General features: G+C 39.5%; 2 protein-coding genes across 8 annotated transcripts; one reads left to right on the top strand and one right to left on the bottom strand.

The window, feature by feature from the left end:
* Nucleotides 1-7,684: 7,684 nt before the first annotated feature.
* Nucleotides 7,685-10,231, bottom strand: MAP10 (microtubule associated protein 10). The gene has a single exon (XM_037393129.1). It carries the CDS (start codon nucleotides 10,226-10,228, stop codon nucleotides 7,805-7,807), a length of 2,424 nt encoding a protein of 807 aa, XP_037249026.1. The 5' UTR covers nucleotides 10,229-10,231; the 3' UTR covers nucleotides 7,685-7,804.
* Nucleotides 10,232-82,577: 72,346 nt separating this feature from the next.
* SIPA1L2 (signal induced proliferation associated 1 like 2) lies at nucleotides 82,578-234,665 on the top strand. 7 transcript variants are annotated; one of them, XM_037392334.1, is made up of 24 exons: nucleotides 82,578-82,858; nucleotides 113,603-113,675; nucleotides 146,466-148,172; nucleotides 154,629-154,762; nucleotides 156,111-156,299; nucleotides 162,064-162,238; nucleotides 168,450-168,553; nucleotides 171,312-171,389; nucleotides 175,102-175,259; nucleotides 176,780-177,356; nucleotides 182,811-183,085; nucleotides 196,340-196,597; nucleotides 200,138-200,227; nucleotides 201,746-201,849; nucleotides 202,255-202,358; nucleotides 205,186-205,574; nucleotides 209,226-209,450; nucleotides 212,084-212,237; nucleotides 215,112-215,331; nucleotides 222,995-223,126; nucleotides 229,729-229,782; nucleotides 230,726-230,849; nucleotides 232,480-232,561; nucleotides 233,430-234,665. In XM_037392334.1, the coding sequence occupies exons 3-24, from the start codon at nucleotides 146,708-146,710 to the stop codon at nucleotides 233,574-233,576; spliced, it is 5,238 nt and encodes a 1,745-aa protein (XP_037248231.1). In that variant the 5' UTR covers nucleotides 82,578-82,858; nucleotides 113,603-113,675; nucleotides 146,466-146,707; the 3' UTR covers nucleotides 233,577-234,665. The 7 variants fall into 7 exon arrangements, with proteins under 7 accessions (XP_037248231.1, XP_037248233.1, XP_037248234.1 ...); XM_037392336.1 differs by having other exon boundaries at nucleotides 82,579-82,858; nucleotides 200,138-200,221; XM_037392337.1 differs by lacking the exon at nucleotides 229,729-229,782 and having other exon boundaries at nucleotides 82,579-82,858.
* The last annotated feature ends 8,473 nt before the right edge of the window (nucleotides 234,666-243,138 follow it).

Genomic DNA, 243,138 nt, shown 5'->3' on the forward strand with positions numbered 1-243,138 from the left:
CCTGCAGGTCAACACGCAAGGCCTGTGGGGCTGTTCTAGAAAGACATACTTTCATTGACCTGGAGCGCAGGGAGCAAACTCCTGTTGTTAGTATTGCATCAGTACAGCTTTACTCTGCGTTTTGTTGTACATCTGATCCATAACTTTTGTATTTACTCCAGTTGTGGAACTGTTGGCAGGCCTGTGTGAGATGGCTCCAGTAAAAGCAGGACTGCTGGGATCTACACTATTGCTAAACTCAAACCAAAACAAAATGCTTATCTTCACAGTTCTTCCTATTGAGATCAGAATTAGAATTAATAAATGCAGTGAAGGAAGCTCAAACTATTTGGGATGTTAAGTGGAATGGGAAAGTGCTTAGAAATATTCCTCAAATGGTTTCTGTAAACATTCCTTGAATAGCTTTCCTGTGCCTAGGTTTGCTGTGTGGTTAAGTAGACAGGGGCACTTTCTAGGAAATTAGGTTTTGTCTTCCCTTTAGTTTGTTAGAAATCTCATAGAAGCTGGGGAAACAAAATTTCAGTTCCATTTTAAGACTTCAAAAGAAGCAAATAAAGTTCCAGAGGAACATCTGGAACTTAGTCCCCAGCTCAACACCAAACTTCTCTAAGTTTGCCCATGACTCATTGTTTCGGACATATAAATGTGATGCCAGCAGCAGACAAGGGATGTTTCTTTGGCTTCCTCCTGTACTGCTATAAGGTTTCAGAAAAACAGAAAGCAAATTTTGGATAGGACTCTATTGTAATTAGTGCTTTCCTTGATGCAGCCCTTTACTGTATCAACCCAAACTAAATTCACACAGCATATGTGTAATTTGACAGAATTTTATCAACAGCTAAAAATTTGGGAAAAGGATGCAATTAAAAAGTGGTGGTGTAACCCATGGAAGCAGTGGGTTTGCAAATCTGCTGCTTTCATTGAAAATGAACTAAATTTCCTGTTGATTAAAGGTTTTGATAATGGTGAATCTGCACCAGTATTTTGTTATTAAAAATAGATACACAGGTAATGTACTGAAGCACCTTGCTTTCAGGTTCTTGCCTTTCAGTTGAAGGACCCTGAACAACTGTTTAGATGCTTGTTTTGAGGAAACGCGATGCATCTATTCCACTTTACAAATAAAACTGTTCAGAGAGCTGTAAAGTAGCATTGCAGGAGCAGTAGGAGATGAGACCTGCAACAATCAAAAGACTGTTAATTGTGTTTCAGAAGAGTACAGCAATGGCTATGAAGCATGGCTATGAATCAGAAACCAGATTTTCTTACTTTCAGTAATTCTATTGCTGAGTCTTGCTAGAGTTATGGATAAGAAAATCAAACCCACATCCCATGGTATCAGAGCTTCCCTTGTATTGTGTTCTAGATTAGCAAGGTTTGACCAAGGTTTGACCATGTCCTGAAGAGTTTCCTTCACTCCATGTGCCACTAAATTTCCATCAGCATTATCATTAGTATAGTTGCATCCCAGTGTTGACACCAGCAGTCAGGAGTTAGCAGATGAAATGTTAAGGACTGCAATATAGAGAAGATCAGACCATGACCTGGTAGTTTCTGTCTCAAATTCTATGTCTGGCATGTTCCTGTGGACAAGAGCTCTAAGGAAGACAGCTACCCACAGGTAGAAAGAGCAGGACTGAGATGAACAAAGAAAACACAGATTTACAGCAATTTCCAGATTATTTTTTTTTGAGCATGGAACAAAGAGCTACATAGAAATGGGCAAAGAGTAGGAAACCGAGCTGCATGGAAGCAGGAAGAGGATAAACCATGCAGAGCCCAGCAGACAATGGGCAGAGCCTCAGTTTGATACCAAAGATAGGAACAAGCCAGTGAAGGTGTCCGAGAAGCATTTGGAGATTTTTTTGAATGATAAGTAGGGCAAGCTGAGTTCTAGAGATGGCATGAACTGTATGATGAGGAGAAACTGGAACAGGCAAGGCATCAAGGTGAAAGGCACAACATGGATTTGGGGTGGGGGTAGATGTGCCTGAAATAAGGCTCTGGAGACAGTGGGAGTAATAACAGGTACAACTGCATGGAGGCATTGAAATTTAGGGGGAGAGTCAAAGGTTATGTACTCTTAGTACATAAGCATAAGGGACAGGAAAAATACTGAATCTGCCAACAGTTAAAGACAAGAGAAAAAGCTGGAATTTCCTTGACACCAAGGGAGTTTCTTTCAATCATGATACCATTAAACTTTCCAAATGGCTCTGAAAATATTTGTTGAAGCATGGCTTATCTTCTTTCAAAAACATTTTTGCATTCCAAGAGATAATACTGTTAGAGCCCTCTGCACGGGGTTTCCATTCTGCGACCTTTTTTGAGGTGACTAATTCCCCTGGAATTTCAGGAGATCTGACCATGTGAATACCTTTACTTCCTTTTGAAAACCTACTACCTTCTGTTAATGGATACATAGAGAATCAAATTCTTAGCTGACTTAGCTGAGATAATGCATTGTATGAAAGAAATTTATTATGCTATCACCCAAAATGTTTCCAAAATGTCTATGATTAGAACAAATACATATAATAGACCTCTGAAGTTTATTTACTTAACATTTTAGGGTTTGGTTTTGTTTGTTTGTTTATTAGCTGTACCTGAATCAATCTTTAAATGTTAATTTATTTAGGAGTAATGTGTGCCTCAGATGTTATTTAAACATTTCCTCTACCAAGCCATGCTATTTTAAACAACTGGTAAGTAAATCACAGTTCTCTGCTGAACTGAAGATTAACACTGTTTTCTTCAGCATAAGACATTCGAATTCATCCCCTAGAAACCAATAGAGAACACTGACTACACTTCTGGGAAAATGCAAGCAATTCCGTAAAGTCAGGGGAGGTTTACATTACAACTATCATATAAAATTCAGACAAGTGAAATCATAAAACCAAACCAAACCAAAACCGGTTTAATACAGGCGAACGTCAATGCCAAACAAGAAAAAGCCAGTGAAGCTGCAGCTCAGCTGGGTGATTTCAGTATAATAGAACTACATACATACAAGGAGTTTCACATGAGGGAAGAACCTGAATGTGAAAAAATCTGAACTTAAAATCAAACAGTATACTGACTAAAAAGGAGGATGGAAAATGCAAGCGAGGGCTAGCTGGTAGCGAACATCAGCTATAGCAGATGTGATTGCCAGTAGCTCTAAATGCATGTTAAATTACAGCAGCATCTGTTCTCACAGAGATGGCCTCAGTCTCTTAAAAGAAAGGTTAGTTTGGAAATCAAAATTTGAGAAAAGGATTAAAGGCAGGGTTTGGGAGAGGTAGAGAAACCTGATGTCTGATAACCACAGGCAAAGGTTCACAGTCCTGGCTGGTCACTCTGCAGCTCTGAATGAGAGGTGTTAAATTTCACAGGAGCTGGTGAAGATCCTACGTGTAGAAGTCAACAAAACCTTTAAAGGATGTGAATCTTAGATTCAGTGATTTGACTTCTTCCTAGACAAAGCTGAGCAAGCAGTAAAGTAGATGCTAGTGACAAATGCTAAGAAAAAGAAAGCAAAGTCCCAAAGATGTCCAAATAATGACTAGTATTTAACTTTGAGCAGCACCTACACAAAGAGAAACAAAATAATTACAAAAGCAGGTATCATAAAATCCTGAGACCTAGAAAAAATGAAGGTAGTAAGAATGAGTAACTCAGTCAAAAAATTCAATTGCACAGTTACCAAGGCTGGATGTAATCTCAGAAAACTGAGGAAAAGGACTTCCAAAATGATAAAGGGATTACAAATTGTAAAAAAAGGGGGTAAGGACTATCATCGGAGAAATCACAAACAGAAAAGAAACTGTCATCTAATCAGAGTGCTGAGAGCTGAGGAACAAAAAAATTAAGTGAAGGAAACATGCCTGGCTGGGACTTTAAAAAATGTTCCTAGCCACTGACTGAGTAATAAGACCGATCAGAACTACTTAGCAGCAGGAAAACGTTACAGTAGAAGAGGTAAAGTGACCCAGCCTGTCAGTATTTGGTATCCTGCCCTTCCCACCACACCATCAGTTATATAGTACTGGCTAACTTTATTTAATAAACGGTATGCTGAAATAACAGTTTAAAAGACAGTCATAGCAAACTTGTTTTAGGGTCATAAATTCTGAAACAATGTGTATATCTTAAGGGTTTATTTCTTTGTTTGGGACTTGTGATGAACCATTAAGTTCAATTTTATTTGAGCTGATCTAAGAAACTTTATCTTAAGCAACAGAACTATGGTTCTGAGCACCCATCTACCTGATTTCTGGAATATTGTACAGGTTTAAGGCAAAGATCAGTTGTTAAAGTGACAAATCAAAAGTAAGAAGCTAGATGGCTTTATTTAGTGAGGATCTATAATAAACCTATGTAATTACTTCTCACATTTTAATTTCACTGTAGTAAAGTTTACAGTGTAACTAACAACTGTAAAACTCGAAGTAACTGTAGTTTACTGCTTAATAGTGTGGAGCAAGGATGAGACCAAACCAAAAACTTCACACATTCAGTTAAAATACGATTATATATGATGCTCCAATGGCTATGGGAAATGAGGAAATAGGGAGCTTTTAGTGAATATTTTGGTTTTGTGAAGTTTCAATTGTGCCTAGCTAGCCATTGGCTCTGTCAAGCAAGTAACAAATCCGTAACAGAGTCTGCATATTTATGGAGATTGCTCAACCTTAAGTAACAACTGAAAGGTCTTACAAGCAGATAGCTGGGGGACTGAAAGAAACCATTTTGGTTTTACATCAGTCTCCCAGTATATAAGGGCCCACACTGTAATGAACAGTAATTAATAATCTTTCTAGGAACTCTGACAAAGAACCGTGGATCGAATGTATGTAGAAACATGAGCTGTTCTTGCTCAAAAAGCTGAATTTTCAAAACAGGGGTTTTGTAGTGTAGTGTAGTGGGCCAAGATTTTGTATTCTTCAACTATCTTCCCTTTTCGTAGTCTGTGAAGCAGTCCTTAGGGAACAGTGTTAACTGAGATATTGTTGGGAAAGTAGTTTTCCAATGCATTGGCTTTCTTAGGACTGAATCAGAAAAGTAGTGCAGAGCTACCAGAAAAAGTAGTGACACTTCAGCTACTTCACTTGCACATGCCAGCTCTGCCACTATGGTTCTCCCTCTTGGGATGTTTATGGGGTATCTGAAAAGCAGGCATGTATCTTTCAGTATCTATGCTACTCTTGGGAAGGCTGTACAAGAACTGCAGGGCATACGCTACTATTATTTGCTCCTCCCAGCATATTGCCATGTGCCCTGGACCAACACAATCCATTCAGTTTAGCCCTTACAATTTAAAACGGTGTCTTTATGAAAAACTGGTGTAATACTTCCATTAGAGAAATGTCTTATCAAACCTCTGATGTTAACAGCTTGATCACAGGGGTACAGGATGCAAGTTATAATGACAAAATTGGCTAGCTGGTATAATGTAGTTGCATGTAGATTATTACAGGATTTGTACAAAAGGGAATGTCTTGCTTCCATCCCCTCCCCCCCAGTTTTATACTGATAGTAAATAGCGCTGTTTTGCTCTGTGGTTTGGTTGTGGTGTGTTTTTGCTATATGTTTGGTTGACATATAGAATCTTCTTGATTCTTGCCAATATATTGGTTTATGAGTTTTCAGTGATAAATCAGTGATACAAAGTTCTTTCCCATTTTTCTTGACTTAGAGTTGCTGTTTGAATATTAAGTAAAATTTTGTTTACTCTCACAACAGCATAGATAATATCTGAAAAGATTATTATCCCAGAGGGTTGAAATTACCTGTTAACCTCTCCAAGCAATAACTACCATGAGTCTATATCTGAAAAGACAAAACCAAATAAAATGTGTAAGCATGATGCTGACATTCTCTTCTTGTGTAATGTCTCCTATTGTATTCCTAGTATGCATTTTCTTTCATTTTCATCATTCTCCTGAAAAAAATTATAAATGCTCTTATACAATAAACATTAGAAATGTTATCCCAAATAAAATTAGCTGAAAAGACATTAATTTCATTATTTAAACAGAAGTATTTGCTTCTGGAAATTGAAAAGTGAAGATGGGATAGGGGATAGAAAAAGAACTGGGAATTTGCCCTTGAGTTTCAACTTTTTAAAGTAAAATTTTCTTAAGTAATGAGTTTCAAATCGTGAACTCTTAATGTTAACAACTCATTTAAATAGCCACACAGTAAAAATGGTTGGGCAGCATTGTATTTTAACGAGAGTTTTGCGCTTGAGAACTGCAAGGTCTTACTCCATCAATAAAATCAGAATTACTGCCATGTATAAAGTATCAATGAAGTTCATGGCATGAAAAATAAAAAGAAACAAATATATTTTGGTCTGGAATTGGAACTGATGAAACAAAGGCACCCTAAATAACATTTAAGAATTGCTCTGGCCAGAGATTGCTCTGATATATGGGTAATTTCAGCTGCTTACCTTTAGGTTAAAAATATTAGTAGTGGTGGTCTCAGAAGTCAACACCAGATACTTGATTAATCCTCACAGATGTTAGTATTTTAAACAGGAGGGGTATTGTCATCCCTACAAAATAAACACATAGTAAGATGGAAAAAAAAAAATCCCTCCAAGATGTTAAAGTATAAACACAAGCTCTTGCAGTAAGAATGCAGAGAACTACAGGGAGGAAAAGGGGAGTTACTAAGTCTGTCATTTAACCCTCCGGATAAATGTCCTAAATTATGAGACAGTTAGGAATGTAAAGCAGGCAAAGGAGATGAACTACTTAAAGAGAGTGGAAAGGGGGGGACAAGACAGACCTAAAAACTAAGGCAGGAATTTTAAGCTCTCTTCACGTTCCAAGTCAAAAAATGTCTCTGAAATTTTTGACAGCGATATGAACTCTAAAAAAACTCAGTAAACAAAAGACGTTAAGTTCAGTGGTCGAACCAGGTATCAAAAGTAAACATCAGGTGATAGTTCAACCAACAGAAAAGGGGACATGGCAAATTCTTGTCTTTATCTGGAATCCTTAAATCATGATGTAATATCTTTATTTGTTCCGAGTTTCTGAACAGTGGGTGCTGACCACCTCTTTTCCCCATTGTCAGAGAATGCAATCAGGGAGTTGTGAAGCACTGAAAATTTACTGCATTCTCCTCTACTCTTTGCACACTCTTAGTCTTCAAGGTCAAGTAACTTCCATCAACCTCCAAAGCTCTCCCAGATTATACAGAGTTACTGTCACCAGTAATTCTTAAAATGTTTTATAATAATGTGTGAAAATCTGACTTAAATGAGGAACTTCAACCTAAGAAATGGTTCATCTAGTTCTGGTCACTGCATTTAGTGGTAGAAGAGTAAAACAAATATACTAGTATACAGATCAGCCAATAAGTCTCTGCTCTTACTGGCTATGACTGTATGTTTTAAGTAACTATTTGTAATGAAAATAAAGCATAGAACTATTTGCATGAGGAATTAAAACTCAAGTGTTCAGTTAGGAACGCATTTTGTACTTGGCCATTTCTGTAGTGTGTTATTACTTCTACCCTGGACAAGTCTGTGGGTACTATCTGCATTTGCTGCTTCTGTCTTCATTTCTGCTTTTCACAAGAAGTTATGTTTCTTGTGCTGTTTGGATTACTTTTACATTAAAATACTGATATTGAAGTAACTCATGAGAGATTCAAATAGTAGTTTATTTTAAAAACTTAAGTAAATTCACCAATGTATTAAATGAGCATTATAAAGTCTTAAATTAACATGCATATATTGCAACTAAATGGAACAGGCCTTATGAAGTTCAAATATTGTATCTTAATCCACACAGTGAAAACATAATTACATTGTGTATCCTGGAAGTTTGTTTATTACAAGTTCACTGATGTCTTTGTATTGGTTAGGAATGAGTAGTTTTCCCAGAAAATCATCCTCTTTGTCTGACATACTGTTTTCCAGAACACCAAGTTCAAGATCAGACATGTTAGATGGCAAGTAGGAGCTAACTTGAGTTACTGCCTGGCTTTTTCCTGCAGAGGTCTGCCCCCTTCCTGTATTCAGATCAGTATCAGACCTAACTTTGCTTCTCTGTGTAGATACTTGTTTAATGTGCTGATCCCTCCTGTTCTCTTTCTTACTGATCTCTTGGACTTCTTGCTCTTCATCTAATAATGATGCCTCCATTTGAGCAAGGTTAAGTGAATCAACAGACTCAACACTAGTTCTCTTGCTGGTGTTTAGGTCACGGTTTCTCTTCAAAGACTGAACTGGAGATGAAGCTGAAGGAACTGGCAGAAGATCTGAAGTACTTCCAGCTCTTTGACTTGTCTTTGAAATTCTGGACTTGCTGGATTCTGGCTCTGTATCCGACCAACCTTGCTTTGGACTTTCAAGCCGCAGAGGTTCAGGACTGCTGTCAAGAGCTTCCGAGACTCTGCCTGTACACTCAGCACTGGTGAAATCTTCTGAATAAACTGTGTTCTCAGGACTAGCAACAAAGTCATCCGAGTATATGAATTCAGAGTTGTTTTCAACACTCCTGCTACGGCTTGGTTTATGATCACTTACAATGGATGCATCATCGTGCTCTGTGGTTTTACGATGGATTAAGTGTATTGCTTCCTCATTACTTCCCTTTGCATTAGCATCTGATGCGAAAGCAGCTGGGAGTTGGACTTTCGCATACTTTTCCTTGTGAGCAGATCTGAACGCAGTTTCCCCCAGGAAGGGGGCTGTAGTTACTTTGCACGGATGTTCCTTGCTTGCAACTACATTGCTCTTCAGCAGATTTACAATAGCCTGTTTCTGCAGGTCAGGGGACCCATCTCCTGCCACAGAAACGTGCTCTCTGAGAGCACTGTTTGGTAATGAAGCCTCAACAGTTTTATCAAACTGATTATTCTGCTTTGAACTGTCTCCCTTGCTACAATGCCTGTCAAACACCCCATGCTGTTCTCCAGCATTTCTAAGCAGCTTTCTTTTGGATGAAGGGCTTTTCTTCAGCATTTCCATTTGCTTTTTTCTGTACTGCTCCCTCCTTTCATGAATTATCAGCTTATCAGGGTTGGTCTGCCGCAGCCGTAGCCTCAATGTATTTGTCAGCCCATACAACAATTTCTTTCTGGGAGGTTTGTTTTCCTTAGTTTTGCAGTTCCCTTCAGAGCCTGTCTCTCCTTGGGGTACAGCTTTCTTAAGTCCTCTCCCAGCCCAAAATGATGCTGGTGAGGTGGCCTCCTGCCCACCTTGCTTGAATTGAGGGCTGGCACCTCCACTGCTCCCACCAGGCCCCACAAGTGCCTCTGCAGGCCTGGGGGCAGAGGAGCAGCTGGGGGGCTGGGGGGCCATGCCACCGCTCCCAGGGGCCTGGTGGAGCCAAGCAAGATGGGGGTGGACAGCAGCAGGCATAGCATCACGGGTGAGCACTGACAGCTCTGCCAGCAAGGCACTAAGCAGCGGCAGCTGCCCCAGAGTGTTGTGGAGCTGTCGAGGGCTGACGGGGTGCAGCAAGGAGGGCCCAGCACTGGGACGTGGGGGGTTCTGGCCCATGTCTTTCTCCTGCGGTCTCCAGGCCTCAACGTGCTGCCACTGCCCTGCAGCCGCTGCTGCTGGAGGCAGATGAGACTCAGCAGGCTTGCAGCTGTAATAGAGCACGGGAGGGCAAAAAATGTTGCCCTCCAGCTCTTCAACCTCCTCCTCATCCTCCTCCTCTCCCTCCTCGTCCCCCGGCTCAGGTGAGCTGGCAGGCGGCGTGGCAGCGCGGGGGCTAGCGGGACCCGGCGGGGGCGGCTCCTCCCCGGCCTCCAGGCTGGTGAGGCGGTAGCCCAGGACCAGCTCCCCGACGGCTCGCCCCGCGGCGTCCCGCAGCGGGAAGCGGCCGCGGCGGCCGCAAGAGGCGGGCACCCCGGGCTGCCGCAGCAGCTCGGCAGCGGCGGGGGCCAGGGAGACGTCGCAGCTGCCGAGGAGGCGGGGGGAGCCCGGGGCGAGCTCGGCGGGCAGCGCCAGCAGCAGAGCGCGGAGCGGCCGGCGGCGCAGCGCAGCGCAGAGCGAGGCCCGGCGCCAGCGGAAGAGGCAGCGCTTGCCGCGCCCGAAGGGCAAGGCCCGCCCCGGCCGCAGGGGCGGCGCGGCGGCGGCGGGGCCCAGCAGGAGAGTGGGGAAGTCCAAGAGGCGCAGCGCCACGACCGGGCGCAGCGCGGGGCCCGGCGCCGCCGCTACCCGCACCGCCTCCACCAACAGCTCCAGCGAGAACAGCCCCTCCGCCGCCGCCATGGCAGCCCCCACGCCCGGCTCTCGCGAGAGGTGGTGTGTGAGGGGACTCGGGCGAGGCCGCCGGACCTCTCGCGAGAGCAGCGACCCCGCCGTCCCCCAGCGAGGCGCCTGCGCGCAGTGGGCTTGTAGTCGGTGCGGGGTGGGGGCGCGGGAGGCTGGGCCCGCCGCCCCCGGCAGCGCAGGGTAGCGCGGGCCCAGGGGCTCGGAAGGGCTCTCTCCGTCACCATCCCGCCGGAGGGGAGCGGAGCTGTGCTGTTCTCCCCGCGGGGGACTCGCCGCTGCCGTGGTGCGGCCTGCCCCTGCCGGAGGCTGCGGCCACCGGGCGGGTGAGGGGCAGCGGGCGCCGCCGCTGGGGCCGGGTGCTGCCTGGTGCCTCCTCACAAGCGCCCTGTGGAGCTGCCCGCGGCCTTGGTCGTGCTTTCCCTATTGTGGATCACCAGTAACGGCCAGAGGAGCGGGGCGGGATGGCTCCCTCGGCCAGCAGGAGTGCTTGTCGGGGCAGGGGGGGACGTTAGACCGTTCTCTGCTTCTTTGTGGCCTCTTCCCACCCCAAGGGAAACATTGAGATCTGCGCCAAGGGCTGTGTGCTGGCGTCTCACCACAGTTGAGGGCCCATATATATCTGAGTTTTTAAAAACTGTGGTTCTACATTAATTAGTTCTTTCTAATCAGCTGTAAATGCCACTTCATCTGTAATGTCTCCATCTCTGTACTGCCTGACTGCCTTGGACATGCGTTGATAAATTCCTCCTCTCCCATCTGCATGTAAAGTGGGAGTTGAGGACACACTTGTGAAGAATTCCACTCCTCACCCCCTGCCTGGCGAAGGGAGTGCCCTTCCATCTCTGATTGCCCTTCCCTGACACCGGAGTCTCCTTGCCACAGGCACAGCAAATACTTGCTGAGCTGGGAAGAAAATTGTTTTATTCAATTAGTAAGTTGACTAAACCAATGTATCCTAAGTCAATGGTATTTGGTTAAAGTTACAGTACACCCTTACCATTTACCACCAGGGAAATACCTACAAGAAAGACCAGTCTCCTCTTCCTTTATTTTTATTGCCTCCTTTTTTTCCCCTTTCCTTCCTTCCTCTGCCAAATCACAATCACTTTAGAAAAGCAGAAACCAGTGGGAAATGGTTAAAGAATCCAATCCTTTGCTGTTGGTCAGGTCCCTTGATCATTATTATTTGAAGGACACCTTGCCTTAACTATTATGTCTGAAAGGAGAGTTAAGGAGTTTGACCTCTGAATTGTGACCAGGGCTTAAGAAGTAAATAATTAAGTTCTTCTCAGTTCCTCCACTGCCTCTACTCTAAACACATGATTTAAGAGCTACAAGTCCTCTGCCATCGAGGCTGCGAGTGTTCCAGTGTTGCAACTGTACTGGCACTGTGGCAGCTGAAAAAAAGTGGGCAGTCCGTTTTGCTGCCACATTCATCTGCCATCAGTCATCTGCTTTCCTTCTGTTTCCTTTTCCTCCAGCCCATTTCCCATCTCAGAAAGGCTTGGCAGTTTAGTTGTCGTTCTCCATGAAGGAAGAATGACAAAATACTCCCTGATACACTGAAGGCAACAGATGTATTTAACAGTGGTCAAATAATCACTCTCGAGGTCCCCTGGGAAGACAACGAATAGGTGTTTTGCCAGTTTTACAGATGGGCATAGTGTGACTATGAAGTTTGGTTGAAGATTCCAGACCTCTTAATTATGAAACTTCCAACCCACGTAGGCAAAGATGCATCTTTGTGTGTGGCGGCTGCAACCAACTGCAGTTAGGAAGTAAATTATGGAGGAACCAAAGCCTTGTTTTAAGGTGCTGGGTAACTAAAAGAAAGTTTAAAAAGCACTCCCAACAGTTCCATGTGAAACTGGAATTTTCAGTTTCGTGTCCCTGAAAATAAGCCCTATTCCTATATTGTATTCTGCACAGACAGTATAAATAAAAATTACTGAATATTTGTGAAAACTATAGGTGTTAATAAACTGTGTAAGATCAGCCAGTAAGTTAGTGACAAAACAATTATTTAAATAGAAAAGGGTGTCAATTTTTAAGTTTGTTCTTGTTGGTGTGTTCTATTAAGTGCGTCCTCTGGTCACTAGAGCATATTTGTCTTCAAAATAAACAGAAAACACCATTTTGTTGTTCAGTTGCAAGTTAGAAAAAAAGACCTTTTTCTTTCCAATAATCCTAGTTTCTACTAACTACCATTTTAAGGAGACTTGTGCTAATACTTCTTTAGATTGCATGTCACAAAAGAGTGGTTTAGAAAATAGACATACCTCAGAGAGGCAGGGTTACAAAGCCAAGTGTCATTACCTGCTACTGCCCCAGAAGCAGCAGGTACATATTAGGATCTACATTAGTTACAATCTGTCACCTTTTTAAAATAGCTCTGGTTCTTCTGAGTGCAATCTTTTCGGTCCTCCTTTCTTAGAACTAGACTTCAGTTCTTCTCTGTTTTTTCTAAAAGACTGAAAGACTAAGGAATTTTGCTGGTTCAGTGGAGTCTTTCACTGACCTTATTTGTATGTTTGAAGTACTAACATTTTGTCTCAGAAAATTCCAACCCAGACAATTGGTATCATTAGCAGCAACTCAGCAACTTCGGTTCAAATCTAACTTTGAAGGCTCTGAAATGCCTTCTTTTGCCCTTACTTTCTGTGCAATTTCAGATTTATTGATCCCTCTACACAAAGTAGAGATGTAAACTATAGTTTATGGATAGAGAAGTATGACTTTAAAAAAAGATCTTGAGAAAACATGAAGTTTGTTAGATTTACAATTAAATGTACTTATTCTGGTGGTGTTATAAAGATTGCATATTTTTTTTTACAGATCAGATACTGGAGTAAAGAGCCATTGTTCACCTGGATATAAAATTCCTCTTCTGTGTGCAGAATCTGCAGGGCAATGCTTGGAATTTGTGCAAATATTTAGCCTGGTGGCACTTTGGTTCAGAAAGGGGTCAGACAGTCTGCTGGAATATTCAGCTGGAACATAATAGTGGTTCTTAAGATACTGTGCCTTAAAATGCCACCCAGAGAAGACTTACTTAGTCTTTTCTCAGTTGTCTGTTGAGTCAGCCACTTGTGAAAGGGCAATGAACAGAAGAAGTTCAGGAAAAAGGATGGCAGCCTTTGACAACTCTCAGTTTTCATGAACTCTCTTCTTCAGAAAAAGAGAAATAAAATACATGAGCAAAACGTTTGAGATTTTTTTCCAATATATTTAGGTTTCTCTCTTGAAGAATCTCGAAAATGTTTTGAAAAGGAATAGAGTCAAATGAGAATGCTAAATTATTCAGAAATTACTGTTTGCATATGTTTCTGTATATTGTGCAGAGTTTTTCAGGGAGCTTTGCTGTTTCCTGTGTCCAAATTCTGCTTTGCAATCCTTAATTTCGTGCTGACCCAGATCTAGTGATGTACGGAGCAGTCTAGGAACAGTTGCAATGGTGTTCTTGACATAGGTATTTTTATATCCATCAAAATGAAGGATACTGTGGTTTCTCCCCACTTCTCAGGGTGTACCCTCCTGTCCACAAAGTGCCCCATCAGTTGGGTGGTCAGAACAGCTGGTACAGAACCTATTCAGACATACAGCTCCAAATACCACCCTTGTGTTGCTACCCTGAAGATGCTGGTTAACTTCTCTTGTTTCAGTATGATAGCTCTCACATTTATTTTCATTCTCTACTATCTTTAGCAGACTTTGGGAGTGTTAAAATAAACATTATTTGCCGAGTCCTGTGGCCCTTCTCCATTTGGCAAACACCACTCTGTTTCCTGTCTTTAATGATTTCATTGCTGTCCTTAGTATTTTACTTTCTCAGGGCGGCGAGAGTTAAGGCTTATGGCAGAGTTACTTCTGCAAAGTCAGCAGGAGTGGCACACAGGGTTGTTTTCTCATTACCTTGGGGGGGGGGGAGAAATGGTTGTCCTTTAAGATACGTGTGAATCCGTGGCTTTCACAGCCAGCTTGCAAATACAGCCCATGCCAGCTTGCTTTCTGATTCCAAATTTCCTCAAGGATTAATGGGACTGCAGCAAAACACAGCTGCTCCTTCTGTTCTGAGCAGTCCTCATCATCTTTCTTGGATCTGGGGAAACTCAGTCCAAGCAGACACTTAAAGGAAACATGGGAAAGTCTAGCAAATACTTGAGGGAGAATGATACTGTAAGAACCAACAGGAAGCAGGATGTCACAAATAAAGGAGCTTGGACAACTATATTGAACACAACAAGGAGACATATCCATAAGGGTCACATCTGAGGCGATTTCCTTTATTTAAAAAAAGTTCTTAATAAAGCCAATAGATGTTTTTGCTTAAAACAATAGTGAAGGGTCAGCCTCAGGATTCAGCCCATTGAATATTCTTTACATAATGCCCACCAACATGCAAAGCCAATTTCCTTAAATAACAGGGTGCTATTAGCACACGGAAGATTTATCGTCAGTCTTTCCTTTTATTTGATATAAGCCATCACGAATTCATGTGGTATAAATGGAAACCCCATGGATTCGTGTGCTGTCGTTTAGCATTAATTAATGTATCATTGTTAAATTGTGTTACTCCCCATCCAATAGCTGGGAAGCTCTCAGAAAGTTCTCAAAGAGATCGATTTATTTTCTTTGGCTTCATGGCTACAGCTGATACTTGTCATGCACATATGTACTGAATGACGAAAGGATTCCAGGTGCTTAGCCACCCAAAGAGGACAGATTAATCACACAGCAGCACAGTTGAATGTATGTTTGAGAAGCAAAGAAAAGTTGTACCAAAAGTCTTCTTCAGAGTGTGGGTGTCCTTACAGTTGCTGTTGTACTGTAGAGCGGGGCAGGTCCTCAGCCCCTCTCAGGGTTTAGCATTCTCTCTGTAGGCAGTGATTTTTCAGACTCACTACCTCCTAAAAAGCTACTTCTACAGCATTCCTCTAGCTCAAGCTGGGAACCATTGGGGGCAAATTGCAGTTCAAATATCTGACAGAGCTTCCGACAGTGAAAGCTCTTGTGAGCCTCAGGGTGGTTCTTAAAGTCAATTCAATAGTTAGATGAGATTTCATTAAAATAAAAAATTGGAGATGTCTGCAAATATTTGAGTAGGAAACAGTTAGTGTTGTGTGCATTGTACCATCACACTGATGACACTCATTGTTTAATCTGTCATAATTACGATTGTAAAGTATGTTTTTTCAGAGGTTTACAGTACAGCTGTTTCGTTCACTGCACATTTTCAACCTCTAAGCTGTTTCTCTTTTTTCCCCTTAAAAACAAACTAAAATAAGTTTGACTGCTTTGAGACTTCTCCTTTAGAGAGAGCAAAAGAAAAAGAGCCAAGGATATTGTTATGCAAAGCTGCAGAGCTGGACCAGATCCTCTTCACTGGCTGGAAGGGAGCAGAAATATTCCATCCCACTTAGCAAACAGGAGGTGTGAAGCTGCTTGTAGAGGTCAAAAAAGAGGAACCAATTAGCTCTGTATTTTTCATGTACCTTCTTGTTTTCCAAGGAGACAGAGTGACAATCCCATGGTTCAATAAAGTGGACTGTGAGAGAGATGGCTCCTTAATGCATGTTTGTCCATGGCTTGCCTAGCAGTGAGATTTCTGCTCTAAAGAAGTCCTTTCCATGGCTTACAGCTTTGTTCCAGGGATCTCAGCAGCAATGTCCCTCCTGCACACTTCATTCCTTCAGGCTTCTGTCCTTCCTCTGACTCTGCCAGATGGCAAGTATGGAGTACTTCCCACTGGTGTCCTGCTAATGTCCGTAAATTGCTGACTCTTACTTACCATGGTGGTGGCAGTGATGTGAAACTTAAATGTATGGACAGGGCAGCATCATGGCCTGTTACATGGCTTTTTTGATTAGAAGGAAAGAATAAACTGTGGTTTAGGATTATAAATGTGGGAATCTGGTGATCTAGCTTTAACTCTCTTTTACCACAGGTTTCCTCAGGAAGATCTAGTTTCTCTGTGCCTGAGTTCTTCTCATAAGACATGACCAGCGTTTCATTGAGATGCTCATAAGTAACCCCTGGAAGTGAACAAATCTCTGGGATGCACCCTGCAGGCCCCTGTCCTGGGGAGTGATGGCAAGTGGCTCTCATCAGGGTTGTTTTGCTTGCCTCTGAAATGCAGTACCACAGCCCAGTGGTGAGGCCACCAGCCCTTCACAAGCAGTTTTGGGAGTGGGCACTGCAGCACAAGGGGAGATGCTCTGAGAGGCCGGTGCATCTGCATAGTCCACCGTGTTGCCGTGCAGGGCTCTTAGGTGCTGAAAATGTAGCAGCCTGCCTGAGCTAATTATCTCCCCAGCTCTTGAAAGGGCTAGTCCAGGCACGGCTCTGTGCTGACACAGCTGTCCTGCTGCCAGTTCTTTGGCTGGCGCCGTCCGGGGGATCGCAGGGCTGCGCTCTGTTGCAGAGTGTAGCTATGCCTGTAGGAACTTTTCACAGGTAGTCGCAATGCTGGAAAAGTATTTAATTCACTGCTATGCAAATAGCCCTGTGGGCTACAGCTAGGGAGGAAAAGGAAAACAGGCTTGTTTCTCTTGTGCTACACCATGTAGTCTGCGTGGGCAGAAAGACGGAGCACTGTGTGTTGTAAGCCCCTGACATAAGGCTGGATGAGAGCTGTGCCAGTGCAGAGGCCTGGCTGGCCAACCCCCCCCCCCCCCGCCTTGCCTAACTCCACTGACCTTCTCTGAGCTAATTCAGGGATGTCTTTGGCTCAGTAAGTTCGGCTAAAGCAGCCGTGATTGCCCTAACACGAAGTTTCCTGGTTTTGCTGGTATGTATTTTAAGCATATAGCTATTTCGGTGCAGTTTCATGCATTTCCTATTTGAACAGTTCCTGTCGGAAGCATGTATTGTTTGCGAAGACGTGGCATTAATGACTGTGTGAATTATTTGCTGTATGGGTACGATGGAAGAAATAGATGGGAACTATTCCAAATGGTCTTTAATGAGTTCAGTCATCCAAGATCCTGATTTCCATCTCATAAATAATAAACTGTCCTCAATATGCTAATTCAAATTTGCCTTTAAATTGCTTATTTTAATTTTGCAGAAGAAATAATCAAGAATAAAAATTTCTGAAGAATGCAAGCCTGCCCTGTTGCTGTGGCAGGGCATTCAGAGGTTGCAGTGTCTTGTCCTCTTCCCCACGCTAAGTCCTGAGACAGTGAGCATGTGACTAGGCTGGTAATGGTTTCGTGTCGTGAAGAGTGAAACTTGAAATGAAATGAATGAAAATATATGTGAAATCTTTGCTCCATAAAGGAAGGGTCGTTAATATAACCTTACACAGTGAGGTCTTTGCCATCTCCTTTTGATGGGATCTCCACTCTCAATTTCCGCTGCTGATCGTTTGCGGTTGGGGCCAATGGAGGCCAGAAGCGTTGCTCTGACAATAGACCTAGCCTCTGGCAAGGTGATAGAGTGTGCTTAGCAGTGACCCATCTGCTTCATCAAATGCAGCAGCAACAGTTTTTTAGACAAGTCGCATCTAGTCTTGCAGTAGCAGATGAAGATTTTTCAAAAAAAGTCTTCTCTTATTTGTGGACACTTGTACGAGGCATGAACGTACCGGTAACTGGACTAATGATTTCCCACTCTGCTAACTATAAATAGAAATATTTCTGCTCCAGGCAGGCAAATCATTACACTCTGAGATTTTGTACTGATAGAACTGTTAACCATGAGATTTTTCTGTTCTGAAAATATCCTTTTCATTCTTTTTTTCCCCCCTCCTCTCAGCATTTTATCTTCAGTAAACATGTATGATTTTACATAAACCTGTGGTCTCTGGGCTGTCTGGAAGTTCAGACTAAACTACAGCGCATAGCATAGCATAGCAAAAATACTGCAAGAAAAGAAAAAGAAGCATATTTTGAGCATGTATTAGCTGGTCGCACATCATTCAGGCTTGTCAAGGTTCAATATCAGATAAATAGACAGGAATAGAAGGTTTGGATAGTTCTGCAGGCATGTTTAGTGGAAACACAGTTGCAGAAATTTCATTTCAAGAGACAAACCAGTGAAAAAAACCAAACAGGTTACTCTATTTCCTGCCCTGGAAGAAATGGCAGCTTTTTGAAAACATTAATATCCGCAGTCAGGCATTGCAAATATTAGTTCTCAGTTCCTTCAAGGGATAAAAAGAGATAAAAATAGAAGCCACGCTGAAGCCTCCCAGAGGCTGACATATGCATTCATTCATTTCTTTATAATGACATCTTTCATGAAGGCCTTAATACTGGCAATTCTCAGAGGAGGATTCCTTCCCCCCAATACTTGCTCACTTCTGTTGAAAGTTATCTGTATCATTGCAAGCAGGCAGGGGGTAAAATACTTTCTGAAAACTCAGCTGTGCTTTTGTAGGCTGATCTTCAAGAGGAAAAACGGCTCATTCTCCCGAGTGCACAGAGAATGTGACGCCGCGACCTGGAACGGTGTGGGAGAGCCTGGCTGTGGTGGGACAGCCCACAAGAGAGGGGCTGGCTGTATGGGGTTCTCAGCAAGGGGTGAGCAAAGTACACCTCAGTTCTGTGTGTGAGAAATACAGGCTGCACAAAACAGACGTCAACTTTGCAGCAGCTTTCATTTCACTCTCTACTCCTCTCATTTGTGTGTCTTCCCAGTTTGTTCATCTCCACTCTAAGGCATTATCTAAGCATTCAACCTGCTTAGCAAAGCCAACCTAGTCACATTTGCCCTCTGCTGCAGGGAAGGAGAGAAGGTCTTCCACAGTTGACAGATCTTCAGATTAACTGATTCCTTCTCTGATGAGCCTCTTTTTGTCTGTTGATTGCACAGAGACCAAGCCTTGTTTAGCTGGTTTGCTTAGATGTCTACATTTGAGTGGAGTGATCGTGATCTCTACACTTCAGTCTTTGGTAAGGTTGGTAAGGTTGGCAAGCAGACAGAGCAGTCAGTTGCTTTATTTTTCTTACACTAAATTTTAAGTCTTTTTCACAACCAGAGTGTAAAGCAAAGCCCAGCACACTGATTACATTGACACTGGGAGTTAAAGCTGGAGCTTGAAATGGTATCGTTATTGCAGGTGGAACTCATTTGACCAAATGCAGACTGAACATAGAGATGGATAGAGATGAATCCCCAAAGACTTTCTTTCATTCCTCATGCTATAAATGAACCTAGAGCCGCTAGCTCAGGGGTAGTCATGTACATCTAGAGATATACAGGTAAATTGCATCCGCAGTACCTCCAGAGCTCCCTCCATGGCAGTCATTCCAGAGCAAGGGATCAGCCACTCAGGTGAACTAAAGATATAGGATTGAAGGGCACCACCTGAGTCATCCGTCTAGTCGGTGCCTCTCAAACTGTAGAAGGGCATGCACATTCCGGTGAGCTCTAGCTCGTGTCATCCCGCGATGCTGTACATTTCCAGGCTTCTTTACAACAGTCTCCAAGTCTGTGCTAGAAGACCGAACGCCACAATAATTGTTCCACAGAAGAACAGGGGGAGATCAAGGGCACTTCTAAGTCGTCCCAGCTAACCAGAGATTTGCTGGGTGACCTTTGTGGATGCTTCTGGTCTATGCAGTGTGTTGCAGAGGAAGACAAAAAAACCCCAGCAGTCTCTGATTAGCTGATTTGGAAGAGGACTTCTTCCCCATTCCAAATCTGGTGATTAGCTTAATCCTGAGCATGTGAACAAGTGCAGACGGCTGATGGATGCTGATATCTTGAGGAGCACTGATGAACCTTACATCTCTCAGTGATCATGTTTATACCCTTAACTGACCCGACGCGAAGTAAAATATTCTCTTAAATCCCTGTGAAAAAAGATTAAAGGGGTCAGGAAAAAGTATATTGTTCAAGAAAAATGTCAGCCCTGGGAGTATAACCTTAATTATTAAACTATACTGCTCTAATTTTGCTCTTATAATTTCCAACAAGAAGATCTCCAGTGGGTGTTTATTTTTTTTTATTTTATAAACAAAGGCTTTGCTTTGTAATATACTGCTGTTTGGCACAGTCTCTGATGGTATAAAAGGCAGCCCTTTAAACAATGTGCTGTGATCTTATCTGATCTGCAAGCTGGAGGTTATATCATCAATATAATTTGTGGCAGGATATTTGCATAGATGTGGTGAAGTGTGTTGGAAACTCCTCTGAAATCAGACAAAAGGAGACAATATTAGCTTAAGTAAGTGAGGCTATCAGTGTAACAGCTCCATGAATATATCTTCTTTCCAGAATAGGAAATCACAATTTTCAGTTACTTAAGGCCAGCTAACAGAACACATGCTTGCTGATTGTGATTTTGTCACTAACATATTGGATCACACAGGGAACCAGTAAGGACTTAGAGAGAGTTTCAGCTGTTGTTCACAGGTTCCCATGTGGCTCTAACTCCATCACTGGTATCCAAAGGCTGTTCTTGGCCCCAGAGAAAGGAAGGCTGAAGGTCTTGCCGCCAGAGAAGGGGGGCTGCCATTCTGAAGTCATTACTAGAAAAGAAATGACATTCTGCAAATGACCACTGCCATCACAAACAAAATTAATTGGTCCTTCTGCTGGTATTCTTGAAAGGACGATTCGACAGCCAGGAGACCAAACTAAATTATTGTAACAGACCCTTCTGGCCAGAAGTTCTGTGTCACTGAGAGGTACTCGCTTTGCATCAGGACTGAGATATGTATGAGTATAATTTAGGGACCAAGTGCAGCTCTTGGTGTCAATGAGTCTACTCATACTGTGGATGAAAATGTACTTTAGCTTCTACAGCAGTAATTCCGGCTGCTTTCACATATTCTGTGTTTGCTTGAAGAAAATAAACTGCGCTGTATTGTATGTAATAAAAGGTTTCTCTTCCTGAGCAGTAGTTCCAGTTGTAACCTAGCAAGAATACTAGGGAAGCTGGAAACATCGGCTTTGCCTAGACAACCAAAAACTTTCCTGTATGTTGTACCAGTGGTTGCACCTCCTGGAGCCCTGATGCCATAATGGGATGTGTGAAGGCTAGAGATAGTGTCAACCTCCAGATCTGGAACTGAAGTGTCCCCAGTGTGAGAAGTGTTGGTTATGCTCCATGTCTAGCTGCTTTTTAAGTTGCAAAAGATTTCCATTTCTAGTATAACACCCAGTAAAAAAAAAGAGCATGCTCTGACTTCTCTTGTTAAAATTCCTTTCAGTTTCTTAGGGTTTTTTTCCCCCCTTTATTAGTTAGGAATGGTAAAGGTCGGTGGAGCTTGGAAAGGACCTTTTCAGCAAGGGTGACAACTATAATCGTGCTGCAGATCCTGCCTGCTGGCTGATGGGGTGCCTCTCTGTGCTGGTGTACAGGCCTGTCAGAGCCCTGGGGGAGCTGTAAGCACACGTGGGCACCTGATGTATGGGTTATCTTGCAGGGATAGCATGGCAAACAGCTGAGAGATGAAAGAGTGAAAAGCAACAAAGTTCTGCCAGATGCAAAAAGTAAAGGAGCAGAAGGAAACCCAAAGCTATTCATTTTCACTGACACTTTCTTTGTTACCTCTTTGGACAAGTGTGATATCCAGGTTAACCACATTGTCCTTTTTTTCTTTGGCTGTATTTGTATCTTTGCATTTATTGTTAGGTTTTGTCATGTTATCATCTTCTAAGAGTGGTATTGGCTAAATTGGACATTTTTTTGCTGAAAGCTGTAAGTCTCCAAATAGAATGAGTGAATTGGGTTTCTTCCCTAGAAGTTCAAATGTCCCTCGCTTGCTCCTAGGGTCCTGCATGGGCTGCTATTCTGGTTAAATTCAAGAGCTTGGTTCCGGAGTCTTTGCTCCATGAGGGAGATCAGGCTTCTTCCTTTGAGAGCTTGCTCCTGACCTGAATGACAAAGAAACTGAAACAAGGGCAGGGTGAGGCTACGGAAGGTTTGCTCACTGATGTTGCTCATTAGAGGACTTTGCTGCCTTGCTACTAACCCTTTTGGTTCTGCCAAGTTTCTTGATGAGAGCTGCAGGAGTAACAATAGAAAAGTAGGTCAGGAGTAGATCTTGTAAATCTACTCGAAGCGCCAAGAGCACAGTTTTTGTAGAAGAAGAAGAAAAGAAAGGAAAAAAAGAAATGGGAGGGTTTAGGGTGAAAGAGAAGGACAGGAAGGGCAGAAGTTTAGGCAGGACTTCCGTGTGTGGAACCATGATGGGTAATTATACACCTGATTGCAGATTGCATTCTATGGTGCCTGAAAAATTCTTCAGTTTCTTCAGCAGGGCTTTCATTGGCACTTCTGAATCTTTTATTCTGCAATTGCTGTTAGCAGTAAGGCCAGCCTGCCTGCCTGCAGGGGTTTTGAGTATACAGTGGGTGACCAATGTGCTGGCCTGCTGTATACACATTTCCAGTGTGTAACTGCACCCCTACTGAGACCCGGGGAAAAGCAACAGCAGGAAAACAAGAGCTTTTGCAGGATGGACGGTTTCCTTTGAAATGTGGTAGGCATGTGATTTCTTTAAAGGGAAGAAAATCAATAGAAGGTTTTTTTAGGTTGGAAAAAAACCACCCTCCCCAGTATGTCTTTGGGAATGAACTTTCAAAACACATCTCGGTTTGGGCAATACGCACTGCTTATCCAGCGTGCACACAGCATACACCTCAACGTTTTATTCAGCTGAACTTTTTGCCAAGCTGGCAAAATTTCTTACATATAGCTGGTGTCATGAGTTTTTTCTATTTAGGCCTAAAATCCTAGGAGGTTTCTGTAACACACAGTTTAACCCACGACACAGAACTGTAATCTGATTTTAAGCAAAATCTTGACTGTGGCTCTTCCAGCACATCCGTAATTCCAGCTAGCTTCCAGCAAATATTGTATACATCTACATTATATATGTATTTCTTCTGCTCTTGTGTTGGAAACCTGTTGGCTGTTAGGTTTTTTGCTGAGTGCTTTTAACTTGTTTTTCACTTCTGTTTTCTAGCAGTCGGAATACAAGTTTAAAAAAGCATGTTGATGTGATAGACCATTTTAGCTGAAGTTAAAAAGCACTTTAGCATATGTGTTTACTCAGAAAAGGCGGGACTGAGAGAAGAACAGGATTTATTCTTACCAGTGTCATCCTTTCAAGTAGAAATTCCCCTTTAAAAGTGATTTTTGCATTTGGGACAGCTTCCTGTGGATTGGCACTTCTGTATTTGGTGGTACAAGCAGGATGTTTTCCCATCCTCAATCAAACCGAGCACAGTGCTGCCTGCTGGTTTTCCCCTATCGATAATTAATATATCCTTTGATAGGCAATGAACATTTTATAAAGGCCATTTAAACAAAACAGGGCAATATCTTCCTTGCATCTATCAACAAGAGGCTTTTTCATCTCTCTTTTGCTAATTCTCTCCTTTTCCTCCTGAAAGTTGGAAGCCTCTGCCAAGAAAACACAAACAGGGGACTCTTCGTTATCATCATAGCACAGAGTTTTGAAGAAATGCTCTCAACTTAGACGACTACCTTTCTGCCTGAAATGTTTTACCTCCTGGTGTTATGAGGACAGCTTGAAAATTACAGAGAGTGCAGCAAGATATAATCCTCCTTGTTTTTCCTCCTTCTGACAGTTTTTCTCACTACCGAGCCTCAAGGTTTCCCTACGGCCCATCACTGAGCTCCCTGTCCTTGTACCATGAGGGCACAGGCCAGTTTTAAATGCACAGGTGCAGAACTCCATGTGCAGGAGTCACAGGTGTACAGCAGTAAAGGCATTTTGAAATGAGGGTTGGGGTTTTGTTTTGGTTTTTAGTTTATCTGAAAAATCTTGCTGTTACTCTTTAGACTGTTTTATCTGGAATATAGATCTGATGTGGATGGAGGTAGTTCTCACCCACAGATTCCCTCCTGCAGCTGCATGCTGCAGCGTGACCTGGAGGCCTCTGTAAAGGCACAGCTATACCAGGGAAGGAGCAAGGAAATCATATGCTGAGGCCTTAGTAGCCCACAGGGAGTGGTAGTGATGGATAGGAGCTATTTATATTTTGGGCAGTGACCACAAAAGCTTGCTGCGGAGAGGCCTGGGGCCACTGGCTGTACTTGTTTCTGCATTGGAAGAGTCCCCAGGGAGCAGCACACTGTGAGTGACCTCACACAGCTGGCAGAACCGACCAGCCTTGTGAAAATCTTCCTGCGTATTGTCACTACTACGAGTGATGAAATGTGTATTTACTATCCTGACAAAAATGTTCTCAGGTGGAAGTTTGAAACATTTTTTTAATTATTTTTTTTTTTGCTTGGCCTTCCTCTGGACTTGTAGCCTGGCTGCAAAGGTGCTGTGTGCGTTTCCAGATCGCTGGAGGTGATCTGAGCCACCTGCCAGGTGCCTTCATGTCTGTTTGCATGCCCTTGGTGTGAGCTGTTTGCGTGTTGTTGTTTGTCTCTCAGCATTGCCGTGGGCAGTGCCGGTGCCTGAACTGAGTCACTGCTTGGGAACAACTGTCGCTGGCTGAGGATCTGGCCCATCATGTACTGCGGTGTCCGGGCAGAAAAAAGTCCAATGAATGAAATGGAGGATATAATCTGTATTTGCAATGAAGGATTTAATTATTTTACCTCTTGGCATTTCATGCTTGATTTTTGCATATTTTGAAATCAAATGTAACACTTTCTGAGCTACATCAGACTCTTCCATTTTTTGTTGTTTCATGTCTTTCCTCACACCACTTTCAAGGGCTAGCATTTCCCAAGTGTTTTCTAAGGGAGCTGTATGATCTTTTGAATATAATAAGTATATAATAGTTGATGCAGTTTTACAAAATTTGCTATTTGTAATGTACATTAACTTAATGTTCCTTATGATTTAGAAGATTGTCTTAATAATGAATTATGTGCCTTATTGAATAGATTTCCTTTCTCAGGGAGCTCAGTACTGGGTTTAGTTAAGAAAACTGAGCGTCCCTTATCTTTCTTGCTGTCTTTTTTGTAAGTATTACGATGCTTAATTTCTAGGTCATTTTCAAATGAAATTATTGTGGCAAACCAGTGAGCAGTTAAAATTTAGATAAGAAGAACTGATAAACCAGTTGCTATTTTGGGGATAGGCACAGAAATATTTGGAATGCTGTCAAGCACTTGTTGTGGTCTTTTAACCCCTCTAAGCTGGGAGTTACTTGGGTAGGAGGAGAAAATGAGTCTATTTTTTGCCCCTGTATGTCAGATAATGCATGTGTATGGATTGCTTACTGATATGATTCAACTGTAAGAGCAGAATAACAATGATCTTACTGTGTTTCACAGGAGTATTTCCCAAGATTATCTATATACCTGAATTTTGTCCCCCATCCCATTGCTGTCTTTTAATTAAATTTTAACCTGAATTGATTACATTTAGATTTTCCCATGGGGCTCTAGAAGTGAATTTACTTTTATTCTCCTATCTCTAAAGCTTGTTGTTTAAATCTTTTCTCTCTCTGTCTCTTTTTTTTAAAAAAAAGATTTGCTGATTGCAATTTGATTACATGTTCAGCTTTTTACAATTACGTTACCTAATTGAAGCCTAGAAATAGAAATCCAATAAATGGCTCTAAGTTAACCTCAGAAATATTTGATTTCTTATTATTCTATTCCGTTCATCTCAAGATTCCATGTTATAGTAGATGATACTTTTTAAGCCTCTGCAGAAAATCTAAAATTAAAAAAACAACAAAGCAGAATAGAATTTATTCAGTGGCTCTCCTTAGAGACTGTGAATGTGGACAGATGCTGAGTCTATTGTCATTTTCTAAACAAGACAACTGTTATCTTGGTGGAAACCAGGACTTTTAAAGTCAGATTTTCAAAAAAGCTCCTACAGAGTTTAGAGGTGTGAGTTTCATTCAAAGGCTGATTTACACCAGCCAACAGTTCCTCTTGTATGGGGGGCGGGGGCGGGACAGGCATGTTATCAGAGAGAAAAGCAAATTCAATTTGTATATATGGCACTGAGTGAATTTTTCTTGTGTGCAAATCTGGCTATCTGCAGCGGAAAAGTGATACTTTTCAGCGCTTCAAGCTGTCCCAAATTCTCACTTCGTCATTAAGTTGTGCATAAACACTTGTCTGGCTGGAAAGGCTTTTCTTTGCAGCACGCTTTCTCAACACAGCGGTCCCAGCAGCACTGTCCCCAGCAGAGTGTGTCCCACATGTTTTGCACAGTGGCATTTCCATATTAACTGTGTGCTGTGGGACACCATGGAGCTGGCTGCTCTCTGGCTGTTCGCCTTCCAGTCCCACGCTCCTCTGTCTTCTGATGTATAGTACAGAATCTGTGTACTTCTCTGCAGCTTAACTGAATTACTCTTGTGTCACCCAGGCCCCATAATGCTATAAAGGCTGGTTAACATATATATGAAAGCCATGGCTCACCACTGCACTTTCTGTGACACGTGCTCTTGTCAAAGGCTTTCATCATAAAAAACCATTAAAAAGTCGTGACCGGTACCGAAAAAATCCAGAAACAGGACTAACAAGTAAAGATACCAAGAAGCAGCCTGCCTTGGGTTTTGGATGGGGAGGGGAGTCTCTTGTTTTAGACACTTTTAATTTTCTACATCCTCTCAGCGCCCAGCGCTAGAGCAGTCAGTGCCTCATCGGGGTCACGCTGAAGGCCCCTTGCTGCCGAACACCTGCAATCGCTAGCTCATCGTTTGGCTGGGAAGTCAAAGGCAAGACGCATGTGAGGCTGAAACCACATCACCCCCTTCTCTGAACGCCGCAGAGCTGCAGGAGGGGCACCCAACAGTGCCTTAGGGTATACAGTAAGCTATAGGGTGCATGTTTGTCTTCTGTGTGGTCAACAGTTATGTACAGAGAGTCTCTGTGGAAAGTATCGCGTCCCCCAGGCTCAGAGGTGGTGTACTACCCGTTGTGATAATAGGATGATGATGACAGCACTACTAAAGCACACGGAAGGCCAATTTGCAGTATGTTGCTCCTATTTTTTGCTGGAGCAATTATAATCCGTTTGCCTGTAAATGTGCTATAATATATAATATAATGTTATATCATTAACCTTAACAATGTCAACATGCTCCCCGTATGCAGTTCCATTTTACAGCTTCACCGGGTAAGAGTGCGGGACACGTCGCACGTGAGGAAGAGCGTTCACAGCCCAGGTGTTACTGATGCCTGAGAACAGCAAGTCCCGTGGATGGAGCCTGGCTGTGGAGAGGTGCTTGCTCGGCTGCAAAGGAAAATGGCGGGGGGGAGGGGGGGTAGCGCATTTAATCTCCTGCTGCCTGATTGCTGCGGGGCGAGGAGCACTTTCTGCCAGAGGTGTGAGTCCTGGTAAAAGGTCCCATCCGCGGGGAGCGGGTGTCTGCAGGGCGGTGTGGGCAGAACAGCCGCAGGAGCACGCAGGAGGTGCTTCTGTCCTCTTCTATTCAGCGGCGTTTTTCCCAGTTAGTACCTGTGGAAGTGAGAGAGGAGATGAACCGCGTTTTCAAGGTTTTGTGCTTTTCAGAGTTCTGTGAACATGAAGAGGTTGTTTTGAGGCCATTAACCACTTAGATATATAATAGGAATCAAAAAATGCAGACCGGCGACCTCAGACTGTTCTTTTCTGCACAGAGGTCTGCTTACAGGGCTCGGACTGTATATAGAGAGTCTTTACAATCAGCTAAAATGTAACACAGAACATGGTTTGTAAACATAAGCTTTTTTCCTCTCACAGCTCACAATATAGCAATGAAGTGGGTATTTATTTATTTTTTCCACTGAAGTAGGAAAAAGCTTAATACTGGTTCTCTTACCTCCAGATAAAACAGGTTGGTCATTTCCAGTGGGATTATCATCAAGAAGGTTTCTATGTAAAGATGGCTATTATTTACTGTATGCAAGTGTCTAAGTAGATTTAATAATACCAACTATCTAAAGGTCTAGAGAACACTGGCTGTTTAAACGAAAGTTGTGTGATGCTGAGGGATTTAAGACATTACTGAGCAGATGTCTTTGGCTAATAGTGTAAGAAAAGGGACTGCATTGCTATCTGAAGTGCAGCAAGGCTGCTTTTCTCCCAGTGCCTAGCTCATGCTGCAGAATATAGCATCCTTTCATCAGCCGTACTCCAACCTTGGTCAAACTGCGCGGAGTCTCGTGTTGCATCTCCAGCTTGGGGCTTGTCTGCAAGTACCAGCTGGGAGACGGCTGGGGTAGTTGTGTCTTACACCATTTGCAGTAGGAGTAGCCACTGGATATTTTGGGGCTTACTTTAAGCCTCTGTGGCCTTTCTTTCTTAAAGCACTCGTCTAGAGCTAGGACAAGGGATCTCAGCCTGGCTTTCTGCTTCCTGCATTTTGGAGGGTGGCTGATCTCACAGCAGGTATCTGGACAACGCAGCTCAGGGGAGGATGCCCAGATTCATTCACACAGTGTGCTATGTTGAGCCGTAATGGTTACTGATAACTGATGTAGTAGCCACTAATGTTAATTTGGGACAGAAACATTCAGGTATTGTGTGGGTGGACGGCAGGCAGACCTCTGAGCACGATGCTGCCCAGTCTCCTACTTTCACCTCTGCCTCTAAGAAGTCAATGATTTTTCTTGGAGCATCTGCATAGTATTTCCAATATATGGGAGATACATTTGACTTCCTAAAAAGGGTCACAATAGGTCACCCATTCTATGTGGAATTTGTTGAGAATCGCCAGCCAAAAGCTGACTGTAGTCACAGCTTTTGGAAGATTTACTCTGGCTTTGGACAAATGTCAGAAACCCAAAGAGCAAGGAACCCAGGCTGTGGTGGGGCTTTGTCCTAAGGCCACTCCATGTCTGACACACGCACCCTGGTGCCTTTCTTGCATTTGCTGCATCTGAGCTGTTACTGTCCCAGTCATCTACCCCATTCCTTTGTCGTAGTTTGTGACTGGCAAATAAGTGGTGGTGGAGTAAAGAAAGAGACCTGTAACCATGTCAGATGCTAGCGTTGGTCTTTCGGTGCAAGCTGCCCTTCGCTGCTGGTTTACTGCGTAGGGTGGCAGGCCAGGCGCTCATCTGCCCCTTGCCACCGGCTGGGGAGAGAGAGGGGACGTATGGCAGAGGACAGGGCTGGGGCAGTTTGCCTTGGTTTGGGGAAGACCTTGTTCTCTAGCCCAGACTTTGGCATTAGTCTCAGCACACTTTCTATCTATGAGCACACTTTTCTATCCAAACACACGTGCAGAAATAAATTAAGACGTTTTAATTGGCCTTTCAGCAGGCACTTAGCATTATAGTCAGGCAGTTGACCATGGGCATTTTTGCCAGTGACCCAAGGGAGTGCAGAGTCCTCTTTCTGTCTCTCTCTCACTTAGCCTTCTAATTATCCATCAGATGGCTGCTGCTGCTTTTGTGCCTAGGTGCTGCCAGGCTGCAGGTGATGCAGCTGGATGCAGTGTTACCTGTGAGCAGGAGGACCAATGACCTGGGCGAGGTGGCACATCCCCCTCTGCTTAAACCCTGCCTGATGAGCACTACTCTTAAACCCATGCCGTTTCTCTTATCAGCGGCAAAGGGATTATTGATGAGATCCTCAAGGCTGACTAGAAGACTGAGCTATATAGCTGCCATTGAAATTAATGACAGTTAACACGGCTGAACCCGCCAGCTGGCTTTGGAAAGCCAGCTTCTGCCTGCCTGTGCTTGTTTACTGGAGAGCACTGCTGTAAGAAGTTATAAAGTAGCAGAGGATGCAGTAGTATTCAGTTGCTGCGGAAGCTGAAGAGAATTAGATGCTCTTTTTTATGCCAGATCCCCAGCTGCCGTAAACCGGCTGCTCTCTGCCAAAGTCAACAGAGCTTCACCAATTTGCTCCAGCTCAGGACTTGGATCTTTCAAGCTGTGTCAGAGTAACTGCCATTTCTTTTTGCAGGCAGGTGAAGCCCTAATGAATATGGAACAAAATCTTGCAGTCAGGGTTTTTTAATAAATAAAAGTATATTAACAAAAATCAATGCAGGGCCTTGCTCCTGTCAGCACTTGTTCTGTTAGCCCCCACCCACCCCATTTCTTCTTTGTTCACTGTGATTGCATCTGCATTGCTATGGTAACTAATGAATGATTATTTAATTTACCAATCTCTGGATGCGGCAGTTTAGTGTTTAAAATATTCCAGCACACTCTGTCATACACATATGCACAAACACATAAAGTCTGTCACGCAGGAAATACTTTAGGTGCTAGATATTCTTATTTTAAGCTAAATCTGTTTACCTGTCTCTTCAAATGGGACACGAGAGCTTTATCTACTGTGATGATGGCCACAAGCTAAACAGTATGTGCAGATAAATACAGTTGTATTATTTCATGTTTACTGTCAGTATGTGTCAGCTGTCAGCCAGCACACCTGAAATGAAGGCAGCACCATTTACACCCCAGAGGATTTCTGCCCAACTCCCAGGTCTTAAGAGTTATTGTGTGTTCACAGGAAGTTTTCAGAAGAAAAATGGTGTTTCATGGTTTTAAGAACCAGCTTAAAACTGTTATTTTAGAGGAGTGGAAGGGAAAGAACAGCTGTCACTGGCTTTTCAAAGGGATGGTGGGCCTTCAGCTACCTGAAGTCTTCAAGGAAAGGGTAAGAAATTGCTGGAGCGATGCTAGGGCAGCCACATGCTTTTCCTTGGGGCTGATGTAGTGGGGCTGACTGGAAAAAAGATCAGCATCCACTTTCATCATGTTTTCTCCCAGCTCTCTACCTATTTCTGTGCTTTGATTAGCTGGAGATCTTACAGGAGGATCCCTAGACATCCAGGTACTTCTTTTGCTTGGAGTGCACCCTGTTTTATTCTGTCCTAAAGGATTGTGCAGCTAACTTTTAATCTGCAAAGGGAATACTCTCTGAGTAGAATATACTTCTGCTACAGGTGAAGCAGGTGGTTTTAGTAAAGTTCCTGGTTCTATTTTTTTTTCTTTTCTATGACTGCTTGAGGAAGTGGGGGGCGAAGGAGTGAAGGGACATGAATGACAGTAGACATCCAGACAATGATATGCTCATATTCCTGCAAGTGGCTGCAACCGAATTGACATGTTTCGCTCCTGCAGGTTCTGGGACCTGAGACCTGACCATTCAGAGGCACCTTGCTCAGGTCCTGAGGAGGCTGCCTGGGCGTTGGAGAGAGGGGGGATATTTCAGATACTCTGGGAAGAGCTGTGAGAAGTGTTAAATGCTGCGCAGTCCTCCAGCTTCTGCTCACAGGGAGACCACACCAAATCGGACTGTGCAGATACCTTGTTGCCCATGGGTGCAGGAGGTAGCCTGCTTCTTTTTGCCCATCCTTTGAGCCACCTCAGGATGCTCAAAAGGCAAAAATTCCAGGCTGCAGGCGCTATTTCCACCTCACTTAGCTGGTATGTGCACTAGGTGTACGTGCAGACTGTATTTGTAATGGCACACTCAGAAACAGCTGCTTTGCATAGGTGAAGCTGAAGTCCTCCTGGTACAGCCCACTTTGCCCAAACCCTGGCCCCAAGAGCAGCTTTTGACACGGTGGCTATGCTTCATTGCGGTTTCATATCTGAAACAGCAGGACCCAGGACTCCTAAATCATGTCTTGTTGTTGATATATAAGTGTGCGGTGATCCAGACAGCTAGTTTTATTGCTGGTTACACGAAACAATAACTGGTTGTATGATGGCCCCCGTTAACCCGTGGTAGGTGAAAGCAGGGGCACTGAGTATAATGAACTGTACATTCCAAGGTTGATTTAAGGCTAAAAATGGTACCTAGATCCACCCAAACTGCGAGACCGCGTGGCCCCTCTGCAACAAATGTTTCATTTCATTGCCTGTATCGGAAGCAGGCTACTTTAATAACCCAAAAATTTCATTCCTGAATCCTGATTCTGTCCGAGCATGAAGCAGTTGAGCCCTGGCAAACAGACAGGTAAAGTATAAACCCTGCAGCTTCTCAGCTCCTGCAGCTCTCTCCCTCTCAGTCCATGTTAAACCTGGATCTCTGCTCCCAAACTCCAAGGAGCCTCATTTAATCCGGGCTTGCCTTAGAAGCCCCTACAGTTCAGGATGTGCCCATTATGTGCTGCACTGCTGCTCACCTGGAAGCTATTGAGTGTCCCAGAAGAAAATCACAGCCATCTTACCGGGATGAGTCATCTCTGACAGCTGAGTGAGAAAGATGTACACAACTCTGAGGTTTCAAAAAAACCCCAAGCAAATCCTTTTCTGTTCATATAGGGCTGAAACCAAGTTCCTTCTATTTTTAAGGGGGGGGGGGGGGAATGCAGAAAGAAGGAAACATCCTCACTTAGCATAGCCAACAGTTCATTAATCAACGCATCAGGTGAAAAAGATTCAACTGCCCTCCAACATTCCAGAAAAGTGCTCTGACCACAAAAATATTAGGGATCCCCTTCGCAGTCTTCAGTTCTTTTATGCAAAATGGATCAGTGCCAACCTGTGAAAGTGAGAGGCTGACTTTGGTAGGTAGTTAATAGCTTGGTGATTTATAGTACTTGCCTAGTACACATGGGTCCCAAGTTCAGGTCTGTGAGAGGCCAGAACTTTAGGCTGTTGTCAATTCTAAGTCTCTCTTGGGTTTTGACCATAAATCACAACCCAGAGATGAAAAATCTTTCCTGACAAAAGTTCTGGCAATGCACTATGTTTCCCTGCAAAACACTTGTTTCAGTCACTTGCTACTTTCTGATAAAAAAAAAAACCCCAAACATTTCATTGAAGAACTTCCTGATCTCTATGGGTTTGGCAGCATTGGATCTTTCAGAATGCTTAGAAAAAATAATTTATTGCTGTATTTTGGATTGCGAAGTTTTTTGGTAGGTTTCCAAAGCTCTGGTTTTTTCAGGGTGGTCCATTCTGTATATCTTCCTAGTATCTATCAGAAAGATACTAGGCAACTTGGATATTTTAACTCTTCAGAGGACTTTGGGACATAAGACCCTGGGGCATCATGTTAGTAAAAAGAAAGAGAATTTCCAAAGCATGAAAAATTTACACTTCCATGTGGAGTGAAAATGACAGGCAATAGCTATTTTCTCCCATTTTTAGTAGAGCAGTTTAAGAGAAATATAACAGAGTACTTGATGCCACAGAAGGGTTTGGGGCTGGCTGATGACAAAGGATAATTTTGGTGGCTTTACTGGGATCCACGGGGGCAGATTAAAAATTGCATCCACTGTAGAAGCAGAGAGGTCGTTGTAGTGTCTGTGGTGACCTCTGGCATAGCACAGACCTGAGCTTCCCTGGCTGACCTGGGTGGGAAAGGAGAAGGTGGCATGCTTTGCTTCTTCCTAATGGATAGCCTCTGAAAAGTGTAGCCCTTCTTGCTGCCGAACAAGCTGCCCTGCTTGTTCTCTCACCTGAGGACCCTCCTCTGCCTTCAAAAGAGGTCTGCTCAGAGAGCTCCTGCGTGGGATTTCTCAGGTCTTAAACAAATGAGAAAGGTTGATGAATCATTCACAAATCCTTCCCTTCAACTCTTTGTCAGACTGAGGGGATAACGCTGCCAGTCCCATCCCAAATGCTTTTGCCCAAGGGAAGTCCTATCTCAGCTACTAACAGAAAAATGGCATTTTTCATTTTGCCCAAGAGACTCAACCCGTTCTTGGCTGCAGCCCGTCATCTGGTGTTTGTGTTCCTGATTTCAGCAGACGGACACAGAGCTGACTGAGGGCGATGAGTCAACACCTGAGCCTTACTTTTAGGAACAAGCCTAGCAAGAAGAAGAGAAAAGTGTAAGGAGAATTTAATGTTTGTCTGCTGGTGGGTGCTATACCAATGAGGAAAAAATCAATTTAGATAGAATGGTGAGGATGCTGTCGGCAGACTGAATCAAGGAGCCAGAAAGCGTGGTCTTGGCGGTAATGCTCTAAGTGCTGACCAGAGGGGGATTTCAAAAGGACTGTCTCTCCTTGTGTGCAGTGGATCCAAGGGGAGAGCATTTCCTTCTCTCCACGCTGAGCCCACCTCTGTGCTGAGCGGTAGCACCGTGGTGCAGAGACGGCATGGTGCCTCAGCCCTGCGTATGGGAAACATCCACTTGGCTTGTGTCGGGCAGGCATTGCAGTGCAATGCTCTGGTGCCCTGTACTGGCCGTGCTTTTGCTGGCTCTTGAGCTAGCTGAGGCATCTGCGCTCCACACCTCCATGCACAATGGAGGTTTCCTTAGAATTGAAGGAAAATCCCTGAGGGAATGCAGCTGGCATTGCTCAGGGGGGTTGCCTGCATGTGTGCAAGGGTATATGACTGTTCTGTGTGTAACCAATCAGTTCTGTGCCTTGAGTTCAGGCCTGAAGCGTCATTCCTGTGCCTTTGGTTTCTCCCTGGGTTTGAGAAAGAGAGAGCTCACCAGCTTACATATTTTTATCTTTACTTAAATATCCTTAAAATAAATCTTTTACTTAACTATCTTTACTTAAAACTCCAGTGTTCATGGCTAGAGTCAGCATTTTTGGTTAGTTTTCTCCTTAGGAAGCACTGATAAAACATGAACAAGGGCATAAGGGTCCTTTTACTCTCTGAGTACCAGCTAGCAGAGCTAGGCTTTGTTTGTGAGCTTCTGAAGTAGCCAGGGACACAAGAGAGATGAGTACACTTTAATGTTGTTCCTCTCAAGTGTCACCTTGGGGTGACTTCGTACTTATAAAACTGCTTGGGGTTCTCTCAAGCTAAGATCGCTCCAAGGCAACACTTTTGATCAGGCATGACAGTGAAGTACATCCACCAAGGCATAACACTGTATGTGTCCTGCACAATAAGTAGCAGTCGGATACAGGGACAATCCACAGCACATCACTGTGGGCTATCACACCGCTCTGCTGGCTGTCCCACGGGCATCCCGTGGCAGCCGGGACGTGCTCGTGGCCTCCCCCAGTGCCAGCTGCCAAACTGGGGTGCAAGTTTTAAAGGAGAAAAGAGCAGTGTTCTGAAATGCTGGTTAACGGGGGTTTTTTTCTGTCTGTTGGACTTTCATTTATTTCTTAACAATTCAGCAAGAAACAGCTTTGCTTTGCTTTCCCCGCCCATGGCTGGCTGTCTGTTATTGCCTGGTGTGAACATTTTCAGTACTCTTTCCTTCTTCTTGCCAAGTACAGTGACAGGGAAGGGGGAACAGGCTTGCACTGGTGGCAGTCTCTCCGTGCCTCCGCTTCTTTGCAGAATGGGGGAATGCTGCTGCTTTTTTGGGTTTTTTGTTTTGTTTTGTTGGTTTTTTTGTTGTTGCTACATCGTGTTGGTTTGCCACTCTATGCTGAGAAAAAACAGACTCAACGTAATTTTCCTTTTTGCCACCGGTGGGTTGTCATACTGCTGGGTAAAAGCCTGGGTCTGTTTCCAAGCTGATGGGAAAAAAGAATGTACTGTCAGGCTAGGATGGTGTGTACTGAGCACACATAAGGTCAATATACAGTTTAAACAGCCTACTTAAACACACGTCTGAACATCAGAAAACACTTTACTGTGCGGGTGACTGAGCACGGGTTGCCCAGGGAGGTTGTGGAGTCTCCATCCTTGAAGCTATTAAAGAGCCTGGGCAACCAGGTCTGGGTGGCCCTGCTTGAGCAAGGGGGTTGGACAAGGTGACCTCCAGAGGTCCCTTCCAACCTTAACCCTTCCATGAACCTGTGATTATGGTCTTTAGGCTGTTCTAGCCATAATTCTGTTAGGTCGTAAGGGGGATAATGTTTGCAGGTAAAGTAGTACTATTTTTTAATAGACCAATAATGTTGTTAGAAAAAAAAATGGGCAGTCTTTGGACACATGCTTTCATCACCTTCTGTGTGCCTAAAATCTTGAGTATTTTTGTAAATACAGTAGCTGTTTTAATACAAGATACAGACTTTATCCACAAAAATGTTTTTGCTTAATATAAACACATGCATACAATACAGATCCTGATAGCCCTCCGAATTAAGGAGAAAGATGACTAATCCCTTTATAACTTAGGAATGTGAGCCATGACCAGAACATGCGCACCCAGACCAGAGTGAACTCTCCTGATACCAACAGCTGCTTTTTCCAAAGGAAAGCCCTCAACATTCAGATGTTGAAATGGAAAGTCCTCAGGAAATAGAGAAAAAAAAGAGATGTTCGTTGCCAGGTTGGAGTCAGTTTATCAGGTAGTTGCTTCTAGTTAATACAGTCCATTATGAATGGTCTGAAGGAGTATGGAAATTTTTAGCAGAATGTTGGATTAGGCTTTTTGAATCAGCTAAGTAGATTCTCATGACACAGATGTGAACAGAAAGATACTCCAGTGAACAATATGAGTTACCAGCTTGAAGAACTAGCAAGACCTAAGCAGGTGAGATGATCAGTCATCAGCTCTGCAAAATAGGTAGCACAAAGCAGGGGCTACGCAGATCAGTGCTGCTGTAAATTGCCTGACCTGCAGCCAGTCGTGGGAGTCTTCGCTGCCTCAGCCTTGGCATTCAGTACCATACCGACCTCATGTATTTCTGACACATTTCCACCCATTTCCATTTAAATAGCAGCACCTCTCAAATATGACCAGTTTGCAAGAAACTGATGCTTCCCTACAGGTAAAGCTGTGACTTTGTGCCAAAAAAGATTGACTTGAGGGGAAAGTACCCGGAGATGCAGAAATAAGCCAAGAGAGAAAAAAAAAAAGAAAAAAAAAAAAAAAAAAAAAAAGATGAGGCCATTCCATAGCTTGCAGATTGACTTCTTTAATGACATTTTCATTAACAGTTCTTGCTGCTAAATGTCATGGGTTTCTCCCTTTAGAGCTGCCTGCATTAATAATGAGTGATGCCACCGGGAAGTGATTTCCATAAAACATGCTTCTCTTGTTACAGGCGGGAGCACTGTGCTGGGCCAGAGGGAGGAGGAGAAGGAAAGTGCACTCAGCAAATGAAGGGCAGTTTCCCACGTTGGGCCATGAGCACCCGTGAAAAATCACCCTCCCCTCCCCCCCCCCCCCCCCGGCCTGAAATGTTTCCCAGCTCAGAGTCCATCTGGTGGATGGACTTCCCAGCTCAGCATCCAGGTGAATGTTTGTACGAGGGTCTGGCACAGACTACTGTGGTGGAAAGGCCGGGATCAGCTGATGCAGATCAACACTGCAGAGATGCTATAGACAGGAGTAAACCCAGCTTCCCCTGAATGGCCTTTTCTGTGTGTTTTTTATCACCTCTACAGTGAAAAGCAGCCGGGGCCTCTGATCAAGTCTTCTGCATTTCTCCAGCCTTAAGTGTCAGAGAAATAGGTTCATATGTTGTGGTCTGTCAAGTTCCAGCAGACACCAATGTCAAAACTGACAACTAGAAAACAGAAAATGAAATAGGATTTTTTTTTCCAGCTTTGTTTGTTTGTTTGTTTGTTTGTTTGTTTGTTTTTTGTTTACTTTAATTTCTTCCTAACTATGACTGAGACTTTACATTATGGCTTTTTCTCTAAGTTGGATACAAGGCAGCCTGGACCATTTGTTGCTAAGTCATCCCCTGCGGGTTTTTTTGTTATAGATCAAATGGTTTATGTTGACTCATAAATAAAGGCATGTACAGCTTCTTAGCTTCTTCCCACAATGTTGCAATAAATTAATAGGAAACATACTGCTGAGACTGTGCTCTCAAACTGGATCCCAGTTAAAGTAGATACCAAGTGAGATCTCAGTTAAGTCAAGCTTTCTAAGAGTTAGTGATCTAAGCTGCCCAGTGCATGCTTTCCTAGGGAGAAACGGTGGTTTCCAAAATGGCTCAGCTCTCTTGTCTAAACCAGCTATTTTAAGATGAGGTTTGTTTTCTGAGGGTTCTTATCTGTCTCCGTTGACTATGGAGAAAGATATGGGCGACTTAGCTTAAATCTAAAGAATTTCAAAGGCTATCTTGGTAGTTTGAGGGATTTTTTTGAGATGAGGGAATAGTTCGGAAATAGGAAATGGAAAAAAAAATGGAAAAGCTGGCATGAGTTTAGTTTCCTTATATATTTTCATTTATATTTCATTTAACTGTATAAATAAAATAGATACACTTAGCACATTTTAAAATGAAACATGAAGGAGATTGTCCACAAAGAGTACTTGAAAAGGCAAAAATAATCAGCTTTTGCCTGTGGTGGACACTTAGGCCATTGGAATTCTGTTGTAGGTACAGCTGAAAACTTTGATTTCTGAAAAATAACATCTCAGACCACCAGAAAGTTACTTACAGGAACATAAGGCATAATTTGTACATAATTACATAAAGCCTTTCTACTTCTCGCATCTCCATGGAAATAGATTTGTTCAGCTCATTAAAAATAAACATTTTGCTGGTACTTCCAACAGGAGGACTAGCCTGATAATGCCATTAAGAATCATAGAAGAAATCAAAGACTTTGGAACTTAAGCACTTGTGCTTCATGAACCCTTGTTAATTTGATAGTTGGAAATTAAGGACTGTGGATAAAAACTTACACTGGCACATGGATTCCTCTCATAGAAAGTGCCCATAAAAGTTCAATTTGTGCTTTTTAATTGAAAAATTTGTTTTCAGAGTAGTTAGGAGGACAGCTGTGTGTTCTTAGTCATGATGTCTTCTGTGAAAATACATACAGACCAAAGTGATCTGTTCACATTGGTTTATTTGTTGGGTTTGGGCTTGTACCGTAGTACTGCACCCGAACTATCCTTTCAGCAGAATAAATTGTAAAAGTTGCAGTTTGAATTATTTCGCTTTCCTTTTCTTTACCTAATTTCTGTGTCAGCTATAAACATCAAAATCTAAAAAGTAAAGTATCCCTGATTTTCCTGAGGGATTGTGTAAATCACAGTTTCTGAGAAGCTGACTGAAATGCAACTGTAAGCTTTTGATTCTTTAAATAGCCTTGATGAACTGTTAACAGTTCTGTATCGTATCTGTAACAAAGCGGGAAGATTAGAAGTGAGGTTTGGCTTCAGCAAATCATATTGTTGTCTTTTAAATTAGTTCTGCTGCAGGCATGGTGCCTGTAGTTTGCTTAATCTGTTAAACCTTTTTTGGTAAATTAATATTTTGGACAATGATGAATATAAATAATTTACATCTACAGCTTTCATGTTGTATGTTCGCTGAGCTGGATTTGCAAAGGCATCGAGCCAGGATGTAATTCCTGGCTTTATTAGGTTATGAAATAGAATCTAGCCAGAAGATATAATGTCCTTAAGCTGTAACATCAGCAGCAACAGATAGACCTTAATGCTGCTGGACCTAATGGAATTAGATTTCATGTATGCTTAATGAATGCAAATGCCACTTAATTTTTACAGCTTGAGTTGTAATACGTTGCATGTGACACATCTGCTACTGAAAAAAATATTAAAATGTGTGATTCTTACACCCAGTGTCCAATTTCAGCACTGTAAAATGTATCCTCTTAGGGAAGAGGGACCGGAGAAACATGCCAGCAATATTACTGCATAATTTAAAGCAGCCGCCAAAGAGAAATGTTAAAATATGCACCAGGCAATTACAAGTGTTGTATATGTTTTTATTCTCCTTTGCTGCTGTTCAGCAAGGAGTAGTAAAGAGATTTAGAACAAGTGGCAACCATAGCAACAAGGAATTTTCGGTTCAGTTCGGTGCTGTATAACTTCTGGCAGAGAAACACATTTCTGGATACTCTTTCAAGTGTTGATTCTTCCAAAAGATAGGTGCAGCGCTTTCAGTTCTGCCCGTCAGGCACTGGTCCCGTAGAGATACGTGAGAGCCAATTCCAGTGCAAACCCAAGCAGAAGCGATAGCAATCGGGTTGTGCCAGAGCTGGTCATGGTACTTGTTCAGCGATGGTCCCTTGGGATTGTTAATTATCAGAGATAATAAGTCCCATTCTGCTTTCTGTGAGAGAGAAGGGAAATAGATGTGATAGGGAAGAAGGTTTCTGCCCCTTACCAGTCCCCTGCTCCACCCAGCTGTGGCAGCAAGTAGTCCCAAGGAGAGCTTTGCTCCTCTGACCTGGTGACGCCAACTACGCTGCGCTGGAGGGTGCAGAGGGCCCCCTCAAGCACAGCTTCTCAGGAGGGGTAATTACCAGGAGTGACTGTGTCCTTCGACTTCTGTTTGTGCTTCCTGGCACGTCCATTTTGCTTGCAGGCAGCTGGGTGGGCGCTGACCCTGAAAACAAGGCAGTGGGAACTCAAGGGGAGGGTGGGTGGTACGCAGAACTCAATCATGTATGCAAAGAGCCCAGAAATGTGTTCAGTTGATAAGAGTCTGGGTTTTTTTCGAAGGCAGTCCAGTGTTTAGTCACTGTGCATTTTACAAAATAGAGTGGGTATGCATAATATTCAAGATTACGACAGCCATAGTAGTCACAAAGAGATCTGCCTACCGATCACAAACTGGAGCTGTGCAAAGCCAGAAGGATCTGGGACTCTCACTTAGGAGAAAAAGTTGACCTTCGCAGCTAGACACCAAAATGGAACATTCATTCTTGTGGCAAAGAGTTAATTTGCACAGTTAATTCTGAAATGAAAACAGCAGCAAGATGACAGGACAGCAAATGGTATGCAATCTAAAAGATGAGATCGATGTTATTCCAGAGAACACATTAGAAACAGCTGTCATTAAATGTCATTTTTTTCTAACTGTTAGTAGCAATGCTTCTTAAGGTGGAGCTGTTCTACACACTGACTTAGAGCAGGCTGAGGGCTTTTTATTTTTACTTGGTGGGTCAGACACATCCTCCAGCAGAGGTACTGAGGTGCAGAAGCCTCTTACGTTGATAGTCTTGTTTTTCTTAACCTTTTCTCGTGGTCACCTTAAGGGAGATTTTGCATGCCCCAGGCCTGCAGATCCCAGGCTGAAAGCTGCTGCATGATGAGGTGCACCTTGAAAGTCCCTTAGCCAGGCATTAATTCCTGCCATTAAATAAGCAGCTTCATGCTCCCAGGGGTAGCTGGAGTCTCTAACCAGGGGGCTCCCTCATTTTTACAAGTAATTTTCCAATTGCTCTTTTCCAGACATGCAGAGTTGGGGATAGGTCCCAGCAACGAAACATGTAAAATATGCATCTGACCATTTTATCTAACACACCTTTGAAGGTTACTTATCACGAGATGCTGTGATAGCACATAGATCTCCTCCACCTCATTACACCTTAATTTGGGATCCTGAGACTATAAAATTGTTTCGTAAATTATCTGGAAATAGCTATGGCTGACTCTGCATCCCAGAGGGGAAAACCTATTGCCTTTTGGCAAGACGTATGAAGTTACCTATGATCAAGGCAGCACATTCTTAAGTACTTTATCTCCGTATGTGCAATCGCTGTATCAGATTACATCAGTAGGAAGTAGAAGAAAAGTATTGCCACTTAAGAATGTAGATGTTTAGAAAGGAGTGAATTAAGTGAGGCAGAAAACTAGGATCTGCTACTTTCAAGTTTTTCAGTAACAGCATTTTTTGGACAGCCTGGGTTAAAAAAAAAAGCAGAGGCTGGGTAGTATTATTTGAACAAAGTTCCCAACAACTATTGCATGTGGATAGCCTTTATATTGTGCAGATTGTTTTCCTCCACACACATATTTTTTTTCTTGCATTGGAGCACTTAAAGCATATCCAGCAGAGTTATACATCTGCATAAATATTTGATAACTCTAATTGTGCAGCCTACACCATGTTTTGACCCTTGGGCATGTAGTGCAAGTAAATGTGCAAACCACCCATACATAAAATGTTAAGGTGATCAAGGAATGTGTGAGATGATTGCCTGAAGCATCAATTTAAAGCAACGGCTCTGCTTGTGCTGTTTCAAAACCAGAGGAAAAATATGTTCTTGTTTTGTAATTAAAGAGAATCACTGTTAAATGATTTCACATTATTTGTTAAATTAACATGAAAATCATCAACTTCTCATTGTCACTTCCGTTATAAACACCTGTCCTTCGAGGAATCTTTCACGTCTGAAAGAATCTCATTGTTAGAAATGTAACAACATAAGAAAGAAGTTTTGGGCATAGGATGGTCTAAATGCCATTTTGGTTCTTAGGAAAAGCATTCTTAAGCATGGATTTAATTTATCTGGAAAAGAGGTGAACTATAATTATAGCTCCTAGAAATACATACTGCAGGACTTCTATCTTTTGTTTTCTGCTAAATATAATTTTTCATTTAAAAAAAAACTGGCTATTTTTATTTATATTTTTTAAAAGTTGCCTCTGATTGTATATCAGTAGATTTTGTTCTTCCTGAATCATTGATAAATTGAAATACTGGAATGTTGGGAAAGAAAAATCTTGTTTTTTCACTTACTGTCCACATCCATATTAAATATAGAAAACCTGAGGTCATTCTTTTAGGAGGTCATTCTTTTGGGTGGGCATAAGACCAGGATTTCCATCCCATGGAAAATTCTGATACTTCTCATTTTTCTTCCTCATGACTTGTAATGAAAAGTTGAGATGGTCCGGGGAAGCCCCAAACTTTCAAATCTCACATTTACTCATAGTCCTTGTTTAACTGCAATGAAATGCTTCTTTTAATCCTTTTTTTTTTTTTTTTTTTTTTACCTTTAATGTGTCTAGAAGACTGAGAATCTGAGTCTTGTGGGACTTTTGCTTCCAGCACCTCTGCTTTCAACTTTTATCTCCAGGTTGAGTGTCATGACTGGACTGAACCTGCTGGGCCACATGGCAGTCACGCACTGCCCATCGGGCTGTAACGTCTCAGCCGAGGGGCAGCCTGAGGAGCAGTTCGAGGGGCCGCAGCTTAGTGCTGAACTGACACACAACAAATCCATCTGAGACGTTTCTATTCAGGCTGACATGATTCAAAGGCATTTCCTTTCTGTGTTCTAATGAAAAAGTGAAAAATTACTTTGACCCACAGAAATTTTGACTTTACGAAGAGCTGCGTTTCCAGTTATGAAGACAAAGACATTTTTCCTCAACAGCATAAATTGAAGCTGTTTTTCCTGTTTACAAATATCCCAGCATTGCCTACTGGATAGAGAAAGCGGAGCAAGTCCTCCTGTGTTTCAGTGTAACTGCTCAGCCTTAGCTCTTCCTCTCAGCCTGGCTGATGGTAATGGGAAAGGACTCACGTTAAAAAATAATACTCCTCGCTTTTTGCTTTTCAAAAAGAAAACATAGGCAAAGAGTAGAATGTGCTTCTTTAACGTGTCTCAGATCATCTGGGCCAAGCTCTTGGACCTTCTGCTTGCATATCTTCTCCTTCAGTCTGTCGTAGTCCCTGGGGCCATTACCAACTTGAAGGTGGCAGGCGCTCCCAGTGGGACCCTTCGTGCTGAACGTGGAAGTCTCCAGTTCCATGAGCTGAGCCGGTCACCCTACACGCCTGTTATCATTAAGGGAAGAAACAGGCCCTTTTATGGCTCAGCTCGCTTGCCCTTTCCAGGCACCCATATCGGGACAGGAGCATCGTGCCCTGCAAGTGTCGGTTCACTCCCCTGTCTGTGCAGAGACTCAAGGCAGCTATTACGGGGGTAAAGGTCTGTGTTTTGTTAAATCGGTCAAGGAGCCTGTGAAGATATCTCCTGACTCCAGACTTAAGGAAGTATGACAAGTATTTTAAAATTGGTAATAATCCATCATTATAAATACTTCACTGAAATTGGTTTGTTACTTGTTATATGTTGTTACATTGACATTGTTACACTCTTAATGGCATACCCATAGCATGAGAAATGTTAATAGCTGTGAATAAGTGAGATTCACATCCAGGAACCATCACCTTATGAAAGCAAAACATTTGCCTTCAGCTTCAACAGAGCTTTGCTTTTTATAGCAAAACTAGCTGGATATATGAGGCTACCAGTCAATATACTGGGGCACCCATAAGTAGTTTTGGCAAATGCCTGATTTCTAAATGGCCTGGCCTGTTTTACCCAGAGGCATCCAAGACCCGTCAGAGATCTTGCACATGCATCCATAAATCTGAGAAAGTACATTTATAATGAGTTATCTGTCTGAGGTTGTTATGATTTTTAATTTGCTTCTGAAGGTGAAGCCCTCAGTGGCAGCTCAGAGCTAAATTATATGGACTGAAGGGTTTCCAGGTTTTTGAACACAGAAATGAACTTAGCAGCTAAGGAAATGTTCTTCTGTCCCTAGTGGAAAATTGACTTTAAAATGAAGCAGAGGGAGAGGATGGATATGGAGTCTCCAGGGACAGTTGGCAGAGATTTTTTTAAGCCAGGAAACTGCCTGCCTTTCTTCACTGGAAGAAACAAGATTTGGGAAATAACTTGGCAATTTGCAAGAACCTAGCATCATTTGAGATGCTCTAAAATTTCTACTTAGCCTCCGACCTCCCCCTCCAGTGAGCAATGACTCCTAGAAGTCCTGTGTCAGATGTGGCTTGGATGTCCTAGGAGGTCTCAAATGGTGCTAGATATGTCCAATATACTTTATGTCTTACCCCAACAGAAAAAATCCAAAGCTCGCTGCTCGAGCCCAAGAAACAGCGATATAGCACCTGTGGAATGCTGCTTTTAAGCATTTGACATCCTGCGTAACGCCAGTAATTTTTCCCTCTATTAAAAACCAGTAAATGCAAATAGGATTTCAGTGATATTTTTTTTGTATGTATGAATTCTAAATCAAATATTATGAGTGCACCAAATGTGCACTTTTTGCTTGAAGATGACAAATGTGTGGGGAAACATTAGGTTTTCTGGGGCAGAGAAAGAGGGCAGACAAACCTCTGAAGTAAGCCAAAACCTTTCAAGACTTTTGTTCTGTAAATACCATGTTTGGCTTCCTGTAAAAATTAACTGCGAGGAGCAGAGATGGTAAGTGGGATGCGTCTAAAAGCATTGACCGATGTATTGATGCAGGGAGGGACTTCCAACCCCGCACCGTGCCCCTTGAGGTGCCCTTGGGTGGTGCCTGCAGACCAGGCAGCTCTATTGCTCGCCGGGTGAGGAGGGTGAAGCAGAGGAAGGTGAGAAGCATTCCCAGCTGCCTTCCACCTCAGTCTGAGGTTGGAGTCGTCCAGGGTGCGCTTAATGTCAGCTGCACAGGAAACTTTCATAAGAAATGAGAAATTTGGGTAACCTAAGTATTTTTAACGGATTTAAATTATTACTTCCTTGGTTGCTGGCACGCACACGTGTGGTTTCATCTTAGCAAAGCATTCACGGGAACTGTCACTGTAAAGGGAGGCATTGTAGGACATATATTGGAGCAGGTGTGGTGGTACATTCCTGGAATAAAAATGATCGGTCTGATGGCTGTGAGTGAAGGCCAGCAGACTCGGATGGCAGCACCTGATGTTAGCCCCACTAAAGTAATATTTAGGCCACTTTGGATACCTGACATTAAACCTAGTTGTCTGTAGAGACAGCAACAGTCCAGCCATCCTGCCTTCCTCAGTGCTTGTTACAGGCAGGGAGTGCTGCATCACCAGTTTCATCTCCGGCGTACAGGTATCTTCCCTGTATCAGCAGAAGCAAAGGCTAAAGATGTGCCAGCCCACCCCACCGTGGCACGGAGGGCAGTGCTGGCTGCCCCGGCCAGAGACCTGTGGGGAGCGGGTGGGCAGCAGCGGCCGCTCGCCCTGCCAGAGGTGCCTGGTGCTGCCGGCGGGTGGGCTGCGCCTTGCTGCAGGTGTGCTGAGCCCGCTGCGACAGATCGCGTCAGGAAGCGGCAAAAACGGACACCGTGCTGTCATAGAGTCATCCAGGCTGGATGGGCCCTGGGGAAGTAATTTTCTCCTTGGATATAGGGTCAGGAAAGGGTCTTAGTTTTCCAGCTGGTATGCATATGCATGGCTTTAGCACCCGTGTGATTTGGGGGAGTTGTGGTAGCGTGTGTTTAAAAGGGGGGGGGGGGGGGGCTGGCACTGGGGCTTGGGACCTTCCCTACCTGGAGCTGTCACTGTCTTCATCTGGACCAGCAACATTCCTGCTGTTCCGGTCCCAGGTTTTCCCTCAGGTGCGTTCCAGGTTGATGAATTTATGGTGGCTTAAATGCTGATGAATGACTGACTGCCAACATGAAACAGATGCTTCTTGTGATAGTATGCTAGAATTGGACACTGCTTTTGAGGACAGAACGAATGGATTAAGCTCTTTCGTTGCTCTTGCCCTCTTGGGAGATAAAATATCTGCTTGTCTTCTAGAAGACTGGCCAGGACCTGTAATTGCTTGTGACATGTTGCTCTGATTTTGCTCATGACTGCAATCTCACATCACTTTGCAGAGTTTCAGGTACGTGTTGTTCTATGCTGAAAATGTATTTGATTTGGGAGGACTGCAATAGAGGCTTACCGCTGTTGTGCAGTTTATTAGATGATCATGCTGGCAGGTGGCCATAGCTGCTGGTGCCGAATATTCAGAGCTCTTCCTTTTCTATGAGGATTTCAACTTCTCTGTTGAAAGAAAGGAAATATTGTTTCTTCTGTCATTTACAGCAGTAGTTTATATCACCGTCACTGAAGAGTGTGTAGCAAGAACACAGGATGTGATTCACCAATGAGAAACAAGTATAAAGACGATTTAGAAAACTCTGATTTACATAGACTAATGCAAAGCTCTGATTTCATACTGTCTTACACCTGCATTATTTGCAAAAAAAGAAGTGTATAAAGATGCAAGGCATTTTATTCTGTTAATTTCTTCATACAGTGTTAGAAGCTTATTTTGTTCTACGGACAGTAAGCGACACAGCCATAACGATAACAGCCTTCTTGAAGTCATCACTCTGTCACAGTTGCCCTGAGGGATACATTTCAGATCAGTGACTAGTGAGCTTTATCGTCACATTAACCAAAAAGTCACAGCCCGTTTGAATTTGCACTAATGTAAATCAGACGTGAATCAGCTTTAGTGCCAAGCACGCTGTTAATCCATGTTTCTCACACTGACTGCTCTAATATGCTCACCGATTTTCCTCCTGTAGTAAAATCATTCCACATTTCTGTAGGAAATCCTTTTGTGTATACAGTAACATGCATGTTGTGTTAACTCATTGCATGGATAAAATCAACAGCTAGTCTTTTGTGGTTTGTTTTCCCTGACCCAGGGATGTATTTCTACCAGCATGTTCAAGATGTGTTACCGTAAACATTCCTCAGCAGATACAAGTCAAGTCTCTGCTCCAGTTCACCAGGTGAGGTCTTAATCCTTCATACAGTGTAGTTAAAAAGCAGGGATAATGCTAGGCTTTGGGAGGGTGGCTAGGAACTTTTTGCTAAAGCAGAAATGATGGAGAAAATAGCTGTTCGGTCTCTCGAGGGTTCATAGAACAAGCAATGGTGGAAATACAGAAGTTTTATTTCCCTCTGCTCTGTTTCACTAGTTTTAAACAGCTGACTCAGATGAAGCCATCTTTTGTTAATACTAATGGAGGAAAGATCAGGATCAAGCTAGATTTCCCTTGTAAACTTTACTACTAGTAGACCAACAGAGTCAACAGGACCTTAGTGTGGAAGGTGGTATCAAAATCTAGCCCTGCAGAGATTATAAAGTTAAAAAAAAAAAACAACAAAAAACCAAAACACACCAAAATTCAAGTTCTTGTCACACTGAAATAAGGAATAAAAAACCCCATGAGCTGAAGGGGAAAATAATTCGCAATTAAGAAAGCAATTTCAGTTTAAAAGAGTTTGTTTGTTTTGAATGAGTGGTCTCATTTCTTTCTAATTATGGAGATTGTATTGGTGAGTTTTCCTAAGCATTGTGAGTCCCTACAACGTGTTTCAGCTAGGAAGCTGATTAATATTATATTGCTTATGTCTGAGGTGCGAACTTTCCTCCTTTTCTTTTTATTTTTTTGTTAGTGTTTAGCATTTGCTGACTTTAACACTAACTTACTAAGAGTGAGTTTCAACCTGCAGAACCCAGAACCACCAGTCCCATGCTAATCGGGCATCGCTCCATCTCGCTTGTGTCTCACAGGGCCCCAGAGCTGTGTCCCTGGACTGGGTGCAGCAGCCAGGCTGGGCACGGACCATTCACATCCCATAGGGAACCAGTCAGAGACCCACCCGTGGAGAGGCTGCGCCCTTGTTTCAGCTTGAAATTCACCACATTTCCCTACTTTTGTAAATCTGGCCACAGTGGAGCTTGCTGGTTTTTAGCCTTGGCTTCACTGACTCCTTCCTCTGGGTACCGAGGCGTCTCGTGTTTTGGCTCGGTGATACCAACCCTTCTTCCAGCTGCACAGGTCCTCCCCTGCAACGTTCCCTACAGCTGCTCTTCTTCTCTGGCTATGTGCTTGCTGAGACACCCCTCTCCCACTGCCTGAACTCTGGGCTTCTCACTGCTGTGGCTACAAGTGTCCTGGCCCTCATTCAGCTGCCATCTCCCACTGATTTCTGCCCATGACAAGTGTCTAATGCTCCCATTTTCAGATGACTGAAGTGATACATTTTCTCTACAACAATCTCATTGGTGCCAAATGCCCCCATCTACGCGCCCTAATTGCAAGTGCTACCGGCCTGTCAAGTCTTGCACATCTGAAGCTTTGCACCTTGAGACCTCTCAAGTGGAAAGAAATAAGTCAGTTATTAACAGATTCTGCTTCCCCCTCCAGAGCTGACTCTTCTGTGTGACCTACTGCGGCATTTCTCTAATCTTCCAGCTTGCCTTCATCACTGGTTTTCAGACATAGGAGTCCCTCAGCTTGAGTGGTACATGTCTGAGAAACTATGGATATTTCTCAGCCAGCCTGGAAAGGAGGGCGTGCAGGCAATGGGCTGCAAGGGCATAGGAGGAGCTGGCGAGATGTCTTAACTACTTATGTTCATTACGATGAGGGTAAGGGGGCATTTTATCTACATACCTGGTCTCTTAAGCAATATTGTTCACAGTCTGTGTTAACACGACACAGAAATTTGCATGACATCATGTCTGCCCAGATGTCATCAGGTGACAGCCTCATCCTGGTTATCCCCTGTTTCTGTGTGCATTTCCTATTAAGTCCTGCTGGTGAAGGTAAAAAGGTAAAGACCTTCTAAATGCAGAGGGGACTGACTACATGGCAACATGAACAGAGCATCATAAATCAATCTCTCCTCAGGAATCTCTCCTCCCTGCAGACTCCAGCCTGCTACAGAAGGAGCATAAATATCTTTTACATACAGGAAGCAGATCATGTTTCTGAAAGAAACTTTACTTTCCAGAGTTTATATGTTACGGATCTTCTTTCACATAAGTTAATGTAAAGCTGGGCTAAAACTGGTATAAGGGAGATCGGGCCCTTTGTTGTAGGCTGAGATATTTATAAGCAGCTTTGTCTTCAAATAACGTGGGCCATCCATCATGTGACTCAGCCTTAGACAGTAGTGCACGGTTCTGAGGAGCGGGACTGGAGTTTAGTTTGCTTTGAAGGAGGGAACGTTCAAAGAAAAATGTCTTCTTTGCTCAGCAAAATTGTTCTGATTTCCATGGTACCACACCAAGCATGTTCTAAGGGGATTGTTTCTCCCCATTAACCTTAGCCAGTGCTGCTGCTTCATCAACTGCGCGAGGACTTTTAGTGCCTCAAATATATTAAGCTACATATTTCTCCCTGGCAAGCCCAGGTCAGCTAAGGAAACCAAAGGAATTCAGTAAGTTACATTTTGGAAGGAAATGTGTCACGGCCATAAAATCAGAACTCCCTACAGAAATATACTTCCAGCAATGCACTCTGAATAAGCTGTGAGAAGAGACAGTATTTGTTAAATGGACAAAGAAACAGTGAAAAGTAAGTCAAACTATAAAATCATAGGGCACTTTGGCTGGCAAGAATTGGTTAGAAAATGGAAATTCAAGGGTTTTAAAATTGATATTCTGAATAGGAATCGAAGTTTGAAAAGTATTGCAAAGGAAATTTCTGCATAAAACTAATCTGAAAATATCTAATCGTCTCATTCTGGTCACATTGCAATAGTTTAATATCAATTATTAAACATAATGCCTTAGTATTTTAAATAGAAAGTCAAAACAATCAGGTTAAATGTAAACAGCTTTGCCTCACAAAACCGATCTGACATTAACAGGATGGAACAGCTGATGTAAATACAAAGCTATGGAAATTATTTATTTAAGCTTTCACTTCTTCATAACTTGGCCCAGATCAATGCATTCCCTTTAAAAGTTTCACTTCTGGAGAAGCTTTAAAGAAACATTTGGCCACCAAATATTTTTTAACCAACACGAGGGTAATAACTGCATCCTGCCAGAGTGCAGTAGCCTCAGGGTGTTCCTATCAACAGCCCGGCTGCTCCCAATGACTCCGTGAAACAGCGTTTCTTGCAAATGGGCAAGTGTTAGGCACCCTCTCACCAGTTTGTGATTCAGCCTCGTGGCTGCCCCTCCAGAGCAGTAAATCACAGACCAAATTGTCTTATTTTCTGCAAAGTTACGCTGTCTTTTCAGGCCTTCAAGGTTGTGCACGCTTGCGATAACTAGAACTCTGGCTGGGCTTCATTCTCTCTGTTAGAGCAAAACACAAGCAAACCAGCTTCCTTGCTGTTCATTAAAAGTTTACAGTTTCCTATGGCTATGGCAATTAACGGGCTCATAAAAATAAATCCTGCAGGTTGCTGGGACATTAAATAGTGAATGTGATAATCCTCTTATGTTTATACTTCTCTTTCTAAGAGGAAATCCTTGGATCTGTGGTAGTCCTCTCATTTTCCACAAAGAAAGAGCATTCAACTAACCTTAGAAGCCAAGCTCACAGAACTGAACAAAATAGACATTTGCTGAAAGAATGGGGTAAAAAATAGTTTGCAAACCCCTCCTTCTCAAATTTGCAAGTAAGAAAACTGAAGCCTTGGGATATGTCTCCTCTGTTCTTTTCTGGGGAGGAAGATCTTTATGGGAACAAAGGGTATGAGATGTAAAATAAGTGGAGATAATGCCAGTGTATGTTCTGTCAAATATTAGTATGGATCTTTTCATATGGATAATTTACTCCAAGATTCTATGGAATTAAATATGCTGTATCTGCCTTTCCCCTTTTTTTTTATTTTTTAGCATGCCATAAAAAGCAATTTTAAGAACTTACTGCTTTAATAGATGTTATAGAAACTTCTGTAATGGAAATATTATTTCTTCTGTTGTGTTGTGCAGTAATGCTTTAGCATATTTTTATTTTCTTTTGAGCTTCAGCTTTACTCCCTAAAAAACTGAAGTAACTTGTTACCTCCTATGAAAAGCAGTATACAAGGAGCAGTATAAAAGACCACGATATTAGTGCTCTTCCTGTTTTTATCCTCTTTGACGCAAGCGTTCAGCTAAATATGAAGTGTCATGATAGGTTGTTTCCATAGCTGTAGACAATGGTAATGGAATCAAGGGTTTCTTTTAATTTCTTCTTCTATGTTGAGCCAAAGTCTTGTTTTTGTGAAGGCACAGGGATTCCAGCTGGTTGGTGTCCTTGCCTGCAGCGCTGAGCCCCTTTCTGCTCAGCACGTGGGTGCAGAAGTCGCTTTGTTTTACTTTTTCTCAGGACTGTGGGCTTAGTGTTGTCCTGACTGTGATGTGGTGTTTCTTGGCAGCCTTCTCCCTAAGCTTCTGTGTTTCTTTTTGTGTTTGTAATTGATACTCAAGCCTTTGCAAACAGAGAAACCTTCCTGCACACATGTGCCTTTGTTTTGGATGATCTGGGCTTGCTTGTGGGACAGGGGATGGCTTGGACCCGCTCCCTGGTTCCATGAGGGCTCTCCTGGAACTGTCTGTACTCCATGGGAAATGACGGGCAGCAATTACACCCAACCTTTAGCACTTTTTTAAGAGGATAATGATACCTATTGTGAAAAAAATTATCAGTGATACCGCTGTTGTTTCTGATCACCTAATTACATATTCCATCTTCTGCTCATATAAATAGCAGCCATGAAGTATCATTAATATTGCAGCTAAGAAAATGTTCTAGCAGCTGTAATTAGGGCTCGATAAATTGTTAACTGTGAATAAATAATCCAAAGTGTTCTTGATCCTTTTGGTTTGCGAATCAATTAGGGAGTTCTAATTTCTCTCTTTTCTTCTCTTTCTCTTTCTTTTTCCCCCTAAATGCAAGTGTTGCTAACGTGGCAGAAAATGTCAAATTTCCATGGCGTTCAAGTTATCTTGATCTATTACTGCTTAACCAAACTGCATGGTGCTGATGGCTGAAACTTTCTGGAGAGCATAACAAATAAAGAACCACCAGTAACAGGAGGGGACGGGTGCAAATCCTCAGAAGATGTGAATTTTCAAGGCAGCTGAAGACCTACCTTCAGCTGTCACTGGTGTCTTTGCCAGCACGAGAGAGTGATCACTGGTCCATATTCCCAGGGCTTCCCTAGCTTTATGGTGAATGGACTTTCATGTGGGTAAATAGCAGTTAACAGCAGAGATGTGTATGGTCAAGGTGAGCTATGTTTGGAGTTCAGGTGAACGTCCATCACTGCTATCAGCCTGGATCGCTACCGCTCTGCATTTTATGTTAGTATTCCTACCAGCACGGAAGGGATCCTGTGTGATGTTACAAAGCGGGAGAGAAATTTTTACAGTTTTTTCTTCCGCATGAGTACCTCTGTAAGGTCCACGGCAGTGCAGAATTTGGCTGCGCCACCGCAGCATTTGCTTTAGGCCTGGTGCACCCAGCTCACGCACAGACGCTGCGTTGTATCAGGATTTTAAACTCAGCTTATTCTTTTTCTCTACTTTTCTCTTCTAAAACTGCCTAGATCACCAGTTCCTCAAAGGAAAGGCACACAGAAGGGTATTGTGAATTTACTGAAACGTTCCGAAAATGTTTCCTAAACTGTTATTGTTTTGCTACAGTGAACCCACTCCTCCAGTGACTGCTCTGAGCGGATGATTTGAAACCACTTAAACCAGCCATTGCTTCAGCCAAAATTTGTTCTGCAGGTGCTCGGTCACTTATGAGTCCCTCATCTTCTCCAATTTCCCACAAAGGTGAGATTCCAAGCAACCTGCACACAGCATTGGCAGAAAAATCATAGCAGGCAGTTCACAGGCTCCCGCTGTTGCTCAGGAGGGCTGGCTTGTCGGCAGCATACCTTGAATTTCACTGTCGGTAAGAGCCCATCGGTCCAGCAAGATGCAGAAGGCATATTGCAGCATTCTGTTTGTTGTTGCCATTGCTGATATAAATTGACTAGCCCTCTAATTACCCAGATTTTGGGACTAATAATTTACATACTTTATATTGCACTCAGTAAATTTTTTCTGAGACCCAGAGGGGCATAAACTCTATCTACTTAAATGCCAATTTTGAAAGCCAGAGGCTAACTACAAGTACTTCAACATATGTGCGGGGGTGTCAGAAGCATTCGGGCTCAGCCTTGAGCTGACTAAGCTGAGTTTGCGATTTAGCCTAGAGCTTATCTCCTTTTTTTGGCAGAAGCAGCAAAATTTACGATCTGTCCTGATGACATTGGAAACACCCTCATGAACATGTCTGAATTATTTTGTTAGCTTTGCAGATTCATGGCTGAAAAGATCAGGTCTCACCTTGAAGAAAGACCAGACCAGATCACGTTTCAAGGTTCTGTAAAAATACCGAGAGTAATCGTATTTTTTATAAGAGACTTTGGGCAGGCTATTCTCCAGCGGTAGGTAGGATATGCTCAGATGGTGGGACAGGTGGTGAGAGATGCTAGTTGTATTGATCAAAGATACGGTGACAGAGAAAAACAATAGACCGGTCTCTTTGCCTGACCCGCGTTCCTTCCTCCTTAATCTAAAGCACCAGCACTGCTACATTCGGTATTCAGATATAAATGTTTATTGACTCTGACATGATTACGAGCAAGGGAATGGCTTAAGACATGACCTTCGCTACAAAGGCTGCTGGGAAGTTCAGCCTGAGAGATCCATCATGTGCGCTTTAAACCTCAGCCACCCTGCAACTTACAGTGAGGCCGACTCGATGAATCAAATGAAAACAAAATCAAAGCAAAGGGCAGAGAGGATCATTAATATCATCTTGGTTTCCTTTGCATTGGCATAATTAACATTTATGCATATATATACATATATTTAAACATGCATTTGTTGACATTATTCTAAATAGCTAACATGAAAAGTATCTGCTGGGTGGCTGGTGAGCTGTACTGTGCAAATGGAGGGGTGGGCAAGTACAATACCCACATGTTCATTTGCTCATCTTCTCCTTCTAAGGTGTCTTGTCCTTGCCCTAATTTGAGGTGGGGGGATTGTTTCACGTGCCATCTAGTGTGGCATTCCTGAGGGCAGGGAACAAGTGCCGCTGCCAACAGTGTTTAGCCATTACTGCAATATAAATATCTAATATCCTTTAACGGGAGGTTTGGGGGTGTGATGCTGCATATACATAAATGCAAGTGTGTGTATGTCTGAGCGCTTAAGTAAATTACACCAGTAGCCTGATCAGATTTTGATCTCAATGGTTCCCAAACTACAATAGCATCACAGTCTAGGCTCTTACCTACTCTTTCTGCCCAATGAGTCAGACACTCTTTGAATCTACCTCACATCTTCCCCGATTAAAATTTCTTGCAACACTCTGAAAAAACCACGTATCAGGCAGTAGATGTGGTTTGCTGCAGAGGGCCTCCACAACTCTTGCCGAGTTTTTTTCTGAATCTATGATACTGCTTTTCCTGCCTTGCTTCCAGCTTTCAGACTGCACCAAGAGAAAATTCAATAGGGTTGAATATTTATGACTTTTCTATATAAAAAGGCTCTGGAGCTGACATGAAAAAAAGACTCTGCGGTTATGAACAGGAAGAGGCAGTCTGTAAAACTAAAGGTGGAGGAAAGGTCTTTTCACTGCTGTTAAATTCCAGCCTATGCAAACGGTAGCTATATTGGAAATCAATAGCAAAACCCCCATAGACTTTGATGGGAGAACAATTAGGTCACTGTTGGTTGTCTTTGAATTCCCACACTGGGTATGTCTATTGTTTGCTTAGCTGGCATTGTCTTGAAAAACCTACTGGCTGTTTTTTCCTTTGTTCTGGGTTGCTTACATACATTAACTGCAGCAGTTCTTATACTAAAGCCTTCTTGTAAGGGATGTGAATAGGCCAACTTTCTTTTAAGTTGTATGCACCTTGTTTCCTGGTCCTACTGTGGTTCAAAAGACTGCTAGCACAGCAAAGTGTTCACCTAACACCTCGCACAGATTAATAAGCACAGGTATTTGAACCTCACTGTGCTTTCCTGTAAAATTATTACGAGAAGAAGAAATATAATAGCATTTTGCCATGAAGATGTGAAATAACCCTCTTTTGACACACTGTAACACTATCTAGTGGGAACTTGCACCCACTTGTGGTATCCTCACAGGTGCTTCAGGTGTGAGTAAGAATTGGACCAAGGGTTGTGGATTTGCTCATCTGCTGCAAAGCCAAGGGTGTGGACTAGGGCAGGTGCCAGAGGCTGTGCTGTGTCAGCAAAAGTACTCCTGTGCTTTCTCACTCTCTGTGGGTCAGGGAACTGAAAGACTTGATATAATTTTTAATTAGTTTAGTTTAGTTTAGTTCAGTTATGCTGAGCTGGATCTGTCTGTTCCCTGGATCAGCCTGCAGCCAGATGATCACTGATGGCAGAGCAGAGGAGGGAGTGAGGTGTCTGGAAAACTGGGAAGGAAAGTGGGCTCACCCCATTTCACAGCAGCCCTAAAGCTGAAGTACGGTTTAGCAAAGTTGTAGGACCCTGGGCACCTTACGGAGAGGCGCAGGAGGACCCTGGTCACCAGCTGCGGAGCACTGCTCGATGCGCTGGGCAGGGCAGAGGCTGCGGCAGCTGCTCGGGTGAGCAGGCTCTCACTGCCTGGGCTCCTCCCTGGGTGGTGGGTGAGAGCTGAGAGACGGCACCTTCAGCCAGCCTAACTCGGGGCAAAATCACTCAGTCGAGAGGAGCTGCCCCATCCCAGTGAGCTGAAGGTGCTCCGCTGGGGCTGTGCGAAACCCAGCACCGCTGGGCAGCGTGAGAGAGGCGGTGGCTGCTCTTGCATGGGTGGAGGGCACATTTTGACACGTGGAGTCCCCCTTTGTTTTCTGATCTGATCTAACTGGGTCGATGCCTTCATGCTTTGTTAAGGCAAGGCTTTGCGGTGAGCTTCGTGTGTGCAGAGGATGGGGATCCGTAGGGATGAGACTGAGTGTAGCAGTGCGGGTGGGCTGGGGAGCTTCCACCTTTCTAATGTGCATGTATTTATTTTTTTCCTTTGTGCCTTGGATTTTTCTCTTGGACTGAGGGTGGTTTTTTTTTAGAGCTCATACAAAGCCTTGCCCAGACACTGCCCTGGCTTTAGGAAAGCAGAAGATAAGAGAAGCTCCTCTTGGAAGAGACAAATACTCGTAAACACATCTTGTGTGTTTTTCCCTGCACATCATCTTTCTGTGTGCTCATTTGGGGAAGCTGTTCTTCAGTTCTCCTCTAAAATGCTTTTTGTGCAGCATTGCTGATGCAGGATGGTTGCCACGTCCCCTGCAGAGGGGACTGATTGATCCGTACATATACACATATGTAATCTGTTGAGTGATTCTTCACAATAAGAGGCACTTTGCAGAAGTAAATTATTATTGCTATCACACCATTACTTCACTCCTTTGGAACAAGGCCATTTTCCCCCCCACTAACTATCAGCATTCCCTGCTAGACAAATAGTAGTGCAGATACTCTCGGGATGAGTCACCAGGCTGCTGCAATAGGATGGCAGCTTGTCCTCAGATAAGAAGCCCATTACCAGTGCGGATGTGTCCATTCACCACTGACTCAGGAACTGGAATCTCCAGGTTGCTCTTAAGTCAGCACTGGTATGACTGTCACTAGGCTGCCGTAGCTTGCCCGACATTCTCACTTATGATGAAAATACCAGGCTGCTGATGTCAAAGCACGACCTGTGTGACTCCAGCAGACTCTGAATAATTACTCTAACACATTATCCTAGTGGAAATAATTCCAGGGTCGGGCCTTCCAAAGCTGTGTTCATGCAGAGCCACCTCACGGGTGAAATGGCAACAAGAGAGCCATGCTACAAAGTTAACCTTGAAAGCTGTACTTTTACAGCTGGTCACATCAACAAGTGTTGTCCTGAAGGTGACAGTCCTGGCAATGGGACAGTCCCTGGCGGCAGCTCGGTGTTCTCACCCCCAGATATCCCTCACCATCCCCTGGGGCCTCTACTGAGCCCTGGTACACCTGCGGACCCATCTCCAGCCACCGGGTTCTCTCAATGAGGCGCAGTGCAAAAACCTATTCCTGGACCTCATTCAAAAGCTTCAGCAGCTGCTAATAGCTTGCTAGCTGCTTTTGGGGGAAGAATTTGAGGTGGGGATTTGTTCATTAAGTAATCCTGTTACAGTAATGTCTGCTTTATTGTATACTGAGGAATAACTTTGGATCTTTCTCCTGACTTTCAATGACCAGGGCTTTAGCTGTTGCTAATTTTCAGGTACCTTTTGTATTCAGGCATTTGTGGATTCAGCTAAACTGAGAGAGCAAAGATACTTGTCTGAGGAGTGCCTACCTTCTTCACTGTGTTCTGTTGAGTCCCGGTGGTATATGGGAGGGGGCACTTTGTCCTGTAACGGCAGGATCCAGCGTGGTTTCATGTGCTGTGGTGTCTGAGCCCTGGGTGACGGTAGGTGAGCTGTGTCCAAAGGCTTTGGCGGACAGTGGTTTGGAGACTGAGTGCTGGTACCTGTGCATGTTTGCCTCCTCTGGGATATGATAAAGGGCCACGTCTCTACATCCAGAGCTTTGTCCTAATACGTAATGGAAATTACCGCAATGCCGAGAGCGAGCTTATTCTGAGGAGGATGGCACGCTGATTCTTCCCAACCAGGCTGCTAGGAGCTTTGGAAAAGCTATTGAAAACTGTATCCAGAAACCAGTGAGGAATGTGGAACCTGCTTGCGCTTAGTAATTTGGCTGATTTCACTACCTTGATTTAAGAATCAGCAATACAAAGAGCAGAGGCTAGACCTGCAAGGCGGTGCGAGTCAGTGCAGTTTCACTGAACTGAATGGTGCTGCGGCAACGTACACCCGTGAGCCTTTCAGTTCAGGGCCTTAAAAGCTTTAAGTTGATGAATATTCCCTGCTGATGGCTGATTATTATCGGTAAGCTTTGGTACAATGCCTCTGAAGTGCAGTACTCTATCAGTTCAGCACACTACACGAGCCTCAGGCTTGCTTCACTTTTGTTCAACTTTTTTTGGGCATCAGAATTCACTCTCATTTTACGGTGATGTAAGTCTGGAATAAAGCCGCAATATACTGGCAGCACTCCTTCAGGTATGAATTTGTGCAAACAAGGACAAGTGTGTTTGTCCCTGTCTGAAAGTCCTTGCTGGCTTGATAAGTTGGATGTTTTTCAGGTTATTTTTATTTACTTATTTCCTTTTTCTTATTGCTCACTCGCTACAGCAAAAGGGCTAGCCACACTTACAGTATATACAGATGTACTTGCCTTGCTCTCAGATTCCCCACAGGCAAACGATGATAAATGTGGAGGAAAAGAAAGATGGCTTTTAAAGGATGACCTTAGGAAACAAAAACTACAAAAATAGTTGCTGTGCCTGGTGTTTCATCTATGAATACCCAGGGAAATTAATTCAAATGCAAGTGGGAAATGCATCCGTATCTTTGGGTAGCGGAAACTAAATTTTTTTTTGCACAGCAGCTGGCTCTTTGGGGCCAGTCATCTACTGATGTATCCATGGGTTTCTTCATTGAAAGGGGAAAGAGGTCATTGCTGGAAGATATTTTAAATGAAATATCAAATGTGCCGTAATGCTTTTATTGCCTAATAGTCCTCGTTTTTCTCATTACCTGTCAGATCTCCCCTTGCCTTGAGAAGCAAGTATCTTCTGAGGTCAGTCTCCATGACACAGCAGCTGGGCTGCTTGTCTGGCTAACTACTTTCAAGACTTATCTCTTCTTTTTCTTTTTCTTTCTGTGAAGTACATTTACAGTGTCTTTGGCCTGATTGCCTTTGGCATTGATTCTGAATGGTACTTGACCTAGTGGGATGGTTGCATCATTGGGTATTTATATCAAAAGTCAGTGTTTGTTTCATTAGTTCCGCAACTAATGCTGGGATCCTGGAGTAAACATTTTATTGCCTTTGGGTGTTTCTTCCAGAATGTTCTTATGTGTAAAATTTCTGAGATTCTCCTTGTTAAAAAGAAGGAATTAAGGAGTGAAAAAAAAACCACTGACGAAAACCTACAAGAACACTCAGTTTGGAAAGTCACTTTCATTTAGGAGCACAGTTGTTAAATGGAGGTTAGCTATGCACACAGGGAGATAATTTTGCCTTGCTCTTAGCAGTGGAGGCAGAGACAACATCAGTTTCCTGTGCTCTGTTTGATCTCTGCTGTCACCTCCACATTTCTATGCTCTGCAGGCTCAGTGCCGTTATCCGATTGCCATTTCTTGCTGCAGCTGAGGATTATTTGGCAAATGCATGTTTGAACCTTGTGCAACCTTCAGCTTTGTGAGAGGGTCAAGAAGCAGGGCCTGAAAGTCCATTTGAGGGATCGTGAAGGTAAGGGAGGAAGATATAGCAGGCAGTGAAATTCTAGACGTCTCTGACCTCCTTTTTTAGCCTATTTTTGGTTACCTTGGCTGAATACAGCCTTGCTTACTATTGGTCATATAGATTGGATGCTTGTCATCTACATGTGTCTATGGGAAAGTAAACTCCATCTTACAGAGAAACTCAGCTTGTGCCGGGACACGAGAATGTCAGAGATGTAGTTCATAAATGATGCTAGGAAAGAGCTACTCCGAACAGATATCTCTGAGTTAACCTTAACTTCTCTTTAAAGTCAAAGAAATGTTTTCTTTTCTTCTATCCAAAACTGATTAGATGACTCATTCCCCAAAACTATTGATTTTTCTCCAAAGCCTATGAAGAGGACTTAGCTTAGCTTAGCTCAGTTGTAACTGCGTGTTGACAGATGCCTTAAGGTCTGGTGAATCCCACTCTTGATAGCTCTAAGGACGCAAAGGGGAGCTGAGGATACATACAGTTTGCAGGAGGTGCTAACCCCAGATTTAGAACGAGAGGATAGCTTTTCAAATTAGACACAACCGACAAACCAGCCTTATTTCAGCAAATTGCTAGTAACATCGCACTCAGCACAAAAAGAACATGATGTTTCCTGTTCTCCGTGGGCTTTTTTAGACATGGGAAAAAATCTGATATAGCATAAAATTGTCACAGAAGACTGCATATGGCTGATGCCTTATATAGTTTTAAAGGAAATTCCCATGACCGCATTTGACCTTCCTGGTTTTTAAAACACAATCAGCATCCATATAGTTGTGCACCTGTGTATTACCATGTACTTTGCACATGATGAAAATGCTGAGTTATGTTACAATTGGCAGGATGTGAGTTGATATACTCACCAAAGCAGTAGAATAAATTAAGTTGTCGGTAAAATGTATGCGTTCACTTTAACAAACTTGGTTTAGGCATGGCACAAAACACTCATCAGAGTACTGAATAAAATAGTCACTTCAGTAAATACAGAAAGAATACCAGAGTGTGTTTTTTGGAATACACATTCTTGATGCAATTCCTTTGCTGAGTACTTTCTTCTGGGAAATAAGCATTGTTGTATTTTGCTAGCAACTCATCTCATTTATTCACTTGAGTTTCATACAGTTCAGTTTTAATTCTGCACAAGGAAAATCTTACCATATAAAGGATGGGCTCTAAGCTACTGTTTGACTACACAGAAAATCATACTGTACCTTGTATCACAGACTTTTTGGTACTTACTGGATCTTTATTACTTCAGTGGAAAGGCTAGATGACATTAATAATTCTTCTGATGGATAGATTGGGTCCCAAATGCTCAGAACCTTGTGGTATTGTGTGTCTAAGACCCAATCTGACAAGATTCATACCCACGATTAACATCAGGCACTGTGCCCAACCCTACTGACATTTCTGGAGATGAATTCCCAACATACAGTTAAGAACCTGTAGTCTTTGAACAGATGGAGTTTTAGTTTCCAGGTTGAGAAATGCATGTTTTAAATATAGCACTAAACCCCCAAAGACTGGGTTCTAGTTTCCATTCAGCTCCAGACTAAGTGTTACTTCACCTGGGAAATTAATCATAACTCAGCAGAAAGGTGTGTTGTTTGAATTGAGTAATTTGAATTCCCAGGATAAAATGTACTGAAGATAAAATAGACACTTCTATAAATGCTTTGAATTTAAGTAGGAATAAGTCATGCATAGGAATCAATTGGCCATTTATTTGTTCATTTGTTTATTGACAGAATTGCATTTTTGCTGCTGAAGAGTATAGATCCATACAAGTGATGCTGCACTTCATTGGCTTTGACAGTCATTTTGTTTCTAAATATTTTACTGAGTTTTCTCACAGCCACAGAATTCCTGGCTGAACACTGAGGACACATCTGGTCTTGGCTGCTGCAGTCAGTAGTCCCACTGTCAGAAAAGGAGTGGGGAGTGGGCCAGTACACATTGCCAATGTCAGACTCACATGTGGGGATCCTTAACAGCATAGGATGAGGAGGATGGGTCCTATGTAGGGTGGATAGCTAGAGGCAAAAGTAGGATCTAAAACTATTCCAAGAAAAATACAAATGTGATTCCAGGCCTTTGTGTATGACTTTCCCTCTGGAGAGAAGAAGGGGATCTAATCTCACCTGGTGTTGGACAACTGCAGTGTAGGTGCCTTCCTTTGGGATAACCTTCTTCACAAGAAGTGGAGAGGAAGAAGTGCCCAAAGGTCATGACTGATTTTCCCTGTCCTACCATCTGTCTTGGGATGAGGATGGTAACATCTGCCCTTACAAAAGCCTCCTTCTCCGTTGGCTACAAAGGGACCCTAAAGGATAGTTGAGGTGTACGTGTCTACACTGCAACCATCTGCAGTCAAGGGAGGTGAATCTTGGCCCAGGACCCCTCTCTATCCCTGTAACTCGGTCAGGTAGCAATGTTCATCTGTATTTACTTTCCTACAATTTTCCTGATCCTTCTGCTGAATTTCTCAAGCCTTCAGGTGACATGGAAAAATGCTTTCAAGAGGCCCAGGTTTGAATCAGGTGCTTAACTTGAAGCTAGGCATATACCTAAGTTACCTGATGAACTGATACCTCATTGATTTAGACATGACTGACCCACCTTTAAGAGGCCATGTGACAAAGCTCGCAGACCCCTAACCGATCAAACACTCACGCGTATAAAATATTGCATCATAGGTAGAGTGATTTAAAACTGTTACAAGCATTAAGTAGATGGTCATTTTATCTAATGTTACGGAGAAACTGTTGGAACTGATTGTCCAAAGCCTTTATTGTAACCACATTACAACACTATTATTTTCTCAGAGGGTGGTAACGCGGATGAATTAGGCAATACTGTAGATCCCTGTGAAAATGAAAAATAACACGTAGGATCATTGTTTCTGTGCCTTTTCGGTGCAAAGGCTAAAATAAAGATCTAAGTCTTTTTCCTCTTCTTTCCAATAGCCTGTCTCTTTGCACCCTTAGTTTTATGATTTCCTCAAGCTCATAAATCTCCGACAAGAGGTAAGGATTGTAAGGAGAAAAAATCACTCTGTTAGGTGAGTTTACATCATTCCTCCTCATTGCCCTTGTGTTCAATTACTTTCATCCTTAATGGTCTTGTTGTTTTCCCTGTACATAAATCAAGCTGCGCTGACATGCAAAATTAAGCATAGTAAAATCAGCTGCTTGCTTTATTGTCTGATGAGGATGGGCTATGGGGGTATTTGATGCTACTAAATTCCAGGGAAAAGTACCTGAAAAAGAGTTGCCTTTTTGTGGAAAATTTTCTTGATACTTTCTGCACCTTCTAGATCTTTAAAAAGAGGGAGAGTGTGATCTTGTTGCTGTTGTATTGGCCTGCAGATCAGCGGGTACCCTGGCCATGCCAAGGGCAGCTGACAGTTCTTAGGCAAAGTTCCTTCCCCTCTGTGCCTCTTTCCCATCTAAATACATGCCTTCTGAAAGGTCCTTGTATTTTGCACCAATAAGACTTTGTATTTTCAGTTACAATTATTTTGCCATGGCATTCTTCATAAGAAACTGAATGGACTGTCCTGGAGAGAGAGAAGATTTTGATTTATCTTTTTTACACAGGAGTTTTCTACTCAGTAAGTTGACTCGGAGTGTAAAGTTCTGCTTTTTGGGCAAGTGCATATGATTGCTTAAAATAGCTGGCAGATTTTCCTACTCCTTTCCATTTTACCAACTGGAGTGGTATTTCAAACTTAACATGAACTTTTGGTACACTTCCCAGTTCCCTTATTAGAACAAGCCTGGTGGTGTTGCCTACTCATTTAATTGTAAGCTTTTCTTGACCCATTTCCTTTTCTTGCACATTTTAAACCACTAAAGGAAACAGGTTTCTGATTCTGGTAGAGGGTTTGGGGCATTGCTACGTTAAAATCACAATAAATATTGAACTTCTGCAACCCTTCAAGCCACAACAGAGTAGGCCAAATGTTTGAACCAAGGTAGGAAATGTTAAATGCCGTATTGATTTGGAAATTGTATTTGATACTGTCTCCAAACATAGGACTGTGTTTCAACTGGAGTAAGAGTCATAATCTTTGAGGTCAATGGATCTCATACTGATTTAATGATTACTGTCTGTTTGGATAGTAATGGTTTGGAATGAATGAGACAGCTAAAGATATAGATGCTGCTCTAAATGATGCCTCTTCTACATGATTTGAAAAAGACCAAAGCTTGAGTCCTCCAGATTCGGTATCTTTTCCCTCCAAGATGCATGCTTTGGTTTCTCATGCCCATGTTATTTTAAGGTCCCTTCTTTCTTTCTAAGATTTGATCTTTTCCAAATCATGTGGAAGAAGCATCATCTATAGTAGAAAAATCTGTATCTGTTTGCAGTGACTAGATCCTGCTAAAATTGTGCATTGGCTGACCTGCAGAAGGCAACAAGTGAGAGGGAAGACAGAAGTTACTATAAGGGATAGACTGAATACACAGCCCAAGGCAACCAGGCTGTGTCACTTGATTTTGTAAAGATAAATTTATTAATCCTTATGAGGTGCTGAGATATGTGAAAGCCATAGAAAATCCCAAATATAAATACAGCACTGAACAGAATATTCACTTGCACCTCTGTGAAAATCCCTGCCAGTCTGCGTTTTTTTTTTAAACTGAACCTAGTGCTTACAGTGTTGGTTTTTTGGTTGTTTTTTTGGTTTTGTTTTTTGGTTTTTTTTTTAATCTGCAGAATTACACGGTGCAATATTCAGAGGTGGGGAAAAAAAGGTTGAATTCAAATAAACCTCAGGATTGTATTTTTGGCTTTAAGGCAGACTGAGCTAAACTTAATTGCATCCTTGGAAGCTAATGTAATGGCCATTCACAGCGTAGGGGCACATTAGGGAGTTTTTTTCCATTTACAGCTTTCTTTTCTAATATATATTCAAGTGGCAAGAGCAACTTCTCATTTTAGAAATACATCCAAAAGTAAACCTTGTTTCACCAGTGCAGTAACAGAGCTGGGCCTGGGGAGCAAGGAGTTACACTTGCAGTTCTCCATTTGCTGCGTTTGAAGGTGTCACCTTCACACAAAGCAGGACTCTGTTCCAAGCTGCAGAGGCCAGGTTGGCCTTTGCTACCTGCAAAACACACCACACTTCTGCTGCTCCCTCATTTCCGCACTAATCAAAGATCTTGGCACTGGTTTCTTTAATTGCACAGGTGAAATTTAAATGAAAATTGACACCTCATAGGTTCCAATCTGACTGAATTAGCCTAACACAGGATTCCCTCAATTTTGAAAGAGCTTAATGTCCTTTGGACTCTTTAAATGAAAGCCATTTTTTCCATGAGCACTCCTCAAGTAGAAAGCGCAGTGATGGGAGGAGGGGTGTCTGCATGTTTCTGAGCATCTAGCCAGAGACATACGTGCAAAAAAGTCATCTGCTTGACTGACCCAGAAAGCAACCCCCATCACACAGTTTATCGTTTTGCCGGTGTTTCTGGGAGGTGGTGTATACAGAGTGCACACTAATGACTCGCATCAGTGACTTAACTCAGGGGCTCGGCATATGCTGGAGTTTTTGTAGTGTAAACAGATTCTGTAGGTGGATACCTGGCTGCGAAGAGCTTTGGAACAGTGCTCTGAAAGCAAGATCAGCTTCATGCTGGCGTACCTCAAGTCAGTGCTCTTACACTGAGTAAGGACTTAGGTCTGTAACTGTTACATGTCTTTAGCCTTCATAACTCAAGGCACCAAGAGTGAAATAAAAGGCGATGAAGAAAGGGACCCTTACCCACCCGGCAGCCTGCAGAGGGGAAGCAAAGAAGACAGGCCTGAGGCATGCCCACGTGGATGTTGGAAGTGATGCCAGGGACTCCCTGATTTCATTGTGCTCTACTGCGCTGAGGAGCAAATGGGTCCACGTTCAACGTTCCTCTCCCACCTTGCCCCCCTATTTCCCTCTTCCCCTCCCTCTTTTTACTTATTCTCACAAGTCGCTCACCTCCCCTTCTTCCTCCTTCAGCCGGTATCATCAACCACTGAAAAACCTGCTTGCCTCAGGATGGCATATCCTGGTGACTCTGTGGGAATAATAAGGTTGCCAGAGCACAGACACAAACCGTGGGCTTACGAAGTGCCCCCCGAGTCTACGATGGCCACCAACTATTGCTCCAATGCCATTGCAGCTTGCTGCCCCAGTGCGCAGGGTTAGGCAGGGGGTGTGAAGATGCTCCCTTCTCTACTTGCAGCAGCTGTGTTTGCAGACAGTTAAAACATGTCCAGGTTTGTTCTGCTGTTATCTCTTCATCATGTCTGATAATCCCATCTGCCCCATGATTTATTTCCCCACCTTGGAGGAAATCACTATTTTTTATGAATTAGAATTTGCAGAGACCAGCGAGCTGAATGCAAAGGACTTCCATACAGAGGTCAAGGTTTGCATCAAAGGTCAAGGGAAATGATCAGACAAATAATCTGTCTCAGTCTATCATGTCTGTTTTGCCTTGAGAAGATCAGTAAATCACACATACTCTAGTTATATTCTAACAATAGTCCTTTAACTTCAAATTGGGATTAGATCCTAATTTCTAGCCATTTATTCTAGCTTGAGGGTAATTAATTTCTTTGTTGTCATACGAAATAAACTATAAATTCTTAGTGAAAGACTTACTGAAGGCAGACAGCAACATATGTGTCCTAAATCTGTTGACTTTTGCTGCCTCATCAACATCAAAATGTTTCAAAGACATTTTCATTTATTTTTTTCTTTGATTTATGTTCACTTATTTTCAGAATTTCAGGTGAGCATTCCTGAAGTCCAAAGCCTTCTGGTCGATTCTGATCAGAGGAAATAAGAACAGCACAGATTAAAAAAAAAAAAAAAAAGAAAAGAAAAAAAGACAAATCAAAGTACCCCTCTAGTGTTACAAATTCCATTTTGATAAGATTGCATTTTACATAGATTTGTGAATGTTTCTGCTTTTGCAACCACTGATACACATATCTTTTTCTACAAAAAATGTTAGTTTCCATGTAACTCCACCTGAAACCTCAGAAATGTCTTTTTTCCATAGTAAGAAAGAGCCTTACCTCCGTGGCAACAGGTGGCTCACAGGCCACGTACACTTGTCACTTGATGTAGATAAACCTACTGTGCTTACTCCCTTTATTTCCATCCTGATGATGCTGACATGACAATTCCCTGCATTTTTTCAGTGAAAAGAGGCCAGTTCTGTCATCTTAAATATAGTTGTAAATCTCAGTTGAACATTTGAATACCCATTCAAGACCTCTTTTCGTAAGTGAAGAAAATCTCATAGCCTTGCTTTCTTCTGTTTTGACACTTTCTTTTATGAAGGTGTCAGCCTCTGGCTTGTGGTGCAATTATTGCAGTGACACTGACACCTATATATTGGTGCTATTAACAGTTCCATTTCATGTCCTCTAGATAAGAGCTGGCTCTTTGAAATCCTTTGGTTGAATTATTTGCCTCAGGATGTGCCTGCAATGCAAAAAATAAACAAACAATAGGATTTCTGGCTTTTTACAGCTGAAATTAAAATCTTAGTTGTCTTTATATGGGACACATTCACTGCGTGCTAATTTTCAGTTGAAGCTGCTTTTGTTATAGGTGTTATTTAATGTGGTGGTGGTGGTAGAGAGACACAGAGGACTACAATAGTTCGTATTAAATTCCTGGAGGAAATTCCTCTCTAAAATACAAGAATCAGTTCAGATTGCTGCAGTAGGTACAGAATTTGGCAATGGCACTTTCTGCCTGACTAGCTGTTTGAATTTATGGTCCATCAACCAGAACAGAGGGAGAAATTGAAAGGCAGTCCTGACATTCATTGGTATTTTCACCACTAAAATGGCATGGCTATACGTTAAGAGTAGATATGATTGCTGCTCAATTAGCTGTCCTGGAGGGAGGCAGAAGAGATGCCCTTGCGGTGGAACTTCCAAACAGGGCAGAACTTGTCAACGTCTCTAGTGCACTAGTGAAAATATAATGACAAAAGTGCTTTCAAAAGCTGGTGAAAGAAAAAAAAAAACCACAAACCCAAAACAGAACCACTTTGCATTTCACTAAGCATGTTGCTTTACATGGTTTCTGTAATCTGACATAGACTTGTGCTGCCATTTGTGCTACCATGGGGTCATGTTCCCCCTCGTAACCCCTACTAACCACCTGTGCCTGCTGCTGCCTCTTTTGTGGTGACATGCACGTTGATATGATTCATGATGAGTCAGATGGGAGAACAGATGGAGCTGAAAAGTACCTCACCTGAAACTATGATCTGCTGGGCCACTTGCTTGTGCTTGCCCAACTCTGGTGCTGGTACAAGGGAGGCACCAAGAGCAAGGAGCCAGATGAAGGAACTCACAGGCCATGGCCTTGGTTCTGTGTTGCAGAGAGTAAAGAAAGTGTACTTCAATCGTGAGTATTCTCAGAAAGAACTTAACCAGCCTCCCTGCAGAGAGCAACCTGGGTACAGGCTTGGTTTGTCTAGTCAGAAGAGCGGGTGAGGAAGAGTCGAGGATTCTCAAGTCCTGACTCTCATGCCAGATCATGACTCAGATACACAGAGGTGTACCAGGATCAACAGCAAGCTCAGAGCTTCTCATGATGCTCATCACGATTCTCACGAAGTGCTTAGTTCAGTCTGAATCAGAAGCAACTCTTTCGCAGTCAGCAGAGTTATGCTATCATGAAACCAGCACGACAGGACAATCAGGTCTTACATCGATAATTCTCCGGTTTCTTCACTTTGAGCATTCCCAACCATTTTAGCAATGCTTTCCACATCTTTCCCATGTGTTGTTATCTTGTCTGGCACACTGGGGTGGTTTGATTTTCTCCTGCTGCCAACCATTGCTCTCAACGTGGCTTTTGTGGCTTTGCTTGAGGAGCAGAGGGCTGCGCGCTGCGGGGCGGGCTGGCAGCCTCCCCCGTGTGCCGTTCGGGAGGGTGGATGGGTGATGCCCCAACAGCGATGTGGACGAGGAGGCCTTGTGCTCACTCTGCTGCTCTGACAGGCACTCTGGTGGAAGTCTCTTAACGTCCTCTCATCTCAGTTGTCCTTTTGAACTCTGGTTTCACTAGTTTGACAATGGTTTCTGTATTAATTAGTTGATGTCTCTTCTTGAAATTTTCAAATCCAGTGGTTGACAATGCACACACACACATACAAACACAAGCAAATCTATGCTTATTCATTGTTCTTAATGATTTTTTTTACAAAAATATCCTCGGTAGACTGCAGTTTATGAACCTACATAAGGTAACATAAAAAGAGGATAAATTAATAGTCCCGGTATAAATCTCTTTTGCAGGAAAATGCATTCCTTTATGCTGAGAGCTGCTGAAATAACAAGTTTTTATAAGCTTGTATCCAAAATTACTATTTTTTTAAATGTCTTTTCATCTTTCCACAGTGGCAGCTGTGTTGTTTATTTAACAAAATGTAACACCTTCCTTGCCACTCCTTGCAGCCTCCTGGCACAAGAGTCAGTGTTCATCTCAGAAAATTCAAAAGTGCATAATCGGAGTTGCTAAAGGGCTTGAGTCAACGTTTTTGAGAGTTCATTGAACAATTTTTTTTTTTTTACCTGGAGGAACCATCAGATGCAACATAGCAGATGTCTAGAGATCAGTGTCATCTGCTGCCTTGCCTCAGAATATTTTAGAGACAAAATACAGTGCCTAGCTTTTTTCTCAACTTTCCTTTTTCTTTTTTGGACAGCTTAAGCTACATGAGAAGATTGTACCCAGCATATCTTCCCATTGCTGCCAGATGACTGAAAAAGAAAAGCTGAAGCTAAATTTGGGTGTGTTCTGTCTTTTAGAATACATTTAGTGTGCAGTCCCTTTTCTTTATCATTTCAAACATTGCTTCTAAAGCATATCTGTGAATCACTCTTAAAAGCATCAGCCTTGGCCATTTCAAGGTATCAACAAATCCAAAGCAGATTGACCTGTTTCTCTATGATAAAACAGTTTAACTGACTTGTTAATTTTAGAAGATGTTTCCAGACAGTAGCTTTCCTGTTTCTAGACCCTGATGGATCTGATTTTGATGCCCTCAAGTCAGTAATAATTTACGCACCTGTGCTAACGTGCCATTAAGTATGAATAAGAGTATCACCATCAGGCTTTACATAAACTTGTTTTAGGCTTACCCAGTACACTTTGTTCTTTCCTCGTCCTCATTTCTCTCTTCCCCTTGGATTTTCTTGTAGTCTCATCGGTTGATCCTGTCCTCTAGAACAACTTTCTTTTACTGCTTTTGGCTTTCTAAATCATTCCAGGTGGGATCTTATAGTAATGAAACCCGTTTTTCAGTCAGGTGTAACGCTTAGGCGCAACAAATGTTGGTTTTGCATCACCTTGAGGTTGCTCAGTGCTGGCTGGTCTTCCAGTGCCCAGAGCCTCCAGATGTGATGCTGGCAGAGAGTTGCAGGAGGTTGGCTTATGCAGCTGCACTATGATAGAAATACCCAGGAAACTATTTGATAGTTTGATATTTGATAGGTACTAAAACCAACATAACTTTAAAAAAAAAAAAAAAAAAAGCAGCATGCTGGTCTGCTGCTGAGATCCATAGGAAGCTTCACTGGGTAGAGCACCGTGGCTCACTGTGCTGCTGCAGCTTTCTCAGGGCCCAGCACTGTCCTCTGCACAGCCCCTGCTGGGTCCTGGCGCTGCAGCCCATCAGAGGGGGGACGCAGGGTGAGACACTGGCGACCTGCGTTCAGGTCTTGGCTCTGTCAAGAATTTCCCATCACCTTGAATGTGTCCCTGACTTATCTTCTGTTACTGTTTCCATCTGTAGCATTGGGAGAGCATGTTTCAACTCCTCATAGAATAAATGTGAATGTAAATCCAAGAAAACATGCAAATACTATTATAATAAGTAATAATGCTGGTAATACAATTCATGAATGGGGTGGAACAGAAGTTCCTGTTTCTACAAAGGGCAAAGCTTATTCCAGTTTCTTTTTATAGTCTTTTTATAGTCGTTACTTTTCTAGAGTTGCTCCTGGTTTCCTAATTAAATAGTTTCATAAAGAGAGCTCTCTTCCCCTGTCAGTGCGTTGGGCCCAACAGCGGAGCCCAGGCAGCTCATGGGTGATGTCTGCTGGTCACAGATCTCTTGGGGTTTGACTTCAGGCAAAACGTGCGTGTAGCCATTTAAAAGAAGACCATGCTACGTAAACAAAACATTGGGGTTTGGTGTTATTGGAGATTCAAAAAGTTATCTCTGCCCTGGGCTTGATCCTGTTCCGATTGGAGGTGACGGGGGCTTTGCTGCTAATTTCACAGGGACCCGGTCTGGGGTGAGTAAGCTAGCAGTGATACTTAAAGAGAAGCAATACCAGCTAGGCAATCACTTCCAGAAGTGAGGAAGAGGAAGGCAAGCATGTTTTGTACCTTTCTCCCTGAAAACACAAGACTGACTAGTCCACACAGCCAGGGGCAGGCTGCAGAAATCAATCAGTCTCCCATATTGGGGTTCACTAAGCCATTCTGCAAGAAGGCTTCATTCCCCTAAGGGTGCTTTTGTCTTCCTCTGCACTCCTTCCCAAAGGATCACTGCTGGTCCCCTGGAAAGCTGCTTCAGGGCCCCTGTCTGTGCTGGAGTCCTTGATTTACCCCACCATGATCAGCACTTTTCTTCAGCACCCACCCTGCTTGCAGCAGCACTGCTTCGCGTACGTAGTGCCTTGCAACCCTGCTGCAATGCTGCTGCTGCATCCTTGCACCGCAGGTCTGCCCAGAGGCAGTGGTAGGTCTGAGGCAGCTTGCTGAGGAATAGGCAGGGAAGGTGCTCCGTGCCTTAAACATGACACTTGCCCGGTGGCTCATGAACCCAGTATTAGGCTGTTTCCAAGAAGCTTCCTAGCACACAGGACAAGAGCCCTATAGGCCAGTCTCAGGGAGATGCTCTCTTCTCACAAGGTCCTTGCACTGCCCTATCCTGAGGGGGATGGCTTGTGCCACACTTGTGAGCAAGGCTGGCACCTGTGTTTGACTTCCTCAAGAGCAGCCCAGGCAGAAAAGAGTGCTGGCTTCCACCTTTGCTTCACCGCTGGCCAAAGCAGGTCAGCACCCAAGTTGCCACAATGCATGCAGTGAAAGCAACCGTGCTCAAGGAGCTAGACAGAGACGGCAGAGCTAAAAGCTGGGTTGCTATATTTAGCACTTAACCAGAGCGAGCCCCAGTTTGCGTGGGGAAAGATGGATCTTCCTCACTGCTCAGGACAGATCTAGGAGTATGCACAGCAGCATTATCTCATATTAATATGTCTTCATTGTTTCAGCAGTGGCCTGTTTCAACTGGCTGTAAGACAGTATTTCATGAGGCATGAGGCATAATTAAAATTACCTTTCAACTGCCAAAACAAATAACCAGACTAAATGCACTTTTCTTTCTTTTATTTTGACTTGTCTTTGTTCCTTTACTGAGTGGAGTTACATGGTCCTTCGGAACTGTTTTCCCAACCCTTCTCAAGTTTGGACTAAAGAGCTGGTGATCACTTCTGCAGTGAGTGTCCGGGCTTGGCTCCATCCACAATAACAGCACATGCAAAATGAGCTGGGAGTCCCCAGCTGGGGAAAGGTGAAAGGCACAGTGCAAAAACAAAAGCCAGTTTACAACTTTCCTGTAACTCGCCATGGAGTGACACTGTTTTGACAGGTGAGAGGCAGTATAATAGCTCACGGTACTGAAGGAGAAACTTCTGAGTAGCCAGAATGTCTCTTTGTAATGTGTGTGGAAAAGCAAGTAGGCCAGAGAAAGAAACAGTCCTCTCCTAATACAGTCATGCTTGCTCAACAAAACTTAGAAGATAGTATCTACAGAAATACCAGCCTTTCAAAAGCAACATGAATTAGGAGATCGCCTGAGTGTCACTACCTCATTTACTGGATCTGCGGAAAACTCGGGAAACTTGATCCACGTGCCTGCTCATTTTCGGCTATTATGCAAAAAATAATTACATTATCAACCAGCCAGTAAAACAGGCAAAACCCCGTGGTGAATGCTACTGTTCCACTGATCTATTTAATGGATGAATGATCTTTTCATCTGCATCTGACTTGTAAAGGAAAGAAGGCAAAACAGAGTAACAGCATTAAAACCGTGAAAAAACGGGATGGAGATGTTTGCATTGTTCTGTGGGGGACCACGGAAAGACCCACTTTTGACCAAGCCTGCACTGATGACTGCATGTAACTAAATTTAGCACTGCGTGGACCTATGTGTCCTGAAAACAGTAAACCGTATGACCGTTATGCTGCCAGACTCCACAGACCTACCCCTCAGCAGGGCTTGCTATTCTGGGTACTGTGCTGCACCGCCTGGGGGGCACACCTCCTGCTTGGGCCCTGGGGCAGCCTCTCCAAGTTTAGACCAACTCCATGGTGATTTGTAAATGTAGCCAAGCTTTGAACCAGCGTGATGTTTTTCATGCAGCGAGGAGAAGAGAGGGGAAAGACCATTGTTATCTGGCATTTGAAAGCTGTGTACCTTTCCTCTCTCTCCTTTTATGTGTACCAGATTCTTGCTGTAAGACTCCGATAGAAAACTCACTGAATAAAACTAAAAGATCCCTACAACATCAATAAGCTTTCAATCAGTCCCGAAGAGCAAGGCTGTGTGGTTGCCTCGCTGCTCCAGTTCTCCTATGTCCGTAGTGGCGGGTGGACAAATTCAGCAATTCACATAAAGTAACCTTCTAGCATAAAATGGAAAAAGCAGCCGCAACAAATGGAAATGATAAAACTGAGGGGAAAAAAGGAAAAAAAAAAAAAAAGTTGATGTGTTCTTAAGTTTCTCAAATACACAAGTAGTTAAAGATCAAATAGCTGCAACTCAAAATACCAGGACCTCGCTAACGCCGTGTGTGTGTGTCATAAACCTCCTGTGGTGCCCCACCAGTGTGATCAACCAGCCCAGAGAACCTGGAATGGCCATCTTTTCCAGGCCTGGCAGCGTGGATGTGTCTCCTAACAACCAGATCATTTTGCATACTCTGGCCACTTAAGTAGCTGTGGGTAGCAGAGCTGCTCAAATTGACACCAGCTGGCTGAGCAATAAAGCCACCGCTATATTGTTCCCTCTTGGGTTGATACCCCAAACTTTTCCTGCTCAAATCTGTTGTTGCCCCTGTGCAGAAAATCTGCCCAGAACGGGCATGCAACTGGGCAAAGCTGCCATTGCCCAGGCTCCCCTGCGGTCCCAAGCCTTGCTGCCAAAGTCACGCAAGTAACTCATTGGTGAAGAACAAAATTAGATCAAAGAACTCCAGAATTTGGTCTGAATCATTTACACCTTAAGGACAAAGAAGCCTGAGGGTATTTGCAATGTTTCTTCTGTGGCCTGCTCATTTCTGAAGCAGAGTGCTTAGTAAATTCCCAGGTTTTAATGCAGTGTCAGAACAAACATAAAGGTAATGTTGTTATACTACTACAAGTGCTGGGTGAAGAGTCATAGCAAAAAACCAAACCTCACCGAACTGTTAGATGCCTCATGATAGATGAGTCAGAAATTCCTTGTTTCCTGCTACACTGTTACCAATTTAGCAGGCTGCAGAACGAGAAAATGGAGCTGTGGATGACAAAGAAGAGGTAATTCGTGAAAAATGCCCAACAGCTTGTGGAGTAGATGAAGGACAAGATGGAGCAATTACAAAATACCCGGAGACACACTATGTGGGCAAAGGGTGTGTCCAAGTTCTTCAAGCATTTGGGCAATTAAAATCCAGGTTATTGTTCTTTCCAATAGTTTTCAGTGAGCAGAAGCAGGTGTCTTCTCCAAAGACCACTAGTAGATACATCAGATACATGTTGTGCCTGGCACCAAATGAAAGGGAAACATTTAGGCTCCAGTGATCTGCAGTTTGCATCCTTTGTGAATTCTGGGGGGGGGGGGGGGGGCGGGGGAGGAAGTGTTTTCCTCTAGGAAAGTCTAGAAAACAGTGCTATCAGTGGGATGTCACAGCACGGAACAAGAGTGAAGTTCAGAGGTTATTACGAGGCTCAACTTTAAGATTACTCACCTTTGCTTCCTTCATGTGAGCCAGGCTTGCCAGTGAAATTCATTTCATGTGTACGTGATCCAAGTAAGGATTCATCATCTGCCACATAACCCCAAAGATAAAGAGTTAAATACAGCTTTGGGCTGTGTGTAAACCATCAAAAGTAAGTGAATTTGCATTTTGATTACACTAGATCCAGTTTGATGAACTAAAACAAATGATTTCTGTAAGATTTGTGAATTCTCCTGTGAATTAAAATGTTGTGTATTTCAACTCCAAACACTGGTCAGCAGAGCAATGCTATGTCATAGGCCTACAGAATAAGCTGTGATGTGATTGTTTCCTCTCATTCTGTTCTTTCAAACAGAATGCCTTAAAAACAAGAACTGGGAGATGCAGGGTAGAATGGGAACTCAGATTCAGTTGAAACAATTTGAAAAGTAACTAAAGGGTTCAATAGCAACTTAACAAAGATCCATGCTTGAGGAAGACATCTCCCTGGAGTTCTTGACAGTATGGCATCTACATTCTCCTGCATTTTGGAAGGAATTTAGAACGAGCTCAGAGGGAAAACAATTCAGAGAAAAGCCATGAGAATGATTATGGGAAATGAAAAACAGATCATAGCAAAAAAAATCCGAGTGTGCTCTATTTCCTTTATAAAAGAACTGATTGAGGAGTAACAGACACTCCGTGTGTACCAGCACTAAGCACACAGCATGAATGAACTTGTCAGTAGAGTGGACAAAAGTATAACAAGATACGTTAACTGAAAGGCAGACAGTTCAAACTAGGAATAAGGCACACATTTTTGAACAGTGAAAGTAATTGAAACAATTTACCAAGGACTTCAGTGAATTTTCCATCAATGAGAATAAATATAGAATGACTGGAAATTTTTCTAGAAGACACCTAGTTGAAACAAAAATTAATTCATGGAAGTTCAATGGCATGTCATATAGAGGAGGTCAGACTAGATTATCACAAATGGGCCTTTAGAGCTTTAAAGTCTAAGAATTTATGGGAGATTGAAAAGATATTAACAAGTTTTCTTCCAGTAGAATGTCCTTAGCAAAGATCAATCTCTCTGTCTATCAATGGATTTTCCATACTTCCCATCACTGTCCTAAGTCTTTCCCCAAAAAATTAGATTAGTGTAGTGAGATCAATAGTGATTTCATACTGTCTTCTCTTTTTCAGCCTGCCTCAGTTATTGAAAAAACTGTCTAGTCTAAATATATACAATCTTTTATTCCATTTAAGAAACAGTCCACCCAATTACATCTCATTGAAGCATTTTAAGATAAAAGTTTTAATAAACATAGTAAACCTGCCAACGAAGAAAAGCCAAAATTTTAAAAGTTCTTAAAAAAATAAGCTCAGAAACTTTTTCTGTCAAGAGCTAAGTATTGTTACAAAATAAGTTTGTTTACAGTTTCTAATTTCAAGTGCAAAAGTTCTGGTTGAACCATGTGGAAAATAATCTTGACATTCTTTAATAGCTCTGCTGATTTCCTTTCATCTTTCAAATACCCCAGACTTGTCATGTGCTAAAAACAAGCCTGGAAAACATCAGTCACAGAAATGCTTGTCAAATTAATAGCAACTAAAAAAAAAAAAAAAAAAAAGGAAAGAGGAGTGGTCATATTAAAAACTGAACTCGGTGATAATTATAATGGAATTTTGGTGCATATTATCAGTTTGCCTGACTTAAGATGCAGACGTTAAGAGAGCTGTCAGCAGAAGTTGCCTGGAAGATGTGCTGAAGCAGCCTGTCTTTTGATGCCTAGGCTGTCTTTTCGCCCTGGCTGACTTCATCCACATGCCTCATCATGCCAATTTACTCCAGTCCAGTCCTTTCCCCTCCCTCCTCAGCAGAGCTGGATGTTGCAACCTATTTACAGTGAGGAGATTCCCTTACTGGGTGAACTTTCTGTTACCTGGCAGGAGAAATTCCTTGGGAATTAATGCAGTCTCAGTATCTGTGAAACAGCTAAGGGATTAGAGACGTCTTTTCAGGTCACTGAACGTTTCTGATAAAGAGCACAGCAGCACTGTGCCGGAAGTGCAGAAGAGTACTGATCCTGTAAAAGACTATGGGAAATTTTTTGCAAGTAGAAACTGAACATCCGTGTTAGATATTGGCTGTTATTGCCCCAGTCCCGGTGAAAACTGGTATGTGTGATGGCTGCAAATTTCACAGGCTTTATGCAAGTCAGCTCACACTGCTGCAAAGTGGTTGTGTGTTATCCAGCGTGACAATGCGTAGAGAATTCATACTGGGAGTATCCGCGGTATGGTGAGATCAGCAGGGTGCAAAAGAAATTCACCTTTGTCCTTCTTCTCTCTGCCTATTTTATGTCCATTGAAAGACCCTCGGGTGGAACCAGTGCTAGAAATATATGGAGCCAGACACACTCTTGTCTCACCACCACTAGAAGGAAGCCACTTGGTGGCTTTCCAAGAGCTCCTTAGCAGAGGAGAAGCTACAGATGTCTTGCTCTACCATAGTCTTACTCTTGGAGAGATGCCCACTGCCAGGACACTCAGGTTCTGCTTTCTGTTACGTTCAACTAGGGTGAACCTAGCTTACTGTTTGAAGTGCTTTTTTTTTTTTTTTTTTTTTGGGGGGGGGGGGGGGGGGGGGCAGCGGGAAGGCCTGTTGCAAGTGAAATAGTTGGGGAATTAGTGAAATAGTGTGGACTTAAAAGAATGGCTTCTTTCCACAGTGAATGGAAACCAGAATGGCTGTGAATCTCATTTCAGCATCTAGCAGAAAAACTGTCAGCCTGGTTATAGTAAAGATGATAATATTATGTTGTTTAATCTTATCTGGATATGTCCCCTTCAGTGGTTTCCTGCTGGTAAACCACAGAGAAGAGAGGCAGTAGTAAGTAAACGAGAGGAAGTGAGATGAAATACAGTATGCTCCTTTGGTTAATAGGGGATTCATGTGAAGGATATTGCTAATTAAAACCAATACTATTTTCCTCCATCTGGACTTTCAAAACCAGTGTCAAAGAATACAGAGGATGTTTTGTTTCGCTGAATTGCTTGTAGTTTAGGGAAGCCACTTGGATGAAATATTAGTATTGCGGTAAACTGTGCTTGTGCTTTAAGAGCAACATGCGAAATAGGCACTTTACAGATTGTGAGTACATGGTTTCACCAGCATAACGTCCAAATGAAAGGGCAGCTTGGGGTTAGAAGAGCAAAATCCACCCTCAGCCTACTCTGAGGTACAACAAACACTCGGGGTTGCTGGAATAACAGCTCTTGTGTCCCCAGGCTACGTGTGAGTGGCTCCAGGGCTGCTGGATCTACAGAAGCATGAAGTCTGGGATTTGCCTGCAGTGCTGACCTTTGCACCAGCCCGTGGATGGCACCGTGATTCACAGGGAGTGTGTGAAGCCAGAGGCTGCCTCCCTGCTACTGCTCATAGCTTTCCTCTGGTTTGACCAGAGGGAGCTGAGGTTGCTCCAAAGACCTGGCCAGAATTCCCTTATAGAGCATCTCACCTCATTAAGTGCATCAGGAAAAAGTGAGCAACGTCAGCAAAAGGTTTGTGAGTGAGATGAATTCTTTACGCATTGGTGAGATCTTGTGCTCAGTGCTTGCTTGCTTCACCTGGATTCTAGGCTTGTGCCCAAGGCTGAAAGGAAACAAACCTAAACTTTCTTCAGCTTGCCTATTCATGAGTGCCTTGTGTCAGCGAAACATGCCTCATCATGTGGCTACCGGATGTTTTCTCCACCTCCTGCACCATTTCCAAGGATCCCACTCTGACCCACTTCCCCAACAACGAATGGAAAAGTTCACTTTTGTTGTTAGCGTTGTCTTTACATCACTGGAAACAAATAAGTCTGTAGGCGATGTTGGAACAGTTCCCTGCCTATTAATAATGTCTGAAGACTGGCCTCAAATGTGGCTGAGCTGGGTACTTTGAAATTAAATATGAACAGGAGAAGTGAAGAAAAGATACTGCAAGAAGAAGTTGGCATCCCTTTTAGTGAGAGCTGTCCGAGCCGGTGGCCTGTGGGATGTCTACCGTCTGCTTTTTGCTGAACTGTTATAATGCCTTCTGGGTCCATGTTGTCAAAGGCTGGACTGTCCTGCTCTAAGTGACTTATCCCAAAATCTGTGGCAAGCCAGCCTCCTTCGCTAGACAACTCAAGTGAAATACATGCATCTTGGAAGATTAGAAGCTGAAGGGAAAATCTGTCTCCTCCTTTCTCCCCACCCTTTTCAATTACATGTTTATGTTTATCAGTTTTTAGTTTGGGCAAGGGATTCCTCTTACCCTGTTTGCTCCTGTGCTCTTGAGGCCTGAACAGCACTTTATTATTGCAAGAAGTTCCTGTTTACCTCTTTTCACCTGTGTTCTGGTTTCTGGCCCTTGTTCTTTTCTTGTTGACTCCCTGAGGGTACACAGATGGTAGCCTGGAAGCCGAAAGGAATGATACTGGAGGAGTGAGAGAGTGAGAGGGGAAAAAAAAGTAAGAAGGAAAGAAAAACAGTGATCACAGCAAGCCTCCAGACCCTCCTACCAGCAAAACCCTAATACATATCAGTGTGCTGGATCTTGTCAAGATGCAGGTAATGTGTAATTTTGGGAATGCAACCTAAACAACATTTAGCTTGCTGGCTGTAAATGCTTAGACCTGTTAAGTAGGGTATCACAGTTCCATCACAAAGTACATTTTGTCAGCTGAGAAATGCTTTTTTATTCACAGGCGGTGCCGTAGTTGGGCTGCTCTTTAATGGCGAAGGTCAGCCTCAAGAGGCACCATGCAGCAGAATGCCCAAGCATTTCTTGTGTCCAGATGAAGCCCTTTTACTCAGGGTGTGGGCGCAGGGTGAGGGGGTGAGTTTACCTGCTGTGCCCGAAGGAGTTCAGCTCACCTCTGCAGTCTGGTAGGGACTGACCAGCAGTTTTTCAGAGGGTAAGGAAATGCTGTGACTTTTGGACAACTTCAGTCAGGTGTTTTTAAGCACAGTGTTCTTTGGGATAGCAGGTGAAACCGCGAAATATTCTTGGAGAAAGCTGATTGGCGTCCAAAGAGCTTTATAAAACGAGTCTTCGGAAGAAAACCCAGTCGGTAAATGCGAATACTGTTCTTGGCATATAGCGTATCACAGCTCTGTTACCTATTGGCGTAGCACAACATCAGCTCCCTCCCACGAAGGGCAGCCGAGCTCATGAAAGAACGTGGCGTCAGCGGCGGAGCGGGCGCAGAACGACGCCCCGGTGCGGGGGCAGGTTACCCCCGGCAGCGGCACGTCCCGCAGAGCGCGGCCCCGGTGCGGAGCCGAGCGGCAGCAGCGGCGCAACTGCCAGAGGCCACCTAGCGGCGGCGGCGGCACTCACGGGCCCGGCCGACCCGCAGCGGAGCCCGGCCATGCCGTGCCGTGCCCTGCCGTGCCATGCCGTGCTATGCCGTGCCGTGCCCTGCCATGCCGTGCCGTGCTGTGCTATGCTATGCCGTGCTGCGCCCTGCCCTGCCCTGCCATGCCCTGCCATGCCGTGCCCTGCCGTGCCGTGCCCTGCCGTGCCGTGCCCTGCCGTGCCGTGCCGTGCCGTGCCCAGCCCTGCCCTAGGGTACCCGGCAAAGCCGCCGTGCGCGGGGGAAAGCTCTGCAGCGAGCTGTGTGGCAGGGCTTGGCAGAAAGCAGGCGGCTGGTGCGGCTGCGCCTGGGCAGCTGGCCTGGAAGGGGCACTGCCGAAAACACACCCGTCAGGGGTGTCTATGGCACAGTGTGGTATTAATGCACACTTCTCCTGGGAGGGACATTGACCAGGCCCAGAGAGACATTGTCAAACCTGAGCAGAAGGATGAAAATATATAACACGATGTAGAGAGGGTGAGGATTAGCTGAGAAGGTCGAGAAAGAGAAATCAGGAAGGACTGGGGAGGACTCTTGCTGAAGAAGATCCCAAGAGAGTCTGGAGAACAACTGTTGTCATCCAGTTTTCCTTCGGGGCAAGAGATGCAGTGTACAATGTGAATGACAGCAAGGAGAGAAAATTCGGCTATTGCTGCAAGGACCCCGAACCCCAGAAAGGCAACTTGTCCTTGGAGTGAAAGGGACGCATTGAAACAAGCAGCCAGAGCACCCCAGTAACGAGACCTTGGCCAGCACAGTAGACCAGAGGCAAGTACTGCCTCTCGGGTACTCTGTGCGGACTTCCACCTCTCCTGATTCCTTCTCTCTTCATTGACATTTTCTGTGCTGGTTTTTAAAGGAATGAACCTTCCAGGAAGGACACTGTCTATAATGTGATTGAAGTGGAAAATACACTGTTCCTTTCACTTGCAGTGTTTTGTTTTGTTGAGCTTTTTTCTTTTTCTTTTTTTTTTTTTTTTTTTTCTGAGGCTCTTTGTCAGGACAATGATAATATTATTCCTGTGGTGGCGCTTCAGTACAGAGGCAGCCTGCTGCCTAACTGGACTAGTGATTCTGGGGAGAAATGACAACTTCCACTAAAGCCTTCTGCTCTGTTACCAGCAAAGGGTAGGCAGTGAGGAGAAGTTTACAAGGCAGCAGAATACTTGTAAATGTCAACATGCAGCCTGCTCGCCAGAGCTGAGCAAACTGGTACAACCAGAAAGTTACATACCCACGAGAGGTGGGCGCGGGCGGAGGGGAAAGCAAGCAGGAGAGGACTGGAAAAACATTAAAGAATCCTGCGTTGTTTCTGTAGGGTTCTGTAGGAGTAGACTTTATTCCAACAATGTTGCAGGCCTCATAATTTGGGGCAGCAGATGGGAGCAGCCACATCAGTCCTGATAACATCTTCTATTTTGCAACCTGTATGTAGAAGCGGGCCCTACGATTGCAGATACGGCCCCTTGCAGAACTGGCCCGCAGAGTAGAAATAGGGAAATTCAAATTCCCAAACCAGACTTTGGTTTGCTTACCAGAACGTGTGGAGGAAATGCGAATAGCTAGCCACGGCTTATTTGGCAGGCAAACTAAACATGTTCAGGGTTGTACAACACAGAGGGAAAGCGCTGCTACTCGTGAGCATGTGCGGTGTAAGAGCGGTGTACAGGAGGCAGAGCACACGGGGCGGTTCCGAGGACTCCACTGCCATGTGTTTCTTCGCGATAGGCATCTCGGGGTGAAGGCTATAGGTGAGAACAGGCGCTGCGGGATGCGAACGAGGCTAAAGGCTGGGCCACGGGCGGCTCCCGCTGCAAGCCCGGAGGGTCTGGGACGGGCTGTGGCTGAGGCAATGCCGAGCCTGGCAGGGGGCACGGAGGCCCAGCCGCCCCGCTGCTCGCACGGCAGCCGCTCCCGCGGGGCGCAGGAGCCCAGGGCGGCCGGCGCCGGGCCCGCGGGCCACAGCGGCGGTTTGCGGTGCCGGCAGCGGGGCGGGGGCGGCCGGGCGGCGGGCCGGGGCTCGGAGGGCCGGGCGGCGTTGTCCAGGGTCTTGAAAACGAAGACGAGGGCCCGTGCGGGGCAGGGCCCGGGACGCCGCGCCGCTCGCCCCGGCGCTCCGCTGCGGTCCGGCCGGGCGCGGCAGCGGCTGGGGGGCCCAGTCCGGTTGCGGGACCGGGGCGGCAGCCCGCGCTCACCGGCTCGGTGCCGGGTAGGGCCCTGCCCGGGTGACCCGAGCTCTGCCGCCCCTTCACCCCACCTGTTGCTCGCTTCCCGCCGCACACCGGCAGCCTGGCCGCGGTGATCCCCTCCCGCCACCCCCGCCGCGGCGGGTGAATGTGTGTGTGTATGCGAGGGGGGGGCAGCGGGCACGCCGCGGGGCGGGACCCGGTGTTTTGGTTGCGCGACAGCGCCAGTGGCCAATGCGGAGTTCGCATTCCCCCGGGGCCGAGCCGGTGAGGCCAATGGGAGGCGGGGCCGGCAGGAGGGGCGGGGTTGCGGGCGGGCGAGGGAAGGCGAGAGCGTGTGTGTGTGTCGGTGCTGCGCCCGCCCCTCCCTCCGCCTCCTCTCCCCGTCCGGCGGCTGAGGCGCACTCCGGACCCAGCGCCGGGCAGAGCGCGAGGCACCGGGCGAGCGGGCGGAAGGGGGTGGCGGGGGGACGAGAGGAGGAGGAGGAGGAGGAGGAGCGGCGTGCGCGGCAGCCCGCCCGCGAGACCCCAGCGGACACCCCCCGGTTCCATTAACGGCTCCGGCGCCCCGCGGGCGGCGTGTCCCCAGGGAGGGGGGAGAGGAGCGCGGGGAGGGGGTCTCCGCTGGAGCCTGTGCGTGCGCGGGGGGGACATGGGGGTCCCGCGGCGGGAGCAGCCGGAGCGCGGGCAGCGGCAGCACCAGGTAAGGACCGGCGCCTGCCACCGGGTCCGTGCCCCGCGGCGGGGGGACACGGCGGGCGGGCGGGGTGCGCGGGGGCAGCGCGGGCGTGCGAGCGCTCCCCCCCCCCGCGGGAGGGGTTCGGGAGCAGTTTGGGGAGGGGGGTGCCGTGGGGAGAGACCTCTCCCCTCAGGTGCCGTGGAGAGTGGGCCTCGGCTTCCCCGGGCGCGGCGGGAGGGCGGAGGGGCGGGCTGGGGGAGCGCTGGGAGCCCCCGTCCCCAGCAGCACCCCGTCCACCCCCCGGCCGCCACAGCGTCCCCGCCGCGGCGGAGCCTTGTGGCTCGCTCCCGCACGTCGTCTTTATAAATAGCGCTGTGATCTGCGACATCGCTAACAGGCGCGGGGGCGGCGGGCGTCTCAGTGCCCGCCAGTCCCCTGCGCGGGGGGGGGGCCTCAGTGCCCGCCGGTCCCTTGCGCGGGGGGGGGGGGGGCGCTCTGTGCCCGCCGGTCCCCTGCGCGGGGGGGGGGCGCTCTGTGCCCGCCGGTCCCCTGCGCGGGGGGGGGCTCTGTGCCCGCCGGTCCCCTGCGCGGGGGGGGGCTCTGTGCCCGCCGGTCCCTTGCGCGGGGGGGGGAGCTCAGTGCCCGCCGGTCCCCTGCGCGGGGGGGGGCTCTGTGCCCGCCGGTCCCCTGCGCGGGGGGGGGCTCTGTGCCCGCCGGTCCCCTGCGCGGGGGGGGGGAGCTCTGTGCCCGCCGGTCCCTTGCGCAGGGGGGGGAGCTCTGTGCCCGCCGGTCCCTTGCGCAGGGGGGGGAGCTCAGTGCCCGCCGGTCCCTTGCGCGGGGGGGGGGGGGGGCTCTGTGCCCGCCTCCTGGCCTCCGGCCCCGCGCCCGCCTGCGGGGCAGCGGCGACTGCGGGGGAAGTTTGCTGGGGTCGGAGACCGCCGCGGTGCCGCCGCTTGTCAGAGCGGGGACGGTGCAGCGGGCATCGCCGAGCGTTTGGGCTAGCGGAGGGAAAGGCTCCTTAGCCCGTGCTTTCCTTCAGTGATTTTAACGCTTTTCACTAATTTATTGCATGCGAGGCGCAACCTGTATCCTATTGCACTCTTTGTTATCTTGTAACGCCCCGATACGCCTTCTGTGGACCGTTCTCCAAACTTAATTATTTCATTCGTTAAATGATAGCCGGTTGAGAGGAACTTGGCTTTGGATTTTCTGTTCCTGGCCGGGTGCCCGTCGCGGGGCTCGGCAGCGCGATGCGGGGAGCGCACGGGCCGCGCAGGCTTCACAAAGGCAACTCTGAAGTTGACAAATCTCCGATACGGCTGTTGACCTTCGCCGAGCAGGTCGGCGGGCTGGCTTGGCACATGGCGGTGGGTTATTTTAACGCGTTAGTAGTTTTGAGTGTTTGCTTTCAGCCTGGCTTTTCTAGAGGAATCGAGTTTTATTTTTTTTATGATGCAGAAGACATGCAAAGTTACAGAGAATTGCACATGTAAATTCTCCCGAGCTCTTTTGTGCGCAGTTTTCACTTCTAAAAGTTAACACTAGATGGCTTTCTCATATCAGATATCCAGCAGAGGAGGAAAGCGTCTAATCTGTCTCTGCAGCCTACGATTTCTGTATTTGTGTCTTTTTTTTTTTTTTCTTCGCATGAATAGTAAACTACCTTCTTGATCAGTTCTGCACTGATTAGACAAGAGCAGAATTTGAGGTTTGCTTACTAGCTGACATAATTCATTGTTTTGATCAGCTCATCTTGCTGCTTATAGACATTTTATGTATCTACTAGCAATATCTAAAGGAAGCTTGTTTAATTGGAAGGTAGCTCTGCAAAATATTTGGGTTGCTTTAAACGAAGGCAGCTGGATAAGGAGGGATGTTTGAAAATGTGGAAAAACCCAAATAATTAAGTCTCGGTTGTTACTTAGTTTGATGGACTTACTTTAAAAAGGACCGTAGTGCATGAATATTGTTTGTTCAGCCATTTCCCCCTCAGGCTCCATACCTAACCATCTCAGACTGAAGCATTTTGGAGTTGGGTTCAGAAACATAGTGCATCTCAGCCTGCTAGATTAATAAGGCCTTGGCATTCCTATATCCATTTCTTGTGCTTTTCCAAGACTGTGCCTGTTGTCAGTGGAATGCGTTACTTGCCCCCTGTTTTTGCTTCTTTGGTAGAAGCTCTCAAATACTTAAATCTTAAATTTAATCTTCAAAACATCATTTATTATTAATGCAAACATGTTTAAATCATCAAGAGCTCTAATGCGTTATGGATATTTAAACATCACTTAGGCTCCACAACAGTTGATTTATAATTTATGTATCATTCATACAAAGCTAGATTTCAGAGAGGTCTCTGAATGTATTGTCTTGGTTATGCATGCCCAGTGGGTTACCTTACCAGGTCATGCAGCGCTTAGATGTAACAGGAAGGAATACTTACTTGTAAGGATGCCAGACTGTTTCACTAATCGTATTGGGTAAATTAAAGATCGTGTCATTCATAGATGCCGAGGCTATAATGTGAAACCTAGAACTAAACAAAACCGCGGTTCTTTGTAGTTGGTATTTACTTACTGTGCGAATCAGTGATTTTAAAGGTGTCTGTTCCATTTTCCTGAAAGGAAGACAGTATGGTCTTTTTTCATAGACATTTACTGACATACCATTACTCAAGTGCATTGTGAAAGACTCTTGCAAATGAAGAGTCAAATGAGGAACTAAGCAAAGCAGTGGTCAAACAGGCAAAACCATCCCTTTCTTTTGCTGTTTGACCTTTACAAGTGAACTGAGACAGTTCGTTTTTTCACTTTCAGCTTCATATTGAACATAGTAGTCAGGCATTGCACCCAAGCCTTTTATGTGCAGATCAGCAGTTCAAACTGCAGGAGAAAGTAAATATTTTATCCTTGCTTTGGCTGGAATTAAGGTTCTATTTAGGTGGTTGGACATTAAAATATTTTTGGTAGGTTTGTACCTTTTACTGATGAGTGATCTACTTTGCTAATATTGAGAGAGAAATTCTATGTTATTATAAAAATCTAAGTTTACAGATTGTGGAAAGAGGGTGGGGCACCGGGTTATCTAGTTTCTCATATTAGTCATCCAAGATTACCAACAGTAGCTGTATTGACAGTTTGAAATGAAATAATGGTTTAATGAATGCTTTTTTCCTCTTTCCGTGCAAATTTTGCTTTGCAATTTAAAATGCATTGCAATTTTAGAATTTTTGAGCAAGCTGGGTTGTGAATCAGTGGAGTTGGCTGTTTATGTATTGCAATGTTGCAATTTTTTGGTATGCTAAGTAGAATAATTTATATGCAATTCTTTAAAAGATTATCTCTTGCAAAGTTAAGATAGACTTCAGTTTGTCTGTTTTTAAGGGACTTTTCATTCTATTATAAATCTGAACAGTTCAGGAAATTTAGGGTGAGGGTGCCCCTCTCGGTCTTTTTCTACACTGTTTTTTCTACCTGAATTATTTTAAGGAAATCCTTTGAGGACTGTTTCCCAAATCCAAGAATCCAATAAGAAGAATTCATGAGGACTCTTTATGATGTATAGCTCTGACTATAGAATTTGTATTTAGCAGATTGAAGCGTGTGTTTCACATTTATTTTTTTTTAAATACTAGTTTTTCACATAGATTGCATTAAGAATAACATTAATTCCTCATGACATTCAGTGCTGATGCCATATGACTGGTTAGATTTTTAAGAATTGCAGGGCTTCACATGAGTGTCTTACTGTTTTTAGTTTATTGTGAAAGGGCGAACATAATGTTAAACATCTGATTTATCCTGACAGAAGTAAATGAGAGAGACCCTGCCTTCCTTTGTAGTAAAGCACTGACCCCAGATTTAAAGCTATTTTCAGGCATAATTGAATGAACTGAAGATTGAGAAGGATTATTATAATTGGTGATACTCTTCTGGTTTTTACCTAAAGACAGTACAGCAGTAGGCAGAAATGTCATTGTGATTATTATGCACCATAGTTCTTCCTGGAAGATATGTAGACTCTTGTTTGGATCATGAAAGTGTAATTACATGAGCAGTTAGCTACTCGTGATTTATAAGTGGATTCTTCTGGTTTTCTGGAATTTCTTAAATAGTGATTAGTTCACGCATAATTAAAGGTTTTGTTTAAAAAATGTCTCAAATCCTTATGGATATAATCTTCTGAACACATATTAAGTGTAAGCAGCTGCTGTCCCATCTTTTTGGATCTGCAAGCAAACAGCTTTATTGGATCTCATGCTTGTAAAACATTTTAAGAATAGTAGATGTTTGAAATGAAGTAGGCTTTTGTTTTAGTTGCTGTTAGCTGGTGAGTCTGTGTTCCTTAGGAAAATGACCTGTACTAACTTTTTTAAAAAAAAAAAAAAAAAAAAAGCTGAGAGTTATAATGTTGAAAGATACCTTAGCTGTTTTGGAAGTGAGGGAATCTAGGAGGAGGATGGAGGAAAGATAGTAAATTTTCCTGTAGTAGCTAAGAGGCTGGAAGGTGGCAGTAGTTGAAGTTGGCGTGACTTCCCCTCCCCCTCAGCAGCTGAAATAAAATTCTGAGCACAGGACTTGGAGTTTTGCCATTGACTTTAAATCTTTTCTTATATAATGTCTTCATTTGTTGTCCTGAATCCTGCAAAGTGACATACCCAGCTCTGCAGATATTTGTATAATCCTCCTGTATTATTTGCCATTTCTTCCTTCCTCCCCCTCTCCCTTTACTGCCCAAATTTTCACTGGCACAGTGGCTGTGGATTGTGATAATTCCAGCCTGCTACCTCATCTTTTAGGCTTTTCAATCGTAGGTATTTCACAGTATGACTTTTCAGATTTAAGTTATATGAAGATAATTTGATGGGATTTATGTTAGAGGACACATAACAGAGATACAAAGCTCTCATACAGCTCAGCAATTTGCCCTTCCATTTCCCTTTTGGTTCACCAACCTTTATTTTAAACATGATTCAATCTGTGATGAAATTATAGAACTCTTGTACAGATTAAATAAACAACAGATTATGGTACTTTATAATATGTATTTATAAGGAAAGGTACTCTGAGAACACTAGTTCTTCTAGGGCAGGTTTATTCAAGTGGAATAAAATGTTTTGTTGCTTGGTGTTTTTTTTTTTATAAACCTAGTATATGCTTTTGAACACCTTAATAAAATTTTTCTGCCTTTTTTTTTTGTTGTTGTGTGTTTTTGGTTTTGGCGCTTGTTTGTTCCATATATATGAGATGGAAAGGAGATTCTGGGCCACCTGGTATTTCATGTGGGATTTTTACATCCACTTCAGTCAAACCAGATAAATTGTGAAATGATTTGAGAACAAAATGGCAATTAAGGTGAGTAAGGACTGAGCAAAGCTTTTTATAGGTGTTATTTGCTGTTTTTTTCCTTTCACGTGGGGGAGTAAAAAGAAATCCTGCAATTAATGCATAGTTAGCAAAATTGTCACTGCAAAAGCAGTTCGGTCTCCTTTATTTTATGGAGAAGGCATTTGTGAAAGAGAGGAAATGTCACTCTGTTTTTTTTTTGGTTGGTTTGCCCACCCCCCCCCCACCCCCCCCCCACCCTTTTGCTTAGGTTGTGGGGTTTTGGATTTTTTTTTTTTTTTTTCCGACTGTGAGTTAAAGTTATTTAATCACACTCTTCTTCTCTGGTTGTTTTCATTTGTGTCTTTCTGTTCAAAACTAATTATTTCCTATTTTTGGAGACCCAAGTACATTCCCGGAAAAGAGCACTTGTAAGTATGAAGAGCACTCCTAAGTATTTTTCTAGTCTCTCAGCACTGGAAAAGAATACCTGACATGTCTTAGCATGAAATCTCATTGCAATATTAGTGTGACACAAAGTGGGAAAAGGGGGAGGGGAGAGGGGTGGGGAAGAAAAGTGTAGCTGTGTATGTGCATACGTTCTCATGCATAATGTGCATACCAGCTATAGTGCGTAGGCAAGCAAATGTATTTTGCCGTGCTGTTCTTGCTTATTGCCGCGGCCGGCTGCTCTTGAAGAATCAGGAGCAGTTTATGGTGATCAGGTTATCCTTGCTGTTGTGCTGTAGTAATGTAAGGCTTGGTTTTGCTTTGTGAGGTTGTCAGGACAACAGCTTATTATTATTGTTCCTAGTGGTTTTTCTCTATAGCAATGGAGGGAGCTGTTTCAAAGAGAGTGGCTGCCTTGCCACATTGGGCTGCAGGATTGCCAGCTGTGATTTGGGTTCAGCAGGATGCGCTGGGTTTGTCATGTAAAAATTCTAATTGATGATGAATACAAACCCAGTGTGAGAACAGTTTTGTTCATTGGACTAATGCAAAACAACCCATGGTATTTACAAACCGATGGCCTATTTTCTCAGCAGTGTTGTCATTACTCCTCTGTTCTCTTACATATGAGGCTCAGAAAAAAATGTTTTATGTTTGACAGTATGGAACTTATGATGTGAGTTGAGACAAGGTAGGAATTAGTGTAAGGCTATGCTATGTCAGTGTCCTCCAGTCTGACACTGGAACTAACAAGTGAAACCACTGGGGATTTCTGTTAGGTTCAGTTTGTCATGTCTTCGACAGAAAACATGGTATGAAGTTGGTCTTCAATGATAAGCCATACAGTAACTGTTTTAGTGTTGTCACTTTGAAGAGCGGTAATTCTTGTTACATGGTAAATGAGAAGAATAATGCCAGTTATTACATGCAGCAAGCTAAATGACTACAAAGGTGCTTCTCTGCATCTGGTCATTATATGCAAGAGGTGCAATAATTAAAACTGAAATCAGTTTTTGGTTGTTGGCATGTTCAGGAGTAGGAAACTTGTTGGGATGTTCAGCAGGGAGAATTACGTGAAGAAAGTTTTCACATAACTTTGAGGAATTTTTTTTTTTTTTTTTTTTGTAAAATATGCTGTGACGTGAGACTTAATTTGGCACTTCCATAGCTTCCTTTATGTTGTTGATATAAAGATATCCCTTAGTTTGATCTTCAAATTCTTTACTCTGGGTTGAGCTGTAGTAGTCAATTAGGCAATGTCCAGGTAGTTAAAATCCTTTATCAAAACGGTAACCTTGTGTTTCAAATTCCCTTTTCAGATAACTGAAACAACAGCCCAGTCACAGAGTAATTTGGCAGAGATACATAAGCATCTGCATTCAGTTGTGGAAGCCGGCTGACAGAATTAGAAACTATGGGGATAAACCTGTCAGTGCTCAAAATCTTTTCTTCTTTATCTGGCTGCCAGTTTTCTGAGATCAGCAGGTACTGCAGAGGTGGGTGGCTTCCCCCTCTCAGATTCTCTGCTACGTGCCACCTCCTCTCCCAACAACTGTCTTAGTATATTTGTACATCTCTTGGAATCACGTAGCCTTGTTTGCGTAGGAAACCATTTCAAATCATTATTTTTAAAGGTGGTGAGGCAAGGTGGGGTAAATATAGTGATTGGTGTAATCTGTTAACAATGTGAGGACTGGTTTGCTCATTTCCACTTCTCTTCAAATCCAGAATTTGACCCGTTTGCTACAAAAAGGGAACAGGATAGATTAGATGATCTGAATTGGTCAAGAGCTGTACAGGTGGTTGCTCAGTGCTACACTGAAAAACCCCAAGCTATCAAATATAAATTGAGCTCCAACAATGTTTTCTATATGAGATGAGGTTTCTACTGTGAGAACAGAGGGGTTTTATGAGATTCTGAGCTTTTGTTGGCTTCTTACCCTGGACCCCTATAAATCATTACTTTCGGTGGAGATTTCTGAGTGAAGGGCAAGTAGTACTTCATTAGGCTGTGGAATTCTCAGATGAGAATTTTACTAATGTCAGTGTTTCTCTCACACTTGGGATGCTTTGTGCTTTTTCTCTGTGGTTGCATAACTTTAAAAATAAAATTTCTATGAGCATAATTACCCCTGAAACTTTATCTTTTTTTATCAAATCTTGCTGAGTCAAACAATAGACTCAAAAAATCATGAGGTGGAGGGAGGTGTTGCACTGTGTGATTGCATAAGGCTTGTTTCCTTAGAAAATAGCTCTTAAAAATAGCTGATGATTCTTTCCATCATACTGATCTGCCACAAATGAACACTTCATTTTGTAAAGTGTTTTGGTTTTAGTTTGAATTTTACTGCTGCATTTTTCAAAGTATTGTTAAATATGTAAGATTATGGTAGTACTATTAATGTATAGAGTGTACTTTGTGCCTGGTAATGGGCATACAAACTGTGTCTTTGTATCCACAAATAGTTAATTGAATATCTGTGATGCTTTATGCCTATGAAAATATTGTGGCTGAGTGTTAAAATAGAATATTTACATATATGCATAGTAATAATAATGTCTCCTGGGAAAGTAGATGTTTAATGGTAATGTTTTTCTCTTTCCTATGCAGAGTGTACCCAACAGTGTCAGTGTTCCTGTTCACTCGTTTTACAACATTCAGTATGCCTATAGGTCAGAGGTGTTTAAAGTTGCAAGTTAACAGATTCTCATGAACCACTTTTTTTTTTTCATACCAGCTGTCTCAGCCACATCCCTCCATACAATTGTATGAATTCTTTGTGGCAGCTACAGGAATCACTGTGGGGAAAAGTAATAATAAGAGACATCTAAAATAAGTCATAGAGAGGACTATCTATCTAACATAACAAGAAGTTCTAAGGTTGAAAAAGCAAATCCACCAGACAAACCATTCTTCATGGACTCAGCAAGTGCTGTCCAGACTCCTACTCACCTATGGGTCATTGTGTGAAAATTTGCTAAACTAGAAACCCCCTAAGTAGAGGTCAACATATCTGTTGCAGCTGTATATGAAATGCTAATAAAGTAAAATGATAAATAAACTTTCATTTAAGTAATATTTTTTTATTGCTTTATTTGTTACAGCATTACATGTTTCCCATTTCATCATTCATGTATAAGGGGGATAATGATTTTGGGTTTTCCTGGTTGGGTGGTGAAATTAGTTTTTATTTTCGTGGGCTACATTTACAGATTCTGAAACTTAAAACCTTTCTGTTTTATGCATAAACATATTTTTCTTTAATCCTGTGTTTTCTACCCTAACAGAAAGGAATCTAGTGCAGTTGTTTTGTTTTGAGGTATTTTATTTGTTTGTTTGCCTAAACGGTAATTAAAATGGCCGTGCGTGAAGTTCCTTTGTATCTTTAATATGCTTATGAATAGTCCTGGGACATTTCTGTATACTGCTGAAACTGTAAATGCCATCAGATTAGGTTTAATATTGCTTATGGCAGTTTGCCCGCTGCCTACCTTGAGTTTATCAAGGCTTTTAGCATGGTTTTCACAGCACCTGTATAACCAAGTTGCAATATTATGGTTTGGATGGAGGGACTGGCTGGTTTGTCAGGCTCAAAACATAGCAGCTGATGGTTTGTATTCCACTTGGGGGCCAGTTACAAGCGGAGTGCTATATTAGGACCTATCCTGTTTAGTACCTTGATCAATGACCTGGAGGAGGAGATGAAGTGTATCCTCATCAAATTTGCATGTGATATCGTGTTGGGGGAGTAGTTGACATGTTTGAGGATGGCACTCTGTGGTTTCAAGTGGATGGTGGGATGGACTATAATGAACCTTGTGACATTCAGCAAGGATAAATGCATGTTCTTAAGCCTTGTAGTACAGGGTAGGGACTGACTGCCTGGGAAGCAGCTCTGCTAAGAGAGACCTGCACATTCTGACAGACATGAGTCAGGATGTCATTTATCACTCTGACAGTGAAAAGTGCTAGCAGCATACTAGGCTTTATGAACAGGAGAAGAGCCAGTGGATGGCTAGTATTCAGCATTCCTCAGGCCACCACATTGGATGTACCCCATCCAGTTTTGGTTCCCCAAATGCATGAGAAATATCGAGTAAACTGAAACTTGTCCAGTGGAGAGCCAGCAAAATGAGGGGCTTGGAGCACATCAGGAGAGGCTGAGAGAATTAGCTTTGCACAGCCTGGACAACAGAAAGCTCTGGTCAGGGGATACTTCATAGTTGCCTCATTAGTTCATACCCAAGAGGTTATTAAGAAGACAGTCAGGCCCTTTACGGAGGTATATTGCAGGAGGAAAAGAGATGGTGGTCATAACCTAAAACAAGCGAGGTTCTGGTTTGGCACTGGGAAACAAAAATCAACCTAAGGATGCCGAGGAACTGGATCAGGTAGCGCGGGCAAGGCTGTGAAATCTACATCCTTTCCAGTTTTTAAGACTACACTGGCCAAAGCCCTAAGCATGTTGGTCTGAATTCAGTGCTTTGAGCAGGAGGCTGGATTAGGTGGTATTCTGTGGTACCTTCCAGTGTGAATTATTCTGTGAAATATTACAACCTTTTTTATGCTAGATGGTCTGACAATGTCTGACAATTGAGAATTTCAATTGATATTCCAGTGTACTGCGCTTCTACTTCTGGTACAGAATATTTCTCTATTATGATGTTGGGAAGAATTTTTTTACAAGACTAAGGAATAGAGTATTATGTACTCATATTATATATTCTCCATTTAAACCAGTTGACAAGAATTCCCAAATACATTATTGGCAGTTAAATATTTTATAACTATAGTACTTAACAAAAGAATAAGCATTTAAAGAAAATAGCATCCTTTCAGGTTTGGCTTCAGATATACTTTGCTCACCTTGTCACTGAATTCCAAAACAAGATTAGCAATACCAGAATTTCAATGTGTGAACTTCTATTGAATGATTCCATTGGATCTCTTCCAAAAGATTGTTTTACTGTTAAAGAGCAGGACATGTGAGTTTGGAATTGGCTCTCAGCCAGTCTAACTTATTGTATTTAGTTCTTTTGCTATGACTACTAATTTTAGTACTGTGAAAGTTTTGATAATCTATGCTAGAGTTTATCCATGTGGCTGGGGGAAAAAAAAAAAAGTTGTGATTTGTCACATTATTTAAAAATCAAAATTAAAGTGCTTCAGTTCTGAAAACAGCTGTTGTTTGCACCTTTTTATGTTCAGTCTTCGGTTCTCTCATTAACTATAAACAAGAGCCAACAGAACCTCAGAAGATTGAGATGATTCCTGTTCTTGCTCATCCAACTTCACAGCAACTTTTCTTCATAGTAATTTTAAGTATTTTTATATTTACAAAAGCATCAACCAGACCTTCAGATCCCTGTATTGGTTTTTATAATCCATTTTATTAAGTGTTTAAAAATTCAGGGTTTTGTATAACATTCATCTTCAGTATGAAAGAGGTTGTAAGTGCGTGCTGAGTCTAAGCATAACAAACAGGAAAGGGAATGGAAAGAATTTCCTTTGGGGTAAAATTCCTTGAAGTTGAAATAACGCTGATAGATAGTGTTTGTCAGTTGGCAGAGAGGGTTACAACTTTGCTTCTGAAGACTTTTTTCTAAAGGTGAGAGGACATGGAGGAGCTCAGTATAACATCCTTTTGAGTCATATTTTCAACAAAAGGAGTTAAAACATTAATTTTTTTAAACTAATGGATCTCCAAAATCGTTGAAGTAAGACAGATGATAGGTACAGATCAGTAGCCCTAGCCTGAACTCCTTTGCCCTGAACTGAATTACTCATTTATTTTCCAGTCCATTTGCTGTGGAAAACGACTACATAATTGATCTCTGTCATAAATCAGTTGTGATCATTTTTGATCAACTGATGGGTTGCTGTTGTTTTGGTTTTGTTTTCTCCCATCTCATACTTGTGGTGGAAGGCCGTTCAGTGACTTTACTGAGGACTAGAATTTTCTGCTCACCTGTATGTGGAGCACATGCTGACATTGCAGCCCATTTGTTTGATCTTACCAATATCCTTGTTTAATGTAATTTCTTTTTCTTTCTTCCTGATATTTACAGACAACTTGCTCTGTCAGACCTCATTTTTCTGATGTTACTCTAGCCAAACTTTTAGTCAGTCTTTAAACAAGACAAACACTTAGTTTCCTCTTGTGCAGTCTGTCGCTGGGGAACAGAAGGCCCTTCTCCACACTTGTGCTGTTTGTGGGGTTTTGGTACGACTAGTAAGAATTTAAGCAGCATTCTACACAGTCTTGTCGATGGCAAATAAAATGGCATTAAAGCATTGTCTCTACTGGAAACATTGTGCAGTTGTTGTCTATGGGTCGAGTACAATGCTGTGGTTATTCTCTTTCTGGTGTTTTCTGCTGATGAGCTACCAGGCTGATCAAAATTTTATCATGTAGTTCTTGAGGGAGTGACTGCAAACGTAAAATAAAATTGGAATGAAATTTTTTTCTCAAAACTTACTTTGTTCTTTCTTTGTTATGTTTTTTACCTTCCTTTGCAGTGGATGTGCTTATCAACTTGGTGTTGTGTTCAGTTTTCATTAGTAACTTTCACTTTGTGTTAAGGTCATTATTGAAAATACGAGGTAAGACTGACTCTGAGATTGATCTTAGGCTTCATTAATAAACTCTTCTTACAGGAGAGTACTGTCTCTTTACAGGTTCCGTTTTCAGTATGGTACTGTATCAGATACTTTCTTAATTCCAGGTTGTACAAAAAGCAATTTTTTTGGTATATTATAGATGAGCTGACCTAGGGAATATTTCTGCTGTGTAGAGGTGCATCTCCTGAGCCAGCCTCTCCGTGATGCTTGTGGGGACTCAGCTGAAGCAGTAGCTCTTGCAGAGTGCCTGAATAGGTCAAGTCTGACTTACATACCAAGCAACGACAGTACAGTAATTTCAAATACAGTGGTAGCAGTATAGAAGGCTGCCTCACCTCAACAATTGTTGAAAGTAATTCATGAAAAGCAGGCTTCCAAAATCAATGTGGAACTGTTACATCTTTGGAAATATTTGATTTGGCCAGCTATTTATTTAAAACATTCCTCTAGCTTTGATATGAATGTAGATACATTTTCAGATTAATGCCCTGCTATTATGATTTTGATGTGTTAAGTGCAAAATGGTGTCCTAATGTATGGCCTTGGTTAGTGTAAGAATGGAGGTTTCGTATGCAGAGTAGCTTCCAATATTTTATAGGTCTCAGTATATTTACATCAGCTGACATTGGAACTTCAGAAAATGGCAGTATTGAATCCCGATTTCTTACAATGTGTTTTGCAAATGAGTCATTTTGCTTCACCTTCACTGAATCTAATCCTAGCTGCTGACACCAGCATCAGTAACTGTCTGTCTCCATCTGATGCGTACTCTCAAACCTTCACCTAAAAATAAACCCCCTCAAAAAACCCTTGAAAGCTCTGTAAGTACTTGCTCACTCTGCAGTGATCTGCTTTCCCACATGTGGATATACATTGGAGTATGGAACACAGTAACTGATACTTGGTAAAGCATATAAAGTGATGTTGTCACACTGGAAAGCCAGAAGGTGAACTCTGGGTTTCCACTTAATCTGCCTGGTGTTTGAAGGGTGCTAGGTTTAGTCCCAAAGCGTGTTTCACCTGAAAAGTTAAACAGCCTGCCTAGAATTTTCATAGCTGTGAAATGTGAGCTTCCTTCCTCTAAACTGTGCTCTTTCATGCAGTACAATAAATCTTTTGATTTAATCAAGGCTGGCACAATTGCTAATGGAATATACAGGACAAAGCAGACCTTCTTGCAGCCTAGTGTCAAACCAGGTTCTGCAGCTGGCCAGCTCACAAATAAGACAAAGCAGAGTTGCTGCTTTTTGTAAGTAAGTGTGTCTTATAAACCTTCAGAGCTAAATAGTTCCAAACAAGTCAATAAAACTCTATTATCTGGAAAACTGTAAATTATGCTGAAAATTATATTACAGGGAGCAATGGGTTTTATTTTTCTTTTAAGGCTTTTGACTCTGATACTTAAGTCAGTTACTTATGATTTCCATTCATTAGTGGGTTTAAAAAGTCTGTTCATTGGCTTTTATTTTCAGAGCAGGACAAAGCTTTTGAAATTAATCTCCCGATCTTCCCACTTACCAATATTTTGTTTGCATGATGGAGTAGTTTCAGAAAATTTCAATTATATTTTTGTAATGAAACTAACCCAAATAAAATGTTGACCTTAGCATAAAATGCATTTCTATTTCCGAATGCTATACAGTGTGGCTAAGTAATTGAGAAACGGAAGTTAAAACCAACATGGCTGAAGGTGACGTGCTGTACAGAAATTTAAGAGGAAGGTGTGAGAAGAAAGCAAAGAGCAAAAGGAAGCAAAGCTTGCAGAGTAGACACTTATTTCTAAGTATTCAGGAAGTCATTTTTTTTCTTTAACTTGTTAGGAATTGAACGGAATTGTGAAAAGTATTGTGTCCTCATTTTGGCCAGCTCGCTAAAATTGAGTTGAGTAATCTGAGATATGGTTACTCCATGGGAAGGGTACTTAAAACCCATCAACCCCCCCCCCCCCCCACTGCTAAGGAAATGTGATTGAAAACTGTTGTACTGGATGTTTAAAAGCATTACATCAGCAGCACCTACTTTGCTCTTTAGGTTTTTTTGTGTTTTTTTTAAGGTTCAGTTTGAGGTGGAAAAACATATGTATCCCTTTGGCTGTCCCCCTGTCTATCCTCCCATTTCTCCTTATGAAGGCAGTATGGACATCATTTAAATTCTGAACGGAAAGATCACAGATTACTATCTTGAAATGGTTACTTTTTTTCAGTGCTTCGTTTTTATAGCTTTTGCTTGCTGTAATAGTTTGACTCAGATCTGATCACCTACCAGTATTTTGGTTACATATGCCAAAATAAACACACAGCTTCCTATATTTGCTTTGTATTTTTCTATCTATTTACTGTTTGGGTTTTTTGGTTGTTGTTCATTTAAACTGGATTTCAACAAAATTGCAACTAATTGCCAGTAGCCCAGCTGATTTATAGCAATAATATAAAAATTCTCGTAGTTGAGCTGACCACAGTAAAACCTTGCACTTACGAGATGTTATTAAACCTAAAACCTGAGCTTCTAATAAAATCTTTATGGCCTTCAACCTTTTTGGCAATAAAAAAAAAAATAATCTGTTTAGAATGCATTTTTTTCTTAAACTGTAATACCATAACTTCTACTCTAATACTTTTCTCCTCCCACATACAGTCTTTCGTTCTACAGTAAAATTTTTCACGCCCTTCACTCATGCTCTGTTCTCCCTCCCACACCTCTCTACTGACTTGCCATTACCCACTTGTGGAACAAAACCCCCCACTTCTCTCTTTAAAAACTGTGGGCCTGGGGTACAACAGCATAACTCAGTGAAGCCCTGGGTGTTTCACCGCGCCCAGAGGGGCACAGCGGGTGTTTGTCCCTCCGGAGGCAGTGGGTGACCCAGCCGGCAGCCAGCTCCTGTGTACCTTCTGCTAGGGGAGTGTGTCCTCAGATTTGCCTCCTGCCTGTACCGTTTCATATTTATGTCACTGAGAGGGTCCGCTCTCAGCCCCTGAGCGAGCCAACAGCACAGGTTACCCCTTGACCACTGGCAAATTAGGAAAAATTGCTTTTCCAGCTACGTGTTTTATGGGACTTGGACAATCAAGTATGGGAAAATATGGGACTGAGATTGCTAATTCAGCAATCTCAGAGTAGAGTGAGGGTTTTTTCACTGTTTTGTTCTAAAATTCTTTTTCCTGTGACAGCATGTCCTTTCAATGAAGGAGTACATGGTAGTATTTTTCTAAATTTACAGAGAATGTTCTGTCCATTCAAGCTAGTTAGACTTTACATGATTTTCTGTCTCATCAGTTAGAGAAAATAAAAAAAATTGCAAGAGCTTCCAAGGATGAGAAACTCCCTGTGTGGTTCACAAGGATGATGGGTTTTTCTGTTTGTTTATTCAATGAATTTTGAACGCCTAAACACTTTTCAGGATACAAGTCTTGGCCTTTTTCTTTTTTTTCCTGTTTGATGCCCATAGGATTAGCACCTTTTATCACATGGTTGAAATATTAAAATAAATAGTTTGATTTTCAGACTTTTTTTCAGATATTTTTATAATCAAAGACAATCAATTTGTAAAACTTGCAAACTACTAACACATGGAGAAGGTAAGTTAATAAAGATGCCATTATATTATTAGAAGAGTTGGTAATGTTCATGTTTAAGAGGTAACAAGCGGTAAGGTTATGTTTTCTAGGAAGTTAATATATTAACAGCAGTTTCTCTCCACAAACTGATGGGCTGTAGAATAGGTGCTCATTTGTTTAGCTGTCTATATTTATATACATTCTATAAAAAGTAGGTATTTGTTGCCTTTAAGATGCTCTTAAACGGAGGGAGAGTGAGAAGACCAAGTAAGTAGAAACGCATGTGGAATATGAAAACATTTATTAAGAATACACCCCACATGTACAAAATGCTCTCATTTTTTCTGTTAGATTTAGGAGAGTTGTTCATGTGAAGAAAAAAAATAACTTCAAGTTTCTTTGTTAGATACTAAGCACTATGTCAAATGAATTGAGATAGTGGTTTTTTTCTTACATCAGAAGAATCCCCTTCAGTTCTTTCCTGGCTGTTCTTTGACTAGTACAGATGGGAGTGGAGATCTATATTTTGTGATCATGGATATGTCAAGTAGAATATTTGAGAATTTGGACTCTATATTAAGTGAATGTCACACTTGCTTTGTATATCCTTCCATAATTTTTCTCTTTAAGGCTACATTGCCATTATTATATCAGGAGCAGTTTATGACAAAATGATGACCTATCTGTGTAGGAGTTCACAAGTGAGTTACTGATCTGAATGGCCTAACCTTATGGCCTTAACAGGAAAAAAGTAGATGTGCCTGAAACTTAATGCTATCTTTTGTGATTGAATGATACATGAGAAAAATGAAAAACTTGCAAATTGAGCCTCTTTTTGTACAGAATTGTCACTGCTCTGCTTAGCTGATACAGTCTTTTCAGCTGTCACTTTCACTATAAAAGATACAATGCCTGTGCCTGGATTTACTCCTGCTATACTAGTCAGATTTTTATCTAAAAGCCAAGTCTGATGCCTGCAAGGTTATCGACCATTTGTCCCGTCAGAGTGTCAACGTCTAGAATCCTGATTTTTCTGTGTTTCGTAAGTTCATTTTCAGTTTCTAAAGTATTGTTTCAATAATCAACACTAGACACTATTTTGCGCTTGCGGTGGGGAATAAGACAACTGTCAAACACAAATATTGGGCACTCTTTATACTCTGAGATATATTAGATGGTCCTTTATATTCTTTTTTCTTTTTGTTTATACTTCTTAAGAGTACGTTAATTTGAAGATACTTCTGTTTTCAGCCAAAACCAGCTGTGTACCTATTTTGCTCTTAAAAGTATGAGTGGCTTTAAAATCCTATAGCTGATAGTCATGACTGAACAAGGAATACTAATCCGTTTACGGGAAGGGGAAAGAAGGGCTGGGTGATATTTAGGATATTCCTGATAGCTGCAAAGTGTGTATATTGCAATTGTACAGTTGTCTCAAGCATTTTTGTCAGTACTACTTAGTCTTGATGTGCTGTTTTCTTGTCAAGCCAGTCTCAACATTCTAGCTAGGCGGTAGGAATGCCTTGGGTAGAGCCTTGCATTAAAAAGAAATGAAATAATGCAATGGTAATGCTCTTCGGTTGGGGAGGGGGAAATCTTGGCCAGATGGGAGAAGGGTGGGTGAATGCGGTGTGTATGTACGTATGCCTGTGTACACGTCTGAAATGTAGAAAGAGAAGTAAAACATAACTGAGTGGCTGCTTCATTGTCTGTTCTACGCGTACAGAAGAAGCAGAACACTCTCAGGTCTGAAACAGAGCACGGGTTCTTTGTTGTCCTTTTGGTGATCTTGGCTTTCTAAGTCAGCAGAATGAGACAGTTTATCCATGGTCTGTGATGTTAATGATTTAGAATGTTTTGGGGGTTTTGATTGCTGGGTGTCAGTTCCTGGTGGAAATGCTATACTACTTGACTGCTGGTTTTCATGACTCTCTCATACTATTGCAGTTTTTAGAATGGAATATGCTGTAGGGTATCCTTGATGGGTATAAATTGTTACACAAGTGCCTTATTGAGATAAAACTGTATGGTGGCACACACATTGCCAAAATGCCTTGTAAATCGGTTAGTATTTTACTCTAGATTGCTTCCTGGTGGTAATTGAAGCTTTATAATAGAAGGGTTTGTCGTGGTTTAGTTTTGATTCAATGGTTGAGATAAAGGATATGTTTCTAGAACTTCGGCAACCTTGCAGGTTTGTTTCAGGTCGGGTTAAATTCCTCTTAGTTACTGAATGATTTTAAGAAGAGCAAAGGGCTGTGTTCCCAACAGTGCTGAAGATAAGGTACTGAATGGGTGAGGGAGACCAACTTTTGAGGCAGAAGACGTGACATGGCATGGTGGCAATGCTATTGAGCTCTGCTCAAGCTGTGCTACCTAGCAGAATGCGTGAAGGTGCAGAGCCTTGCTGTCTTTCTAAAATATGATTTTCTATAAAATGTTTGGGTCTAAAAGATAGCAAGAATCTTGATGTCCTTTTAAGTCCCAATAAAGGTACACAACACTCATCACTCTAATTTGCATTCTGTCCTGTGCATGGACTAGGGGCATGAACCTTAAATTAGAGCTATTATAGCTAATGTTTGGGGGAAAAAAGTACAACTCATGAGTTAGAAAACGCACACGGAGAGAATGAGTTGTTCTCTTTCTATAACAGTAGTTACTTGCACTGTGTTTCACAGAAAGCTTATTTGAATATATTGGGCTATATTATCCTAATGTAGTCTCCTAATATTCTATTTACATCTATTTTGAAGTTCTTAAATAAGTATGTCCGAAACCTGCTTATTGTTGTTTTATTTAGAAGTAGGTTAGGTTATATCTGAATAATGTTGAAATCTGTTAAATCTTAACTGGTGGAGTTTTCAGTTGAGATTGTAAATGCCTTTTTTAACACTGCTTTTATTTGTGATGTGTGCTGATTTCCAAAATGTGTGCAAAAATATGGGGGGAGCGGCTTTGTCTCTTGGCCAGGTTATTTCTTTCCCCCCCCCCCCCCCCCCCCCCCCCCCCATCCCCAGCAGGTGGCTATTACTCCTGTTGCACAAATACTGAATAGCTGTAACTGCTCCACAGTTAAAGACATTTATGTAAGTTCAGCAGCAGATGGCTTCTTTAAATGCACAAACCCAGAGACTGTCTTACTGAAGATGGAAAGAAAATCACTGTATATGGCACATGGCAAAGTGAAATATTATCCATGCTAATTATTCAGTAATTTAGATGAGTTGTATTTTTTTTTTTCTTTTCCCCAGACAGTAAAGTCTGTAAATGTCTGTGACAAATACTGCTTTCGCATATTTCTGTAAAGCAAACAAACCTTGTTCTTAGTAGTTTTTTGTTTTGCAGGAGGCAGGCTATTATTTGTGCTTTTCTTCATCTCTCTTCTGGTGCAGTAGTGCTTTTTGGGATGCTTCTAGTCTGATTGGCAGGCTGGCATATTTAGGCATGTCTGAAATACAGACTGTGTTTTTCGTTCAGACTGACACTAACTATGCCATGTTTGAAGTAAGTTATTGACGCTTCCTCTGCAAGAATAATGGATTTAAGAATTTAAACTGGAAATTTTGTACAATCCCAGTTCTGTGTGTTTTTTTTTCTTCGTAGAAAAGAAAAAAATACATCTGTCAAACACAAATGGAAAAGGAATCAAAATGAGGCAATTCTAACCAGAAAACAAGTTTTACTTTTAAGTTTCTTCACTGACTATTCTTCTGTTTTGCCTTTCAGTAAAGAACAAAGGGCTGGAAAACAGCCGTAGAGGTGGTAATCGTAATTGCCTGTATAAAAATGCTTGTGAATGAGCCTTCTCTGCAGCTATATCAGGGAGAGGGAGGTGGGGTGGGGGGGTGGGCACTGGAGAGGAACAATAAACAAACAAACAAACAGAAACCCAAAGCATCAAACCCAACGACTTCCCTTGCCCCCATCAGGTAATATCAATTATATATTTAGTAACAGTTCATGGAAACACTGGATGAGTGAAAGAGTGGTGAGCAAATTTATTTATTTATTTATTTTTGGTCAGGCAAACAGACTGGAGTGTAAGTATATAGATATTGGACTCTAGTTGCAATGGAAATCCAAAGTATAATAAAAATGTTTCCTTAGACAAAATAATTGAATAATTCATTTATAATTTTATAAAGTATGTAATGATCTATTATTTCATTCCAAAAAATGCTTATTCAAATCAAAATTGTTCTATAAAATTTACACTTTCATGGGATTCAGATTTGTTTAATATAAGACAGGTACTAAATGTCCAGTATTACAGCCTTCATAAAAGGTATTATTTCCCAGAGTTCACTTAATGGGTGATCCCATACTGATCTTTGTCTGTGACAAACTTTCTTTGACTTCAGTGAGACTAGAATCAACATGTACCCAAAATCTGTTACCAAATCCTATTGATCTATGGATATGGATTAATGGTACTTGGGATGCTGAAAGTTTTGGGCTGCTTCCAGATTAGTCCCTCTGGACTTGAAAGAGGGATTCTGTTATTGTTACAGTATGTTATAGTGTACTTATCAGCTCAGATGACAGCTCAAATCTCTGTACTCTTCAGAAAGGTTCAGCATTAATTCTTTGTTTTTTATGGGATACTTATATATTCCATATATATATATATACATGCATTGTGTGAGTGTTTAATTTGGCTTATTGCACTCTGCTATTACACTGTGTAAATGAGTGTTGACTATAAAAAGCAGTGCTAGTGAATTATGAGACTCATATTCTTGGAATTAATTTGATGACCAATTATGCTATTTTTGTCTCTGATATTCGAAGGGAAATGGGAGACATTCAAATGCAATTCTGGGCATTGTCAGTCTTTTCAGTGTTGTTTCAGTGTTGAGGTTGAAAGAGGACTGTAAAGAATTTTGAACAGAATTTTCAATCAAATGCCCAAGTTCAGTGTGTATGAGAAGCACTATGAGGTTATGATTGTGTTGAATGAAGAAATGATCAAATTAATTTCTAACTTTGGCAAAAACAGTTTCTTTAAATTACGGAATGTTTCAGTAGGAGAGCTGGATGGTATGTTAAAGATCTTGATTTATGTTCAATACCCAGTTTTGTTCCCTGCAGTTCAAGAGGGATGTTGAGGAACTGGGGAGCGCTGCTGCTTGGAGCAAATGATCTGGCGGGAGAGGCTGACAGAGTTAGGCTTGTTTACTGTGACAGAGAAGCAGCTATGGGGTGACCTAAGAGTATCCCATAGATGCTTGAAGGCTAGTTACAAAAATGAAGGAGCTGAATTTTCCTTCAGTGGTACCAGACCGGCCACAAACTGATGCAGTATGTCCAGTTATGCATGGGAAAGAACACTGCTGAGAGGCCAGTGCAGCCCTGGGAAGGGGCAGCCTGGAGAAGCTGTTGAATTTTCTGTCTTTGGAGGTCTGGAAGACTCAGCAAGACAAAGCCATGCCTGACCTTTTCTAGTGTTGGTGACAGTCCGGCTCTGAGCAGAAGATTGGACTGCATGACTTCCAGAAGTCTCTCTCGGCGACTCAAAAACTTAAACTGGTTAGAATTTTGATCATCCTCTATGCTCTTTCTTTTATGACTGTATTCTAAAGTGACTGGCTCAGATGTGTCTTTGAAAAAGCAAACACTGTCAAAAACTGTGTCCTGCACACAGTAAGGCAATGATTTCACAAAACTCTGCTCTTGCTTTGGAGAGAAAATAAGAATATCATAAAAAATCCCCTCCACTATAGCATTTGAAAACCATCCTGCTTTTCAGAAAACAGAGCTGATAAACGTTTTAGGTTTTTCCATAGTACTTCAAATCTTGCTTTCCAGAAAAAAAACCCCAAAAGTATATTTGCACCCCAGACAAAAGTTAATGACAAATAAAATATTAAGCAGGCGTATGGGAACAGTATAAAGATAATTAATCTTATTATTTCTGTGAATAGTGTTCATAATACTATAATTTAGTTCTTTATTTGACACCTGGTTTATGACCTGTGAATAACTTTTGTGTCTGCCGCTTTTAAGCGGTTGCCCTAAGTCAGTGCCACGTGCCTCTTCTCTTTAACTGGAAATTGTCAGGTCCTACCTCATCTTCTAACAGGTGGTTGTTGTTTGGTTTGCTGGGTTTGTTTTTGTTTTTGTTTTCCAAATCTGCTTTTCTGTGGATACCATCAATAGTTTCTGTCTTGTTTAGTAACTTCAGTTCTGAGCTGGTAACTCATCTTTATTATTGTCATCTTCTACGCTTTCAGGAAGTTTCCTTTTTTTGTGTTTAGGCAGTATCAAAAGCACTGCAAACATCTGAAAATACAGGGAAGCGCTTCTGGCTTTCATTGTGGGGTATTTTATTTACCTTTGCTGTGGTCATACCAAGCCACTCACATTTAAGCTGTGTATGTCTTCATTTCTATGATGAAGTTTGGCATTACTATGTAATACTAAGTGTGTGTGTAAATATATATATATATATATATATATGTATAAATAAAAGGTGAGGACTAAATGCTGAGCTACTCCAGGCAGAGGACAGAAAAGCAGCAACCACAGAATAGACCTGAAAGTAACTATACTATCTTTTTTGTATTGCCTGTTATGTTTTCTATAATTTGTGGTCCAAGCATGCTATTTTGTAGTGCCAGAATTGGTACTGTTTCATGCTTTCTTTGTGGTCTTGATTATTACATGTTTTCACTGTGTGGTCAGAATGAGGTGTTGCAAAGGGAGCAAAAAATACCTGGAGCTGAACACTGTTTCATAGAGGAAAAATAAAAAAAAGGTGGGAATGAAGATTGTGTTCACATTATGTACATGAATGGCAGTGTGTGAAGTGGCATATTGAAATTACAAATTATAAAGATTTATTTCTTTATTACCTTGTATTAAAATAATTACTTTCCATAATAATTGCCAATTTATTGTAGGTTAAAAGACATGTAGTGAAATATGGGCGATGGGGGTGTTCTGTTGATTTCTGACAAAATCATCTTGGTGTAATGCACGATTGAGAAGGAGGTTCAAAAGTTAGAGCTCTCTCTAGCTTACACTTTCTGTTTTCAAAGTGGAGAATATTATTTACTTGATATTAAAAATGTGATGGAACTCTTTCAGGTCAGAGCAGGGTTAGTTGTTTTCTATCATGTTCAGGATAAAAGTATAGTTACATTTGAGTGCATGTAAGAAAGTTATGATGGCTTAATGATATTTTAATATAATAATATAATAAAATAGTGTTTACAATACACTATTGGTTTACTCTTTAAGTAGCAGTGCAAATAGGTATATCAGTGTAATTTAATATTTATTCATTATTCATATTATTAATTATTTATTATTAATTATTATTAATATATTATTTATTATATTAAATAGTGTAATTTATTATTTATTTATTATTTATATTATTTATTATTTATTATTAATTATTATTAAGATATTATTTATTATATTAAATAGTGTAATTATATTAAATAGTGTAATAGTATTATATTAAACAGTGTAATAATTAATATTTATTATATTAAATAGTGTAAACACTATTTTACTAGGGCAGTAAACACTGCCCACCTTATGTGTTTCTTAGCAAGCGCTCTGCATTATTCATCTCGGAGAAAGGATCATCCAATCGGCAGGTTGCTTAGCGTGTTCCGTAAACAGTTCTTCTCGGCAGTCGATCTGAGAGTTAAGCAGACAAAAGCTGAATGGATATTGCTTTTCAAATTAGTACTGCTGTGTAATTAATTGCGCTTAATTAGCAAATCTTTTTTTAAGTATTCAGACTGCAGTGATGTAATTTGTTTTCCCAGGTAACTGATCACATAACAGGGCAGTTTGGCTTGGTATGGAAAGCTGCTTTCAACAAATGCCAGCTTACTTGCATGTTTCATTGGAAGTTTTTTGACTGAACCAGTGGTGATCTATCTGGTGACCTTCAAATTAACTTGGGCCTGCTCAGTCCGCCCAGCTGGCGTGCTGTTGCTTTAAGATGCGAGATGGGTGTATGGGCAGGGTGCTCTCCAGGAACTGATGCTGTTGCCTGTGCTACTCTCAGCTAGATGCTCAGAGTTTGGAAACGCATCTTCTGGGGAGGCATCCCTCCTTTGCTGGCATGCACAGGGACCGGTAAGGAGAACTAGGAACAATGTTTATTGTGATGGTGAAATACCTTCAGACTGAGCTGGTGAGGTTCAGCCAGCCTGGATCAAAAAGGTATCCCTTCCACAGAGAGGCAAATTTAACTTTGTGGTCGTATTTTTATATTTTATATGATTTTATATTGTGACAGTACTTGTGATAGATGTGCTGTGATAGTAGGTGACAGTGATAAAACTTTCAATTTCCTTTTAAAACTGAGTGGTATGTGTTGCCTGCCACATGGTTAGTGGTCTCATCTGCTTGACTTCTTTTAGAATTTGAATTTTCCACACATCGCTGGGCAACAGAGGGTTACAAATCTTAGAGAGATAATTCTTACTATGACGGATGTTGGTATTTTTGAAACTCACAAACAAGTGTACAAACTGAAGTGCCAGGCATCCTGAACCAACCCAAGTTATTTTTTCATTGTGCTTGTGGCTTTGCTACGCAGTTCAGAATACAGAGTCCAAGAAAGACCTGTAAATGGGGAATTCCATTTTGAATTTTTAATAGACATTGTCACATTGCAACCAGCATTTGTATTAAAAAAACCTTGTCAAATAAGAGAGGATTTTTTAATTTTGTATTATTTTTTTTATTAGTCAGAGCTGGCTGGATTTGTACATGCTTATCTGGGCAGCATAAAATTAAGAAAGAATATCGATTTAGAAGGAAAACTCTGTTCACAAGTCAATGAATTAAAGAATTGTGGTGTCTAAAGGATTTTACAAGCTTTAAAGCAAAGATACTGCCTTGTATAGCTTACATCTAGGGCCTTTGAAAAAACACTTGGGAGTGTGTAACAGCAGGAACTACATGGAAGAAGGAAAGACAGAGGGTGGAGTTTGGGGAGAACTGGAATGCAATGCAAACGAAGTGAACACCTGATCAGGGATATCTGTTGTTTTCTGCAGTCCATGCTTTTGTTACATTTCACTTTCTGAATGTTGGTGCCTGTTATTTTTCTGTGTCTCCTTTTACAGAGCTAAGGGGGGAAAAATAGGTTTGTCAGTCTTGTATATAGCTTGCTTATTGTGTATCTTTGTTTTGTCTCACAGGAAAGCACGCTGCTACTTCCTTAACCTTATTGTTTTCCATTTCTCAGTCAGTGTTTCAAAAAGAAGCAGCATTTCTCTGAAATCAAGAATTACAATAGATTTCATGTATGAAACACCTGGGCAGTAGGAAGTGAAACAGAACTTTTTAGCTCTCACTGTTTTATGGCAAGATTTCTGTTGCCTTTCCTTCCTGTAAACACAAGTAGTCACTTGGAGTGGGAAATAGGCTGTTTACAGGATATTTTTCTGCATGAAAGGAAGGAAAAGTGCCTTTACAGAGATCAGCCTATTGTGTTGGGAATATTGGAAGTTGTATGGAGCTAAATTGAGTTTAGTGTTTGGAGGGGAAATACGCAGCAAAATACATGTAATCAGTCTTTACCGTGTGAAGTGCTAGGTGCCCTCATCAGCTGCTGAAATCAAAGCGGCAGTTAGGACATGGCATGCGCTTTAATTTTAATTTACAAATCCTAAGTGTAACCTGTGATCATTGCGAGAACTTGATCAGATATAGGCTAAACTTGAAAATAAAAACTAAGAGCTTATGGCATGGGGCTTTTTTGTAAAAACAAGCACTTTTGATACTTGTACTTTTCATTACTGCTTCAAGTTACTTTTGCATATCTGTATTCCAGCTGGCTGTCTTTGAAATACAGTGTCTTTGATAAGGAAATGTCATAATTTGATTTTTCTTGAAAGTAATGACTTCAAATGTACATGTAGAGTGTATATATTTTCAAAGTTCTGCTTCACCTGTGAAATATGTTAACTATAATTCTGTTATGAATTGGGATACTTGCCTGTGTTATAAAATTATTTTCTGTGAATAGTTATTTGATTTTCATTTGTTTTCTGTAGCACCAACAAGAACCTTTATCATCAGTAAGAACTGTGGATTAGGTATTTAAATTCTTCTTAAGCATTATAGAATAATCTGGCTTTCCTGACATCTCAGATGTGTGTATAAGCTGATAGGACAGACAATGGCTTTGTAGATAAAACTGAGCAGGGTAGGGGAAAATATGCATGCAGTATTACTTGTCTGTTAGCTGTACCTATTTTGTCTCTTTTGTCCGTTGTTCACACAGAAATTCTACTGTCTGGGCATTTCAGTCTAATTTGGCAAATAAGACTGAGCATGTGTACGTGTGTATGGAAATGGCAACTGAGAGGGGTCTGTCTTCGGGGTCTGTCTTGGTCAATGTGGCATGTGCCTTGTGTTTGTCCTTATGGAAGAAATAGAATCCTTCCTTTGCTGCATGTGTGTGTTTTTGTGTTCTTCTAAGCCAGAAATGTCTGGTTGTTTGCTTTCTCTCTCTATTTTTTAATTCCTTCTTCATTCTAAGTAGAGAGTTACTAAAAGAGCTACTGCAGTCATGAACGAGACTTTATCTAGGTGTAGAGGAAAGCATGAGGTTTCTTCTTAAAAGTTTGGAGTCTTGAAGAAACAAATGCCAATAGCATCCTACAATCTAGACCAAATGGCTCACAAAGCATTAGCTAGTCTTTGTGGCGCTATGTCTTAATTTATTTTGCTCAACGACATACCATTTTGAACACAGTATTTTTTCAAAATGAATGGGATCTCGGATGTAATTACATTTTTGTCCTGTATATTCTTTAATGAGGAAACCATTAGGTTTATATTTCACATGTAAGAAATGTTTTTCTTTGTATGTTGCAAATGTAATATATCCAGCTTCATTTTGTATGTGTAGGAGTTTGAATTACACTTTTCTAGTACATTTGCAAGGCTTATCTTTCAGAGATTCACTATGGCTTCTTCCTTCCCATGAAAGTTCTCCTATATTCCCTCGGATACCCTAGCAGAAATACAGCTCCTTTACTACGAGTTGAGCATGTCCAGGGTACATTGGACCTACTGTGTAGATTGACCACAGGAAGCTGGTATTCTGGTCATACTGAACTTGCTGTGGAGTTTCTCTCTGCAGTGACCATCTGTACAGTGTTTCAGAGCATGAGGAAGCCTCCTTGTAAGTAGGCTGTCCTGGCTAGGGTGCTGCCCATTTGCCCATTCTTTCTGGAATCAGTTTCTATTGCTTAGCTGAAACTTTTTGAGTATAGAAAGAAAATGTGCCGGGAGAAAATCAGATGTCTGGTACCGATATTATTCTCTCTCACTTTTGCTATGATAACAAAATAGGAATAGAAAATACTAAAAGATTGGACATAAGTAATACCAAAGATCTGTGCAGAAAATTCATGTTTTTGTGGTTGAAAATAAGGTGCAGTGCATGGCAGGCAACGGTTTTATGAATGACTGACCTTTTGCCAAACAGGAATATTAATAACGATGGGCCTTCCTAATCTACTTAGGAATTACTTCTACCTGTGTTGCAGGTATCTTTTTATGTGAACTCTCCTGTGCCTTGTCATTGGCGAAGTAGGCTTCCTCGTCGCTGTAGAAGCAAGGCTCTAGTTTTCAAATCCAAAGGACATTTCAAAAAAGAAAAGACTAACAAACCAGAAAATGAAATGCATGTATTAATTCCTGGAGAGAAAAACCGATGCCGGTGGGACTCAGATATCCAGGAAAACAGATGTATGATAATTACTTTACGCTCAGGAGTTTTGTGATATCTAATGCTACAAATACGTTTTAAAGTACGTTCAAGAAAATAAGCATAGTTACTCCTGTTTTCTGGTTTAGAATTTGTTGCTTTATGTGAGTTTGAAGGAATATACATTAAGTGTTGAGTATTTCTTTTTTTCCCCATTTAGAGATCTTTGTGAATGTAGGGGCAAGATTTTGGGGAAAAAAATCTTAGAATGGTAGTGAAATCATGAGTTATTTGAAAAATGTATTTAAATTATTTGTCTTCTCAATTCTTAAATAATCTTTTCTTGATGCAGTGTTCTGTATGAGAACTTTGGATTAAAAAAAATATATATGTGGACAAAGCCTTGTGTTTTCCCATTTGGCTGCCTTACAAAAGAACTACATAAATCTCTAAATCCTACTTTACTTTGTGGATCAATTGATTCCACTTTCAACTGCCATAAATAGGCAATCTGGAAATTGTCTTCGAGACAGATATTTTGAAGCTTGCTCTTCTAGTGATTTGCAATGTGTGAAGATATCATTTTTTTAGTAAGACATTAATAATGGAATTTTCATAAAATTATTTATAGAAAATGGAAACCAGTTTCTTCTTGAAGACTGACCAAATTCCATAGCCATTCTAAAAAATCTATTTTCCATTTTTGCAGTTGCTTTCTTGTCATGTATTTACTTTTCTGGTTCTCCCTCTGGCCGATACTTCCTCTCATGCAGATAATATAATTTATGAATCCAGAGGCTCCTATTGGAAAATAAACATGTATTTTGGTTATTCTTATCCGTCTGGAGACAGTTATAGGGTTTTTTGTTTGTGTGCATATATATTTGATTTAGTTTATGATTAAATTTCAGTTTTACTTTGGAACAAATGTGTCTCACAGTGACACTGTGAAACTGCAGTATGGACTTGTACCTATATAGAACTATGTGTATCTCTTATAAATTGTGATAATCCTTGTTTTAAATTGTTGTCCGTTTGTCAGATTGGACTGAAATACGTGCCAGTTGCTGCCCCTGGACCACTGTGTTCAGCTTTGGGCCCCTCACTGCAGGGGGATGTGGAGGGGCTGGAGCGTGTCCAGAGCCGGGCAGGGGGCTGGGGCAGGGGCTGGGGCACCAGCCTTGTGAGGGGCGGCTGAGGGACCTGGGGGGGTTGGCCTGGAGAGGAGGGGGCTCAGGGGGGGCCTGATCGCTCTCCGCAGCCACCTGACAGGGGCCGTAGGCAGCGGGGGTCGGTCTCTTCTCCCGGATAACGAGCGACAGGACGAGAGGAAACGGCCTCACGTTGCGCCGGGGGAGGTTTAGGTTGGGTATCGGGAAAATTTCTTCACGGGAAGGGTGGTGAAGCGTTGGGACAGGCTGCCCAGGGAGGTGGTGCCGTCGCCACCCCTGGAGGTGTTTAAAAAATATGTAGATGTGGTGCTGAGAGATGTGGTTTAGTGGTGGGCTTGGCAGGGCAGGGGTAGCGGTGGGACCTGATGAGCTCAAAGGGCTTTTCCAACCTAAGCAATTCTGTGATTGTACAAAGATAGAATTTTTGCTCCCAACAATAACATAGATGAGAAATCTGTCCTATTGGACTATCTTTCATTCTTCAGCTGTTTGTTTTACTGTATACAAAGATTGTTTAGAATTTGGATACTCTTACTTCTTACGGGTTTTAGGTGGTGTTACTGTGTTCCCAAGTTCGTTCTTCCAGGATTTGTGAATAAAATGTTAAAAAAGTTTATCTCTGGCTTTAGTTTCAGCTTTTGCTTGAGTGAGGTTTATGTTTGAAATCTGTCTTCATCAGATGTTATTTTGGGGTTAGGAATGAGATTTTTCTTAATTTTTTTTTTACAAATTGTGTCTTCTGTTGGCAAACAGATTAGTTATCTAATGATACTGGTCAACAGTACTACTGGTATAGTTTAGTTTTGGTTTAGTTTTTTCCATAAAGCTGCACTGGTGAAAGTTTTTGCTCAAGCTCTAGGTTATAACTACACCAGGAGTTTTTTGCTAGTGTGAGCATACTTAGTTTTGTCCAGGCCTAAAATGAGGTTAATAGTATACTGTCCTGCATTCCATCGGTACGGGCTTTTTGTTTGTTGCTGGTGTCTATAATACATACATTTGCAGTTGAGTTAGGATTTTGAGGCTTTGTGTTCTTTTCCATTGTATGCACTATTCTGTGAAGTACTTACTAGAATTATTTTTATCCCTATGGTGGTGATTTAGTACAGGAAATAACATCTGTTCCTGCTGTGTGTGTTTTTCTTTTTTTCCTTTCTTTCAATATGAATGTAACATTGTGTATTTTCAAGCTAGATGTTACTATCTGAGGTCATGCTAAAAGGAACTCCCTTTGAAACTGTTAGCGCAGATGTAAAATAGGTAGCCAGATCACCTTATTGGTACATCATGGTTTTATGTTCTCTATCTCTGTATGTTGATCAGACAGACCTCTCTAAAATATTTGTACTTTACATGTACTTTTATTTTACTTAATTTAGAAGTAATAGTAAAAATGTCAAATGTAAAGTTTGCAGTGTTGGATACTTTATTGGCTGGAAGTCATCCCACAGATTCTCATAGAATGCTTCTAAACTTTTTTGATGAACTGACTACTGTCTTCCCTCAAAACATTTTGTGTAATTTCATGAATTTTTCTCATCTTTGTAATTGAAAATATTATTAGGCTACTTGCTTTTTATGTTATGGTTTTAGGAATAGCTGTGGACCCTTTATCATGACCTTTGAAGCAGAGCCATAATGAAACAGTCTAATGGTTCGGCAGCTACTGGTTCATGACCTCTTCCCCTAGCAAAGTTTTTTTTCCATTTATTGCTGGGAAAGCACACAGATAAAAGCTTTAAATTCTCTGTTGCAACACATAACATGTGGTATGTGTTACACTATGATGAATTTTAAAGCCACTGATGTGTTCTGGATACTTTGTTTTCATGTATATTTTACATAAGTGTTCATTTATGATTATTGTTTTTACTTACTCCTTAGTATCGTAAGTGCACATGTTCAACTGAAAATAACCCCCAAACCTCTCTCATTTGAATTGCAGGTATCTCCATTTTACTGATACCGGAAAAAAAGTGACTCAAGTTGGCATCCTTTGGGAATCCTTCTAGCCAAAGGTATGCCTAATTTCTAACTAGTGACAAATATCTTTTTAGTATGTTTGGAGTATTACCTGACCTCTTAAATAACATGGCAGCTGTGCTACTGTCTGTCTTGATGTTTGACATCTCACAAACTGAATTTCCTGGGGATATCTAAGGCATCTTAACAAACCCATAAGAGAATCGTTTATATGGCTCAGTGTACAAGTGAAGTTCAGTCTTTTTTGAAATGCGTAACTTGGCAGGTTGCCTCTCATTAATATTGACGCGTATGGTACGATCACTTTGAGCCAATGCTTATTATACAGCTGTTATTCTACAGAAGGATTCCTTAATATATTGAATAAGTTAAAAATAAAATCATTATTTCGGTGATTTGGAAATTCTTAGCTTGGTCTTCCTCTGGAAAAGAGCTAATATGACCAGAAATAGACACTAGCATAATATGCTGAAAGAGTGTCCTTTGTAAGGGCTAATTAAGCTACTTGTAGAAAATTCTGAGCCCGCAGCTGCCAAAAATCATGACATCTTGATGTTTCCTGTAGCAAGAATTAAGAAGTACAGTCATACTCCTATAGCTCTTAACTCTGCAAAACTCCTTGATCTATTCTAACTGGATTGCTTTATAGTTCTAGTGTATGGCTCAGGTTTAGAAATACTTCATGTTGGCTGAACACAATCTGTCATTTAATGAAGATACGCTCCCTGCAGCACAGTGAAGAAATAATTAATGTATTGGGGGATGAACACATTCCCGTCCCTGTGTGCAGGCATGTTTAGTTTGGAATAAAACCTGCTTGTGGGGATTTATAGATAAATTGTTTACTTTCTGCAGCATGAAAACATTTGGGGACTATTTCAATACAAACTTGAAAAACGTGATCAAATTCATTTGTTCTGTTTTCACTCCAGGGGTTCACCAAGAATACCGTAATCTAGAGCGAAATCTGCCACATATGTAATTCTTCAGTTAATATTATTACCTAGTAATCTGGTCACTGTCAGACATTATAAATATGTACTGTAACTGCTTTTGTTTGGAGTATCATACTGATAGTTATAAAAAGTGGGAAATAAATTGTGTATAATTGTGTGAGACTTCAGTAAGAGTTTTAGAAGTATGCTTAGTTGCTTGTGGTCCAGATGAAAAACTTTCAGTCTTTTACAAACCAAAGAAAACTAACTGAAAAGTAAAACGATGATTGCAAAATTAGCAATATGGATTTCTCATATTAAAAGGTGACAGAGATAGTAGCAAGAGGGAGAAGTAGTTGTGGAAGATCTCTTTTTTAGAGAAGAAATAGAATAATAGTACAGGGCTACAGTATGCTTTGTGGCTCATTCAACATTCCTGGGGCAGTCTAATGTCAAATGTGTATCAGAGGTGTGTACCAAAAATTAAAGGTAAGAGGTATTAAATGTTTGTTGATGTGAGGCTACACTTTGATATAATTCAGGATTTCACAATTTTACAGCTGCTGTAGGAGAAAGTAGGTAAGGAAAATGCTGAAAAGTTTTCTTTAAGAGAAGCTCTTAATATTTTCCTACTTTCATGTTAGCACTGAAATTACCTTTCAATGAGTATTATGGGAAGAAGTGCTGTACTCGTGTTCCTTCTTTTCTATGTAATGGACAGATTTTTAAGGGGTGGGGAGGTGGCAAGGTGAGCCCCTTCTGCCTCCCTTCTTTCTGTATTAATAATATTATGAGGCTATGATCAATGTGAAATCATATCAAACTTAAAGCAGACACAGAAGTTTTAGGTAATCTTCTAAACTAGGCTGCTAATTTTTGTAGTAGTCGCTTTTTCTCTTCTTTACAAAGCACCAAAATAAGGAATTATATACTTTTATACCAAGAAAAGTAAGTGAATGTTCTGAGAAACTAGTCTAATTTAGCTTTTTCCCTGATTATTGTTACAATTGAAATGCTGTGTTTTGTAAGAGTAGATTTTTATAGAAACAAACTATAAATTATATGTGATATATGAAGTGTAACTTATTTAATATAATTTTCTTCTTGTATTCATTCTAGTCTCTTCATTTGCAATTTTTTCAAGCACCTTCTGTAGTAAATACAATGCTGTGTGCTCTTTGTTCTTTTTACACAGGAAGAATGTAAAAGATCATTCGTGAAGCTGGTTAGAAACTTCTCTTTTCTGGCAAAAACTTACTTTGCCTGATCCATTTTTTTCTTAAAATACCCCTTTTTTGAGACAGGAAAATAAAACTAGAGTTTTGTGTTTGGTTTTGGTTGTGGTTTTTTTTTTTTTTTTTTAATGGAACTGTCCCAAAATCTTTTTAGTTTTTGTAAGTTCAACACCAAGCTATGTTTGCCTAGGAAGCAAACAAAGCTTGTAAAATCTGGTGTGCAAGCATCTAATGTCCATGCTGGCCGCCAGCTTTTCTGACTAGGCTGTAACTGGTGTGAGGCAATGTTTTTCTTTCTGACTGAGCCTGGTGTAGTGATGCAGTTCCCATGACAGACATCTACAACATAAACAAGATACCTGACTAGGGAGGTCAGCCAGACATGGGAGACAGAGCAGAAAGAGAGCAGAATTACTAACAACAGCTGCTTGTGAAGTACCCATGGCTGTTGAAGATACAGGACAGGGCTATCCATCCAGAATATTCCAGTATTCCAAATGCAGGCTTGAAGATAATTGCTGCCTTATACTTTATAGTACTCTACATGCAATTGCAGTTTGTACTTCTTTTCCTCCAGTCTAGTAGTTTTCTCTCTGCATCATGTTGATGACATCAGTAAAACTTTTAACTTTCATTTTCAGCTACATATTGTTTCCAGGAGAAAAAAAAATCTGAAAGAAGAATTGATTTTTTTTAAATTTTTATTTTAAATTTGTTATGCATTCAGAAATTTGTAGTAAAGATAACTGCTTTTGGATTCTGTATAGGTTTGTCAATCTATTCAAAGAATCATAGATTTAAGAGAGTCTGAATAATTGACCTTCCTTGCCAGTGGTTTGGCATGGTTGGCTTATGCTTTGATGCAAGAAACAAAATTGAACTTTCTGACCAGCCACCTGAGTCCCTCTGCCCTCTGTGCACTACAATATTTAAACTGGGTGGATGCTCAATAGCTACATGTTACTGTATATCAGGTTTGAAGTGGCTTCCTTTGCTCACATGAACTTAATAGTTTCTTTCCACTTCTCATCTAAGACTCCATTTTTCAATAAATGGTCTGTTCCGTAATACGGAATAAGATCACCAGACTCTTGTGTTGCTGAGCCTGATGAAGCTCTGCTATATTAATAGCAGTGTAGAACATACCTCTGAAAATTTTACCTACTACTTTTCATATAAGCAGTGTGTTTTGTTTCAGAATTAGTCAGACTGAGAGGACAGTATTTTAACATATTTGGTATTATGTGTTGTCAAGAATATCTGCATTTGCATAATGCTAATTATGTAGTAAATGAGAACTTAACTCTGCTAAATCTATTTTAGTATTGTATGATAACTGCTAGTACTGTATGTGCTGTATCTTTTGGCTGTACAGTTAGCTAAGGCATAGTAGCTGTTCAAAGAATTCTGGCAGAAGCTGGAAAACAATTTATAATTCTTACTTGCTCTCTCTGTGGTTCAGAGTAATAGTAGTTGTAATATAATAATGCTGCAAAAAGAATGAAGATTACAGATGTCTAGTCTTGCATGTATTAATATACTGATGAGATGCATTGTTTTTCCTTCATAATTTGCAAGGTATGTGACACAAGAAATACTGTTTTTTAGAGCTGGGGGCAGAAAACTGTGGTTTTCTCATCCATGAACCAAATACACATTGATTTTTATTTTTTGGGATGTTTTTTGTTTGTTTGTTTTTCCATATATCCTACTAAAATGCTTATGTCGAAATAATTCTCTTGGTGTATCTTAAAATTATGGTAGTACTGGTACTGATACTGATTAGCAGTTTTGGTAATCCTGATTTTGAAATGTGTAAACCTAGAGTATTTTGTAGACCATAAGAAATTTTTTTCTATCATAAGTACAGGCATAAGGAGATGAAAAGAAAATCAATCTCATTGTAGAAAGCTGTAGTGGTTTTGTACCTGAAGGAAGTTAAGTAGTAATAGTAGCACTAAAATAAAAAAAAAATATTTGAAGTTTGTTTCTGTTTAAGGGGTATTTTAGAAATGGTCACACAACTCTAAATGCTTGAGAAATGTTTACAGTTGCAGGTATTTAAAAAGGAATCTGAATTACTTGTATTAGGATGTTTAGCTCTTGCAGCTGCACAGGCCTGCGTTATGTCTGTAGGTATACTGTTAAGGCAGAGGAACAGATACTAAAATTAGAGGCTGTACATCCACATAGAATATATAAATGACAGATTTAAGTGATACACTTACCCATGCTTACCTAAGTCATCATCTACTTCCTGGGTGACCTTTTGATTGGTAGCATGTGTCCAAATATATTAAGCGAATATAGAATCAATAAACATAAATGCAGCATTTGGTCTTAGTTTTGCATCCAGTGGCATGTTTTGTTTTAGTAATAGTAATAAATAAATAAGTCCACCACTCCTCCACCTTTAGTTACTGATAAACTGAACCACCACTTATTTCGTATTTCTGATAATTATTGTATAGGGACACATGTACATAGGACAACATATCTGATTTTAAGTTTGGCATTTTGGTAGTGTATCTGTGACCTGGGAAAGAACCTGCTTCTAAAGGCTTATGCATTTATGTGAATTACTGAAAATCTGAAGTATTGAGAGTTTGTTTGTGGTGTTGATAGTTACAAATGGTGGTAGATAGAACAATACAGCTCACATATAAACATACCATATTTTCAGAAACTAATGCAAAGAAAGAAAGTATAGCAGTAAATCCGATCCAAAAAATTACATAGATTATAATGTGATACAACTTTTTCATGGAGAACATGGCACACATTTTGTGCAAAGAAGATTGTTACCAGAAGCTGAACTGTACTGGACAAACCACAGAATTGCTGAGGTGGGCAGGCATCTCTTCAGATCACAGAATCACAGAAAGGTCGGGGTTGGAAGGGATCTCTGGAGATCATCTAGTCCAACAGCCTGCTAAAGCAGGTTCACCCAGAGCAGGTTGCACATTATTGTGTCCAGGTAGGGACTCCACAGCCTCTCTGGGCAGCCTGCTCCAGTGCTCTGGCACCCTCAGGGTAAAGAAGTTCTTCCTCATATTCCGGTAGAACTTGTGTTTCAGCTTGTGCCCATTGCCCCTGGTCCTGTTGCTGGGCTCCACTGCAAGGAGCCTGGGCCCATCCTCCTGACACATACCCTGTAAGATACCTGCATGTTTTGATAAGATCCCCCTCAGCCTTCTCCTCTCCAGGCTGAACAGGCCCAGCTCCCTCAGCCTCTCCTCGTAAGGGAGATGCTGCAGTCCCCTGATCACCTTCACTAGCCCTCCCCAGTAGTTCCTTGTCTGTCATGAACTGGCGAGTCTGGAGATGGCCACAGCACTCCAGATGTGACCTCACCAGTGCTGAGTAGAGGGGGAGGATCACCATGTTCCTCCTGATGCACCTCAGGGTCCCATGGGCCTTCTTGACCACACAGGCACGCTGCTGGCTCATGGGCAACTTGCTTTCCACCAGAACTCCCAGGTCCTGCTCCACAGAGCTGCTTTCCAGCAGGTCGACTAATAAGTGAAAAATAACTAGCTGGAAATGCAGATAAACACATACCATTTTTGTCAATAGCAATGTGATATGTTTAGTAATCCCATATGATGTCTGATGTCTCAAATATCCCTTTTCAATCTCCAAATTGTTATTTTTTTCCTCTGTGAGAAGAATTAAAATATACTTACTCAGGTATAAATAAAATACCAAGCTGCTTTATTTTTCAAGGCATGGTATGCTATATACTTCAGTTTTGGAGTGGTACATAGTCATAATCTTTCTTCTGTCACCCAGGAGAAATTATTAGATCACATAATCCAAAATACTATTAATACTGTTTGTTTGTTTTTGCAAAATCATATCAATCTGCAGAGTTGGTCTTGCTAGTCTGGTTCTCCTCTGTTGTAAATCTGGCAGGACTTACCAGTTCAGGCCGAGGGCTATTTTGGTTCCTAAGGGCAGCAAGCCAAAAAAATACCTGTGCTGTTAGGTTTCTCTGCACTGTGCCTCACAAAGTCTGGGGTTCTGGGAAGATTTATTAGGTTGGTTGGATCTGTCCATTCAACTTGCCGAAACTTGGAAAGCAGTAGGACTCTCTTACCTGTTCAAATGCTACACCACTCTAAATAATAGAGATAACAGTAAGAAGCCCTAGTTGACCACTTGTGAAGGCGTGCATTAGCAAGGTTCACCAAAAATAGAAGTCAGAGTGGATTAACATGCAAGTTAATAAAATGGAAGAGCTTACTAATTTGTGTTTTGTGCTAGCTGTTTTGGAGGGGCCGTGGGCAAAAAAGAGGGAGTGTTGGCAGGTTGGGTATACGGAAAGGAAGGCTAGGATCGAGAGCTGGAGAGTGGTGAGTCTTAGAAGGGGGATGGCTGTTTTCAAAGACATGTGGAGAACCTAGTGTAAAACCTTTTTTCCCTAGCCCTCAGCAAATGCAGTATGTATTTTCTTTTTGAGGAAGAAGCTGATGCACCACTGGTGCTAACTAAAAAGATAATAGAAGTACAAACAACAAATGCCCTAATAACCAAATAAAAAGAAATGAAAGTAAGTTGTTGGGAGGGAGAGGGAAAAGGATGCACACCATCTTGATCTCTTAATTCATATAATCCAATTTATTTCAGTAAATTGAATTGTGTGTTGTTCTTTTATACAAAGTGAAGGATTACAATAAGTTAATTGGAGTCCTTTTTTTCTGGCTTATGCAGAAAAAGATCTCTTATGAAATATTTGAAATAATTAAGAATCAATGCAAATACTTTTGGCGATAGGCTGAAGAATGGGTCAAAAACATATCCTATGAGCTTGGTTTTGGTTAGTACCAAAACCATGCAGGATGAGTGGGAAGGTTGGAAAAGAGAGCTAATCATTTGTGAAGGAGAGAATTCTCAGAAAAAACTGGAGAAACAGGACATAGAATGGGAAAGATAAGAAATCAAAAAAATAGAAGAACTTGAAAATGGTTCAGGGGAAGCCAAAGCTCTCTGGAATTATAGCCGGTGAAGGATGCGAAGGGCAGTGAAAAACCTGCTGTAAGTACGTATGTAGTAGAAGGAATGCTAGGGAAAAATGTGAGCCCACTGATGAATGGGGTAGGCGATCTGGTGACAAAGGACACAGAAAAGGGCTGAAGTACTCAATACATTTTTCACCTTAGTCTTCACTGTTAATACCAGCCTTCAAGAATCCCAGAAAGTGTGGAGCAAGGAGGATTTACCCTCAGCGGACAAGGATTAAATTAAAGAATATTTAAAATGAGCATGAAGTTCATGGGACTTGATAGGATGCATCCATGAATGCTGAGGGAGCTGACTGTTGTCAGTGTGAGGGCAGTTTTGATTTTCTTCAAAAGGTCATGGCAATTTGGAGAGGTTCCTGAGGACTGGAGGATAGCAAATGTGCAGGAAGGATCTGGGGAAGTGCAGGCAGATCAGCCATGCCTGTCCCTGTGAAGGTGACAGAGCAAGTAATCCTGGAAGGTATTTCAATATACATGGATTTTAAAAAGGGAAAAAAACCTGCTTAACCCACCTGATAAACTTCTATCTGGCTAGCTTGGTGGATAAAGGAAGATGGCCTTGAAAAATGGACAGTGAGGTAGACTGAAAACTGGCTGAAAGGCCAGGCTCAGGCTCAGAGGGTTGTGATCAGCAGCGCAGAGTCCATCAGGTGGACAGTTACTGGTGTACCCTAGGGCCTGATACTGGGTTCAATACTGTTTAACATCTTCGTTAGTGATCCAGATGATGGAACTGTGTGCGCCCTCAGCACGTTTGCTGATGATACTGGGAGGAGTACATGAAATCTCCGATGGTTGGGCTGCTATCCAGAGGGAACTCGACAGGCTGGAGAAATGGGCAGAGAAGAACCTCCCTAGTTCAACAAAGGAGAACACCATGTCCTGCATCTGGGGAGGAGTAACCCCATGAACCAGTACGTGCTGGAGGTCAACTACCTGGAAAGCAGCACGGCAGAAAAGGACCTGGAGATTTGGATGGACAGCGAGTTGGACAAGAGCTGGCAATTTGTCCTTGTGGCAAAGAAGGATAATGGTGTTCTAGGCTGTACGAGGAAGAGTGTTTGAAGCAGTTTGGTGGAGGTCATCCTACCCCTCAGTACTGCTGAGGCTACACCTGAAGTATTGTGTCCAGATCTGGGTTTCTCAGTACAAGAGAGATACAGACATAATGGAGAGCATAGAGTGCAGGCCACAAAGAAGGTTAAGGGTCTGGAGCATGTCTCCTGTGGGAAAGGTTGAGTGAGCTGAGACTGGCCCAGAGAAGGCTCAGGGCAATCTCATCAATGTATAAATATTCAAAGGGAGAGTGTAAAGAGGATGGAACCAGGCTCTTTTCAGTGGTACCCTGTGACAGGACATGAAACAATGGGCATAAATTAAAATACATGAAATTCCATCAACATAAGAAAAGACTTCTGCTGTGAGGGTGGTCAGGCACTGGAACAGGCTTCCAGGAGATGTGGATTCTCCATCCTTGAGGGTATTTGAAACCTGACTGAACATGGCTGTGAGCAGCCAACCTGTCTGACCCAGCTCGAGTGGGGGTGTGGGGCTAGATAATCTCCAGCAGTCCCTTCTGACCTCAACTATTCAATCGTTCTGTGTGATTCTGAGGAAATTTATAGGAAAAGTGTTGAAACTGTTGTGTATTTTCCAAGGAAGAAAAAGCTAGAGCATACTGATAAATTCCATGAATTAAAAAGATTAAGTCAAGGTAGCTTGCAGCTCTTTCTTAATCAAGTTGTATGGAAAATGCTCAGGTCATTTATTTCTTGGTTAGTGAGCTTAGGTGGCAGGGTAATAGACATCAGGATTTTTTTCAGGCTCAGTTAATTATGGGGTGGGGGGAAGATTTAACGAGCTTTTGGAAGCATTTTCCAGGGTCAGAATGGATTGTCTGAAAGGGCTATCTGTGCTTTGAATTTTGTGAAACTGCCTATGCTGTAGTATTTTTACCTTGTCTATGGAATGTCTGCGTTTTTGTTTTCAGTAAATTTTAGTCTTAAAATATCAATAATATGATACAGATGACCTCTTGTTATATTTGGTCTTGTCTTGGGTAGCCTGTCACATCCATTCCTATCTAAAAAATGCAGACAGCTTAAAATAAGCTCTTGCAGGCTGATCTGGTCTGGTTATTAACCCAGCACACTCTGAGCCCTGTCTATTTGCAAAGATGAGTGGGGAGAGGAGGGGGCAGGAGGCAAGGAAGCATCTAGTTTCAAAACCAGAAATCTCACAAGTATTCTGTTTGTCTTTGTTCATCCTCTAAAAAGTTATTAATTTGCTACAAACAATACTTTGTAGTTCTTACCTGTTAGACTTTTTGCATTTTTCTCTTTGTCTTGCCCTCTCACTTTTCTCATTTAGCCTAGTAACCTGATTTGTTGCCTTGTCAAATTCTTCCTTATGAATGGAGTGTGTACTCTGTCATGCGTGGCGCCCTGGGGGGGAGGGGCAGGGTGGGTGGAGGAAAGAGGAATACAGAATTTTTCCAGATCCTCCACTTCATCTAGTGTCCACTTGTATACAGTTTTTCTGTTCCATCTCATCGCAGATTAGAGAAAGTGATATGAATGCAAAGGAATCATACTTAAAAAAAAATAAACAGGAAGATTTTCTTCTTGAAATTTCTTGAGGTTTCTCTGTCGTCTTTTAGACCAGTGACATTAACTGTTCTGGACAGCTTCAGGAAGGGCAGGGCTACATGCCAGCAAATGCTGAGGATCAAAGTCCACTGCAGCAACAAAGTTTTCTCAAAAATATAAACTAAATTGGTAAACATTTTTTGAAGTGGTTATTTCTAAGAGGGGCAGGAACACATGCTTCCATTTCACGTGCTTTTTGTTCAACATATATACTGACTGGCTGCTTAGAAGAAAGGAAGAGTTCAGCTGTTCCCGTATGTGACATCCTTCCTTCTGTCATTTGTCTTTTGGAGATTGTAGGAACGTGACCTTCATTATTGTTAACGATGATAACAGCTAATTATGTTTGGGTGACTGGCACATTAGATAGACTATCTGTTTCTGCTTTGCCTTTTTTTATTTGTCAGTTGGCTCCAAAGCACCATTCACCGATATTTACTTAATTTCTCTTACTTAGTGATGTATCATGTTTAGAAGCCAGCTACAAAGAATGTGACTGATTTTTTTTTACTCTGATTGTTTTCATCTTTCCCTCAAGTAGGATTTATTTATTTTTTAAAGACAACATTTAGAAATGTCTTCCTGCTCACTTCTAAACTTTAGAATACACCTGTAGAAAGATTTCTGTGTGTTTTCCTGTTTTGTTCTCTTTGGCAAGTGCTTTTTAGCATTTTGAAGATCAGAGAGGGCTGCAGGTTCAGTTCAAAACTATTTTCTAAGGAGCAGATAAACAGATGTCTAGTCTAGCCTTTTTACATTACATATGCTGATTATTCAATTACACTTAGCACTTGGTAGCTTCGTCTGAGGAGGAGGAAGAGTGTGGATTGTAGGACAGCTGTATGCATTTCAGCTAACTTGGGTCTCCAGGGCAGCCAGCTTTCGTGGTACTTTCGGATTTAGCAAGGTAATCTTGGATCTCTCTTACCTTGTGTGTAATAAAGTTTGACTTTGAAACAGCATTCTTAAACTGCACAATAGAAATAAATGTTTGAAATAGTTTGTTTTTCTCTAACAGGTTAATGTATGCAGCTACGATAGATTTGAAGTTACTGAAGTGTGGTGTTACTGGAGGAGGTAGAAAAGAAACTTGTTCTGTCCTAGGATTGCTACCTGTATAATGACTTGTTGGGATTGACATTTTGTATCAAGGTAGTGGTGTAGCTAAAAAGCTAAAACGAAGGCTATTCTTTAAGTTTTCTTTTTTCTTTTCTTTTTTTTTAGAGTGTTAGCAGAGTGTCTTTTTTAAAAAGTAACTGTGAAAATACAAAAATTGTCAGACTGCATACTGAAGTTATGTTGCAGTTGACAATTGTGTCTTATGAAATAAGATTATTTTGTTTAGAACCTCCATGTTTGTGTTCCTGTTGCCCTTGTATTTTTTTGTTACTATGCTCACACAGGAAACTATATAGAATTCTGCATTGTGTTAGGTGTTTGTAGCTTACTATGAGGTGTTGAGTGCATAGCTTCCAGAACTGTATACTGAAGTAATTACTGTTGGAAGCTTCAGGTTTCCTGGTTTGAAAAAGGTGAACTAAAGCACAATTTGAAACCAGATACATTCGTGACAGAGGAACAACGTGACAGTTGTCAGTGAAACAGCTGCAAGTCTATGGAAAGTGTAGGGCCTAGTAAAGTTATACCTGTGACACTTTCTGAAGCAAAATTTGAAAACAGAATTTTGTTGCTGCTGTGGTGTAGGGTATATCTAATAAACTTTTTGCAGAGATATAGTTTGTTAGGTTTTAAACATTTAAAGTCATCATCCAGAAAAATTAAAATCTTCCTTTTAGTTCAATGAGATTAAAACTTGTGTTAGTTTTAAAATGTGAATGAGTAAAGGTAACTATCTTAGAATGATCTTGTATAAAAATAACCAGCAACTATTCTGGATGGACATAAGGCATTTTGTTCAGGGTTCAAGAGGTATAGACTTTTTTGTAGAGCACTGTCAGAAATAATGGTATCTTGGAGTATTGGGACAAAATGAGAGTTCTGTCTTGGTAAAATATGCATAATATCTTGTCCCTCTGTGAATATCCAGCTGAAGTGGATGATGCAGTATTAATGCTTCACTCATCTGGTTGATTTAAAATTAGTTTGTTTGTATTTTAATCTGTTAATATGAATAAATCTTAACTGACCTGAATTTTTTTTTATTGCCAGAAAAGTGTCAGTCCCTCATACTAAGCCCCCAGTGTTGGCCATAAGCTCAATGGATGGGTGATGAGGGACCAGGTGATAGAGTGCGTTCTATCCCTCCTTTACCCACATGCTCCCTTGTCGGAAGTTTTCTCATATTCTTGCCTTCTCTTTGTTTCACCCACTAACGCAGTACTCTCCCCTGGCTTTTATCCCTATCCAATAATTGTCCGGCACCTTCCTCTCTTTTGCTTCGGTTAAGCTGCAAGGTTGTGTGCACATGATCCGCATAGTTGCTAAGAGAAGGGAACTGAGCTCAGTTGGCACACGCAGGCCTCCTGGCCCTGCTGTGCATGCATTCATATCTGGGATGTATTTTAGGCATATGTGTTTATATGCTTCCTGACCTGAGGGATCAAGCAATCCAGTCTTGGAAGGCCTGCAAAACTGATTCGTTGTGGATGTTGTATAGACTTAGAGGTCGAGAGAAACACTGGTAAGGAAATCGTAATTTTAGTCAGAATTAATAGGTAGTGTTTAATTTAATTGTCTAGTCCCGTTAAAATTTTTTTTCTCTAGCCGTTCTCTTTTAGTTTACTTTCTTCCTTTTTCTCTCCTCCTAACTCTATGCCTGGACTGTTAACATATAGCTTAAGTATTTTAACTGTCAGATTATTTTTTTTTAGTTGCTTTTGCTGACTACTTAAGTGTCAGCTTTGACTGGAGTATACTTACTGTCTCCTTTCAACCCCTGATAACTACGCTGATTTGCATGCAGACAGCAGCCCTCATTATTTTGATTCAAGTGTTAACCACCTTGATGCTCTGTCCTTTTTACATGGTACATTTCCCTTAAGTATTCAGTCCGGCAACTGCCCAGCTATGTTGGGCACACTGCTCAGCGATTTTACTAAAATAGGTTTTTATTTGTGTTCTCTTCTCTAGTTAACGGTAGAGCTAAGCACAGTGTAAACAGATGTTTATTTATGTTAAAATTACAGAATTTGTAAAACGACCTTGTTTCCCAGCATGGAAGGAGGCCTTACTGGTATCCCATACCTCCTGTGAAGGCTGGCTGTATTGGGGCTAGGTGGCTGGTTTTGTTTAAGCACTTTGAGTTCTTATGTTCCCTTACAAAGGCAGAATAGAAGTGTCTGTATGCGTTCTATAGAAGAATCTTTGCAGTGTATCATTCGCACTTAATTTATTCTGAAGCGTACATGCTACCTTCTTTATGCAATTGTTATGAAATCTGCTTATTAATTGAATCAGAAGACATCTGGTTTTGATACTGATTCATGTTTTAAAAAGTCTTTCAGTTGACCACATATGTGGTCTGTCAAGTAGTAGTCATTCCTTCTCTGGAAGCAGACATTTCCAGAAAAGTGCTGCCTACGTGCCCATTGCTCAGAGTCAGGATCTAATTCTGTTGTCTTGGCTATAGTTATTAGATGTTGATGATAGCTGGAATTGGGAAGAATTTATTTATTTTTTAATGTGACTATTTTTGTTTCTTAGTGTTTCTGTATTTGGTGAGGCTGAAGTGGAGATCAGCAAACTTTCCTCTGTATTCCTCACCCCTTCAGAGTAGCTGGCTGCTGGGCAGCTCTGCTATTTCAGTGGGGTGTTGATCGCTGACGTTCTGTTTTGTAGACTTGTTGCACTAAGATTTAATTTACTTCCCTGCATTAAACAGAGAAGTTCTTACTGGAATCTGAGTGCTATTGCAACACAGCAGGAATACATAGTCATAAATGTGGCTTAGAAAACCAAGCTTTATATTGGACTGACTGTACTCATGTTTTTAATTAATAAAATAACTATTTTCTAAAAACAAAAACCAAACACCCCCAAAAAAACCCCAAACTCAAACAACTAGAAAACCCCAACCAAAAAAAAAAAACAACACAAACTGAACTCAAATTCAGTTGCTACTCAGAGTATTTCAGGTTAGGACGATGTTTAGTGCATTGCGCTCTGTAGCTGCTCTGGATGATTTTTTTTTCTGTATTTGTACTTCAGTTCTACAGTTTTCCACAAAGCTGCTTTTTTCCAGTAGACTCGAATTTTTATGTTAATGTGCACTCTTCCCCAGTCACTTCACACTGTCACTGGGGTTCTGTAGAGTTCAATGGAAATAGTGCTTGTTTTGTTTAGCTTAAGCACAATATGCTACTATAGTAGTCTTACTCAACTTTTTTATTTTATGCGCAAAGTAGTTTGCATGGTGTATGGAATTCTGTCTCATTCTAATGTGGAGTTGTTGTGTGTGTAGGAACAATTAATTCTGTATCAGTAAATCACATTCAATTTTTGTGTTTGTTTAATAATGTGCATTTTTCTGACTTAGTTACAAATGTTGTTGGTGATGCCTGCTTTGAAAATTAGGTTTATTAAAATTTATTAAAAGTTAAGACATTCAACAAATACTCATTGAAGTTATAGCTTGTTTGAGCACCAAATATGACAAGAACTGTTGTATTAAGGTGATCTGTTAATTTTTTTGCAGCTTTATAGTTTTGTCTAACTAGAACATCAGTTCTGATAATGGTTTAAGACTATTAAACTGCTGATGTATTTTTTTAAATTCCACCAACATATTCCAGTTTCTTAAGTAGTTGGGAGGGAATTAGATGGACTCATTGCTTTACTCCAGGTGAGTTGATAGGTATATCTGACAAAGTACATAGTCTTACGGTAGCCATAATGTTGGCTGCTTGTATAGACTTGTGAGGAAATTATGTTCCTGGAGAAAACATGGAGTAAAGAACTGTTCCTTTCTAAAAATCTCCCTTGAGTGGTTCCTGCATTCAACAAAGTCACCTCTTGTGTGCAGTTGGTACTAGACTGAGTCTTTTCAATAGGAGAGACTTACAGCTGAAATTGTGGGAGGAGAGGGGGGAAAGTCAATCTAGGCAAATGGGGAAGGGTCAGTGTTTTACTTAAGAAACATGCCTATAGAATTGCTTTTAATTTTCTGCAAAGAATACCAAATTGGCCTGCTACCTCTTGTTATGACTAGTTCTGTTAGCTCTATCTAGCTGTCATTTGTTGACAAGGGATAATATTTAGCTTAGTTTCAAATATTTTAAGTCTTCCACTTGATTATTAGAACAGAACAACTGATTGACTCGAGTTGATAGGCCTTTATTTCTTTTTTGAAGCTTTTTCTTATAAGCAAGAGCGGCCCACTTTCATTTAGTGGAAGGATTGTTTTGACTGGAACACAAAGTCTAGTCTTTATTATTAAAAGGTATTTTTGAAGTGTCTTAGAAAAAAAATAATTCCAGTTAACACATTACTCCTTATATGAAATGCAGTTTTCCAGGAAGATGTGGCAAAATAATATAGCATTCCCATTTCATCTTCAAGACGAGTTCTTGCATTCATGAAATACTTTGATCAATAACAGTTATTTCAGTTATTTTCTTGATATGAGTGTTATAATATTTTTTTCTTCATACATGTTCCATTTGTTCAGATTATTTTGTGGCTTCAGTATGCATCTTTGAGGTTTTTACTTAGTAATCCCAGTGTTTAAACTCAAAGATTAATTTAACACTCTGAAGTAGCTTCAATCAGTTTCTGAAGTATTTTTATTATTGTTGTTGTTACTCTTATAATTGTTATTGTTATTTGAAGCATAGGCTAAATATTTCTAGCATATTTCCTCTAAAAATTAGAGCTGAAAAGTAAAATATATATTTTAAAAAAAAATAATTCTAGTTTTAAAAAAGTATGATACAGGGCTACTATGTATGCTGTTTTCTATATTAATGGCTTGTTTTGGTTTACACTAAAAGTTTTTAATTTGTGATCTTTAAGTTTTTATTTGAATTTACTCATTTTCTCACTGGGCTTGTCAGTTTTTGTAATTGAAGGAACCCTGCTGACAGTGTTCGCAGAGGGGCTTTGTTCCTTGGAATCCTCTCTAGGCTATTGTTTGAAGTAGATAATTTGCTGACTTTAAGGACATGTTGAAGTAGGTGTTTGTTTTTGCCTTGGTTTTGACAGGGGTTGCATGGATGGATTAGCACCTAAGTGTAATGCACGGTATTAACTGGTGACTAGGTACAGACCCGTATTCAAAGGAAAAGAAAACTAAACTACAGCATAGTGGACATCTTAAGAAGTCCTGTATCTTCCTTACTCTCCTGGAAAGAAGGAGAAAGGAAGGTAAGGTAACTGATGCTACTAATGTTGTACAATGTCTCATCTGACTGCCTTGGATACTACAAAGATGTATCTTGGTAGAATAGAAAGGACTGATGAATGATACTTTAGAAAGATACTAAGAATGAAAAAATATTGAGATAATGGAAGCGGTGGCAGAGGAACAGTAGTGACATCAAAGAGGACAAAGCATTCAGTGAGGAAATTAGTAGTAGAACTGCAGAATGAAGTATAATCTGAAGTGAGTATTTTTAGATAATAAGGCTAAAACAAAGAGACAAGCTTTTAAAATCAGCTGGACTTCAGTGGTATGTTGGAAGGCTGGACTTCTGTCAGGATAGTAGACCTTGGAAAGGACAAGGAAAAAAGGATATTTATAAAAGAGGAAGAAATGGGCTTGAGGGAAAACAATGATGTAGGATGGTTTTTTTTATTTCAATATGTCATAGGAGGCTGAACTTGCCAGGACCAGATAGATCACTTCTTGATAACAGATGATTTTGAACAAGGGTTCGAATGAATTCTGAGTTTTCCAGGGTGGTTTTAGGCATCAGTGATCAGAAACCAATCGATTTGGTTGGAAAACAGAAAGAAGATAGTGTGGATGTGTGGGAGCTTTTGGCTGGTGATTAGCAAAGCTGCTAGCTTTTGCTGTCTCTGTAATTGACTGCAAATTAAATAAATAGTATGGTAATGGTTGATGACAACCAACTTTGCCTGACATCTTAATTTACCTTATTGGCCTGTTTACTTTCTGAATATCTATGCCTGGATAACTGTTACTTGTGAACACTCTCATTCCAGACTGAAGTGTGTCATGGTCCTAACACACATAAACTGTCTGGCTTGTGCTCCTTATTTGATATAAATATGGATTGAGAAGGAAAATATTGCATTAATTGGATATGATTTGGTGAATATGGTGTTTGGAAATAGAGAAAAGAAGAAGTGAAGTGAAGAAGCACACGGCATCATCACCGTGTGAGATAAAAATGGGAGACTGAAAGACTCCTGCATTAGAAGGAAAACACTGGAATAAATACAGATGGGAGTTACATCATGAGAAGCAAATTCCTGGTGTGTGCAACAAACATGGCATGCAAACACACACCATCACTTGTAGAGAAAGTTAAAAAAGCCTTACAATGGAAGGAAAACCATATATATATACTACTTGTTTTGTAAATATAAATTTGCATAATGAAATCTTCCAAGTGAAATGTGGACAACCTAGTTAATGATGTGATGAAAGACTGCTGTATGCTGAAACAGCAGTTCATGAGACTTTGGTGCTCTTTTTCTTCCCTCAAGCCTTGGCATTTTGGATAGAATATATGAGTGGATTGCTGAATCAGATTAATAAGGTTGCACAGTTTCAGTTTTATTTTTCTTTTTTTAAGCAGAATGGCATGGTTCCTTAAAACCTAGTTTTAGCGGGTGTCCCCCACACCCCCATTCTCAGAGCAGTCTGCTACAGTTTACTAATTTAAACTTGTGTCAGTGCCAATGCAGGCCTCGTAATCAAGCCTTTTGAAGTGCAAGTAGCCTTTTAATTTTTCTCAATATGGCTTTAGATGATTACTTAGCAAGTCTGCACCCTCTGTTTTGGCCCAGATTCTGCCTAAGCTTTTAATGTGAATATAGTTCTCTAGCTAAGGGAGGAGAAAAAGTCTTGCTTCATGTAAAATCAAAACTGTTGACCAGAAAGTTAGTCTGCATTTTTAGAAAGCTATTTATACTCTAGGAAGAAGAGGCGTTTTTAAGGAGAAAAAAAATATTATTGAGTCTATAAAATCTCTTCTTTAAGCCTGTAAAAGTGTTTAGAGTAGTTAAAAGAACAAGATGTGAGGGAATTTGTGATTATATTTAACTTTAAAGATGGTACTAAAATTTACATAGACTTTTTTGCAAAATCATTGTAAACATGGACATACAGATTAATGAGAGTATGGATTCATTTGTATGCAAAGATATTTTTGCTTACTTTACACACACACTGTACTGTGAGTGTCCATATTGGGGAATGCAGCCTTGGACATACACAAAAATTTGCTCCCATACAATTCAGCTGGAAGAAATTTAAACAACTGAATTGTAGACTTGCATAGAAACACAAGTTTTTATTAAAATTCTGGATATCTTTGTGGTTGGTTTGTTGTTTTTTGTTGTGGTTTTTTTTTTAATTGAAAATAATGTCTTACAATTGATCGATTGTAAGTCCCTGACTATTTTGATTTTATTGCTTTTTGCATGACTTTAGTCAAGCCAGTAGAAATTCACATTAACTTATTATATGGATGTTTTAGTGCATCTTTAATTGCCTTGGTTGGTTGTTTGGGTTTTATTCCTCATGTACATCTATTTGTTTAAAAAGGCAGAAGTTCGCTGAGCAGTTTCTGTAGAAAATCCTTTAAAATCACTCATATTATGAAGTGTCCTAGATAGGGATACTTTTCTTAAAGGGTCATACATAACGTTGACACGAATAGCTGAGGGCTTTTGTAAGCAATTTACAATTTGTTGACAAATACACAGAGTTCAGTTAAGGGGGAAAAAAATTCTCTAGATTATAAAGAAAGTAAGATCTATTTGATAATGTCCTGAATTTGGGGGAAAAATAACCTGTGGATTTTACTGATAAAGTAGGTGAGTATGCATTGGGAAGGAGAAGGAATTCCATTTACTGAAGTTATATGTCAAATGTGTACTTTCTCTTGTAATCTAATATGAGCTTTCTGAGTCAGAGACTTAGCAAATGTGATTGTTCATTTCCAAATTTGGATATTGAAATAAATCTGTAGTTTCTGTAATGCAAATATATGAAGAAAAAAAAAAAAAAAAAAAAAAGAAAAGAGGGAGATATGCTCTGACACCAAGTGAACACACAGTTCCAGAAATGTGCAGTCTGCATGAATGACATATAGTTTGTTGGCTGACCAGAAACTTTGTGCTAAATCAAGGCCAACGATGAAATTCAGAGGCAGATTTTTTGCAGTGCCTACACTGTATTACTATGCCCGTGTGTTAACACTTTGGATCGGTTAATTATACCCTCCTATTTGAACGTTTTCATTTACATAAGGAGCAGAACTTGATAAATCAAATCTAAAATTCAGTGTTTGAATTATTGGATGGGGTGTTAGGTAATCAGAATTTTACAAGCAACAGTTAAAGCAAAACTGGCCCCATAAAAGCAAACCATTCCAGATTGTGAATTTCCAATGAACCTTCCCCATGCTTACCAACAGTGGGCCACGGTTATATTTTCAAACTTCCTTATAGAGTTATTTCTTATTATTGTGTTCAGAGAGCTAAATATAAAGGTAAATTACTGAGTGTTTCATAAATGATTCTTAAAGCAAGACTTCTTTTTCAAAAATTTTGCCTTTGGGCCTTTTATCATGAAGCAGTAAAGTTAGGAAGTTGATAGCATGCTTGTGATAGCTTGTAGCTATCATGTCACTCCATACAAGATTTTTTTTCAGAATCCAAAGAAAGAAATGAGTAGCATGGGGTGGGGGTGGGTGGCGCAAAGTAGTGAGATTCCTGAATTATTAAAACTTACTTTTAGGGTTGTAGCTTTTTAAAGGCAGACTAGTTTACTCCACTGTTGTCATGCTAAGAATCAGGAAAGGCTTATAGACATTTGATTTAATGTCTCTCTAACACGAAGGAATACAGCATTGAATCTGCATTCCTTAACCCCAGCCATGATGGTGACTGTCTGGAAAATGCATACGTACGACAAGAAATGTTCTTTTCAATTTAGGAAAATGAAGTTTTGCTGATCTGGCTCGGAATTTTTGAAAGAAGTGTTTCCACACTATGATTTTGAAGACAGTTTTTTTTCTTCCTGTTTAAAATGAAAATATATAGCATATTTTCTCAGCAGGAAAATTCCAGAAAGTTTTCAGAAAACTTTGCTTTAATTTAACAAACTAAAGCCAAAACTTTAGAGCAATGATGAAGCTATCTTATTGTTGTTTTTTTTGTTTTGTTTTGGGGTTTTTTGAGGAGGAAGTGGAAGGAAGTACGCCATAAAGTTTACATAAAACTTTAACCAGTTATCTTTTTTTATGACCCTTTTAAGTCTTACTGATAACAAGTCTTTTAGCTTGACAGCTATTTGATTCTAGAAAAGATATCAGATGATCACTGAACAGATGACAGTGACTTTTTATTGCTATCAAGTTGTGCTGAATTTGAGTGGACTGCTGAAAAATGAAGACTATTCTGCTAGCAACTCTCTCATTCCAGCTGCTGTTCTTCTGTTTATGTCTAGAGTTACATGAAAAGGTTTTATTTGCCAAAAAAGAACTGTGACTCTACAAAGTTTGTGAACAACCAGCCTTATAGGTTGGCTATCTCAGAGAGGTGCTTGTTTGCCCGAGCTGTGTTGTTTGGTGCAAGGTAGCCCAGGCTTAACTGCATGTGCTTGGAAATGTCGTGTGGACACATTTTACCAAGTTATTTGGTAACTACCAAGACCTTGAATGTATTTAGTTAATACTATGAAATCTGCTTTCCAAATTTAAGTTGTAAAATTAAGAACAAAATCATTTTTTTATGTAGTAAGACTGTATGAATTAAGTGTGTTATGATCAGCACAGATTTAAACATATTTTCTTTCTCCATGGAATTTGTGCTCTTTTGATTCAGAGGGAAAGGACAGAAAAAAGGGAAATATCTCTGTTCTCAGAAAATAACTTCTTTAAAAGATCTTGATGTACAGTGACATGAAATAATATTTCAGAGCTCTAAAGGGAAGCAGAAGTACATGAGCATTTACTTGCTGACATGTGAAACTGCAGAACCCCAGTCAGTCTGAAAGACTGAGAAAACTGGCCAGTAATATTACCATCGTATGCTACCTTGCAGTTCATGCCACTTAATAAAGAGTCAAGGTCAAATTAAAACAGTCTCCATGAAGATTAAGACTAAATGTTTCCTTTTTCTTTAAAACTTACTTTACTTTAATCAACCACTTCCTTCATTACTGCTAAGAATAGTTGAGCCTGGTGACATCAGAGCCGTTCTACTGCCAAGTGACATGGCATGACACTTCCTGTTTTACTTTCTTGAAAACTTAAGAAACAGAAGCAAAGTTAGTATTTCTGGTTTTCCATAACACGTGCCGCTGTACTCTCTTCCTTAGTGAGTAGTTCAGATCTCTTCCACATCAGAATGTTTTGAGTTTTTGAACACTTTTGTCTATTGCCATGTGCAATGTTCAATGTTTCCTTATTAATTGGTGTGAGGACATGTTCTTTTGCGGTTTTTTTTTGTTGTTGAAAACTGTCATGATGGGTGAGATGATTCAAATTCTCCTTTGCTTTAACAATGAAGCAGATGTAAGCTCTTTCCTCACCCCCCTAGAAATGAACTCACCTGTAAAACTGAATTTATCCACTTTGTGATTCCCTCTTTGCCCAGAGGTTGCAAAGTGTTAGAAAAAGTGGTGTTAGCTGCAGCAGCTCGGTTTCTAGAGTGTGTAAGTGCATTTCTACCATTTCACTTAGTAATTACAGACTATTTTCATCCATCCTGGAGGGATGTGGCTGGTCAGGACGGCACAAAGACAGCACTTTTAACAGGAGCCAAGTTCTGGAAGATTTTTGGGAAGCGCTGTGTTCATTATTGCAAATACTCACTTTGTAAGAACTAGGTAATAGCTGAATGAAGCTGTAGAACAACTGGCCTCTAGGCTGGCTCTCTCAGAGACGCTTTTTGCCCAAACTGTATTTTTCAGCGCCAAGTGATGTTTGGAAATGTCGGGTGAGTGCAGTAGGTCTTGCAGAAGAAGGGAAGGGAATCAGCACATTCCCTTGTGCGCTGCATTGGGAAACTGTAGAATGACGGAGGTGTCACTAGATGATGGTGCTTATATGCAGAGGAGCTGTGTACTGCATTTGTGATTTGCCTAGTCACGTGACAGGGTAGGATCTGGAGGATGACCCTCTGCCATCACAGGCCTACAGTTTTAAGTCCCGTTGATAGGAATTCTCTAGAGCGTCACCAAAATAGCATTTTTCTGGAATAATATTTTTTTCCTAAAACAAGCTGCAACAATTAACTTTGTATGAGCATTTCTAATAGATACAGAGATCTGAGTCCTGTGGCAGACCAACTTGAGTATCATCAGGCAGCATTATTACAGGAAAACTCACAAAGAGCATGAACGAGTCTTTGATATTTGGGGGGAAATGTGAGGAGAGATCTAAACAAAACCATGTTTAGCGAAATTTCTCAAATCTTATTTGATCGTGGCAGTTTTCTCTCAAATATCTTATGTGCAACAGGAAAAGGGATAAAATAGTATGTGTAAGAAAACAGTGTAATTTTGTAGGCACTGAGTATTAATGTCATATCCCAATGTTCTGTGGTACCCAAAGTTTTATACAGTTGATGGATCTTTGAGAGGTTATCTGTAAAATATATTCTTGTATGTATACCTTAAATGTAAAAATCTGATTATTTTGAGCCAGCAAGGACTGCTGCAAGTATGTGCAGACCTGTAGTATGACATACCCATTTCACATGAATGTAAGCAGAACAAAAGTTCAGCCTTTTCGCAGTTGTCACGGTCCTTACATTTTATACCATTTAATCCACTTTGGAACGTCAGTTTCCATTTACACTAACAGTCTTATTGATCGTAATTTGTCAAAACGGACAGGAATGGACTAGGGAGTTTGTTTCTCAAACTCAAGGTGTGCCCCCGTGATTAAAATCCGTGACCCTCTTTGGCTGCCTCTTTCACCGGTGGATGTACTGGGTATCTCTTGTTTTAAGGAGGCTCTTTCTACTGCAAAAAATGAGATGCAGTTAAAAGTTGTATGCAGTGTGTCTCATGTCGCATGGGAGAGAGTATGTCTGGTGGAAGTACCAGTAATATTTTTCTAGTGCTGTTTGGAGGAATTTGGAGTTGATGTCCAGTGTACGGATTTGTGAGCTCATACCATGGAATCCAAGTGCGTGCTTAGGGCAATGCAGATAGTCTGACCTCTCCAATGTGAACATGGCAGGCTCGATCTCTGCTCCGGCCTGAAGCAGCATCTTACTATGAAACAGTTCTAATAGAAACATATAAAAACTTTCTTGTTCTGGCTAAAAATGGCTTCGTATATTTCAAAAGCTCTCTTGAGTACTGTGTCAGAATCTGAAGCCTGCTTTGTGGAATAGACAGCCTCAGCTGTTTAATAGATTTATTCTTTTATCTTCACACTGAGTGAATGAAAAAGCTTTAATTTGGGCCTCACTGTAGTAGGCATACAAAAAGTGGAATTGCTTCTTATGCATTTTTGTGGCATATTGACTTTGAAAAGTCAAAGCTTGCAATCTTGTTCTCTCTTACTGAACATTTTCTCCTCTTCCAGTACTTGACTCCTTATTCAATTTCAGTGCAGCCTCTGAACCTGCTTCCAAATTTCTACCTCTGGATGTGAAATAACCCTCAAAATGTTAGCACATCTCTCCTTTCCTATCAACCTTTAATTAAAAAACCATTTCTTTGGATACTTCAGGAGGCACCAACTCCAATAGCTGGATATTTTTTTTCAGAATAATTTAAAGCAAATGTATGCAGTGTGTGAAAACAGGTTTACACACATATCAAAAAGGCTTGAGATAATTTCTTCAGAGAACACAATGCTACCACGTGTTCAAGAAGTTTAGCAGAAATTTATCTAAACATATTTTTGTGTTAGAAATCGCTCTCTGTTACTGAATTTTTTAATTTTTTTAGATTGGTAAGTATAGATAATGATGTTATTTAACTACTTCTAATTTTCTATCACATCATTCTATCTGTAGCAATTTGTTATATATTATGAAGGCAAAAATTCTTACAGTATTGCTTTTTTGTTGTTGGGTTTTTTTAATGACACAGACAAGATATTTCTTAATATTTGATGGGTTGGTTGCTTTTCCCCCTCCCCCCTGGTTTTCTCTATGCCTGCTCTCGGGCAGAGTGCTTTTCCATTGGAATATCAATAACCATTTTGTGCACTGAGGAAGAATTATAATAAAAAAGATAATTTCTGATATGACTATTTCTAGGACAAGGTAGAATGTGTTGTCTTCATTGTTTTAACATAATGTAATACATTTCCATTATTTCTTCTAAATCACTGAGTTCCTTATTGTTGCTGCCAGTATTTTATAAGAACTGTATAAACCCCCCCAGCATTCTTAGCATTTGTTAATGTATATTAACAACTTGAAGGTAAAAAGTTTGTTTCGAAATTAAACACACTTAGTATGCTCCCTTTTCAAAATACAATATGAATATTCTCTTCTTATAATCTTCTGCTAGTTGGTTTACATATGCTGAATTTTACTTTAGAACGTTATTCCAATGCATACAATTGGTTGTCAAAAGCTCATTTTCATGTGACAAGCAACTACTGACTTTCCTTTTGGATTATGCAAATTATTGCTTAGAGTCAGTACATCATGGTCCTTTTCTGTGTGTTTGAATGGTGTGAATGTGGCGCACAAATCCTGTCCCTATCTTTCTAAGCTTTGCCTCTGAAAGTGACTTGATACACTCGCTGTTTACCAACTGGATTATCATAGTATTTAGCATCCCATACAGTGGGGTCATCCTATGAGGATCCTGTTGCAACAGGACAAAGAAATAGTCCCTGCCTTGGGGATTATTCAATTTAAATATGAATACATCCATTCAAGCAGGGAGGGCAATTGAAGAATCAGTGGACATGACAATTTCTGAGCCTGTAGACAGTACTGTTTCTACTGAGGATTCAGAGGTTGTCCAACTTGCTTTACAAGATCACTGAAAATTACTTTTTTGTTGGTTTTGGGTGGAACTTTCTTCAGTGCAGTGTTTCAGCATTGTAACTGAAAGGGAGTAATCTTTACTCTTCCACAATAATTCATGCTCTGTCTAATCTGAACTGTTTTACTTTACTGTAATAGGTTCTACTACCTGAGGAAAAGTCCGTGTCTTGCAAACAGGCTTTTACTCCCAACTTTCTAAGCTTTTGAACTGCATTGGATATAGAAAGTATTATACAAAATCTACTTGTGTTTATCTGCTGATTTTATCATACTTCTTTGCATGAATCTTGTTGATGACATACCTGTACCATTATGTGTTGAAGATTTCTCATTCTCAAAGATGAAACTGGGATTAAAGTTCTGTATTAAGGGTATTTTAAGGATAAATACATTTACAAGGAAATCGCAATTACTATGAAATGTTGAAGGCACAGAGATAAGTACATCTAAATACTTTGAAGTAGGGAGATGTCTTGGAGTCATCTAGTCTGCCATACATCATTCTGTCCTGAAGAGATAATGTGCATGCGTGTAAATTATGTTCTGGATGTCATTTTAGGCTCCCTGTAGAAAACAGATCACTTAATGCTCAGTCAGTAGGGTTTGTTTATGTTATCCTGCCCTTTGACACCTAGATTCATGAATGGAAGAATGAAAGGAGACAAAGACAGTTTTGATTCTGTTTGTTTAAAATTTTCACTGATACAAGAGCTTGACTGACATATACATAGCTTCTATTTGCAACTGGTAAAGACTGCTAAAAATTAGTATTGGTTAATAATAAACTATGGGGAGTTTGGTCCCTTTCCCCTCCCCTGTCCCTTCTCTGTCATATAAGTGACATAAGCAGTCAGTGCTTGCAGATGTTTTTTCAACCTTTCCCTGGAAAAACTGGTCTAAGAATTTCATGTTAAGGGGCTTCTTTTTTATCTCATTAATTACATTATGTGGTAGGCTTTACTGTATTTTGTTGGGTTCCATGATTTCGGTTTTAAATGACTGAACTGAATTGGAAGAGTACAGATGAAAGATTCTCAGTCTGCGTGTCAGTGGTGGTGGTTTTGCCATTGATTTCAAAATAATTGTGATTTCACTCTGCTACTTTACATGGCTCAACCCGAACAAGATAGAACTTCAATTCCAGTTTTGTAGTTAAACTCTGCATAGGCTGCATAATTGAACTGTTTATAATAGAGCTGTAAGAATAGGAAGATATCCAGTTTATTCTGGAAATTGAATTAGCCTTAATGTATCTCAGCGTCAAAACTTGTGTTAATGGAACGATAGAATATGGGTATTAATAGTCTAAGAAAATACAGTGCTAAAACAGTCACAAACTTATCTAAACATATTTTTCAGTAACAGAAGGTGATTTCTAACAAAGTTTAAAATCAGTGGCAGTAATGCTATAGTCAGTAATAGCTCTATATAAAACACTGATATTCACTGAGGGATAACCTAAGTTGCTTTATGAAAAACTTAAACAGTGTTTTTAAATGAAACAAAACATGAATTGAGATACCATTTGTAGGAGCGACTATTCAGGGGAAGTAATAGAAGGTATGCTAAAGAGAAGCTGCTAGGACTTTGTGATAGGTATTCTTTGGTATAATGAGTATATGTGCCAGTATATATATGGTGTATATATATATGAGTATATAATGGTATAATATATGCCAAAGAACGTATATTTTTTGTAACTGCTTTTTAAGTTCTTTTTAATAAATGGCTGTATTATATTAAAAAAAAACAACCCAACCACAAACAACTAATAGTAGTGAGTTTTGTATTTGTAGTAGTTGGAAGGTATGACTTATTAAATTATTTTCCCTGGAAAAGCCAAGATGACAGGTGGCGTGATTCTGACAGACACAAGTCTGGTTTTGAGGGGTCTGTTTTTACCTGTTAGATATTATACAATTATTCCTGTAGATGATGAGGAGTTTTTTCTCAGCCTGTGAATGAAGAAGAGCAGTTATGATTGTATGATTGGAGGTCTCTCTTTGTTAAAAATAAAATGCCTTTCGTTGAGTAACACTTAACACCTGAGGAATTCAAAGTTCTAGTCTAAAGATCCATTGCTCCAAAATTACACATTGCATCTCTGTCTCAATATTTAATGTATGTGCCATTTTCCTTGTTGGAGAAGGGAACTGTATTTGAACAAACAGTATTTTTTTTTTTTTTTTTTTTTTTTTTTTTACCCCAAGTCTTGCATGAGACCCAGACTAGCGCAGTTCCACTGTTTTGGTAAGGACTGTGATGGTCTTGCACCAGCAGTGAGAATCATGTAGGCTGTTGTCACTCATAACCCATTCCCCACAACCCCCAAATCAGCAAAGCTATGATTGTTGGTGGATTATTCTGTAGATACAGTTCTATGACTACGTCATTTCAACAGAGGGTTCTTTTCAGTTTCTACTTTTGCATTTCTCTCACAAGCAAAGACTAAATGTGAAGAAATACAGCACAACTAAGGAAGTGTGCAACAAACACTGACTACACAGCAGCTCATATGTATTTCCATTAGTCAAATAATGGGCTTCCCATCCTTCTACCTCTTGTCTATGTCTGCATATTAATCAAGTATCTGAAATATGCATACTAGAGGTAACCATTTATACTGTAGTAGTTATAGCTTTAATTGTAAATTTGATGTACAATAATCTGATCCATTTTTTTTCATGAGCTGTGCTCATAATTTGTTCATTGTATTATTTCCAATCCATTTTCCACAGCTGCAATCCGAATAACTGGCTCAATTATAGTTAGTGTTATCCTTTAATATTCACTGTGCCTCATGGAAAACTTTGAAAGAGATATTCCATTTAAAGACAATTATGCTTAAATATCATGGTTTTCTAAAGACATTTGCATGAAAACAACTGCACAGAGAACTCACTTTCATCTTCCATACTCCTATCTGCAGTAATAATTCTCCCGTGTTGACATCATAATCAACTGTCATTTAATATGATTATCAGAGTTCAGTGTGACCAGAATGTTCTGGCTTGGACACATGGATTAAGTAAAGTAGCATGGCTTAAAAACCAGGCATAACCTTCATTTTGCTTCTGAAAATTGGATTGTTCTGATTTAGGATCTTTAAGAAATAAATGCTGTTAATAAATACACTGAAAATATATAAATGTAAAAACATTGGTTTATGTAGTCTGTTTTTAAAAATAAACAAACTGAAACAAGTTTGAACTTGCATTAAGAAACTTTTGTGCATATTTTTTTTTAATTGCTTCCTTTTTGTGGCAGCTTTAGTTTTAGGAAATGATATCTCGTGACAGATTTGTTAAGTGGGTTATCTGGTCCAGAACATGTGAAAACACAGGCAGCTTATCAACCGTGCTCATTTCTCTTTTGTACTGTTCTTTTTCATTACACTTAAAAGTACGGGCCTGAAGGCAGATTTTTCTTGCAAGGTTTGGATTTCCATAAAGTAGCCGTTGTGTAACTGCTACTCTGCTATACTGGCAAAATACATAATGCTACTACCTACCCTACTATGTGGTTCTTTGAAGAGTGCTAACCTGACTCTGAGCACACAGAAAACGCTGTGTAGAATCAATTGAATGTAAATTAAATGTCTGATCTTCAGCTTTTGGCATATTATTCCTGCCTATACTCCTATTTTATCAAATTGCACTTCCCATTTTTTAAGATTAGTAGAGCTTGAGAGTCACGGTTTATAGAATTGTCATCTTGATAAATAGTAGAGATTAATGCTTTCATCCAAATTATGCATTCTTTTTAGGATGATAACATTACATAATAATAGGGGCAGATTTCCAAAGTCTTGATCAACAAAATGATCACAGAAAGACTTCTTAAATAATTCATTTCCATCTATCAAGGCTGACATGAGGCAGCGTTACCAAACAGCCTCCTTTTGACAGGGTAGTCCAATAGTACAGTTCTTATTCATTGCTCTGCTGCTGGCACAGGAACATTTGTCGGCATGTATCCAGGTCGCCAGGAATCTTGGAATCATTCCACGTTAAAGAACTGTAACTGTAACTAACAAACCAGCTGCTGTATTGAGCTCAGAAGGAAGTCTTTGTAGCTGTGTGGAAGGAACTTAAGTTATTTGCATAACATCCAGCAGTCTTAGTGGGAAGGGTTGGTAGGAGCACAACGGCGGGGGAGGAATCCAGCTTTTCTTTTCTGGCCATATCTGTCAGTGATTCCATTCTTAAATGCTAGGATGACATGAAAAGAGAGAGGTGAAGAACTCGAGCAAAAGGACTGTACGGGTGTGAAGAGAAGGGTGCTCGGTCATATTGACACAGTCTTTGTGGACGTAACAGTTTATTAAATTCAGCAAACAAAATCGGTTTATAATAAATAGCATTACCATCTATAGGGGAAAGTTCGTGACTTGCTAAATTCTTCCTATGGAGAGAGAAAAACCTTAAAGAACAACAAATACAGGAGAATATGGTGCTATCCATCAGCATAGGTCAGTTTTAAACCAAAATGTGCTGTTGTACTGAGTTACAGGAATTTACAGGACTAGGCCAACTTCAGATTTTAAAAAAAAATTTACTAGTATACCTTAAATATACTGTGCCACATCTTCCAATATTTTCCAATAAAAAGTCAATCTACAGTTCCAAAACAGGCATTTCTTTGGTCTTCTGTCATACCAGCTTTACAGTGTAAAGAAAAATAATTCTCTTTTTAAATAGTACCTTTTCAATGTACCTTTTGTTTTATGATACAATACTCTGGCCATACTTCATCAAGTATGCCACCACCACCACCACCACAACAACAAGCCTTACTTTCCTGTGGCTTTCAGGATCTCTCCTGCCTTCCACAAATACAGCTGTTTGTGAGACCGAACAGTAAATCATGTTGTGGGTTTGGATTGAAAATAAATTGGGTGGTAGTGTCCCTTTGTTTCTCTTTCCTTCTGCCTCTCACCACCTCATCCCCGATTTAATTTTGACCTGGATTATGTTCCTGATCCAATTCACTGCTTTTGCGCAAATGCTTATAACAGAAAAAGGGTTAACGCAAGGGAAGAATGGAATTTTTGCAGGGTAGCCTTTTCTGACCTTACATGTATTTTCCCATTCTGTAAGAGATTACTTTTTTTTTTTTTTTTTTTTAAAAAATACATATACTAATGACTTCTACGAATGGCTTTTATGTAGGAAAAGGCAAGAAGGCTAGAAGATGTAATTCACCGTAATTTCAATAAAAATTGAATTAATCTTCAATAAGAAGTCAAATATCTTTCCCCATATGTGAAACTGACCTTTCTGTGTTCTCACTATTTTATATTATTGCAGAAACAGAAAAGGTGATTCTGGAATAGTTTAGTTTTCCTTTAGTGTTTTTATTTGGCAAAGATTTCTCACACTCCTACAATTGTATAAAGAACACTCCGAAGAGATGATAAAAAAGGTGTCAGCTGTTCTTGTTATGTGTATCCCACGGAAGTTTTCTTGTATCTCACCTTTGTAATATTACTTGTGCCCCCAAAATATTAAGCATATTGACATATCTTAAGAGATATGTCAATATTCCTGGAGAAGGACTTGAGGGTGTTGGTGGTTAAAAAACTGAATACGACCTGGCAGCATGCACTCACAGCTCAGCAAGCCGCTGGCATTCTGGGCTGCATCAGAAGCACGGCTGGCAGGGCCAAAGGGTGGTGGGTCTGTCCATCTACTCCACGCTCATAAGACCCCACCTGGAGCACTGTGTTCCTGCTCTGGGGCCACCAACATAAGAAGGACATGGGCCTGTGAGATTGAGTCCAGAGGAGGGCCACAGAGATGGATCAGAGCACCTCCCGTATGAGGACAGGCTGAGAGAGTTGGGATTGTTTGCCCAGGAGATGAGACTGCTCTGGGGACACCTTATAGCTGCCTGCCAGTACCTAAAGGGGGCTGATAAGAAAGATGGGGACAGAATTCTTTGTGGGGCCTGTATAGATAGGGCAAGAGCCAATGGTTTTAAAGTAAAAGAAGGTAGATTTAGATTAGCTATTGGGAGGAAGTTCTTTACTCTGAATGTGGAGAGGCACTGGAACAGATTACCCAAAGAAGCCTGAAGTGCTCAAGGCCAGGCTGGACGGGGCTGTGAGCAACCTGCTCTAGTGGAAGGTGTCCCTGCCTGTGGCAGGGGGGTTGGAACTAGATCATCTTTAGGGTCCCTTCTAATCCAAACCGTTCTATGATTCTATGACTGATATTTTCCTTTTTGTGCTTTATTTTCATAAGTCAATGTTTAAAAATCCTACATGCCACTCTTGAAATACTGTTTCCCTGAACACATCAGTTGTTTAAGCAATCTTTTGGACTCCTGTAAGAAACCAAAAACTTTGTTTTAATTGACATCATTGTCATTAAACAGTAGTTCTGAGAAATTTGTATGTAGTGAAAGTAAGCTGCAATGTTGTATTGTTATTGTTATCCATTGGTAGTAACACATATAAACCATGTCAATCATGATGCTACTCTTATCTTCTGTTTATTAACCCATTACGATACAATAGAAGAGTCCTAAAGTTCACTGTATCAAACACAAATTTGGTTTTGATTTCTGACAAGCAGAAAAAATCTGTCAAGTTTTAATTTATATTATTTCTTTCCCCCCCCTGCCTCACAGTTTTGTGATTTGTTTGGGGTTTTTTTTTTGTGAAAATTTTTATGGCGTTAAATGTAGGGGGAAAAAAACCCACATATCTTTTGAGTTCTTGCCACCTCATATCTTCACTGAAATAAGAGGAGAATTCATATTCCAGGCTAATTTGACCTGACCTTTTTTTAAAAAAACTCTGGTAAATACATATTATGCTTATTTACAGCATCGTAAAAGATCATTATGTTGGCATTTTTGTTCAAGGAACAAAAGATGAAAAAAGGTACCTAACATGCTGTCTTGTCTCTGATTGTGGCCTGCTTTTATGCAGTGGGTTAAAGGATGGGCTCTGCCTGCAAATGAATCTTCACAGCATGAGTCATAGTCATTCTTAAGACCAATAAAGTCATTGAAGAATATTTTTATATCTTAACAATCCCAATTTTGTAATAAAATTAGCACTTATCAATAGGGCTACTATCTTTTCTTATTTGTGGAAGACAACAGATGTGTTAAGCCCCGTAACTGAGTTAACAGTCTAGGTTTCCAACCAGAGGAATATAATGTAACAGAAACAACTATAACTGTTTTATACAGCTAAATAATAGTTTGCACTCCAGATAGAGGAATGTAAGTAAATCTCCCTTTGGGGAGAGAGGCAGTGGAGGGGAAAGTGAAATACATTTATTCATTGAATTAATAGTGAAGAGAATACTTATTTTTATTCTATTAAATGGGGCAAAACACTTTTCTTTGTCTAAGCTCCTATCTATTTCATGTATTTTACTTACATTTTCTACCAGTCTTGCCCCAATAACTCCTGTGTGTATTAGCCAGTTTTAAGCAAACTTGAAAATGGTGTCTTAGAGGTAGCTATGTTCTTTCACGTTATGTAAAAGACACCGGTGATTAGACAGAGGCTGGGCACCTAAGTTGCTGTCAGCACTGAAGGACATGCGGAGGGCATTGTATATGGCTATTCTGCTTGCAGAATCTCTTCTGCTATTCACTGTGTGTGTACTGGTTAGCCCATGAGAGATAGGCAGGTTCAAATTGCTCGTATCCTGTGGGCATCGTACGGGAAACTGGGATTATTGCAGTTGCTGGGTTTTAAGGAGGCAGAGGATAGAAAACCATACAAAGCAAGTCTCATTAGTTCCAGTTTCTAGAGTGTTGTGTATATACAAACAACATTGGAAGGTTACTGTTATTGACTATAAACGTTTTAATACACTTTTTTTTTTTTTTTATGAACAGATAAAAGAAATTTGTCTGGATTAATACTGAACTGGATGCATCTGAACTGAAGGAAATCTTTTAAGATTGCTTTCCCGACAGAAGTTGTACAATAATGGTATACTGAGGTTTTTGCTTGCACGTCTGGGAAGACTGTAACTGTGTTTTTATATTGCGGTTCATTGGCCCATAAAAGACAATGTAATAACAAAAGCAACAGTACATTTATGCAATAATAGTGGTTCCCATCCCACTGACTGGACATGAGTGATCAAAGGTCTTTGCAAGAAGATAAGCACAAAATTAGCAGAACTTCCTCAAAGTTCAGGGAGTCTTCAAGAAGCATGCAATCTGATGATTATTTTGCTAGAAAACTTAAAGCTTTGAACGGTAGCATGGGTCCTCCTGTTTCTTCAAGTGCATCTAGCAAAACTGAAAATAATCAAACAAACGGTACACCAGCTATGCCTAAAATGGGTGTTCGAGCAAGGGTATCTGAATGGCCTCCTAAAAAAGATTGCTCTAAAGAGCTGAGTAAAGCTGCTTGGGAAAACAGACCTCCAACCAGTTATGAAGGTGTTGGCTCAGTACTTCCAAATGGACAAAACGACCAAAGTGACGGACAGCAAGAAGAGCTAGAATTGGAATTTACAGAGGGAAAATATTCGATTGGCGATCTTTTTGTTCATTCCCCTCAAAGGGGACTTCATCCCATAAGGCAAAGAAGCAACAGTGATGTAACAATAAGTGATATTGATGCTGAAGATGTCTTAGACCAGAATGCTGTTAATCCCAATACTGGAGCAGCTCTTCATAGAGAATATGGCAGTACCTCTTCGATTGATAGACAAGGCTTGTCTGGAGAAAATTTTTTTGCAATGTTAAGAGGATACCGAGTGGAAAATTTTGAACATAAAACCCTTGCTCCGTTTGGATTTTCTGAGTTTTTCCACTGTGATCCTACAGTTTCTCCAAGTCTACATGCTGCTGCACAGATTTCCAGGGGAGAATTTGTCAGGATTTCTGGCTTGGATTATATGGATAGTGCCCTACTTATTGGTCGAGACAGGGAGAAATCTTTTAAGAGGAGACTAAAATCAGAAGCAGTAGAAACATCTCTATTTAGAAAATTGCGAACAGTTAAAAGTGAACATGAAACTTTTAAGTTTTCATCTGATCTGGATGATAGACTTGACAGAAACATTCGTTCTTGGAACTGTCAGAAATGTTTTGCACATTATGATGTTCAGAGCATTTTGTTTAACATAAATGAAGCAATGGCTACCAGAGTAAATGTAGGAAAAAGAAAAAATATAACCACTGGGGCGTCAGCTGCATCACAAACTCAGATGCCAGCAGGCCAAACAGGAAACTGTGAATCTCCTTTGGGAAGCAAAGAGGACCTCAATTCAAAAGAGAATTTAGATGCTGACGAGGGTGATGGGAAAAGCAATGATTTAGTATTGAGCTGCCCTTACTTCAGGAACGAAACTGGTGGCGAAGGAGATAGACGGATTGCACTTTCTAGGGCAAATTCAGCATCTTTTTCTTCAGGTGAAAGTTGTTCCTTTGAGTCCTCTCTGAGTTCCCATTGCACAAACGCTGGTGTTTCAGTACTAGAAGTACCAAGAGAAAACCAGTCTATTCACAGAGAGAAGGTGAAGCGTTACATCATAGAACACATTGATCTTGGAGCATATTATTACCGCAAGTTCTTCTATGGAAAAGGTAAATTCTTCTAATGCAGCTGTTCTGAGATATTAATGGATTAGTTTTAAGTTGCTTAGTAAAGCATTTTTTTTCCTTCTTCTGTATAGAGAGTCCTAGTATATTACAGGGCATCCTGAAACTCTTTACTACAATTAAAGCTGTTATTTTTACTCTCCCAGAGGGATAATCAACACCCAGTGGGTTAGGTATAAAGTTATGAAATACTTGTGTAAGTTCATTCAGTGGGGGGTCATTTAAATTAGTATGTAAACTAATTTTCTTGGTGGGCAGGAAGAAAAGACGACATTTTTATCCAGTAAATGCATTGGAAATACTGATGTCCAGAGTAGAAATCATTATTTCCTAAAATGTGCCTCCAAAAGAGGTTTTAGCATTGAGGATTCTGACTGCCGCTTTCTAGATTCTGCTGTCTTCAAGTATCTCTTGGAGCCTTTCATACTGTATGTACCGTATATACATACTCCTTAAGCAGAGAGCTTCTGATGGTGCTTAGTTTTTCAGCATAAAGGGAGGTGTTTTATGCCTTTCTTCTAGCCTTTTACCCTATTTTTTAGGATACGTTCATACCGCAAAGTGCCAGAGTACTCTTTTCAGCAGAGTAATTCAGATATTTGTTATTCAGACAAACCCTTTCCAGTTTGCAGTCTACTTTAGGTGTCTGTATTCAGTACTGCTTTCTGCAATCTCTGTGAAATTTCTGCTTTTGTGGGGACAACCCCAGAATACCTATCTCTGTCCTTTCTGTGTTATGAGTTACAGCTCAGTCTTTTTGCTGTTATTAAAAGAAAAGCAAAAACCCACCCTGCTCCTGTCCTTAAAAGACTGTTTGTTACTGCCTGAGTCTTCATGAAATCATGCTTGCTGGGCTTTCAAACTGTATTTGAACAGCAGGAAATAAGCACTGTACTGTACTCCTGGACTGTACTCCTTCCTCCTGTCACCCTTCACAAGGGAGTCAAAAAAGAATCCAACACAGCGCTTGTTTTCACAATACAGTAGACACCTAGAGCATAGTGGCTCTAAACCCACTGTATTCAAAATGCAAGGAAGAAAATAATCTGGATCTGTCATGAAAAAGGAAGAAAAAGACCCAGAGCTAGGGAAGGAGCAGGGAGTAAGTTCAGAGGTTCACAATGGCCCTTAAGCTGGGCGGATTGTAAAGGATCAAGTAGTGTTGAGGGAGTCAGAGTGGAAGAGAATGAAGGGAAATGGTCACAGAAGGGTGGCATATTTTTTGAGGGGCAGAGAGAAGAAAGGGTTGGCGTGGATGGAAATAAAAGGAAGATTGTCAATGGACAAAGGTGGTGGCAGGATAGGAAATTAAAAAAAATAGAAAGATTAAGTCAAATGAAAGAAGACTTGTTTGTGAAATGCTTTTGCCATGGATGAGTTACAGGTTCTGAAGTGCTGAATGTTTTTTGTGAAGAAAAATTCAGAGAGATGAAAAAAGAAAATACAGAGTACTCAAAAATAAAAATATACTATAAACAAACCTAATGACCTTTCTGGGAAGTTGATGTGAGTGTAATTAGTTGTAATTAACTTCTGTTCTGGTATTATGTATATGTGATCTCTTGCCTAAAAGTAAAGTATGTTTATATTGCTATAGTATTAAAAAGTTAAGAAATAGTATCTGAGAATTTTATCCCCCATAGTATAATGCTAGGAAACTTTAATTGTTACTGCCCTTGTTACTATTTGTTCTGTAGGTAAAGTCCTTCAAAAGTAAATACAATGTGATGCATTTAACATGCAGTAAGAAATTGTTACCCTCTCACCTTTACAATGATATATAAGCCATGCCCAGTTCCACATTATCTTTCTGTAGAGCTGTAACAGAAGCTGCATGAGAGAAATCTGTGTCGGGTGGCTCTTATGAGACCGGTAGCAAGTCAGGGCAAACACGGTGATGGAACTAAAAACTTTATTTTCAATAGCTGTTATCTCAAGGGATCAGGTGTGTAAGGAATCTCCATATTACTTGCAGCTGAACACGGTTCTCACTTAAGCAAAGTTTATTGTGGGTAGAGGAAATCAAGCAGGCATTTTACGTTGGACACCAAAATGTCTTGCTGCTGTGCTGATCTCCCGTATAAGAAACAGTGACATTTATATGCATAGTGAGTCTTACTTCATGCTTTCATGACAGTGAGCTCTCCTAGCTGATTGTTCATTGAATTGTAGATTTAATAGCGCAGTTGAATTTAGCAAAATAATTGTGGAAGGATGAAATAAAAATTTAGCAAACAGTAGTCACTTGTATATAGAGACATATGTAATGCCATTGATTTTCTTTGTCTTTGCAAGATATCTATGAAAAAGAAATAACTTTCTGAATATTTGATTTAGTTCACAGTTTTATAATTGGCACTTGTCAGCGTACAAGTTTTATTTCTGTTTTAAGATGCATGGAAGAAACACCCTGGCATGTGTAGCACTAATTATTCCATTCCCTTTCAAGAAATGAGAGATTTGGAATTCAGTGTCTTCTGAAATGAGCTGTAGTTTTATACTGCATATTTATAAGCTTTGTAACTATTGTTAAAATCAAATCCCACATGACTGATGTAAAATATGTTAATGTTTATGGAAAATATCTTCTCAGTTTTCAGTTAAGATTTGTAAAAGCTAGAATATTTTATTTTATCTCATGGTTTTGATTCATTAATGGTGTCCTTTAGTGAACTATATTTTTGTGGGATAAAAGGGGATGAGAATGGAAAAAAAAAGTCTGTTGATCTTTGCAAAGTATAATTGAAATATGCTTTTATTATTATTTATGTGTCCTTTTCCCCTTGTGCAATTATCCTCATAATACCTTGAGACTTGACTACCATGTTTGTTATTTGAGGGATGCTTGCAACTGTTTCTTAGTATATTGTTGTATCTGTCTGCCGATACAACAATGACAAAATGTCCTAGAAGAAATGTACAGGCTTAGCAAGCTTTTGGTATTAACTCAGTTTTGTATAAGTAAGACTTTTGTATTAGAAGAAAAGTTGACAATTATTTCTCAAAACGAAAAAGTAAAAAATAAGGAATATTTTGCCATCTCTCTTTTAAACAGTTAGAAAATGACACTTATTTTCTTATTTTCTCTCGAGTTGATACTTTAAAATCAGCATAAATACATTTAAATGAGCTTAATGTGTTTGCACTTTATGAAATTTTTAGAAAAGCACGCCTTGAATTAAAAATGTTTTCCCCAAATCCCAGAATAGCAGTAGCCATGCTATTCTTTAATTCAGCTTCTTTAATTCCCGTTCTTGAAACTGCTTTATCTATGAAGGTACATATGTAACATCTTTGGTTTTGTGTCTTTCCTATTGTATGAGAAATAAGCAGATATATGCCAAGCTTGCATTTTTCTGCTCCCTGAAACTGCAGCCAAGAAATCTAGTAACTGTGTAATACCCTTTTCCAGATTTACATCAAAATGGAAGGCTATAGAAACCCTAACTCAGAAGTTTACCTTTTTTCAAAGCCTGAATATGCAGCTGTGGGGAGTTTTTATGTTGTTGAAAGTGTTTGGCCTCTGAATCTGTCCCGTCCTGTCCCCCCACCGACACATCTCTCATCATCCACCATCTCCCTCCCTCCCTCGCCCTGTAAAATCCTGTTCCATTTGATAAATTTGCCTATCGAAGCTCAAAGTTTTAATTAACACTGGGAAATCCATGAGATATAATTTATCCATGCAAGTAGAATGCTTAGGTTGGGGAAGGAACGTAGTTGGTGAGCACGAGCGATAATTTACTGTCAGTGCCCCTTTGATCCCAGGTGTTCCTTCCAAAATAAACGGTGCTAGTTGTAATGTGCTGCTACTCATTTTCTCTCCACTGGGAAATGGACTGTAACCACAAACATACTTTATAGATAGATTTTTGAAAGGCTACTGGAAGCTTAATTTAAACTTGATTTGATTTGACAAATAAGGCTGTCATTTATGTAGATGTAACGTTTTCTTTTTTGTACCCATTCTGGGAATATGGATGACTTTGCAGTGAAAGACATTTTGCAAAAACTTCTTTACACATGCCTATAAATACATTATTAAAAAAAACATGTTTCAAAGTAGCTCAAAAATGCTAGCAAAGTGTTATATTTAATCCAGGCAATCTTAAAAGGAGAAATTAGTGTATTTCTTCATTGCTATTTAAAATAAGGAATTACAGCATAGATTGGACTGGAAGACATTTCTGGAGGTCATCCAGTCTAATTCCCTGTTTAAAGCTGCCTTTAAAGACAGGTCCTGAACAGGTTGCTCAGAACCTATTCCCCTTTAGCTTTTGACCATCTCTGTGGATGGAGATTTCACAAATTCTCCTGGCAGCCAGTTCCTGTGTTTGATTCCCCTCAGTGAGGGGCTGCATCTTGCGGTGGTCGCTTCTTCTCCTTTCTGTACCTTGGAGAAGAGTCTGGCTCTTCTTTCCCTATAAAGCCCATCAGCTAGTGGTGTCCTGTAGTTATTTCCCCCCATAACCTGCTCTTCTCCAGGCTGCACAAGCCCACCTCTTTCGGCTTCTCCTCATCTGCTATATGCTCCAGCCCCCTGATTGTCTTGGTAGTTGTCTGCTGACCTTGTCCCACTCTGTCCAAAACTGGACACCACTCCTTACGTGGTCTCAAAGGTGCCAAATGGAGAGGCATAATGTCTTCTCCTGACCTGCTGGCATGCTCTTGCTAGTGCAGCCCAGAGTGTGGTTGGCCTTCATCTCTGCAGGGGGTTCTGCTGGCTGCAGCCTGTTGCTCACCAGGGTCCCCAGTCCTTTTCCACAGAGCTGCTCCTGAGGCAGTTGGTCCCCAGCCTGTGCTGTTGAATGAGCTTGCTCTGGTCCAGATACAGGGCTGTGTTGGTCTTCACAAGGCTTTTGTCAGTCCATTTTTTTAGATTGTCAAAAGGAGAGTTTGGTTTAACAGGTCAGGTTGAAAACTTGGGTGTTTTAGGAGCTGCTTCACATGCAGCTCAGCTGTCCCATCTCAGCATCCCGAGGAAGGGGAGAGTGGGCAGTGAGGCACGGACACCCTATGCTAAAGGACTCGGCCTGTGCGGATGAGTTAACCGCCTTTTGTAAAATACTGCAAGGTTTGTGCATCTCATTATCTGCCCAATGCACATACTACTCCTTTGTTAAAATCCTGCCAGTTATTGCCCTTCATTTATTGCACTCAGCTACAGCCCTAACCACCAATACCTGAATGCTCTCCTTGAGTTTGGTTACGTACACGAACTTGTTGAGGGTGTGTTCCATTCTACCATTTAGATAATTAAAAAAAATAAATTAGTAACAGCCCCACTGTCAACTTTTGATAAACATTTTAGTAACTGGCCACTGATTAGAATTTGTATTACTGATCACAGTCCTTTGAGGCCAGCTGTCCAGCCAGATTGTGTCCACCTTGTAATTTGCATGTCCAAACCATGTCTTTTCAGTTTAGCTACATGGACACTGTAGCAGATTGTGTAAAAAGTTTTGCTAAAATACAAGTAGGCGACATTCATTGCTCCTTCCGCATCCATAAAGCCAGTCATCTCATTGTAGAAAGTAACCGAGTTGGTCATGCATGATTTGCATTTGGTAAATCTATGCAGGCTGTTTCCAAGCATGTTTTTGTCCTTCATGTGCCTGGAAATGTCTTCCATGAGAATTTGTCCCTTAATCTCCCTGGGAACTAAGGTTTATGGTGAGAAGTCTATAGCTTCCCAGACTCTCTTTCTTGCCCTTTTTAAAGGTGGGTGTAACTACTTACTGTGACCTGTCAAAGGTGATAAAGGGTGGCTTTACAGCGACATCGGCTGGTTCCCTCAATGTGTATCCTGTTTGGTCCCATGGACTTGAGTGTGTCTAGTCTGCTTAAATGGTCTCTGACTTGATCTTTCTCTTCTGTCAGTAGCGCTTTGCTCTCCCAGACTGGGCCAGTTGGCTCACGGATGAATTTAACTATTCATCAAAGACTGAAGGATTGCTAACCTCACTTTTCACTTGTTAAAAATGAGTTGCTACTTTGAATATAAAGTCTTAAACGAGAATAAGAATTAATTGAATGAAATGAAGAAAGCTACATAGCACCTTATTTTTTTAAAGACTGTTAGCTTTTGTTGAAGACTTTATGTATAGTTTCTCCAGAGTATTTTCTTACAGCATCAAGCAAAATGATTTCATAGTAACAAAAAATGCAAAAAAAAGTTATTTCGTAGTAACAGCAGTTGCAGTAATTTGAGTTATGTGATATGAGGGACCATTCTGCTCATCAGAATTAGTATTTTGTGATTTATGTACTTACTGTGCAGTTCAGAAGATCAAAAGCCAATGTATTCATTGATCTCATAGCTCAATTTAAAATAATATTTTTTGTCTAGCTGCAGAAATTTTTAATAAAATTTGATAAACGTTTTCTAGGAGAGTCATACTTTATTATTCTCTTCTCTTTTCATTCACTCTTGTGCAAAAGAGCATCAGAACTACTTTGGAATAGATGAAAATCTCGGACCTGTAGCAGTCAGCATCCGGAGGGAAAAGGTTGAAGATGCAAAGGAAAAAGAAGGATCTCAGTTCAACTATCGTATAGTTTTCAGGACAAGTGAGGTAATGTTCTTTCAGTAATTCTGCAAGGGAATGGAAAAATTAACTTAAGAGCTTAGGATGCTAGTTGCCTGTCTGTGGATACATTGCTAACTTTCAAAGTAAATCTGTTACTGGGAAAGGGAGGTTTCTTGTACTGTTAGTAAAAGTAGTTACTCCTGGAACAAAGTTTTTGTCTTCTGTACTGCATAGAATTTTTCTCTTTTCGAGCAGACACCCAAAAGGAGGTGAGTTGGCTGGAAGGAACTGTAAGAGCCAAGCAAGGGGACAGATCTTAAGAACAAAGCTGAAGATAAGCTTGGATCAAGCTGCTTGATGTTAAGTTTCTAATGATAGAAATAAAAGACTAAGAAATGTAGGGGAAAAAGAAGGGGAAAAATATGAAAGCTAGTACTATGACTTATTTGTAGTTCTGTGTTTTGTTTCAAAATGCTTTCTTTTTTTTTTTTTTCTGTGTGATATTATTATATACTTCTACATACAGGAAGGAATAATCAAATGTTGGTAAAAATAATTGATTTGGAAGACCAGCTCACTTGTGATTGTTGTAGGACACAACTCAACTTCTACTTCAAGCACATTAGTATCTCTTGCAAACTAATTTCTTGATCACAGGAACTGGCTTTGATTTGTATAAAAATAGAGAATGTTATTATTGTAGCAAGTAACTATGAGTTTTCATAATCCTTAAGGCTATTGCTTTTTATTGTGATTAGGGCACAAAGAAGTGTTAGCGAGACCTCCTGATATCTCTGGGCTCACGTGCTTTTACAAACAGATACAGAAACATATATATAAGGGTTTTTTTAGGTCAGGTTTTTCTTTTGTTGCCAAAAAATGGGCATCTCTGCATATATGTGTGGAGAGGTGATTCAGCTGACTCACTTCTAAGAAATTACTCTCTTTTTTGCCAAATCTAATGAAGATAAAGCATCATGGTTTAAAAAATAGGTGGATGGCTTAAATGAAGGTGGTGGCTTACCTCACTTGTCCACCTTGCATTCAACTACTGTGTCTGCTAGGACAGTATGGCATTAAAATGATCAAATTTTAGTTTTTCTAGTGTTTCCCCCCCAAAAAAAGTAAAATTTCTAGGAATTAGAATAAATTAATAAAATAATCAGTGAATTTCTTTGAACAAAAAATATATTTGTCACTGAGACCATAAGAACCTGTCTCCTTTTTAAAAGTTGTGTAGTAAAGTTTTTACTGGTTAAAAAAATTCAAAAATAAAGATCTTTTCCTTCACATTCTTTCTTCCATGCTTTTGCTGAAACCTGAGGTTTATATCCTTAAAAGTCATTGCCATGTTAGAACTTGAAATGTTTTGTGTGTTTTACCTTTACTGCAGCTTACTACACTTAGAGGAGCTATTTTAGAAGATGCTATACCATCCACTGCTCGGCATGGCACAGCAAGAGGTCTGCCTCTCAAAGAGGTACTGGAGTATGTAATACCAGAGCTGAGCATTCAGTGCCTGAGACAGGCTTCCAACTCACCCAAAGTACCTGAACAGCTGCTTAAACTGGATGAACAAGGGGTATGTAGCACATGACTTTTCTTTTAAAGACTATTCATTAAAAAAAATAAAAAGTTTTTCACAGGCAATGTTAATAAACGTGGATCTGTAATGCAAACCATTCACTTTCTTAGTTTTAGAGATACTTGTGTATTTTCATTGACGAAATGAGGTTTGCTTTTCTAAGAAGATTGTTCTTAAAATACATTGCAGCTTAGAGAAAAAACTGTCTATGTAGATTCTCTTTAGATGAGTGAGTAAGAGAAAGATGATAACTAAACTTTTAACATCAGTAGGAAGTGATTTTCATGATCTGCATTTGCCCTTTAATTTTTACAAATGCTGGATACAAATAAAAATACATCTAACATCTTATTACTGTTGTGTATAGGTAGGGAGTCAAAAGGATGTAACATATTAAGTCTCTACATCGAAAATTTTTGATTGTTTTTTACAGCAACATTTTCTGATTAACATGAAGTAGTCTTACTAGAATAGAATGCTTCTGGGGTCAAACAACTGGAATTGTGATTGAGACTAATGAGTTAACTACATGGCAATGAAATATTCATATGGCTTCAATTTGAAGAGAAAATGCTGAGGCTTATTTGGTTCAGTAAAGTGAATCTGCTTTATTCAAAGCTAGTGATTAAATTTGTAGCTTCTGAATATTTTTTCAAGCATGGGCTTGTAATGTAATGTAATGGCTTTCAAACCAATTTTTAAAACCATGTTTTTAAAAAATGTTCATTTAAAGTGAATATTGCACTTTCTAGGCAAAAGTTAGTATCTAATCTTTTGAACTTGAGTCAGCTGGTGAATCCAGTTGATTATGATGGTGGTATAATCGATTTTTTAATGCTAATTCAGTTTCAAATGTAGTGATTGCTTCTAGCATTGGTAGTGTCTACCATAATTCTTCTGTCATCTTTTGTGGCTGTAACAATTGCTCAAAACCACGTAAATGTAGACAGGAAGAGAATTGCTTTTTTGGGTGGATTGTTAAGCTAGTTTTGTATGTATATTTTACCACTTTCGTTCACTGTAGTCTTTGTGGAGGACTTTTAATTGAAAATTCATTTTGCCAAATGTTCTTATTTTCTCCTGAGTTTGTCAGTTCTTCTGGTAAAACAATAAAGAAAAACCAGAAGCACTCAGTTCTGAATCTTAAGTGTTCCTGATGTTCTGTTGGTCTCCTTCTTTCCTGTCTGAACCCCAGAGTGAGCTTAAGTTAATCTAGTAACTAATATTCACTGTTCAGAAGAGGCAGTATGTTCTAGGCAATACAGAGTATCAGTTTATTTGACCTGACCTGAATATTTCCCAAACTCACTATAAATATTTCCCAAAATTTGGAAATGGAGGTTCTTCACTGAACTGACCAAAGTAATTCTTTAATCATCGACACCTATTTTTAGGACACAGTGTTACATAGCACTTCTCTTTGTTTTGGGTGATCAGTCCTGAAAATTCAGTCCTGTTGTGAAATGGGCTGTCACCTGATGAAATGTAGTATTAATGTACCTTATGTGTTGCTTGTTATGAGGTAATTACTTGAACATAGAAAGCTGTGCATGGAACTGGCATGAGATCCATTTATGCCTTTAATCCTCTTATGAACTTGATGCTTTCAGTTTACTAATCAAGCAAATATAAAAAGAGTTATCCTTGGTAACTGAGGGTGATGACTGGCTGAAGTGTCGTGAATTTAAAAATATGAATCATGATCTAGAGGATTAATACCGTCACCAGAATAATATTCATTTTGCGTAATGGTGCATTAAATATTTGTATCGTCCCTCAGCAGACTGAAGGCAGTTTCAGTGTTTTGATTTCATTTTCTACCAGTTTCACAGTTTTCAGCAAAATCTAGTATGGCTTATGGAGGAAATATGTGGCTAAAACTTGTCTCTAAAACGACAGTAGAAAGTAGATGCAAATTGGATGGTTGACCTAATTTGAATATATAACTAAAGAATCTGCATTTTCCTAATTTATTCTGGCATATGATGATCAGCATTAGGTGTGGCTGTAAATTTACAAGACAAGTCAACAATTTATCTTTAACCTGAACAAGATTTTATTTTATTTATTTTTACCGCTCTCTAATTACCCCCTACATCCCTCTCCCAATTTCTTCTTGTATATATGGTTTTTTGTTCTCCTCATATCCCTCTGGGAATGTTCATTTCTCTCTAGGCCAAAGGCTGAAGTTTACAAAAACCCCAAAATAATTAGGAGCTTTGATTGCAGTGATACTTAGTGGCTATTCAGTGGCATCTCTTGAGGTTCCTTGCCAGAAAACTTCTAAAATCTGTACACGAGGAAAGTCAACTAGTTGTTGCATGATAGAGAATCTAAACTGTGCAGGAAGACAGCAAGATGCCAAGATTCAGTGCGCGGTTCTGACTAGAACATAGTCATTTTGAGTCAGGAAGGACTGCTGTGTGCCTTTAATACCCATCATATACCCAAGTAGCTAACTGGGTTTAGAAACTGTTTTCTGATGGCACATTATTAAATTGTTCTCAGTGTTACATTGAATGTAAGATGTCTTATTTTAGAAATCATGAAATCGGAACTATGTCTGCAAATATTTACTTCAAAAGACTTGAATAAGCATGCGGTACTGTTTAAAAACTGGCAGACTTTATCAATTTTAAATATTCTGGTAGGGGTTTTTTGCCTGTCAAATGTACTACATAAGAAGAGCCTGCTAAAGCTCACTTAGTTACTTCTTTCTTAGGCATCGATGTTCTATAAGTACCTTGATTTCTGCTTCTGCACAGTCCCCACGATCTTGGTGTGAGAGTTCTTTTGCTTAATTCTTCTAATTTCATAGCCTTGAGTGCTTCTAGCACACAGGCGGGAGGTTCAAACTGCACATGAGCTTGCAGCTGCTGCTTTGTTTAGGAATAGTGGTACTGGTAGAATCAAATTTGTACATAATTGCCTAGTGATTACAGTATTTGACCATGAAGTGAACCCCAGTATTAATTTCTTCCTTGGGCTTGGGAGTTATAGATCCTTGTCTTCAGTGTCTCCTAGGACAGTGTTTAAACCAAGAGCTGGTAGGTTGTTCTGGAAGACAGAGGTGTACTTCACTCCTGTTTGGAATGATAATGATATTCATGAACAAGTTCAGGAGTGACTGGTGTCCTCAGAAAGAATGAAGGAGTGTGACTGCATATTTCTCGACTGAATGTTTTGCCCAGGTGCTTCTTTACGGTTAGTTGTTGCCCCTATTGTTGGTGGCTTAGTTAGCATTTAACTTCACTCCTCCGTTCTAGTGTGAGGTCAAGGAAATTAACTTAAATTCCCTGTAGTTTAAGCGAAACTATTTGATGCGGAGCTGGGATAGAGATGGCACTGTGCTCACCATCACTCTAAGTCTCTGCTGGGAAGTGTCAAGAAATAGTACTGCTTCCTGAATTCTAATGTTTATATGAACAGTTCTCTTCCAGTTTCCTTTGTGAAATGTTCACGCTAGCTTTCCACTGAGTAAAGTAGTCACCAGTGTGCGATCTGGAACCTTTTGCTAAACACCTAACTTTCTCCGGGCTTCAAAACAGGGGTCAGACGAGGAAGCACTTTGGATGGATAGTACCTAATGCCAGTCAAAAGGGAATGACAAGAGCAGGCTGGTGTCTTAACCCTGCCCTGCTCGAGTTCAGCAGTCTGGCTCAGGAGGCTCCTGCAGTGCATCCATAACCCAGAATCTCCTTTTATTTCGGACGGTCATCCCTCCCATTCCACATCAAACTGCCACAGTTCCTAATTCTGTGTTCTGTGCTGCCCAGGTGAAACCCTTGTGCAGCACCGTTCCTCATCCCTGTCCTTCCTGAGCCTGTTTGTGCCTGAATGCTCCCTGGTCAGTGGCCTTCTGCCGGAGTATGTTCCACAAGGGCTCTCCCCTACATAAAGCAGTTATACCAAAGGGAGAGGAGGGACTGGGGCTTACCAGGGGTCAGGAGGGCTGCCGTCATACCTTGCTCTTATTCCTGCTGTGCTGCCGATTTTCTGCTCCAGTAGACCACATTCTGTAGTGTGCATTGCCATGAATACAGATCTGCTGAAATCACGGAGTTAGGCTGTTTGTATTAGTGAAAATGAGAATTGTCCCACTGGTAGGCTTAACTTCATAATAAGAAAAGAACTCCAGGCCCAGTTGGTGTTCTGAAGTGTTTTGCTGTAGGCTTATAATGGTCTAGCATTTCCCTGTTACTTCATTTTTAATACATTTACCTTTGGGGCATTCTTCATGTCAATGATTCTGCCTATGGCCTTCAGAAATCTTTATGAACATGGACATCTTGGGCACTAATTTTTTTGGTGTTGGTTGTGTATGAACGTAAATAGTTACATCTAGAATGCTGTCAAGTTAAATCTTGAATTGCCTTAAAAAAGCAGTAGGGTCCTGAAAACACAGAAGACTTAGCAAAAGCACAGTGAAAGCTTTTATTTCTCCAGGGGTGATGAAGATTTGGGGAATGGATTTTTTTTTTCTTTTTTTTTTTTTTTTTTTTTAATTGACTGTTGGCAACTGCCTTGTATAGAAGTCTCCACTTGGAATGGAGAAACGCAGCATTTATTGAAGAGGGAAGGTTTGGGATTATTTGAAGTCTGGAATGATATTTTTGAAACACTTTCCTCTTTCATGTACGTATGTTTTGACTTTAGCTTTTAGTATTCCTGTCTTATAACTTTCCCTCAAAATTGTGGTAAAACACCAGTGGACTAGCACGTTTATGGGTTTGAGTTTTACAATGTACTGAACACGGCAGTCTGTGCGTTACATATGTATGACCAAGGTGAAGCAGACTGTTCTTGTCACCTCTGGTCTAATAGGAACATATACAGTCTTTGCACAGCAAACCTTTTAGACATGAATCCTGAAGTTTGATTAAGAGAAGTCTATGGCTGGAGAGTTGATTTGAGTCATGAATACAGATAAATGTCTTAAGGGAAGCAGGTGTGACGGATGGTCTCTGTCAGTTTGTGGCGCTCTAAAAGGTGTCAGTTAAGAAAAGTAAGACTAATCCATTCACATGGAAGTTTCCTGTTTGTCATCTTAAGTATGCATAAAACCTAAGAAAACAAGACAATACTTTGCTCAAGAAGTCATTTCTTTTTATACTTCACTTTTTTATAGTTTTTATACTTTTTTTAATAGAAGCAATTTATCTCTTCTAGTGTTTTAGAACTGCAACTTTGTTTAACAAAACTAACTGCAATCTGATTTCTAGCTTGAAGTATATTTTTGAAAATGGGGAATAATTTTTAATACTGGATGATTTTATGGGGAGGGCAAAAGGTTACATGTAACAAATTACTGTTCTCAGGGCCTGTTTTAGCTGAACCACACTGATCTTTAAAGAGTAGAAATATGGGGAAGTAAGCTCACCTTGTTTTGAATCTGAGAAAGAAGAGAGTTATACAAAAATTGCCAGTTAAAGTTCTTATACTGTAACATGAATTAGAGTGTGCTTTTCTAATAACTCAGTTGAAAGTGGTCATGTACTGCTTTTATCTGTGTTTAGATAGTGACAATCCAGTTTTCTTTCAAGATAGCTGTTGAGTGGGTTTTTTCTTTTTTTTTTTCTTCCTCCTTTCTGCAGTGACTTAATTTCCAAAATCAGAATACTTACTTTTTCACTTTCATATAACTTCTGCCAGGGGTTATAACAGTGTTATCTTTTAATTGTTAATATTTGTTGTAATATTGACTTTCCTTTGCTTCTGTAATTTTTCCTTTTCTTTTTTTTTTTTTTTTTCCTTTTTTCAGCTGAGCTTTCAACATAAGATTGGCATCCTTTACTGCAAAGCAGGTCAAAGCACAGAGGAAGAAATGTATAACAATGAGATGGCAGGACCAGCTTTTGAAGAGTTCCTTGATCTTCTGGGCCAGAGAGTACGGCTAAAAGGATTTAGTAAATACAGAGCTCAGCTAGATAATAAAAGTAAGTTACATTTCCAACCTGTGGTAGAAACTATAATTATCCAGTGGATCTTCAGCAAAGCCTGCTCTGTCTTTTCAGGTTCTTGATTTGGGTTTTGGTTAGTAAGGTTATATGTTAAATGAGGAAGATGAAGCATATGATAAGAGCATGTGTCACACCTTGTCTGAAAGGTTATTTACTTTTTCTGTGGTGTTAGTAGAACTGAAAATCAAAGCAACTTGCTTCATGTGTGGGCACTTAGTTAAAATTGTACTATGTGAGTGATATTTTTGAAATATTTCAGAATTTCCCAGCTACGCTTTAACATCTTACCCTTAAAAAGGCAAAAGAAAAGATACGCATTTCAAAATATGGAGTCATTACAAGGGCCCATTTTCCTTATTACAACCAAACTTTTGTGCTTCTTTTTAATCAACATACATATTGATGTTTATATTGAGTAGCAATCAAGTTTTCTTGGTTTTCTAGGTTCTCACACATGTACAGTAAGCATGTTATCATTCAGCAGCTGGTAAACATTCATCTGCCTATGCACTGTGTCATTACTACCATTTCCTCAGATCTTTCAGTTTCCCTAAGTGCAATAGTATAATAATTTCATTGTACAAATTTGTTGGGGTTTGTAGCAAAAATAGGAAAAGTATTGCTGTTATAAAGTCAGTGATATGTTAACACACTTTTTTTATTATCACTGCTTTTCACTGCCCTTAAATTTTTCTTAACTCTTCGTTACTTTAATGTATTTTTAACAGAATTTTGACAACTGATCACTACGAGCTGTGATCTAAGGATATCTAAGTATTTGTCTACTTTATTGTAACATACTATTTTTATAAAGACTAGATACAAGGAAGAAATTTTTTATGATGAAGGTCGTGAAACACTAGAACAGGTTGCCCAGAGAGATGGTAGATATCCCCATCCCTGGAAACATTGAAGGTCAGGTTGGACAGGGCTCTGAGCAACTTGATCAGGTTGAAGATGTTTTAATGTTTTACTGATGTTGTATGCCATTAATGATATCGGCCTGTCATATGTTCTTATAGTTTGGAACACACGGAATGTAATTAGGAGAGTTCACAAAGATGCAGTCTTCAGTTTTATATAAAATGTAAAATACTGCCTTAATTACCACCTTTTTTTGTGTTATACTTGGGGGTTTTGATATAATGGCACAATGTAATGAATGAATGGTTTAGACTGCTTAAAGAATCAAAGGTATTCGCGAAATATGGTTTTACTATGAATTTGTGGGAGCATGATGTCACAAAGCTTAATGCAAGGTTCACTCTATTACTTATTACATAGATGAAACATACAAAGGAAGGTCGGTTTAGAATCGAGCTAGAATAATTTAGGGACTGAAGATGCAGAAGGGTAAGGGAGACCCTCATATTGAGTCACAAGTTTCAGAGAAGACCCCCTTGCTTTCTAAACACCTGATAGAGCTTAGGTGCAGCTGGGTCCCATTTTAGTCTCAGACTTCTGCAGTGGTTTATGTCTAAAGGTTGTTTAAGGTTTGTTTATTCAGAGTTTAAGGTGGATATTTTAAGGTGGATCACAAGATTTTAGCAGCAATTAATCATTGACTAATTTGACATTTACGAAGGTAATCAATAGGATTTACTGCAATCACAAGAGTAACTTAATTATAGATGGGGTATCTAAATCAATTCACATGCACATGCACACTGACACAAAGAGGTAAATGTATAAAGATGTAGGTATATTGTTGTGGTTTAACCCCAGCTGGCAGCTAAGCAGCTGCTTGCTGACTGCCTGTCCCACCCCCCTGAGTGTGGGGAGGAGATTCGGAAAAAAGCTAAAGCTCATGGGTTGAGGTAAGAACAATTTAATAATAGAAATAAAATAAAATAATATAAATTAAAATAACAACAACTGTAATTAAATGGGGAGAGAGAGGGAGAGGAATAAAAGACAAAAGGAAAGAAAAAGACCCAAGTGATCTGCAATACAATTGCTCACCACTGCTGACCGATGCCCAGCCAGTCCCTGAGCAGCAATCCACAGGCGCCAGCCAGCTCCTCCCAGTTTACATACTCAATGTGATGTTTTATGGTATGGAATATCCCTTTGGCTAGTTCAGGTCAGCTGTTCTGGTTGTGTCCCCTCCCAACTTCTTGCACCCCTCCTGCCTTCTTACTGGAAGGACTGGAGAAACTGAAAATTCCTTGTTGTCTTGCTAAGTAATATTTATACTAACAATAAACATTAATGATGTGTTATCAACATTATTCTTGTACTAAATCCAAATACAGCATTGTACCATCTACTGAGAAGTAAGTTAACTCTATCCTAGCCGAAACCAGGATGTATATAAATGTACCAAGGTACACCTGTTAAAAGCTCCCCTTGAGTTCAGAGAAATGCTCATGTTGAGTGCCTTGGCATTTCTCAACAGGCGAAGGGTTGAGCCTCGAGGAACAGGGGTATCAGCCCAGCTCCTGTCATCAGCTTTCAGCCACTGTCCTCCTAACTTTGCAGACGTGGGGGTTGGCGAGCTCTGAGCAGCATCCCACTCCCACTCCCACCGAGGGAGATGCAGGTTGCAGCCCGCTGCAGCCCAGGAGAGCTCAGGGGGTCTCACTTAGGACCACTCTTACAGGGTTGGAGATGATTGGCTTTAGTCATCTGTAAAATTCCATCCTGGCTGTAATCTGAGTTGGAAATTTTTCAGAATTCCAATGACAATGGTACTGTTCAACTCGGGCTACAATTCATGTCAGGAATGTTCCAAGGCTGTCATGGGATGACTGGTTATCCCTGCTTTCATTCCCCACCTCTGCCAGGCCACAGAAGTTTCTGGTACAGTCAGTGCCGTGCTCCACCTCAGCCAGGCGAGAGCTGCTGGTGCGGTCAAGGGGCGCTTAACTGCCCGACTGGTTAAACAGAGGCCACGGCCTAACGGGGATCCCTGAGATCACTGAGTGGTCCGGGCAAGCGGGGGGAAATGCACAATCACACAGAACAAGTATTACTGCGTGTCATATTCATAACTGGATAATACATTGATCTGACTGCCTGCAGGTTCAGAATACTGTGATAATTTCATCTCTGTTAGCTATGTTTTTGGTAGGCATAATGTCTCAATAATATTTCTTGCTCGGTTTTTGTAGGGTTCCCAATTATTAAGTTTTTCTGTTCTCAAATGTTGACCAGCTGTGGGCTTTTTCTTTAAAATGTTGTTTTTTAAAAACAATTGGTCTATTTATTCAATATTTTGATAAGTAGCTAATTGGTCTATTTCTTATGGAATATAGAATGTAGAATGTTATGGTGGGTTCGCCTGTCTGGCAGTTAAACCCCAACACAATTCCTTGCTCACTCACCCTTCAGCAAGACGGGGGAGAAAATCAGAAGGGCAAAAGCAAGGAAAAACCTGTGAGTTGACATTAAGACATTTCAATAAGTGAAGGAAAGAAAGGAAAAAACCAAACACCGCCCCCCTGCAATACACACCACCCCCCTGAAATACTCCCAAAAAACCAACCCACCATCACAATAATCAACCAACCAACCAACAAGCTCCCCCCCTGCCGTCACCTGGCCAAAACAAGGGGTGGAAGGGCAATCACTTGCCGCTTACTGTCAGCAGAGTGGGGCCCAGCCAGTCTCTGAGCAACAGCTACCATGGAAAAGCTCCCCCTGCTCCAGTTTCACTGCAGAGCATGATGCTTTATGGTATGGAATATGACAGTTTGAGTCAGCTGTCCTGGCTGCATCCCAGTCCAAACTCTTGCCCACCCCTACCATACCCCGCAAGGTGGGAGGCAGCATGAGAAACAGAAAGCCTCAGTGCTGTGTGAGTGCTGTTCAGCAATCGCTGAAACACTGGCGTATCATCAACACTGTTGTAATCACGTATAGAAAACATGGTGCCATAATGGCTGCGATGAAGAAAATTAACTCCATCCAAGCCAAACCCAGTGCAAATGTGAAGAACATGGGGAATATATTAACTACAAACTCTTTTCTACCTTTCTTTAGTGCATTTTTAATGGTGTGCAACTCTAAATCCCCAGGATCAAGAAATAAGAAAATCAGAGGAAACTTTACCAATTCAACACTATATAATTTGTTTAGTACAGGTTTTAAGACCTATCAATCTACCAAAAATTAGGAACGAAAATATTATTGGAACATTAATATTCTCGTTTATAATGTTCAGACTTTAATTATGGATTGTGTCATGGATAAGACTGGATTATGTTGACATTTAATTCCCTTATACCTGTAAAGAGAGAATTGAAGGTAAAAGAAATTGAGGAAACTTTGCAATTTTATACCTATAGATATAGGTATAATAGTAAATAGAAAATAGTAAATAGTGCTGTTTCACTTTTGTTGGTAAAAGGTGCTTTTATGGAAAAAAGCACAAAAAAAAGTTTAGCCAATTTTTCTCAACCTTTGTGAAATAAAACTGATGTTCAGAAAGGAATGAGGTGCAAAATTGTCAGCTCAGATGTATTTTTTTTTCCCACCAAAATTTTTAGCAGAGTAATGTTCGTAGTAGCAACCGCTATGTAAATTTAGTCATAGTAGGCCTTAGTAGATGTTCAGTAAAGCATCTGTTGAGTTAGAAGATTTCAGTTTGCTTAGTGTCAGGGACTAAATTTCAGAAGAAAAACTTCCTAAATTTGCTAGCTCATTTCCAAAGTCAAGGTGCTAAATCAAAAGTATTCAGCTAAGTAGGATGTTGCATTAGGAAAACATTGGTTTAAAGGTAAGGAATCTGCCTTTCTGTAATAAGTATTTAAAGGGACTGTTTTGTGCAGTATCTGTTCAAGATAATTTGACTTTATCTATCTAATTGCAAGAGGAGTCAGGGAATAGGGTTGCTGACGTCAGTGTAGTTTAGACAGATATTTGTATTTCACAATACAATTTATTTCATCCTTCTGTCTCTTCAAAACTGTCTTTCTAAAATGCCACAGAAAGGTTATAATGGAATTAGATTTTTAACAAAGGTTTTAAAATAGAAGAGTGCAATAATGTTTGCTTTTTAAGCAACATTTAAGTAAGAAACTTTGATGGAAATTATGCTCCTTATTTTTATGTAACTGTAATTTATATTACATCAGTATTAATACATTTTATTATTGTACAAACATAACTGATGAAGCCAGTTGTAATAGAAATGTGTTCAATATTATATACACGCATAAATATTTTCAGATTTAGTGCTGCAGATTCAGTATGGTTACTGTTGAATTTTACACTCAAAATGTATGTTTATATGCTTCTAACCAGAGAACTAACATGGCTAATCAGTTTCCTTTTGGAATTCAGTTACTACTGAAAACAAAACAAAACCCCAAAACCTTAACCAGTGTGTGGAAGACAGTGCTTGAGAATGCTTATTGGTGTAGAGAGTATACAACTATATTAAAAATAAATGGATGAACATGGAAAAAGAGAAGAAAGATTGATAGTTTTCTTGACTCAATAGGGTGTTCCCAACCTCCTGCATTAAAGTTAATTGTATCTGCTTAAATAATCCATGCATATTAAAGGTGAATTAAAAGGATTAATTTGTGACTGCAGAGTAAACCTCCTCTCTTTGACTGTAGACATTCTGAAATACTGTCTATTAATAATAAATATTATTTTATTAATTTTATAGATATAAATAAAAGAAAATATTAAGTCATATCTTATATGAAAATTATTTTAATAATTGTTTAAGAATCTGAAAATTCCTGATAAAATATTTGACATTGTACTACAGTGCATCATGTACGTATTTTGTGTTTAAAAAATGTCTAATCTGCAGTATGTGTTTTAATGTCAGATTTGAAGTAGTATGGTCAGATTATTTTTTGGTAAAGTATGAGATTAGTCAGTTGTCCTTATTAACATTTTAAATAATGAAAATATATATTATATAAAACTATACTCAAGTAGCTAAGTGTTTGTTCTTTTTTTTTTTTTCATGAAATGTCAATATATTCAAAATTAGATCATTTTGGCCTCATAGACAGCAAACTCTGGGGAATTTCTTGCAGGACCCTTCTATGTCATAACATGAAACTAAAGAGTAGAGCTTGAGCTGATGCAAACTGTTTGTGCTATATTGAAAAAAGTTTTAAATTGCATTAATAGATTTAAATTGTAGCATGCAGAGTGGTGTCCTAAACAGCAGTATGAATGTTCTGTTTTTCTGACCTTTTGCAATTAAATTAATTTTCAGCTGATTCAACAGGAACTCATTCCCTCTATACTACCTATAAAGATTATGAATTAATGTTTCATGTATCAACAATGCTTCCATACATGCCCAGTAACAGGCAACAGGTATGTTTTTGAACTTTTCATTGTAATTTTACATTATAAATATTTGACATTGAGGGGTTTTTTAAAGTAATATTGATATAAACCTGAATTGTTCTATATGAAGCATGACTCAACTCTTTTTTTTTTTTTTTTTTTCCTCCTTGAAATATTGTAAGGTATTAGAAATCTCATAGGATTTTTGTACTATATAATTCAGGAAGTTACCCTATCTCCCCCATTTCATGATATTATGAAAAGGTAATGTTGCCTGTGGTGAATGAGTTAATTTGAATTTGGACCGAATTTATATCTGATCTGTGTTTTAAATATTGAATTGAATGAAGCTTAAAAATAGTCTTATGGTTAAAATAAGCATGTAATAAGATTTTTAGAACGATTTCACTTAATCCTTGTTATATTACAGATCTTGACATTTTTATTAATGTGTCAGCTTAGTAATAAATGCTTAACTGTATCCTTCAAGGTGTCTGCTTATGAAGACAGAAAACTGCAATGCACTTATTTCTGGAGAATTCCTTTTGCTTATATAATAATTGAGAATAGCTTTAAAGCATTAAGGATGGCTAAAAAACAGCACAGCATTCAAAGTGTGCGGTGCACCTGTAAGGTTACTCTGTCTTGCCTGTCTCAGATATTTTTTGCAACTGAATTAAAAAGTACAAGCGCATTTAGTATAATATATCAACGTGAACAATTAAAAAACCCTAGCAGAATTGCTTATAGGTCAGACTGATGATAGTTCATGACTTTCTGTGCTGCTACTACTATGCATTTTTCTAGCTCTGGAGAAATAAGTGTTGGGTTTATTTAGTTAGGTTTAGAATATTCTCTCATTGCCATGCAAGATACACGGATTTCAGGCATTTTGGAAGGTTGTAATGAAATAAAGATGCTATCTCACTTTCTTTTTCAACAGCGTACAAAAGATGGTTACTGATTGTTGAATCATATGTGAGTTGTGTCTTTCATGTCTACCCTATCAATAGGTCTTGTGGGAAGAAAAAGAGATGTGTCAAGGCAGCAAGAAAAAGATAAAAGAAAGTGATTAAAATTCTTGAGAAAGCATGTATGAAAATCAAAATGGAAGAAAATATATGATGTATTTATGTATTATAAATAGTGCATAATGTTCTGAACTGTCTGAAGAACTGTTTCAAGTGAACAGTTAAGACAACTGCAAATTTTACTCCATTACGCTTAGGATTTAGATATGGTTTATAGAAACCAAATTAGGAATTAAAAGACAGAAACTCTTCACCATATGAATAATATGAATGTTTAGATGACTCATGTCTTAAAATGTGTGGCTGTCAAGAGACAGAATGTTCAGCTGTATCAGCTTTATCATACACTCGGCTGTGCCAGTAGCTAGTAATCAAGGTATCAGATCATCATCACTGATTGGAGATTGTTCCACTTCTCTAAACTTTCACTTACATCTTACTACAATACAGAATTAATTTAATAAACACACTAGGGTTGTTGTGTCTGTAATCAGTCATAACAATCTTTGACTTAAAAGCACATGTAAATAGGGAAAACTGTACACTGTTAAGAAGATACAAGACACTGAATGAGCATGCCTTAGAAGGTAAAACCCAATATTTTCATAGCTAATCACAGGCACTGACAGTAAATAAGGCCTTACTTGGAGTTTAGTACTTTTATTGTTGTCTTTCATGACTTTCCCTTGTTTGTAAGAACAGGATATCCTCTTGCCATGATCCACTACTTTTCATAATTGTTTGCTGTTTGTCAGCTTCGCTGCTGTGTTGCTCAGCCACCCCTTGTTACTGTCCTTTCACTTGTTCCTGTGCCTTCCTTCCATTCTTATCAGTTCCTTATCTGTCTTTCTTTATAGTCAGGTGCCAATTCTTGTGTACAGCAAAATATTCGAATTTTAACTCCATGGTTTTCCCCAGCAACAAGCACTCCTTTCCACAGTGTTTTAGTAAGCTCTCATCATTGTCACTTTATCAGGTTCAATATTTAGTAGGAACACCATGTGTTGTTATTCATGGTTTTCTTGGGATCAAAATAATGTGGCAGTTTTCCACGTTCAAGTACTACGCCTATCTGAAGATCCACCACATTATTTTTTTATTATTAGGTGCTAGGATCTAGCAGTATTTACACAGCATGGACACTGTCTTAATAAAATACGACAAGTGCACCCAAATGACCAGAATTTAGCCAGCCTTAATGTGCAAAAGGGATCTATAATCATTGCTTAATTTTCTTCTATTACTGTTTAGTTCCAAAATACATACTGAAGTGTGGAAAGTATCAACAGTGTTATTTCTCACAAGCAAGGATGAAATTCGAATAGGTCTTTTTCCCTGAGACATTTTAGATGCTGAAGACCACAGATGCAGTTGCATCAGTTGTGTTCAAGACAGAGAGACTTACAGGTGCTGTGGAATATGAATGTTGTTTGTCTCTTTTCAGGGTTTGGCTCACTGACTCTGTACACCCAAGTAACTTAGGGACCATGGTAATTTTCCTTGTAGGTTATGTTAGCAATGAAGACCCCCATTCAACAGTTATTGTTTGCTAGCATATTGTGTATGTACTGGCAATGAGGTTATTGCATCCTATCCCGACGTCCCTTGTTTGGTAATGACTGGGCAAGGTATTGAGTCACTCTTCATCATCTAGGACTACAACCTTCAATGAGCAAGCACTAAGCGTTGCTTATATTCCAAATACCTGTGAGCCAAAAATAGGCCACACCAGAATTGTTTGTTGCTTCTTCCAGGACATAACTACGCCCTGCTTGGTCCCTGATCAGGACATCCCTCTAGTTTTAGAGCCAGCAGGAGATCCAAAGAGCAAGGTAATTTTCACTTTGGCTGCAACATAGGCTGGGAACTTTCAAGTCAGCTGCTCCTTCCCTAGGACAGAAAAGACTACCAGCCCTGGTGTGGCCAGTTCCTTTTCCTTTACTGGCCATTTCTTCAAATCATAGCTCAAGGCCTTTCCCCTTTAAACTTTACCTTTGTGATGTCCCTTTCCAAATCATTCCCTTGCAAATTTCCCGTTCACACATTTGCAGTCTGCTTGCGTACACATAGTCAGACCCAATTAATCCAGATCAGTTCAAATAATCAGTTTTCACCAGGTTTAATGAAAACCTGAAAATGAAACAGATATGCAATAATGAAATAAGCTTGTTGAATATAAGCTACTGTTAAAATAGTTGGGATAACAAGATGTGGTTATACCAAACTCGGTTTAACCAGATCTGATGAAATATCTTTTGCCGTTTGTTTCTGGTTTTGGTACTGGTTAAGAACACAAAGTTAAAGTAAAACTTTGAAACCACTTATTTTAGATATGTATTAAAATAATTTTGAAGATTTACTTGTTTGACTCTTAACATTTTATTATGTAATTGAGTGAAGAATATATTTCACTGCTATTTCAACAAGAATTCCTTGTTATTTCGCAGTTTGACTAGGCATTTAAAATTCCACAGAAGTGGGTAGATTTTTATGGATGGACATAACCTGTAAATAAGCTAAGTTTTAAGACGGTAGTTTTCTTCAGAGATGCATATCTGAAAATTAAGAATTGAGTCATTTTAATTTCAGAATTAATATAGTAGCTATTACTTGGTATAAATAATTTTAATTTAATGGATTCTGCCTTTCTAACATATTTTCCTTACCAGTCTCCCCTTTGCGTGTTTTGTGGTCTTACATAAAACGTCACTGATGTCCTCTTGGCTGCCTATAGTACTTGATTTGGTTCATTTTCAAGTTCTACCATGCCAATTTAGACTGCTAACTAGAATGATGTCAGAGTGTGTTTGATGTCTCCCTGTTGTAAGTAACCCTCTGTAATCTGTGCACCCTGTTGAGAGTTCTTACTGTGCTCTGCATTGGTATGAGACTCTTCAGAGTATGTTAGAAAGGCAGCTAAAAATAAGGATTAATAATACAACAACCCTCAAAACTCCAAACCTGAGCAGACCTCAAAATGGGAGAGGAAGGGGAAACTGAGAACCTAAAAAACCCCACCACCTTGTAGGTCAAAGTTGGGAGGAAAATCTAGGTTATGGAATGGAAACTAGAGAAGGGTTTCTTACAAATCGTTTTGCTTAGTTCCGGTTTCCTTCAATTCCTTTTTCATTTTCAGTATGCTATCCTTATCTCACATTTCCTAGGCAAGTATGTGTTCCCTCCTTCTTCTCAGTGCTTTATTCTTTTCCTATTACTTTATCCTATCCAGAGCACTTCTTTCCATGTTCCAGATCACCCCAGTTTACTTCTCTCCCTTTCCGAAGTTCTTTGCTTTATGATACTCTGTGCACAGCCACAACTGTGCTTTGCCTTTGCATTGTGTTGAAGTTCACTGACCACTTATGCATGACAGTTATTTGTAACAGTGTTACACTGATTTTATTTTAAAATGTTGAAGAAGTCACTAAGATCTCTGCAAGGTTGGTAAGGTTCTTAAAAATTATGACATGGCTTCCTGTTTCCTATTTTTGTGCCTCTTTAGAGGTTTAAACACTTGAAAAAAAGTTTAGGGACAGAATATGGGAACTGCCATAATTTTGAAAATACGATTTTTTCTAGTAACATTTCAAACATTTCTAAAACTTACCTTTTATGAATTGACTGCTGTTCTTTCTTAAGCAAACTATGATGGCAAGCAGAACCTCACAAAGAGTTCTACAAAGGCAGAAAATATTCTTGAAAACAGTGATTGTCTTGAGAAATACATACAACTTTAAACAGGGTGTTGCTTTCTAATTTTTGTAATTTTGCTCTGGGGAAATGTTTAGGCAAAGGCATGAACCACTATAGCAAGAATAATTGGGCAGTTAAGTTATATAACAAAAGCTGAAATGAATCACCTTGTACCTCATAATTGGAAGGTTTCTTACAAATTTAACTGTGGTGTAAATTCCAACCTGTGAGATGATAATAACCTCTAAATATGAACTTGTGGTTCACTACTATGATCTAATTGTATGGTTCACTAGCTCAGCAAATTAAAGTATACCTGACACACTTGGTTCTGTGATCAGTTCCACACAGTCTACTTCTACTCTAATTTGTATGCAAGAGTATGTATAATTAAATTGCTCGAAGAGCCGGTTATTCTTATTTTAGGCTTAAAGACCTGAAAAATTCATTGACCCACATGAATCATACCAAATATTATTTTCTGTTCTTATATCTGTTTTAAAGTTTCATCAGAAGTCTTATTTCTTTAATCTGAATTTGGGATTTGGGTTATGTTTAAAATAATATGGATATACTGAGTGCTTTAAAATTGTGGCTTTGGCCCTTCTTACTACCTTTAGCATGCCATTCTTCATGTTATTTTTGAGAGATACAATGAAGCGTATGTAGGGGTCTTAGGCTCTAGCATGTGTAACTGCTTTTTTTGTTGGTAGCTGAAATACTAACCGTTAGCGGAACTGGGAAAATACAAGCAAGAACTCTTTTAATAGAAAGATTATGTTCTTCAAAATCAGACCGATAGAGAAATTGTTACTTATTCTGTTGGAAAAGTTTTCCAATAGATTTATTCTTGTATCCTTTTAGTTACACATGAGCTAAGATAAAGCTTTAAGTGTCTGTATGCTATCAGTTGGCAATGCAAGGTCTTTGGCAGACTTTGGGTGGGTATTTAAAATGTAGCTCTTTTTTCCATCTAGTAATGTACATGGATGTTTTATAAGCAAAGGTATTTAAGAAAAAAGTATTAAAAAAATTGAGGGGTGCAATATACTTCCATGAGGAAAATGAACATTTTATTATGTTATTTTGTTGGGGTTTTTAGAGGGGTAGAGAGAGAAGTCATCTCTTATTGCTGGACACGTTTTATAGTTTTTATTAAGTTTTAGCCTGTAACAATGATTTAGTACTTTAAATTACTCCTTAATTATATTTTGATGATAAAAGCTACCAATTAGAAGAATAAGATTTTATTTAATGAGTTTCTAATAGCTACTGTTTCTCCATGAGTCTCAGCTTTGTTCCTCAAGTATGCAGTTGTTAAAATTCCTGATAAGTATTCATGATAATCTATTTTTAAAAAAATAAAGATCATAACTTTAAGAAATATGTTTAATAAAAATACAACATGGAAAAGGAGGGTTTATTGAGAAAGGAAAGTGATATTGTATTTTTCATATAGAAGCAAATACTACATTGTGAAGAGGGAACTGAGTAGTGAGAAATGTCAAGTGATGTAACTTTATTTTTTTATTACTGAAGTGATACACTGAAGTAAGAGACATGTATTTCTCATAGAATAAAAAAGAAATCAGTAGAAACTAGGCAGAGCTAGTGTGGGGGTGCAATAGAACTCACCAGAATTTTTGTGAACTTAGCCCATTTTCCTTTCCCTATCTTTTTGTAGTTCAGTCTGATATCCTTTATCTGTAGCTAACCAGGATATGATTAATTAAAAGTTATTTCTAAAAATTTAAGCTTAATTTGTTTTGGTTTGGGATTTTTTTTTTTTCTAAAATGAAGAAATTGTGATTTTTTTAATAACTAATTTTTCAATGCATATTTCTTGTCTAGCTGCTAAGGAAAAGGCATATAGGAAATGACATAGTTACCATTGTCTTCCAAGAGCCAGGAGCACTTCCTTTTACTCCAAAAAACATTCGTTCCCACTTTCAACATGTATTTGTCATAGTCAAAGTGCATAATCCTTGCACTGAAAATGTGTGCTATAGGTGAGTAGAGCCTTAACTATGTAAGTTTGCTATTAAGACTGCAATGGAACTGCCTTTTCTAATGGTTTTGTATTTCCTGGAGTTATTACGTATACAGGTTTAAGATTTCTGCGGTTTTGTGTGTTTGAAATCCCAAGGTCTCCCTTGCACACATCTAGAGTTATGGGAAACGGTTTGTAAACTTAAATGGGTATATGGAGAATTCTGTGTTGCTGATTTATCGGCATAAAATGGGGATATAACAGGTTAGTGAAAATAAGATTTGCAGGCATAATCATAGAAATTCATTTAGAATTTGTATTTCACATTTCCTTTTTCAAAGAAAGTGATTTAAAATTAAGTATTTTAGAAGGCTATTAACCTGTATAATCCCTGTGTATGACAATATGACACTGGGATGAGTCATGGCCCCTAAGCACATGCATAAAGGACATTTGGGGAGTATTAAAACATCTCAAATTTCAGATGATCTTAACTCTCACATGTAAGTTACTGTATCATGAATTCTAGCAAGGTAACTGGGGTTAAAGTATAGTTCTGAACTGATTGGGAATTGTGCCAATATTGATAAGGACTTGAAGCATAATGGTCTAGGTTTAGCAGGTAAAAATGTTATTTATTCATTATTTAGGATGAAATTAAAGTACATCATGAGGCCAAGTCATATTACTGTCTTTTAGAACTTAAGCTATCTTTTAGTAAAAACTTGATCGTTTTATCAGTAGCTCTTTTGTGTTTAATAATACATGACATTTCGTAAGTTACATTTTTCTTATTACTAAATTATATCTGTTTATCGTTCAAAATGTGACTGCATTTCAGTCATGCTAACAGTAGTTGTATGTAGTTTGCACAGTATTTTAAAATCCTTTTTCAGTTGAAATACTTTATGTAGATATCAATTGTGAGTATAATTTTATTAATGACAAAATACTCCTATTTTTCTGTGAACTGTCTATATCAAGAATTGCAGGTATTTTGAAATTTGGTGAACGTAGAGTAGGAAACTTAAACAGGTGCAGGCTGTTCCCATTATAGACACATTTGACACCAATACTTTTTCTTTGTCTTCACACTTCATTGTAGCAAATTGAGGATTAAAATCTGTTTCTGTATTTCTTAGTTTTAAGATCACAAAACTGAGTGACAGCTGAAAACAGTAGTCAGACTTACACCAAAAGAAGAATTTAAAAAATACTTCTCTCATTTATGTCTCACAAAGCATTTTTATATGTATTCCATTAAAGAAAGGAGACAGTCACACCCTAAGAAGTCATCCTTGATATTTTTTTGTTAGTAAGATACATCCATAATGTCTTTTATACATTTAAAAGAAAAAAGCCATTTAAAAACAGGCAAGCCCATCGATTTTCTTTGGTATATTTAAAATGTCTGAAAATTGACATGTCAAAGCTAAACCAAACTGTGTAAATAGACTGCACAGATCACAGTTCTGCTTATCATCTGATCTTTTTTTTTTTAGGAATTAACCACTGTATTTTTTTTCTTTCTGTTTCCAGTGTTGGTGTTTCACGATCAAAAGATGTACCTGCATTTGGTCCACCTATTCCTAAAGGAGTTACCTTCCCCAAGTCTGCAGTCTTTAGGGACTTCCTCTTAGCCAAAGTTATTAATGCTGAAAATGCGGCACATAAATCAGAAAAATTTCGAGCCATGGCCACAAGGACACGTCAAGAATACTTGAAAGATCTGGCAGAAAATTTTGTTACCACAGCTACAGTGGATACTTCAGCAAAGTTTAGCTTTATTACTTTAGGGGCAAAAAAAAAGGAAAAAGTGAAACCAAGGAAAGATGCACATCTATTCAGTGTTGGAGCAATTATGTGGAATGTGATTGCACGAGATTTTGGCCAGTCTGCTGACATTGAATGTCTTCTTGGAATCTCCAATGAGTTTATCATGTTGATTGAAAAGGAATCAAAAAATGTTGTTTTTAACTGCTCCTGCAGAGATGTTATTGGATGGACATCTGGATTAATGAGCATCAAAATATTTTATGAAAGAGGAGAATGTATTCTTCTGTCGGCAGCAGATAATTGTACTGAAGACATCAGAGAAATTGTTCAAAGACTTGAAGTAAGTACAGTTTCTAAACTGAAATCCCAAAATTTTTATGAAGAGTTACTTACATCTCCTTTGAGATACAATAAAAAATGTCCTACGTTTATATTTTGGGAGTGTTTTCAGTCCTCAGAGAGCATTACAAACAATAATCCTCACAACAGCATATGAGAGGAGTGTTGTCAACCCATTTTCAAGGATGAGGAATCTGGTACCAATAATCTGATAGACGTGCCCAAGACCATGGATGGTTTCAGTGTCAAAATCAGAATTGAAAAGCTAAGCTTTTGTCTTCTCTTGCTATAGACTCTTCTTAAATCACAGCTTTGTTCATAGAAATACACCTTAATTTAAAAATATACTCACTTCGACTTTTAATAATAACCCATGTGAGTATTAGCAGAAGAATTTGTGTCAGTGATTCTGTTGATTTGTTCCTTTGTACTGAGCAACTGCATGAAGTAAAGAAAACTATTACCAATTAATGCCAGTTTTTACAGTTGACTGGATAAAGTTTTTCAGATGCCTGATGACCCTGTTAGCACAACTGTCCTGTAACTATTTCAGTCAGTACAAATGAACTGACAGGAACTCCAAGGTAAACGTGCTGATGCATCTACTTCATGTGGTTACACTTCACCCTTTGATCTTAATTTAAGTTATCTAGATGGTCTCAATTTTGTTTATATTAGAAAGCCCAGTACTGAAAAGAAATCATTATGCTTACCATTTTCACACTGGAACAGTCAGATTGCAGCTGATGTTTTAGGGCCTCTGCAGTTCTGCAGTCACTTTTAACATTGCTCAATTTCATGCTCTAAATAATCACCTTTTTCTTTGAAAGTACAATTACTCTTTCAACAGATGAATGTCTTCTTGCCACTGTTACATCATCCTTTTCATTGATGTTTTCAGTTTCACTTTCCTTAGATATTTTCTTTTAGAAAAATAGTTTACATGTAGTTCAGTCCTCTTAAGTATTGCTAAATGACAATATGAATTGAAAAAACAGATGGAAAAGAAGATTCAGAGTTCTAGGGAAAAATTCTGTCATCAGTGACAACAATTTCTTTTGCTGTTTTTCACTTACTCAGTTTTACAAAACATGGAAATAGCCTAGTTGCTGAGGATAGATCTTTAAAATTCAGTAATTAAGAACATATAATGAAATGATTATGTGTATTTACTTGAATACTTCCTCTGTTTTTATGGTCAAATTTGGGGTTGAATAATGACAAATTGGCTTTAGGCCTCAAAAATTTAGCATGAGTTACTGCCGAGTTAACCCAAACATTAACTTCAAGTATGTATTGCAATGAACTCTGGCTGCCTTCTCTCTTTCACTGCCATCTATCCAACTTTCACATTGCTTAAAAGAATTAGCTGTCATTACTTGTTTTAAAACTTTTTTCATCTCTGTTTCTTACCTCATATTTTTCTCCCTTTTTGCTGCTTTTCTCTCTCTTTTGAAAGCTGAGTATTTATGATATTCCCTAGTTCTTTTATGATGGTGAATGCTTTCTAAAGTACTTATATACATTTTGATATAGACGCTTAGAGGTGACCATTACAAGGACTAAGAAGTATTTAAAACTCAGATTCTACACTTAATGTGCTTAATTCAAAAACCTTTTAAGTGACTCAGAACACAGCCAGGGTCGACAACCACAGGTGCCAGCAGATGCTAAAGATGAAAGCTCAAAGGGTGAAATAATATCAAGCTTCAGTGACCAGATGGTTAACCCTTTTCAGTCACTAGTAAAAGCATTAAAACCAGTGAGTAAAATGTTGCAGTTACTAAATGAGACTGTCAAAGAAATAACTACATTTTATTGCCTGGGTTTAAATCATGCAGATGAATAGAAAACGTATCGCAATATCCAGATTAATCAAAGATGTAAACAGCTGAGACTGTGATTTTGCTTTGAACCAAAAGAATCAGTTTGGGACTATAAAAAGAGCTAGGATTTGTCAACCTAGAGTCAGATCTGTATTTGTGGGGGAGAATATCTAGTGATATAAAGTAGAAAGAGCAGCAAAAGCAAACTATAGATTAACTTGGCAGGCTGTGTTTGAAGGCAGAAAAAGCAGTGGTTCTGAGCTTTAGGATAACAGAGAATGGCAGAGTGATACAAGATTAAATGAAAACCCTGAAGGGATCTTTAGACAAGAATCTGAGTAGACAAAATTTCCATAGAAGTGTGTATACTAAAAAAACTTTTCCTTCTTCCTGGGACTTGGAAGATCTCTGTCTTTTAATTTTATCTGTATTAAGTGCATTCAGAGAAGAGAGTTCTTAGTTCATGCACATGAACATTCACATGTTCAGTGAGATGGCAACCAAGTAAGCAGAATGACCTATTTTGAAGTGGAGCAGCACTATGTTTTATGTGACATTGCTATGTAAAATTTAGTGTCACCTTTTAGGTGATATACTTGTGGAGGACTTGATCTCCTGGGATCCCTTCCATTGGAACAGATGAATCTTTGGCAGGAGTGTTTATCTTCCTTCTCTTATAACCTTTGAATATTTAACTAACTTGAAGAAGAGATTTTGAGTGCTCTGAGTTGGGAAAATCTATATACTTCAACTGGTGCATTCATCTGCAGTATTCTGTGATGTGACATAATGACAAAGAGGTGTCTGTCCCCGCAGAGTATGGCATAGTTTCTTAGCGATAAAATTCTGTCCCTCAACTGGGCTTCTGACTATAATTGTGTGTTGCTCTTTTCACTGCATGACTAAATATTGTCTGTATCTTAGAAACTTGTGAGAGAAGTGTAGGGAAACTAATGAAGGATGAAAATTTCATTTTTCACTTATCTAGTTCATAAATTACGAAATTCTTGTTGAAAATTAGTCATGATTGAAAATGTACCTCAGAGCTGGGAAAAAAAAGAGTTAAAGCTTAGTTCTTTGAGCATGCCATATAGCTCTAATACTATATGCATGGTTATAAACACAACAGAAAATTCTGTTAAAAATGGAAATCTTCTAAAAGATTCCATAAACTCAGGGCTGAATACGGCAAAAAAAATAGCTGCTTATTTTCATAGGAAGACACAGAACATGATTTTGTAAACAAAACCTCCCGAGTCCCTTTTAGACATCTCAGGAATGACTTTCACATTTAAACTTCAAAACGTACATCTTCAGAAAGAACTGGAGGGTTTATGAAGTCAAGTGCTACAATTTAAGTAGCCCAAAGTTGTTAGGCAATGATTCTCAGAATATCAGATCCTTGCAAGGTCTTTCTCCAGTGTTCACAGCTCATGGAAGATTAGCCTTTAATGAATGAGAGCTAACTGTATTTAATTACCTTGAGTTTATCACAAGTTAAAAGCTATAAGCGGACCAGCTCCCTCAGGTCTGCAAATTTATGATAACTCATGGTTTTGTGGCACTTTGTTCTCATGTGTGCAGATTCTGATTTTTTCTGCTGAGTGACAGATATCCATATAGAAATATTCTATAAAGGTAATAGTGCTTTAGAACTTACTAAGGTACAGAAACCCATGACTTCCAGTCACTGACCAAGTTGCAGGCCTAAGTTACACAAACACTAAAGATTTTCCACTCATCCTTTGGATTGGGAAGGGAATAGAAGTTAGGCCTCTCATCCCTGACTCTGTAACAGTTTGGACAAAAGACGAAAAACAGGCTTGGAAGCATAAAAGCAAACTATTGAAGAACTTAAAGCTTAATATTTGCTACCTGTTAAATTCCTTTGTCGATGGTGGAAATGTACTTTTATAATAGCTGCCAGTGAAGGAGACAGTGCCACCCATTCCCTGTCTGCCACCCCTTTGGAACATTATTTTTAAAAGCACCCTGTTTTTCGGCTGCATCATGTTCCTGATATGGCTGCACAAGTGCTAACGCGGTACAGGGGACAGCGTAGTAGTCATAGAGTCTTACATCAATTTAAACCTCCCATGAAACTGCACTTAGTCAAGTGCCTCTGACTCAGGCAGTGAAAGGAGCGGTGTTGTGACAGTTTTACGCAGTCGCAGCGCCAACATCTCCCCAAGCTGCACAGTCCCACTCCCTTACCATGCCGCCCTGAATTAGGCTGGGCCATGCTTCCATGGGAAGCAGATGATAAACTAGTGAGCTAGGCTGTCCAGATTCTGGCTTAGGCTGGCAGTGGAGGGGAAGAATGTCTCTTCCAGGGTAGCCTCCTGAATTAAGCTCAAGCTATAGAACAGCCTTTGCAGAAACCTGTCCTATACAACTGACTGTACAGGACACCTGCCTCCTAACTAAAGCACTTTCAAATAGATGCCTAAAGTTGAGTAATGAGTGCATCTTCCTGATGCACACTAAAAGCAACCATAAACAGCGTGAACACCTTTGAGGAACAAGGTGCACTGTGGAACTGCTCTTCATGGTGCATGACCTTGGGAAGATCCCTTGATCTGTATCGTAACATATGCATCTTTACAGGGCAGATATGTGCTTTGCTGGAGTGTTATAAAGCACTGTGAGATCTTTGAATGTTATGCATTATGAACAAAGATTTTTGATAATGTTTCACAGTGCTTCCGTTTTTGTACTAATTATACTAATGGAGATAAAATACATATTGGTTTTGTGACACTGACAGAAAGGAATGTTAGGGTAACTCAAACTTACCTTGCAATGTGGACTGCAGTTTGGTCTGCTGTGTCCTGTGCAGTATTCCCAGCATACCTACTGTTGTGTCGTAATTTTTTACTGGGCGAAACTGTTGAGGACTTGTTTTACACAGTATAGAGAAATGAGCCTGCTTAGCAAAGTCTGAATTTGAAGGATTTTGGCTACTCTATATAACGACAGAACTACTGTTCATTGAATATGAAGAAAGTAATTTTTTTGTTTCTAAATTTCCCAGTGACATGAAAACTCTTACCCCATTTTGATGACGTCCACATCTGGATATAGTGGTAGTTAGGAATATGATACAAGGCAAAATGAATCAACATTATCTTCATTGCTATGTTCTTGAGGAAGAAAAGCTTCTAGAACTGAGGCATTTCACTCGATTTAGCTCATGTTGTATCTCAAGTTCAGTACTGTCTAATACTGAAGAAAAAAATGCCTGCACACCTGTGGTCAGTCAGCCAACAAGAATGAAGGAACTGACAGGACAGCATTTTGCTTGCTTTGTGTTTTGAAACTAAAGCAGTTGTTAGGTTTTCGGGAAGAGATAAATGATACTGTGTTAATGTTGGGCAAGGGGGAAGGAACTTGACACGGGTCAGCTGCTTGCTCCGGGGATGTAAGATTTTTAGCATTGTGAAATGTTTGGTTTGTTTTATGCAGAAATCGTCATTCAACCGCAAATGTTAAAATAATTCAGTATTAGTATATTAAAAATATTTAATGTCAAGCCATATATGGCTTTATAGTGTTTGAAAACAGATTTGTGTGTGTGTCTGAAGGAGCATCCTGACTCACTCCAGCATAACAATCTGATACTTCTTTAGATAGTGACCAGAGGATGTGAAACCACAGAAATGACCCTTCGGAGGAATGGGTTGGGCCAGCTTGGATTCCACGTGAACTTTGAAGGGATAGTGGCAGATGTGGAGCCCTTTGGTTTTGCATGGAAGGCAGGCCTACGGCAAGGGAGCCGCCTGGTTGAGATCTGTAAAGTGGCCGTGGCAACTTTGACTCATGAACAAATGATTGACCTTTTACGTACGTCAGTGACAGTAAAAGTGGTGATTATTCAACCGCATGAGGATGGAGCACCTAGAAGGTAATGAGCAACGGTTCTCAATGTGACGTTTCTGTCTCTCTGTGGGTTTTTTCTCTGCTACTGCTTAAACGATGGCTCTTTTACTGGAGGCCCTCAGGAAACAGGTATTGTCTCTCATGCTGCGTGATAATATTGAAACTCTTCAAAGCAATCTTTTCCCTGAAACCCCTGTTGGCCTGTAGTAGAAGATAAAATGGGATCCTGTAAGAAATTTAACAGGAAATTTACTTTTATATGGCTTTGAAGATGTAAAAAGTAAACTTTAGTGCATCATCCTGTTATGAAAGCTGGAAGCCGATGTGACTTCTTCCACAGGAGAATTTTACGTTTTAATACTGAATTTGAAAATGAGGAATCCTTCTCTGAAAACTGTACCTTGTATGTCTTTGACATTTCTCTGACACCTGATTATTGAAAAATATTTATTTTTTTCTTATGTTGAAATATTGACAAAAGTAGCAAAATACTGGTTTCTTAGAGCCCTTCTCACTTTCTACAGACATCTAATCTAGTCATATTAAATAGTGAATTACATCAGTGAAATCATCAGTTAAAAAAGATCTTGCTGCAGTGTGAAATAATGCTCACACACTCAGGAAAAGACTCAAATAAAGGTTATTTTATTAACTGTACCATTGTTTTCAGGGTTGAGATGCCATTTTCTTTCATCAGTGTTCCTTTTTTGGTGACAGCAGGATTTTTGTTCTTCTCCCCATTTTTAATATGATGAGGTAGAGAGAAGTAAGGGAAAAATTAAAATTTTATAATAATGTGACTTTATTTCTCACATATCTTGTCTTGGAACTATTAATTTGGCTCATTCTAAATGAGAACTGTACTAGAGTAAATTGAATTACTTGTCTGCTTGTAGAAGGCCAGCTTTAAATCTCTTGTTGATTTTTAATTTAACAGAAAAAACATTAGATGTGTTGCTTTTGGCGAGACAACAAGCCATAAAATTTTACGTAGCATGCAATGCTATGAAGTTGGTGCCAACTGTACACGAATACTGTTTAATTGGTGGCAATTCTCCAAGTAGTCATTGGCTTGATGAATGACACAGAAATGCCCTCCCCTGCCTCAACCTGCATGTTGATGCCTTGGGTTCCTCTCTGAAGAAAATGCCTGTGAATGTAGAATACCACCGTTTTGCTTAGTTGGATAGAATTTGCAATTAAGCCTCTCTTTGCTTAGCTTTGCTATTCTCACCATCTGCTTCTGGGTATGAATTTTCACTGACTTGTTTGGTATACATTTCCAAGCTGTTTACAGAATATGAGCCTAATGAGCTGATCCTATTATATTGAAGGTAAAAATGTGTGTTTTATAGGCCCTGATGGAAAAATAAATACTATATGAATTGTTTATATCTTCTTTGATGCATTTTTAGAAGTAAATGTTAAAATCTCAAGTCGGTGTGATACATGGCACTCAGTCTATGTGTAGGAGGAGTTTTAACTGAGTGCCACCAAACTGGGAAAAATCTGCAAAAGCTGTTCTTGTTTATAAAATTTTTGCATTTAAAAAACTGTGTGTCTAATTAGTAAGGAAAATGACTTTTTTAAAAACTATGTTTCTATTCTAAAATACAAAAAACACCAAAGCATTTATGTTTAAGTTCTTTCCAGCCTCATCTCTCTAATATAAAAAAGAAATCTTCATTAATGCCTCTTTTTTCTCAAATATCAACTTCTCACTCAAACAGAAAGTTCCTTATTTTCACCTTTATATTCCCAAAATACAGTTAGTAATTGTGATTGCCCAACTTTAAAGTGATCTAATATTCAGAGAGTTTTGAACTTGCCTTTTATCAGTGTTTATAATCTAAACAGAGCAGACAGAAAGCAATACAGGTATTGGGTGACAATATGGAGAGTTTCAGTTGACAAACATGACCTGTGACATTATTTGTAAAATATATTAATGAGTGGGGGAATGAGGAGAAGGCAGAAAGGCATAAATTACCAGAGGTTTGGAGAAAGAAGATAGTCTATCACAGGTATTACTAGTTAAAGCTTGCGTAAATCCATCTCCTCCTCTCCTACGCAGTTGCTTGGTTTAGCCATCTGCAATGTCTTATCTTGCACAATCACAGAAACAATAGCTGAGGCTGGTCAGGACCTCTGAAGATTGTTGAGTCCAACCCCATTGCTCAAAGCAAGGTCAGCTAGAGCAAACTGCTCAGAGGCATGCTCACTGGGTTTTGAATATCTCCAAGGACGGGCTCCACAACTTCAGTTGCAGCGTTCGATCATCCTTACAATAACAAATGTTTTTACTTATAGAATCATAGAATCACAGATTCATTTATGTTGGAAGAAACCTTAAGATCAAGTCCGGCTGTAAACCTAACACTGCCACATACTTAAATGGAATTTCCTGTATTTCAATTTGTGCATCTTGCCTCCTGTATTTCCACTGGATGCAACTCTGAAGAGTCTTACTCTGTTGTCTTTTCTCCCCATCAGGTATTTATGCACATTGATAAGGTCCCTCTTGAGCCTTGTCTTTCCCAGGGTGAGCAATCCCAGCACTCTCAGCCTCTTCTTGTGTTTCAGATGATCTGATCCCGTAGTCATCTTTGTAGCCCTTTGCTGGACTTGCTCCAATATTTTCACGTCTTTCTTGTACTCTGGTATCAGGTTTATCCAGAAATTTACAGACAGTAGTGTTGGATGTAAAAGAGGAGTATCTGGAGAACTAGAATCCATTTCACCTTCATTTGACAAGAAACGTCACTGTTCTTGGAGAATCCATGTGTGGCTATATAGGGTAGAATCAGGCCTCTGAGTGATTTCCAACATGTGTCTGTGAGCAAGTTAAGGAAAGTGTGCCAGCTCATTAGGAGAATATTTTTTTACTGTCAAGTAGCTCTAATAATTATCAAATAACACTCAAAACAGACATATGGATATTTCCTTCAAAGCTGTGAGTCTTATCAATCCTTGATCCACACACTGCACGTCTAGAATAATGATGGTTCAAAAGCAGGAGATAGCTTCACATGTGTGCTCCAATAATTACTGCTTTCATTCACAGCTGTTTTTAGAGATTTTATTCTAAAAAATGATACTTCAGACTATCTGACATATGTAGAACAGTAGATTTGGAGGTTGAAATAAATGCCTTGAAAGTTTGACTGATCCTACAGAACATACGATCTTCTGGTAGTTGGGGTTTTTTCTCTGTATTTTAGCCTTATTTCTCAGGGTAGATATTGGTAGTTTATAAAAATTTTTTACTTTAAATGCCATAATCTGGGGTTTCAAGTTCAGCCACTAAGTTTTTGTCCACAGTGTGTAAATATAAAAATACATTCATCTTTGTTTCTGCAAGAATAAATTGCATTAAGAATTCACATACATTTACAAGAATATAAATAAAACTGGAGTAAAAATAATAATTCATTGTTTCATGAAAAATCCCCTTGTTTCATTTTATTAATGCCTGTCTTTCATTTACTGAGATAATCAGCTGATTTCCACTGCTTGAAAGAGTAGTTTCTGCTTAGCGCTCTGCTGGGTTTTAGGAATACGAAGCAATGAGGACTTCCTCTTTAGGCTGCTTATTAGCACTGGTTCCTTGCTGGGATCAAATTCTGAAGTGAGCTTACAGACTGGATGTGAGTGCCATGGAATCTCTTGGGAATTATACCCTTCAAATGAAAATGAGTTTTAAGTGTGAAGGGGCGTTTCCAAAGCAGTCCCAGTCCTTGGAAAAATATCAGCCAAAGTGGAGATCTTTAATCTAGTTCTTAACTTGCTTTTTTTTTTTCCTGTTAGCTTACCCACAAATCATCCTCAGACCATCAGCCCTTTATATTTTAAAAGAAACCAACAAAGTGGAAGTGTACGTACACTGAGTATATTAGCAAGGAACTATTAACAATGAATTTATTTTTTGCTGCAAACTGTCTTGTATTAATTTAGTTTGGCATGAAAAGAAATTATTTGGAATGTTGAAGGTGCTTACGAAGGAATGTTACAGAGTGATTAGGAAATTATAGAGGAAAATTCCGCTCAATAAATGTGTTTCATTACTAAATGTAGATCATTCTACCTATAGTCTTGATAGCAGTATATGCAAAAGCAATCATGGAATAAGGCCTTTCATTTACTATTCTGTAAAATTAATGAACTTGAGACAAAGCTCCTGCTGTTTTCAGTTTGCTCCAGCAATTAAATAATCATGCACAAATTGAGAAATCATAATTATTTGCATGGCACCAGGTTGATATTTAGACAGAAAGAAGAAATTGCTATTTAAAACATAAATTCTTTAAATTACAAAGCAGTATTAGGACAAACATGCTGGTCATTGTATTCAGATATCAATAAGTATCCTTGTGTCGTACTTATTTCTATGCTAGGTCTTTCCCTTCAGAATTGTTGATTAGTTCTTCTGTTGTCAGTATTACCTAGTACTGCAGTGCAGTAGCTAGATTTATACACATTTTAACAGGAGAATAATGATGTTCATTCTAATTTGCTTTCACTGGTGTCACAGTAATGCTCAAGGACACTATATCCTTAATCAGTCAAATCCAATCAAGGAATTCAAGTACTTCTAAATCCATTTTAAACTGTAGATTATGCTAGAATTTTGCTTACTAACTATGTTGAAACTTAGGTGTCTGTCTTATTTCAACTAGCATTATATGTATAAAAAGAAAATTAAGAATGCTTAAAAACAATTTCTAGAAGGTTTAGAAAATTAATAAAACTTTAAGGAAAACGTCCAGGCATGGACGATAAAGAGAAGCTTAAGTACAACCACTGTAAGAGATGTAACAGCGGTAGTTTCCACCTGTTGGTCTGAACAAGTAACAGACTTTTTTCCTGATGTTGTGTGTAATTTTGAAAATTGAAGTATTTTAGTAACTATGATTGAAACTGCCTGTGGGCTATTATTAATTGCTGCTGCATTTCTTTTGAGGCTTTTCACTTTTTTTTGGACTTTGCAACTCTTTCTTGCAAATAATATAGGTGTAATGACTTTCTGTATTTTCCAGTCCTGATGCTCGTTCTTTTTAAATGATTGTGATCTTATTGGGTGATTTTGTTTCTACAGCTTTTTTTAAGTAACGGATAGCCAGCAGTGTATAGAAAGATTGGCAAAATATTTTTAGGAAGCAGAAGGTTTTATTGTGTGGAGGAACTCAAATCTTCTCTCAAGGATGTCTGCCATAAGGTGATGGGATAGTTCATAGGGCCTTCAGGTTATTTAATTTTTTTTTAATTTTTTTTAATTAAGCCATCTGAGCTTAAAAGAAGTCAGGTCTGAATTGCTGGCAGAATGCTGCCAGCCTAACAACACTTGAGGGAGTTTAAAGCAGAAAAACCTGAAACTGAACTTTTGGTCATAAAATTAGAATTTGGATGTACTACAGCTTTTAATTACTACCCCTGCTAATAACCTAACAAGGCTGCAAATACCTGAAAACTCTAGATGATGACATTTTTTAGAGGTAACTGAAAGAACTAGTACTTAAAAAATACAATACTATTAATTGGAAGTGTTTATCAATTGCAAAAGTTAATCCTCTGTACCCAACAAAAAATAAATGGTAGAAATTGCTTAATTTACTGTCAGAATTACTGTACTACTTATAACTTTTATTAGATACAGGGAATGAGGCATATGCGCTGTGACTTATCCTGGTGGAGACTCTCGGCAAAAATGAACTGCCTCAGAACTCTGATTAGCACCAGAGACTTCAACCCAAGCTGTTACATTTTTAAGCGCAAGTTGTAACAGAAAGTCAAATTCAGAATGAGACCTTTTGGCTCTCCCCCTCACTGTGAAGTCTTTGCCACTCCTGCCTTTGGAAGGGTGGCGGCACCAGCAAACAACAGAGTTTAGGCATAAGGTATGGGCTGCCCTCTTCCCCAGCTTTAATATGTCATGCACCATGTGCTTTGTCTCTTCTCTAACTAACCAAGTCATCATGGTTTTCCTGCATAAAAGAAAAAGACTTTTTTATTGTTTAAAAAAAAAATAAAATGTTTTCTGTCACTTTTTATAAATTCCTTTGAGTTTGTTTCTTCCCAATAGAGTTTTCAAGGAAATGGATGTGTAAACTTGGCCTTTGTCAGTATATACAATTTGCATTTTAACATCTTTCCTTAAATTCATTGTATTTAATAGAGTAAGGCTAACTATGCAGCGTTAATCTAATCCTTGGGAAGATGAAAATGTATCATACAAGCATCTTTTTCTATTTTGATTTGTGTCCAAACAAAGGAAAACCTAGGCAGCATATGTAGCGTACAGTCTCCACTCAGAAACTGTCTCAACAAAAGAATAATGAACTAAGAAGGTACAAAGTTGAAAAAAATCTCTGATGCTTATCATATGTCTCATCCAAGTTAAAAGTCTCTGAGTTTTTCTTATATTTAGTTGTGAATGAACTGATAGCAGGAGTTAGTTATAATTGCTAAAGCTTATTATGTGTACAGTTGATACAGTCAAGCAGAAAAAAAAAACCCAAACCAAACAAACAGGAATGCCAGGCAAAGCTCTGAATGTCTCTACAGAGAGATGTAAATCCAGACTTCTTTTTTTCTTACTGAAAAAACTCAAGAGAACCACGTTTTTGGCATTTTGAAGCTTAATATTATTTCCTACTCAATTCTGGGTCAGCAGAGAAGTTTTTAATTATAAATAACTTGGGGGATATATACCTGCTATTATATAAAACGTGCTTTAGATCCATTTTTGTTATGTCTGGGTTGGAATGTGCAGTATCTCTACAGAAATTGCAAGTGATTTGATCTTTAGCTTGTTGGAAATGTTTTGGGTTCATGGAATCTTGGGATAATTCAGGTTGGAAGAGAGTGGAGGGATTATCTGGTTCAACCTCCTGCTCAAAACAGAGTCAGCTATGAGATCAAGCCAGGCTGTTCAGGGCTTTATCCAGTCAGGGATTCAAAAACTCCAGGGTTGGAGGCTGCGTAACCTCTCTCTGGGGAACATATTCTACTTGATCTTCGATAAGGATCATTTGTGTTTTCCTTTATCTCCTCATGAGTGGTCTTAGTCCTAATCTTACCTCTCTGGTATCTTAAAGACTACTTCAAAATCGGGATTCATTCTGAACTTGCTCCTTTCAGAGCTCAAAGGCTTGGATCTCCATTTGGTACTGTTCCCTCTGCTTTGTTTGTCCTCTCTGTTACTCATCATTTCCATTTCTTAAGTTGGATCCCTGCCATTGGCTTTCCAGCTGTTCTTCATCTTACAATCTTATGGTGAATTTTTAAGGGTTTTCTCTTTAATGTCACAAAAAACTTTCTTACTCATCTGGTTTTCCCAGCGATTCTTCCTTCTCGCCAGTAGCTTCTCAAGCCTTTATTCCCCATAGCTGTTGTGTTCTGATGTGGCTGTTTTCCTGTTCTCTGGGATTTGGAAATGTGACTTGCTCCGCTTGTGTCCTAGTTCCCATCAGCAGAGGCTGCAGGGGTTGTTACTACCTTACTGATCATATGAGTAAGCCAGACAACCTTGGCTGGATTTGGGTTTTTTCTCCTCTGTTATTTCCTGACTAGCTCCTTTCATCCAACGTGCTGTTTGTATTTGTCTTGCCTTTTTCATACAACAGTGCAGGCATGGAGGCTCTTAGGAAGCCTCTAAATTGCTTGTCAGTTCACCAACACAAAGATTCTGTTTAAAACCGAATAGTAATAAAGACCAGGACAATGAGTGTATCTTCATGAAGGAGGGATTGTCAGCTTTAACTCTTCAACTCTATGAAGAGAGTGCCACAGAGTTACCACGCACCTTAAACCAGGAGTGATAAAGTGGGCAGCAGCCTTACCTGAGATTTTCGTAAGCAATCACATGTGTCTATTGTGGTATGAAATTATTTTAAAGTAAAACTGATTTCCTGTTTTTCAAATTGTATCTTTCCTTTTCGATACAGTATGACTACCACTAATAGGTTTGTGAGATGTCAGAACTTGGAATTTTTGTCTTCACTTTTTGACCAAAGGTCTCTTAGACCATTTGAATATTATCCAATGTTTTGGACTTGTGCTGTAGTTGATGTAGGGAGTCAATGGAGTCCAGGGGTTACTGCCAGGAGGCACTTGAAAGCGTCAGAAAAGGGAAAATGTATGTATGCCTTATTTAACTACGTGGTGAGCCTAACTAAAACTGAGCTACTAAAGTCTGCTTTTCAGTTAAGTCCCTACAATTATGTGAAGTTATTCAATGTTTTAGTATGTGGGCTTAGTGGATTGCGTGATGAGTCCTCAGTCTCTTGTGACACTTTGTGGGAACTGCTGTAGTGTAAGAACAAACATGCACTGTAATCAAGTGATTACTTTCAAAACGCAAAGTTTGAGTTAGAAGAATGCAATTATGTATTGTACTGTTAGATACAGATAAAGACTCCTTATTGAGCAAGATTAAATGTTTTGAATTGAGATGGTGATAGTAAGGGATAATTTCTGTAATGATATTGTAATATAACTGGTGAACACCAATGATTACTTCTCTACCCCTACATCCCCCTTAGTGGTTCAGATCTGTGATACATTAAACTAAACCTAAATTGTAACCAGGTATTCTAGTTTTGTTACTACCCTAACAGATCATTCATGATGCATGAAATCTGTAGAAAGTTGGGGTCCAAATACCAAAGTCATACCCAGTAGCTGATAGTGGTAGAATATGGTGGATAACTGGCTAGCTGAAAAAGGTCTCATAGACGTAGTCCAGCTGGCTGGACAAAAATGCACATCGCTCTCAACTTATCTGAAGTAACCCAAAAATACACTGTCTTTGGCTGTTCTTGTTACACAATAACAGGAAGATTTTGGTGGGAAAAGAATGTTGCAGGTGGGAACAGATAACTACAGAAGAGAAACTAGGGGCGGGCTTGGTATTTAGGCAACTAACCAATAATGAGCTTAACTTTTGTAATATGTATGAGCTAATTATAACAAGGCATAAAAGGTGACTGTAAGGGACAATAAACGAAGTCTGCTGATCACTCATATTGAGTGACTGTGTCTTCCCTCCGTCGCGACAGAATATAATAGAAAAGAAGGATTTTGTGTAGTTATCAAGGTGGGGAACTGCTGATCATAGTATATGAAAGCTTCTAACTTACCCGTGGAGATTAATATTTACCTTTTCTAACAGCACCTTTGGCTAATGTAGGCCCTTCACAGAGCCTTTTCCAGAACCTTTATATGGAATCTGCAATTAATATTGAAAGGTTTGGTTAACATACTTTGAAAAATTTAATGGACTGTTTGATAATTGTTTCAGAGCATAATGCTTCTTGCAGTAACATTTTAATATTGCACGGTTTTATAGTGGACTCTTAAATTTTAATGTGCAGTCATGACCTGCTAGCTGTGGCGTAGAGTCATGCTCTGTGTAATTGCAGCGTAGGTTTTATTAACCAAATTTTTATAGGGCAATATGGCTCTTGAACCAAAGATATTAGTAGAAGTCTGTGCTTTATGTTGAAGGATTGATTTAATTAATACCAAACTACAGTGAAGAACAGGAAGTGCTATCATTTCTGATGTGTGGTTAAGACTTGGCCACACTTGCTTGATAAATAACAGGAGCCTATTTTTCAAAATGTTATATTGAATATAATTGCAAAAGATACTTGGTTTCCTATACTTGTTTAACATAATTTTAAATATATTTTAACACCATAAAATACAGATTTGTCTTTATATATTCTTTAAAGTGAATTTTTTCAAAACCTAAAATACTTTTAAAATTAATTAAAAGCTATCGTTCAACACCAGTGCCAATATATATGCTTCATCCAGTGGAATAAGTAATAATATTATAAATAGATAATGGTCAAATTAAATATTTAACAGGAAACTGCATTTAATTTTGTGGGTTTTTTTTCATGCAAGATGACTTGCAGTTTGATCCATGGCAGGGGGCTGGGGGTGGGGATCCTTACTGGATTGCAAGCATGAAGAAGATCGATTCTCTTTGTTTCTGATATAGGAAGTATCTGCAATGATGACTACATATCTCAGTATACTGCAGTATCTGTTCTTTAGGCAGTGCTTGGGAAGCAACGATGCATAATTTTTCACATAAATGTTGAACTGATTGGTTTGGCACTTTCAAATTAAAATTATAAAGTCTGTGTAACAAAGCAAGCCATATAAAGTAGTTTCATTTTAACCATGAAAATTCGGGGGGGGGCAGTTTCAACAGTCATGTTGGGGCCCCATTTTGATTTAAAGGTAACATTGTAAGATTTTTATAGTGATTTGAAATAGGGCTGTTTTGTAAGGCTTTTTTTTGCAGGAACAGTGTCCTGAATATTTTTTTTCATTTGTCAGAGGAATAAATTTTCATAATGTAAAGAAACACAAAATCTTACAAGATTTTAAATTCTTGTTCTTTTTGAGAAAGCTTGTTGTATGCTATTTCTAGATCATGCTTTAGTTATTTGGTTAGCAAGCTGAGTCAAACTAAATAGTAGTAATGATAGCCTTTGCCTTCAAAACCCATGGCTATTATTGTAAAACTTAAAGTACTTTATGGGCGGTATCTAATAAGGGCTACAATGACAATTACGTGCTATAACTTCCTCGATTACCAAGACAAGCTGTGAAATCGGTATCTTAAAGTTGGGGAGGGGTTAGTTTGTTTCTAACACTTACGGTCTGTAGGAATGAAGAAGGGGGTGAAACAATACTAAGAAATCGGCAGAAGGATGCTTGAAATTGTAGCCTACATAATTGCTCAACTTCCTAGCCAAATAATGGAAAACTGTGTATATATGGCCACAGGAAAAATTATGCAGTGCACTGAAGTAATATTAACCTTGCTATGTCATCTGTGTATTGTTTGTTGTGTTTGGTTTGTACAGAAAGCTTTCTGAAGGTCTTTAATTAAATAATCAATCTTAGGTTATTTTTTCCTTTAAGACCTTTCTACATTCTCGTAACTTGCTCTGGGAATGAATCAAGGTTGCGTTGCTGGAGGCTGTGGTCGCTTACGCCTTGGACTTATTTGTTGCAGGCGGTGAATGAGGCAGGGAACTTTACCAAGAGAAGCACTGTCTTGGGATATGAGCAGTTGAATATTGCACTTGAGAAATGTATTCTATGTATATTTCAACAGTAGAAATATTTGCACAATTCTATGCAATTTGCTTAACCTGGCCTGTCCATGGTGTTCATCCTTCCAAGAGCCCAACATGTGTTTTGTGATTTTCAGAAGTATGAAACAATTTTAAGAAATAGTTACATGAACTGAAGTAGTTTGAAGCAGTGGCCTAAATAACTGTTGCATATTTTCAGGGTAGGGGAAGGCTATATTTATATCAAATTGACCTTCTGAAACTAATTGACAATTTTGTAACATTGGTTTCTCTGTAGCTTCATTCTGTGTTTGTGGGAGGAGAGTACTGGGGTGGTCTTGCCTCCATAGGGAGGCTGAAACCAGAAAATCATTATTGTGAAATTCCCAAATGCTTCCAGCATGTTCAGCTATGATTTGTCAGCAGAGTTTACACATGTGATATTTTACTGGTGCGTTGAATAGTGATATTTCTAATGAAAGAATAACCTTGAAAAAACAGGAATTCTGAGTTCTGTTTTGGAGCATTCTAGTGATCGCTCTTCAGCTTGTCTTCATTACGGTGTCTTCTACCCTACATTGGCTATTAATCTCCACTCTCAGTGCTTTATCTACTATATTTTATGGGTTTGAATTTACCTATTTCATGAGTTTGAGTGCCAGCAGGGACTGAGATTTAATGCTGCAGGATAAACAGTTTGCCTATTTAGTACCACAGAACTTAGCAGCCTGTAGCATTTGGCTCGATCAGACCGGGCACGTACAGAGTATCTAACATGTAACTGCTACTGTTGCGCACCTGTCTTCTCTTCCAGAACCTCAAATAACATAGTTTGCATTTTCATAATATCTTTTTTTTTTTTTTTTTTAATCTGCTGACCACAACACTGACATTGAAAATATTCTTTCGGGATTTGGTTCAGAAGCTTTGGGGTGCAGTAATTTAACATATGAGAATCTATACAATTTATTTGTACTGCATATTTGTGTTAATTCATTTGTGCCAAAACATTTTCAGGATTAAGACTGTAAACACTTTATACACATGCATTACACTTTCTCTAGGTGATTTTAATTTAGTTGGAAATGGTGAATGTTGAGTTTTCAGCAAAAGCAAAGCTCAATCAAGGCTCAGCTCAAGGGACAGAGCAGAGTAGTTGAGACAGAGAAGCAAATTTTCACTATTTCTTACTTAATACATTGCATTAGGATTATTTAGGGTGTTTTCTTTATAGATGTCAATGTAGTAATTTTAATTGGCATATATAGATATCATATAGATGTCAATTCAGTATGCACTGCTTATCAGACAAGTAATGGCAATGGTCTTTAAGAATGTAAAATATCTGTGCTGATAATCAGTGCTGGCTTAAAGTGGGTGTGAAGTTTCTATTAACTAATTGCTGAAGCAGTAACCCCTAATTCAAGTCTAGCCTGAGTCTACAGCAAGTATCCTGCAGGCACACTGTTCTTTTGGGGAACACTGTTGCTACTTTTACCTGAGTTTACACTTTCTGGGAGTGCTTTAGCCACACTGTAAGCTTCAAGCAGAGGTTGTAAGCCAGACTCTTTCTGATTTGTCTCTTCCTTCCACCTCCCCATTTCTCTTCCAGGTGTAGAGACCCCCAGGAAGAGAGACATTAGAAAGTACACTTTGATAACAAAGAGAAAAATGCTTAGCTGCTATTTAATCACTTGCATCGCAGTGTATATGTTCTATCATTTGGTGGGGACAAGGCAGGAGGCTAAAGGGAAGTTCGCAGCACCACTGAAAAATGTTTAGTTTGCTGCAAAACAACGAACATATTTATGAAATCTAAACAAACAAAAGCTGTTACAAAAGAAATTGATGTTTTCGGACTTCTGAATACTTTGTTTCTGCTAGGTTTTATTATGTAAAATTCAAGCTGCAGGTTTAATTTAGAAAAGCTTAATATTTTCTCCTTTTTGAAGGGCAAGGAGAGAGGTCAAAAACCTTTGAACACACAAGAGCAAATCTTTTACTTTGAAATGTTGCCTACCTGGTTGGCATGGTATTTTTGCAGCGTTCCAAGGGTTGTACAATGCTATGCGAACACCTTTGAGCACCCAGAGGGAAAGCATGCTTCTGACTGCAGAGTGCAAGATTTCTTTTCCTGCTCCCTCCAGTGAGACTGATCAGCATTTTTATTTGTCCCGCAGGGGTTGTTCAGAACTTTGTCGTATACCCATGGTGGAATACAAACTTGACAGTGAAGGCACCCCATGTGAGTATAAAACCCCTTTCAGAAGGAATACCACTTGGCATCGGGTGCCGACTCCCGCTGGGCAGCCTCTCTCTCGTGCCTCTCCAATCCTAGGAACATCTGACAGACTGCAGTGCCAGCAGCTTCTCCAGCAGGCTCAGACAGCCATTCCTCGCAGCACTTCCTTTGATAGAAAACTGCCAGATGGTGCAAGGTAATAGACTCTCTGTTTAATGCCTGTCATCTGCCTATTGTGCCTCGCTTTAGCTATCTCTGCTTTCTAGAACTTTGTTACACTTATTTTTTAAACCTGATTTTGGTGGGTTTTGACAGCAATTTTAATTGTGAGGTTGTATTAAGGAGCATTCACTGAGTCCGGTTCCTTCTGCTTGAAACCAGTGCCTTTGGTTATTTCTGATGGAAGTGGACAGTGCTGAGGATCCTGCTCCTGAGGACAGCTGACCTTTCCCTTTAGTCTCAAGTCAACAAAGTGGGAAAGTGCCTTGTGACTTTTTGATCTAAACAATGTCCTGTGCCCCACCTTTTGGGAGCCTATTTAAACAAAAAATGAATGTAAATAAAATGAGCTCATCCCTTTAAAAATGAATTATTTAATCTCATTACCAAGCTATTGGCATAGTTTCAAAGGGTTCTGTAACTCATTACCAGTCCTTATGCTTTGCTTTTAATTAAACAAAGCAGAGCTTGTGATTTGAATATGTAACACCTCTTAGATGATGGGACAGTATCCTTAAATATTAGCTCTGTTCTAATTTAATCATAATTCTTCATAAGATAAAAAAATATTTTTAAAGTTAATTTTTTAAAAATATATTTGACCTTCAAATTATTTAGGAAAACCGTATGTCTTGAGCACAACTCTCAGTCCTTTATTGTTTGCTATTATTTCTGCTTATGCCCTTTTTCCATGGGGTGATATAGTTCTAATTTCCAAGGAAAAAAAGTCCTGCATTTTGAAAATACCTGATTTAGGTATTAAAATCTAAAATATTAGTCTTAAATAGCTTTTAAAACTTCTGGCTGAAATCATGAAGTACTGCTATTGCTGTACCATCTGTCTTATTTAGTAGAAAATAATTAGTGACATTTTATATATGGGTAATAGTAGTATATCTTTGATAATATGTCTATATCATGGCCTGGGGAAGGCAGACTCCCGCTTATGACAATCACTGGTATTCTTCTCCCTTCCCCCCCTCTCCTCACCCCCTGAAAGAAGGATACTGGATTTCTGTATGCATGTATGTAGCATTATAGGACTTAAGCTTTTCCTAATGTCTTGTTACTGAAATTCTCAGTAACATCCAGCATAAGGACACAATGTATCAAATGTCTAGAAATACTTCAGAATTCATGGAGCATACTGTATGCCTATACAGAGAAAAAATGAAAGTTTTCTGACATGCTATTAATTTCCATAGCATTTCACAAACATAAATAGTGCTTCTCCTAACACTCGGTGAAGCATGTGAAAAAATGGTAAGACAGAGGCTACCTCTTGTCATGAAGAAATTCCTGTATCACTTAAATAAAACAAGTGCAATGTGGAAGTGCTATTCTGGGGAAGACATGGTACAGAGTATAAATAATTAAGAGAGGAAAATGATGAACTGTGACATGTGGGTCTTGAAACGTGAAAAAAACACTGCCTAATTGGCACAGGCTTTCTACATGGGAAGGAAGAGGCATAGCTGGTGGCTTGGCAGAGATGACCTTAAAAAAGAAGAGTTTGAAGTAAGGTTGATTAGTCCTTGTAAGTGGTCTTGCAAAGGTGAAAATATATGCTTGGGCTGGGAAAATGATGAAGAGATTTTAGAGGGTCAGAGACCCACTATCAGTTTAGACAAATTGAAGAGTGCAGGCAGGGAGAAGCAGGTTAGTAAAACAGGGAAGATATAGCAACTGATCTGAAAATGAGCTAACAGTGAAGTCAGTGATAAAGTGGTTGGTTTTAGAGATAGAAAGAGGAAGAAGCAACAGAACTATGGGCTAGATACAGTAAAAGACTCAAGCAGCAACGGTTTAACTGCTGTGGCGTGTAACAGTTAGGTGCCCAGTCCCCGGAGTGAAATTAAAAACTGGGAGCTAAACATCTATGCTCCTAGCACAGTTGCTGAGGAGAGTTAAGTGCTTTGAGAAGGCAAGCCAAATGTTTTTGAGTTGATCAAGGAGTTTCCTCTAATTAGTTACTAAGAAATACAAGGATATGGTTGAGCTCTGCTCCTGTTTTTAAAAAATGCCTAGTTCTGTGACAGCTGCTCATAAAGAGTGCTTTAAGAGTGAAACTTCAGTCAGACTCACTTTTCTGTTTTTTCGTACCAAGAAGACTCCATGTACTTTAGTCTTTGAGTGTCATAGGTGAGTGTGTCCTTCCACCTGGAGTCTGAAAGCCATTCCTGAGAGCAGGCAGCTACAGCTCTTCTGTAAAGGAACTGTGTGAGGCGTTCACTCACTGAATTTCTGTGGTTGTGAATGGCTAGGCACTTGTCCAGCAAGTAGGAGGCTTGGGATCTAGACATGCTTCAGCCTGGAATAGTACAAACCAATGTCCCAGTTTTGAGGATAATATCCTAAACATCATTCTGGAGGCTGGAAACACATGGGATTATAACTTACCTATGCCTTAATGCTGGTTCACTTAAGCTGTGCAAGAAATGCAAAGTTCTTAGTGGTGAGAAGCAAGAACATGCAAATAGGTTCAACTGTGGCCTATAGACTATTCCACTTGATTGAAAGAGGCTCAGTCCTGTCTATACTTATCAGAGAGAGACAAGGTGAAAAATCAGGCACTACATGATCTACTTCTTATATATGTGTTTGGCTGTTAGGCAAAATGTAATAGCTAATATCTTTAAAACTTTCAAGCTGAACAGTGAAGCTGCTTATTGAATGTCATGTCCTTGGGAAAGTGTTGTGCATAAATACAAAACTACCTCTTTGCACCTGTCCCTGAGTACATTTATTCATTTCTACATATAGCCTTAAAAAAAAAAAAAAAAAGAAAAAGAAAAAAAAAGGGAGATACAGAGATTTCAAGGTAGTGTCACTGTAGAAAATGTAGCTATGGATTGATATGCACAAAAGTGAAGGATAGGAGGGGGATCAAACCCAAATTTGGGTGTTGCATTTCAACTCTGGAAATCTAAGAAGTGTAATTAGAGACATTGTTAAAACATGAGGCTCAAAAGTTTAAATAATAAATACAAAACAATATTATTCATGAAAATGTTTTCTTATTGCTCTTCTATGTCAAAGTATTCATAAAATCAAAAAGGTATTGGTATCACCTCTTCTGAATTACTCTGTTGAAACTTGGAATACATGCAAAGCAACTAACAATCATTTCTGATCCATTGTGAGAGCATCCCATATGTAAATTTAGAGACCTAATCCAGCTGCTGTGACTCCTAAGTAATCCCACATGTTCAGAAGTAAAGCTAGATGTAAGGAAAGTAGGATTTGGCACTTAGACTTTTTTTGCCTTTTCCCTATATTCAGTTGGAAATATTTTATTAATGATGAAATAAATAATATACTTTAAAAATACTTGTTTAAGTTTCGTGAAACTAAGATAAAACTGTAAATTCCCCAGATTAATATGATTGCCTGTTCATATTGCATCTGCGTTATTTGTAAAAATGCATGTATTTCATGAAAGAAGTGCAGCCCACTTCAGAACTGACACCTCACAAATAACTCAGGGCACTGTTAATGACTCTAGTCAACATTACAGAAGTTCTCCAAGCAACCAGTCCTCCTCCAGTGACCCAGGACCAAGTGGGAGCAGCCAATGGAGGCAGCAAGTGGGATATGACGGGTATTGGTAATTTTTTTTTTTTAAATATCTTGGTATAGCTCCCGTGCATCTTCTTTCTAAAGCAAAATTTATATGGATGTTCTATATCTGTATTATTTGCAAATTCTGATAGTATATTTTAAGACGTATTGGTTTACGAATCTTTAATGTGTCATGTATGCCAACAGAATTTTAAAGCCATACTGCTTTAACTCTTTAGGACTAAGTTGTTATTTTACAATTCAGGTAAATAACAAACAGTTGTTAGGTTTGCTCTCCCTAGGCCAGAAATCAGCTAGTAACTCAGAACTGGGATAAAATATCTCCTCCTTTGGCTTCAGTGGAAGGGTATTTGATCAAACAATTATCTCTATGGTCTTCAAAGATTTTATTTCCTACTGTGCTTGTTCCAGTGGCATCCATTCCCTAGCATTTCTCCTCCAAAAGAGGTCTCTTCTCCCTGAAAGGCAGTTGCAGTATGTAGATGGTGCTTTTACACCCATGTTAATCCCTTGGTGCTGAAGTTTCAGAAGTTAGCTATCTGTGTATAGAAGACTACCCCAATATACTGTATGTGTTATAAGAACATTATGTGAGACATCTGTTCTAAATTACTTTAAATTTATCACTTTGTTGTATAAATATAGCTGCCGAAAACACTCCTGTTTTATAATGTTAGTTATGGCAGTATCTACATGGCGTAATACAAAAACATTCCAGACTTGACACGCGGCTTTCAGAAGCTACTTTTCAGAAAAAATGTGTACATTGAAAACATCAGCTTGACTCCATGTCTGTAAGCTTAATATTGCTTTGGCGTGATTGATTGTGGATAAGCTATCCCATACAGCATAAATATATATATGCGATGTCCTGGAGGCTCCTCAAGGAATTTCAGAATACTCAGTGAAATCTCTGGCAGCTAAATAGGTGCTAATAATTGAGATAAAACTATAATGATTTTTTTTAACAGTAAACACATGAAAATGCATCTTGGCTTGTGCATCACTTTTCTGGCACAGTTATTTCTAATAGCAACCTTGGGTTTAGTGTGTTGCTTTGTGAAATAATGTGACTTTTGCAACGTAATACAAAGCAATGGATCTGGTACTAGCTTACGTGTTCTGGGTGTGAAAACTGGCAACACTACAGAGTTTCTGTGGGGCTTAGTTCATAAAGCGGTTAAGCATACATTACCGTAGTTCTCCATTGCAAAAACCTCTGGATATATAGCCCAAATAATGCATTTCTTCTTAAAGTTTAATGTCTTGTTGGCCTTGTTCATGCTTAAGATATAACAGTGAGCTGTTGGAAAAATTGCATGTGAATATTTCCTTACAGTGTTTGGAAATGTTACTGTGTTAAATGTTACTACATGTTACTTGCTTGGGTGGTGTGTGTGTGTGTGTGATGATTGTTTAAAGAAAGCAGTTACAAAATACTTGCTTTGAAGAGTAAAAGGTGTTGTTGTTCATCATGTAACTAGTTTTCTAGGAAAATTAAAAAAAAAAACCAAACAGCTTAATTTTCTGCTTACATTAAAAGGTGCCAGTCCCCTTTGCTCCATGAACACCACCAAGGTTCAGGCTCACTGGAGTGTGAAGGAGGCAGAGAACGAGAGGAAGCTTTGGAAGGAAACAGACATTCTGGTAATAAAACCCACTGTATCTTAAAAATAAATGTTCTTTGCAATACAGTGCCTGAAGTGCAGCCACCTTCTGATGCAGAGGTTTGATACACAATGAGCATGTAATAGGACAGTGAAAGTGGGGACTGTTACAGTCTAACAGAATATCGTGGGATATTTAGGTAATACTTGGAACAAACTACTTCTGAACTTCAGAAAGCCTCATGAATGATGAAAAGCAGGTTGAACCTCATTTAATTAGCATTGAAAAACTAGATCTGAGGAAATTCTGCAAAGATATATGTTTCTGATCCCAAAGAGTGTACAGTCTTTGGAATCCTGATTACTAAGTCATGTGCCTTTTATCTTTGTATGATATACTCATCTTTTTAGCATTCTGAAATTAAACCATAATTATTTATGGCAGAAACCAAGTGGCACGCACCGTCGACCAAAGTTCTGAGCTCCTACAAAGACCGGGCTTTACAGAAAGAAGGCAGTGGCAAGGAGTCACCAAACAAACTTTCACATGTAAGTCTTTTACTTCAATGTCATTCAAAACTCTAAAAAAAAACCACCAAAAAAGCCCACACAAAAAAACCCGCAAAATACCTCAGCTGGACTCAAAAAATACACCTTAAAAATACGTTTTAATAATTCATGAAGACCACTGTGCCTTTTGGGAGGCAAAGAGCATATTCACCTAGATGTGGGGTGAATTGAATGTGCTTAATCTATGTTTATAAACTAAGAACTCCAAGAGGGCTTGGGTCTGTATTGAGGAGATAAAACTAGTACGGTCTACACTCAGCTATGTATTTACAACTTCATTTATACTGGCTTGCTTAATTTGAGAAGTATTTCATATTAATTAAAAAAAAAAAAAAGGAAATTATTGTCATGTTGTGTAAAATACCCATGTAGTTTAATTATCAATAAGCAGTATAAAAATGTAGTTTGTATGTTAGGCATGCCGAACAGATTTCTAGTCCATCTAGTTTAGTGGCTAGTCTTCAGTAATGGCAAAATCCTCAATGACTTAGTGATGGAATGTACACTGATGATATGCACAGTCTTTTTTCTATTTTTTTTTATGTTTGTTATGTGGAAAAAACTGCTATACGGAGCATGAACCTGTACACTATTTGTAGACTTACATTGTAAGAGTAGGAGGCCAGTTTCTCATCTTATGTACATTGATACCTTATGAGAATCTAGCTTGATACTTCTTGAAAAAAGTGCTGTCATAAACAGAATCATGCTGTAGAATTATGCACGTGAAAACAAAAATACTTCCTTTTACCTTAAGCCAAAGCTGACTGGAAGCTAGAATCAGTATATGCAGCAATCAGTATTAAACAGAGCACCGCTACCAAAGTTAAATGATTAGTTTGCTTAACTTGGATTAAAGTTTAATGCTAATGGCAACTCTCAGGCTTTTAGGGTGGTGGGGATCTGAACAGAAAATTTCATAATGGGCTTATGTTTGTGTTTGCCTCCATATGCATATGTGTAGTGCGGGTGCAAAAGAACTATATTGTACAAAGAACCAGCATTATTATAAATACAATACTAATAAAACTAGGCTATTTTGTTGTTAGATGGTGAAAAACAAAAAAAAAAAAAAAATAGGTCATCACCTTGTAAAGGACCTTGTAATGTTCTCTTTACATCCCCTTTTCGTTCAGCTCAATGAGTCTCTGCCAGCCAGTGAAATTCACACTGAGGGCTACAGCAAACATACAAGAACTCCGTAAAATATTTAACGATTAGGAAAAAAAGGTCTTTCTATCGGTTTTAACTTGGGGGATGAAGGGTGGGAGGAATTTCACTAGCTATTTTCAAATTCTCTTTGCTCTCCTGGAATAAATATATTCCTGCTGGCATGGACTCTGCGTGTGTGTGGAGTTTGAGTGTGTGTTGTGGGGGTATTTTTTTGTTTGTTTGTTCTTGGGGTTTATTTTAATATTGCTCTATGACACAGCCTTTAACAACATGTAACAATAAGGGCCATGCTGCGCTTTCATACAATGATTCCTCTTGGCACAAGGGAATGCATAAAATGATCCTAAGCTATGGCCATAGTGAACTTTGAGCAGGTCAAGATGTCTGTATCAACTGCTGGTGCCTAGATTCACTGCTGCTTGCAGGGTCAGGAAAGTGTCTAAGCATGTATGTTCAGCAAGGTACAGGAAACTTTTTGGAAGGTTCATACATACAATACGCCTTCTGAGGCGTGGAACTGAGCTGTTGAGCTCCCTTGTTTCTTTCCCATGTGGTTCCATTTTACATTTACAGTAACAAGTGACATACCTTTTCTCCAGACACCTTTCTCCAAATCCCTTTCCTTGGAAAATCTGCCCGTTGTATTTCTATCAATTGTTGCATTGTTTTTAAGGTAACAGATAGAATGAACGCAAATGTAGCCCCCTCCTTTTTTCCTAAAATAATTTTCTCAAATTTTGAGGTCTTTTAATTTTCATATGGAATAGAAGTATAATTTCTGGAAAGGCTGCCTTGTTTAACTGCTTTAATGTATGAGCAACAGCTATGTTTAATATACATCTGCTAGGAGAGGGATCTCGTAAAAAAGTTAGTCACCCTTCCACTTATATTCTACGCAATAGAAGTCCATCTGCCGTAATAGAAGTCCATCTGCCCTTATTCTGGCTACTCTGTCACACAGACAACTTAATCCAACTCTCTATAAAATCTCTTTTAAAAAACCAACACAACACCCCAACTTTATTGACATAAATGCCTGACATAATTATTCCACTTCAATAGCCATGCTTAGCTCAGGGCCCTGTGACTTAAGTTGCTTTCATCTGGTACACATACATCACAATTGGCTTCAATTTGACTAGCCACACATCCAATTGGATTTGATCCAATAAGCTGCATATTTCACCCACACTGAGAAAAAGCCAACGATAATTCAGCCTTTGGTGTTTTTCAGATTTGCAGTAGAACTTGTTTAAACAAATAATTACCGATGCTGCTAGCTTTAACAAATGCTTATTTTAACTGTTCAGAAATGCAATTTTATGGATGTTAAGCAGGTCTTATAATCAGAAAATTCAAGTGTGATCTTAAGATTTGCCATAGAAGATGGAACTAGAGCCTTTTTATTTGTGGTGACATCAACCTTTAATGTGCCTAGCCAGCTGTGCAATTCATTTCATAGAAACTGGTGGTATAATTAGCTCTTTTCATACTTTGCAGTTATATTATAGCATACTGTAAAAAATAACAAAATGGTCTTTGAATGGCACAAATTCAGTAATTTATATGAAAATAAATATTTTACTATTTAACTTGAGGGGGGTCTTTTTTTATTTGTTTTCTTGTTGTTAAGATTGGAGACAAAAGTTGTTCAAGCCACTCAAGCAGCAACACCCTATCCAGTAACACGTCCAGCAACAGTGATGAAAAACACTTTGGTTCTGGAGATCTGATGGATCCTGAGCTGCTTGGATTAACATATATAAAGGGAGCTTCTACTGACAGTGGAATTGATACAGCTCCCTGCATGCCTGCTCCTCTTCTGGCCCCTTTGCACCTTGCTGGCAACAGGTCTGGAGTACATTGTCGTACCGAGCAGTGGGCTGAGTCTTCTGAAACTCCTGGGCCAGATGATGATCCATCTAAAATCTATGCTGTTCATAGCTATGCCTCTGCTATTTCTACCAGTCATACAGCTGAAGGGAGTATGGGAGACCTAAGTGAAATCTCTTCTCATTCCAGGTATGTTTTTCTTACAGATTAGGGATTATGGAGTATAGATTAACATACAGATAACTTTTTCATTGTTGTTATTCTGTTTAGTTTTCTTTGAAAGTGCACTTAACTGATCTTGATATTTTTTTGTTGTTGTATTTAAACTGCTATATGAGCAATTTTCAAGCAGGTTTTGATGAGTCTGCATAAAAAAACATAGCTAGCCCTACTCCCAGATCTGATGGGGACTTTATATCTGACCTTGTGTACATTGCTTAGCTTTATAAAATTGGGAAAAATCCCTGAGTAAAAGGGAAGTTTGCACCTGGACGTGCATACTTTATTTAAAGTTCACATACTTTATTTATTTTTTTTTAAGTACAGTGTAACAAATTACCTGGAAGTTGATACTGAGGGAAATTAGAAAAATTGCAATGGGCAATATTTACATACAGTGGTGGAAAATTTTTACATATAGTGAAACTGCATTGAAAACATCCTGCCTAATTTACATTATCGCAATGTATGCTTTATGATTTTTTTTTTTGTTGAACTGAATTTCTGACTGATTTTCAGCTCTTTTTTTTGTTACCAGTGGAATGTGAGCATGGTACATCTGTTGTAAAGCAAACTTTGAAAGTTCACTTTTACAGCTGGTTGCCTTTATCTCCCAATTCCCATTTTATGGTGACTTTGAAGCTGAAGCTTTGGTCTATGTATTAAGGTTTTTACTCTGTAAAGAAGAAAACTGTTCTTTTTTTCCCTCTGATTTTCCTGTTTTCAATGTCAAACAGTACAGGAAAATAACCAAGTAGTATCTTGTATCCTCATTTCTTTATATGCTTGACATGAGTGCGTTAGTCTTGTATACTTACTCTGACTTCTAGATTACTTTTTTCACAAGTTATAGAAGATAATATAGACTACTGTATAGACTTGTGAAAATTAGGTAAATGCTGTCACATTAAGCTTTCACTACCCCATGATAATGCAGAAGCTCCAGATTTACTCTGCTTTGTGTGTGTTGGGATTTAATTTTATATATTGAGATTTCTAAAGCACTACAAATCAGCTCTGTGTTTCTAGAACTTCATTATAATGAGCTGAAATAGATTTCTAATGTCTAGAATGTGTATTCTCAGCACTTGTGTGACAGCTGCCATATTTAAATTGCCAGGCAGCCATTAAGTTATCTGCTGTTCACTTCTATGGAATAAAAATTTTATGGATTCGTTAATTTTATTTTTTTTAAAAAAAGGCATATAGATTTTAAATTACTCTACCTAGACATTTCCAAAATAGAAATTACTGTTGAGATGATGACTCACTTTAGGGTTGCCCAATTCCACTTTGGCAGTAGTAATATTTTCAAACAATCACCTTCTGATTTGTGTGCCAAATCCTTTTGCTATAGGAAAATGTCAGGCTTATGCGGTCCAACTGTTTTATTTAAACTTAGCTTGCATAGCCTTCAAATTACATTGGAGTGGTAAAAATTTTGCAGTTGGGCTTAATAGCTGACATCACCTGTACAGCACCCAGAGGCATACATCATTAAAAAGTATCTCATTTTGTAGCTGTGATGCTGCAACACTGACGTGTTCCAATAGAGTAGACATAAGAAAGTTGAGTTAACATATAAGTGTGCTGAATCTTATATATCTGCTGAATCCTCTATATCTTTTCCAACTGGTCAAGCACTGAGTTTGTATTTCTTCATAATCTGTAATAATGAAATTCTGTCACTGAGGCATTCATTCACAATTATTTTACAAATGTTAAAATGGTAACATTGTTATTCAGTGGCTGAACGGTGTGGAACTTAAGGAACAAGCATACAGACTCAGAGAATGCCATGATCTATGAATGCAATATTTCTTTATTAAAATTGTATGCTGTTTACTGAATAGCTGAAGTGCCATGCACAGGAAAGATGTTGGTTGGTTGAAAGATTCTGGCCTGATTCTCTAACATCATCAGATAAAGAACCTCCTGAATAAAATAGTACTATGGTGACCAAGTAAGATTTAAAGAATTAAACTGGATCTCAGACTACAAGACTGACTTAAGCTATGCACAGCATTGTGCCTCACATCTCTGTTATTAATGGTTTTATCTCTCCTATTTTATATTAATTATGTTCATGAATTATCAAATACCTTTATGTGACTGTAGCTGTAACAGCTTAGCCTCATTATGTTTACTTTTGCTTTGCTTCTTACATAGAACATCTTTTGGATCCTAAAAATCCTCTTGTTCTAACCATTGCATTGAATTCATCATCTAAACCCAGGCTTTTATAGGCATTTTTTTTCTTCACTTCAGAAATATTCCCATATTTAAAACCTACAGAATGAGGTTGGATGCTCAATTTTTCTTAATCTTAGTTACAAATAGAAGTCTAGAATCCTCTGGATAATGTCCCCGCTGTAAATCTGATGTTCGTTTCATCTTTAGATTTCAACTTTTCATAACTGAATTATTTTCTTCACCACATCTTTACATAATTTATTTGCATATTTGCAAGGATAGCAAGCAAAACAGCTTTAAACATCACCTGCGATATTTTCTTCCCCAAAAAACTTGTCATCTTGTTTCTGCTTTTTGGAGAGGAAGAGGGAGGAGAGTAGGGAAAATAAATTAGGTTGAAGATTAAATGCACGTACTACCTGTGATCAAAATTATTAAACCATTGCCTTGATTCAACTTTCTTCCACAGCAGGCATTTTAATTTGGTCTGTGTGATCTATGCAGGGGCATTGCTTGTATTTGACTCTCGTGAACAGCGAAGCAGCCATGTCTGTTACACTTTCAGCAATACCTTCTGGTCCTCTGTGAATTAATCCAATGTGCTTGGGATTAGATTAAAAAATAGCACTGTGTTTGGTATTTATAAACCGACAACGAAAGTTAGGAGCTGCAGCTTCAGCTTCCAGCCTCTGATTTTGGGCAAGGCACTTCATTTCTGAATGCTTTGCTTGCTTCACCTCCAAGATGAAAAGAAGAAATTTATTCCTCAAGGAAGTGTTTGCTTTAGTTCATTTTAAATCATTTTGAGAGTCTTCAGTAAAAGGTTTCATTAGTGCCTACCAGTGCTATTATTCATAATAAAAGAGGCTATTAAAATTATACAGAAAACTGGTTTTGTTGAACTGAAATTTACTTCATTTAATATTAAATTCTCAATGGTACTGAATGAAAGACACAGCTTAAACTGGCATGAACTGGCAAAATTAGCATGAAGTGGAAAAGCATATAAGTTTTATAATTAGAGAGATATTTCAGGTAATTCCCGATGTAGTTCTTGAAGTAAATGGAATTATGCCATTAATAATGTGTGTGTAAATATTTACTTAAAATTGCACACACAAATTCTGTATATATGTCTTGGACGTAGTCTTTTTTTCTAATTTTAATTCCTATCAGTTTGCATTAGCATTTCATCAATTTGAATTATATACATGTTTTAGAAATTCATCACAACTCTGTTCTTGAAGAGATTTGATTTATACACTGCTGCTATGTAGAAAATCACTGTACCAATATTGCCACCTTGATTTTAACCTTGAGAAAAACTTAACATTAAGAATGATAGCTGCATGCCAGGTGAAGGATTTCCGATTTGTTTGGTATAGCAGATTAAATTTTTGCTTCTGTGCGTTTTCTTTAATTTTTCAGTGGGTCACATCATTCAGGAAGCCCATCAACACATTGCTCTAAAAAGAGTGGCTCCCTAGATACCTCCAAAGTCTACATAGTGTCACAGAATAGTAGTCAACAGATTACTGGGTCAGTTTCAAAATCCTACCACAGACAAGGAGCAGTGAGTAAATACGTCATTGGATGGAAAAAATCAGAAGGAAGTCCTACACCTGAAGAATCTGAAGTTCCTGAGTGCCACGAGTAAGAGCTCTGTTTAACTTTGTTGGGGGAAGAAGGGTAATGAAAATAAATTCTAAAACAGAATAGAAAAATGAAAAAAATACATTCAGTGTCGCTTCTAAATGTAGCTTTATATATCAAAGGTACAAAAAAAAAAAAAGACAGTAACTGCACAGGATACTGTTTTCTTCTGTATTCTATCCAGCTGCATCTTTTTTTTACCATGTGTCAAATGAAACAAGCTGACAGAAATTTCTGGAAGTGTGTGTAGGCAAGAACATATGGCTATGTCAGACATTCCGAATTTCCACATTGAATCTTTAGGAATCAATTGGGAAGCCACAATTTTATTAATGTCTTAAAGACCTTTTCTACAAATCTTCAGGAACTTTATGTAGTTTAAAAGAGCTTACTTCCTGGTGGTTCGGTATTAAAACTTACTACCTTGTTGCCTGTTACATCGGCTAATATATTACAGGTGAGAGAGATGACCATAAATGTATCAGTCATCTATGGTAGATAATTTTTTTAAATTAGTGCCAGCTCAGGGTATTTTAGTGGTTCTTTGGTATGTTTTTCTGACTTTGTTTTTAATGAACAAGTACAAACTGGTAATTAGGACCCCACAAGAAAAAGATTAAGTGTGGATATATCTGACCCGCTCTTTGCGAGACTCTACAAAATGTGGAGGCTTCAATAAAATAAAATAAATTAAAAAACCAACATAAAACTGTATTTTTCTAGCAAATAACAGACAAAAATATTCAGAACAGTTCTAATGAACAACTATATGTACAGCTTAACACAGAACAGCTCATGAGAAATGTGTTCTTAGTTGGAAGAAAAAGGCTTGCACTCCAGGAAAAGATGCAGTATCTCAAATATAGAGATGATACTTTCCCACTGCTGCAGCAGTAATAGGCAATGTTTGAATCTGCTGTTTAAAACCAACCTTTAAATTCCTGTTATCTTCAAAATTGTCTTCTCAGATAATCTCGTTGCTTTCTTTTTGGTGCATAAGCCGTTCAGTTCTATCCGTCAATATATCATAGGCAGCCCTATATATCTTGATAAATTGACAAGATGACATGCAGTACTTGATTTTCAAGTGTTTAATATGGGATTACGCTGTGTTTAATGGGAACAGGTTATTTACAAAAAACATCTCATATTGGATCTATGTGCCTATTTATGGCAAGACTCATGCTTAAACTTACAAGCTAGTATATACATGCATGAAATCTGAGCCTGAAGTTAAACTTTTAAATTCCTAATTTTCAAAAGTAGATGATTTTATTACCTTCCTGTCCTGGTTATTTCTGTTTCTTTGTGTTACTGTACTGGTGATTTCATTTCCCTCCCTCGCCCACCTGCCCACCCTCCCCCAGTGTTTTACTTGCTTAAATTGTTCAGTTTTAATAGTATTTACACTTAAAAAGTGATAACTTCATTGATTCCCACAAGGTTTTGCATTTTGAGGTTGAACTGCTGAAACAATTTCTCTTTATTTTGAATAGATCCCTTAAAACAAAATTGCATAATGAATCATAGCATTTAGACTGAAACCACAGCAATTTTAGAAGAGTGTCTTCAAGAGCTAGTTCTATTTAAGAAATATTAATTGAATATGGCAGCACTTCATCTATCAGAAAATATTTTCAGATTTTCCCATGGCATACAGCATTGCTTCACCTCTTCCTTTCTAGGAAAGCTTTCTGTACATCACAGAGAGGAAATCTCTCTCTGAGGATAATTATGTTGAAATAAAATAACATCTCTAATTAGCAATGATGATGAAAAATCAGGTCAATTGCTGAATGTTGTGCCACTATAGGATATAATTCACTGAGAATTACACTTTACTGTAGCAAAGCTTGTTTCCTCTCTGCTGAAGACAGTCGCTGATTATGCTGCACTTGGCAATAAGTAATGGCTTCAAGCATATGTTCTGTGTGATTGGGAATCTCTCGTTCCTTCGACTACATTTCCAGAGTAAACCTGTTAAAATTCTTTCTCCTTTCTCACTGGAAGGAAGCTGAAAGATAATAATTCAGTTTGACAGTCCTTTGTTGGCTGTAAATACACTTTTATATGTTGATAATTAAGGAAGACAGCTGTTTTATTTATCTAAAGAGCTTTATGAAATTGCTGATAATAAAACACACTTGGCACATGGCACAATCGATTGCCAATACACTTCAAAGATTGCCATTGAGGACCGTAATAATTTTGCCGGATTGTGAAGCTGGATACAATATCACACTATAAAATACTGATTTTCTTATTTGCTAAGGAAGTAGAAGTTAAAATATTTTGTGATGAACTGTTGGAAACGTTGATATAAATACAGCTTTAACAATAGAGAAGTGTGGTGTGTAAAAAAGATAGGCAAGCTAGGAGAAACAACGGTTACACTTTTTAAATATTATGGTTTCAAATTCCTAAAATGGATTTTTCAGTGGTTTAAGAACTTCATTTTGGATCCACAAACAGTTTCATAAATACAAAGTGATTGAAAAAATGTTCTAAATAAGAGTGTGCTGTGTCAGGAGGTAATTCAAACAACTTTTACTTTGTGACAGAAGATAAATGCAGTCTTTCAAACCCAAGAGCGCTATTGCTTCTCTTGCTAAAAACACCAATTGTCTCAACAGAGTGTATGATGATATTGATGCTGTGTCTGCATCGAGTCCACTCCAAACTTCCGTGAGGAATGCCATTGTTGAAAGCCAACAAGTCTTGTCCAAAGAAGATTTTCTGAAGTTGATGCTGCCAGACAGCCTCTCTATGGAGGAGGGGAGAAGAAAGGTTAGCTACTTTCTTCAGCTCTGTGTATCTCAGACACAGTTACCTTAGAAATGAATTTCTGGTATTTGCAAAATTGCTAGAGAAGGCAGTATCGTTTTGTACGAGCTAAATATGTTCCATGGGGATGCTGTAAATACTGACCATAAGGCACAAAGTGTCATTTCCCACAATATGGAAATAATATCTAGTTTGGTGATTTTGTATGAAATACAGTGTTTGCTTAAGCATGTCTTTGCTTAGCTTGAGCAGAGGCAGATGCAGGTTGAGCGACTTAATCAAATTTGAAAAGTTAGAAGTAACATTTTCAAGGTTAGATGCCTAAATTTATACACCTCACATGATATTAGGGCATATGAATAAAATTAGCCTGCTTTCCCCTGCCCTGTAATACTCAGCACCAAAAATTCTGTTTGAAGTCTGAATCACAGTTTCATGTAGGTACCAGTGGCAACTGCTCAAAAGGCATAATTGTCAGTGCTAGCGGAGAGCATACATCTAATCTTTATAGTATGAAGACAATCAGTAAAATTTACAAAAGTAAAATCAGTAAAAGTTCACAAAACGTGGGTAGAGAGCTTAAAATTTACTACTCCCCAAAGTGTAAATGGTTCTGAATTCTGTGCTTAATGTGGCATAAAGCACAAAGCAATTAAATTACTCAAGATAATTGTTACACCTCAATATTAACTCAATGCTCTCTTAACCCACTGTGTTTATACAACGCGCTAAATAGCATAATCATCATGTCTGAACAAAAGTAACACATGGGAATCCTCAAAGTGGAGAGTTGAATTTAAAATTCAAATCATATATATTTTTTAATGTGCAGTATGCTAAGTATGCATTGTATGGGTTTGAATTTTCGTGAGTAATGTCCTAGAGGGTTTTATGATTTATGATTGATACAATAATTAGTTTTTAGTAATGATTTCAAGAGCTACCAATGTTTCTGGCTACCTATAATAAGAAACAAGGAGTGAGGAGGTGTGGCCGTCCTGAGATAAATTGCTGCTGTCCCCTTTTCCTCCAAAGACACCCAAAGGAAAACTAAGTGAGAGAGACCATGGTCCCTGACTCGCAGGGGATACCCAGCCGTAGGCCCTGGCAGTGTACAGTCTTTGATTGCACCTTCACAGAGGGAAGTGATCTTGGTATAGATGAGTCTGTGGCCTTTGGCCACAAAGCCAGAAAGGCATTTTCTCAATATGTAAGATTCTACAGAATCAAATCACATGTTTGGTTTGGTTTTACTTTGTTCGCAGATCAGGGACTAAATGAGCCCTCTAGGTAATGTTTATTTTTATCGCATCCTGAAAGGAAGCTCTGTAAAGCTCCAACAATTAACATTCAACATGTTTGGATAGCTAGTGAACAACCTTTATAGATAGAAGATGCAATATAAGGTTGAGGAAACTTGAGTAACAGTCAAGAGCTGCAGCAGGATACTTGCTGGGAATCTTGAGTGCAGGAGAGAGAATCAGAGACCCTTTGGTTCAGAGGGTGAAATCTTTTAACTCTTTGCCCAGTGTGGTCCCTAATTAGGCTCTGGGTCTTTTGATACTCTTTAGCCAAAGCTCATAGAAGGATACCATACATCTGTTCATTTAAGGATGCTGTGTATGTCCTCTATCCATTCATTTAGGGATGCTGCTTATGTCTATTGTTGTGATGAATTTACATTAAATATTAAATTTTAAATAAAATGTGTTAAAATAAAGTACTGGATGATATTTAGTCCCGTGGCCCATATCTGTCTCAGGCAAATCACTAGAACCGATGTAGTATTTTGATGCTTTCCTAGTTGAGAATCTAAATATCCCCCTCAATTTTCTCTGTGATGTAGTTAAGCATTTTAACAATTGAGCATGTTATAAATTGTCATCAAGACAGGTGCTTTCCTGAAATAGCACTATGAAATGTATTTAAGTATTTTGTAAAGACTGTCTTGTGGCATTGAGTGTTTCTTTGTATTCCTTTTAGACGTGTTCAACAGTGAGCAAGTTTTGTAAGAAATGTAGCCGTGAAGATATCTTTAATTCTATGCTGTATTCACTGTTTTCAAAAGCTACTGCTTTCCAGCATACATTCTGCGTAGGGAGTGTGTAACTCATAATTAATTACAAAGAAAACAGAACGGGACATGAAACAGCTGTATGCAGGACAAACCAGTTAAAATAACTAAGGCAATAACTGACCTTTGAAGAATAACTGGATTTGAAGTGCTGAAGAACGATTTATGAAGTGCAATGGCCCAGTTTTACAATGCAGTAACATCTTGTTTTACTGTAGATATATGGGTTGTGGTTTAAGTAACTTTTTGAAATGCATGAAGAGTTTTTGCTGGACTCTATTATCCTCTTTTCTAAGCCTCTTTTGTGATATCTGGAGAGATGCAGTGTCTCAAGTCACTTTTATCATCCAATGGATTATATGGCAGCATATATCAGTTCAGAATGTTTAACATTAAAGCATAGTCATTTCAAATTACAGTCAAACAGTTCTATACATAGTCTTGAATAAATGTTGCCAGAGTTGGTAACCTTGTATATGTTTCTGGAAAACATTGCTGTCATAAGCCTATGGAGATTTCATTTAGCATTACAGAATTAATAATAAAACTACACAATGTCTGATTAATTCATGGTGAAATGTTCCTAAATATCAGGAGGAAGTATGAAAATCTGATTCGGTAACTCTTTTGAGGCCCCAGTAGTTCTGATATGGTGGAACAAATCTCTGTTCTTCTGTATTAGCTGAAGAATTCCAGAGTGCCTCCCTAGAAAAAAACTCCCAAGAACTGATGATGGGATATGATCATGTGAATTATCTTAACCAGTAATATATGTTTGTATATCTTTGTATTTTGATGTTTAGTTTTCATTTTATGGAAACCTTTCTCCACGGAGGACACTTTATCGTACCTTATCTGATGAGAGTATATGTAGCAATCGAAGAGGATCTTCATACGCTAGCTCTCGGAGTTCAATGCTGGACCAGGCCTTGCCAAATGATATCTTGTTCAGTACTACTCCACCATATCACAGCACGTTGCCTCCCAGAATGAGCCTGACTCCTGGAATGGGAAATCTGAGAAGTAAGTGATTGTTGCTGTCATTGCTGAGTTTGGAATATTTGTAATAAACTCAAATAAATCACCAGACAGTAAGTTAGATTCCACTTTTAAGGTGAAATTATGAAATGTCAAATCAGTGTTCTAGTTATCCCAGTAAAAGAATATTTGGTCAGCAGTACGTGTGTATGCTTGCCTTATGATCAATTCAGATTTATCACGTTTGGAGACAGCATTCACTTCTGAAAAAATTTTCATGAGACCAGTGATAGGCAACAAACATTTGTCTGAAGATATTTCTTACCATTTTCTTTTCCTGTGGTGACCTAATTAAGCCAAGTTGGCCTGGTTTATTTTTAATATTTGTGTTTGTTTATTTATTATGTCCATTGAAATTACAGAAATATTCACAAATATATTCAAAAAAATAGCTAAACAGGACAGCTTCTATTTACATGATTCTTTTGGTAACATCTTAAAAGGAAATGTGCAGTAATTGTCGTCATCATCTCCAATTTCCAAACTGAATTTGCTGATACTTTTTTTTTAACATGTTAGTAAAACTTTTGCCAATAACACTTCATTTTTAATAACAGAAAAAGAGTAGTCTGGGTTGCTAAGTTAAAACTATTTTTGAAGGTGTCTTTATTTGTGAGGTCTTCATAAGCAAGATCGATATTATATGCTTATCTTGCAATAATTTTAATATGAAGTGATGAACTAAAAAGTTTGTAGTAGTTACTTTGAAAAAATGTAATTAATACTATGAAAATTACAAAAGGAAAAAAGAGGGAAATTGTGAAAAACACACTTATATACCGCAGCCCAAATCTACACAGCCAGATACATATATTTAGCCTATATATCCTTATTTATATACTTATAATGGTGAATTGGTTTTTTCAACAATGCTAAATTTCTTCACTTCTCAATTATTTTAGGCTGACCTACAGGGGATACCCAGTCTAGGGGGGGAAAAAGGCACTTTTAGTTAGCTGCTTTTAATATTGCATCACAGCTGACAACAATTTGGAAAAATAGTAGAGCACTTGTGGACTCTGAAGTCCATAGTTAAGAAGCTGTGGGTGGATTTCTGGAAAGCGTTAAGGACTTTTGTAGTCACATGTCCAGAGAGAATGCAGATAGATGGCTTAAAATAAATGGTAATAAAAAGGGCTCTGTCACTCATCGTATCCTTCAGGAACTAGCAGTCACTTGCTAAGTTTTGGAAGTAAACCTTACATACAAAACACTTTTCTAGTTATAGTGGCCCCAGTTATGGGACTGAGTTTTAGTCACTAACCACTGACTGGTTTTAAAGTGGTATCAAAAGCAAGTGCTAAATGCCTTTTCAGATGGGAATGCATGTTTGGTGTACCTTTTGCCATTCTAAAAATATTCTTCTATCACAGTGAAACTCTACTATAAATTTAACATGAAAAGATCCTTTGTTTTTCCTGATAGAGAATGAAGACCCATTTTGTTTCATTTGAGACTAATTCGGTAGATTTTGTGGTCTATGAAGGAGCTGTGTATGTAATCAGGCAACCTGGTTGTGTTTTTCTTTTACTATGTTAGGCCTGTTTCTAGAACCATCTCTTGTGAAGATAAATGTGCAATGGGAGCAAACCTTCAGGATGCTTTTATTCTGGAGATTGACACAAGGCAATTAATTGTGTACGTTCGAGCTGTACATTGCTCCTCCAGCAGAGAAATTTCAGTGTTCCATGTATTAGTTCTGTCTTAGACACCTGATTTTCCATTCTTGCTGCTTCTGAGATACAGGAAGTTATTTATACACACAGCTGGGAAAAAAACATGAAACTAGTATCCTGTCAGTCAAAATGAAGCTGTTTTTTGATATGCAAGGCAGTTCATGTATTTCCAAATACAACCTCTATTTTCTGCATCTGATTTTTTATTATAAGTATCTTTCAAAGTCAGCAATATAGGATCTTTTATGATGGCTGTTTCAAAGAAGATTTAATTGGTTATCTGTAATTACACTCTGAAAACAAACACATCATGACTTGCCCAACTTTGTTTTCAAAATAAGACTAGTCATTATCTCCATATAAGAAACTGACTTTGGCTCTTGTTAGAAAGGTTTTTGCAATCAGTACATAGCAGGTATTTACATTCTATAGCAGTGATGTGAGGGATTTCTTTTTCATTTATAATTTTAGCTTGAGGCTGTAGTTTCAGATATCAAGATTTTTAGCTGTCGTGGTAGTGTCTTTTGTAAAATACATATGTTTGTGATCTTAAAACATTTTAGTTTTACTGATACTTAATGTTTACAGAAATCAGTGGAAATAGCGTGGTTTTGGCTGGAATTAATTTTAGAAAGATGCATTCTTGCATGTTATTACCCAGCATGTGGTACATGAAATATTGTGGCAGCACCATGTCTCCTGAGACCCCTCTAGCAAGGAAAAGAGTGTGATTAATAGGTAAGCAAGGCAGCACCAAACCAAAGCATAATAGGCAACCTGAAGGGTTTCATTTACTAGGAAATCAGTATTATTAGACAGAACGACCGTGCAAAGATGGAAGCAGAAACTTCAACTGTGTGCCATGTTGGCAGCAGAAAGGACATGAGAAAATGAAGCTATAGGATTTTTTGATTATTTTATCACTGGCAGAAGTGAAGTGAAAGAAGGGTTGCTCTCAGTAAAGCCTGAAATGCAAGCTCTGACAGTTGAATGCTGTTGATTGCACACAGTACACAAATGTAGAAAGATTTATTTCTTTTTTTAACTTAAACCACAAGGGAGAACTCGTGTAGCTGAGAACTCTGGAATTTTACCTTGGGGACATCAAAAATTCCCAACTGAGACAGTGCTGTTGGCGTTGAATGATTCTAGCATACCATACAGGTACAAATCTATCCCTAACTTGTAAATTCATGGCAGCTGAGCTAGCAGCAAAAGAATGAAAACAACGAGAAACACTGATACAGAACTAGTGTACTAACACAAGCTGGAAACGTAGGAAGACACATGGAAGCAGTCTGACTGACATTGCAGGCACCATAGTCCACTCCTATTATGAAAGACAAAAAGAAAGAGGCAAGAAAAATAACGTTCCTGTGCTGTGAGGAAAGGAGCAAGGTGCATGATACCTGCAGTGAAAAGGGTCTTAAGGAAGGGAATATTTTGCAATGATACACTAACATTCTGAAAGTTCTCAGGTCATACATGCTGTAGTGGAAAATCTAACAGAAGTGCAACTGAGGCTGGAGAGCTGGTGGAGAGGAACCTCGTGGGGTTCAGCACAGGCAAGAGCAGGGTCCTGCCCCTGGGGAGGAGCAGCCCCACGCACCGGTACGGGCTGGGGCTGACCTGCTGGGGGGCAGCTCTGCGGAGGGGACCTGGGGGTTCTGGTGGGCAGCAAGTTGCCCGTGAGCCAGCAGTGAGCCCTGGTGGCCAAGGGGCCAGCGGGACCCCGGGGTGCGTGAGGGGGAGCGTGGCCAGCAGGGGCAGGGAGGTGATCCTGCCCCTCGGCTCTGCCCTGGGGAGGCCGCACCTGGGGCGCCGTGTCCAGGGCTGGGCTCCCCAGGTCAAGGGAGACTGGGAACTGCTGGGCAGGGTCCGGCGGAGGGCTACGGAGGTGATGAGGGGCCTGGAGCGTCTGCCTCATGAGGAGAGGCTGAGGGAGCTGGGCCTGTTCAGCCTGGAGAGGAGAAGGCTGAGGGGGATCTTACCAATGTCTACAAAGATCTCAAGGGCGGGTGTCAGGAGGATGGGGCCAGGCTCCTTGCAGTGGAGCCCAGCGACAGGACAAGGGGCAATGGGCACAAGCTGAAACACGAGTTCCACCAGAATATGAAGAAGAACTTCTTTACCTTGAGGGTGCCAGAGCACTGGAGCAGGCTGCCCAGAGAGGCTGTGGAGTCCCTACCTGGACACAATAATGTGCAACCTGCTCTGGGTGAACCTGCTTTAGCAGGCTGTTGGACTAGACAATCTCCAGAGGCCCCTTCCAACCGTGACCATCCTGTGATTGTGTGATAGATCTGCAACTATGTTGCTAGACAGAAGTCTGTCTTAAAACCGGCTTACTACCAGCATTTGCTTCAATCCAAAACTAACCTCATTGATAAGAAGCAGTATTAAAATGGAAGAGCGTCACTGTATATTGATGTACAACGCGAACAATTTGGAAACCAGTTTTTCAGTAAGCAAATAAAGGCTGTTGAATAAATAATACATGCAACCAAAGGAGTACATATGTTGTCCATTACAGACTCTCACACAGCAAATAGTTCACCGTACCAGAACATTGGACAATCTTCAGTAATAAAAGGGAGGGGATAAGTAGTTACCGGGAGCATGTGTCCACTATTCTAACAGTAATGTGAACTTATGCCCATGAGGAAGTTACCAGCAGGCTGGCATCTTTGGAAGGAGACTTTGGCCATACCTAGGCAATACTGAAGAATGGAAGGGTTCAACAGGCAGAAGCTGTTGTTTAAGAGGACCGTAGAGATATAATTGCTGATTGCAGGAAAGAACATGGAGCAGACACTGGGATTTATGTCTGCATATGATTTGATGTGTTCCTTCAGCTGCAGCATCTTTTGAGATAATCTACTTGTTAAACGACGTGTCTAGTTTGAGCACAGTAAGTGAGGAGTACTTAGCAGATATTTTTTCATGATCTACAGTCCTTGAATAAAAGCAACAGTTTCAACTGAAGAAGGATACTTGTCTTGGAAGTAGAAAAGGTCTTAAGTCAGGTGAATCTTCTTTCTGTATAACTAATTACTCTCTGAATACAGAGGTATGTAGGACCAATGACAGTTAATTTATGGAGCTCTGTTGGAAACCAAACTGACCACATAATTCTGGTGAAAGTAAGAACTCTTCAAAATGCTTTATGCTTCTATGTATCAATAATCAAAATAAAAATTATAAGTTTAGGAAATGCAATAACTGAAAGGATCAGAAATCACAAGATCAATGATTTTGTGCCAAAAGGAGTACAGCAAATAAAGTGATCTTTAAAACTGAAAGGTAACACAAATTGTTTCCTCAAAGGAAATAAGGGATGAATCTGTGTTGCTTCAAAATCATTCTTGTGGGCAATGAAGATAGTGGCCTACAAGATGAGACATATCCTCCTGGACACACAAAGGTGGGCATGCTCAAGTGTAACTTGCCACCTTTGCACAAATCAAAAAGGAAGACAAGAGGCAGCGGCAGCTGCTGATGTGGCAGTCATACAGAGAAAAAGTGGAGACAACAGTGAGGTAAGAGGAGCAGGGGAGACATGGAAATACAGGAGGCTAGAAATAATTCATCTCACCGAGAGCGTTCCTGAAATACAAACAATGTTCTCTGAATTCTCTGAAATTCAAAAGCACAAACAGGCTTGTATCGTTAGAGCTCCTTTTTCTTTTTTTTTTTTTTTTTCCTTTGGCCCTCCCGCCTTGTGCAAGAACACATAATTTATATCTTGAAAATGAATAATTCTGTGATGGCATACTCATGCCTGTTCAGTTATTCTGCTTATAATTTCATCCATCAGCATGAGCAGTTGCATTTTCAGAGCTATCAATATTCAAACCTCTACTCTGGCAAGCTTTCCGCCGTTGTGTTGCTCTGTCAGGGCTTATGCAGGACTGAATAGGATCCACCCTAGGGTGAGCTGAGGTTCTTACAAAGACTGCGTAATGAAGGATGACTGCTGGTGAATATATCACTCTTGCACTTTAATTTGGAAAGCCAGCCGAATCACACTGGGAGCAGGCATCTTTCTGACAGGTCTCCCAGTCAGCCTCTCTAGGCTGATCACACAAAAGCAAGGGCTGTCCCTCAGGGCTTGCCTGGTGGTCTAAGAACCAAAAGCTGACTTGCCAGTCTTTCACATAAGGCTTTCTGTCTGTTTGCCACAACAGGGATGTATAAAATATTCGTACTTGTATAAATAAGTTTCTTATGATTCCCAGGTCTTATACAAAAGTTCAGAGACTGCTCTGATGTGGAGCTTCCAATGTATTTGCGCACCAGATGACCTTAGATAAGATTTTATGTATATTTATAAGGAACTGAAACTGAAATCTTAGTACAGATGTATGAGTAGCATATATTCGTATATTACATTTTCCATTTCATATAACATCCACTTTTGCATACAAGAGTGGGTACTGTGAAAGACATTTCTACAAAGGTTTTGTCAAGCCATTTCCAACTGTAATCTAACAGTACTGCATCTTTCATGTAAGTGGTAGAACAAGATAAATTCCACAGTAAACAGGATTTCTACCTCTTCTGCATTGTTTTTGCTTTGTGGGACTCCTAATTTTTGGCAGAGGATTGCAAACCTCCTTCACTTTCCTGTTCCTGATTTTTTAATTTTTAATTTTCTTTAAACAAGCTTTCTGCAAAGAATATGATATGCTCTATATCATTGCTCCGTAAAGTAGAATGCTCTGTAGCAGGCCAGAAATCTTCAGTTCAAATGAATTTTGGTTCTTTTTCATCAGTGTCAGGACAATGACAACATCCCATTTTCTTAAACTATAATTTGTCTTCCACTTGTATATGTGCATTTTTTTCTTTTGTTGATTTTTGTGTTTGGAGTTTTCCTGGCAAAAATGTTCCTCATAAATATTATAGTCTGAGTCACTGGAATAACTAGATGGGAATTTCCTTCTGAAATATTTGAGGAAACATTACTATTTTGACCTTTTTGTTTAATAGAAGTAGATACGTCTGAAGTAAAACTTCTTTTTTCCTAGATGTACTATATAATAAAATTACAATATTGTATCCCTAGCTTTATAGCTAAGATGAAATTTTATTATAAATGATGTATTTGGTTTATGTTCAGTTTTAAGAACCTCTGCGTGCCTGTTCAGTGGTATTCACTTTGATGTGTTCACATTGATCAGAGTGAAGATGGCTATGGGTAGATAAGGAAAATGTAAAACTATTTAAGATAATTATGAAAACTAACATCTCCTCTACTAAGATGTATTTTTATGGTGCCTTTCTAAAAGACTGCATAACTGAAAGCTGTGTTTGAACTAACTTTATAGTGTATACATTTCAACTAATATATGGTCTATCTACAGTATTCAATGTGTTACAGAGCACTTTCGAGCTTAGAGTTCACCAGCTAAGTCTTACGTCCTCGATATACAGCTACAAATATTAAACTAATAGGGCAATATTTAGATTGTGACAGTGAGATTTGGATATAGGCTAGAATTTACAAATACATTAAAAGAAAAGCAGGTGATATTGTTTACAATTCTGGAGCTGAACTATTTAAGTTTCAGAGCAAAACTCTGCATGTCAATATCTCATATGTTGTTTCACAGCCTTCTAAAAATACAGCTTTATGAATCTAGCAACTTTCCTGCTTAGTGCTCAGGTTTACTATGGTATGCTTTAAGAATGGATGCTGCCTGCTCACACAGCATTCACATGAAAATGTGAAGAACATATCATGTGAAAAGTGGCACAAAAAAATCTTCAGAAACCCTTCCCATCTTATTCTGCTGAAGTTTAAAAATTGTTCCACCCATAAGAAGCATTGAACAGGAAAAGACAGAAACAAGAGAAATGAAGATAAGCACCCTTTGCTTATACCTTTTCTTTACAGTTCATTATAATAGCGTCACAATTAATTGTACATCATTGTTATAGGAAGACTAATTATTGTGTTTATTGTTTAGATGAATTCTGGTTCTCAGATGGGTCCTTATCTGATAAAGCCAAATTCAATGATCCTGGCCTGATGCCCCTGCCAGACACTGCCACAGGGCTAGACTGGTCCCACCTGGTAGATGCTGCACGAGCGTTTGAAGGTAACAGGAAAATTTGAATAAAGATCAATGTTCAGTACACAAACTTTTTTTTTTTTTTTTAAATATATATTGTATAGCTACATTTTGAATTACAAAAATTCGGTGTTTGCCTCTGTAGCCCTTTAGTTCTTTTGGCAGTATCATTTCTCAGCGTGGAAAATTGTCACTGAAAACGTGGGGTATTCATGATGCTTTCAGTATCTATCTTAGATAAATTCATCCATTTAGGCGCCTTCTGTATCCTTCTGTAATCGACTGAAAAAATCAGGTGCTTTGAAGGAGGGATTCAAAGCACTTAAGTTAGATGTTTAAAATGAAACGGGGAGTAACACTTCCCTGGGTTTATTGTGTTGTGTTTATAAACTTGTAAGTGTAGTCCAAATGATGTTGCCATCCCTCACAGTTTTCATCATAAGGCCTTGAAAAGCAGCAAAAATGTACGCAATATTTTCCAGTAGCAGAACTTGAGGCGCAGGATATAGGCCAGGTTTGCATTATTAAATTTAGAAGACCAGCCTAACTAAGAAAAAACCTCATTTGCCTGTCTGAGAGCTAAATCTACATATAATGTATAAACACAGAAAGGTGGATATTGGTTTGAGTGTGTATATGAATATGTACAGCTGAATGTGTCAGTGTTTTTTTGTTTCTGAGGGGTGTTTTAGTTAGGTCACTGTGCTGTCCTAAAATTTCCAACAGTTCTTAACTGGTGTTGCTCTCATTAGCGAATGTATGGCAGGTCTAAGGTATCTGTGCATAAGGATGGCATTAACACAGTCATTGTGTAAGATACAGGTCTTAACTTCTTGAGGAGAACGGGTAGTGAAGTTAGTGATGAGATGTTCCTCTATTTTTTCAACTAAAAGCCACATGGGTGTCAGTTTTCTGGAACCTGATTCCTTCCCTAAGTATGAAGTGATTAAATTTCAATTTGATCAAAAGCTTTTCAGAACTACTACTATAATAATACAAATGGCATTTTTAAAAGCCCAAACCAACAGTGATCATGAACAATCTGAAGTACTGGGTTGTTTCTTAACCTGATTCAGTGTATGTGCATTCGTCACTGTTCAGTACTACTCAAACACACCTGTTGTAGCTGGCAGGCAGGGCTGTGACACTGAGAATCTGACAAACGTTCCCATGCATTTCTTATGTTTGATTGCTCAGGGAACATCCTGCAATTTGTTATTGACATCTTAAATTAACTGAAAACAGATTTGGATCGGTATATGACTAATTCTGTAACTTTGTACTTGAAGAGTATTTTTACATGCTAGTAAAAAATTTCAGTTCAGCTGACTGAAATGTGATTCTGTACCAGTTATCTCCTGTATTTTTAGCTTGCTTTGAAAACGTCAATAGTTTTTCATTATTTTTACTACTTAATATCATGATGAAATTTATTTCACTTTGGTATGTGCTATGTGAATGTAATTACCATTTTAATTTGAGAGAGAGAGGTAGAACAACATAACTGTCCACAGTGCTCTATCCTAGGGAGGAGGAGTGTTCACTTCTTGGGTTTTAATTGTAGAAATCTTAGATGTATCTGTAGATAATGCAGAAGAACTCATGGTCTGAGTTCCTAGATAGAAACTTTCTATTGTTTGGGGTTTTTTTAATTATTGTAAGAATTTGAGTAATAAATAATAATCTAGTTTTGTATGAAGGACTGTAATTCTTTTCTGTTTAGGACTCTAAAATAAAGACATCTGTGTATATGTTAAATGATTTATAAAATGTTTTGACTAAATTCATAGTACTGCAATTTGAAATTTTTACGAGCAATAGAATTTTTAAGCCCTTGTTCAACTTTCTCTATCCTGTGTCTTGCAATTTGAAAATCATTTTAAAAAAGAGTAACTGATAGGCATGTCACAAAAAAGTCACTGGGAGGGAATGTGTTTGATAGGAATTAGCAGATACAGTTTCCTTATGTATTTTAATGTTGTTGACTTAGGAGCTGCTTCAACTTACTCTGTAAAAATTGCTCGGAATTAGCTGGTTTGCATTCTATCAATGTGAAAAAGACAGTGGGTGATTCTAAAGGTTGTCCACCTCTGAATATAAACCTACTTTGATCCTTTCATTAAACTGGGTGGAAACGTGATCACACTGTATATAGGACCATCTCAAAAAAACCCAAACCAACCCGCCCACCCAAACCTTCAAAGAAAAAGGATGCATACGATGGATAGGACTTTCATAATACTGATTTAAGAAATTGATGTTAAGAGTTGTTCTCTAGTTTGGCTTTGCCAGCCTGATATATCAAAGTTGTATTCTGTTCTAGCTCCTAGATACAAGACTTAATTTTAGGTTTTTCTTTGTACAAGGTCTTTTTTTAATTAGAATTTAGGTTTATTAGAATTACCAATCTGATTCCAAAGTCAGGGTTTTCCCCCTGTGATCTCTGTAGATTGTATGTTGACAACTTACATATTCTGACGACTTCCATGTCCAAAATCTGGGCCTCACAGTCCTTCATCTGTCTGTTTTAAATGCAGTTATATCTTGATTAATGTTAAATATACCCTTTTTAGGTGCTTATAATGTTGGCATTAATTGGATTAAGAATTAAATATAGTAGCAAGGTTTTTGCGACCATCATCTATACTCAGAGTTTACTCATGGGTGTAACAAGAACAGTGGTCTCATTTTGAGCTTCCCCCTCTACCCCCAAATGAATAGTTAACTAGGTTGTTTATTAATTAGTTACTAGCTTTTATCCAACTGAAGGCTTGGTCCTGTGGCCCATGAGGGTGGAGTAAGCCATTACTTGTTTTTTTAAATTGAAGGCATGATGATAACGCTTTTCACTTTGTGAGGATTTCATTTTCCACTGCTTTTGCTTGCAAGAGCTTGTGTGGGAAACTGAATATTTACTCCAAACTTTCCCTGAAAATTCTCTGTTATTGCTAAGACAGGTGTTCACAGCGCAATGGAGAGCTGTGCAGGCATCAACTCCATGGGCTCCAGCAAGTACATCAGTCAGGGGTTTTGCTCGAGCTGTGTCTGTTGGGATCTGCATCCATAAGCTGGAGCACATTGCAACTTCAAGTCTTCACACTGCCTTCCTTTCCAGGACAGAGTTTTGACTGTGCCGTTTATCCAGAGATCATCTTTATGGATGCATGACATGGATGCAGTCAGTAGCAAGGGGTATCCTTCCATTTCTTTCACACATGGGTAGGCTACTTCCAGTTCCCGTCTTTTATTTTAGTGGGAGCTGCAGAGGGACAGCACAACCAGGAAGCAGGTGACGTGCTAAAAGTATGTGGCTGTATGGTTTTTTTTCATCCGTTCCGGAAGTAAACAATAAAAAAACAGACAGAGCTGCATGTGACTGTATAGCAAAAGCAGTAGGGTTTTAGGGAGGGCAGTTGGGTTGAAAAAGGAGAAGTTAAAAAAGCAAAAGCAAGCAAGGAAGCATGTTGAACTGAGTAAAGGTAAATATATGGGGGTGTTGTGGAATAAATTTGAAAGCCAAATTAGAAGAAAAACAAAGAAATCTCAGAAAACAATATGGGATAAGGGAGAGAATGTATTTTTTTAATTATCTTTTTGTGTTATCCCTCCTATAGATCTCCAAGTTAGGGAAGAAGGACTGGGTTTCAACCTCTGTATTATGTTACTGATGGCTAATTTTGGATCTTTTCCATGTTTTGGGGAACAAAAGGAGAAACCTTTCTAGATGTCCATATCTGTTTCTGTCATTACAAAAGAGTATTGACACAAACATAAATATTGATTATTATTATAAATAGAGAATTTTTGCTACTTTAAATGAGGGTTATTGTGCTTTAAAAAAAAGCTGTTTAGCATTTGGTAAATCATATTGTGGGCATTAATAGCATAAGAAAGCCCCTCTGATGTCTCTGATTTAGTTCATTAAAATAGGTGGTTTCAACTTCTGGGTTTTTTTCCAGGCTATTTCTATGAATGTCTACTACTGCCAGTCGGAATGCAGTATTTTTTAATGCTTGTTTATCTTTGCAGAAACATCTGTGCTGCTATAATTAATATTATAAAATCTTTATCGCTTAATGCGAGTAATGCTACACATAACATAATGAGAAAGAATTGAAGCATTCAGCATGGCAGATAATTATTTTAACCAAATTAGTATGTTAGAGTGCTAGAAAAAGAGAAAAATATTAGGTTAACATTTGGTCATTTCTAGTGCATGCGTGTGTAACTTTTTTTTTCTTCAGTGCATATGTCAGTGTATGTTTGTGGGTAGATATGACCTCAATTATAAGAGAGCAGCTTTATGCACTATATTCATTTTAGCCTTTTCTTCTCTCTGGTACATCAAAACTGGCTGGAGTTATTTCTGCCTGTTAGTGGTCTAGTACAATGAAAATCCAGATTCAAATTCTTAGTGGTTACAACTGTACAATTCTATTACTTTAGAGTGAGACATGAATTTTGTCTTATCTTTGGTCTTGCTAAGTCAACTGTTGATTAAACTTTTTATATAAACACCAATATATTTTCGCAAATAGTTTTCCATGTGTGGGTCCTGTGGGGTTTGGCAAGGATGTCCCAGAGAAAAATAAAGAGCTCTGAGATTTACATATTATTTTCTTCTGTTTAGTATGTACATATCACTTGAATTGAATAGGAGGTGTCCCTGTAGTTTGGAGGAAGCAGAACCTGTGTCTACAGCATCATAGTCAGAAATACACTTGTTTTTTCTTTTGAAAAGTTAGCTGTTAGTGAAAGCATCTTTGATTTCATTTTCATGAATATAGAGTCAAGACAGTTCTGTTAAAAACAAATAAACCAAAAATCAGTGGGAAGATTTTGGTCTTTGAAGCACAAGTTCAACCTTCACCACAACTCACCTAAACCAGTTTTGATTTAAAAAGTAAGTTGGTGAAACTATTGCTAAGTGTGAATACTTAGAGGGATATCAGTGAGATTTGCTGTAGTTACTGAAAACAAAGATGTGTCTTTAAAAGTACTTGACAAGTCTTCAAAGGCAAAATAGTTTCCTAGTCTAGGATTTTATTGATGTACTAGTTATTGCAGAGTTTTATGGTGTCACTAATGAGTTCAGAGAATGATTTTGACACTAACCTGGCTTTTGATAATTAAGGAACTACCTCTTTGAAGAGCAACACAGAAATTTACGTAGTATGTGATATGATTGGAAACTTCTGGGTATTAGCAATCATGTAGTGACTTTATTCCTCACCTGATGAATGTGAGAATATGGTTTCATATTTTATAAAGATATGAATATTGGAAAAATATGTTTAAGTTGTGCTAGGATAATATAAAAGGTTTAACAATGAATTTCTTATTCTAAGTTTTAATACTATTTTTAAATTATGTGGAGATTAAATTCATTAGGGATTACACAAGGAAGGAAAAAATCAATCCACACAATACACTTCAGGTTTTAAAATTTTTGTTGCGGGTTGAAATAATAGGAAAATATTTTCATATATTTTGTTTAAATATGGCATCACGTGATTTCATTAAAGCTGCATGTACCTGGTTTTGCAACTGCTTTTATCCATCAAGAAAGAGATGCCTTCAAATACTGCTGGGGACATCAAATAACAAAACATTTTCTCAACTGACAAAATAAACCAGACAAGTGGCCATTCTCTTTAATTAAGTTTAGTTGGCAGAGGGAGAAAAATGCAGATATTTTTATATATATATACACATATATATATATATATATATAAAAACAGTAGAATTGCCTCTGAGACACAACGTTACCTGTCATGTATTGTTTGCCGTAGGTAAAATAGCAACAGCATAACATTTGTTGCTGGCTGTTCTCTTCTATGAAGTGGTAACAAAAGTGTGAACAGTGTAAAGGTGAAATCAATAATTAGATATGTAGTTCCAACTGATCGCTTACACGGTCTCGTGTCTGGCCCACAGGCTGTGTTTGGGCTGGGAGAGTAGTTTTAATTTACCTGTACTAATTAAATCTATGCAACTTAATAAGTTTCAGCTCTGTAAATGAGGTCATTGATTATGTGTTGAAAATTATATTCTTACCTTATTGTCAGCACATATGAAAAAGTTATGTTTATATTTGCTGATATTGATCGCTCGTCAGAAATAGAGATAAAAGGAAGGGGAAACGGGCTGTGGTCTTTAAAATGGGACAAAAAATGACATGCAACTTTTCTTCATTATCTTATGGAATTAATTCTCAATCTTTGCTATTCCTTAAAACTATTCATTTAAAGAATCCCTTTAAAGAGCTTTTTAGGGATTTCCTGTGTTTGTTTGGTAGAACTTTTAGACCAAAATCTCCTTCCTAGTTGAAACGATCTGGTCTGTGTTCGCTGTTGGGGTGCATAGGGCCTGGAGGGTTGGCTTTGTGTGTGGCACACCAAGCTGTCATGCTGTGTTGCAACACTGGGTGTTACTGTGAAGAGGCACGGGGCATGACACCTCATGCTGGCCTGGAACGTTGGTGGTGTGTCAAAATGGTGTTGCGAAGCCGAGAGCGAGAGCCAGCATGAGCGGGAGCATCCCGCTGTGTGCGCTGTACGTGAGGGCCACAGCCGCGCCAGCAGAGATGGACTCTCTTGTTCATAGGAACATTCTAAATCTTATTCCAGGTTTTGACTCAGATGAAGAATTTGGGCCGTTCTGTCATCACACGCCGTTTCTAGGTGATGGTCTGGGCTTGATGGCTTTTGCCTTTTTTAAACTTTCTTTACTATTTCCTATGTTTGCACGTTTGCATGATGATGCAAGCTTCGGGCTTGTGGGGTGGTAGAGCAAGGGGAGAAAGGGCAAGGCAGGCATGTTATTGCCAGAATTTATTACAAGCCTACAGAATGGATTTTGTTTGACAGAAATAAGTTAAATCAATCTCCACAGAATATGGATTTTTATTTTTTTTAAGAAGACAAATTAAATCCTAATGAATGCATCATTTACTCCTGTTCTGTGCAATGATGATCTGCATGGCATACTTCTATTATGTGGTGACTGATGTATTTTGGCAACCACACTGTATATCCATAGGTAATTACATCTGTGCTTGTTAGATTGTGTTCTAGTGGAATCCAATGTAGATAACAGTGTGCCTTAGTAATATATATAACAAAAACTCAATTGATAAAAATAGTGTGAATTTATTGTTTTTCAAGTATGCAGATTACCATGAGGTTCTGCAAATGCTTGAGACAGTAAAACAGTGTGAAATGAACAGTGCAGATTTCTGAGGAATCCAATGGCTTTAAGTCCATGGGAAATGCAAACCTTTTCAATGAATTATTATTGTCATTGGTTGTGGCCCTGAATTCTCAAATGTTTTTCTGCGGATTTCATCAAAACCAATTTACTGTTCATATCAGCATTAACTGGTCCAAACAAATCTATCTTACTCTGCTGATAGACACAAAAAATTGCTTTGGGGTTGCCTTTGGATGCAGATGTGGGGAAGCCAACTAGTTGGAATATACTTTACATCTGCTGATTATCTTCAAAGCTGTGATGTAGAAACCTACATCCATTTCTCTAACTGATACAGGATAACGGCTGCAATGTAGCCTTTTATTTTGTATATATGTCCAGCTTTAAACGTATCCTTACGTTACTTTTTTACAGATCAGAGAGTAGCATCTTTTTGTACCTTGAATGATATGCAGCAAGCTCAGGGCTTGGAAGGAGCACAAGACTTACCTTTGGATGAGAGTCCCACGGATGGAAAAGATTTCCTTGAGGCTACTGGGTATGTCAGAATTAAAGTGGATTTCTTACAAAAATATTTTAAGAAAATGTGTTCTCTTAATGTTGCATGTCAAATTGCTTGTATGCGTGTTTCACTGCTATTTGATGGCAGACCTATTACCTTGACTGATCATGTCTTTGATTCTGAAAAATGTTGTTTCTTGGAATGAGCCTCTGAGCAGTTCTACCTAGAAAATTTTAGGTATAGTCAGATAAAGCTCTCTCACTAGAATAGGCCTCTGATGCAGAGTCTCGGCTAATTGAATTTTTCACTGTATTCCTCCTATAAAATACTAACTTGTGTTAACATTTATTTATATTTTTATTTGTATAGAACTGTAATAGGAGCTGAACTCTGTAGTTTGCAATAACCTTATCTGCAGCACATCTCAGACCTTGGAACAGGTGTTCCTACCTATCTTTTGCAACTATTTGCAACTACTTGCAAAACCATGATTTTTCATTCATACAGAGGTAAATTAACCAAGAGAAGTTGTAGCTGAGGACTGCAGGAAACTTGTATGCCAAACTGTCCAATTCTTCAAATTCTTCCCGGTGCTCTGGAGAAAGAACTTTTTTTTTTTTTTTCTTTTCCCCGTCTTCCCTGCTGTGAGGAGTATACTTATTAAAAACACAGATTCAGCAGTGTAATCTGTCCACTAGTGTGCTTTAACAGAAAAACACATCTTTCATTAGTTTTGCTCTTCAGCTGCAGGAATGGAAGAACAGGAAACGGAGGGAAAAGTCTTCTTGCTTGTTAGACTATCACATTATAATTTGAACCAATTTTACAGAAATTAACTTACATGGTAAAGCAGATTTATTGTAATGACTTCCAAGTCCACATCTTTCCCAGCCTAGTGATCAGTAAGGATTGCAAAAGACTGTTAAAGATGTTCCACTTTTAGTATCGTCAAATCTGTCAGATTTGTGGACTTGCATGAAGCAGCTGATTCAGCTTTGTATATAAAGCTTATCTCTTCAGCTTCTCTCTTCTAGACAAAATGATTCGCATTATGGCTAATTTCATCTATAACGTATATGAAACTGTCTCCCGCAGTGCTCATTATCATACAGGAAATAGAAGCTATTCTCAGTATTTTCTTTCAGTTGTGCATTTCATTAACCTGTGGCAATATTTCATATGTTTTGACCTTTAAACAAAATATTTGTCTCCATAAAGCCATAGGTTTATCCTTTGCTGCAAATGACACAACCGCAGACCAGACAAAAGAACTCCTAACAGCCCTTTTGGTTTACAGTAATTGCTACTGCAGCTTGCTCCAGATTAGTACAGTCCTTATCTGAAGGCAGCTTGTTAACAAACATGCTCAGCACACCATTTAGCAGCAAGTTTGACTTGCCCTGTGAAGGGTATGTGCAAATAATTCCTAAAACATTCCTTCTTAAATCATTGTGAATTCTGCCTGATTCGCCTGAGAGGCAGATTTCAGATATTACAGCGATGGGTTCCAGTAGTAGTCTTTTGCTGTTGCTGGTTTTGTCACTGTTTTCCTAACTATGCCTAAATTGATTTTTTTTCTTTGCTATTACTAAGTGTTACTCTGCAAAAGCTAGGGGAGGAAATGTTTTTAACTAACCCGGAGTGAAGGTAGTGGTTTACTTTACAGGGAGCATGCCCCAAGTACTCTGACTGGAAAAGTAAACCAGCTGGAAGTCATCCTCCGGCAGCTACAAACTGACCTGAGAAAGGTAAGAGATCATTAGCGATACTATTACTCTTCGGTTTTAATAGTTGTATTTTTATGCAGAGTTCGGCAAGGGCTTTAAAAAAGTACATCAATTAAACTGTATAGTGTAATCAACGAATGATAGAGCCCAGTGGCTCATCTTAGCACTGAGGCGCAGGAGGTCCTGTGGGAATGGTTATGTGAACGAGCTGCCCTCAGGATAACTAGTTTATGGGTCTTTTTTCTCCAGAATAACTGTCTTACATACAGTCATACCCAGAAAGAATGAGGCACTTTATCTCCATTTATCGTACCTTGGATTTAACAAAGGGTAGGGATACGGACACGAGCACTATCGCTAAGTAGTTAACACGCCAGATTTGTCATCCTTGTTGCCTTGTGGTGTCTTGCTCACATAACAATGACCTGCTTTGTGTCTCATCTGCTGTCTAATTTGTGAGCTGGAGACAATGCCAGGACTAGTAGAAATGAGACTGCTTTTGGTAAGAAAATAATCATGTAAGAGAAAATTTTGAAATTAGATATTTTTCTTCCGTAATGTATGCTTTAAATCAGTTCCTAACGGCTTGGGTTCTCATATATGATTTGTAATAGCTAAAAGCTCGTTATCCTTTTAGTGCTTGAATTTTTTTGTTAAATGGTGTAAACTCCTATAATTTATGTATTGAAGTAGCATGTAGTTTTCTTGCAATATCAGAATGAATGAGGTAGTTGGAGCGTATTTCAGGAATTACCTTACAGTTAGTATTTGTCAGGATTAGGGAACTCAAAGAAAGTAGCTGTGTGATTTGCACAGAAATAATAACAACAAAAATAAATACTGTCTTCACGGCAACTTGCTTTACTCAATGTGTGTCTTTGTTAACCAGGAAAAACAGGACAAGGCAGTTCTCCAAGCAGAGGTGCAGCATCTGAGGCAAGATAATATGAGACTTCAGGAGGAGTCTCAAACAGCAGCTGCTCAACTGAGGAAATTTACAGAATGGTTTTTCAATACGATAGACAAAAAATCCTAATGACTGCGCCCCTGGAAAATATGTATTTGAACAATGTAACAGCTGTATTTTTTGAATTAGCGGGGTAATAATTTCACTGTGTTCACAATCCATTTTAGGTGTTTCCGCTACATTCTCTGTCCAGCTTTACTCATCTGAAAAGGAGAGAGAACTGTGGTAATCCGTCTTTAAATTCATATGAAGAAAGCAGAGAATAGCAGATATTTGTTTGTGTGCAGATGAATGTAAAAAATCTTTAGTGTCATTTTAGACATTTTTAGAAGATGCTCTGGCTGGGGCTTGCCTGAAGAGGAATATTTGGGGTTTTAGTTCCTGCATTTCAGGTGTGCTGGTGAAGATGTTAAAGCAATTTACATTAGCTTGGGCTTCAGTATTGTAAGATAAAAAGAATAACCAGACATATACTTTAATGTTTAAAAGGTGCTCTATTTTTTTGTATGTACAGTAGTTTTATTTCCACAGTCCACATTGTCATAGCAATAAGAATGGAGGTATAGTGAATAGTCACAAAGCTGTGTTTATAAAATGTTAGCACTGATGTGTTTAACACTAGTTTGGATGCAGATACATTAGAGATTATTTATTTGCAGGAACAAATGGTGCCTGAATATAAACAGTGTTCTGATTTTCTAAAAATACACATGCCTTGTAAATGGCTCACTGGGGTTAGCCCACTCCCAACTTCAGTTACTTTTGTATAGTCAATGTTCAGCTAAACAGCTATACTGCTTAACTATTGAAATCATGTATGGTGTGAGCCAGCCAATCAATTGTACAATGCCAAATTTCTTTATCTTTGTACAGAAGCTTTGATCAAGTGTCTTGTATTTAACACCTTTATTTAAGCTTATTTAACCTTAAATTGTTGTTTTTATAAAGTTTGTTTTATCTGCACTATGGTGAGGTCAGTTGGTTGCAAGTTGTAATATTTTTAGCTTGCCAAGACTGTACTGAGGAGTTCTAGAAAATTCTAACAATTGGATGCTGCTAGTACACAATTGATTTGTTTGTATGCTTTAACATTTTTAACTGTTTAATTTGAAATGAACATACATCCTGCTTTTTTAATAAATGTTAAAAACTTAAACCCGGATTATTTTGTTGTCTGTAATCACTGTCATCCGTAATAGCTCAGGTTGCCGCTGAGCCCACTCTCTAGGCTCTTAACCCAGAGACAGTCCAAACCCCCAGAGCTTTCATGGTCCCTTGTTACCAACGAGAGACCGTCAACGTTATCGAAGTTAATTTCTTTGGCGTGTCCTGTCCTATAACTGAGAAGGTGGCTTCACGGGTCAAAAGGTGTTTTGGCTATTCCTAGGCATTGATCAGTGACCTCGGGAGAAAAAACTGCTTTAGCCAAAAATACGTCCTCAAGACAGTTTTCAAAAGGGGTCTAGTTTTCTCGTATTACTTTATATTAGTTATAGCAGCAAGTAGCTCGCCATCTTCTTGTGCCTGCAATTGAGGATTTGTTTGCAGTGTTAGCTTATGTGAGATGTTTTGTGTGTAGTGCTGAGTCTAAAGTCTACACCAAAACAGTCAGTTCTGCAAAATGAAATGAAGCTAATGAGCATGTTTGAGGTACCCTTCTGAGAGGAAAAAAACCCAGCAGTTTAAGATCATGGTTTTATCCCAGTTTCCCTTCAGCAGCTGAATTCATTCAGGCAAACCTACAGAAAATTGTTTAATAGTTAAAAATATATTCAATGGAATCAAGTAAAATTCTGTGTCCGTTATTAGTGCACATTGGCTAAGAGATGTTTTGTGGGTTGAACAAATGTCTGCCTCTGCTGTAACAGCTATTATGACTGCTCTCAGGGAAGATTGTACATGGGCAGATGATCAAGGCTTTGGCATCCTTACATTCCAATGAAAAAGACTACTTTGTATTTGTATTTTTCATCAAACCCTCTGACTTCTACATACCAAACGATATCCGTGAAGCTGCTCTATTAACAGAGTAATTAAACATGGCAGTCATGTGTTACGCTAGATTCTGATTTAAGCACCTTACAGGAGTCATTAGCAAACCCATCTGGCTGGAGACCTTGCCAAATAACAGGGCTAAGCAACCTGGGCAATTTGTCTGTGAACATGTTTCTGTGAGGATTGGTTGGTCCGCTTTGAAAAGGTGTGCTAAGTGAAACGAAGTTGAGAATAAGCTTGCTCTGAAGGGATGCTATTAGGTTTGTGTAGGAGTTTATAGTCCAATATTTATTTGAGCTCTGTATCTCTGTTATTGGAAACATTGTTATAACTACCTGCACGAAAAGGTTGTTCAGTAGTTATCTTTCTCATTTTCCCATCCAATCGAAAACATTTAGTTTCTAAAACTGATAGAAAACTTTGTCTACAAATCTTTTTTTTCCCTTTGCTGACAAAAGCAGTTGTCAGAGGCCCAGGGTTCTTCATGAAGTACCTTTCACCATGGGAATTTTTTTTTAGTCTGGCTGTTATCTTTTTAATGACATGTGAATACAATATTTATCAGAGACCATAATATGGTTTTGGCATAGGTAAAGGACATTAACTGGACATATTAATTAATCAACGTTTGAGAATAATTGTCTCAGAGACATTTTGCTGAAAAAAATGCCTGTTTTAGACACGTGGAGGCAAAGGCTAAGTCTACATAAGCAGTGAGTGTGGAGCTCTAGAAGAATTCAGAGTGTTGCTAACTCAGGTTTTGGGACTGGGCAAGATCTTTCAGGCTCCTTCTTGTCCAGTCCCATGACTGGACACCTGTGTTAGGTGGGCTGTGGCCTAGCTTCATCTGGAAGCGCTGTGCTGCAAGACCAGCCCATATGAACCAAAGCAGAGTAAGTGGGGATGACTGGGAAACTACTTCAAAGATGTGTTTGTGATCTGAATTAAAACCAAAATATGGAAGTGTTTCAAATGTCAGCAAAGTCTTCCCAACACAACAGGCTGTGCTGTGAAGTACCAAGATGCAGAAGTCAAACATGAATGTTTAGTTCTGCAAAAGGGGCAAACGGAAATCATGGCAAAATTGCAACATGCTCTGCTTCTGCCTTAAAAGTGGCACCCTAATTTCTGAGTAGATCCTTAATGAAGGGATCCTTACTGAGCCATTTCTCAGAGTGTGGACTGTGTTTTATTATGTATGTTTTGTTCTGAGTTCACTATAACAAACATAAGGGATAATTTTGGTATTTGTTGTGTTCCTGCGAGCGTAGTCATGCTGTGGTTTAGGCACGTGATAGCTTCATACAGAAGCTATCCACGTCCTCTGTGTATTATTTAATATAAATTCTCAAAGTAGTTCATCTGGGTTTGTGCCTAAAATCTAGTTATGTGGGAATAATGTTTAAAATACTTGTAATGCAAACAACTTCATTGTAGAGCAGTTGCTTAGGAAAACAATTTTCAGCCTGGAAGAAAAGGAGAATTTCTATGTACATTATGTTATTGCAGCATTTCCTGAGCTCTTCGTGCTGCCTGGTTCTAATATATAAGAAAGTCAGTGAAACTTGGGAATTGATGTTAGATGATCTGAAACCATCAGGACCATTAATTATTGCCCAAACAAGTTATTCTTCACCCCAGCTTCTCTCTTCCATAGCAAAGACTAGAAGGAAAATAACATCTTTCAGCTGAAAAAGCTGAACAAACAAAAGCTTCTGTGTGTTTGGGAGCAGTGTGCAAACAGAGAGGGAAAGGTATACTTCAGTAATTCTAGAAATAAATTTGCCAGGAATATAAATCTTAAGCTCAGCTCTTTTCTTTGTGCAGACACGTTGTATTTTTCACTCAGGTCCTCACACTTGCTTTATTTCACTCCCTCACCATGTTCCCTTGCTTTTCTCTCAAGAAGAATCCAGTGGCGCAGTGCCAGAAGAAAGATTTCTGCGATGGATCCTTGGTCTGGACAGCCAGGGAGAGGTCTGCCTGGGTTTAGACGAACCGATAGAGAGGCAGAGCCTAAACATTTTGCCGTCTTTGCTCCTGCATTGCAGAACGGAAAGCCAGGCAGGTACAATGTCACCCAGCCTTGCAAACGGAAGTCCTTGCTGTTTTGCAGACTCTGAAGTCACTCACCATCTTACCACAGTACTCGCTTTTGGAATCGCTTTTTGGATCACGGGTAAAGCAACCAGGCAAGAACGTGTATTTCCAAAATAACTATATCTAGCAGACTTCAAACCCTCATGGGGGAAGCCAGGAAAAAAAAAAAAAAAAAAAAAAGAAAAAATAAATGAAGGGAAGGGAAGGGAAAGAAAATTAAAAAAAAAAAGAAAAAAGGAAAGGAAAGGAAAAAGATAAAAGGAAAGAAAAGGAAGGGAAAAAGATAAAAGGAAAGAAAAGGAAAAATCAGAGAAAAGAAAATAAGAAAGAAAAATGAAAAGGGAAGGGAGGGGAAGGGAAGGAAAAAGGGATGGCGGATAGAGCGGACATTTTCTTAGGCTTTGTTTTGGTTCCCCTTTCAGACAGAGAACCAGCACTGCTGGCTGTTGCACCAGCTTATGGGGACATAGCAGGACCAGAGAATGGAATAAACAGACCAAATCGCTCGTAGCCTTCCCTTTTAGAAATCACTCAAAGGTTTCAAACACAGTGGTGTTGGATTCCTATTTATTTTATTGACTTGTCTAGGGAAAGAGTTTTATAGGCTTTTTTACATTCTTTGAACATGTGAACCTTTTTCTCTGCTAACCATTGATATTTAAAGGCGTCTTTGCTATATAGCATCACAGAATTTATCTAGTAGTGGTCACATTGACCTTGTCCTCATTGGAACAAACCGGGGCTGGTAGATGAATCATACAAATGTGTTAGTTTTGCAGAAAGGCTATAAATCTGTTTCATGTTTTTCTTTATCCCTGCTATACAATAGCAAATCATTAAATCTCAAAAGCTGAAAAACAGCAGATGGGTATTTTCTGACCAATGTCATAAAAAAAAAAGAATTAAAAAATTATTGAACATGCTGTTGATACCAGATCAGGTGTCTTTGTGTCTAGACATCAGCTGGAGGTGTTTCAAATAAATCTGAGGAGAGATGATGGAAAGTAAGGAGACAAAAACATTGCATGTTGGAAAGTGGGACGTGCAAAGTGCACCAGTAGTAATCATGGGCGATATATGAGTTGTGCTTTTATTGATGGCAGGTGACTGCATGTCCAAAAACTAGAACTTTAATGAAACAGGAAATTCTCACATAACTTGTTTGTATTTTGTAAACCCACTGTTTGGAGCCCAGAAAGCAATTGTGAGTTAATAACTCGGGAAAAACTTTTGTCACAAGTTAGCCCTGACCAGAAATCTGGGATTAGGTGGTCTGCAGTACTTGGATAGTTATGACTTAATATTCAAGCAGTGGGGCTTGGTTATGCTGAACCCTATTTAAAGAGTTAGAAGCTCACCGCTTTTCGTCTTTCATTCCTATTTTGAAACTGATGAAAGTGTGTGACTATTTGAGTGACCAAAGCTGTTAATAATAGAATAACTGTGAGCCTTGTGTTGTCCAGTAGTAAATACTAGTCTAGCCATCTGAGGTGCTTGTTACCACTAAATGTAGTCTCGCTTTCAGCTCAGTCATAATGTTGATAGATAATATTTTCTGAAGAATTTTTTGTGGAAACCTGAGATACCTGTGTTCTCATCAATGCTGTGTTTCTCCTTCTACGTGGTTGTTTTATTCCACATACGAACATCCAGAGATGATGGATGTTCCTTTCATAAACTCAAGACACAGCGTTTCTTTTCAACAAGGAATGTTTCTGTTGTGTGTAAGAACAGTGCTTCAGGAACTGTATTCTAGCACTAGTACAACTTCAAGCTGTTCGTGCTCAACGCTATCTTCTGCCACACAGCTCCCAGATTCTTGGTCTCCCCTTCCTTTCCTAAGAGCTTAGTTTCTCAGTAGGGGTTTCAGTAAAAATAGCACAAACCAAAAAGCACCTTCAGACTTGCAATTTCTTCATTTTGTAGGAAACACAGGAATTTTTTTAAAGGTACAAATATCCTGTCTTGTTCTTTTCTGTGCTGCCTGCTGTCAGGAAGCTTAAAAAGGAGCTTCAGGGTAGCTCAGCACTTGAACAATTCAGTTTCTTTGCTGAAATGCTTGTGTATGAGTAGGAGAACTTAAACATAAGCACTAATTAATATAAAAATTTGTTCAGCATGCTTTCAGTCTGTATACAGACCAGAGGCAACCTTGTTTCCAATGAGGAAAAATGCCTTTCTATCAATTGCAGTCTACGTTGGCTTGGAGAGTGAGAAATGAGTAATCTGCCATTCGAAGAATAAAACAAAGAATGGGCTCATTCCTATGGTTTTTAATGTCACAGGGCCAACAGAAGCTGTATATTGTGTAGCCAGAAAAGCTCCAAATGGCACCATTAAACTGGACTGTGCTTTGTGGACTGGGCGGCTGATTTCTTTGAAAATATCAGCAAATGTATTCATTTCCTCCGGTGTACATCAGGTTTAATATAATTGAAAATACTGAAGAGAGTAAAACTGGGGGAAAGAATCTGTCTGTCTGTGTGGAATGGTGAAATACATCCAGACCATGTTTAAAAAATGAGGTCAAGTGATTAGACCAAAAACAGGATATGAAAATAAAATTGAAGTCTTTCTTTATTAACCATGACCTCAGTAGTCTACAGTTATTTGGCTCATTGATTTCTAATGTTGATGTGGTTTAAACTTCTTACTAAGCTCTGAAGAATGTTCTTTCAACAGAACCATATCTATTAAATGAGTCATTTGCTCTTTAAAACTAGATAGCTTCACAGCACAGCATGCAGTAAACCTCCTAATGTCTAATAGCCAATTGTCCAGCAAGATTTTTGATATTTATACAGAGAAACTTTAAAGAGATGCTGACAGGAGACTTTCATCATCTGTAAATAGCCTTATTAAGGTTCATGCATAAAATCCTCTTGGATTCTTGAAGTGTGGATTCTTGTTAAAGCTGTGTATCAGTACCTTCCTTCCCAGTCTGTCCTAGTTTGTTATAACAGAGCATCACATAGTTGTCGATATTTGGGTTTTTTTATAAACAAAACATGAAATAGAGGAGAGACTGAAAGAAACCTAAGGAGAGAAAGTGAAATCAATCTTCAGATTAGCACAATGAGCATCCTTTTAAAATACTTTTATAATATTATAGAGATGCTTTAATAATCCTCTTAGAGAGAATAACTAGGCTTGCATATTTAACAGGCCAGTGTTTAATTCCTGAATTCACCACAGGTTCTCTGTCAAGCCATGCAGACAGCAAACCACACTGCACTGAATGGCTAACAATATGTTAATAATGACTTGCCCACGTTTTACAAGAAATGTTACGAATTCCCTCCATAAAAATCACTCTTTTTCATCTCTAGGAAAGTTCTCAGAAATACTGAAGCTGCATTTTTTAAAGTGACATGGAAATACTTATTGTTAACGTTATGATCCCCTTGGTGTTGTGAATAAGAGTGAGATTGCTAAGCTGTGCTGACAGCAAACTGAGGTGCTCAGAGGCAGCAGAGGCGCAGGTATTCCTGCACCTTTTGCTTGAAGGGAATATGCCTGAAATATCAAAAGGGCATCCCGTATCTAATGCTTGGTTTGATGAGAATACAGATGAGAGCAATCTGACAGAGACAGTCTGATCTCCTGATGGAGACAGGGTGCTTTTTGCCCCTAGTGAAAATCTTTGCTCCCTGCCCATGAGGACTGCCTTTTCCTCTTGCTCATGTTGTGGAGCTTTGAGCAGCTTTCCACATTGCATGGTCCCATCCAAAATCTGAGGAAAGCGTAATTTTCCCTGGCAGCCTGCAGGTTATTTGTGAGTCTTTTTGTACAGGCAAGTCTCCTGTTCCTTTTGGGAGTCTCCAGCCAGCCTGCAGGCTCCCTGTTCTCTGCTGCTGCTCATCCTGCAGTGGCTTTCACCTGCCCCATGTGCTGCAGCAAGCTGCTTACTTGCACGCCAGAGTAAAGCAGCCTGCCTTTCTGCTGTCTTCCTGTAGCCTTTTAAACATTCTGTAACACACAGCACACATGCAGTAAACAGTGAACAAACACAGGGTGCTGGGCCATGTTGACTAGACCGTGCTTTTGCTGAGAAAGGTTGGACCAGATGGTCCTTGAGGTCCCTTCCAACCTGTATTCTATGACTCCATGAAATACAAGAGATAGCATCCTTCTCACTTACCTAAGTGTTTTTCAAATATTTCCTTGTGGTCATATGATGATAACTCCGGACAATCTGATGTTACCAGTGTGAAGCACAAACTGTGGATCACAGCGGTGAATGCAGGAAATAAAGTAGGTTTGAAAAAATGTAAACAGCTTTGTTTCATTAAAGTCATCTACAGGGAGAAGCAGCATATTTCGAGGAAAAACCGTATTCCTTGGCCAGCTGGTCTTCACTGGCTAAATAAGATTCATGTTTTCTTTTTTACGTGGTTTTATTTTTTAACAAACTTATCGTAGAAGCCCTGAGACGCTTCGAAACTTGACTCTAGAACTTTGCCTAGTGGCAGACAAATAAATTCAGGGTTCCTAGGTTATTTTGCAAGTAACCACAGGAGCTCTGTTCAATGTGCATGAAGTATCTTTTGTGGTGTCCAAAGCAGTTGACTGTACAGCTGAGGAGCTATCCTTTTGAAAGTATATTTAACCTCCAATATGCAGAAGTTATTGTATTGTCTAAAAAAGCCCTCCTTTATGAACCTTGTGTGTCTGGGGTTTCATATTCCAACTCTGACCAGGAAACATGGAGAGCTCCTGTTTTTAGTGAGGCTGCTTTTTGTTCTCTTAAAATTATCTGATGACCTTAAACTTGCTAAGGTAACACTGCCAGAAAAGTAAACGCTCTCTTTCATCTCTAAGTGCATTTTCTTCTTTTGGCCTGTATGGATTTGCAGGATCCAGAGTCCATTTTTCATACACACATAGGCATTTTTTCCTCCCCTGTGAGCAACCACATTTCCTTTTGAAGCTGTTTCAGCTACTGACAATTAACAGGACTTACAGTTTGTGACAGAAATGTTGGCTGGAAGGAATGTCTGTGGGTCATCCTGTCCAACCTCCTGAACTAGTGCTGCCGCTTTACCAGGTTAGTATGGCTTTGTCTAGCCAAGTCCTACAAACCTCTGTGGATGGTGACTCCACAGCCTCCCTGGATACCCTGTATTATCCCTCAGTAAAGTTGTTGTGTTTTTTTTTCTCTGATGTCCACCCAAGCCACAACCAGTGGTAGTTACCCCCTGTTATCATTTGCCAGTGCCAAGATTTTGGCTGTTTCGTGTGTGTGAATACCTTACAAATAGTTGTAGGCTACAATTAAATCATCCCTTCGTCTCTTCTTTATCAGATAAAACAAGATTAAACAAGACCAATTCTCTCAGCTGTCCCTTTTTGGTCATATGCTTAAGGTACCTGGCCATCTTAGCAGCACTCTGCTGAGCTCTCTCCAGTTTATTACCATCCATCTTACACTGGGAGTCCAAAACTGAACACAATATTCCAGTTGAAGCCTTACCAGTAATTACCCTGTACATCCAGGGACTCACAGTGTAACTTGTTTCTGCCACTTTTCTTCCTT

Source organism: Falco rusticolus, chromosome 6, assembly GCF_015220075.1.
Source record: "Falco rusticolus isolate bFalRus1 chromosome 6, bFalRus1.pri, whole genome shotgun sequence".
Taxonomy (NCBI): Eukaryota; Metazoa; Chordata; class Aves; order Falconiformes; family Falconidae; genus Falco; species Falco rusticolus.

Bases quoted from the DNA above. Each gene is read 5' to 3' on its own strand.
- MAP10 (XM_037393129.1), bottom strand. From the start codon at position 10,228: ATGGCGGCGGCGGAGGGGCTGTTCTCGCTGGAGCTGTTGGTGGAGGCG.
- SIPA1L2 (XM_037392334.1), top strand. From the start codon at position 146,708: ATGAGTGATCAAAGGTCTTTGCAAGAAGATAAGCACAAAATTAGCAGA. The intron at 168,554-171,311 runs GTATGTTTTTGA...TGCTTCTTCCAG, and splicing joins TGCCCAGTAACAGGCAACAG to GACATAACTACGCCCTGCTT. The intron at 223,127-229,728 runs GTAACAGGAAAA...ATCTTATTCCAG, and splicing joins TGCTGCACGAGCGTTTGAAG to GTTTTGACTCAGATGAAGAA.